This window comes from Telopea speciosissima, chromosome 10 (genome assembly GCF_018873765.1).
Source record: "Telopea speciosissima isolate NSW1024214 ecotype Mountain lineage chromosome 10, Tspe_v1, whole genome shotgun sequence".
NCBI classification, from domain to species: Eukaryota; Viridiplantae; Streptophyta; class Magnoliopsida; order Proteales; family Proteaceae; genus Telopea; species Telopea speciosissima.
The window spans coordinates 7905460-8162022 of record NC_057925.1 but is presented as its reverse complement, the minus strand read 5'-3'; the positions used below and the strand labels follow the sequence as shown (position 1 = coordinate 8162022).

General features: G+C 38.5%; 7 protein-coding genes and 2 long non-coding RNA genes across 12 annotated transcripts; 6 read left to right on the top strand and 3 right to left on the bottom strand.

Moving 5' to 3' along the window:
* Positions 1-2052: 2052 nt before the first annotated feature.
* On the bottom strand, positions 2053-3056 carry LOC122643165 (LOB domain-containing protein 1-like). Its single transcript, XM_043836816.1, has 2 exons — positions 2778-3056; positions 2053-2458 (listed from the first exon to the last, which is right to left on the bottom strand). Exons 1-2 carry the CDS (start codon positions 3054-3056, stop codon positions 2087-2089), a joined length of 651 nt encoding a protein of 216 aa, XP_043692751.1. The 3' UTR covers positions 2053-2086.
* Positions 3057-18488: 15432 nt separating this feature from the next.
* Positions 18489-18713, top strand: LOC122642769. Its single transcript, XR_006330099.1, has 2 exons — positions 18489-18529; positions 18584-18713. It is a non-coding gene; the product is annotated as an uncharacterized LOC122642769 (long non-coding RNA).
* Positions 18714-19147: 434 nt separating this feature from the next.
* On the bottom strand, positions 19148-22190 carry LOC122642768 (leucine-rich repeat receptor-like tyrosine-protein kinase PXC3). The gene is made up of 2 exons (XM_043836347.1): positions 19823-22190; positions 19148-19648 (listed from the first exon to the last, which is right to left on the bottom strand). The coding sequence occupies exons 1-2, from the start codon at positions 22161-22163 to the stop codon at positions 19323-19325; spliced, it is 2667 nt and encodes an 888-aa protein (XP_043692282.1). The 5' UTR covers positions 22164-22190; the 3' UTR covers positions 19148-19322.
* A 23323-nt stretch (positions 22191-45513) lies between these two features.
* Positions 45514-67938, top strand: LOC122643164. The gene is made up of 13 exons (XM_043836815.1): positions 45514-45690; positions 46639-46725; positions 50501-50554; positions 51063-51209; positions 52950-53206; positions 58671-58893; positions 59845-59931; positions 62081-62311; positions 62475-62630; positions 63719-63772; positions 64279-64425; positions 66160-66411; positions 67876-67938. The coding sequence occupies exons 1-13, from the start codon at positions 45514-45516 to the stop codon at positions 67936-67938; spliced, it is 1935 nt and encodes a 644-aa protein (XP_043692750.1).
* A 3190-nt stretch (positions 67939-71128) lies between these two features.
* LOC122641347 lies at positions 71129-73569 on the top strand. Its single transcript, XM_043834557.1, has 3 exons — positions 71129-71301; positions 72276-72773; positions 72955-73569. The coding sequence occupies exons 1-3, from the start codon at positions 71217-71219 to the stop codon at positions 73476-73478; spliced, it is 1107 nt and encodes a 368-aa protein (XP_043690492.1). The 5' UTR covers positions 71129-71216; the 3' UTR covers positions 73479-73569.
* A 6153-nt stretch (positions 73570-79722) lies between these two features.
* Positions 79723-85069, top strand: LOC122642790 (cycloartenol-C-24-methyltransferase-like). Of its 2 annotated transcripts, XM_043836384.1 has the most exons (14): positions 79723-79870; positions 80376-80442; positions 81334-81407; positions 81513-81597; positions 81711-81766; positions 82463-82517; positions 82712-82759; positions 83141-83224; positions 83377-83493; positions 83583-83666; positions 83764-83889; positions 84062-84159; positions 84863-84981; positions 85012-85069. In XM_043836384.1, exons 1-13 carry the CDS (start codon positions 79752-79754, stop codon positions 84951-84953), a joined length of 1104 nt encoding a protein of 367 aa, XP_043692319.1. In that variant the 5' UTR covers positions 79723-79751; the 3' UTR covers positions 84954-84981; positions 85012-85069. The 2 variants fall into 2 exon arrangements, with proteins under 2 accessions (XP_043692319.1, XP_043692318.1); XM_043836383.1 differs by having other exon boundaries at positions 84863-85069.
* Positions 85070-87772: 2703 nt separating this feature from the next.
* On the top strand, positions 87773-98695 carry LOC122642791 (cycloartenol-C-24-methyltransferase-like). 3 transcript variants are annotated; one of them, XM_043836385.1, is made up of 13 exons: positions 87773-87988; positions 89091-89160; positions 92096-92169; positions 92328-92412; positions 92930-92985; positions 96697-96751; positions 96940-97011; positions 97354-97437; positions 97550-97666; positions 97752-97835; positions 97932-98057; positions 98226-98323; positions 98543-98695. In XM_043836385.1, exons 1-13 carry the CDS (start codon positions 87906-87908, stop codon positions 98631-98633), a joined length of 1095 nt encoding a protein of 364 aa, XP_043692320.1. In that variant the 5' UTR covers positions 87773-87905; the 3' UTR covers positions 98634-98695. The 3 variants fall into 3 exon arrangements, with proteins under 3 accessions (XP_043692320.1, XP_043692322.1, XP_043692321.1); XM_043836386.1 differs by having other exon boundaries at positions 87774-87988; positions 96940-96987; XM_043836387.1 differs by lacking the exon at positions 96940-97011.
* Positions 98696-105736: 7041 nt separating this feature from the next.
* Positions 105737-228808, top strand: LOC122642097 (insulin-degrading enzyme-like 1, peroxisomal). Its single transcript, XM_043835513.1, has 27 exons — positions 105737-105917; positions 106073-106148; positions 108169-108236; positions 127135-127226; positions 139737-139810; positions 139907-139950; positions 141458-141509; positions 142303-142425; positions 142517-142629; positions 143597-143759; positions 146363-146455; positions 147236-147321; positions 152999-153085; positions 160087-160190; positions 171695-171797; positions 172012-172107; positions 172241-172430; positions 175398-175459; positions 191236-191340; positions 192348-192549; positions 192639-192847; positions 194289-194413; positions 194499-194550; positions 194637-194723; positions 200688-200810; positions 200963-201249; positions 228776-228808. Exons 1-26 carry the CDS (start codon positions 105795-105797, stop codon positions 201212-201214), a joined length of 2904 nt encoding a protein of 967 aa, XP_043691448.1. The 5' UTR covers positions 105737-105794; the 3' UTR covers positions 201215-201249; positions 228776-228808.
* LOC122642098 lies at positions 156398-163123 on the bottom strand. The gene is made up of 3 exons (XR_006330012.1): positions 163113-163123; positions 160403-160405; positions 156398-156472 (listed from the first exon to the last, which is right to left on the bottom strand). It is a non-coding gene; the product is annotated as an uncharacterized LOC122642098 (long non-coding RNA).
* Positions 228809-256563: the final 27755 nt, after the last annotated feature.

Sequence of the window (256563 nt, the reverse complement as noted above, 5' to 3'; positions counted from 1 at the left end):
TTATGGGAGAGTGAAGATTGAAGTAGAAATTTGGCTACGGCTATAGTTGTCAATAAACCAGCAGACTTAGCACATGGACAAATCCAAAAATCTTGGTGAACCATGTAGGTCAAAAGAATTTTCGTGATGGCCTCTGCAACTACTTTCTTTTAAAAAATAACATGTTTTACTTTTCTTTCACATAATTATGTATTTCAAGTTAACTTTGCATGTTGGTATAAGACATCTAGTAGAAAGATCAGTTCGACCGAATGAAGTGGGGTGTTAATACCTTCTCATACTCGTAACTTGACCACTTATTCAAATCTCTAAAAAGACTATATATGGAATTAGGTAATCTTTTCCACTCACTCTGGATGGGGCTATCACCATTGGGTCTTAGGCGTGAATCTTAGGAGACGTCTTCTTTTATTTTAATATGTGACATGATCATAAACCCCTATTTTAATAATGAATCCCAACAATAAACCAAACCCCTGTCACCAAGAGACCGTGGATCGAACGGTTCTTGCTCGCAAGGCAGATCGTGCCCACACCACCACATCTGATGTCCAATGTGGACACGCCGTTTTAGTTCACGGCCTATCACCTTGCCCTCACTTTCTTCTTATTGTCCTCTAATAAAATCACCACCCCCACGCCAAACAAAGAAAGGGGAAAAAGACAAAAAAAAAATATTCCAAAGAAAAATATATGTTTAGACACAGTGCAAGTCCAAAAAATATAGACAATAATGAGATTGAAATTCCAACTGAGCTTATCATGTTGCCAAATGTATTGAATTGGGAAACCTTAGAGCGTCATTACCTAGTGATGGTCCCGCTTATGCAGTGTCCTAAGAGAAGTGAATTTAGAGATGGTCCTAATTATCGATATTTTTTTGGTAGAGGTTTTGAGCATCTTATGCAGGGTCCTAAGAGGTGTGAGTTTGGAGATGGTTCTAAGCTTTGACATGTTTTTTTTTTTTACAAAGAGGGGTTGAGAAACTTTGATTCAGTAAAAAAAAGCTACCACACACCTCAATGTGTCTCAAATCATACATGTTGAAAGTTGCCATGGTTCTGGCATTTTGAGAAACTTATACTTAAGATTAAGGAGACAGTTATCTACAGATGGGGAAGAATACTGTTATGTGCGGTTCGAATTCTTGTACCCGTTTCGAAGATTGACCTGCTCCGATACACATATATATATATATATATATATATATTTTTTTTTTGTGGTGACCCCAATGAGATTTTTTTTTAGGTCTGTGATGGTAGCAGAGGGCTTGGGTCGATAGGATCGACCTGTTTGGAGGAGCATTTATATGTTTTTGTGTCTTGTTGTGTAAGCAAGTGAAACAATTGAGATTTGAGGTTTTTTGTGTTAAGATTTCTGGGTGAGAGTTCTTGCTCGTTTTGGTGCTCTTGAGAGAACTACACTATAATCTTCTTCCATTACATAGTAAATCATCTTCAACTTCGCCCATGGATGTAGCACATCAAATTGATGTGTGAACCACATTAAATCTTTGTCTCATCTTTGCTCTGTTTTGTTATTATTCATGTTCTTTTTGTGTGTTTGTTTTAACAGATACGCACACACAACAGTTCATATATAGAGGCAGAGAAAGGAGAGAGAGAGAGAGAGAGAGAGAGATAGAGACCACTGGCCTATCCTACCCTTTAGCTCAAAGAACCTTTTCCCTTAAAATTATTTCCTATTGAAACCCCTCCCACTCCCCCAACCCCCTTGAGGAGAAAAAAAAAATGAGAACCATACTTAGGTGAGGATTTATCTGCCATTTAGAGTAACTCAGAGATTGGTCTATTCATCCAACAGTTTAGAGCATGCTTAATTGGCTAGTTTTGTGAAAGAGACATCCCATGTAGCTTCGGATTAATTGATGATAAAATCCATTATTTTCATCATTGGGTTGGGGTAGGTGTTTTGGAAATCATTCTATAAAACCAAACACTTCCAATGAATTGTTCTCATACATGAAAAATCAGAATCAATTTAAATTTGTAGTTACTTTTGCTTTTCTCAAAGATCATATAAGCCCTTAATCTTAAGAGTAACTAGTTTCTAAATCCCTCAAGAATTAATTATTGGTATTGGAAGGAAAGAATGAATTGTTACATGAGAAGCAATCATAAATCTGGAAGTTTGGTGTACCCAACATGAAGTCATCATCCAGTAAGGGTTGTTGCAGCAAAGTGGGTTGTTGTTGAGCTTCAGCTTCCTTCTCCTTACATATCAATGAGTTATAATCACATGAGAAGCTCTCTTGTTGATATGGTACTGTGTTAAGAACTTGGGCTTGTGCAGTGGCCAATTGCATCTGAAGTTGTCTCACAAGCTTCTGCAATCTGCAAACTTCTCCTGCACATCCATGCACTGGATCTTTAATCCTCGCCACCGCCTCATAGACCAAGCTATCCACCGCATCAGCTTTTTGGCTCTCTGGTAATTCCTGCATTAACCACACAAAGATTAGAAATCACAATGGAGAATAGGGTTACAACCGCTCGTCCTCACACTTCTCTCAGATTGCATTATAGAGAAAGAATCTCGTGGTCAAGTGCCTAGCGCACTTGGTATCTAGTGGTGCGTAAAGGCCCATTGCTATCAGGAGGTCTTGAGTTCAAGTCTCCTGGTTCACATCCTACATCCCCTCCTACCTATCAATAAAAAAAAAATAAAAAACCTCACTACAAATATATAGTGAAACCCTATACACCATATTTAGGTAAGCGACAAAATACAAGACATCAAACCCTAACAAGTAGTACCTGCAAGAATTTGACGACGTTGCTGGCTCCAAATACTCTATGAACAGCCAAGAACTTGAGGGGTTGGTTTGGGGGAAAGTATGGTGCAAGGACACATCTTGGGACGCATCGTCGACGGAGGATCTTACAAGCGCCGCAAGGTCTGATGACATGAGGAGGAGGAAGTTCAGATTGATCATGATGAGGAGGAGGAGGAGGAAAACCAGAAGATGATTGAGGAGAAGACCTAGTAGCAGAGCAATCACTGGAAACAAAAAATGGAGGAGATGCTGAAGTCATAGCAGTGACCAGGGGTTCGTTTGAAGGTATATCTTAGAAGAAAGAGTGTGGTGGGCTATGGAGTATGGCCTATTTATGGAGCTCAAGAAGATTGGATCAAGAGAAGAAAGAAAATGGATTAAGATTGTTATGGACGGAGGGGTTGAATAGTCAACTTAAGTTTGAAACTGACAGATATATCACACCAAAGCAAAACTTGTCTCTTACAATTCAAAGTTTGATAATTCCCATGTTAAGGATTAAGACCCTGACCAGACTTAGGTTACAGCGTTTTCAAGTTCCTGCATTGTCTTTTTTCTATTTGAGGTTGTGTGGGAAAGGTTCTTGCATGTAATTATTGTTTTATGGTGGATTTAAATTCTCTCCAATTCCCTGCTCTTCAATTCCCCAATGGTATAGTGCGGCGCAGTTCAGGGTGAATAGCTCAACACCTGGTAGACGTAACATTCAACAGTGCCGAGTTTGAGAAGAAAAAAAAAAAAAAAAATGATGCGATAGCAATAAAATCAAAATTCAAATTAACTAGATGAGCCGACCACTATTCTTCTTTATATTATCCTTTCTGGTATTTTTATTAAAAGTAAAATGGAAATGGAAATTTTTGTAATCATTGTAATAATAATAATAATTTATGGCTTTTAATTTTGATTGTTCAAATTTTGCTTTATTTTGCAGTCAAATTCTTTGGATTAAAAAAAAATAAAAATATGTTGAAAAATATAATTACTAAATATGAAAATAATTTTAATTATAAATAAATATTGCATTAAAAATTACAATACCAAAGGTGGGAAAAAATTAAGTAAGTTATACTATCATGATTACAAAAGTTTCATTTTTCTTGGGCTAAAGAATTTCATTTCCATTCCTGCAACAAACTGAAGGTATTAAGAACTATCGATGATTCCACAAAAAAACATGTGATTTCCACTTGGAAAGATGCATCATTTTGTATTTTATATTCATCTTCATTTGATGCCATCTTGATAAGTTTACTAAAACTTAGAATTAGAGTTTGAACAACTTTCCTTGTGCGTTTTGAACTAAAATTTTGTCATTGCGATGTATCTGAGTCCTCTATCACATAGACAAACCCATGTACTGTCAAATGGCAAAATGGTAAATGTTATACTTTCGCAAAGCATGTTGTATATGTATAAAATGACTCATAGCTGCCAAATGTGTGCATGTGCACGTGCAAATGACTCATCCCACCCCTTCTCCAAACTTGAAACATGATAAACATTTGAGAGAGAGAGAGAGACTCAAATCAATGCCCCTTCCAATCTTCTTTTGACATCCTACTTGGAGACAAGGCTAGCAGCCACTTTTGATTGGGCTAGTCATAAAAAATCAAACTCTATGAGCCCTGTAGTTGAAAAGTTAAACTGCCACATAAGGCAAGAGAGAGAGAGAGAGAGAGAGAGAGAGAGAGAGAGAGAGAGAGAGATTTTGGAGGTCTCAAATCAATGGAAACAGATTCTCTACGGCGGTAAATGCACGCCTCAATCAATGGAAACAGATTCTCTATGGTGGTATAAATGCAGGTCTCACCTGGTTTGCGCCACTATGGCCAATCAGGTAGCTGGGCCGTAGAAGATCTGGATCCCAAATCAATGCTTATATATATAGAGAGACTCAAATCAATGCCCCTACCAATCTTCTTTGGATATCCTACTTGGAGTCAAGGCTAGCAGCCATTTTTGATTGGGCTAGTCATCCAAAATCAAACTCATGTACCCTGTAATTGGAAAGTTTCACTACCACATGGGGCAAGATTTTCAATTAAGTTGCAAGAGCATGATTACAAAAGTTTTTTTTTTTTATTTTATTCTTATAAAACCATTTCAATCACATCCCTACATTCTACGAAAGAATTATCCCTAATATATGTTTTGACAAACAAGAAGATTCTTTTTGTATAGCGTTAGCTATCAATCTAGCGAGATATGCTTAGTTTAAAAACACTGTTTATTATTCAATTTTGAAGTAATATATTTTGTTTCTTTCCCATAAAAAAAAACTATCCTTGCATTCTTTGAAGGAATTGTAAGGAATCACCGGAGTTTCAACCAAGAAAAAAATCTCTAGCTCTTACATGATTTTTCACCTGAAAGGAAATGAAGCCTCAAGAAAACACATATATACATCATGAACTTATGGAATGTCTAATCAAGTTGATTCTTGCTGATGTGGTACACTTATGTTTACTGCCTTACACCACAGGAATTAGGCAGGCAAAAAGGTCAGGTTGGGCTAGGCTTTTTAAAACCCCAGCCCAATCCTAAGTCCCCTTAGTCGGGCCGAGCTAACCCTGATTGGCCCTGATCATGGAATGAAGGAAGGGAGAGATGCATGAACTGGACAAAGTTGGGGGCTGGGTCAGGGAGAAAATTATGAATTTTACATAAAATAACACTATAATAAAATATATTATCACTTATTATCTTCATATATGATATATTATATAACAAAATATATGTGACATTTGAAGTTTATAATATATACTATATCAATATATATTTTATAGTATAACTTAAAACAAGGTCGGGTCGGGTTCAGCTCGAGGCCTCAATCCTAGCCCGACTTGACCCTGACTCAGGGCCGAAATCTCAGCCCTGACCCAGTCCTCAGGGCTAGGTATCTCAGCCCAGAACCTGTTCGGACTCAGGGTGGGTTTGGGCCAACAGAGCCAAACCTGCACCCCTAACCGGAATGATTGAGAGAGAGAATTATGGTTTAGGGAAAAACTTTCCCACGACGGTGCAATTTCTCTCACATGGATCTTTTTCTTATTTGTCAATATATATATTGATCCCATGTGGATGAGTTCAGATTGTTTTTTTTTGGAATTAGGAGCTTTAATATATTTTTTTCTTTAAAGGGGGGGGGGGGGGACGAATAATTATCACCTCCAATTTGCGGGTACCTCCAATTCCTCCAATTCCTCTAATAGGGGGGAGTGGACCCCACCTAGGGCAGTGTTTTTGGACAGGGGTAGGGTGATCATTCCCGGCCCCATGTGAGGAACTGGAGGGATTGGAGGGGACAGCGATTCGAGGGGAACGGGAAGGGGGGAAGGTAACAACTAGGACACTCGAACTGGAGACCTCTTGGTGAGCATGGGCATGAAGCACACCACAGCTCACCAATTGTGCTAGGCAGTTATTGTTGAATTCAGATCTTTTGCACGTACATCACCTGATCGAACACTTCATATGTCAACACCTGTCCCTTTTGTTTCTATAAATAATTCCCTTCTTCACCTTTTAAATGACAGTGAACGTATATGCAGGGGCAGGGGATCTCAACTCTGTGGATGATACTTTTTATGTAAAGAGCCATTGGTATTGCATGCAGATTCCTCATTCACACTGGTAGTGTGGGCCAAAGCCAGCAATCATCAACCAGATCAAACTCACCACAATACAGCATACCACAGCACAGCACAGCAGTCTTCCATCAATGGAAATGATTTTTGGACTTTTATGGTTAAAAAAAAAATGAGCATGAGAACATGCATGGAGAATAATGTCAATGATAGTAACTATTATTGACCAGACGGCCGAGTATTCACTATTCAATAGTGGAAAAAAAAGCTATAAGGAATCTTTGAATTAAGAATTAAGGCAGGAGAAAAACATGATAACTTTAAAGACATAACCAGATTTATTCACATTCACATGGGTCTGTTTGTACATTTGATGGCATATCATGTCAACGTGCTTCAGGGTTTTATTTTTGGGTTCAAATTTGAAAGCTACATTATTGAAAGCGAGCTCACCTAGTGAGTTCCCATGAGACTCCTGCTGGGCTGGACTGGACTTTTGAAAGATTGTAATTAAGGACCATGAAATCCGTTTTTTTTTTTTTGTTTTTAGTAGGCTTTGTCTGGTTGTAAGGGAAAAGGATGTGAAATCAAATTAGTTCTAAAATGAAGAATTTTGTAATAATTACTAAAATTATGTGTTGGAAATTAGTCATCAAAACTATACATGATATGTACATGTAACAAGAGGGTGTAGATTACTTATCTGATTTGTAGACGAACCGCGGTTGAAGATGGTGAATACAAACACTTACATTGCATCCCAAACTTGTAAACATCTTGAAGACATTTAAAGAATTAGATAGGGGCTGAGTAATACCCCTAGTTAGTCTCCTTCAGACTGTAAATTAACGCCCCTTATGGTGCAATAGGGTTCTTGCAAATCAACCTCCAAGATAAACCAACAGTCCTTCCAATAGTTGTTGCACTCTCTTACTGAACCATGTAGGGATACGTTCAGGTTGTGCTTAATCAACCAAAGGAATGGAGTAGAAACATCTCCCAAAACAATGAAAACTAGAAGCAAAAACGAAAAAAGAATTTGAGAGAGAGAGAGAGAGTGAGAGAATGTAGAACACTTAGAATGATCTTAGTCCAGAAAGTGTTGGGATTCTTCAGCGGGTCGTTTCGCCTTCGAAACGCACAAAAATAGTCAAAAAGTGCATAATGTAGAGCTCGTCGAGATCTTCGATTTGATATGTATTTCGCCCTATGTTGTTTTAGGTCCTAACTAGACCAGGTGGGTCTCTAGAGGTAGTCTTGTACTTTCTGGTTTAGGGTTTTTCTATATATTGTAACTATCTCTTTGAGAGATGAGTTAGTGAGGGTTTGTATTTTTGCTTCACAGAAATGCTGGATTCATTCTATCGCTTGACCATGGATGTAGCCTTCCTTCTTGGGGGTGAGCCACGTAAATCTTGTCTTGTGTGTGTGTGATTTTTCTTTCCCTTAGCATTTCTTCTGCAAAATCGCCATTCTACTGCGTTGTTTTCCTAACATCCCCTTCAAGAGACACATGAAAATTGATCGATAACGGCACTCAAAGAGTGTTTGACGGGACACGAAGAGGCATCGTCGACACAAATGACAGGTCGATCGAAGCAGCACTGCCATGCTGACTTCTGATGGGACCAACACAAGTCGAACAGAACAAGGGAGAGCCGGATGGGGTTTGACCGCACACGAAGAGGCATCGTCAACACCAACGACAGGTCGGTTGGTACTGCACAGCCATGCCGACTTCTAATAGGACCAACACAAGTTGGACAGAACAAGGGAGTGCCAGATGTGGTCCTGATAGACCTTGAAACCAACAACATTCTGTCCGACGCACAACAAGAAAAATCTAATACTGGTAAAACTAGATTTGGCTTGATATCTGACATAATGTATGAAAGGGTCCTTGGCCAAGCATAGGATTTGAAAATCATTACAAAAAAGTACTAGAAGATGTTCTCTTGTTCTATAGAAATGTGTTCGCTCAAGAAAGGCTCCAAAAGACGATGATCGTAAATGAGAAGATTATTTACAGAGAAAAACGAATATGGATTCACATTTATATACATGAAAATTATATAGGAACAAGAATAATCTTTGATTCTCTTTTGAAAAAATGTAAATGGATTTCTTTGGAGTAATAAGACTATTCCAAGTACGATACTCGCGAGAAAGAATCGCAATATTAGTATATCTGACACATAATTTAAATGTGATAATTTGTCCTCTAAGAATCCGGTGGCGACCAAGAGAAAAGTCAGAACAAGATCTGGTTAGAGCAAAAAATAACTTCACACACCAAGGCCTCGCCCTGGCTAGGCTCGACTCGGCTATGTGCATACATGAAAACAAAACCCATACCCCCTAGACAAAAGAGAGAGTATTCTCTTCAAGGAACCTTACTCTTGCAATTCACATAAGCATATATTAACTTCACTCCAATCTTTTACCCCCCCCCCCAAAAAAAAAAAAAAAACCTTCTCTCTAGTCTCTTTCACTTTCAATGTGGGACTAAAATTCCCACTTACTAAAATTCTTTGCTGAAAGCAACTTCAAATGGGTCATGGTTCAAACCTTGTGGGATACACACAATCAGAAACATTTTTAAAGACAAGTCTCTCTCTCTCTCTCTCTCTCTCTCTCTCTCTCTCTAAAAGACAATGGAGAGAATGATTCTTCTTCTTGTCATTCTCATTGCCACATAACCCCGTGATAAACCAAAAAATATACGGGCCAGTCCCAAAAGGCCACGTGTCCTGACCTGAAGGAGAAGGTAGCTCAAGCCCGGCCACGACAGAACCAGTTCGGTAACCCAAGAGGAATAAGACCCAAGAGGTCATCCAAAGGCCAAGTCTACCATGCAGGCCGGCGACAAGGTCCAACCATGACGTCATCGGCAAGATCTACGTTATCCCATCACTAAAAGGTCACAACTGGATGTATACCAAAGGGAGGTCTATCCCAAAGAGGTATAAGTCAAACCAAACTCAATACGTGAAGAAGACGCTTAGGGAACCTCTTCCCTACTAGGATTCTACATCTCACAAGGAACTATTCCAAGTACAACTCTACTATGTGATAGACTCCATGGAGCATACTTATCACCAACTGGGACTCTCCACACTGTCATGCTCAACTATAAATACTCAGGTATTCTACCCCATTAACCATCTTGAATGTATACCAAAGGGAGGTCTATCCCAAAGAGGTATAAGTCTAACCAAACTCAATACGTGAAGAAGACGCTTAGGGAACCTCTTCCCTACTAGGACTCTACATCTCACGAGGAACTATTCCAAGTACAACTCTACTACGTGATAGACTCTTCCACGGAGCATACTTATCACCAACTGGGACTCTCCACACTGTCATACTCAACTATAAATACTCAGGTATTCTACCCCACTAACCATCTTGAATTCCAATAATTCATCTGTTGCTGAGAGAGATCTAACTTAGGCATCTGAGAGTGCTAGGCCGGAACCACACTGGTTCTCTCTTGTCCCTGACATCTTTTTTTAGGTTGCGGCACCCGAAGGACCTATCGGAGATTTCCTGACGCAACACCCCATAATTGTATGCGACTTAAAATCACATTGAAATCATGCTTATTAGGGATGTCAATCAAAAGATATTCCTCGGCTAACAAATAAATATGAGAAGAGGTTGGGATCCTACCTAGAATGGAATGTTTTTGAAAATATTAAATTATTAATGAAATATTTACCAAAACATACACTATTAATAATTGTAACAAATACCTACCAAAGTAGCAGTTTTTATTAATTAGTCCCTCTACTTTCTAGTATCACATAATAAACTATAAGGCCTATAATTAATTACTGTTAGACCTCAGTCTCTTGAAATTACTTGTCTAGAGATTCTGTAATTATGATTTGACCTAGGGCTGCAACAGGGTCGGGTTGGGCTGGGCTTTATAGAACCCTAGCCCAACCCTAAGTCCCCTTAGTTGGGCCCAGGCCCGACCCGACCCGACCCTGACTCAGGGCCAAAAAAATCCAACCCTGACCCGCCCCGGCCCGACCCTGATTGGCCTTGATCATGGGGAGGGGGAAAGAAATGCATGGGCTGTAATGGACTGGGAAGGACATTATTAATTTTACATAAAATAACAATATAATAAATTATATTATAATACTTATTGTCTTCATATATAATATATTATATAAAAAAATGTGGGTGAAATTTAAAGTTTATAATGTATAAATTATATCAATATATATTTTATAGTATAACTTAAATCAGGGTCGGGCCGGGCCGGGTCAAGCTTAGCTCGAGGCCTCAACCCTAACCCAACCCGACCCTAACTCAGGGCCAGAAATTTCCAGCCCTGACCCGCCCTCAGGGCCAAATATCTCAGCCCAAACCCTGTTCGAGCTCAGGGAGGGCCAGGGCGGGTTCGGGCCGACAGGGCCAAACTTGCACCCCTAATTTGACCTATAAAACATTTCAAAAAATGTTTCATAAATTAAATATTAATTTTAAAATACTTTACAAAAATTACAAAAATGCCACAAAATCTGGATTTATGTCCAATCAAGTAAAAATATTCCCCCACCTATGATGACCTATCTAGGGGTACAAGTTTAGCCTTGTCGGTCCAAACCCACCCTGGGCCCCAACAAGATCTGGACTGAGATACTTGGCCCTGAGGGCGGCTCAGGGCTGTAAATTTTTGGCCCTAACTCAGGGTCCAGTCGGCCCAGGGTTGAGGCTTCGGGCTCAGCCCAGCCTGGCCCAGCCCTACCCTATTTTAAGTTATACTATAAACTATACATTGATATACTATATACATTATAAACTTTAATTGTCACACATATTTTTATTATATATGAAGATAATAAGTGATAATATATTTTATTATAGTGTTATTTTATGTAAATTTGATAATTTTGCTCCCCAATCCAGCCTAATTCAGTCCAATCCATGCATCTTTCTCTTCCCTCACTCCATGATCAGGGCTAATCAAGGTCAGCCTAGCCAAACCCTGAGGGTGGGTCAGGGTTGGATTTTCTAGCCCCTAAGTTAGGGTCGGGTCCGACCCAGACCCAGTGAAGGGGACTCAAGGTTGGGCTGGAGTTTTAAAAAGCCCAACCTAACCCGATCGACCCTATTGCAGCCCTAGTAATTATCTTTTTCAATTTTGGTATCATACTGTTTCTATACAAAATACACTAATTATAATTAATATATCAGTCATTTATATTTGATTGAGCTCTCTTTTGGGGCATTTGGAAGAGTAGGGATCGAGAGCAGAAACAAAAGGATCTTTAACAGATAATTATTTTTGTAATTTATTTATGGGGGAAAGTTCTCTGTCCGGGAGTGTTGCCTATGCCAACACTCCCATGAGTCTATCTCTCTCCTCCCCATATGAAAAGATACCTCTGTCCCCTTATTTTGAGGAGGAGAGAGATAGACACATGGGAGTGCTGGTATAGGCCACACTCCCGAACAGAGAACTACTTCCCTTTATTTATTTATTTGGGATGCTTAGTAGATAAATTTATTGGTGTGTGGCAAACATTTACTAAACTAAATTAGGTATAACCAAGAAATTCTGGAATTTTAGAAACAGTGCAAATGTCAAGACAACAGTCTTCTTGGCATTCAATTTGCAAAGATTTGCTTTCCTAAATGTTTAGTATTGGAATTTTAAAAGTTTTAACTAATTGATGGTTCAAAATATTAGTTTTATGGTGGTGTATTTTTTTAGAGGATGTCCAACCCATTTCTCTGATAGTTTTGTAGACAATTATCTCTCTCTCTCTCTCATAGTTTGGTCCCAAGACTCATGACCTCTTAATTATGAGGCGTTAGTCCTCACCAACCGAGTTATCCCCTTGGGTTAGCCTCTATGTTCTCTTCGGTTTCTCTATTCATTGTTTTATTATGTCCGATTGGTCACAACTCTAAAGTGTCCTGACGTAGTTCAATAAATGACTGCAACGACTATTGGAAGGGTCTGCGGGGCTATTTTATCTTTGAGACTAATTCGCAAGAACCTGATTTGCACCATAAGAAGCATTTACAGTATTGAAGAGAGTGATTGGTGACACGACTCAACCCAACCATTTAATTTTCAGGATTCGTGATGTGTGTATGGTGTTCATCATTGATGTGATTGACTAGGTTTGCCTACAATACTGATAATTTCATTCCCTTATTTATATTCTGGAATATTTCCAACATATAGTAATTGAGGGACTCTAGTAGTTGAATCCAATAAGTTAAACCTCAAATTTTCAGAGGACAAGAGAACTTTTGCATGCAATTAAGGTTATGGGCTTATTATTGCCTTCATTATCAAATCTGCCAAGTTCATAATAGATTGAGAGGTTTGGTTGGATCATGGGTTGTCATTGTTGGCAACTTGTGTGGCAGTGTTTGATGGCATTCTGGAAGTATTTGGGTGATGCACAGGTATTGTGGCAGCTCTAGCAATGACAGACAGGTCCTTTTCAGTACGAACAAGGCTTGGCAATGTTATAGATGTTTTTGGGCTCATATGGCATGTATCGGCAGCATCACAATGTATTATGTGCTTACACTAGGTTTGGTATATGGAAGAAGTAGCAGGTGAAGGGTTTGTACATTAAAAGTAGCAACTTCATAGGTTCACGCAATGGCAGCATATTCGAAATGAATTTCAGAAGGCTTAATGACAGGACTTGGCGAAGTAATCTTCAAAAGAAATGTAGTTTGTTGAGCCATGGTTCCAACGCAACTGATTTTGCGTCTTTCTGATCTCAGAAGGAGAAGTTATGATGATTACCATGTGACTATGCAGAAACGAAGCAAATTGGGAGAGGGTGGAAGAGTTAAAGGTAGCTATTGGAAGTTTTTCCTGCAAATAAATGTGTAATCCAGTAGCTCACACTATTCTGAACATTATCTATTTCTGCGAAAATCTCGAAATTCGATATAAAACCTCACAAAACGTGATAAATTCCATTTTGTGCACTCTGGTAGGCCAGGAGGATCCAACTAAAGTGTTTCTGTCATATAGTATCAACATATGAATGGCCCACATTAAAAGATTCCATTTGAACGGATTTTATGAATGCACTAAGGTTAGAACGGTGTAGATACTATCGCAAGTGTTTCTATTAGTGCAGTACAACAAGCCTTGGAACGCCGTAGAGCACTGTATGATCCGGCTATACAATATGTCACACCTACAATATTTTGTCTTCAAGATTCTATTTGTTCGCCATCTATGAGCCATCATATAAGGAGTCTGATCTTACGGCTGATAGTAAAGAGGACCATTGAGTCAATTGTAGTCCTGGATCCTATGATACTTAGACATAACGTAAGCCATCAGAAGATTCCCATCTAAGCGTTTGTATGTACCCTGCATTTTACTGTCGCGATCTTGAAGATCCGATGGCTCGTATTGAACACACATTTGAATATGTATATCGGATGGCCCAGTGTAGACACCACATTTTGACACTTTGGAAGTGTGCCTTGGCAATGATGGTCAAGGATGTAACTCGTGTGGTGAGTGAAGGGCAAGAATTACCAAATTACCCCTACCCCACTTTTTGTAACCAAACTGTCCCAAATAGAGCCTAAACCCCTCACATAGCCATATTTAACCATTTTAAGTTTCACCCAAACCCAACACCTGTTATGAAAATAACCATTTTGCCCTTGGCACGGTTCTCGGTATCTGGACCACCCGATTTAGTCCAAAATACTTTGGATGACCTCATTTGGTCATATTAAGCTTTCACGTAAAGTTTCGGCCAAATCAAGTAACTTTTGTGAAAATGACCTTTTCACCCCTGGTATGGTTCTTGGTACCTGAGCCATCCGATGTGATCTGAAACCATTTGGATAACTTTATTTGATTATATTGTGCTTACACGTAAAATTTCATGTAATTCTGGTATCATTTGGACCTTGACTGGTGTGAAACACCATTTATGTGCTTTCCTCGATATTTGTGCCACTTTTAGACAAAATCCGGCCATATCTACCACACGGATGGAAAGTACGAGTTGAGACCTTCGTGGCGATATGTGGTGCGTTGAAATCAGCCATTCGATTTTAAAGATATTAGCATTTGAACGTGGACCTTTAAAATGGAATCTTTAAAAGGTTTATATAAAAAATAAATTTAAAAAAAGTAGGGCAAACTGAGTTGACGCGAATTGGGTCAACCCAGTCTGACCCGGTCCAATTGGACTGTCGGCAGGGGACAAACCCCCACCATTTAGGCTGAGCCACAAAAGGCCCATCCCCCATGCCCACATGCATGTGTGTCAGCCAAGTCAAGGAGGGCTGCATCGCACACGCAAGCCCCAGCTGCCCACCCACCTTATCCCCAGCCATTAAGGCCCAAGGGTCTTTGAGACCTTTCCTCGAACAGTTTTTCTCCTATAAATAGGAGGCCATTTGGAGGATTTGGAGACAGAGAAAAATCATAAGAAAATTACCTTCGTGAAGCCTGTTCTTTCCTCTTTCAATCCATGCTGAATATATTCCAAGATCATGCTCCTGTAGATACATAAAATTCCATAAATACCCCTTGCTCACCACTCTTGCCATTCGGAGCAACCACATTTGGAACGACTTTCAGAGGTTTCCGCCGACTATTTATGGTCAAACAAGATTACCCAAGCTGAGCCCAGGCCCTTCCACGCTTAAAGGGTATTTTTACATATTTTCATATATTTCAATATATTTTCTTTGATTTTCTTTACATAAAGAGGTTGTTTTTTCAGTTACAAAAATATTAAAAATAATACAAGGTTGATAAAATCTTGGAATTTTTAGGGGATATGTTTCCCACTGTTTTTTATGTCCACTAATTTTCCTAAGCTCCAAATCATGTTTTTTGGGACATTTTTGCCCTTGTGAATATTTTGGGATTTTGCAAGAGTGGGGCCCACAAAGTTGGATTCGGGTTTATCCACTGACATGGGGGTGAAGAGGATGTTTGACTTAGTGTATCAGTCCTCTGGTTTTGTCTGATTTGGGTTTTTAATATTTATTTTGTATTTTCTTTGTTCTAATCCTTGTTTTTACCTTCCAAAAATACAAAAAAACTGTTTTTATGATTTTCTTTACCAAGCAAGGACATGGAGTGTCTTCTATAATGCCTCATATCACAGAGAACAATCCCCATCCGTGTGTGAGTTTGATATGTATGTCATCCATGCCATTTCTCACCATAAGGGCATAATGGTGATTTTGTAGGTGGAAAACCCAAAAAAATGAAAAATACCAAGAAGTCAGAAAAAATATGCTTTTATGCATGACATGCTGTTTTAGAATGTTTTAGGATGTTTTCATATGCATACATGCATATCATGTGTCATAACCATGCATAAAGCTCATTCTTGCCCTTAAAGGCATTTTGGTAATTTTACCAAATATGGACCCAATGTACCATCCAGTAGCCTTATTTGTCATTTTAGTAATTTTAGGATGTTTAATGACATATCAAATGCCTGAAATTACTTGAAAGTGCATGTTCTTGCATTTTTACCATTTTGCCCCTTCGGGGCATTTTGGTCATTTTATGACCGAATCATGTTTAGGGCCCTGGAAAGGTTTATGTCACTTTATTTGCATGTTTTAACCTTCATAAGCATGTTTTAAGTATAAGCTTGCATTTTCATGAATATTTATATTTTTGCCCTCACAGGGGCATTTTGGTAATTTTCACCACCTTGCATCTCCATAGCATTTTATGTGTTTCTGTTGATTCATATGCATGTTGTTAATAATTTTTAGTCATGTTTTAATCTTTTTCAGCATTTAAGTACAATATCATGCCTTTGTACATATTTTGGCCCTCTAGGGGCATTTTCATAATTTTTGCCATTTCGGCTCTTAAGTAAGTTTGTATTCTAGGTAATTGTCCTTCTTCATGATATAGTCATAGGATTAGGGTCCTAATTACTTTTATACAGTTAATCTTATTTTTACCATAGGGTTAGGTTTTCTAACTTGAATAAAAACACAAAAAAAAAAATAGTTTAATTAGGTGCATAATATGTATAACACGACAGTACACAACAAAATTTGGTCTAGGAATACCGGCCGTCGATCGGGCGGTTGCTGGGTGCCTAACACCTTCCCAGCCCGTAACTTGACACTTACCCAGAGATCTAGGGCAGACCATCCATTGAGTCATTGGAGTTAATTTAGCACATCTTCCCCTGAGGAGGGGCCCCATTCATGGGTCCTAACCCTAAATGTAGGTGGCGACTCCCATTTTTCCATTCTCTTTCTTTCCCCCCCGGGTGCACGCCAGCGATCCTCCGTCCGTTGCACCTACACCCAAAAAGCATCCGACTTTCCTATGACGCGTGGTAATGCACGCTGTCATGAAATCATTAGAAAATTTATAGAAATACCCCCTAGATCGCAAGGTTTCACTAAAACTAGGATGTCTCACTTGTTTTAACTCATTTGTGAGTCGCAAAGTGTTGTACACTCACAGAAAGGAGTAGAACGTCTCTGTGAAGAGAAAAACAAAGAAAAATATAAAGTGCATGGATTTCACAGAGAATGCTTCAACGGTGATTGTCTCGATCTACATGCATATAGAAGAGCGTGCAAAGTACTGATTTTCCTCCAGAGACGCTGCTGAGTGTGGGAATACCTAGGGATAGGTGTTTCAGATTTGAGAAATCCTGATTCAAGGTTTTGAAGGGTTTTGTTGTTTGAGATGACTGTTTTGATGATCATGGTGCATACAGTTTGATGCATATGCATTAGGGGAGACAGTTGTCTGCGGGATTACTTGATTAAAGTAATCCGCATTCGCAAGTCCTTATTTTATTGTTCTAGTGTTTGATTAATGTTGATAAACCTAGACCATGATTGTAATTGGAGGAATTTGATTATTTTGATTTTTCATTGTAAACCTAGCATGTCGGGGCTTGTCAAGGGTTTGGGATTATAATCTTTGCCTTTGTTGTGTCAAGGGTTGAGGCATGACTGTGTTCCGGAGTAGTTGTTGCGGCTGAAATACACCAAACGGGATTGTTGTCTTTGCACTTATGTAGGCAAGTGTTGAAGCAGGATAGGGCATTCCTGAGTTATAACTTGTAGTTAAAAACCACCAGTGTGAGTAAACGCTGAGATCGATTGGACCATTACTCCGTGGATATAAGTACATCGCCGAACCACGTTATATCTTGTGTTCTTGTGGTTTGCATTATTATTGTTTGGATATTGTAGTGCAATGGTGATGACAGGATGTGTATGCACTATCTGGTAGAACTGACCACTTTGTGGTGACGAGGTGGAAGTGCATACGACAGTGTGTTGGAAATCTTTTTGGAAAGAATTTTGAGACCCTGATTCACCCCCCTCGATCTCAGTGTCAACCTGGGAATATCAGGTTCTATTGCCAAGTGATGTGTCTTTAAAGGTCTGCAGTTGGTTAAAGTTGTGATATTTATTCTTTCAAAGACAGCAAGAGAGATCAAGATCCATAAGCAAATACTTATTTTAAAAAAAATTCCATAAGCAAACTGGAACATAATGCAGGAAAAAACAAGTCAGAGATTCTTGACAAGTTCATCAGTGTAAAAAAAAGTTTTTGAGATGCTTCAGTCTTTCTTTTGTTCATGAAAGACGATATCATTCACAGAATACAGCTTGCCATGCACAATCTTTTCAAGAAACAGTCTAAGAGAGTAACTTAGTTGAAATACAGCAAAGACAGTAAGTGCCTTCTCTGGTGGTAAGAGAATTAGCACAACAACCGCAGCAGAATTCTCCATCAACCGATGGAAAGCATTGGTTCTCAAATCCAAACTGTGAAATGTTTTATGCAACTCTTGCTTATCAAAATCAAGTTGCGGTCTGACAGGAGGTGGAGTTCAACAGACAGTTGTGACTATATGCTTGCATTTTTTTTTTTTTTTCTCAGCAGAAGTATGTTCTATTCTTCATGAAACTAAATAGTTTAAGGAAATTAGGTATTGAGAATGCGGACCTAGAGAGTGAGATTGGTCCTATGGTTAATATGCTTGATGAAATTATTGATTGATTATATTTTGATGGAAGAAAATACTACCCAGGTTTGACATCCCCAAAATCAAACAAGTCATTAAGTTCAATGGCTAAATTTCATTGCAATAGTTTGATCAAATAAGTCTATTATCATAGAGATTAATTGGTTTTGTTTCTTGGTAAGAAAGGTTAGCAGATTACCATCATTTAAGAAGCTGCATCTAAGTTTTTCTGAGCAAAAGCCTTTTACATTCCCCTATTTAGATTGTAATCCTTTTAGTTCTATTAACTAAATATTAGAGGTACCCTACCCCCAAGAAAACAAAGACAAGCACATAATACTGCAATTCATACTTCAAACACCTAGGAAATTGGGTAGTTAAATAGCTTGATGTTTTGAAAAACAAATAGTAATTATGGAAACAAAGCTCAACCAGAACTTACAAGATATATTGAAGAGTTCCTCTGCTTGGTTCAGTTGAAGTCTCGATAAGCCATGACAAAATCACCAAAGAGAGAACAACTGATTGCTGAAACCACAACTTGTACTGATAAAATTATAGTCCTAATAATACTCAACAGAAAAACTAAGGGCAATCCTTTCTCATTTGAGGACTCCCAGACATGAGCAGACCACCAAATTCGGTTTCCAAATTGATAAGATTACAAGTGGCATCTCACGAGGACCCCTTTGATTTAGTACAAGTAGGTGGATTATCTGAAAGACTAACCAAATTCAGTAAACATATTCTCTGAATATCTTCATGAAAAACGCCTCCCCTCTATCTATCGATCTTCTTCTTCTTATGGATAATGATATCTAACCTTGTGAATTGATTGACATAAATGAAGCGCCATCTCCAAACATCACAATTATGAGTCTTGATACAATGGAGTCAGAAAGATGGAAAGCTTTAAGAAAAACATAAATGCCATCAGCTTTGCTTTATTTCTTCAAGCATCTCCACCACCTTCTTCATTTTGGGCCGTTTAGCCGGTGTGCTGTCAGTGCAGAGCAAGGCAACCTTCAGAACTGCAAGCATCTCTCTCCTCCATGCAAAGGAAACTGTGCTCAGCCTTGCATCAAGTATCTGTTCTGGGGTCTCTCCTCTTGCAGGAGCTCCATGAACCCATTTCACCAGATCGATCCCTTCACCAAATGCCTCATCAACTGGTAATCGGGTTGTAAGGATTTCAAGTAGCACAACCCCATAGCTATAGACATTTCCTGGTGCTGTAACTTGCATTGTATATGCATATTCTGATTAAGATTAAAAAAAAAGTACAGAAGGTAGAGAAGTGAGTTAAACATATGCAGGAAGTATACAACTCTAGTCCAGAATGATAAATCAGAAATGGTGGGAATTGTCCAAGAGTTGCATAAAATTTAAAAAAAAAATGATGGAATTGTGAAAGTATTGCATTATTTGGGTACCTGGAGGAATGTAACCAAATGAACCGGCCACTGCGCTGATACTTGCAGTGCCCCTTGATGGATCCAGGAGTTTTGATATCTCAATCTCCCCAACCAAAGGCTTTGAATTGGCATCTAAAAGTATGTTACCTGAAGAGATATCAAGATGGATAATGGCTACATGATGAAGGAAATCCAACCCTTCTGCTACTCCAATGGCAATGGAGAGCCTTGTAGGCCAATCAGGTACATATTCAGTCTTCTTGGTTGAGTCATGAAGAAGCTGAGCCAATGTTCCATTGGGCAAATAATCATGCAGCAAGAGAACAAGATCTTCATAGATTATAAATCCAAGGGGCCTCATCAAATTATCATGGTAGAGTTTCCCCAGCCTTTCGAGTTCTCTAATCATCTTGCTCTGGTGTTGAATTACTGTTCTATCCATGGATTTCAGTCTCTTAACTGATAGAATCATACCAGAAGGCATAACTGCCTTGTAAACCGTGCTGAACGTCCCAGTGCTGAGCTTATTGGACTCCTTTAATGTTGCTTTCACAGCAGCATCAAAATCTATTGCTTGCCTAAGATTCTCAACAAAGATATTTCCTGCTATTATAACTGGTGGATTAGCAGCTCCATCTTCTACAATGTCTGCATCCATGGATGCTTTTTCTTGCTTCTCCCTCATCATAAACAGAAGAACAACGACTGTTACCGATATGAAAACTGCCAAACCAGAACCAATAACAGCCAATAAGATCCTATATGAAACCTTGTGATGGTAACCCCCATGGTCGGAACCAAAAGAATTTCCACAGGAAGAGCTCAGTGGCTCTCCACAGAGTCCTTTATTACCAGCAAAGCTTGATTTGGTGCTCTTCTGGAATGGCCCAAAGATGGGTACTGGACCACTGAACATATTATTGGAGAAATTTACCTCTATCAAGCTCATCATGCCTCTGAATGCATATGGAATGCTCCCCGAAAGTTGATTGTTAGAGACATCTAATGAAACCAGCTTGTCTAGTTTCCCGAGCTCAGAAGGTAGTGGTCCATGAAGATGATTGAAGCTCAGATTGAGCGCTATCTGCAAATTCTTGATCCGCCCGATCTCAGGAGGGATAGTGCCAGTCAGATAGTTACTGCCCATTTCCAACTCAAGCAGTTTTGCACAATTGCCAATCTCATGTGGTATCTCACCTCTAAATGAATTCTGACTCAAGAGCAAGAATTGCAATCTAGGTGCATTGCAGAGGTCTTCTGGTATGGTGCCATTGAATCTGTTGTTACTTAGATCGAGCTTGTTAAGGTTCCTGCACCAAATAATAGACTTTGGGATTTCTCCAGAGAGACCATTACCAGAAACAATTAATTCCTGCAAGTTAATAAGCTTTCCAAGCTCTTGAGGCATTGTTCCTGTAAACCCATTAGATGCTAAATTCAGCAGGGTGAGGTTAGAACATTGGGACAACTCTACCACAATCTCTCCAGAGAGATTATTGTTATCTGCTTCAAAGTATGCAAGACTACTGAGATTGCCAATTGATTTAGGAATGCTTCCTATAAGCATGTTGTTTCCAATCCGGATACTCGAAAGGCCTTTGCAAATTCCGACGGATTCAGGTAGACTCCCAGTCAACTTGTTCATAGTAAGGACCAAAACCTGCAACTTCCCTGCAGCGAAAATGCTCTTTGGTATATGTCCTTCAAGCTGGTTGGAGTGAAGGTTCAACAGCTGAAGGTCAGAAGCAGAGCCTAAATTTTCAGGAATTTTGCCACTTAAGTCATTCTCATAGGCAGTGAACACTCTCAGATTGGATAAATTGCCCATCCAATTTGGAATAGATCCATTCAATCTATTCCCAGAAATTTGAAGATTCTGTATACTTTCTAGACCCTGAAGTTCATCAGGAATTCTTCCAGTAAGCTCATTATAAGAGAGGTTTAATGATCTAAGGTTTCTAATACTACCCAACTCTGGTGGAATGGAGCTCTCAAACTTATTCCAAGATATATCAAGAAACCAGAGCTCTGATAGATTCCCAAAAGCTGGAGGGATAGGCCCACGAAAGTTATTGAAAGAAAGGTCAAGCCATTTTAAGGCTTTGAGCTCAGAAGCTAAAGTTACATTACCTTGAAGCTCATTGTGAGAAAGGTCAAGCTTTTCTACCATAGACAGGTTGGAGCTGCACTTTACGCCCGTCCAAGAGCAGTAATCAGAATCATTGGCACCCCATCCAGGCACTTCAAGCTCCTTCTTAAGAGCCAACATTGTCGATCGATCATCGTGTTGAGCAATAACCATGTGAGTTCTGTACAAAAAGCCGATCAGAGAAAGAGAAAACCAGCAGAGGAAAGCCATTTGAAGGGTTCTCTCCTTTCACAAGGACAGTTCTTTTCTTTCTTTTTTTTTTTTTTTTCCTCTGCAAGTGTTTGAAGAAAGTCCAGAACAATCAAATAAAACAGAGCTTCTTCCCCTCCAAAATTCCTCCTTTTTCGCTTTTTCAATCAAAGAACCAGAGATTTTGATAAGAACCCATGTATATGAACTTTCCGGAAGAACCAGAAATTGTAACAAAAACTATAAAGAATGCTGGACTCATTCTTCAACCTAAACGAATAGTATTAACTAAAGCACCCAAATGACAAGACAGCATCAAATGTGAAATGTCGTTCTCTCCTTGGTTCAAGCTCAAGAAGCTTAAAGCATAAAACAAACAGAAAGTTAACAAGAGAACCCCACTAGGAAAAACATGGGTATTCATGAAAGCTCCCTGCTTCACGGAACATCCATGATTACATAACCAAACCTTTATGGAGAGGAAAGAAAAGAGCAGAGAAAGAGGAAAGAACAGTACAGTTTCTGGTACCGAATTCACGGACCAGATGTCTTTTTCTATCAAAAATCTCTTTAACTGCGTTGTAAACGAGAGAGATGGCAGATTCTGAAAAACATAAAAACAAAAAAAGAGGAATTGGTGAAATTGAATTTAAAATCCGCTCACGAGAAAGGAACAGTCATGATTCAATGAAGCTGAAGCTGAATCTGAAACCGCAGCAGCAGAGGTCAGTCTGTCGGTCAAAAGGATCAAAAACATGTAAAATGATTTACAATCCCACATTGGCTCAGTCTCCATGGATTCTGACTCGAAATTGGAAGTTTAATTTTGTTCATAAATACATTTGAAAATATAATTATATGCAATTAGAAAAAAGAAGTAAAGATTTTACATCTAAATTTATGGAGAAAAGTTACCTGGGATGCAGGGCCATGTTTAGAGTCTAGACACATTGGGGGAGGGGGGGGGGCGGAAATGACCCGCCTGCCCCATGAATGGCGGAATTTTTGCCCCCAATGTGTTAGTCCACGCATGTGGCCCCTGTGCTCCCATGCAGAGAGCGATTCCCCTAAATTTACTTAGGCAAAGAGAATACCATCTGATTGCCCAGCACACAATGCTCTACTATACCCCAATCGAGGGTGTGTGAAATGACTACTCTCCCATGGAACCCCAGAAATGACCAGGGGCGTAGTGATCATTTTGTGCACCCCTGTGTGTGTCAGGGCATAGGGGTGACGTGTCTGACGCAATCAGGTGGCATTTTCTCTCCCATTTATTTATTTTTTCAAATATAAAATTGTAAAATATAAAGATACAAAATATGTATAGGATCGAGTACGTTTTCCTTAAATCCACTTACGATAAGGTTTCAAATGGACGCAGATGGTATCAGAAGGGTATTTTGAAGAAAATGCTAAAACTCTGTAAAGGTTTGTGAACCCTATGGTGATAGTTGGATCTTCACTGCAAGGTGAAGAAAAAACTTCCACCTTATATTTATGACTGACTTGCAATAATGGTTAAGGAATCAGGCATATCCGGAGTTGGCTTACCTTGATTTGATCCGATCCATGCCTTGTAGAGCAGTTTCTTCTCTAAACACTAATATTTCTTAAGGTTTTAATCATTTCATCTTAATATCAGAAAATCTAAAATAAGAACCGTTGGATTTATGATGCTTATTTTATCAAACTACATAAAGACAAATGTTGTCATCAAAGTGACGGGAATATGGCATTACCATGGATCCTGAAGTATCCCACAAACAAAACCTTGTCTTATAAGAACTAGGAAAACCTAGGATTCTTTTTTGGATATTATTCTTTGGCCAAAGATTTCATGTTGCAGTAATGGCCCCTATCACATGGAGTCGGAAAAGACAATAAACTCCCTCCACCAACTTCAAGCCTTCGAAACTCTTGCCTTTTCACATTCACAACTTTCACAACCGTGCATGAAAACTGGCTCTTTATTCTTTTTTTTCTGTTGAAAAAAAATTTCGTTGCAATCTAACGTTATCATTATTCTCTTCCAATATACCAGAGGTCTGAAATGCGTTTTATGCAACACTTATTCAAATCATGGTATTTAATATCGGTCTCGTATCAATGTTTAGCGATATGAATTGAGGTGTCGATACCTTTTGAGAGTAAAGTTATTCATAAATCAATTTTTTATTCAAATTAGAAAATAAAATGATCCGATCCAACTTGATGCAATTGATCTATATCAGTATCAGTATCGATCGAGACCAATATTATTATTGATACCATGATTTAAATCCCCAATCCAACTACAAAGAAACATTTGTTTTCTGGCAGACCTGCCTTTTCATTTTTAGTTCTCCTTGAAAACACACACACTTGGTCCTTGTGACTTTACCCTCCTTTTACTTTTAAGAATATGACTTGTTACTTCTTGGTTAACATTCTCAGCATTGGGAGGACATCACTAAATATGTCATTCAAGTGCCTTGGCCCATCTCAACTGAAGCAAGTGAAGGTATCTATTCAAGGTTTACTTTTTATAGGGTTTGTGGGTATTACTAATGAATGCCACCCTGCCCACCAACCCAAACTTTTGATACTAATTTTCAATTCAAGACAAATTCAATGAACCAGACCAATCGAACCAAGATTAATTATAGTATTGGAAACCATTAAGATCATGGTTTTAGGTATCGGGAACGAAGGTTATTTCGACCAATCTATATCGATATCGGATATGGCCGATAGGATATGTGACTGAACCCGTATTAGTGGGTATTGGAAAAAGGGAGGGTAAAATGGTCCAAAAAAAACCCTATATCGGTATCTTGAGGGGTAAACTGTATGATCCAACTTGATACAACCTATCAGTATCAGTATTGGAGGTGACCGAGACCAGCGCCGATGCCATGCAATACTAAAACCCTTATTAAGACATTAATTTGCTTGGTTAATTCAGCGGTCTGGTTTGGAAATCAACCGGTAAATGAGTCCGATTTTAAGATCAGTAGGGGAATTCGGCACAATATAGTCTTGACTCGGGTCTGATTGAAATGTAGGTATTGGTACCTTGGTCCAATTCGTCTGTTTGTTCAATTGTTTGGCCGGTTTATTGAGAAGAATTATTCTTGTTCAATCATTAGACCGGTTTATTAGAAGATACATTCTGGTTCAATCATTCGGCCGGTTTATTAGTATATCATTTCATTAAAATTACCTTTTGTATTAAGTTTTAAAATATTAAAAGGTGGCACCAGGCCTCCACCCAACAGAAAGGGCTGGTTAATCATATGAATGGTTCATGGACATGGGTTAGTGGTCTACATCCATTACATGCTTTTGTGATTCATTGATGATGGACCTCAAGTCTCCCCACCTCCCATCCTCAAAATTAAAAATCAAATGAGTTCACAATGCCCAACAGTAGCATCTTGAAACTGTAAAATCAATCTCACTGTTTACAGTAGGTATATGGATTAAAATCCACTACAATTCCTTCATCTTGCGGTGCCTTGCAGTTCAGGCCTGAGAGTTCGATACATGGAAGATGCTTCATCCAACTATGTGAGTACGATTGATCCATTTTCTTTTCATTTCGAGCTTGGCATCGTTGGACGTCACATCTTCCACGTGTTGAGTTCTCAGGCCCGAACTGCAAGGCACCGCAATATAGGTTCTAGGACAAAGTTTTCCTTCACCGTGCAATGAAGGTTCAGCCACTATCTAGGGTTCACAAAACCTCTATAGTGTTTTAGTATATGTTTTTAAAATACCCCTTGATACCCTCTCACGCCCAAAGAGAAGCCCCCTGTGAATGGATTCCCATTCACCGTGGTTGATGGAAAAATCGGTTCGTTGTTCTAGCTTGTATCTTTTGAAAATCATGAAAGAAACTCATTTTAGTCTACTTTTCTTGGTATTTTAATGCCTTTGTCTTGTTGTACAATTTTATTTTTACAGGTTTGGATTAAAAACATGGAGTTGGGATCTGGGTAGGATCAGAATCGGCCTAAATTGGCCTCAGAATCAGCATATTCCAAACATCTAGGGTTTCAACGTATAAGATTGACCCGATAGAAAGATCTGATTCTTAAAACCCTAAGCAAACATAAGGGTGTAGATTAATCCCGAATCGAGCATTTGGTTCATTTACCATACTTGGTTCATTTACAGAAGCTATCTACCTACTGAGGAGGCTCATGGAAAGATGTAAATCGAGCAAGAAAGATCTCCATATGGTCTTTATTGATCTGGATAAAGCCTATGCCACAGTCCCTAGATATTTAATCCGGCATGTTCTTGCGAAGAGAGGGTGTCAAGTAAATATATATAGCAGTAATTAAAGATATGTATGAGGGTGTGGTGACTAGTGTGAGATCTGTGGGAGGTCAGGGCAAGGATTCCCTATACAATTGGGTCACATCAAGGATCAGACTTGAGCCCTTATTTGTTTGCGTTTATCATTGATGAATTAACCAAGAACATCCAAGACGAGGTACCGTAGTGTATGCTCTTCGCCAATGACTTTGTTTTGATGGATGAGACAACAACAGAGATTAACGTTAAGTTATAAATGTGGAGATCGATTTTGAAACAAAAGGTTTTAAGGTTAGTAGATCAAAGACGGAGTATATGGTGTGTAACTTTAGTCACACTATGATGGATGATGACATTGTGAATATTGAGGAGAGAGAGATACCACCAAGTGACTATTTCGGATATCTGGGATCTATCATACACAAAGAAGGTGACATAACTGGTGATGTTTTGTAAAGAAGTAAATTAGCATGGATGAAATGGAGAGGTGCGACCAGAGCACCATATGACCAACACATTCTTTTAAAGCTTGAAGAAAAGTTCTACAGGACTGTAGTACGACCTGCTTTGATGTATGGGACAGAATGTTTGGCAGTTAAAAAGTGTCATATAGCGAAGCTATGTATTGCAGAGATGATGATGTTAAGACGAATGTGCAGCAAAACTAGAAAGGATAAAGTGAGGAATGAACTGATAAGGCATAAATCACCCCACCAATCAAAAGCTGACACATGGTCCAGCCGAGGACAATCTAGGAACCGAATTGAGCCGTGCGGAGCTGGGCCGACCCGATCACCACCAGGTTTGATACTCCGCCCCTCAGGGGTCGAGCACCCAGCCGAGCACGCACCTCGCCGAGAACTCAACCGAGCATTGAGTGCACGGCACGATGATAGATCAATGCTGACCCAAAGATCTCCCCATCACGGCCGAGCTGCACTCCCACAGACCCCATGGTCCGAGCCTACGCAAGTCGGCCGCGATTGGAGCACCATAGTGCGGCCGAGCCCGCGACACATCACCTAAGTTAACCATGGACTCCAGGCTGAGCTCATGCTAGTCTGCCGAGGCCGCGCTCTGAGGCCGATCACTGTGGCCGAGCTCTGAGGCCGACCACTGAGCCGAGCCCTCCACAAAAGCCCTTGTAACGGCCCGCGCGGAGATCGCGGAGCCACGTCAGCGCATCCCAGAATCACGGGATAAGGATCGAGCCACGATACGGAATCGTGCCAAGTATGAACTCTTACCTTAATTAGAGTCCGACTCCAAAAATAACTCTCCACACTGCTCTAAGCGATAGAGCCTTCCAAAAGAAGGACTCATATCATACTAGGACTCTCCCAACCGTCTCTCCTCATCCTCACTCTATAAATACCCAGGTATGGAGCATCATTCCTCATCTCACTTTTACTAGCTGTTACGCTCTCGCATTGGAGACCTGACTTGAGCGTCGAAGATTCCTAGGCCGGAGCCACACTGGCTCTCTTGCCCTCACTCGATTTTTGCAGGCTCATCCGTGGGCGAACCGGGCACCGGAGGTTTCCACACACAACACAAACGTATTAAAGCTGATGTGGGAGTTGCCCCGATCAGCAACAAGCTCCGAGAATGTCATCTGAGGTGGTTTGGCCATGTGCAACGGAGGCTTGGGGACACCCTAGTAAGGAGGAGTGATGTGATTCCAATTGAAGGAGCTAAAAGAAGTAGATGCAAGCCTAAAATGACCATAGGTGAGGTTGTGAAGAACGACATGCATAGTCTAGGTCTTGTGCCAATTATGACCTCAGATAGAGTCTATTGGAGGGCAAAGACCACGTTGTCAACACCATATAGTTGGGATTTTCTTGATTTCCTGGCTATCTTCTTTCCTCTTACTTTCAATTTTCATTTTCCATTTTTTTTTATCTCAGTTCTTTATTTTTATTCTTCATTTCTCTTACTTTCCTTTCCTTTTGTGTGGATCTTATGTTTTTCTTACTTTGGTTTGAAAGGATCCATGTAGCTGACCCCATGTAGTTGGGATAAGGTTGAGTTGTTGTTATAGTAGTATTATAAAATTTTAAAATATTAATATACTAATATATGTACTTAAATTCCTTCGGTTTAAATTTGAACCAACGATTTTTATGCTGGATCCGAAATCGAATCAAATCGAATTCAAATTCCTACATTTCATTATCTGAATTGTAACCAAATTTTATTTGATTCGACTTATTCGATTCAGTTTTGCTTTGTGTTTTCGGTTTCGATTCCAATTTGACACCCTTATTCAAACCAACAAATATTTTTAGATAGAAAAAAACCAACAAAATTTGTATATGTCTTTTTTATACCATATGAATTATGTAAAAGGAACATTTACCCACAGAAATGGTAAGGGTTGTAGTATTTGCTAGACATGTGGGGACACACATGTCAGAAGGCAGAAGACTGACTTCCACACAATGTGACAGAAAGCAAACATAGGGTGGGGAGATGACAATATTCACATCGCCCTTTTGAAAAACCTCTCTCTTTCCCTTAACTCCTTTTGGTGTAATGGTGTAAATTATATAGGAAAGTAGTATATGGAATGAGATAAAAAAACCCTAGATTAAAATTTTAAGTTTTACTATTAGACCACATCATAACAAGTTTCTCTCTACTACTCAGAACCTTAATCAAAAGAATTCATGCAATCATTAGTTGTAATTAACTGCATTAAACCGGCGTGATTTGCGTTGTAATCGATGCTTTTCGCTTAACTTTTGGATTACAACCACAACACTTCATCATGATTGAGGGGTTGAGTTAGGGACTTAGGGGTGTCAAATTTCAGCCCTAAATCGCATTTGAGTCCTCCATAACGCGATAGGGAGTGTAGTGCATCATCCGATGGCCCACAGTGTTTGGGCATGTAGCCCAAGCACTATAGGCGGTTGGATGTGCATTACATTTCCTGGCTGGCACTACAAAGGGGACAGATCTGATCAACTACCCACATGGGGACAGGTGGGGACAGATCTGAACGCCTACAGAGGAGCCCAACGCCCCAGAACCAATTGTGTGAAAAAGAAACCTATAATACCCAACCAACCGGTTTAATCAGGTTCAATTGGGCCTTTGGTTTCAATCGGGTCATTCAATTGGTCTGATTTTACCATTAAAAAACAAACTAATCAATCCCTTGATTGATCAGTTTGGGCAAATATCGATGCGAGATAGTGAGTCCAAAACATGATCCAATAAGAATGCATCGGTTTCGGTTTACCGTGTAAAAGATATTCAGAAGTATAGGGAAAAAAATTTCTAATGATTTTTGAGTTGATATCGGATTCTTATTACATTATATTGGTTTCCGTCTAATTTTTTTTAGTTTAGTTCGATGCCTTATCGATTTTGGTGTCACAAAACCCCATCTCGAAACATGATCCAATAAACATGTCGGTTTCATCAGTTTGGGCTAGGTTTTGACACACCTAGAAATCAGTATTGAACTGATAAGAACCTATTAAAGAAGATCCATAAAAAATGGAACTAAACTTGATCGAAATGAAACTTTACCTTACCAGTTCGGTTCAGCATGGACCAGTCTGGAACAAAATTTGATTCAGTCTGATCAAAACTAAATCGAATCAATCAAATGACACCCCTAAGTTGGATGTTTCTTAGTCATCATCACATTGCAGGGACAACATGATTTGAGGAATAGTAGGGATGTCAATTGGTCGAGCCTAATCGGTGTTGATCGGTCTAATCAGTCCCCACCAATTTAAGACCATTCACTGTTTCTGCCCATTTAGGCAATCCGATCATGTAGGTTAGGGCATTGATACATAACTGTTCGATCAATTACCAGTGCATAATCCAACTATAATCGAGCTTTAAATGGGTTAATTGACAAATCAAATTATAAACAGTCCTTAAATGGGCAATAATTAAGGCAAATTGGCCTACTGATCAACTTTTGATACTCCTAATTAGTAGTATGCCTAAGTTGGACTTCTTTTTTATTTTTTTTATGGGAAAAAGAACTCTATCTAGGAGTGGAATTTAGCTCACCTCTGGGGAGCTTGGCACACCCAGAGTGTTGCCAGCCATTGGACTGTGTCGCACACATCCCTAGGCTTGTGTCAAGATGTGTGCAGCTTAGCTCAATCGATGGATTCCTCCTGGGCACTTGGCTCCCTAGAGACGATCCCAATCCCTAGGAGTGTGGCCTATGCCAACACTCCCATGAGTCTCTCTCTCTCTCCCTTCATCATATGAAAAAATACCTCTCTCCACTTGTTTTGAGGAGGAGAGATAGAAACATGGGAGTGCTAGCGTAAAAAAACTACTTCCCATCAAAAAAAAAATTTGTTGAACCTACTAAACCCTATTATTTGATCAAGTTTTTTCTAAAGTTTCTAGCTGGGACAAAAAAAAATACTAGGGAGCAATAGCTAGTAACCCTAATACCAAATGCTTCCAATTGTCGCATTGAAAGTTGACAAGAGTTATGATTATGTGAACTACTGGAAATCTAGTTGATACCCATAAAAGAGTTGATGAAGAGTAACAACATCAATGGTCGGGTACTAGTAGCATCACCATTGAATGTGGAAAAATATACATAAAAGGGTATTCCATTCCAAACCCTAACACTCATGTGAGAATTGAATTTGGCCTACGCTTTTAACTCTCTTCATGCATGCTTGGTTTCAATTTTAATCCTTAGGATAAGGCTGGCATGTCGGTGTTCTGTCTAATCTGAATCTATCTCTCTCCCACCTCCTATGAAAATGACTCCCTTGTCCTCTTATTCCCATCCTCTCCATTGAGTACTAGGGCTATCTTCAGGAAAGCGAGTGGCATGTCCAACCCTATACTTAATTCTTATTTTGGTTGAGAATTAAATTTGAGGGAAGCAGTTTTCTATACGGAAGTGTGGCCTACACTAGCACTCCCATGTGTCTATCTCTCTCCTCCTTAAAACAAGGGGGCAGAGGTGTCTTTTCACATGGGAAGGAAAGAGATAGACTCATGGGACTACTGGCGTAGGCCACACTCCCGAACAGAGAACTTTTTCCTTAAATTTGATACCAAGATATGTGAAAAGGCTCTATGAGCTGCTAGGGGAGGATACGCTAGCACACTTACCCTATATATTTTTCAAGAGATAATTGATAGCTAGGCTGTTTGGCCGCCCCTATATCAACATGGAGGCCAATGGGATCGCACACATGAGAATCAAAGGGGAGGGGGTGGGTGGTCATTTCATTGCCCCATGTCAGAGGATGCCAGAATGCTACTAGCTAGGCAACATTCTTTTTCCCATTTTTCTCCTTCCCATATGAAATGACCTCGTTGCCTTTTTTATATACCTTCTCATAGGGGGTGCAAGTTTAGCCCTGTCGGCCTGAACCCACCCTGGCCCGCCTTGAGCCCGAATGGCCTGGGATGAGAAACTTGGCCCTGAGGGCGGGTCAGGGCTAGATATTTATGACCCTCAATCAGGGTCGAGTCGGGCCAGGGTTGAGGCCTCGGCTGAGCCTGGCCTACCCCAGCCCAGCCTGATCCTGTTTTAAGTTATACTAGAAAATATATATTGATATACTATATATATTATAAACTTTAAATGTCACACATATTTTATTGTATAATATATTATATATGAAGATAATAAGTGATAATATATTTTGTTATAGTGTTATTTTATGTTATATTGATAATTTTCTCCCCGATCCAACCCAAGTCAGTCCAGTCCATGCATCTCTCCCTTCCTCTACTCCATCATCAAGGCCCATCAGGGTCAGTCTAGCCCGACCCTGAGGGCGAGTCAGGGTTGGATTTTCAGGCCCAGAGTCAGGATCGAGCCAGGCCAGAGCCTAGCTAAAGGGACTCAGGGTTCGACTGGGGTTTTGAAAAGCCTGACCCTGTTGCTGCCCTACCTTCTCATATGCTACATGCGCTTTTGACTCCAATTCTCAAAGCCAATTCTAAGAAGAAAAAAAAAATGTCTGGAATTGAGAATTGGCCTCCAAACTTATTAATTCTAGCAACTCTGTGCTAAAGTCTATAAAAACGATGTGTATTATACATGCTTAAAGTGGACATAGCAATTCTAAGAATGAGCTATGGGAAAATGTTTTGTGAGCCATCAGGGCAGGGTACGGTCGGAATGCTAGCACCTTTGTATCTATCTCTATCTACGCATAAAATGATCTCATTGCCCTCCTTTATACAGTGCCATTTTGTCATACTTAATTGGTGCACCACCCTTTGTTGCTTGCTCAAAGGACAGTTGTTAAAAATTAAAATGGATAAATGTGATTTTGTATTTCATAAAAAAAAATATAAGGAGAATGTTTTCTGCGTCGGCCGTAGGGGCCATGCCCATGTACAACAAGGGCATGATTGACCGCCATACCCCCCCCATGTATGCCGGAAATTCCGCCCCCTTTTGTGCCACCACGTGCGCTCTCATTGGTTGCGCACGGCATTACCCCAACATCCCACCCAAAAAACAGCACCCCAAAAATATAATAGTATTCTCTCTCTCTCTCTCTCTCTCTCTCTCTCTCTCTCTCTCTCCTCTTCACATAAAATTACTTTTTATCCCTTATGTCGAAAGTAATTTGTCGCCCTTTGTCACCCTTCATTTGTGTGTTCCTTTATATCACTTACTCAGAGAACCTTTCCCTTTTTTTGAAAGAGCTAGGCCCCCTCTATGTTATAATGCATGCTCTTAGTGCTAAGAGTACTTCTGTGCCTACTACTATGTAGGGTCATAAAATTTTAAATCCCTGTAAAGGAATCATTTCTAGCTAAATTAGGCCATGAGCTAATGAAGAAATTTGTCGATCTTCTTTTTTTTTCCACATTCTTTGTGTGGACATTAGTACACCTCCACCTCAGGCCAATAGAATATGTGCTTGGTTGATGGTGATGGAAGCCACTTTAAGTGAATCTCATCCAAGCAAAGTCATGGCACCCTAGGAAAAGAAAAGATAGTAAGATAAGGCAAAATGGGTTTTCCTTTTTCGAATAATCTAGCTGAGATTGATTGGGATAGGGGTTCTACCTTTGATAGACATGAATGATGGGCCTTGCATCATGCCTTGTCCCACCAATTTTAGGCATCAAGGGTCTCCCTTCCTGATTCCTTTTTGCAAGAAAGTTCTCTCTGGTGGTGTGTACCGTTCACATCAGACACAGAGGGGATGAAATGATCACCCCGTTCTATAAAAAGCAAAAAGCTTCCCTCATGGTGCCAACACATGTGTTCTTATTGGCAGCTATACACACGTAGGAACCACGATCCCCGACAAATAACACCGGCTTTTCTTTTCTTTTTTTTCTATGGTAAATATGGTAAATAATTTTAGCCTTTTAGGTTGGTGAGGAATGGATCATGTTCAACTTGCCAAAAACTACCCAATCTGAACCCAGATTTAAAATCCGGTTGGATTTAGGTTTGGGGTTGGGGTTGGCCTCAACATCATCTGCGGGTTAACTCAACTCAATTTAGCCTTATCCCAACTATACGGGGGTGACTACATGTATGTTTTTTTCTCCAATCAATTCTATTCAAAGTCATAGTTCTTACTAATCCCAAGCTATGCATGTCTTTCCTCACCACTTCTCCTAGAGTGATTTTAGGCTTACATGGGCTCTTTTAACTACTTCGATCTCAATCGTATCCCCCTCTGTATTGGCACACTCAAAGGTCTTTATTGTACGTGTTTTTTTTGTTTTTGGTAAGATTCATTGTGCGTGTTCATGCTACTTCAAATGATTTTCTCACAACTTATCATATATTAGAGACAGTTCTAGATTAGCTCTAATTTGTCCATTCTTTATTTTATATTTTCAAGTTTTACCACTTATTTATCTCAACATCCCCATTTCAGCTACATTAAATTTGTGTATATGTTGTTTCTTCTCTTCTTCTTTTTTTCGGTATATGTTGTTCTTCATTGCCCAACATTCAAATTTATACATCATTACTTGCTATATAACTGTCCTATAAAATTTTCCTCTGAGATTTAAAGGAATACATTGATAATATATCTTTGAGTAAATTACATGTCACCCCTTGGCTTTCAAACGAAACTCAAATCACCTCTTGGTTTTTGAAAATACTCAAATCACCCCCTATATTAGACCCCAATATGACAATTTAGTGCCTACCGTTAGTTTTGTGCTATTAAGTGATGATGTCAGCCAGTTAAATAAATTTAAATTCCTAAACTACCCTTGACATCCAAACATAGATTTTGAAGGGTAGTATTGTAAATTTAATTCTAATGTTTTGGTACAAGGGTAAAATAGTCCTTTCACACCAACAACTAACAGCAGACTCACACCATTACTGTAGAGGGGGACAGATGAGTATTTTCAAAAACCAGGAGGTGATTTGAGTTTCGTTTGAAAACCAGGGGGAGACATGTAATTTACCCTTTATCTTCACTTACATATATTTTTCAAATTTCTCATGTTAATTTTGTACAAGGGTAAAACTTCTTCGAACTGTTGCCATGATAAGCCTATTAAGGTTGTTCAAGTTCTACCATGTGGGAGATCAAATGGGGCCTAAATCTAATGGACATGTAGACTCCAAGGTTCTCGGTTTATGTATAAATTTTTAACCTAAATAAAGTTTGTCAAGTGGTAAAATAGAAGTTCGAAAATTCAAGACTATGAGACAATGTACACTAGTGATCAAAGTACCATAGGTGAGCAAGGAGATAGATGAGGGTGTACGCCAATAAGCGAGAGGGTATTTGATTGAATTCAACTGTGATATTTGGAGTGGCTAATTCACGGCATTTAAAATCTATGAATGGTCAAAATTACCAAATCATCATTCCAGGTGGCACAATGAGATGGGTCACCTTGATAAGTTTATGAAGGGCAGACCAATCAAATGAGTTTTTCTCTATAAATATATAACATAAAAGTGTAGTTGTTATATTAGAATTGGAGCAGATATACATATATCAATTTCCATATTTGATTATCCAAATAAAAATTCAAATAAATGGATACAAATCCAGATTCAACTTTAGATTTACAATCCTCGCTAGTGAGCATGATGATACATATTGAATATCTTAGGCATACAACCATTGGTATAGTGGTAAAGTCTCCAACTACTAATATTGTTGGGTTTTTTATGTCTTGTATTTTGTAGTGGTCCACATAATTATTATTAAATTTTTGAATATTTGGATTGGGTTTTGGGTCCATTACATGTATAGGGTTAAAATTGTAATTGTGTAGGATTAGTGTTTCCTATACATTGTATTTGCGAGAAAGCTCTAGATATAAGCAAGGAGATTAAATTGTGAGGTGGAAAGAGGTGTAGAGAGTTTTTTTGGTTTAATGAAAAATCTCTAGTTCTCTCAGGTAGATGTAAGCATTCAGGCTGAACCACATTAAATTCTTCATGTTGTATGTGATTGTTTGCTTAGTTTCCTCCTTTCGGTTGCGCATTCGTCCTGAACAAATAGAATCAAAGCGAGCTTCAACAGATCGTCATAGGTGGTGCATGGAGATGAGAAACAGACTATGCGCAAGGAGAGCGGAAGAAGGTATAGATCATATTTTTTTCATTGTCGAGCGTGGATTTGATTTTTCACTCTACATCCAATGAGTTGCTGAAGTGAGGCATGTGTCTGATTTAAAGAGAAACCTGATTTCATTGGGGACACTAGATTCAAAAGATTTGAAATGCACATCTGAAGGTGGAGTTCTTAAGGTTTCAAGAGGGATCATGGTTGTAATGGATGGACAAATGATTGGAAATCTACACAGACTTGCAGGGAGTGTTGAAACAAGTGGAACTGCCATTGGAACTCAAGCAAGAGGTACAAATGAATGATGAAGGCTGCAGACTGTTCAGGTTTTGCACTCATGCGAGGTTGGAAACAAGCGGATCTCTTTCGTTTCGAATTTTGTGAGTGCCATTAATCTCTCTGATCGGGTTGTAAAGGTATGAAAGTGGAGCCTAGTGGTGAGTTGTGCAGGATACCCAAGGCGGGTGTAAGGATGTCAATCGGTACAGTATTGGGAATTTAGTACGGTTTCAGTTTGGTACAGAAAACAAATGTAAATACCAAAACCACATTGCACCGATTACAAACTTCATTTTTAATAGCAATACCATTTTGACTTGGTACGGTTTTTATTCGCTATAAAAAAATGGTTTCTTATTCAATATGAAATACGATTTCTTATTCAAACTATCATCAATTATGTGTAGTCTTGATAGTCTTGTGTGAAATACGGTTTCAACACATATCGTCAATTTCTTATTCAGTATAAAATAAGTTAAGGACAAAGTTTTCCTCCATAGGACAATTCACCCACCATCCTATGGTTCACAAACCCGTCCTAGGGTTTTAATATGTTCCAAAATACCCTTCGAATACTCATTTTCTCGCACCTTAGTGAATGGGATCTCCTTCACCCCACCACCGTTGGTGGAGGGAAACTCGGTCCATAATTTAACTTTACTTTGTCCTTACACTTTATTCGGTAAGTTGTCTTTACTCTTTGCTGCTTAACAATATAGTATTATATAGGTCTATTATATATATGTAAACACAATAAGTCAATAACACATATAACCTCGGTTCGGTAAATAAGTAGATACTTCGGTATGGTACAGTTCGGTACATATCAAACATTTTGGCTTAGAAATCGACGCCATAACAAACCGAGAAAGATTCCATTTTTTCATACTAAATCTTCTTCGGTACAGTTCGAGATGATTTTATACGGTCAATTTTGGTTCCAAATTGAAACCCTTAGGCGGGGGTGTGGGTCATGCCAATTTGGGTATGATAGACATACAAAAACAATAGCAGAGTTTGCAGAATCGTCATCAACATCGATTTTCTTCATGGTGGCTTGCAAAATCCAAGCCAATGTGAAAATTGTTGGGTTCTTATATCTTGTATTTCCTAATGATTCACATAATTATTATTGGATTTGTATATATTTGGATGGTGTTTCGGATACATTAAATGTAAAAGGGTAAAATTCTATTTGTGTGGGGATTAGAGTTTCCTATATATTGTCTTTGTGAGAAAACCCTATATATATGAGAGAGAACATTGTGAGATAGAGTTTTCCTAGCTTAGTGAAAAATCTTTGTCCTCTCGAGTATATGTAGGCATTCATTCCTAACCACTTTAAATTTGCTTGGTTTCTTCCTCGTGGTTGTGCATTCATTTCTAATGGATATTTGAAAGTGAACATCTAGTAGGGTTGCAACTTGGCTACGATGGGCTTAAACCTAACTCAAGATACCTTAGCCTTGACTCGGGCCCAGCAAGGATTGATGTAGGGTTGGGATGGACTCAACCCAATCCCAATCCATTGAGCTTTAAGCTGGACCTAGGCCAGGCTTGGTTTTGAGTAAATTTAGAACTTGTATATAATTTGGGGGAGATCTCAGTGCAGGAGTGCGGTCTATACCAGTACTCCCATGAGTCTATCTTCTTGCTTCCCATATGAAGAGATAGTTCTGCCAGAAACAAACACATGGGATTATGGCTACCGACATAAAACTACTTCCCAAACGTTTGTGATAAAAAAATAATCAATGTTTTTTATTGCCTAAAAAAATCTATTACATATATTCTCCCAGTCTAGGATTCAAAGTCTCTAACTCTTCAATTTTCTTTATCAAAAAAAAAAAAAAAAAAAAACTTCAATTTTCAAATAAAAAACAATAATAATAAATAAATAAATAGAACCTACACCCAACTTACCCTACACTCCTAGACCCTTGTGTAATGACTTCCCTATCTTCCTTTAACTATACTAAGGGGTTGTGACTTGATTAAAGACTTTTATTTTTTTTATAAGAAAGAGATTTATTGAGAAAAAGGACGAGAACTTCTATAACTAATCAAGTTTTTATAGCACAAAAGATCTTCTGGTAAAGAGGAATCTTACATTTTAACATGTATTCTTTGAGCTTCTTACCATAGTCAAGTTTGTGCTTATAAATGATACCATACCACCATTATCGTGTGATTTTTTGTATTAAAATCGTAAAAAATATATATATTTTTTTAAATTAAAAAAAAAAAAAAAAAAAAAAAACAAATCAAATGATCTGAGACTGATACTCTCTTTCCTCCCCAATCATCTAAATAAAGATGGATAAATCGATAAAATTTTACAAACTAATGGTTAACATCATCAAACTAATGACAACACCCATCACCACTTTCTCTCTTTTCTCTTTTTTTTTTTTTTTTATATTTTGTACAGAGAGGGGGATCAAACCGAGGAGGGGATAAGGTACCAGCCAGGAGACTCGAACTCGAGACCTCTTAGTAAGCATGGGTATGAAACGCACCACGGCTCACCAACTGAGCTAGGCAGTTGTTGGTGATTTCCACTCCTCTTTCTCCCTCTCCTTTTTGTTAAGCGATTATGACTTCCACTTGGTATTCGACGTTAATCAAGCTTTTTGCTTAACATAAAATTGCTTTCATTGGATCTTTGGCTCTCTTAAGGATAGAGACGAGAAGGATTCTCTTTGAAAGCTGACATAGGCATCACATTCTATTCATTAATGTAAGAAGTGATACTGATGCCCTAATCAAGGAAGAGAAACAACTGAAACACAAACATGATCATGATTTGTTCAGATTGGCACAGCATCTCAAAACACAGAATCGGTCCTGTCAATTACGATAAGGAATGGATCAAAATCAGCCGGAATTGGTTCCAAATATCTTAGAATCAGCCCTCGCATAAAAAACTCACTCATTTTAAGGTTTTTTAAACCCATGGATAGACGTGCAGTCAACTAAAATAGAATAACCAAAGAAGAAAAGCAGAAATACTATGATATGAAATCGATCAAGTTTAGAATCAAGTTTCTTGCATCATTTTGATCACCGGGAACCTAAACTCAGGTGCGCTTGGCTTTTGCAAAGCACTTGTAAGGTCAATCCATTAGCCATACCTCGCTACATCCCTTCTCAACAAACCCCCAGTCCCCCACCCCAACCTCCAAAAACAAAAAAAAAAATCATATTAAATATTTCAATGGAAATCGGATCAATCCAATTGGGAGAGGTTGATCTTGATTATCGACATCATAGAGTAGTCGATTCTATGGTTTATGGGACCAGATCGTTAGGTTTTTCAGATCTGAAAGGGGAATCGATACTAGGGTTTTGAGGATTTTTGAGACAGAATCGATGAGTTTTAAGATCCGAGAAGGGTCAATTCTAGGGTTTTTGAGAGTGTATTGTTGGGTTTTCAGATGTGAGGGGAGTCGATTCTAGGGTTTTTGGGACTAGATCATATTAGGTTGAATCGAATCGCTGAGTTTTCAGATCCCAGAGGAGTCAATTCTATGGTTTTTCGAACCAGATTGTTGGGTTTTCAGATCTGAGGAGAGCCCATTCTACGGTTTTTGGGAACGGATCATTAGGTTTGTCGGATCTGAGGGAGTCGATAATAGGCTTTCGAGGATTTTTTAGACTGAATAGCTGAGTTTTCAGATCTGATAGGAGACGATTCTAGGGTTTCAGATCTAAGGGAAGCCAATCTAGAGTTTATTGGGATCGATTCGATCACGATTCCGAGTATAAAATCCTTAACCACAACGGGCCAATTCTTGGTCATCTAGAATATGTGTGAAGACATTAGAGATGGTGTTTTATGAAAAAGTTCTGATCAGATGCTCTATATGTGAATCTGTAGACCATGATTACAGAACTTTGTTCTGCTCTTTTGGGTTCTTACTTCTCTCAAATAACCCTGAAATAAAATACACCACTCATCCTCATCATAAACAACTATAGATAACAAAAACAAAATAACAGGACAGATTGAGAAGCCAAAGAAAAGAAGTACAGTAATCAAACCCTAGCAGAGATAGAAAGCTTTTACTCATTAACCCGTTAGCTCCAGCACAAAACTACACATAAACATGAGCTCTCTACTTCAAGACGGTGCCTTGACGAGCTGGTCATAACAGAAATCGTTGATTCCTTTATTGCCTTCAAGAGCTCTTTATAGATCCTCTGTAGATCAGATTCACCTTCAACACAAGGAGCAATCGAGGAAACAGAGAGGGGAGGAAAACTTGTCCTAACTTGTCCACGAAAAGACTTATGACGCCTTTTTGAGTTTTAGATAAATCCCACGAATTGAATTCATGGCTAAAACTCAAGAAGACATCATAAATCCATCGAAGAGATGTTTATACAGTTGCAAAAAGAATTCACAAATCTAGACCCAGTAGAGGGTTCTAAGAAATCTGCATTACAGATAAAAGACTATAAAGAGAGCTGCAAGGGTTTTTTTTGCCTTATATTTTATTTTGGAAAAAAGAATTCAATCCCATGAGTCTATCTCTCTTCTCCCAATATGAAAAGATAGCTCTATCGTCTTATTTTAAGTAATAGAAAGATAGATACATGGGAGTGTCGACGTAGGCTACACTCTCGGAAAAAAAAAAACTGCTTCCTTATTATTTTATGTTTTCTAGAGTTTTCAATTAAACCAAGTGGAAAGGGGTTGATCTATCACTTTGTTTTGGTTTGGTTTGATTTGATTTCAAACGAATTGAATTGATTTCAGTCTAATATTGAGCCAATGCTAAAATGAAGTTCAATTTTAATCTGATTCGACCTGATTTTTTATTGATGTTTTTTTCTTCTTGAATACGGTTTCTGTGTTATATGCAAGTATTTGAAAAATAATAATAATAAAACTTTATATTTTTTCATTTTTTAGGTATGTTATCAGTTTTCTATCATTTTTTTCAATCAGTTTGGTTTGGTTCTCGATTTCAATTAGGTCATTGGATCGATTTAGGTTTTTTAATGGCCTCCAAAAAACTAATACGATCCAGGCTTGTAAGGTTGGCAAAATATTGTCAAGACTCAAGAACCGCACAAAAATGATGCCCCCACCCCTCTAAAACGAAAAGACAAAGCACTATGCGGAATGATGTCCCTACAAACACTTTCATTGGTCAACTTGTGTAGGGGTCACAGTGCCACATCTTCTACCATATGCTTATATGGTCTTAAATTTTGTTGTTATGTTGGACCAGCATTAACCAGCAATTGGCTGGGCTTGGGTTTTAAGAAGTCCGGTCCAACCCGACCATGTGGCAGCCGTAGGCCACACAGCTTGGCATCAATCTTCTGCTCTGGTCTTAAATTTTGTTATTCTGCTGGACCAGCATCAACCACCAATGGACTAGGACGAAGCTTGTTCAGCTTGACTTGTTTGAACTCAGATTGATCTACAATCGGCAAAGAATAGATCAAACACAATTAGTATCATCCAAGAATTGATCAAGCTCAATTAGAAACAGTCCCGGTTTAACTCGAGGAACTCAATGAGGAAAATAAAAAGAGAACTTTGATCGAAATTAGGGTGAATCAATTTTTTTTTTTCTTGACATCCAAACATAGCCTCAAGGACTCATTCATGTTGCTAACATCCCATCTTGTCATAGAGAAAACTGTTACTATCATTATAAATTTAGAATAGGGAAAAAGAACATTACCTGGTCTCATGGCTCGTGCACCTAGACATGGGGGCATCAAATGATTGTTGCACCCTCTTGGAAAAGCAAAAAATCGGCCTAGACACAGGGGGCATGAATCATTCTTTTTTTTTTTTCTTTGACATCCAAACATAGCCGCAAGGACCCATTAATGGTGCTAACATCCTACCTTGTCCTAAAGAAAACTATTACAATCATTATAAATTTAGAATAGGAAAAAAGAATGTTACTTGGTGGCTCTTGCGCCTAGAACCAGGGACGTGAAATGACTGCTGCACCCCATGAAAAAGCAAAAATTCTACCCTTATTGGTTTCTCTTTTATATGGCTGGCCATTATAACCCCTCAAACACATCCAATTCCATTAACACATGTAGTCTAATCCTTCAGTTATCGTCAAATATTCAAATCTTGATCTTTTATTGCACCTAACAGTAAATGCCACAAAACCCTAGCTAATCAACTCATTTTGAACCTCCAAAACCTTGTTTTTCTACATAAAATCCACCACTGCCTCCTAGCTGCATAAACAAACATGAGTTGTTTATCAAACAGGACCAAACATGACTTGTCTCATACTAATAACCTACAAAGTCTAATATTCAAAAATTGTCCAATTGCAATGAAGAAAATATACGGAGGAGAACTAAAACTATACAACACCATGATATACTCAAACCTTGTTATTGAAAACTTGACAGAGTTCAGATGGATTAAGATGGTTAACAACTTCAACCCGATTAAGATCCATTTAGTAATTGGCCATACATGTAAACCCAAAATTGACCCAACTTCAACCCGATTAAGATCCATTTAGTAATTGTACAAATAAGGAACATCTCTAGAACCTATGATCTAACAACCAGAGAAACCAGAAAGAAATACTACCAACAGAAGAATAGAAGAAACGTAAAGAAGGTTAAGAAGAGAAGAAGAACCAAAGCCCACAAATAAAATTACAACAGAATTCCAGAAAAAAAATAATTTACATGTTTGTATTCAAATTCTTACCCTCAGGCCATTTCGGAAGCGGTGCCAGCAGAGAGAAAGGCTCCGGTTTAGGTGACGACAAAGCAGAGATTCTGCTCCAAAAGAAACATCTCGGAACTCACAGAAAAAAACAGAAGGATGTTCCAAGATTTCTTATCCTGGGTCTCCGAAATATTTGTTTCCCAATTCAGATCCTAAATATATTCATTCAATTCCATGAGAATGTACGGTGGTCGTTGCAGCATTGAAAGAGAAAAGAGGAAAGTGAAGGGTTCTCTCGCCCTCCCTCCCTCCCTCCCTCCCTCCCCAAAACAACTGTTACACTCCGAGAGAGGACGACTCATGACTCATGAGAGAGAGAGAGAGAGAGAGAATCGTAGAGAATGCATTTGGACAGAGACGACCGAGAGAGCGAGAGAGACAGAGACAGAAACAGAGAGAGAGAGAGAGAGAGAGTTGCAGAACATCGGTTGGAACTCACCTCTGTAGATGCCTTTGAGCACAAAAACCCTTCTCCTCTTCGTCGATGTGAAGCCCCTTTTCCTCTCCAAAAGTTGCAGATGCATTTCTATCCGGTTTTCTTCGTTTTACGCTTTCGCTAGTTGTTCTTGTTCTTTGTAGATCGTCTCTTCTGTAAAAAAACGTTCTTTTGGTGATAATAACCTCTGGTTCATTTTAAAGGAACGAAAAAAACGAATCAGACAACCAAACACGTTTTCATGTTTTTTTGTTCTTTTAAAACAAATGAACTATTTTAAATGATATTCTGAATGTTACCACGCTATATAATCGCGTGGGTCCTATGCTTAGACATAGAGGATGGGAAATGACTATTGTACCTCCATGAAAATGCGAAAATTCCACCCCTACGAGGTTTTTCCATGTAAAACCATTGGTCGGTGCACCTGTGCAAGCTCTATATTAGACATGTTGTAGATATAGGTTGGTGGTTTAATTGATCTGGAAGATGGGAAAACGGACCGCATAGATGGTAGGTCCCACTACCCATTCTTACAATGAAACCATGTGTAAAACATATTGCGATGGACCACGATTACATGGATTGGGCTTCTCTCCTTGGAGGGCCTAGCCCAATGAGGTATCTAACGGCTGGCTGTGCTGCACACATTCTAACACATAACCAGTCAACAATCAGGATGTGTGCCGCACAACCCCCCCCCTCTTAGCCTCATTGAGTGATCAAGCAATTGAGCGATGCTCTACAGGGAAAGTAGACGAATCCCAATTAGTCCAGCCGACCCAGATGCAGTCAACAGATATCGGTTTAAGTGGATTTCATTTATTTGCCGAATCCTAATTGGTCTGTCTTTTCTTTTCTTTTTTTTTTGTGGTAGACAGCAGAGGCTGCAGAGCTAGGCTCGTCCAAGCGTCCAAAGCAATTAATAGAGAAATCAAAGCATTCACTCCTACGGCAACTGGAGTGTTGACGGTTCCTACACTCATACTAATGGTTCAAGGAAACCGATACCAATTCCGGACTGATATGATACCAAATTTTTCATGAAATTTAGGGGTAAAACCATTTGATCCGGACCGATACAGATCAATCCAAATTGATATCGTATCGATATCGACCGAGACCGAAAATTATCCCAATACCAATTACTAAAATCCTGCTCCTACTTAAGGGTGTCAATTGGTTTGTTACAAAATATAAAAAGCAAAACCAAATCAAACCGATAATAGAAAAACATCTTCAAAACTAGAACCAAATCATCTCGGTTTAGTTCAGTTTCAGTTTTATTCGGTTTCTTAGTGGGTTTTAATTTTGTTTCATATTCACATTTGAGCCAACTTTCTAAATCTTTGCCAATACAAAACCCTTATTTGTTATTATCATGCTCCACCAATTTTATTTCAAACATTCAAAAGGAATAGAATTTATCATCTACATTTGATTGAAAATTTTTAAAATAATATAATTTTATTTGGTTCCTTATTCAATTTGAAAATAAGTGATTCGGTTCATTTAATGATTTTAGACATGAAACCAAGACTTAATCGAACAGAGAAAAGATTCTAACTTTTGAAATCAAAATTGAACCGATTTACTTCGGTTTGATTCATTTCGTTTTCGGTTTCGAATCTAAATTGACACATTTTTTCTTATTTCATTAAAATTTTGCCTTTCCTTCATTAACTAGCCTCACAGTTTTAGTTCACAGTATTAGGATCGGTATTTGATCACCATCAATAACGATTCGTATCGTATTGATATCGGATGAATTAAAAAATCACTTTTCTTATAAAGGTGTTAAATTGGAACCAGAAGGAAAAAATCAAAATCAGTCTCTATTATTTAAAAAAACAATTAATAAATTAAAGGAAAAAATAAGTAATGAGCATACATTAAATGTTCTTAATTTCATCGTCCACACCTTTCTCCCCCTCTGGTTGGTGTTACACAATAATGAATTTATGATAATCTATTTTAAGTAAAGAGCATTTATTTCTGTGTTATTATAAATCAATACTGATATCCTATAGGTATTGTATAGTTTCAAATACAGACTACAGAGAGCACTTCGTGACTATGGCATCATATCAAGGGCTTTTGTGTCTCTGTATTTCATTTGCTTTTGTAGCATTTGCTCAACTTTTGGGTTGTAATGGAGCAGTGGAAGGACGAAAGGGCTTCTCCAACAAAGAGGATTCTGAGTTGGAGATGATGTTAAAGATTATAAATAAGCCTGCGAAAAGGATTATTAAGGTATCATGAAAACTTATTCAAAATCCATGTCTTTAACTTCTGTGTTTTTGTTTTTTTAGCTGTTAAGAAATAAGGGAAAGGGAACGGTAATGTTCGACGCAGCGTGTACCTGTGCCTAGACACAGCCCAGCATGAAAAGACCGGTGTACCTCCTTGGAAAGGCGGAAAGGATCAGGGATGCACCGGTCTTTTCGCGTTGGGCTGTGTCTAAGCGCAAGTACACGCTGAGGCACAACACTGGTTAGCATTCTTTCTCCTAATGAAAAATGACTAGCTAGAACATAGTCAAAGGTGCTAATCAAGAGGGGAAAGATCAGTCCAAACTAAATCAGATGGCAGGGGGTTTGGCAATATTAGCTCTTAGATCTACTAAATTAGGGAGGTGGGGGGCGTACCCAGTGCACGAGACTCTCGTCACTGCAGGGTCCGGGTAGGGTCATTATGTATGCAATCTTACCCCAGATTTTCACAAAGAGGCTGTTTCCAGACTCGAACCCGTGATCACTTGATCACAATGGAGCAACCTTACTAAATTAAATAAAATTCAAATTGGCAGAGATCAGGCTGGGCTAAGTTTGAACCTGATAATCCCTATTTTTGTCATTCAGGACTAGACAAGGCCAAGATAGTCGTATTTTTAAACTGCATGTGTGCTATTATTTTATATAATATACATTTGATCAAAATTTTCTCTGTGCAGCAACGCAGGCTGCACCCAGACACATGAGGGTGGGCAAAATGACCACCCTGCCCCCTAAATGGGCAGCCCATGTGTCTAGGTGTAGCCTGCACTGCTGCACAGAGACCGTCCACCCTATACATTTATATATACAAGATCGGGCCTGGTCGAGCTTACCCCAAGATTGCCATTTGTTATCAATCCATTTTCTAAATTTGCTTCAATTCAATAGTAAAAATTAAAGAAGTTTGTTGTTCTTGTTATGACAGACTGAAGAAGGTGATGTTTATGGGTGTGTTGATATCAACAAACAACCTGCTTTTGATCATCCTTTGCTTAAAAATCATACCATCCAGGTTTGCTTTCTCATCCATTTCCATTATAGTGATACTATTTAATATATCAACTAATGTGAAAAAGGTATACAAGATTTATTAGAATTTTCTTAAGAATTGTCTAAAAAAACAATAGGAAACACACCACCTAAATTGACTCCACTAATGTATTATTACATTTACTTTTTAACAACGGTTAATTTATACTCCTAAATCGAAGGGGTTGACAAAAATAATATTAATCTATGGTCTTTCAGGACTTACCTTCTACATTGAAGAACTGATATCATTGTTTCAACATTGTTTCACTCCTTTGGAAATTTTTATTCAATTGCATCATTCCATATTAAAACTCTTAGAAAAATGACATTCGATGATCACCCCTACAACAAAAACAGCAACTTAGGCTTATCCCAACTAAATGGAATATTGGCTACATGGGTCAATGCCCTCCAAACAGCTCTATTCAAGGTCATATATGATACAAGGCCTACACTATGCATGCATTTCTTCACCACTTCTTTTAGGATCTTTTTAATTAGGTATGCCTCTGGATCTTTTAGTTTCTTCAATCTGAACCAAATCACTATTCTGTATTGGAGCAGCCAAAGACCCTTGTTGAACATGGTCATGCCATTACAAACAACTTTCTCATAATTTATCATGTATTGGAACTACTCCAGAATCAGCTTTTATCTAATCATTCCTTGTTTTATCTTTCCTATTTTTGCCGCTCATCCATGTCAACATTCGCATCTCTGTTATACTGAGTTTATCTATATGATGCTTCTTATCTCTTTAATATTTCATATCATATATCATAGCCAATTATATGACCTATAAAATTTTCCTTTAAGTTTTAGAGGAATGCATCGATCACACTCCATCCATCATATTTCAACTTTTTGTCAAACATCATCCTGTATATCACCTTCTTTATTTATGATGGAACACGAATACCTTAAACAATCATTTTGCGGAATCTTCCTCTCATCAATTTTTACCACCTCATATCCATCGTAGTATAATTAAAGTGACACACCATATACTCTGTCATCATTCTACTTATCTTAAAAAGTTTTGATTCAAATGTTGATCTCCATAACTCCAACTTGGCATTAATCTTTTCTTTTGTCCATCAAAACAATATCATTAGCAAAAAGCATACACCAAGGAACCTCATCTTGAATGTCTCTTGTTAAATCATCCATGATAAGCGCAAACCAATAAGAGCTTAAAGCTGATCCTTGATACAACCCGATTGTAATTTAGAAATCACTACCTTGATCCTCACAGTTCTTACACAAATCACCAAACCATCATACATATCATTAAGGGAAGGGGTTTGCTATAAGGCTGCGTGGCCCCAACAAAAACGTGTGGCCAATGGGAGTGCGCACATAGACATCCAAGAGAAAGGATGGTGTGATCATTTCACTATCCCTATGAGAGGGTGCAAGTGGATGATGCCAGGCAACGTTCTTTTTTCCTTTCTTTAATTATGTCCACATATTTACTCAAAATACTTCTAGTCTCTAGTACTTGCCAAATTAACTCTCTAGAGATTATGTTATTAGTTTCTTCTAGGTCAATACAGACCATATGGAGATCTTTTTGCAATCTCTAAATCTTTCCGTAAGTCACCTAAGTAAGTAAATAGTTTTTGCCATGGATCTTCATGGGATAAAACCAAATTCGTTCTCCGTAAAAATAGTGACATGCCTCAGGTGGGTTTCAATAAATAGTACTCTGCTCTGCTCTTACCTAAACTTTGTGATGATCTTGATCTATTGTTCCCTTTGTGTTGAAACAGCTTAGATGGAAAACTGTGCTTAGTGACACCTGTCGAAAAAAGAAATTTTCATTTAGATTAAACTTGGTTTAATTATCACATGTCAAATGGCTCTCCCAAATATATACAACAAAAATAGTTCTCACTTTAGTGCATACTTCCCTTTAATTATATGGTTTCTTAAGTGCTTTTTCTTGGATTTTCTATGGAATAACTATAGCAATTATTTTTAACTTTTATTGAAAAACATGTTGTAGTTTCAAGTTTTAAATCTTTCTTATTTAATTTTTGAAGTAGTTGTATTATCTATTCACTCTTTGAAAATTTTGTAATCATTTCAACTTTTTTTGTTTTGTTTATGTTTTTGTTACTTAACAGATGAAACCTAGTTCCTTCCCTAAAGGGGCTACTTCTTTTCAAAAAACAATGCTAGATAATGGTTCATCACTTATCAGACCTATAAGAGATAGTCGCACAAATGAAGCATGTCCAGCAGGAACAGTTCCCATAAGAAGAATAAAAAGGGAAGATCTCATAAGAGCGAAGTTACTTTCAGAAAGACGTAGTAGAAACGTCAGTCCACTTTCATTTGAACCGATTGAATATCATGTACGTTGACTCTATTTCCTTACATTCATTTAGTTATCTTATAGATTTTATTTTTTTTTAATCTTTCCCCCTTCATTTGAATTGATACTAAATGCATTCTTCTTTTTTGTTTTTTTTTTTTTTCTTCTTTTCAATGACTAACTAACATAATATTCACTCAGAGTGCTCTGATTCAAACGGAAGGAAAATTTCATGGAGGCGAAACTACAATGAGAATCAATCAACCAAAGGTTTTAGGGGATCAATATAGTGCAGCTCTAATGGCCTTGGAAAGTGGTTCTACGGAGCAAACCAATACCATACAAGCTGGATGGATGGTAGGACAGTGGTTCCCAATAACTACAGTTCATTAATAATAACACTATTTAAATAAATCTTTTCAATATTTTATTCGACTAATTTCTATATTTTCATTGTTAACCCCAAAAAAAAATCTAAATTTTCATCCCCAATCTAATGGTTAATTATTAGTGTTTCTTTTATAATTTCATTACTATAAAATTTAAAATCTTCATAGTTGTATTTATCCTCCATGAGAAATCTAATAATTAACGTGAAGTTTTTTGTTGTTAAGCAACATTGTTTAACGAATTAACCCCATAAGACAAACAAATATTGATCTTTGTAGATATAAAGCCAAGATTTCTTTCATATTATTTTCTTTTTGTTTGTTCTCTTCTCTCTAGCCGATAATTAGTATTATATTTTGATATTATAATTTGCCAAATGCAATTACATTTCCTTTATTTGATTTAGAATCTTTATTTCAATTAACATAGATAGAGCAAGCACTGAACTTATACTGCTAAAATGCTATAACTTTAAGAGATATCACTTTGCAGTACCAATTTAAAAGATACAATCATATTACAGTTATTCAAATATTTGAGAATTTGATTTTATGCTCTTATTAATACACTGTAAAAGTGGCAATACAAAGGTGAGAGGAATATCAATCTCATCTCCAAACAAGTATCTGGCTTCGCAACCCCCCCCCCCCCCCCTCCACCAAAAAAAATAATAAAAATGATAAACCGAATAGAGCCAACAAGACCAAGGCCTACTTACGGTGATTGATGATAGAAAGTGATTTTGTAATCTTGACTTCACCTTTGTGGAACGGGAGTGGCCCCAGTGGGAAGAGATGGACGAGTTCTCACTCCAACAGTGCAAGAGTGGGTAACTTTTTGTACTATATTTAGATCTTCCTTCTGACTAATAAATGTTAATATCACAAAGTTGCTAATTTCTAAGTACTTATTTCATTGTGATTCAATCAACCATTGTGAAACTTTATCCTTTTTACCTTGAAATTATTTAAACTTTTGAATTATCATTGTATACAGTAATTCTTTTTGTACTCTTGAATTTTCTAATCTTCATGTTGTTTATCAGGTAAATCCAATGTTATACAAGGATAATTTGCCACGGACAACTGCATTTTGGAGAGTAAGTTTCCAAAACCTCTAATTTCTTTCTTTCTTTTTTTTTGTTTTTTCGTTTTGTTTTTAAGGGTAAAGGTTTGCTACCAGCCTTCATGGCCCCTTCACCAACATAGAAGTCAATGAGGGGTCACGCAAATGCATCCAACAAGAGGGGTAGGGTAGTCATTTTACCCCCTCTAGTGTGTGGGCGCAGTGGATTAATGCTGCCAGGCAGCATTCTTTTCCCCTTTGTTTTATAAGGAGAAATGTTCTTTGCGTGGGACGCAAAGGCCATGTCCAGACCCATGGGGGTGGAAATGACTGACACGCCCCCATGAATGGTGAAAATTTCGTCCCCCCAAAGTACCGACGAGGCTGTCATTGGCTATCGAGCGCAGCGTGGCCCTTGCATCCCACACAGAGAACATTCCCCCATTAATTACTCAAATTTCCTACTTCTTTGTTATAGAAATTAATTATTCAACTACTATATAATTTGTTACCTATTCTTTTGGGTTCTAAATTGTTAACAGGTGGAAGGATCCCCTAGAACTGGGTGCTACAATATTTTGTGTCCAGGCTTTGTACAAGTTAATACAAAATATTCCTTAGGGATTCCATTTCAGCATGTCTCAGTGTATGGTGGTCAACAATATGTATCTCAATTTCGCCTTACTCAGGTAAATAATTTATTTCCATTAGGATGTTTTGGAAGAGTCATTTTAATTCTGATTGTGATCCAACTTTTATTCTCTACCTATTTTGTTTTAAAGGTTTTTTTTATTTTTTTATTTAGTATCTCTTGATAACTTTTTAATAAAATACTCTTGAAAGAATGAAAAACATAGTACTATAATTGCAGAGTTTGCTTTTATTTTAAGGTAAGCGAACGCTAACAAGCCATGTAGCTCCTACACCACTATGGGAGGGAATGAGAATGGACACACAAGCATTGGTTTGAATGGGGGTTTCAATGTTACTAGGGGCTTTTCACGTGCTCCTATTTCTGGGCACAGGAACCATGTGACCGATTAACGTTCTTTTTCCCTTATTTTTATAGAACTTTCTACCCCTTGAACTCCTGGAATCAATAAAAGAATAGAAAACTTTTGCGTAACTCCTAAAACTTGAAAATAGACAACTAATCTCACACACAAAAGGGTGTGAAGTTAAGATAGAGGGAAGAGCATGGTTAAGAGAAACGATTAATATATGAAGGGATTTAATGGAGTTGAGAGAGAAGTTAATTTCCTAAATAATATGAGTGGAGAAAGAGAGATGTGGGGTAGTTTCCTAATAACAGTTCTCAATTTGCTTTAAAAAAATAAGAGTTTTTATTTATTTAAATAAAATGCAATAATAGACCAACGATGTTTCTTATCCATACATTTTTATTTAAGATACCCCCAAAGAACAGAATGTGGTGCAGTGCAGCCAACATATTGGTTCTTATGATTTAAAATTTAATGATCTAAAAATAATTAACAAAGCAAACAATAAAAATTCATGAATTAAAATGCATAAAAGTCTTGAGAGCTGTGAATAAATAGCCCATTAACCTCTTTTTTTTTTTTTGGTTAAATACACGTACCCCCTAAAATGCACTCAATATTTCTGATGCCCCCCTAAGGTTTTGACAATTCCGCACGCACCTCCTGCAAAATTTAACACACCCCTACTTTTCAACCTAAAGCCATTTAAGTCCATGCCGTTAATTTCAGGCATTATCCTGAAATTGGGTCAGTTACATGGTTCCTTACCCTCTAATCAATTCTGTTAAGAGGTCATACTTGATGACCAAAGCTATGCATGTCTATCCTCACCATTTTTCCTAAAATCATTTTAGGTATGCCCCTTCCTTTTTTAGCTCCTTTAATTTAAATTAAATCACTCTTCTGTACTGGAGCATCTAAAGGCCTGCTTTGAGTATGGCCATGCCACCTCAAATGATTTTCTTGTAGCTTATGTAGTACTGGAGCTACCACCAAATAAGCTCTAATATGATCATTCTCAATTTTATCCTTCTTAGTTTTGCCGCATATTCATCTTACTTAAACTAATTAAGTTTATCTATATGATCTTTCTTAATTGCCCAACATTCTACATCACACACCATAGTTGGTCGTACAACTGTCCTATAAACGCACTTCTCCACCTCATCTATCTTATTTTAATTCTCTGTGAAACATCATCTTCTATATCACATTCTTTAATTATGTCCACATAATTACTTAAAACACTTCTATTCTCTATTATTTGTCAAATTCACTCTCTTTGTCATAAGTTTTTTTCTAAATCAATAACGACCATATGGAGATCCATTTTACAATTTCTAAATCTTTCTGTGAGCCTCCTTACGTAAATCGCTTAGAAATAATATTTCATTCCTTCTAACACTTCTATTCTTTTGTTAATGACAGGATGTTATAACTGGGGCTTGGTGGTTGAGTTTAATGTTGGATCCTATAGGATATTGGCCAAAATCTATATTCACTAGCTTAGCTGACAGTGCTTCTAAAGTAATATGGGGAGGAGAAGTCTACAGCCCATTGAAAAGGGCATTGCCTCAAATGGGAAGTGGTCATTTCAACCCTAAGGAGGAGCATGAAACAGCTTTCATGAATGCTATCAAGGTTGTCAACAAAGAGTACAAACTTGTACCTCCTAAAGATGTAAGGCCAGGCAGAATAGATGATCCCAATTGTTACAAATTAGAATATTATGAATTCATATCCAAACTCTTTCAAAAGACACTAATGTATGGGGGCCCCATATGTTATCATTGACATGTAATCCTTAATGTTCCATTAGCAAATAAATTAACAAGTAAATAAAATCCTCATTTAGTCATATTCTCTGAGTGAGTGAGTGAGAGTGAGAGAGTGAGAGAGAGAGAGAGAGATTGGTTTAATGGTTCAAGTCCGGAGGAAGAGGGAGAGGGATATTCCCTTTCTGATTCCTTATTTGATCTTGGTATGTTTTATTATGTTGGGCCTTGTTAATTATATAATGGGGTTTGGGGTCTTTTATTGAGTTATGAGCCACAAGAAATTTTGAGCCCAACTATATTTTTGGGCCCTCAAAGTTTTGGGTTTGGGATGCTTTATTATGTTAGGGCTTATTGGTGAAGAAGATACATTACACTAATGAAAAAGGGAGAAAGAACACTACCTGAGTGCGTGCAGTGCACTACCTTGTGCCCAGACACAGGGGCAGGGGGAAATGACTGATGTACCCCATGAAAAGGTGGAATTTTCTGAGGGTGTGAAGGTCATTTCACCCACCCTTATGTTTGGATGCAAGGACAGTGTACCACACACGCTCAATTAGCGTTCTCTTTCCTAATGAAAAAATACTATTGAAAAAAATTAGTTGAAGAGACTCCATATAATCCTAGAGAACCACCAAATGCAATAATGAATATTTGTTGGGGACGAATGTGTAACCATGAGAAAAAAATCAAACAAATAATCACACATAATATGAAAAATTTAACGTGATTCACGCACATATTTCTGCGAGAACCACAAATTTTTTTACTAAGCCTGAAAAACTTTTTACATCACTCTTCACTACACAGTGAGGTTCTGAACATGTAATGGACCCAAACCTAACCTAATTATAAATACAACCCATTCCAATTAGATTCATTTTTTGGTTGATTCCGATAGGTCCAATTGGTTCGGGCTGCTTTTTGACACCCTTACCCTCTTGTATGACCATGAGTTCCTATGATATCCCAATGATTATAGTATAGGTTCCTATGGTTCTAAATTTTTCACTGCTATATTTTGCTCTTTCGGAAACTCCATTTTGGTTAAAATTAGTCAGTAAGCCCAGGACCTTGGGCTCTACTGGCCATAAAATATCGCCCTATCTAATTTACCATTTGGTGGATATTTGAGATATTTTGAGGGGCTCTCAAAATGGGCCATTTTTCAGAGAAATTTTCCACCAATGCAGTACGGATCACCCACTTATCTAGGGTCTTTATTATTCTGCCTTCTATGGCAGAGTAAAAAATGTCCTCCCCATTGTTTCCGACATCTATCCCAAGATACCCAAACCTATAGGCAAGGGATTCTCCATTTACCATGAGTGAAGGGAAATGCATTCTATTTATAGGTTTTAGTGCCCTTTGATCCCAATCCAAATACTCTATTTGAATGGAACAATGAACTGGCCTAATTATTTTTAGGAAAAAAGAATGCTACCCGGTCGTGTGGCCCTCCTATGCCTAAACACATGTGGGCATAAAATGAACGCCCACACCCATGGAAAGGCGCAAGAGCCACACGACCAATTAGTGTTCTCTTACCCATATTTTTAATGTTAGGTTAACAAAACCCAATTTAAGAAGAGAATTATGGGTTTCTCCATTAATTTGAAGGGAAATACATGGAAAGGAAGTTGAATCAAATGAATACTAGAAGTGGAAAATTTTGTTAGATTACCTTACATCATTGTTTAACTTTCTCTAAAATATATAAAATTTAGTTTTTAAATTTCAATTGGGTAAATTACACATCACCCCCTAGTTTTCAAACGAAACTCAAATCATCTCCTAGTTTTTGAAAAAACTCAAATCACCCCTCTATAGTAACGGTGTTAGTTTGCTGTTAGTTATTAGTATGAAATGACTATTTTACCTTTTTACTAAAACATTAGAATTAAATTTACAATACTACCCTTCCTTCATCTTCAACATTGGTCAAGAGTAGTTTAGGGATTTAAATTTATTTAACTGACTGACATCATCACTTAACAACATAAAACTAATGGTACAGACTAATTTGTCATATTGGGGTCTAAATCAGAGGATGATTTGAATTTTTTCAAAAATCAGGGAGTGACGTGTAATTTACCCATTTCAATTTATTTTACATACTTCCTTTGATTAAAATGAAATTTGGGATCAAGATCACAAAAAAAATTCTTTTCCTTAAAACTAGGGCTGTAAATGAATAGCCGAAATCCGTTTTCGTATCCATGTCCATATCCGTTTAGCCCTATTTGAATACGTCCGAAAGCTAAACGGATGAGAATACGGATAGGCTATAACTATCCGAAAAGCTATATTTACATGTAAACGGATAAAATATCCGATTTGTATCCGTTTAACACTATCCAAATCCGTCCAAAAGCTAATCGGATGCGGATATCGCACTATCCGAACTGAATCCGATCCGTTTACATCCCTACTTAAAACGGTCTTTTCACTTTCTTCACTTTCTTCACTTTCTTCACTTTCTTCCTCGTTTGAAAGTTGAAACCAAGATGTTTTATGAAAAGGTTGGCGGTGAAACGAACTGAAAGGTCTACAGCTATAGCAAAGGACCATGATGAAAACCTAGTATTCAAAATTCCTTTTAATTTCCATGGCAATTTGTGGAAACGAGAAGGGCCTTTGGATCGCAAATGGTATGAAAAGCTATATAAAGTGAAAAGAAATCTTATCCAATTTTGAGAATTTAAAAATAAAGTTACTCTTGACCAATGTTGAAGATGATTTGGTACGGTTCGGTACATATCAAACATTTTGGCTTAGAAATCGACACCATAACAAATCGAGAAAGATTCCATTTTTCCATACTAAATCCGTACCAAATCTTCTTTGGTACGGTTCGGGATGATTTTATACAGTCGATTTTGGTTCCAAATTGAAACCCTTAGGCGGGGGTGTGGGTCATGCCAATTTGGGTATGATAGACATACAAAAACAATAGCAGAGTTTGCAGCATCGTCATCAACATCGATTTTCTTCATGGTGGCTTGCGAAATCCAAGCCAATATGAAAATTGTTGGGTTCTTATATCTTGTATTTCCTAATGATTCACATAATTATTATTGGATTTGTATATATTTGGATCGTGTTTCGGATACATTAAATGTAGAAGGGTAAAATTCTATTTGTGTGGGGATTAGAGTTTCCTATATATTGTCTTTGTGAGAAAACCCTATATATATGAGAGAGAACATTGTGAGATAGAGTTTTCCTAACTTAGTGAAAAATCTTTGTCCTCTCGAATGTATGTAGGTATTCATTCCGAACCACTTTAAATTTGCTTGGTTTCTTCCTCTTGGTTGTGCATTCATTTCTAATGGATATTTGAAAGTGAACATCTAATAGGGTTGCAACTTGGCTAGGATGGGCTTAAACCTAACTCAAGATAATGTAGGGTTGGGATGGACTCAACCCAATCCCAATCCATTGAGCTTTAAGCTGGACCTAGGCCAGGCTTGGTTTTGAGTAAATTTAGAATTTGTACATAATTTGGGGGAGAAAGTTCTCTGTGCATGAATGCAGTCTATACCAGTACTCCCATGAGTCTATCCCCTTGTTTCCCATATGAAAAGATAGTTCTGCCTCCTTATTTTAAGGAGAGACAAACACATGGGATTACGGCTCCCGCCATGAAACTACTTTCCAAAAGTTTGTGATAAAAAAATAATCAATGTTTTTTATTGCCTAAAAAAATCTGTTACATATATTCCCCCAATCTAGGATTCAAAATCTCTAACTCTTCAATTTTCTCTATGAAAAAAAAAAAAAAAAAAACTTCAATTTTCAAAAAAAGAAACAATACTAATAAATAAATAAATATAACCTACACCCAACATACCCTACGCTCCTAGACCCCTGTGTAATGACCTCCCTATCTTCCTTTAACTATACTAAGGGGTTGTGACATGATTAAAGACTTTTATTTTTTTTATAAGATAGAGATTTATTGAGAAAAAGAACGAGAACTTCTATAACTAATCAAGTTTTTATAGCACAAAAGATCTTCTGGTAAAGAGGAATCTTACATTTTAACATGTATTCTTTGTGCTTCTTACCATAGTCAAGTTTGTACTTATAAATGATACCGTACCACCATTATCGTGTGATTTTTTGCATTAAAATCGTGAAAAATATATTTTTTTTTAAATTAAAAAAAAAAAAACAGATTAAATGATCTTAGACTGATACTCTCTTTCCTCCCCAATCATCTAAATTGGGGGCTAGGCTCTTCCAAGCGTCCAAAGCAATTAATAGAGAAATCAAAGCATCCACTCCTACGGCAACTGGAGTGTTGACGGTTCCTACACTCATACTAATGGTTCTAGGAAACCGATACCAATTCCTGACTGATATGATACCAATTTTTTCATGAAATTTAGGGGTAAAACCATTTGATCCGGAATGATACAGATCAATCCAAATTGATATCGTATTGATATCGACCGAGACCGAAAATTATCCCAATACCAATTACTAAAATCCTGCTCCTACTTAAGGGTGTCAATTGGTTTGTTACAAAATATAAAAAGCAAAACCAAATCAAACCGATAATAGGAAAACATCTTCAAAACTAGAACCGAATCATCTCGGTTTAGTTCAGTTTCAGTTTTATTCGGTTTCTTAGTGGGTTTTAATTTTGTTTCATATTTACATTTGAGCCAACTTTCTAAATCTTTGCCAATACAAAACCCTTATTTTTTAGTATCATGCTCCACCAATTTTATTTCAAACATTCAAAAGGAATAGAATTCATCATCTACATTTGATTGAAAATTTTTAAAATAATATAATTTTATTTGGTTCCTTATTCAATTTGAAAATAGGTGATTCGGTTCGTTTAACGATTTTAGACATGAAGCCAAGACTTAATCGAACCGACAAAATATTCTAACTTTTGAAATCAAAATTGAACCGATTTACTTCAGTTTGATTCATTTCGTTTTCAATTTCGATTCTAAATTGACACTTTTACTCTTACTTCATTAAAATTTTGCCTTTCCTTCATTAACTAGCCTCACAGTTTTAGTTCACGGTATTAGGATCGGTATTTAATCACCATCAATAACGATTCGTATCGTATTGATATCGGATGAATTAAAAAATCACTTTCTTATAAAGGTGTTAAATTGGAACCAGAAGGAAAAAACCAAAATCAGTCTCTATTATTTAAAAAAAAAAATTTAATAAATTAAAGGAAAAAATAAGTAATGAGCATACATTAAATGTTCTTAATTTCATCGTCCACCTTTTTCTCCCCCTCTGGTTGGTGTTACACAATAATGAATTTATGATAATCTATTTTAAGTAAAGAGCATTTATTTCTGTGTTATTATAAATCAATACTGATATCCTACAGGTATTGTATAGTTTCAAATACAGACTACAGAGAGCACTTTGTGACTATGGCATCATATCAAGGGCTTTTGTCTCTCTGTATTTCATTTGCTTTTGTAGCATTTGCTCAACTTTTGGGTTGTAATGGAGCAGTGGAAGGACGAAAGGGCTTCTCCAACAAAGAGGATTCTGAGTTGGAGATGATGTTAAAGATTATAAATAAGCCTGCGAAAAGGATTATTAAGGTATCATGAAAACTTATTCAAAATCCATGTCTTTAACTTCTTCTCTTTTTTTTTTTTTTAGCTGTTAAGAAATAAGGGAAAGGGAACGGTAATGTTCGACGCAGCGTGTACCTGTGCCTAGACACAGCCCAGCATGAAAAGACCGGCGTACCTCCTTGGAAAGGCGGAAAGGATCAGGGATGCACCGGTCTTTTCGCGTTGGACTGTGTCTAAGCGCAAGTACACGCTGAGGCACAACACTGGTTAGCATTCTTTCTCCTAATGAAAAATGACTAGCTAGAACATAGTCAAAGGTGCTAATCAAGAGGGGAAAGATCAGTCCAAGCTAAATCAGATGGCAGGGGGTTTGGCAATATTAGCTCCTAGATCTACTAAATTAGGGGGGGTGGGGGGCGTACCCAGTGCACGAGACTCTCGTCACTGCAGGGTCTGGGTAGGGTCATTATGTACGCAATATTACCCCTGCTTTTCACAAAGAGGCTGTTTCCAGACTCGAACCCGTGATCACTTGATCACAATGGAGCAACCTTACTAAATTAAATAAAATTCAAATTGGCAGAGATCAGGCTGGGCTAAGTTTGAACCTGATAATCCCTATTTTTGTCATTCAGGACTAGACAAGGCCAAGATAGTCGTATTTTTAAACTGCATGTGTGCTATTATTATATATAATATACATTTGACCAAAATGTTCTCTGTGCAGCAACGCAGGCTGCACCCAGACACATGAGGGTGGGCGAAATGAACACCCTGCCCCCTGAATGGGCAGCCCATGTGTCTAGGTGTAGCCTGCACTGCTGCACAGAGACCGTCCACCCTATACATTTATATATACAAGATCGGGCCGGATCGAGCTTACCCCAAGATTGGCATTTGTTATCAATCCATTTTCTAAATTTGCTTCAATTCAATAGTAAAAATTAAAGAAGTTTGTTGTTCTTGTTATGACAGACTGAAGAAGGTGATGTTTATGGATGTGTTGATATCAACAAACAACCTGCTTTTGATCATCCTTTGCTTAAAAATCATACCATCCAGGTTTGCTTTCTCATCTATTTCCATTATAGTGATACTATTTAATATATCAACTAATGTGAAAAAGGTATACAAGATTTATTAGAATTTTCTTAAGAATTGTCTAAAAAAACAATAGGAAACACACCACCTAAATTGACTCCACTAATGTATTATTACATTTACTTTTTAACAACAGTTAATTTATACTCCTAAATCGAAGGGGTTGACAAAAATAATATTAATCTATGGTCTTTCAAGACTTACCTTCTACATTGAAGAACTGATATCATTGTTTCAACATTGTTTCACTCCTTTGGAAATTTTTATTCAATTGCATCATTCCATATTAAAACTCTTAGAAAAATGACATTCGATGATCACCCGTACAACAAAAACAGCAACTTAGGCTTATCCCAACTAAATGGGATATTGGCTATATGGGTCAATGCCCTCCAAACAGCTCTATTCAAGGTCATATATGATACAAGGCCTACACTATGCATGCATTTCTTCACCATTTCTTTCAGGATCTTTTTAATTAGGTATGCCTCTGGATCTTTTAGTTTCTTCAATCTGAACCAAATCACTACTCTGTACTGGAGCAGCCAAAGACCCTTGTTGAACATGGTCATGCCATCACAAACAACGTTCTCATAATTTATCATGTATTGGAACTACTCCAGAATCAGCTTTTATCTAATCATTCCTTGTTTTATCTTTCCTATTTTTGCCGCTCATCCATGTCAACATTCGCATCTCTGTTATACTAAGTTTATCTATATGATGCTTCTTATCTCTTTAATATTTCATATCATACATCATAGCCAGTTGTCTGACCTATAAAATTTTCCTTTAAGTTTTAGAGGAATGCATCGATCACACTCCATCCATCTTATTTCAACTCTTTGTCAAACATCATCCTGTATATCACCTTCTCTATTTATGATGGAACACGAATACCTTAAACAATCATTTTGTGGAATCTTCCTCTCATCAATTTTTACCACCTCATATCCATCGTAGTATAATTAAAGTGACACACCATATACTCTGTCATCATTCTACTTATCTTAAAAAGTTTTGATTCAAATGTTGATCTCCATAACTCCAACTTGGCATTAATCTCTTCTTTTGTCCATCAAAACAATATCATTAGCAAAAAGCATACACCAAGGAACCTCATCTTGAATGTCTCTTGTTAAATCATCCATGATAAGCGCAAACCAATAAGAGCTTAAAGCTGATCCTTGATACAACCCGATTGTAATTTAGAAATCACTACCTTGATCCTCACAGTTCTTACACAAATCACCAAACCATCATACATATCATTAAGGGAAGGGGTTTGCTATAAGGCTGCGTGGCCCCAACAAAAACGTGTGGCCAATGGGAGTGCGCACATAGACATCCAAGAGAAAGGATGGTGTGGTCATTTCACTATCCCTATGAGAGGGTGCAAGTGGATGATGCCAGGCAACGTTCTTTTTTCCTTTCTTTAATTATGTCCACATGTTTACTCAAAATACTTCTAGTCTCTAGTACTTGCCAAATTAACTCTCTAGAGATTATGTTATTAGTTTCTTCTAGGTCAATACAGATCATATGGAGATCTTTTTGCAATCTTTAAATCTTTCCGTAAGTCTCCTAAGTAAGTAAATAGTTTTTGCCATGGATCTTCATGGGATAAAACCAAATTCGTTCTCCGTAAAAATAGTGACATGCCTCAGGTGGGTTTCAATAAATAGTACTCTGCTCTGCTCTTACCTAAACTTTGTGATGATCTTGATCTCTTGTTCCCTTTGTGTTGAAACAGCTTAGATGGAAAACTGTGCTTAGTGACACCTGTTGAAAAAAGAAATTTTCATTTAGATTAAACTTGGTTTAATTATCACATGTCAAATGGCTCTCCCAAATATATACAACAAAAATAGTTCTCACTTTAGTGCATACTTCCCTTTAATTATCTGGTTTCTTAAGTGCTTTTTCTTGGATTTTCTATGGAATAACTATAGCAATTATTTTTAACTTTTATTGAAAAACATGTTGTAGTTTCAAGTTCTAAATCTTTCTTATTTAATTTTTGAAGTAGTTGTATTATCTATTCACTCTTTGAAAATTTTGTAATCATTTCAACTTTTTTTGTTTTGTTTTTGTTTTTGTTACTTAACAGATGAAACCTAGTTCCTTCCCTAAAGGGGCTACTTCTTTTCAGAAAACAATGCTAGATAATGGTTCATCACTTATCAGACCTATAAGAGATAGTCGCACAAATGAAGCATGTTCAGCAGGAACAGTTCCCATAAGAAGAATAAAAAGGGAAGATCTCATAAGAGCGAAGTTACTTTCAGAAAGACGTAGTAGAAACGTCAGTCCACTTTCATTTGAACCGCTTGAATATCATGTACGTTGACTCTATTTCGTTACATTCATTTAGTTTTGTTATAGATTTTTTTTTTTTTTAATCTTTCCCCCTTCATTTGAATTGATACTAAATGCATTCTTCTTTTTTGTTTTTTTTTTTTTTTTCTTCTTTTCAATGACTAACTAACATAATATTCACTCAGAGTGCTCTGATTCAAACGGAAGGAAAATTTCATGGAGGCGAAGCTACAATGAGCATCAATCAACCAAAGGTTTTAGGGGATCAATATAGTGCAGCTCTAATGGCCCTGGAAAGTGGTTCTACGGAGCAAACCAATACCATACAAGCTGGATGGATGGTAGGACAGTGGTTCCCAATAACTATAGTTCATTAGTAATAACACTATTTAAATAAATCTTTTCAATATTTTATTCGACTAATTTCTATATTTTCATTGTTAACCCAAAAAAAAATCTAAATTTTCATCCCCAATCTAATGGTTAATTATTAGTGTTTCTTTTATAATTTCATTACTATAAAATTTAAAATCTTCATAGTTGTATTTATCCCCCATGAGAAATCGAATAATTAACGTGAAGTTTTTTGTTGTTAAGCAACATTGTTTAACGAATTAACCCCATAAGACAAACAAATATTGATCTTTGTAGATATAAAGCCAAGATTTCTTTTATATTATTTTCTTTTTATTTGTTCTCTTCTCTCTAGCCGATAATTTGTATTATATTTTGATATTATAATTTGCCAAATGCAATTACATTTCCTTTATTTGATTTAGAATCTTTATTTCAATTAACATAGATAGAGCAAGCATTGAACTTATACTGCTAAAATGCTATAACTTTAAGAGATATCACTTTGCAGTACCAATTTAAAAGATACAGTCATATTACAGTTATTCAAATATTTGAGATTCATAGTTGAGAATTTGATTTTATGCTCTTATTAATACACTGTAAAAGTGGCAATACAAGGGTGAGAGGAGTATCAATCTCATCTCCAAACAAGTATCTGGCTTCGCAACCCCCCCTCCCCCCTCCACCAAAAAATAAAATAAAAATGATAAACCGAATAGAGCCAACAAGACCAAGGCCTACTCATGGTGATTGATGATAGAAAGTGATTTTGTAATCTTGACTTCACCTTCGTGGAACTGGAGTGGCCCCAGTGGGAAGGGATGGACGAGTTCTCACTCCAACAGTGCAAGAGTGGATAACTTTTTGTACTATATTTAGATCTTCCTTCTGACTAATAAATGTTAATATCACAAAGTTGCTAATTTCTAAGAACTTATTTCATTGTGATTCAATCAACCATTGTGAAACTTTATCCTTTTTACCTTGAAATTATTTAAACTTTTGAATTATCATTGTATACAGTAATTCTTTTTGTACTCTTGAATTTCCTAATCTTCATGTTGTTTATCAGGTAAATCCAATGTTATACAAGGATAATTTGCCACGGACAACTGCATTTTGGAGAGTAAGTTTCCAAAACCTCTAGTTTCTTTCTTTCTTTTGTTTTGTTTTTTCATTTTGTTTTTAAGGGTAAAGGTTTGCTACCAACCTTCATGGCCCCTTCACCAACATAGAAGTCAATGAGGGGTCACGCAAATGCATCCAACAAGAGGGGTAGGGTAGTCATTTTACCCCCTCTAGTGTGTGGGCGCAGCGGATTAATGCTGCCAGGCAGCATTCTTTTCCCCTTTGTTTTAAGGAGAAATGTTCTTTGCGTGGGACGCAAAGGCCATGTCCAGACCTATGGGGGTGGAAATGACTGACACGCCCCCATGAATGGTGAAAATTTCGTCCCCCCAAAGTACCGACGAGGCTGTCATTGGCTACCGAGCACAGCGTTGCCCCTGCATCCCACACAGAGAACATTCCCCCATTAATTACTCAAATTTCCTACTTCTTTGTTATAGAAATTAATTATTCAACTACTATATAATTTGTTACCTATTCTTTTGGGTTCTAAATTGTTAACAGGTGGAAGGATCCCCTGGAACTGGGTGCTACAATATTTTGTGTCCAGGCTTTGTACAAGTTAATACAAAATATTCCTTAGGGATTCCATTTCAGCATGTCTCAGTGTATGGTGGTCAACAATATGTATCTCAATTTCGCCTTACTCAGGTAAATAATTTATTTCCGTTAGGATGTTTTGGAAGAGTCATTTTAATTCTGATTGTGATCCAACTTTTATGCTCTACCCATTTTGTTTTAAAGGTTTTTTTTATTTATTTATTTAGTATCTCTTGATAACTTTTTAATAAAATACTCTTGAAAGAATGAAAAACATAGTACTATAATTGCAGAGTTTGCTTTTATTTTAGGGTAAGCGAACGCTAACAGGCCATGTTGCTCCTACACCACTATGGGAGGGAACGAGAATGGACACAGAAGCATTGGTTTGAATGGGGGTTTCAATGTTACTGGGGGCTTTTCACGTGCTCCTATTTTTGGGCACAGGAATCATGTGACCGATTAACGTTCTTTTTCCCTTATTTTTATAGAACTTTCTACCCCTTGAACTCTTGAAATCAATAAAGGAATAGAAAGCTTTTGAGTAACTCCTAAAACTTGAAAATAGACAACTAATCTCACACACAAAAGGGTGTGAAGTTAAGATAGAGGGAAGAGCATGGTAAAGAGAAACGATTAATATATAAAGGGATTTAATGGAGTTGAGAGAGAAGTTAATTTCCTAAATAATATAAGAGGAGAAAGAGAGATGTGGGGTAGTTTCCTAATAACAGTTCTCAATTTGCTTTAAAAAAATAAGAGTTTTTATTTATTTAAATAAAATGCAATAATAGACCAACGATGTTTCTTATCCATACATTTTTATTTAAGATACCCTCAAAGAACAGAAGGTGGTGCAGTGCAGCCAACATATTGGTTCTTATGATTTAAAATTTAATGATCCAAAAATAATTAACAAAGCAAACGATAAAAATTCATGAATTAAAATGCATAAAAGTCTTGAGAGCTGTGAATAAATAGCCCATTAACCTCATTTTTTTTTTGGGCTAAATACACGTACCCCTTAAAATGCACTCAATATTCCTCATGCCCCCCTAAGGTTCTGATAATTTCGCACGCACCTCCTGCAAAATTTAACACACCCCTACTTTTCAACCTAAAGCCATTTAAGTCCATGCCGTTAATTTCAGGCGTTATCCTGAAATTGGGTCAATTACATGGTTCCTTGCCCTCTAATCAATTCTGTTAAGAGGTCATACTTGATATGACCAAAGCTATGCATGTCTATCCTCACCATTTTTCCTAAATTCATTTTAGGTATGCCCCTTCCTCTTTTAGCTCCTTTAATTTAAATTAAATCACTCTTCGGAGCATCTAAAGGCCTCCTTTGAGTATGGCCATGCCACCTCAAATGATTTTCTTGTAGCTTATCTAGTATTGGAGCTACCACCAAATAAGCTCTAATATGATCATACTCAATTTTATCCTTCTTAGTTTTGCCGCATATTCATCTTATCTAAACTAATTAAGTTTATCTATATGATCTTTCTTAATTGCCCAACATTCTACATCACACACCATAGTTGGTCGTACAACTGTCCTATAAACGCACTTCTCCACCTCATCTATCTTATTTTAATTCTCTGTGAAACAGCATCTTCTATATCACCTTCTTTAATTATGTCCACATAATTACTTAAAACACTTCTATTCTCTATTACTTGCCAAATTCACTCTCTCTGTCATAAGCTTTTTCTAAATCAATAAAGACCATATGGAGATCCATTTTACAACTTCTAAATCTTTCTGTTAGCCTCCTTACGTAAATAGCTTAAAAATAATATTTCATTCCTTCTAACACTTCTATTCTTTTGTTAATGACAGGATGTTATAACTGGGGCTTGGTGGTTGAGTTTAATGTTGGATCCTATAGGATATTGGCCAAAATCTATATTCACTAGCTTAGCTGACAGTGCTTCTAAAGTAATATGGGGAGGAGAAGTCTACAGCCCATTGAAAAGGGCATTGCCTCAAATGGGAAGTGGTCATTTCAACCCTAAGGAGGAGCATGAAACAGCTTTCATGAATGCTATCAAGGTTGTCAACAAAGAGTACAAACTTGTACCTCCTAAAGATGTAAGGCCAGGCAGAATAGATGATCCCAATTGTTACAAATTAGAATATTATGAATTCATATCCAAACTCTTTCAAAAGACACTAATGTATGGGGGCCCCATATGTTATCATTGACATGTAATCCTTAATGTTCCATTAGCAAATAAATTAACAAGTAAATAAAATCCTTATTTAGTCATATTCTCTGAGTGAGTGAGTGAGAGTGAGAGAGAGAGAGAGATTGGTATAATGGTTCAAGTCCGGAGGAAGAGGGAGAGGGATATTCCCTTTCTGATTCCTTATTTGATCTTGGTATGTTTTACTATGTTGGGCCTTGTTAATTATATAATGGGGTTTGGGGTCTTTTATTGAGTTATGAGCAACGAGTAATTTTGAGCCCAACTAAATTTTTGGGCCCTCAAAGTTTTGGGTTTCGGATGCTTTATTATGTTGGGGCTTTGTGGTGAAGAAGATACATTACACTAATGAAAAAGGGAGAAAGAACACTACCTGAATACGTGCAGTACACTACCTTGTGCCCAGACACAGGGGCAGGGGGAAATGACTGATGTACCCCATGAAAATGTGGAATTTTCTGAGGGTGTGAAGGTCATTTCACCCACCCTTTTGTTTGGATGCAAGGGCAGCATACCACACACGCCCAATTAGCATTCTCTTTCCTAATGAAAAAATACTATTGAAAAAAATTAGTTGAAGAGACTCCATTATTCCTAGAGAACCACCTAATGCAATAATGAATATTTGTTGGGGACGAATGTGTAACCATGAGAAAAAAATCAAACAAATAATCACACATAATATGAAAAATTTAACGTGATTCACGTACATATTTCTGCGAGACCACAAATTTTTTTACTAAGCCTGAAAAACTTTTTACATCACTCTTCACTACACAGTGAGGTTCTGAACATGTAATGGACCCACATAATTGCAATTTTACTTTGAACATGTAATGGACCCAAACCTAACCTAATTATAAATACAACTCAGTCCAATTAGATTCATTTTTTGGTTGATTTCAATAGGTCCAATTGGTTCGGGCTGCTTTTTGACACCCTTACCCTCTTGTATGACCATGAGTTCCTATGATATCCCAATGATTATAGTATAGGTTCCTATGATTCTAAATTTTTCAAAGCTATATTTTGCTCTTTGGGAAACTCCATTTTGGTTAAAATTAGTTGACCTTGGGCTCTACTGGCCATAAAATATCGCCCTATCTAATGTACCATTTGGTGGATATTTGAGATATTTTGAGGGGCTCTCAAAATGGGCCATTTTTCAGATAAATTTTCCACCAATGCAGTATGGATCACCCACTTATCTAGGGTCTTTATTATTCTGCCTTATCCCCATTGTTTCCGACATCTATCCCAAGATACCCAAACCTATAGGCAAGGGATTCTCCATTTACCATGAGTGAAGGGAAATGCATTCTATTTTTTCATTCTCATTACTTTATAGGTTTTAGTGCCCTTTGATCCCAATCCAAATACTCTATTTGAATGGGACAATGAGCTGGCCTAATTATTTTTAGATAAAAAGAATGCTACCCGGTCGTGTGGCCCTCCTATGCCTAAACACATGTGGGCATAAAATGAATGCCCACACCCATGGAAAGGTGCAAGAGCCACACGACCAATTAGTGTTCTCTTACCCATATTTTTAATGTTAGGTTAACACAACCCAATTTAAGAAGAGAATTATGGGTTTCTCCATTAATTTGAAGGGAAATACATGGAAAGGAAGTTGAATCCAATGAATACTAGAAGCGGAAAATTTTGTTATATTACCTTACATCATTGTTTAACTTTCTCTAAAATATATAAAATTTAGTTTTTAAATTTCAATTGGGTAAATTACACATCACCCCCTAGTTTTCAAACGAAACTCAAATCATCTCCAAGTTTTTGAAAAAATTCAAATCACCCCTCTATAGTAACGGTGTTAGTTTGCTGTTAGTTATTAGTGTGAAATGACTATTTTACCTTTGTACTAAAACATTAGAATTAAATTTACAATACTACCCTTCCTTCATCTTCAACATTGGTCAAGAGTAGTTTAGGGATTTAAATTTATTTAACTAACTGACATCATCACTTAACAACATAAAACTAACGGTAGGGACTAATTTGTCATATTGGGGTCTAAACCAGAGGATGATTTGATTTTTTTCAAAAACCAGGAGGTGACGTTTAATTTACCCATTTCAATTTATTTTACGTACTTCCTTTGATTAAAATAAAATTTGGGATCAAGATCACAAAAAAAATTATTTTCCTTAAAACTAGGGTTGTAAATGAATAGTCGAAATCCGTTTCCGTATCCGTGTCCATATCCGTTTAGCACTATTCGAATCCATATGAAAGCTAAACGGATGCGGATACGGATAAGCTATAACTATCCGAAACACTATGTTTACATGTAAACAGATAAAATATCCGATTTGTATCCATTTAACACTATCCGAATCCATCCAAAAGCTAATCGGATGCTGATATCGCACTATCCGAACTGAATCCGATCCGTTTACATCCCTACTTAAAACGGTCTTTTCACTTCTTCACTTTCTTCACTTACCCTCGTCTGAAAGTTGAAACCAAGATGTTTTATGAAAAGGTTGGCGGTGAAACGGACTGAAAGGTCTACAGCTAAAGCAAAGGACCATGATGAAAACCTAGTATTCAAAATTCCCTTTAATTTCCATGGCAATTTGTAGAAACGAGAAGGGCCTTTGGATCGCAAATGGTATGTAAAGCTATATAAAGTGAAAAGAAATCTTATCCAATTTCGAGAATTTAAAAAATAAAGTTACTCATTGGAAGGTATAAAGTAAGAGATGTTCTATCCTTTGCGGACATGGAGCTTTTTTTATCCCACCATTGACTCATAAAAATGATTATCTAGCAATGGATATTGACCAGCCTTTGTTGTGAAATGTGATTTGTGAAAAAATTTTGCTTTGGGTTTCTTTTATGGGTGGGGTGGAAAGAATGCTACTAGGTCGCATGGCGCCTGTGTTCTATTGCAGTTTTTATGTAGGTGAAATGCCCCAGTTAAGTTGTCGATAAGTTTTTTCCTATCGCGTTGTTAAAACAAGCTCCAAATGTTGTTTCAATTTCACAAAGACTTTATTTGATCCAAATTTATGGCGGTCTACGATCAACAACAAGCAAGAAGGTAGGGGTCCAATGTGTTTCGAAACCATCCTCCCTAATCTACGATCATCCTGCTCTTGCATTGGAAGTCAGGAGTCTCAGTCTGTCCCTATATTACTTGAAAGGAACTCATATTGGATCCCTTCGAGAATTCATTCTTCTTGTTGGCTACCCATAGTCGTTTGGGATCAAAGATTCTATTGAAGAAAATGAAAAAATAGCACAAGAGCACATGAAATTACCACCTCAACCACTATAAATTTAAAAAAAATATATATATATCCATGTTGATTCACATACGCACAATCTCATTGGACCCCGTAATGGTGCAAGCTACTTGACCAAACAATGATCTCTCATCCCTTGTTTTTTCATGAAAGATTTGTGAGTCTGATATTGATTAGAGCAAGGTAAATCATAATCAAAATCAGCTCAACTTGATCCGAATCTCATTTCCAAGTTTTGCAAATCCTGCTTGATATAGCCAAATTTTTTTTTTTTTTCATATTTAGTTATATTTTGATCATGGTTTCAAATATCGATATATGATGGATCCATATTAATCCTATAGTGTTAATATGGTTCTTAATAAAGTAATTTTTTGCAAAAGAAAAAAGGCTGGCATGCGGTCAAGTGCTTATCAAGGTGTCCAACATGTGTCATTCACTCTCTTCCCCCTTTTGAGAAAAGGCTCTCTTGCCCTCTTACGTCTAATTATTTGATTATGGCATATTGCTAGCTTAAAGAAAATAGGTGGCAGACCCAATCCTTATACTTTCAACAAAACAAAAGATAAGCGCAAAATCTGACATGATACAAAATGCAACCAATAATATCGATATTGATATTGATATTGACATTGATTAGTTAGGTTTTGTGGTATGCATTCTAGGTTGATTTCGCATTTTTAAATAATAAAAAAAATCAACCTAGAATGTATTCTAAAAATGCATACCAAACACATCCTAAAACCCATAAGAATACACCGACATTTAAAACCATGGGTCACACGACACACTTATCCTTGGGACAGAATTAAAGATCCTTAAATCAGCACATGTGGTGGGACCCTGCACGTCCGTACACAGACAATGTAAGGAGATTTAACTTCAGGTGGAGCCCACCCATTGAACGGGCCAGATCATATACATGTGGTGCATCGACCATGAGTTTGCCTGCAATTAAAGCTCATTTAGTTGGATCACATTAACGATCTGCACTAGAGTAGTAAAGAGCAAATCACGGCAACCAATAAGGTCGTTCAACTTCAAAGTTAAGGGGAGTGAAGTGGGACCCACCTTGGAAACATAATTTTCCTTAATTGTATACGGAGGACTACGGTGCTCTGCTCTACCTTGAATCATGGAGAGTTAAAAAGGTTATGTTTGGAAATTGGGAAAACTGAGACTATCGGACAGAACTCTCTGGACATTGGACACAATTACACAACCTTAATGGCTCTTCAACGGTTCAATCTGCGTGATCTCAGCTCTACTTTCTTCCCTTCTTTCCTCCTTAACCCCTTTCCCATTATCTTTCCCAATATAAATGTGAGCTCAGGAGCTCTACTGTCTCTCACCCCAGACTCAGAATCCACCTCAAACCCTTTTCCTTTCTGGGTTTGCTCTCTTCATCTCTGTAAGGAAAATGTTGGTGTTAGTCTCTGTGTTGCTTGTATGCTCTTCAGCCTTCATAAGTCCTGCTCTTGCAGCAAAAGTTTCATATTTTGATGGTAATGTCTCCTCAACCCCTGTTACTGTCTTTTTGAAAGATTTTGGGCATTTCATGGCTGTAATGTGTTAATCTGTTATTTTGTTTAGATTTTTGTATGCTGGTGTTACAATGTGGTTTCTGTGTTCTCTTCTTTTGCTTGGTTGGGCTTCTGGTGTGTTTTACTACTCTGCATAGTCTATACTGGTATTGTTTTGGTGTTCTAAATTGTTTCCTTCAGTTGTTTTTCCTCTGGGTTCTCTGCATTTTGAGCTCATATTGATCTTTTAAGCCTCTGATTGAGCTTCCCCCACCCCCCCCCCCCTTCTCTTCTTTTACTGTGTTTGTCTGTTTAGGTACTGTGATTCACAGATATCTCCTCATTTTTCTTTTCACATGTGACATTCTGGAACATTGTTGAGTTGTGTGTCTTTTGTTCCTCTGCTCTGATTTACTAAGCTGCTCATTCAGTATGGTTTCTTCATTTTCTTTACCTCTTATACTTTGTTTCTCTGTTCATTGTTGTCAGTTTACAAACTTTTCTCATTTTTCTTTGTCAAATCTGATGTTCTAGATCATTTGTTCAGTTTTATTTCTTTGGTTCTCCTGGGTGTTTTTCCTGTTCTTGATTTACTGTGCTGCTCAATAAGGTTGGTTTCTTCATTTTTCTTTCTTCTTTTACTCTGTTTTCCTGTTTGAGTATTGTCTTTTACAGGGACCTATTGTCATTTTTGTTGTCAAACGATAGATCATTTCTTCAGTTTTGCTTCTTTGGTTCCTATGCATTTGAGCTATCCCTTAATGTACTATGTTGCTCATTGAGTTCCGTTTACATTTTTGCTCTGTTTTTTCTGTTTGGGTAAATTTCATTTGCACAAATTTCTTCTGGATTTCGGTTGTTATGGATCTTTTCTTTGAAGTAAATTAAAATCCTTAATTTTTATTTTTATTTTTCTTGCTTCTCAATGCTGAATCCTCTTGATTCTTCTTTCTCAGGATTTCTCCAAAATGGCAACTTTGAAGAAGGGCCCAAGCCAACGAACCTGAACAAAACAGTCATCAAGGGGAAACACTCACTACCCAAATGGGAAATCAGTGGCCTTGTTGAGTACATCTCTAGTGGTCCACAACCTGGTGGCATGTTTTTTGCTGTTGCTCATGGTGTTCATGCAGTAAGGCTTGGCAATGAAGCTTCAATCTCCCAAAGCATACCAGTTAAACCAGGCTCCCTTTACTCCCTCACCTTCGGTGCTTCAAGGACTTGTGCACAAGATGAGGTGTTAAGGGTCTCAGTGCCTCCTCTATCTGGGGATCTCCCACTTCAAACTTTGTACAGTAGCAATGGAGGTGACACTTATGCTTGGGGATTCAAAGCCACCTCTAAGGTTGCTAAGGTGATATTCCACAACCCCGGCATTCAAGAAGATCCTACTTGTGGACCTCTATTGGATGTTGTAGCCATTAAAGAGCTTTACCTTCCCATGCCCACAAAATGTATGTGAAATCATCTCTTTATGTTTGCTGGTTTTCTGTTCTTTTGCAAATTTCTGATCTGGATCCTCTGTTAGGAGAGTCTATACTTCCAAACTCTGTTTCTTTATTCTTCTCTGATCTGGTTTTGTTTGTTCATCTCAAATTTGATAATTTTACTGAATAATTTCACAATGTCTTGCAGTTAACATGGTTAAGAACGGCGATTTTGAAGAGGGTCCTCATCTTTTCCATAACTCCACCAATGGTGTTCTCCTTCCCCCCAAGCAGCGAGACCTCACGTCCCCACTCCCAGGGTGGATCATTGAATCTACGAAAGCTGTGAAATACGTAGATGCAAAGCATTTCAATGTTTACTCAGGACAAGCAGCAGTTGAGCTAGTTGCAGGCAGGGAAAGCGCCATTGCCCAAGTCCTGAGAACAGTTCCAGGCAAAATCTACAATGTCACTTTCACAGTTGGAGATGCAAAGAATGGCTGCCATGGATCGATGATGGTTGAAGCTTTTGCAGGTAAAGAGACCCTGAAAGTCCCCTATAAATCCCATGGAAAAGGTGGGTTCAAGACTGCTAGTTTCAAATTCACAGCAGATACACCAAAGACAAGACTTACATTCTACAGTTCCTTCTACCACACAAGGATTGATGACTTTGGAACTCTCTGTGGCCCTGTTTTGGATCAAGTTATGGTTTTATCTGTTAAGCATTAGTTGTTAGCCAGTACAATCAAAGTGTCATTTAAATCATATATGTTAGGTTCTGTTTCTGTATACTTGAAAACTTGGCTGTGGTAGGACTTCATTCCTGGGTGTGTATCAAATTAGCAATCCCTTTGGTGTGCCAAAAACCAGTTAAGGTTAGAGCTACTATTTATAAACTGCAGTGAGAAAGCTACAATGTTTATTATTTTCTAAATACATGAAATTTCATATTTTGCACCTCTAGATCTTTTTCTTGCTAAATATCTAGTCCAAATTAACCAGTAACAGGCCATACTACATGAAAAGTCGAATTGGCCGAATCAGGCTGATCCAGATCGGATTGATCCTGTAGGAAAACTAGGGCTTAGGGGGGTTTTGTGCCTATTCCGGATCAGGACTCCTGGTTTCTAAACCTTGTTCCAATTGAATTAACAAAAACAGGAGAAAGAACGTTATTTGGTTGCATGCGGTGTGTGGCCTTTGCACCTACAAGGCTGATCGAAATGACTGTCGCACCCCCATGGAAAGGCAAAAATCCCTAAAGGCGCAGCGATCATTTTGCATTGGGCACAGGGACCGAGTGCCGCATGCAACCAGGTAGCAATTTCTCTCCCAACAAAAATTTACCAAACAAACCATACAAGGTGTATGTACATCCTGCAAAGAGGAATGATACACACCAATTGTAGGATGTATCCTTAAAAGTGTTTCTCAATTAAGTTCTATGAAAAGCCTAGTTCTTCCACCAATCAAGAAAAATTTTTCTTTGGAAGAACTAGGATTCCATCTGTGTGCCTTAGGGCGTACGGGAATGGTTCTGGTACGAGAACCTAATCTATCCTCTAGATAACAACTCAACCTGCTTACAAAAACTATTGCCAATTCTTGTAATAGATATTAGATGGACATAAAAGAGAATCGCACTGACCCTTTTTTTTTCACAATTGCACTAACCCAATCCCGTCAATGCCAAGATAATTTATAAAGAGAGTTTTCCTTCACCACGTAGTGAACGTTCAACAAATCACTAAAGAGTTTTAATATGTTCTTCGAAATACCCTTCCAATACCCTCCCATGCGCATCCGAAGCCCCACGGTGGATTCTCATTCACTGTGGCTTAAGGACAACTTGGTCCAGCTTATAATGCTTTTCTTTATAAACTTCACCAAGTAGTGCAACTTTTTCTACAATAACCAAAATAAAATCAAGATTCACCCTACTAGAACAAAGGTTTTGAGAAACTTAAAGCTAAAGGCAGAGAAATCTTGAAGTTATATTTGCCTCATTAATAGACATGCTAAATGTAGGTTTGAGCATAAATAAAAACTAACAAAGATTTTGAGAAACTAAAGGAAGATGCCGAGCACAAATCCAATGGCTAGAGAGTGATCAACTTAAAAATCCAAGAATCCTCCATTGATTTACCGCAAACATTGGATAAGCCTTCAACTCAAGCAAGCATAGAGTATCCCCTAGGAATTCTTCATAAAACATTATCTATCAAAACTTCTCCATCTTTTTATAACTTTTCTTTTGGAAAAAGAAAAAAAGGACTATTGATGTACATTGGATATCTTTTTGTACATCATATATGCATAAATGTACAAATATCAATAGATGAACAGCTTAACTAGTCTAGTTTCCATGCCACAAAACCTCTTTGGATGTGAGGAAATGCACATTTAATTGTGCTCCATAATGGACTGTCCCATGATCTTATTCTCCCTTATATTGAGTTCTTACTTGATTATTGGGGGAGGGTTTCCTGCAAGAACAAAATACGAAGGAATCTGCATGTTGCACCAATGAGGGGTTAGGAAATGGTCACCCATGTGGGGTCTATATGGGCTCACATGGTCAAAATAGGAGAGACAGAGTTCATGAGTGGCATAATTTTTTTCCATGTGGAAGCTCAATATATAGGGGCCAAAGTCCGTTGATATGTAGATCCCAAAGTTCTATGCTCACATATAAAATTTGGGCCCAAAAGAAGTTTGTCAAGTGACCAAACAAAGTTTTGAAAAATCAGGGTTATGGGAGAACACACGATAGTGGTCGTATAGACAGACATGGGGATGCATGTGAATACATGGGAGTATTTCATTGAATTATGGTCAAAATTTTGACATGTAGTTAATCCAAATCTGTCTCACTATCCAAAGGTCAGAATGGCCACATCACTTGCCCATGTGTGTGATACAATTAAGGTGAGCCACATAGGAAGGCTATCCTAGGTGGCCTGCTCAATGGTCATTTTCCCTTTCATGAAATGTGTCTCTAGTCTGTTTCTTTACAGGTTCCTTTTGTTTCAATGTAAAATGGTCAAAACTAAAAAAATGAAATGTATAATATCTAGGGTATAAAGTTCTCTGCACTGGGGAGGCAGGGAGCACCTAGACATGTGGGGTGGGCGAAATGACCGGCCCACCCATGTCCCGCCCCATATGTCCGGGCACACCCTACGCCTAGATGCACTCTGAACGTGTGCCCAATATCTACTTATAGAATTTATTCTAAAATAAGAAGAAGAAACACAATTTTATAGGGGAGCCGACCATTTTCTGTCCAAAACCTGTCTCCTACTTTATTTTACTCTTGAAATTTTATATTGGAACACAGTACCTTTATGATCTTGATGGCCCAAATCTAAATTTCTCATGTTGAAATATAAAAGCTTTGAGTCATTGAAAATTCAACTTTGATAACTTTAGTTTGCTAATTAATAATGCAAGGTCCTAACATAGTGGGAATACGATTGAGAATACTCCCATATTATAAGTAGCTAATCCAACGCGTTTGCTTCCTGTCCAACAAATAATTTACCTAAAGAAGCTCTTCATGTGGGGAAAAACAAAAAAAAAAAAACCAACGACAAGCCAATCTAGATGGACCATGGAGTAAAACATTAAAATTTTGAATCTAAAAACCCAGTTTTCTCCAATTTTAAAGGGAAAGTTAAATATTTCCCTTGAAAATCTACAATAATTCTAGCTACCCACCTCACAAAAAGAATTTGACATGAACTACTTGTCAGCCAAATTTACTTTGGAATCTTAAACTTGTATTATTTGATTGTTGATGCATTATGCTAATGGTATCTACGTTTAACATTTGGTTGATTGTAGACAAGCTTTTCTAAATAACCTTAGGAAGAATGTTCTCTCGTGCCCGCACATGGGCAGCCTGTGCGAGAGCGGGTGGTCATTGCATCCACCCCTCATGTTCTGGCGCAGCTGCTGGCAAAAAAAGTCCCATAACCTTAATACATATCAGTCAAAACAAATGCATGGTCAAATATGATGATAGTATTCTTATCAAAACTTCCATCACACATGACTATAGGATGATTTGATTGAGCCAATTCCAATTAGTCATCATGAGATAAACAATGATTAATACAATTGTTTAAAGGAGGAGGATCTATAGGATGGCAAAACCAATATAACAAGTTTAGATCGTTAATCCAACAATTAAAATTACTAAAAATGAATTATGGTTTAATGTTATGACATTTAAAAATGAGTTGATTGCGAGCTAACCATATACAATATACAATAATCAAGAAAACATAAAGGGAAGGCTTGGTGAAAGAAACTACCAAATCAAGAAGGATGAGGCTTGAAGCTACTCAATACGAAGTCCCAACATACTTACCACTTAGATTCTCTTAACAAAGGGACAACAAATAAAAGCATGTCAATTAGACTCCTTAGATTCTTACGAAAAAAACATCACAAAGGGCACTTAAAGGCATGAACTGCAAAAGATGGTCACGAATTGGTATGCTCCTAAAAAGGGACAAACTCTTCTCATGGAAATGTTGTTATAATGGCTTACAATCGAATAATATTGCTAGAATTATTAATACTGATCGATCCTATCTTTTTCGTCATTCTGGAAATGAATCGCTTTGGCATTTATTTTTAAGATATTCTTTTTCTAAAAAAAATTGGTTTGCTAGTCCACTCAGATTCAAAACTAAATTTTCTTGTGCCTTTTTCTTCTTGGATTTAAACATGAGTTCCTTTTGAATTGTGAGATCTCAAAATCAGACGCTCGTTTTTTTTTTTTTTTTTTTTTTTTTTTTTTTTTTTTTTTTTTTTTTTTTTTTTTTTTTTTTTTTTTTTTTTTTTTTTTTTTTTTTTTTTTTTTTTTTTTTTTTTTTTTTTTTTTTTTTTTTTTTTTTTTTTTTTTTTTTTTTTTTTTTTTTTTTTTTTTTTTTTTTTTTTTTTTTTTTTTTTTTTTTTTTTTTTTTTTTTTTTTTTTTATTTGTGGTTTTTTTTTTTTTTTTTTTTTTTAAGATTGAAACAAAAAGAATCTGGTTGGGCATCAATTTTATTCCAAAAGAATAAGGATTACATATTTTGTATTTGACCATTGCCCTATAGAATCTACTAATGAAGCTGAAGGAAAAACTATTGCACAAACTATTGCACAAGGCTTACAAGAAGCAACAAGGCAAGACATCAAGCATTGAGAAGTTTGGATCGATTCAGTAGTTTTGGCTCTTATAACTCCAAAAACAAAATTTTCACACTTGGCCATAGAAACTTTTCTCTATATTGTTCAATATTAGCTCATCCTTTGAACATTTTTATCGTATGTGTATTTATTAGGTACCCTAATAGATAGTTCAGGCCGCTCATATATTAGCCAATAGATCTAGAGCTAGCAAAATATTTTTTTGTTAGAGAGAAAATTATGCAATAGAAATATAGTGAAAAACATGTTCAAGTACATGCATCCCAAAGAAAGGGGACATACCCACCCATTTACAAAGCGATGAATCGTAAGGAGATGATCCAAATGTAGAAGAGTTTGCAGATCTCTAAACATGCATATAACAATATCATAATGAAAGGTAGAAAGTAAGCTCCAAATGTCATGCATGAGAAGTAATATTTCCTATGGGGGATTAGAGAGATGCCTAGTGTATTGAATTAATTCATCATAATCAGATTCCACCACACAGTCATGAATCTCCAACTCCAAAATATGCAACAGACCTAGCCTCATAGCTTCACATTCAGAGAAAAAGATAGATATTGGAAGATCTTCGAAAGCAAAACCTCCCAAGAAAAGCAAATTGGTTGGTGTTATGTCTTGCTCTAGCTCTGATTTTGCATATTTTTTAGGGAGAAAAAATGCTAACCGGTGCTATGTTTGGGTGTACACCTATACCCATACACAATCCAACGCGAAAGCCCAGCACTACCCCTGGTTCTTTCTACCTTTCTAGGGGCAAAATCGATCTTTTCATGCTGGACTGTGTTTGGGCACAGGTACACACCCAGGCAACACCATTTAGTTTCCATTTCTCATTTTTTAACACTTAATAGTTATTTTTACAATAAATAAATAAACTTTGCACATGGCATGGTCCATGGGTACCCAGTGCCCTAAAAATAAAGGGGTAGGATAGCGGGCAAGTGGGCCACATACCGTGCTGGTCCGCCCCACGTAAAATCATAATCATATTCATAGGGACCAGATGGTTCAGAGTTTATTAGTCAGTTTAAGGTAAAGATTGAATGATGAAGCCCGGACCGGACCCGACCCGCACCACATTCATTCCTTCCCATCTGTCAAATCATTAATAGAATAAGATTCCAATTCAATGGTTATAACTGCACCACTCATAGATAGAACAACACGTTACGAGTTCAGATTTAATATTCACATGAGAACGGATGGGGACAGATCTGATTTCTCTATGGGGTGTGGGACCCACGCCCCATGGAGGGGTAACTGATCCGGATTCCACATTTACACCCATTTTGAAACATTTCCGGTCGTGTTGTGCACGTGACTTGATGACGTGGCAGACACTAACGTGCCACTGACTATATTCCTCCACCCAGGACCAGAGTGTTCTGTTTCAATGGTTACGGTTACCTTAGCAAGGGAAAATACACTCTGTTCTGCTCTATCTCTGCCGAGACTTTCTCTCTCTTTCTCTCACCCTCGTCTCTCTCTCTAAATTCCCTTCATCTCCGCTACGAAGGAACTCATTCTTGTACTTTCAGGTACTTTTTAGTTCATCCTCTTCATGTAAGCTCTCCTGATCTCATCTGTTTCATTAATGGCGTCGTTTCTTCAAAACGCAAACTCTTTTTTTCTCTCGCTCGTTCTGTCTCTGTCCTAGAGAAGAAGCAGTGTTTCTCTACACTCTACAGTGTATTTCGATCTTTTTAATTATTATTTTTTTAATTTTTGGCTTCATTTTTGGGAGTTTTGGATCAAAATGAGAAAAAGGTTTGACTTGTTTATTCACATTTGAAATGTTTTCAGATCTTCTGGTGTTCGAGATTCGCAAGATGTCAAAATCAGGCGCATTGGATCTGGCATCTGGTGTGGGCGGAAAGATTGAGAAGAAAGAAGTTATTTCTGCTGTTGATCAGTATATTCTCTTTTCCTTTTCTGTTTTTTTTTTTTAATTGTGGGATTCACAATGCATGTTCGCTTTTTCTTCTCGTTTCTTTTTGAGCAAATGAATCAGTTCAAGCCCGGCATTTGAAGTATGTCAAAGCTTATGAAAATTTTACTTTTTCTTCGAATCGGAAATCTTGGAAGATCTGATCTTGAAATCCCTTACAATATTCTATGATCTTTAAGTCTGAAGAATCTGGAAATGTCTCTCTGTGAGACCCTGCCTTGTGTGCTGCAATATGAATATATGATTGCATTCTTGTATTCTTCCTTTATCAGATCAGACTTTGATTTTTTTATTAAAGAGAGATCTTCTTTTATGCTATTGCCATCTTAAATGAAAAAAAAAATCCTTCGAAAGATTCTATGTGATGAAACTCCACTGGAGTTACTTCTTTTTACGTTAATGTGATTTCTTCATGTTTTTGTTGCGGGTTGTGTTTTCTCATTTGACATAATTTTGGTGTATAATATAGGTATGAGAAGTATCATGCCTCTTTCGGAGGGGACGAGGAACAGAGAAAAGCTAACTACACTGATATGGTGTGAGATTTTTTTTCCTATTTATTTCTTATTCATTTTGATTATAAATATTTTATTACAAATTTTTAGTGTCCTACTTTTAGCTTTCAGATTTGAATTTGTTTTAAGTGTGTTTCTGAAACAGCTTCATGCACAATATATTGCAGAGCATTTCTTCTCCCCCCCCCCCCCACGCCCCTTCAGTAATAGCAAGTCTTGTGAATTTGAAAAGTCTTTTTTGTGATCTTAGAACAAAATTATCGGTTGTTCACATGGAATGGACAAAGAGCGTTCCATCGAAATAATATTCTTTGAGCATTTTAGTTTCTTAATAATCTTCGTGGGATTGAGAATGTTAGACTTGGGTCTAGGCCTGAATTTCACCATTCTTAGTATCATCTGATAAGTATAGTAATGGACTGTTTTTCTGATGAACAATGCATAATGGTTACAATCAATCTCTCTCTCTCTCTCTCTTGAACATTGTGGTAACAATAAAATGGTAAATTTTCTGATGAACACTGCACAGACTTAGTGTTAGAATTTGAATTAGATTATGATTAACTGTTGAATAAATCCCTGCACCAAAGAGCTAAAGGTAATCTGCTATTGTCTTTTACTTGATAAACTACTATTGTCCTTAGCTTTGTTTTAACACTTAGGTTTCTTTGGTTGTTTCTATTTGTCTTATTCATGCACATAGAGGAACAGATAGATTCCATTAGACTGTTCATACACAATGAAATTGTATGCACGATTCCCCAGGTTCTATTAGACCATAAAATTTACTGTAGCTGTTAATTGGTGGCCTGTGCAGTATTATATGCTTTTGCTAGGAATTTGCTAACATCCTGTTTAGATAACTTCTTGTTGAAAATTTCAAGAGCATTTTTGTGTCCTTTTTGGTTTCAGGTTAACAAATACTATGATCTCTCTACTAGTTTCTATGAATTTGGCTGGGGAGAATCCTTCCATTTTGCACACAGGTTGGTTCCCTCCCTTTTTTTTTTATTAGATTAAAAAGTCCCAGTTTTTTCTTCTATAAGGGAAATTAGCGCAAGTTGGATTTACATTAAAACCACATTTTGTAGATGGAATGGGGAGTCACTTAGAGAGAGCATCAAGCGACACGAACACTTTCTTGCTTTACAGCTAGGTTTGAAACCTGGACAAAAGGTTTGCTTTTACTCAGCTATTCTTTCAGTGTAAATGTGAAAAGAAAATCTCACAATCATTAGACTTTTTATGATTTGGCGCAAACAAAGTTATAATTTGGCTTGTGACTGTAGGTTTTGGACGTTGGTTGTGGAATTGGAGGGCCATTAAGAGAAATTTCTCGATTTAGGTAACTTGTATTATGAATCATATGTTGAAGATCTGTCCGTCCTTGACAAGAAATTGAGAACTCTCATTTGAAAAGATGCTTATCATTCTAATGTTAGTTAAGGGCTAGTGAGAATTTTGCTTTTAACTTATTTACATGTTTGTCTGTGAAAAATATCTTGGGTATGGAACCATGGGTCTGTGCATTACAATTTTGTTGTTGTAACCCTAACTATTAGTCTGTGCAAAGACTAGCTTGCAGAGATCTGAAACCATAGCCCTTGTTAGGTATTAGGGCAGAACTTGTCTGGTGCATTATAAGAATTAAATCTTGGACATAACATTACTGAAACTGTCCTAACTTGGCTTAACTGTAAAATGATCATTGGTCAATGTGTAGGTTGACTGTTTTTTCCACACTAACAACTGATATTAAATAGCTTTTCTTACAAAAGTAAGTTGAAAGAAAAAGAAGCATTTGTTTTTATGTCATTCAATTAGCCGCTACGTACTTCGAGCTTGTGTCTCCTTCGTTTTCATCTCCTCTGTGTCATTCTTTGTTTTTATATAGATGTTGAGAGGGTGTTGGTGCCTGGCCACTATTATTTTAAGAGTTCCAAATAATTGTGTCTTTATAGAAGGTTTGAGAAGTTCAGATGTTTATGGAACTTGATGTTACCAAGAGAAAGCTCTTAGAATTCTGACTTGTATGTTGCAGCTCAACAGCCGTCACTGGGTTGAACAATAATGAATTTCAAATATCAAGAGGACAAGTAAGTATTTTATCGTGTTGATTTGGAATCAGACCCTCCTGTAACAGCATTCACCATAGATTGTTTTTATATTCTGAATCTGTTGTGGGCCCTTATATATATATAATCAATCTATGGTCCATTTTGATAGCAACTTTTATGAGTTTGGCCCATCTTTGTAGCAGTTACACTTACAAGTCTTGATTGCTTCACAGGAACTGAATCGCATAACAGGAGTGGACAAGACCTGTGAGTTTGTTAAGGTTGGTATTCCTTTATTTATATGTGTGTTCATGTTCTTGCAATGAAGGTCATTTGTGAATAAATGCTTCTTCCTGGGTTGTGCTTTTACTAGCTAGTTGTTTTAAAGGAATGCGAGCGTTTATGGCTAAATGTTTACCTTCTAATTTACCTGATAAATAGTGGTTAAACAGTTCCATCAAAGTTCCTTTCTGAAGGTGACTGCTTTTGAGTTGGCAAAGACTATTGGGTTTCATAGCATTACCTGATTCAAAACCCATCTCCACCTATTAACAAGTAATATTAGTTAAAAAATTATAGTTTACTTACCTAACAAAAATAGTATTGGTAAAAAATTCCGGAGTCCTCGACCCGTTTAATGGTATTGTTTTATGGCAATGCAGGCTGACTTCATGAAAATGCCATTTTCTGACAATACTTATGATGCTGTGTATGCTATAGAAGCTACTTGCCATGCACCAGATGCGGTATGTCCTTTGAAATATTCATTCTGATTAATAATTTTCTATAGTTATGCCTTGGGTCAGGTGGCACATCACATCTAGTTCCTCTTTTTGAATCCATCTTGTGGCTCAGATTTGTTTGACGTCTCTCTGTGTCTTTCTCATTGGTGAAATAGCTGGGATGCTACAAGGAGATCCACAGAGTGTTAAAGTCTGGCCAATATTTTGCTGCATATGAGTGGTGTATGACTGATTCTTTCGATCCTAAAAACCAAGAACACCAGAAAATCAAGGTGATACGGTGCTATAAATATATTAAACTGCTTATGTTTCTTTTCAACTTCCAGTGCATGCTTACGAAAACTTAGCTTTATGGATACAGGCAGAAATTGAGCTTGGTGATGGCCTTCCAGATATCAGGTCAACAAGGCAATGCCTTGAAGCTTTAAAACTTGCAGGATTTGAGGTGAGTAAACTGGAGGTTTCACTTTCTGCTGAGTTTTATTTCTGTAGTTCAAAGTAGTAAAGTTGATCTGAGTGATAATTGGTCTTTGGTGCATAAGGTTATATGGGAGAAGGATCTTGCTGTGGGCGCACCTGTCCCTTGGTATGCACCTCTGGATCCACGTCATTTCTCACTAAGTAATTTCCGTCTAACACCTCTGGGTCGTTTCTGCACAAGAAATTTGGTAAGATCTCGGTGGTCTATAGTTTGTTTATGATAACATTTGAAGGTTTTGAGAATTTCTTCTTTGTTGGGTTTTGTTAGAGAGAAATTGCTATTTTTTGCTATATAGTTGTCTTGTTTCCATACTGAGATCTTGTTAGCAGTTTACAAGTGTGAATTCTTTCCTCTTGCAGGTCAAAGTCCTAGAATATGTGGGCCTTGCTCCAGAAGGAAGTCTAAGAGTTCAAGCTTTTCTCGAGAAAGCCGCGGAAGGATTGGTTGCAGGTGGAAGGTGAGAGTTCTGTCATTCACAATTGCCCATCTCTTACTAGATCTTCTTGTCTTAGCTAAGAAAAATATACTAGACTTTTCTTTCTGGTTTTTTCTTCAGGGTAAAATTTTCCAGAATGGGTTGTTCTGATATTCCCAAGTATCAAAATGGCCCAAATATCTGCCACATGGCAAGATCAGATGGAACCCAAATTTTGTGGATGGGTGTAAACCCAAGATCCTCTGCATCATATCAAACAGATTTTGCCTGAGTGGGCAAAATAAATTTTGTGGATGTGCATGGAGAAGGATAAATGGATATACATGGGAGGGTATTTGATTGAATTTGAATCTAAAATTTGGCACATAGGCCAATCCATTCGATGTGCAGCTAATCTAATAGTCAGTGTTGGCCAAAAGAAATTCCATGGCTCAAAGTGGTGGACCTATCTGCTGCCCTAAATGAAATTTCCCAAAGATGAAAGGGAATACAGATATTCATGAGTGACAAAGTTAGAGACAGTGAGTGACCAATAGCTAGTGAGATAGTTACATGAACCTATCAAAAAAAGAAAAAGGGATAGTTAACATGATCTATAAGTAGAAAGTGTAGTCAGTCTTTCTCTCCTTTGGTATATTGTATCATAATTTTTTCTAACAATAGAATATTGTCACACCACAAATTTAGGTGTTAGATACTGATATACTGTAATTGACTTGTATAGGAAAGAGATCTTCACCCCAATGTACTTCTTTCTGGTTCGTAAACCTCATTCAGGCAGTCATGAATCCAGCAACTCAGCAGAAGCTTCTTAAGGTTTGGGACATCGATATGCCTACATTTGCCTTCCCTTCTCACCAGGAGCCAGGAGTCGATCTCAGCAAACCAGATAGCCAATTTAGGCTAGTTTTGTTCTTTAATTTTCTTATAAGAATTGACAACCAAGCTGTGCAGCCACAGATTCCTGAGCTTTAAGCATGCCTTCTGGTTTTCACTATTGGTTAATGAGTAATAGGTCCTGTCTATTTCTCTTTTATCATAGTGCTGTATGAAAATATCATAAAATTTTCCTTCTCCTTTTACCAGTGAATTTTTGCGATGAATTCATCAGATGCATTTTCTTCTTAAGATTTGATTAGGACTGCTTGGATTTTTATTTTTTTTTCAAATAATTTTAATACTGCAGTAACCATATGTGGAAAAATCAGATTGTTCAGAAATTTTATATGTGACTAATTAGTTAAACCTTTATTTCGGCATTTCCAAAGGAAATTTTTAAATTTTGGATGGAGCTTAAGTTTCCAAATAAAATTCCATGGAAAAGAAGAGAAAATGTGAGGGTGAGAATCTTGATGATGGATGAGAAAGTTTGCAGGAGTTTTAGTGTTTAACCTTCCCGTTTTACTTTGGGGAGGACAGAAGATATGGTCGTAGAAAGAAACCCGAGGAATTCGAATTTGTTCTATGTGGTATACAACATAAGATGGAAAAAGGAAATGCAAGAGTGATGAGTTACAATGGTTGAATGGGTTGATAAGCTCGGATACAAATGAAAAGGAGGGATGGGGTTGGGATCGATCAAGGAGATGAAAACCTGGTAGGATAGGGATCCATGGATCATCCCGAATTCGGTTATTAGATCCAGTGCCTACCCACCACCAAAACATTTTACTAAAATCAGGTAAGATATTGAAAATGCCTCTCCAAAAAATAGAGCACTGTTTTTTCTTTGGGGGCAGAAAAAGAAGAATTTCTAAAATATTTAGAGTTTTAGACTGCAAAAGCCTAACCCTGATAGGAGAAAAATTAGTTAAAATCCTCCAGCATAATTTGAGGAGTAAGGCTTTATTACACTGTTTGTGTTGCTAGTTTCTTTTAGTAGACATGGTTTTAAAAATGGGATAGAATCAAGTCACAGAATTTATCTTTTCAAATTAGAATTGACCAACATCAATTCTAATTAACCCCAACTCTAAGCAAGGGTATTTGGGATCTATCATGAATGCGCACAAATTCCTCTTTTTGACCATTTTCTGATTTTCTCCTTTTAGTCACTAAAACAGCAAAAGATCAATGAAACCTACATTTTGTAACTATATTTACAAGACTTTTCGATTACAAGCTCTAAAAAAATAAAGTTATGTGAAAATCTATCGCTTTTCTTTCGGATTTCATTTCCTAGTATTTTGATTGATTCCATCATGATCTGAGGAACAAGTTTAGGACTGAAGTAAACCAATGATTTATAATAATTAATTTGTGATCTCGAGAGGACACAAAATTTAGTGACAATAGAACGATAGTTTCTCAAAGTAGCCTTAAAAAAATATACACTATTATCAGTAAAGAAAATGCATGATACTAGTGGTCCAGGTCATGCATCTTAATGGATACAAGACGATGTGATAATACTGTTATATTTATCATATCAGTAAGGACCTAGAGCGACATAATGAATAAGGATTAAGATTAGACGAAATTTTACTGCTACCCTCTAGGCAGCCAAGGAAATGGGATCTTAAAGGATATTTTTAAAAGGGATGTTATTTTCTGGGTGGGACACAGGGGTCACGCCGCATGCGCCAACCAATGAGAGTACACGTTGTGGCACAAAAGAGGATGGAATTTTCATCATACATGGGGAGCATGGTGGTCATTCTGCCCCTGTTGTGATAGCAGAGGAAGTGAATTATTCCATTTTTTTGTTTACCAAAAAAAAAAATAAAAGAATTATTTCATTTATTAAAGGGAGAATGTTCTCTATGCGGGGGGCGCAGGCTACGTCCAGACACATGGGGTGGGTGCAATGACCCCACACGTTATGGCACAAAAGAGGATGGAATTTCCATCATACATGGGGAGCATGGTGGTCATTCCGACCTTGTTGTAACAGCAGAGGAAGTGAATTATACCATTCTTTTGTTTACCAAAAAAATAAAAATAATAGAATTATTTCATTTATTAAAGGGAGAATGTTCTCTATGTTGGGGGTGCAAGCTACGTCCAGACACATGGGGGTGGGTGCAATGACCACCTTGCCCTGAAGTGGCAGGCCCATGTGTCTGAGCATAGCCTATGCTGCGGCACAAAGAAAATGAACCCCTTTTTTAAAATACTAAAATTTAGGAAGATATTTATGAACAAGAGAAAATGAATTATTTCATTTCCTTGACTGCCAGCAGGGGTAGCAGGAGCATTCCTGCTACTCAGGTAACAGCAAATTTTTTTTAAAGTTTGGTCCCATTACCACCACAACGGCTGCCTCTTTCCTTCTCGTCATGGTTATCTTTCCTGCCTCTTTCAGACTTCAGAGTTCAGACCGAATTTGAAACAAAATCAATATATTCAATTCTGTTTGATTTTGTTGGGTTACAGTGGATAACACTTAAGAAAGTGATGACCAGGTCAGCAATAGAACACAAACGAATACTTATTAGTTCAAACTCTGTCAATGTGGTGGTTAGGTGTTTAGTAGCTACATACGTGTGTGCGACGTGACAAAGCACAACGAAGAATGGGAATTCTGGAAATCTCAAAGAGTCAAAGACCCCATCTTGTTGTCCCATGGTCCTTGCCAGGTGGACTTGTGTGGCCTTTTGACTTGGATCTTTGAAAGAGATCTCTCCTCACATTCACTGCGTCTTCTCCTCCGGAAGTGTCCAGAGTCAATACCTCCTCGCAAAATATTTCCTCTAGGTTTTCGAAGCTCCTTTTCTTGATTGAATCCTTCACTGTTTTCGTTTCTTTTTGCGTTTGAGGACTTCGAGATGTCTGAAGGTGCAATGTTGGATCCATCATCTGGTCTTAGCGTGAAAAATGGGAGAAATGAAGTTCTTTCACTTCTTGAACAGTATATGCATATTCTCTCTGCTTTTGCCTTTTCTATTCTTGGTTTTGGTCGTATGTGTACTATGTGGGTCTCTGATTCTATGAAATGCTGACCTTTATTCTTTAAAGAATAGGGAAATTGGCGTTGGAAGAGCTTTGAGACAGTAGAGTTGCTTTTATTCAATACGCACGGAACAATTGGCAATTTGATACATTTTAGACAGAAACCTTGCTTTTGTGCCATATGCATGGAAAAATTGCCAATTCGGTACTTTTAGACTGAAACCTTTCACTGGCCATCCTAGGTTGGGTCCTATAGGCTGTGAGGAGTAGTAGCCTGTTGGTATCCAAAGAGCTTCAAGAACAATAGCAAAGCAGATCATAATGTGTAAAACTCGTGGTTTAAAAAACTGGGAATTGGAATCGGTCATGACTGATCCCGATTCGTGCTGATTTGACGCGGCCGGCCGATTCATGCCAAGAAACTCCTAGAATCGCCGAATTTTCAGATCTGAGGGTTGATTCTAGGGTTCTTGGCACCGATCGGTAGGGATTGATTCAATCCCCGATTCTGTGTTTTGAGACGATGTTATAACTATGAGAGAACTTATGGTGGCTCATTCATTCTCCATCACTACGTGAAGAACACAATGTTGGTGTTATCTTCATCCTTACTATTAGTTGATAAAAAATAAAAACTTTGTTGTTCATTTGAAACAAAATAATAATAATAATAATACTGATAGATCGAAATGAAATACTGCTTTGTTTCTCCTATAAGATATATATTTAAAAATCTGACCAGAAATGTTTAAATCAGTGAAAACCTAACTAATGATTAAGTTGAAACCTTAGAATTTTTGTTTTTCTGCAATTGTTTATTGGCAAAGATTCCTATTTGGCACACTTACTTCTGTCATGTGAGAGGATGATCTGGTAATTTCAACCATTGGATGTTTGGGGAATGTTCTGGATTGGCCACGTGTCAAATTTCAGACCCAAATTCAACCATTTACAATGGCATTCTGGATTGTAGTTTTGACTGAGGTTGCCTACGTAGTAATATAGCATTTTTGAGGTTGTATTTGAGTTCTTTGTGATTTAGTTTTGGTGTCATCATCTAGGTATGAAAAGTATCTTCGCTGCTATATTGAAGGGAGTATGGAAGAGAGAAAAGCTAATTACATTGATATGGTAAGAGAATTTCTTCTTCTGACTGTTACATAGTCTTGACCTGCATACATATATAATTTTAAACTTTTGCCGTGGAGCATGGAGGAGAGATGCAGTCAGTATGATATTAATTATTTCATTTTCTACCCTATACACATCCATTTAACACTATCCTGAAAATTTGTTGTTTCAACCTTTTGGATGGAGCTGGCTTAGTTGATTCTAATTGATCTACAACTTTTGGCATCACTGGAGTACACTCTACTGATCTCAACGTGAAATTGTCAGGAAGAAAGAAAAAAACTTCATCATTAATGGAATAACAAAAAAAGATGAGGTGGTCTGTGTCTTTTTAGTTTCTTTATAAGCATGTTTAGTGTAGAATTTCTGGGAAGGTTAACTTTGATGGTGTATGATAGATCACAACCATAATCCATGTGTCATGATTTTGGAGTTAATAGGTTTAAGTTTGTGGAGTTGAGCTGAGTATTCGACAAGCTAGTTTGTGGGATATGTGACTCAGTAGAATGTCTTTCTGACTTTTTTTTTAACTTTTGTTTTTCTATTACTTTTGTCATTGTTCTGTCTCCAAGATTTTAGAGTCTCAAGCATGGCTATCAGGAAGTGCTAGGTTTTTTGGGCTCAATGTTTATGTTCCAGTTCTTAAAGAGTAAGTACTTTGTATAGAGAAACAAATCTTCATCTGAAATACTTGTCATTCTTTCTCGATTATGATTCTTCCACTTTATTAGATTAGTGAGTGTCAAAGAAATTGCCTTGAGGCTTAATGTTAGAGTCTCATAACTCAAAACATGAGGTAAACATGCATAGGTCAGTGTTCTAAAAGGCATAAAGGGCTTATGCCTTGAGGTAAGAAAGCACCTCAAAGCTTAGTCTCGGGGTTTCATGCCTCAAAAATTGGGAGCATTTCAAATTGATGTTTTCATCACAACATTAAGCTTGCTATATTATTGTCTTAAATAAATTATTTTGGTAGATTAAAAATTTTAAAAACTGCAACTCTTTTATTGGGAAAAAAATACACATAATGGGTGGGAGGAGGGAGAGAGAGAGCTTCGGCATATTGATGGATGTGAAGGTAAGAATGGGGTCAATTTACTTGAGTCACCCTTATTTTGGCTGTAAAATTTACCATCATGCTCCTAAACGTCTAAAATGGATGGGAATCCCCCTAATTTTTAAAAATTCACCCATTTTGTGAAACTGCCTCATTGCATTGAACAGGGTAGAAAAACTGGTAAGCACGGTATTACCATGTAATATCACCAACCTGGGTGACCCTTTGTTTAGCCTGAAAGAAATGTTTATACTTCAGGAAAATTTCCTTTACACAGCCCCATTTTGGTGGTCCACCACTGTGTGCCATGCAGAAAAATGATGTGGCAGTTTTGACTGTTGGATAGAGAGGAAATAGGTTGTAATAGCTGGGTGTCAAATTTCAGAACCTAATTCAATCAATTACCCTCCCTTTTATGTCTATGCATCCTTGTATTTTTCAGCTGCTGTCCTTGTATGTCTGTGCATCCTTGTATTTTTCAGCTGCTGTCTAGTCCCTAGATTTTTTAAAGCTTATTTGCCATTTGGCAACTCTGCTTGGGCAGAAACTTGAAATGTAGGCAGGGAACTTGGGGTATTGATGCAGGACATTTGGGGGCTGTTTGATGAGGGCATTTTCTCAACACAATCTGGTCAACGCCTCAAGGTATACCAAAGAAGGAGAAGACCACACCAGCAAGAATGACATATCAGCACTGCCACATCAGCACCTTGCCACATCAGCATCTTATGCCACATCAGCATCTTGACATGTCAGCATTTTGCCACATCAGTTCCTCCATGTCAGCACTTTATGTCACATCGGCATCATCAGCAGAATAACCTTTAATTCTATTTTATTTTTATTTAGACATGTGTTAAGTTTATTTTAAATTTTAATTTAAACTAGGTAATTTTTTCCTGTTGTTGGAAGTTACAAACCAGGTCAGTTGTAACTTCCCCCCCTTCCCCTCCACAAATTTGGGACTGCTGTCCAAATTTGACAGCAGCCTTGATTCCCTCCCCTACACATATAACCACCTCTTTCTTTTTGTTTAAATATGTAGACTGCCTGAATTGGGTAGAGGATGGAATAGTGAAAGAATTAATTGAAGCAAGTTTGCTGTGAGTGTGTACTCTCCTTCCCCCCCTGCAATCTTCTTCTTCTTCTTCTACTGCTTCTTCTCACGGTTTCTTCTCTTTTCCCCCTGCAACTCTGATTTTCTTCCTAGCTTCTCTTTCTCCTTTCCCCTCCCCCATTAGGTATTCCTGTCCATGAGGTTTGGCTCCATTTGATTCGGCCACATGGCCGATTTTTGGGGTTGATTTGGAAAGTTTCCAAAATGGACTTTTTAGGAAACTGTGCTCTTAAATTTTTTGCATGTATAGACATTTAAATCAAGCTGAGTTCTTTCTGACATCGTCTTTTTCATAGTGAAGAAAATTACACTATTTGACAGTTCTATGCATGAATTTGCAAACGCAATAATGAGTAAGGCTGCACCGAGACATCAGCTGGTGAAAACTGTTACTTTTTGTCCTTTGCTTTATAGTTATGATGTGTTGTATGATGCTATATCCTCGATCACATAATACATAAAACACTTGAGAATGGAATCATGGATATACCAATATTCTCCAAGCAGGGTCAAATCATTGGTATACTTCCTGGATTCCATTAGACTTGCAAAATTGTATGGAAGCCTCTATAAATCTATGAGAGTGCTTGTTTTAGATTTCTGCATTTCTAAATTTGTGTAGTAAACATTATGCACATTTTGGCGAGATCGATTGGTCTTCCATGATAATTTTTGTTGACTCATCAAGAGCTGTAGGGCCTGTTGCACAGGACCAATTTAATAATTATTTGAGCTATAGTATTCTCTTTAATGGACTTCAGGTCGACACATATTATAATCTTGTGAGCAGCTTCTATGAGTATGGCTGGGGAGAGTCTTTCCATTTTGCATCCAGGTTAGTATTAACTTTAATACATTCAATATAATTCTTTATTCTTATACACTTATGCAGAAGCAAATTAGTATGAATTGGATTTGCATTTTAGGTGCATTTCCTTTCATTTGTGAATATGTACATATCAAGGGCATAATATGTATACCAATTACCTGTAGATGGAAAGCCGAGTCACTTCAAGAAAGCAAAAAGCGGCATGAGCACTTTATAGCTTTACAATTAGGTCTGAAACATGGACAGAAGGTTTGTCTCAGTTTGTTATTCTTGAATCATTACATGAAAGATTTGATGATCATAAGCATTGTGCTGCTCATGGATGGGTTGAATTCAAGTATTAGAAATAATTGAAATCCGATGATTCAGTTCCCTCTGTTTGGGTACCAAATATTCAGAGCAGAAATGGAATTTCTCATTTCTGTTGTGGAAATTCTAGGTAGGGTACAAGCTCAGATGTAAATTCCTTTTTCCCCTCTTTTACTATTATCATTTTTTTTTTATCCTCTTAAAACATATATATTAGGAAATGGTTCAATTCCATCTTCATAGCAATTCAAACAGTGGAAGTGGAACTATGTGAATACAATGCCAGGGATTTCAAAGTTGCATCTAGAGAACATAAGTCTAACTTCACAGAACTTGGTCTTGCTCAATTTCGCAGGATCAAAGTTTGCCAAGTTCACTGCAATTTCAGCCATCCTAATGCTTCTCTTTTTGTTATCTGATACAAACAGTGACTCTGGGATTTGTGTTGTCATTGCAGGTTTTGGATGTGGGCTGTGGTATTGGTGGCCCACTAAGAGAAATTGCTAGATTCAGGTAACTTATACTATATTCATGAACTAAACATTCTACTTGTATAGAAGCATTCTTTGCTCTTGTCTTTATTTTGTTTTCTGGGATAAAGCAAGGAAAATTATTACTCCCAATCAAAGGGATGCAGAGATCCTTCCTATGCTTTACAAGGCCTCCAACCAAAAAAAAGTTGCAGTTGTTATCTGTTATGAAAGTGACTTGGCAGAAGAAAGGAAGGAGAAACAGAGAAGGGAGAGTAGGAGGATGTACTCTCCCTCACCTCTTTATCTTATTAGTTATAAAAGTAGAAGTACATAAGTCTGGGTTCGAAAACCCTGGCTTGGATCATTGATGCAGGAGAATCTTGGATTGGGCCGACCCAACTGGTACACTACCTTGGACCGACCCAAATCTAGTTGCGTATCCAGATGGAGATGAACCAGATTCAAATATGGTTTTATTCGGGTAGATATTTAGGATTTTATTGGGATAGTTGTTTCCATTTTTTTAAAAGTCTTTTATTTTTCCTATTTATATGGTTGTAATCAACGTATTTGACAGATTATGGAAGAATGAATTGAAAAGTGAGTTTGTGCGTATGCACCCCCCCTCTTCTTCTTCTTCTACGGTTTCGTCTCTTCCACCCTGCAATTCTAAAATCTATCTAGCTTTTATCTTCTCCTTCCCAGTCCCCTGTTATCTGGTATCAGAGCCCAAACCTGGGTGAAATCTCTCCCTCTATCTCTCGGATTCTTTACCCTCTCAGTCTCTCTTTTCCCCATTCTGTTCTTCTTCCTCCTTTTTCTTTCCTAATTTCTTTTCTCTGCAGTTGTGACCGAACAACACAAGCAGCAACCCCCACATTTCCTTTGATTCCCGGAAAACCCCTCCCCTGTGATTCCCACAAAAAATAAATAATAAAATCCTAAATATCTATCTGAATAAAACCATATTTGGATCTGATTCATCTCCATCTGGATATACAACTGGATTTGGGTTGGTCCAAGGTAGTGTACCAGTTGGGTCGGCCTAGTCCAAGATTCTCCTGCATCAATCGTTTATGGACCATCCCAATCAACAACATTCCAAGCTTTGAAGGGGAATGGCAGATTTGTAAATAAACGTAATATTATAGGGTTTCTTAGGTGGATAAAGAGGGAAGGGATCGAATAGGAATTACATATTAAAGGCTGGGGGTAGACTAAGCATTAATCTAAATTAAAAACGGGGACAGAATTTAAGATGAGAGGAAGGGGTATTCTCATAAAGGAACATAAATTTGGCCTTAAGAAGAATAGATCTTCTTTAACCTTACAACAGAGCAACAGAACCAATGGTAACATGTTGGGTTTCGATCATCAAATCTCATCCAATATCAATCCAAACAACACAAAATTTTAGGCCGAGATTATTAGCTCCTAGATATGCATCAGTACACCCCATGTGACCACAATACATGAAATTCCCTTCATACCCTTACAACAAGTAATCTAACACTCCCCCTCAAATGGGGGAGTAGATATCATACTTGCCCAGCCTGCTCAAGAGGGTGTTAAACATTGGGGAATTGATTCCTTAGGTTAATACATCAGCCAACTGATCCCCTGTCCTCACAAAGGTTGTACAGGTACATCCAAAGACATTTTCTCCTTTAAGAAATGACTATCAACCTCAATGTGTTTTGTATGATCATGTTGTACTAGATTGTGAGCTATGCTGAAGCTGCCTTGTTATCACGATATAGTTTCATTGAATTATCACTTTGCAAGCCCTATTCTGGAACTACTGTCTTTAAGTATAGAAGTTCACAGGCTCTATGTGCCATAGCTCTAAACTCTTCCTCTGCACTTAATCTAGCAACAACAAATTGTTTCTTGCTTCTCTAAGTAGCCAAAATTCCACCTACGAAGTTGCAATACATGTTGACCTCTATCAGTTACAGATCCAAAGCAATTAGCATCAGTGTAGACCTCAATTCTCAAATGGAGCTTCAAGCCATGTTATAACTTCAAATTTTCAACGAATTTTCTTACAATTTCAACAAGAAGAGAGAAAAAACCCCCAGATTTTGTATTTTTTGTCAAATCACTTACATCTCTTAGTGGAACTATAACACCCCAAGAAAACAACATAGTACCGGCCCGCCTAGGAGATCGGTGAGGTGTCCCCATCAAGAAATGGCTCAGTACCGGGGGTTTTGGGAGATCGGTGTGGGGGTGCAAACTTAATCCCACATCGGCTAGGGAGGGAGATCCTGAGCTATTGATAAAGAGTAGCCACCTTCTACTTGGTACAACGCGTTTTAAAGTCTTGAGGCCCATTGGGCCAAAACGGACAATATCATGCCAAGAGAGGGGTTGGGTCGTTGCAGTGGTATCAGAGCAAACTCCCGACTCTGGTGGTGAGGCCTGTAATGATCCAACCCCTCTCTTGGCATGAAATTGTCCCAACAATCTGCTAGTAGTCTTGATGCTCCATGAAACTCTATGTGGTACTAGGATGGGCAAAGAGGTCCAATATGGAATATTTAGTCATGTACCTTGTAACTTATACTTAAGTTTATGTATATTTTACATGTACCATGCCAATATTTAACATGTACCACAGTTGTCAAGGCGTAGCCTAGGTGTCCAGGCGCCTTGGTCAACTTGTTGGTGTCACCTTGCGTCTGGTCCCCTCCAATGCCTTGGGTCTTCTAGAGGCCGTGACAACTGACAACTAACAACTATGACATGTAGCTTGTAATGTTATTGATAATTGTTAAGTTTAAGGGTATTTTTGTCTTTCTAGTTTTTTCAGCTTTAATTCTCAACTTTACTGTAGAGTCGTGGGGGTTTAGGGGTATACTTAGTCTTTTGCATTATTTTATTTTGTGGTTCATTGTTATAAATATAAGGGAGCAGTCCTGCGGCTGGGTATTCTGTCCAAGCCGGCTGTTCTCTTCTCTTGGATAGTTTGCTTCTTCTCTTCTTCTCCTCTTTCTCTCTCTCTAATCTGATTGCAAGGTCTTGATATTGTAACAATAATTATGAAATGATTTCCAATATTATGTTTCTCCATTCCTAATGCATATTTTAGTTGTTGTGATTGAATTTCATGTATTCTAGTATTAAATTATGTGCAGAATAGGCTATATTAGGGAAAGTATACAACAGGGTACGGCATACTCTAGCAACCTGGGGTCCGAAGCCAAACTATGTGTTGTAAAAATTATGGTTTGCTATCTTCTTAATTAGTTATATACATCTTGCTGATTGCACATGATTTTCTATGGTTTTATGGTATTGTTATTATAGACTACTTCAAACTATCTTTTCGACTACTATGTATTTTAGTTTTTTAATATTTGTGGAAATTATTCTTTTAATTTAGACAACCTAATTCTGTGGAAAGTATCTGTTGTTTGAAGTCTCGTCAAAGCTATTGATTCCTCCCTCATAGAGATTCATTTGACAATTGCTGAAATAGCTATTCTTTCTTTCTTTAATCTCCCTATCCTTTACAAAGATTCTTTCTTCTGGCCCGAAAATCTGCTCCTTTTCTTGCCTTCCTCTATTCCCCTAACACCCTCTTTTTTCCCCTCTTTACCTCTATGCTTTTGATTATGTCAACTCAAAAACACATACTACAGTCATATTTTTTTACGGGATTCTGATGTGCAACTGGTCATGTAACTTCAGTGTTTAACGGAGAAAGGTCTGAGAATTATGACTTAGTGTGGTAATCTTGATGCAGCTTAACATCCATTACAGGGTTGAACATCAATGAGTTCCAGATTTCAAGAGGAACAGTATATCCTTACCTCTTTGCTGTGTAATATGAAGTCTTTTGTAACAGCTCTCACATACATGGTTTTTATATTTTGATCATATTGTGGGATTCTTATAGTTTGGTGCCATACAGTTATCTACATTTTCTTAATCATTGAAATGACTTGATCATCTTTCGTGCATCTATACTTGTGTTGGTGCTCCACAGGAGCTTAATCGCATTGCAGGCGTGGACAATACTTGCAACTTTGTTAAGGTCATATCTGTTCTTTTGTTTTATGCAACTCATTGCTGCAAAATCCACCGCTCTAGTTATTACATTTGCATATTTTTTGTGAATTATTTGCTTATGTACTTTTTTTTTCCAAATGTGTACAATGGAAACAGAAAAATCCACATTTTTTATTTGCTGTTGCCCTTTTTTGTGAAAGACCTTACTGCATCATCCATATTTTTCTGTATTTCTTCATTTTAATGTATGTATATTTTAAAATTATTAGTACTTTTTATATGTGCAAAGTCGTTATACTTGAATGTATCTGCTTCTTTTAATTATATCAACAACTAAACAACTGCATCCATTCTGATTTCTGGACCAATGATGGTCATTGTTTATATTCAGGCTGACTTCATGAAAATGCCATTTCCTGACAATACTTATGATGCAATATATGCAATCGAAGCTACTTGTCATGCACCAGATATGGTAAAGTCCTCCTGAAATAATCATTCTATTTGAAAGTAAACATCTTGGTTCAGTGGTATGCTTTTCCATCATTTGATTCGAACTTTGTTGTTTGATGTTCCTGGTGGATTAGCTTGGATGTTTCAAAGAGATTTACAGAGTGTTAAAGCCAGGTCAGTGTTTTGCTGCTTATGAGTTGTGCTTGACTGATTCTTTTGATCCCAACAACCAAGAACACCAGAGAATCAAGGTAATATACTGAAAGAAACATAGTTACGTGCATCTGTTGCCCATCCATTTTGCATTTTTGCACTAACATATTTTCATTGATGCAGGAAGGAATTGCAGTTGGTAATGGCCTTGCAGACATGTGGTCAACAAGACAATGCCTTGAAGCACTCAGACTTGCAGGATTTCAGGTGAGTACCATGGTTGATGTGCTTTCAGTCAGTGTTTCCATCTGAAGTTAAAGAGGGTAGTTGATCTGAGTGAGGTATGGCTTTTTGGCACTAAAGATTTTGTGGGAGAAAGATCTTGCTCTGGATTCACCTCTTCCTTGGTATTTGCCTTTGGATACGAGCCACCTTTCACTGAGTAGCGTCCGTTTAACAGCTCCGGCACGTTTCATTACAAATGTCATGGTAAGATTCTTTCTCCTCCTTGTGATGCAACAATCTTTGTAAAAGCTTCAACAAATGTGCTTGTGAATGGAGGATGTGTAAAGATGCAGATGTTCTCTACATATTCTTCCTTCACCATTGGATATGTGTGAGTTTTTTTTTTTTTTTTTAATACCCTCCCTTTTGCAGGTCAAGGCCTTAGAATTTGTGGGCCTTGCTCCTAAAGGAAGCCAACAAATTCAATTCCTATTGCAGAAAACTGGAGAATGGGTCCTTCAAGGTGGCAGGTGAGAGTTTTACCACACATAAATGTATGGCATTTCCGAGGCCCACATATTCAGATTTCTTCACTAAGAGTATGAAAAACAAAACAAGAAATGAATGTAAGTTGAAGAAACAGAAAAAGAGTGGCTTCTGATGAATTTAACTCAGTTTTCTTTTATTTTCTTTCTAATTAAGATGGCTAGCTTATGTTAGACATTCACATATGGAACTGGATCATATAGGAAAGAGATCTGCACACCTCTGTACTTCTTCTTGGCACAGAAACCTCATTCAGGCAGTCCAGAATCTCGCAGTGCAGCAGGAGCTATGTAAGTTGTGTACCATTCTTGTCCCTGTATCTGCATTGCTTCAAGTCCCGATAACCAGGAAAGCAATATCCCCAGACCCTGCTAAATGCGGGAGCCTTGTGCACTGGGTACAACCTTTTTGCTCTTTAATTTTTCTGTAATTCAGCAAACAACCATGAGATCTAGGTCAACAGGAGTGAAGAACTAGTAAACCTTTGGGTTTGAGGTGTAAGCTTACTATTGTATCAAGTAATATTTCTGTAGCATTATAGCTGTCTTCATAGTTTCAAATTGTGCTTCCCAAATGTTTTCATTATCAGCCCATCACTAATGAGGTACATCCAACTATCCAAGATACTAATTTAAAGACAGTAATTTTTATTTTATTTTTTTCCAATTACTTTGCGACTGAAGGGTTTTGTTTTGGGGGTTTAAGATGATTGAGAGTTCCTTAAGTAGGTGATGCCTCAGTGTGTAGGGAAGGGAGGATTTGCATGGACGCTGAAAATGGTAATCGGGGGGTAATGGCGTTATTGCATCATATGAATGACCAAGAGGTAGAAGGGCACGATGATCTTCATGGAAGAGCTCTGTATTCATTTTAGGTACTGTTAACCCCAGTGGTAAGGACCTTGGATTGTTTTCGGTAACTCTTGAGATTGAAACCCTAATTTCACCACGGTTCAAGGTATTGGTATTGGATCGGTCGTATCAGTCGATATATATCAATATTGCCGGTACTCAATACTGATACCAAAATGAGTTTATCAGTATAGGGAAGGTAAAACTGTCCAAAAAAATTATAGTATCGGTATTTTGAGGGGCAAAGCAGTTGGAACCAATATGACCGATCCATATCGAATATCAATATCGGTGTATTGATACCGATACCTAGGACCTTGTCTTTCACCCCTTTTTTAATCCTCTAACTCTAACAATACACCTTTCAAAAAGAAGGCTGCTTGGTTGTGCCTTCTATGCCCAGACACATGGGTAGCGAAATGACTACCCCACTCCTCATATTGGATGTTTGGGTGCGTGCTCCCATTGATTCTCATGCTGGCACAAGGGCTACATGACCAAGTAGTACTTTCTCTCTAGAAAAAATTTAAAAACAAATTAACTAATTATGATTTTAACACTTAAAATTAAATTAATAAATATCAGGGAAAAGAATACTTCTTGGTCATGCAGCTCCTGCTTCCAAATGCAGAAACGAGCGAAATTAGTGTCTAGTCTCTTTTAAAATAAAAAATTTCATCTATATTGATGTCCCGATGTGCTCTCTCATTGGCCCTGCAGCATCAAACAGTGATCTTTTCTTTTGCACCTAAACAATGATCCAAAGTAATGTAATGGCACAGTGGCGTTGACTTGGAAAGTTAAGCTAAATGATGTATCTCCTTACTTTTGATTTTTTATTATAGACTTTATTCCAAGTTCTAAGAAACATGATCATTGCATTCTATGGTGGGTCACTTGACATCCTAATAGATATTGGTAAATTTGGGACCACCTAGTTAAAGAGTGGTATATTGAGATAGAGTTTGTTTTTTGCAGTGATTGATACTGGTCTCTTAATTATGACCCAGTTTCTCTTCACCCACAGTGAAGAGAGCAGCCCACGGGTTTTGGTGATTGGATGGGGTTCTGGGAATAGTGGAAGGGTATTTGGGATTTCATACATAGAGATACAATAAAGGGCAAAAGAAATAATGATAGTACGCAAGCATTTGATTCGTAATCCTGTCTCTCCATTCGATTGAATTAGTACGCAAGCATTTGATTCGTAATCCTGTCTCTCTCTCTCTCTCTCTCTCTCTCTTCAAAGTCCCCCTATTTTACGATTCGTAATCCTGTCTCTCCATTCGATTGAATTAGTACGCAAGCATTTGAGGGAACCCTCTTCCATCGCTTTATATCTACTGGTTATTTTTTAAGTTTCCAAATATGATGAGGATTCTTATTTATTGGTTCTTACGAAATGTATACAAGAATCGCAAGACTTAATTTTTATGCATGGCCTTGTATGTACATGTTCGTGTCTTTCAACCATTGGATAGGGATGGAGGTAGAAGTGTAAAAACACATCCCTCTTTTTTTCTCATCCAACGATTGGACACACGATCGCGTATGTACATGGTCGTGCATAAACCTTTTTGCCATAATCAAATATGTCATTACAATTTCTTTGGTTCATTATGAATGGAGCAGAACTCAAAATTGCCCTCTTTAAATTCCAAGATGTCAGGTTCATTCCATTTACTCATATTACCATTGTTGATACTGATGCTTTTTGTGTTCTCCAATCAATAAAACAACACAGACAATGAATGTATTCATGAATTTCTTCAAATCATTAAGCAAAATGATTTAGTTGTTTTTACATCGAAAATAAAACTATTTCAAAAAAAAAAAAAATACGATTGTTAAGTTTTAATTTTTATCAAAGAACAATGGGCCAAGTTTTCCTCTACCGATCCCATTCACCGAGGGGCGAGAGAGGGCGGGAATGGGTATCAAGAGGGTATTTTGGAACATACCAAAACCCAAGGAGGGATTTGTGAGCCTTAGGATGGTGGGTGAACCGTCCTCTATGGGTAGAGGAAAACTTTATCCAAGAAGAATTATATGCATAGATAGATCAATAAATTTTGCTTACAAATTTTCAAAGGAAATCAAAAACAAAAATCAATTGCAACACTTCTTAGGAAGTGTTTAAACTATGTTGCTAATCTCTACATCTCAAATATAATGGAATTGTCATTTCTCGGTTCTCATGTAATGTAAAAATAATCTTGATGATGACAACTCCTCTGTAGCACTCTTGAATGTTGTCTTCAATGTCAAGTTATAATCATTTTGACGAGGTTAATAAGTAATAACAATCCACAATATCCAGTTTGCTACATATTTACAAAGAGAATTAAAGAATTGGCCCAAATTTTAGATCCAACCTTAGATGAGAGAGAGAGAGAGAGAGACCAAGCTGAATTCAGATTGTCTTAGTCATGAGAGAAGGCAATAGGCATTGTGAATGTTTACTAAAAAGAAGGGGAAAAGAAAAAGAAAACTAGACACCTAAGTTAAATTTCAAGTTTGGATGGTGAATTCTAAATTTCTAACACACTAAGCTTACTAATTATATGGTGTTAAATATTTTTCGTGTGAAAATTGCCATCCATATTGAGTATTGTCATGATTGGTACAACCCACCATGTTGGTATATGAAGTCATCTAAAGTCCCAGAGTTAACCAATGTGAAATTATTCCCAACAAATAAATATGGTGAAAATTAAAGTCAGTGGTGAAAAGTTTCTCATCTATCTATTGTCTTTTTCAATTTGGTACTTAGAAATTTTCAACCTTGGTCGTGAGAGAGAGAGAGAGAGATTATCTTATTAAAAAAAAGGTTTTCTTCCCCATCACTATGTCTGGTGAAGTATAATGTTTCACTATTTACCACATGAGAGTACATGAGTTAGTCCATATGATAGAGGACTAGGCAAGCATCTAATTGGTACAATTTTCAGTTTAAAACGAGTAGAGGAAGTAGCTAAAATTACAACGAAAGAATCCATTTGTATTTTATATCCATCTCCACTTAATGTATTTTGGTAATTTTAATAAAACTTTGAATCAAAGTTTGAACAACTTTCCTTGCTTACTTTGAACTAAAATTTTGCCATTGAAATATATGTGGGGTCATCTATCAACATACATGGCTTAACCTATCTATTACCAACTGACAAATAGTTAAGTGTTATACTTTACTAGGCATAGTGACACTGCCATTGAAATATATGTGGGGTCATCTATCAACATACATGGCTTAACCTATCTATTACCAACTGACAAATAGTTAAGTGTTATACTTCACTAGGCATAGTGACACCTAGAAGGACCCCAAAAAAATTGAGAAAGTTACGTCGAAACTGAAGTCAAGTTAGCAATTACTTTTTTGACCGAACAAGTCAACAATGAAAGTTCCTCGTTTATCCATTGTCTTTTCTAGTTTGGTAATTTGAAATTTCCTTTCTCTACCTCTTGTGCAGGGCTTACGCATTTATACTACAAAAAAAATTTGTCATCCCTACATGAATGGTACAACTCATCATATTGATATATGAAGGCCTCTAAACTTGTAGAGTTAGCCGATGTGGGATTATTCCAAAGAAATATTAGTTTATATCTTTCTCATGTGGGCATTTTGAAATTTTCAATCATGGATGAGACTTGAGAGGGATCTTTATCATCTCAGCTTTCCTGTTTGGTACAGTTCGTCCGATTCCTCTCATAGTGGGCGAAAATGACGACCTTACCTCTGTCTGAACACACTGCCCGGGTGGGATCCCCCCCTTATTAGAAGCACTAGGAAACTGTACCGGACAGAGAACTTGAGGAGATAATTTTTCGACTTGAGAGAGACCCAACACACATATCCCTCCCCTCCCCCCCAAACAAAAAAAAAAAAAGAAGAGAAAATTAAGTGGAAACTGAAGTCAAGTGAGTGATGAAAGTTCCTCATATCTCCATTGTCTATTCCAGTGGTGCAGCCCCCACCACGTGCGCTGGACTTTTCCTCTTCTTTAAAATCCTAAATCCCACATCAAGGCAATATGTGGTAACGGTGAGTTTGTGTCCTACTTAATAAAAGACCAACTGGTCTACTATAGGGAAGATTGTCTGCCTTCCTTGACCCTCTCTAGATACGGAAAATTATCGCCCCCAGCACTAGGGCGGTCAAGTGCGCCTCATGTGGCTGGGGCACCGCCCATGTGTGCACAGTGGTCCCCACCTTGCACACATGGGTGGTGGCCAGCCGCACGATGACACTTGACCGCCCCCAGTACTGGGGGTGATAAAGATCCCTCTAGATACGAGGTCAATCCCCAGAGCAGACTTAAGATTCGTCCCTTTCATTCATTTCAAGTGTAAATTGTCTCCCATCTCTCAATACTTCAATTTTATCCAAAATAAATAAATAATACAAATTTTTCTCATTAAATTTTTAGCCAATGATTCAGCTATCATCTTATCTCGTGATTATTATTTTGGAAAAAGTTTTTCTCAGCCATCAGGGTAGAATACGCTAACACCTTTATGTCTTTATCTCTTTTTCTCATATAAAATGATGTTGTTACCCTCCTATTTACGATACTATTTTATTGGTGCATTCTCCTCTGCCACTTGCTCAAAAAACCATCTCTTATTTCATAGATATTATTTTTTTTGAGAAGGTGAACATGGCTTGGCCGAATAGTTTCCTAGTTTTTAGTATGGGACACTCTTCTTCTCATATGTTAATTTTTGGGCGAAAGATCTCTGTGCAGCATCGTAGGCTGCACCCAGACACATGGGCTGCCCATTCAGGGGATAGGGTGGTCATTTCGCCCACCCTCATGTGTCTGGGTGTAGCCTGCGCTGCTGCACAAAAAACATTTAGCCATTTATTTATGAACCTTACATTATGTGAAATTTAAGTGGATAAATGTATTTAAAAATCATTTATGATTAGTTGATTTAATTTGAAAAAAAATTGAAAAAAAAATGGATTGTAGTTTTAAAAATATGATAACAATGTGTACAAAAGTGATATTGTTTCTCGGGAGAAATGTTTTTCTAAGCAAAACGGTATCATGGTTTTGAAAAATGACATTGGTTCGATAGCGATACAGACCGGTATCAGATTGAACTGAATAGTTTTGCCTTTAAATTTAACTAAAAAATTATTTTTTGACAAATTTACCCCTAATGAGAGCTGTTCTTGAAAGGTCATTTCATGCTAGTATACCCTCGGCCAACTTTTCCCTTGTTTCATAATAAACATTTGTTATTAATACAGTGGTGACAAGACTAGGATTTTCATTCTCTCAAGTGCAATGCAACGTTCGATGCACTTTAAAGGTGCATTGAGTGGTGCATCACACTTGAGAGGATAAAAATTCGACAAGACTAAGGAAAGACCAGATGTTTTACTTAAATGCTCACAACAACACTCAATAGACAGATGGTGGAATGGAGTTATACAGAATTTCCAGTGTGTTTTATTAATTTTATACAACTTTTTATTACTCTTTGTAATGAGGACTTGATTATGTTATTGTTAATTAGGCTCTTAAACTAAGGAACCTAAGAGGAGAAGGTGGAATTTTATAAAAACTCTAGATGTAGAACAATTTGTATTATCATTATTAGTTTAAGGGGAGTATTTTTATGCACCATCGCTTACGGCAAGAGCTGGATACGATGTATCAAATAGAAGATAGAGGGTTATCGTCATTTTGATCCCTATTGTGAGGGGGACAAGATCATACATGATGCACGCTTATGCATACAACCTTTTGTCTTAATTTAATGTTAATTTTCTTTCTTTCTTTAAAAAAAAATGATACCATCCATGCCATGCATTGAATATTTTTTTTTGGTAATACCATGCAATTAATATTGATGCTAAATAAGGTGTTTCTTTAAAAAAAAAAAATTAGGTGCCTTTGATGTGACAGCCCTTACGTGACAATTCCGGACAAGACTAGTGATTAAAACCCCATAGCTATACCACTGTGAATCAAGAAACATGCATGATATAGTGGCAAAATTAAAAATTTAAAAGGATATGAAACGCCACCCAATCGCCTTAGACACATCGCCCTTGTGTATTGACAAAGAGGCACATGAAATGACCGCCGCACCCTCGATTATTTCCAAAGTTCAAGTCTTCAAGAGGATGTGGCAGTCATTTCATGCGTCCTTGTGTCAGCAAGTAGAAAATTATAAACTATTAAAAGGTTTTCTTTTTGATAGAAGCTTTTTAGTATATATGATTTGGTAAATAATCTTTTATCAAAAAACGAAATAAAAAGAAATAAAAAAGCTTTTTAGTATATATGATTTAGTAAATAATCTTTTATGAAAAAACGAAATAAAAAAAATAAAAATAAATAATCAATCTATACCAATCTCCAAATATATAATAAATAAATAGAATTGCCACGTTGCCATCCACATGGCACAACCAAGTGGGTCACCGATTGTCGATTGATACTCATGAAAAAAAAAACAAAAAACCTTTGAAGACTGGGAAACTTGTATAAATGCTGCTTTCTTCATGTGAATCGGCACATAAATTTATAAGAACGGAAAACAGAACTAGCTGAGGAGGAGACGGTGACTCTGAAGGTGAAAAATGGCCGTGGGCAAAGAAGAAGTGGAGATACTGAAACCCCGTACGGACAAGAGGGGCTATAGGAGAATCGTCCTCCCTAATCGTCTCGAAGTTCTCCTCATCAGTGATCCCGAAGCCGATAAGGTATATTTATTATTTTGTAGGTTTTCTTCTTTGTTTTGCGCAATTCGATTGGGTTTTTTTGTTAGTTCAGTTTCTTCTAGTTTATGAATTAAAATCATTTCTGGGTTTTGGAGTTTATGGATTCATAAGCCTTCATTTTGGTCTTGCTATTTTAGGCTGCTGCTTCCATGAATGTCAGTGTTGGCTCATTTAGCGATCCGGAGGGTCTTGAAGGTCTTGCTCATTTTCTTGGTAAGTTGTGGTAACTGTTTAGACACAGTCACCTCGTGTAAAGCTGTTAAAAATTTGATTTTGCAATATCGTGTTCGCTTAATTTTAGAAATTTTGATTATGATGGCTATACAAATTTGGGCTATTGTTTGGACATAAAATATGTTATGGTAATTGAAAATTGTCTGAAAGTGTTGCTGGTGTTTCTCTGATTATATTCAGAATTGTAGAAGTTGGTGTTTTCTTGTATATTCCAGTATTAGCATTGAGAAAATTGGAAAATACTCCTCTCGTGGTAGAGCGCAGATCCCCACCTATTGATATGATCGCCTCAAATTTACCTTATCATGAGAGAGGTGAACATGAGAAAGAATATCGTAAATCCAGCATGCAATGAATTCCACCTGAATTTGAAAGGAAATATGTGTTTAACCATGAGTGATGATATAATTCCACTAGTTCAACTGGGTGACAGGAAGGACAATCCCTATATATATAGTTTTGTTGGTGATCATATTTATAGAGAGCGGAGGGTGCTGAGGATCTTCCGTATGACGAAGCAAATCAGAGGTTGATCTAGAGGCGGTGTTTGGCCAAGGAGGCTGCTTCAATAGCCGTTGGCTCGTTCATAAATTGTTTATTGAGCGTAGTTATTTATGCTTGGAAGGGATGACTAAGCATATTTTCCCCATAAAAGAATCAAGAGTTATCGGCATGGTTCAAAGTCTCGGTTTCGGACCTGGTTTCGACCAGGCAGAAAACCGAGTTGGGCCTAGATTTTCGGTGAGTTGGTGCATTTTTTTTGAATTCAAAGCCTGGTTTCGGTGGATTTTTGACCTAGTTAGGTCATGAAACTTGATATACAGCCTATTTTGGGCCATTTAAACACAATTACATTATCAGATTTTGAAATATTAAATGTCCAAATAGGAGTTTGACTTCGGACCCTAGGTTGGTAGGAAACGACGTATGAAAATATCCTATCCTACACATAATTTAGTAATTGAAAGCAATCAAAGCATTTAATTAATGTAAAACAACTTAAATAAGCATTAGAAATGTAAAGTAGGGTATTTTACGTCAATCTTAACATATATGATATACCTCTATCCTTCCAAGCCATGTTTCTGAAGCTAGTAAGGCTCAAACTGTGCTACATAGGATTCCCATGTCAAAGTGTTGCTGACTTTTGTGTGATTAGCGTATTCCTTAAAATTTGAAGAAAAATTTTATAAGACAGTCATACAAACTGCAATGATGTATGGTAAGGAATGTTGGGCAGTTAAGAAGCATCATATAGATAAACTCAGTGTGGAGGAAATGAGGATGTTGAGATGGATGAGAGGCAAAAGTAGGAAGGGTAAGGTAAGGAATGATCATATTATAGCTGATTTAGGAGTAGCTCCGATACATGATCAGCTACAAGAAAGTTGTTTGAGGTGGCATGGCTGTGTTCAACGGAGGCCTTTGAATGGTCTAGTATGGAGGAGTGATTTGATTCAGATTGTAGGAACTAAAAGAGCCAGGGGCAGACCTTAAATGATTTTAGGAGAAGTAGTGAGGAAAGTCATGCATAGCTTAGGCCTTGTATCACGTATGACCTCAAATAGATCTGATTGGAGGGCAAGGATCCATGTAGCTGACCCCATTTAGTTGGGACAAGGCTGAGTTGTTGTTGTATTCTCTAGATCCTGGTCTAATTGTCTAAATCAGTAGCTATAAAATTTCTAAATTTCCCAATTAGACCTGAGACTTGGTACTGGAAGCTCTTTCTATTTATTCATTACCATAGAGATTGATCACGTGCCTAGTTTATTGTCCAAACCTTTGCTGATGCATTGTCATCCTAATAGATGAAATCACATAAACCACTTACTCAGTGAGATGATATATTTTTGTATGACTTCCTATTCTTCTTTCTTTCATAGTGCCTTCAAAACCCTTTTATCTGACCTTAGAGGTCAATTTGGAAAGAAATCTTCATAATGACTTTCCTTCCCACATTTATTTTCTAAATATATCTTTGATTTCTGTTTGGCAGAGCATATGCTGTTTTACGCAAGTGAGAAATATCCTTTGGAGGACAGTTATTCAAAGTACATAACAGAGGTATCTTGCTGTTCATACTTAGTATAGATACTATCAAGAATATTCTGTGATTGGTCTTTGTGCTCCTAGGACCTCACTTCATGTTTTGTACATTTTCAGTGATGCATGATTTGGTTATGAGTTTGAAATTTGAATATGTATCTTTTCAGTGTGTTTTTTTGCTTCTTTTTTGTTTTAGAGTATGGTGATTTATTTCTTGTTGATTAATAGATGCCGCTAATTTTTATTATTGCATATCCATGGAAATTTTGGTCGGTGCATAATACAGACCCAGGTTGGAATAACTCTTATTGGGTTGCTTAAGGGTCCACCCAAGAAAAAAAGCACTCGAATCCAAAGTTGAATGGCAAACTAGAAGATAAATCAAGATTTATAAAGAGCAATGGCAAATTGTAAATAATGGAAATCAATTTAACAAAGAAAATAAACCACGAAGTGGGAGTGGGATAACACGTTTGATGGGTAAAAGGTATACTTGGAACAAAATGAAAAATAATAGATGGTGGGAATAAAAGTAAAGAAAAGGGTAAAATTGGAAAGTAGGGTAAATAAAATGAAAAAAAAAAAAAAAGAATCGTGGAAGAGGGACTTTGTCTTCAACCTTGGAAAAGAGTTGCAGACGGTGGAACCAGCAGAACTTCGAAGGAGAGATCTCCTTCGATACTTCTCTGTTTGGCTTCAGATTTTCATGGTAGGTAGTCGATGGACAGCCTTCTTGAATGCAACTAGGGATCAACCCAATCAGCAAGTGAAGAGAGGACTTTCACCCCTTGAAATCAGGTCTGGCAGTGGTTTTGGAACAACCTTGTTTGCAGGTTTTGATTCATACAGATAATAGAATATTTCGTTAACAAAGATCAACTGCAGAATCACTCCAGGGATAAAAGGTCAGGGAATCAAAGTTCAGGTGGGAGAAGACAACACACGAAGGGGTTCAACCCAACAATATGGGTCTGATTCTACCGCCAGAAACAGAGTAACTGTATAGGTATGGTATTTAAAGAACAAAATAAAAGAAGAGTAGAGAATGATTGCTGGGAGGTGAAGAGGAGAGAAGAATAATAATGAAGATGGAGAATTAAGTAGATAGATAGATAGATAGCACATGCTCAGAAAAACAATTAAAGACTCTCTAAAACTGAAATTAACTTTTACTCTAACGGACTCAACTTAAAAAATCCTAGATAGACTCTACCACTAAATAACCTATCAAAACTAAGACAGAAAATTACATGATAGACTCACTAATAGTAACCCTATTAAAAAATAAATTAAATACCCTGCTGAACCCAAAGAGCCAGTTGGACCCAGTTCAACTTCACATGGATACCCCTCGGTCCAAGGCAGTGCACCTGCATCAATGGGTGTGATCGTGCCTTTGTGATATTGATTAAATGTTTGAACTGTAGCAACTTTTGTTGGCCGCGTCCCAAGGAGATTTCATTTGGGTGTTAAAATATATTTGATATATGGTCTCTGTTTGTGTGTTCAACTGATTTTACATCCACCCCTTTTATGTTGAGGTTGTACCCTAACTTTTTCTTTCTCAACGTTAAGCGTCTAATCATTTTTATGTTTTTGATGTAATTGTTCCTTTAATAAAAATAGGGCGTACCCAGTGCATAAGGCTCCTGCCACTGCAGGGTCTGGGGAGGGTCATAATGTACGCAGCCTTACCCCTGCTTTCGCAGAGAGGCTGTTTCCAAACTCAAACCCGTGACCACTTGGTCACAATGAAGAAACCTTTACCGTGGCACGGCGAATTGTTCCTTTGATGGGAATTATTAATTAGTTGCACGGCGAATGGTGCATAGAGAACTCCATTGGTTCTCAAAGTTTTACAAAAGCATAGGTTTTTTTTTTTGGGTGAATAAATAATTCATCACCAAAACCCTGAAACGGGAAGGGAAAAAGAGGGGGGTATACATAACCCCTAACCCTAGGAAGAAGGGCCAGGAGGCTGAAAAAGAGAAACAGGTAAACCTCAGGAGACAACAATACACCTGTTCCTTGGGGAATCTACAAGAGGACCGTGAGCCGTGAGGCAACATGTGAAGTTTGGAACTAACATCGAAGAAGATGGTTTTCCAAATCATATCGAAAGGACGAGAGTTTGAGGTCCATCTTCGAAGATTCTGCTCCATCCATATGTGAGAAATAACAACACCAAACTCAAGCTTACATGCAGTATCACAAATAGAGCTGCTAGAGAAGGTCATATCCATCCAAAGCTACTCCCTAGAGAAGGGAAGGGTCTTCTACTACAGGGCCACCAGGTTTCCAATGCTTTTTTCCAAACAGAGGAGTCAAAAGGGTGAGAGAAGAAAAGGTGGTCAATGTCCTCAAGGCCATTCCAAGGATACAGGAGGGTGAAACAGGTAGCTGGCGGTGAAGGAGAAAGGATTGGGTGGGGAGGCAAAGGTTGAGGGCTCTCTAGACAGTGAAATTATGACGGTGAATATGACCTTTAAACCAAACAAGGTTATGCCAAGGGACTCGGAGGGGGGGGGCATGTAGTCTAACAAAGTCCCAAGCTAAGTGGGAACTAAGAAGGCGATTTGGGGAGGGGAGCCAGGAGACCCTGTCAGATAATGAGGGATTGGGGGTTGGGAGGGGGTAGGAGGGAAGCCCAAACCTGGGAGAGGCTAGGGGGTGGGAAGGGGGGGGGGAGAAGGGGGGGGGACCAGGAACTATGGGAGAGGATGGTGGAGATGGGAAAATTTAGGGATACCAGAAGAGCACCATTCGGGTACCAATCGTAGAAAAGAGGACTCCTAAGGGGTTCCAATGGCCAAGCTAGAGGGAGGTGGATGCCTCATCAGTGATCTTAGAGATGGTAGTAGAAGAATTATACAGAGAAAAGAGAGATTGAGAGAATAATTCTGGCTCATTTTAGGGACAGTGGCCAAGCCTTTATTTATAATGATTTTGGAGAGAACAAGTGTGGCATGCTAGCTAAGGCTGACTCAGCCTATTCTAGCATGTGGTACAATGTATCTGGATATCAGTTGGTCTAATTCTTCAACACTCCTCCTCAAGTTGGTGTATATATGTCACACATGCCCAACTTGGAGATTATAGGATGAAAACACTTTACAGACAACCCCTTGGTGAAAACATTTGCCAACTGATTCTCTGTAGTAACAAATGGAGTGCATGTTAGACCATTCTCAATCTTTTCCTTGATGAAGTGCCGGTCAATTTCAACATGCTTGGTGATCATGTTGGACTGGGTTATGAGCTAATACTGATTGCAGTTTTATTGTCACAGTAAAGCTTCATAGGTCCTTCTAGAGTCATTTCAGATCGCTGAGAAGACTTTTTAACCACATGAGTTTGCACACTCCTTGAGCCATTGCCCTATATTCGGCCTCAGCATTGGATCGGGAAACAACCGGTTGTTTTTTTCTTTGCCAAGCAACAATTTTCCTCCAAAAAATGTACAGTACCCAGAGGTGGATCGGCGGTCATCGATGGAACCAGCCAGTCAGCATTAGTAAAGGATTTTGATTTTAAGCTCCCATTGTTTGAAGACAAGATACCTTTCCTTGGTGCCGATTTTAAATACCCGAGGATTCTATAGACAACCTCAAGATGAGCAGTCTTTGAATCATGCAAAAACGGCTGACAACAACCACAACATAGGCTATATCAGACCTGGTGTGAAAGAGATATATAAGCCTTCCAACAAGGTGCTGGTATCGTTCCTTGTCAACAGAGTCACCACCTGTGTTGCGGAGTTGGTGGTTAACTTCTATGGGAAAATCAATAGGTTTTCAACCAAGCATCCTTGTTTCTTCGAGGAGATCTAGGACATACTTCCTTTGGGAGATGAAGATTCCTTTGGAAGATCGGGCCTTCGAGCCACTTCAATTCCCAAGAAATATTTGAGATGTCCTAGATCTTTAGGCTTAAACTTAGCTGACAGTCGAGTCTTTAAGAGAGATTTCTGCCTCATCATCACCAATGATTACAATATCATCCACATAAATGATAAGTTTAGTAATCTTGCCTACTCTGTGCTTGACAAACAAGGTATGATCTGGGTTACTTTACTTAAAACCAAACTTCTCCATAGCCTTTTGAAATCTGCCGAACCAGTTATGAGGCGATTGTTTCAAGCCATAGAGAGATTTTCGAAGTCTACACACTTTGCCAACTGTGGACTGTGGTGGATGAGTCAAAACCAGGAGGGATATCCATGTAGACCACTTCTTTGAGATCTCCATTCAGGAAAGGGTTCTTTACATCCAACTGTTGAAGGCTCCATCCAAAGTTCGCAGCACATGATAGCAATGCTCAAACAAAATTCATTTTAGTAACTGAGGCAAAAGTTTCTTGGTAATCAATACCATAGGTCTGAGTATACCCTTTGGCAACTAGTCTGACCCTGTACCAAGCAATAGTCCCATCAACATTCTGTTTTACTCTGAACACCCATTTGCACCCAACTGGTTTCTTCCCTTTGGGACAAGGTACAAGCTCCCATGTAACATTTTTCTTCAAGGAGTAGAGACCAGGGCCGATTGAACCGGAGCAACAACATGCATCATAACGGAACGAGGTCGCTCTTCATGCTGAACAAGATTATATGCCTTAAGTAATGTGGGAAACTTGTCATGGTTGAGGACCTGAAGGCGGGTCTGATCAAACTCCGGATTCTGTCCAGTAAGGAAGCCATATACACGTTTCATCTTGCGCTCAGTCTGGAAGGTCTTAGCATTAGTAGGATCCACCATGGACACAGGATGGTAAAATTTCAATCGCTGCCATAGGCGGGAAGAGATAACTCCTTCTGAGTGGTTTCCCGAACTTGTCTCCACAATTCATAAATTTGAGCATAATTGTTGGAATGTCCATAAGTGTGTTTCACAGCTTCCCGCAAGTCTTTAGCCAAGTTTAAGAGCACAAAGCTTGGGCTGATCAATGGTTCCATAGAATTCAGCAAAAAAGTCATTACAAGGGCGTCATTCGCTAACCAAGTATTAGCAGCCTTGGTTTCAGAAGGCTTGGGAGAAGCACTAGTTACATATCCCGATAAATTATTGCTATGTATTGTAAGCATACAAGCCTTAGACCAAGTCAAATAGTTAGCAACATTTAATTTAATTGGCCCAATAGGAAGAGCATGGTTATGGCCATGGGTTCCTAGACGACCCACCACACTATCAACATCTCCCCTAGTAACAACGGAAGAACTGTCTCCCATTTAATCAACAAGAGGCCAAACAAATGCTCACAGAAGAGAGTATATTGGTACTTAAAATAGCAGGCAGTAGCATGTAGAACCAAAAAAAGGTTATGAAAAAGGAACCTGGCACCAGCGATGTAGAAGACCAAACATTGAAATATGAGGGGGACAAAGGCCCTGGTGTGGTCGATTAGCCAAGAAAGGAGGGCTTGGAGCCTTGGCGCAAGGTGTAGAAGTCCACAAAGGGGGCAAGAGCCTGTGAAGACAAACCAGAAGGCCTGGGGGCCTATCGGAGGTAAAACAGGCGGCCTGGGGTGCTTGTCGTAGGAGAAATAGGGTCCTGAAAGCCCGTCGTAGGCAGTAGAAGGGTCCTGGGGCCCTTCGAGTGGTAGCAGAGAGCTTGAGGCCCTGTTGCAAGTCGCGGAGAGGTCTGGGAGACCTGGCAGAAGCAGAAGATGGTCTTGGGAGCCTTGTGAGAGGGTCGGATACCCTAGCGAGAGGGGCGAGATCCCTAGAGATCAGAGGTGTGATGCTCAAGTGGTGGTCAGAGGGTAAGTAGAGGCGGCATTGTTATACCCAATGGATCACTGAGAGGGGGGTGAATCAGTGATGTCTAAAAACGTTCCCTCACATGCCACTCTCGTCAACAAATACTTGAAAGCACAAACACAATCCACAAGGCACACAGAGAATTACGTGGTTCACCCGAAGGCTACGTCCACGGTGCAATGACCACTCGAGCACCGACTCGAAAAGTGGCCTATATGTATAAGCACGATACGGAATAATTCCACTAGCACCCACCAGTGAGGAGCACCCACCCCTTACAAAAATTCAACACAGCACCCACTATGTTTGGAGCTACAACCCCAAAGACACTAGTTACGCACCCACGTAATAGTGTTTACAACCAATCACCAATAAATAAAGGTTTACAATGAAAACCCCTAATACATGATGTCTACCCAAGGCCCAAAGTAAACATACATGTAGAAAGATAAAAATCAGAATTACAATAATATGGCACCCTCTCTGATTTTTATGTCTTCAGCCAACCACCACTTTCACAGACAAGGTGTGACAATAACCGGAGCAATATGGCAGCAGTAGAGTAATCACAACTTCAATAGATAGCAGCATATAACAAGATTATAACCATCATGATCATAACTTCAGATATGGGCAGCACCAACATCAACAAATAAAGAGCACTTAAACTTGAACGAGGCAGCTCCAATAGCTCATAACAGAAGCAACAAAATCATGCCCGTGATTAACACTATATAACCAGCAGTGTCTTTCAGAATAGCAGCATGATCATATTAATAACACATTGTATAATATGAATATCAATCCACAGTTTCAGATCATGTGCACAACACCATCATATATAGTAGCAGTTATAGGAAACTCAGACAAGTGATGCAGAGACAGAAATGATCAGCCAATACCTTTGTATGACTCCAACATTAATAGTTATGGCACATGCTCGAGTAGCAGTATTAGATCAACACCATTGCAGCAGTATTTGATTTTTATAAGCAAATCATGATAGCAGTAACACTACTTGAAGCTTAGATCAGCAACAAATGGATGTGACAAGCAAGCATTTGAATCCGGGTAACTTTAAATCATAAGAGTGCTTTCATAACCACAGCAGCACCATAAGAGCATATCAGAAATTCAACATACCTGTGTTTCCAAACTCATTCTCTCTTACTTTTCAGATACTCAAATAAAGAGCCTTTCAACTCATAAATCTGCTGCAATTAAGAGAGCTCATATTCTGTCTGCATGTTGCCTTCATATTCCACCAATCAAATCAACAAGCAACTGGGAAACATCCTTCTTCTTCAATACACCATATCAGAATGATATTTTCTTACCTCTCTCTCTTCTCTGTTTCTCTTCTTTTCTCCGCACGGTTCTACAGTCAAAACACCAAGCACCACAGATTCTCTCACCTTTTTCTCTTGATTCTTAATTCTACAACTGTAGAGAGTTCCACGCTATTTCAATAGAGAGGTCCCCTTTTTTTTTTTTTTTATCAAGGAAGGTCGGCAGCAAGCAATCCATATTCAAGGGAGAGAATTCCTAAAAGGAATTTCTTATAACTTAAGCTTTCCTTATTTCAATCGAATGTGGCTGACTGAAATTCACTTTCTAAAAACACACCAACCCATCATTCACATATAGAAGCTTCATATTGGGCCTTTTCGAATCTGATTTGGATTCCTATTAAGGCAGTGATCACATGTAGCAAAGATCTTCTACTCGGCTGCCTTCTAAAATAGAATCTCAGATTTTGAATGCACACAAATAAAGCCATATCACGAATATTCAAGGAGTTGCTGTCCAAAACTTATTTTACCTTGCATAGACATCCAAGTGGCAGCAGCCACTATATTTATAAACCTGCCACCTTTGCAAATTAAGTAAAACTTCCTTGAACCTATTTGAAGACTCCATTACCTTGCTGATGTCATGATCCCATGCTGTCCACCATGTGTCAAGAGGCCTTATTAAACTTAACTCCTCTACTTGACCGAGACCAAAGGAGATATGGGCTGCCTATCATCAATCCACTAAGTTTCTGAAATTATGTTTCATAAGAGAACATGGTAGTGGGTTGACATCATAAATCCACTCAAGCATATAAAATGTCCTTGAACCAAAAACAGTACTGGTTTGGTTTGAACTGAGCCACTTAGAAATTGAACCAAATTGATCCAATACACTTGGTCCTCAATTTAATGTATCAGTTTAATGCAGACATTTTGGCAATGTAATGTTGACACCAATTACAATACATTTGTTGCAAATATGTTGCTCAACACATAGATAACAGGCATGACTTATGCGCCCATGCTCAGCCTTGGGAGGCTAAAGCCTCTAGTAGGGAAGGGCTAACCCTATAAAAAAAAGGGTGTACCAAGCGCACAAGGCATGGTGTAGGGTCTGGGAAGGGCTGACCCTCAAAACAAATCCAAAAAAAGGGAAAAATGGCTCTCATACCAAGAAAAATTAGAGAGAAAATGGAGAGATTGGGAGAATAATTCTGGCTTGTCTTAGGGACAATGGCCAAGCCTTTATTTATAATGATTTAGGAGAGAACAAATCACTTGGAGTCTGGATTTTTTTTTCTGTTATTATTTTTTTATTATATTTTCTGCAAAAAAAAATGCTTTTTTTGAAAAAAGAAATTGAAAAAAAATAGGATGAATAGTGATTGTTTGGAAGTGATTTTCATGTATGTTGGATAACTTTGGATGCTCTACAGCCTCATGGAGTCATTGTGGTTTTTCACCCATTAAAAAAATTATTTTATTTTTCAAAATTAATTAATATGTTATTAAAATTTAAAAAAAATATATAATATTAAGAAAAAAGACCTGCTTTTTGTTGGAAAATTATGTACAACATATGTATATAATGTCCAACATCAAATGGTGTCAAATACACCATTACATTATAATATTTTATACTTTAAGGTATAAATATTTTTAATTAAGAAATAAATACTAGGATTAGGGGATAAATAAGAGAGCTATTTGATTGTTCTAGTAACTTGACATTATGTTTAATAGTTACAAATACAATACTTTGAGTCTTTAATACATTACTTTAAGTCTGTAATAGTTACCAATACATGCTTTTTTATGTAATAGTGTAAAAAGTAAGACATTTGGTACACAATGGGAGACCGTGTTGATATTGCATGGCAACATGGAGTCTCGATGTCTGAGGATAAAAAGAAGTCTAAGTGTAACTATTATGGAAAGTTGTTATTTGGAGGAGCCACTAGGTTAAAGCAACATTTGGCTGGTACAAGTAAGGACGTTACTACATGCACAAATGTTCCTTACCTAGTGCAGCAGGCCATGGCACAACACTTGAGAGGAAGACGAGCAAAGAAAGCTGAGAGGGAAAGCCAACAAAGAGAATTTGATGAGGCAGTACTAGGGAGGCCTGGTGTAGAGATACGTGGAGATGATACTGAATATAGGCCTTTACGTGGTAAGTTCGAATCAGAGGCTGAGTGGAGAATGTACCAGCAGACTTTGGCAGAGAGTAGACAAAGTTTTCATTTTGAGAATATGAGAGCCTATGAGCAAGCAATAAGAGCTGGTGGATCTGGCTTAGTTGCACCAGTGTTACAAGATGAGAGGAGAAGCACTGGCACAAGACAGAATCCCTATATCCCACCGCCCCCAATCATAGTTGTCAAGGCGGGAAGGCGACCATGGCGTTTTAGAGGGTCAAAATTCAAGGCGACAACGCTATGGTAGCAAGACGCCCGCCATGGCGCCCAAGGCGTCCATGGCGACGCCTTGATAACTATGCTAGCAACCCGACCACGAGTACATTCCCCAAATCCCATTTTTGAGCAGGATCCAACTATTTTTAGGCAACAAGATGCTTACTAGCCAACCATCCCGCAAGTGTTTGGTGGTAAACAAGAGGAAGCATGGAATGCCTTTAGCAAGTTCGTGTTCTACAATGGCATTCCAGCTAATGTAGCACAGGGAACATACTATCATGTATTCTTTGACGCTACAAGGAGGGCTGACCCAGGATGGAAGGGGCCCACACTACACAAATTATATAATATATATTTGCCTAAGGAGGTAGATTAGCTGAAAGCGTACATTGAGGGTCTGAAGCCAAGGTGGGAGATGTACGGGGTTACCATTATGGCTGATAGTTGGACTGGACCTACTAGACAGTTCATTATCAATTTCATGGTCAGTTGCAATGGGAAGACAATATTCTTGAAGTCTGTCGATGCATCGAAGCATATAAAGGATGCATCATACTTGTATAAGGAACTAAAGCAAGTGGTGGATGATATAGAACCAAAAAACGTTATCCAAATTGTGACGGATAACGGTTCTAACTTTAAAAAGGCTGGAGAGAAGTTGATGAACAAGAAGAGTAAGAGGACCCTCTTCTTTTAAACTCCATGTGCAGTACATTCCATTGATCTAATGCTCAAGGACATGGGGAAGAAAACTTTGGTGGCAAATGTGGTCAAGAGGGCAAGACAAGTGACCACATTTGTATATAACCATGGTTATGCTTTAGCTATGTTGAGGGAAAAATGCAATGGCGATTTAGTGAGGCCTGGTGTCACTCGATTTGCCACCAATTACATTGCATTGAAGAGCTTTTAGACGAAGGTGGTAGGTCTGAGGTCTATGTTTGCAAGTGAACAATGGTTTGGTTGGTAGGGGTTTAATTCAGAAGAAGGGAGGGCAGCACAAAAGACCATTGCAAGTGACCAATTCTTGAAGGACTTGCATAAAGTTGTTGCTAGTTTAGAGCCAGTGGTGGCAGTACTAAGGATGGTTGATACAGAGAAGAAGCTTACCTTGCCCCACATTTATGCTGCCTTTCAGAAAATAAAGGAAATGGACAGAGCTGCGATACCCCAGAGTGCAAGGTCATACGCTAACATCATTGATGAGCGGTGGGAGAAGCACTTGAGTCATCCATTGCATAAAGCTGGTGAGTTCAACACTTCAACATACTATACACTTTACATGAGTATTTATATTTACATATTCAAAACTCAAAAGCATTAAGTCACACGTTATATTTGTGGTTTCCACTTTACCAGCATACTATCTGAATCCAAAGTATCAGTACTCGCATGATTTTGGGCTAAACACAAATTTGTTAGTGGCAGTTCAAAATGTTATTGAGAAGTTGGAGCCCAATGCATCGACACAGGCTGAGTGCAATGATGAGGTGAGAGTGTGGGACTTGGTATTTTGGTAGTAAGTAAAGGAATGTAATTACTAAATAGTAAATACTAACGCCTCTAACAATATTTAAAATTTAAAATGAAAACAGATCAAATTCTTCAGAGAGGCTAGCGCAAGTTTTAGTCGAATAGCTGCAATGGAGGGTAGACAAAAGTCAGACCCTGGTAGGTGGTATGACATTACATTTATGAAATTTTATCCCTTTAGAATGTACGTATTCCTAATATTCTATATTTGTAATGTAGCCGATTGATGGGTGCTTTATGGTACAAGTTCGCCCAACCTGAGGAAGATAGCAATGAGAGTGCTCTCACAGACTTGTTCATCCTCCGGATACGAGCGCAATTGGACTACATTCGCATTGATCCACTCGAAGAGGCGGAACAGATTGGGTCATCAATGACTGGAGCATCTGGTGTATGTGCATTACAATATGAGACTAAGGATGAGGCACATACGTGAAGGAATGAACACCAATGATAAAAAACCCATCGAGCTAGCAAACATCTTCCGTGAGGACTCTGATGATGATGAGGATCTCTTATTCCAGTGGGTGAGGGATCGTAGTGCACCAGATTTGGATCAGCCTGGGGGTAGGCCCGACCCCACCATTGCTTCCGTAACTGGTACAGATGTTGAGGACTATATGTCACAAGAGGGGTGTGCGCACTCAGAGTCACCGAGACCTTTTGAGGCTGCAACAGAAAGTGCTGCTGATGATAATGGTGGTGATGGTGGTGGTGGTTATTTTGATGATCGTCATAAGGGGATGCATGAGCAATACTAGTATGAGGTGGGAACGCAGGTGGATCCTGTGCGCTACACAGGTGAGTCTCAGTTTACGCATGCCGCACAGGATCAAGACCATGGTGCCCCCGCTATATACAAGAGAAAGAAGGGTCGCAATTAGTTAAAGGCTCAGGATGATGACATGAGTATGCAGACCATGCTTGCAAGTTTCAGAAGCATGAGTATAGATACTACTAGTGAGCGTCAGTCGTGGCATTCATCTCAGCCTCATCATGATTCATGACTATGATTATGGCCAGCAGAGCACTGGTTCCGAATATAGTGGCTATGGTCAATTTGGGCAGCCAACACTTTTCGACAATCAAAGCACTGGGTCAGGTTGTAGGCCCATATTCCCAGTCCCAAACCAGCCACACTCATACATGCCTCAATAGGATAGTAGCAGTGGATCTCACGCCTCATGGCAACCGCTATACCCTAGGATAGGGGACTTGGCATATGTTGATGACAACTCTTATATGATTGCTGTGGAAAATTATGTGCAAAAGTACAGTAACACTATGTCATGGGAAGACTATGTGGCACTAGTGGGGAGTTGGGGACTGATGGCCTGATTCAAGGGAATTTTATGTGATGATAGTTGTAACATTGTTAAACAGTTTGATGTATCACTTTAACATTTCTAATGCTTATTAAGTTGTTTTACTATTAATTGAATGTTTTGCTAGCTTTCTATTACTAAATTATATCATTTATGTGTAGAGTAGGGTATTTTAGTACGTCGTCGCCTACCAACTTAGGGTCCGATATAAAAATCCTATTTAGACTTTGTTTTTGCAAAATCTGATAACGCCATTGTGTTTAAATGGCCTAAAATAGGCTGAATACCAAGTTTCACACCCAAACTAGGTCTAAAATCCACCGAGTTAAGGTTTTGAGTTGAAAAAAAAAAATGCACCAACTCGACCGAGATCTCGGTTTTTCCCAGGGTCGAGTTCCGAGGTTTAGTACCTTGGTCAGCAATATGCTCAATGGACCACACCCATGTGGAGATATGAAAATGTTGGGTGTACTTGGGTATTTTGAGTAATTCTAGAGTTGCGTTTTATTTAATTTTGTGTTGCTTATTATGTGTAGCAAGAGGATTTTTAACTTTACTGTTTATTGGTTTAGGTTTAATGGTAGGTTTGTGTTAAAGTGTCTAGGTACAAGGTATGTGTTAAAGTTTCCAGACATAATGTATGTGATAAAGTGTCTAGATACATTGTGCACATGTTACACATGTTAGGATAAGGATTGTGACCAAGGTACTAAAACTCGGGTCTCGGTACCAACTCGGCTCTTGGAAAAACCGAGACGAGTCGAGATCTCGCTGAGTTGGTGCATTTTTTTTTTCCAACTCGAAGCCTCAACTTTGGGTCAACCCGAGACCTGGAACCGAGATCCGAGATCTCGCCGAGATATGTCGAGTTCTGTCGAGTTAGGTGAGGTATTTAAGTGGTAGGTGGGTTAAAAAAATGGGTCGAAACTGAGATCCGAACCGAGATCCGAGATCTCGCCGAGATATTGCACTTTTGAGACTCGCAGGCAGTATCGTCTCGGCTTTTCCAAAAACCGAGAAACTCGGCGACATCTCGCGAGTTCTCGAACTATGATTGTGACTCATCCTTACCTAACATTCCATAATTGTAATCCGTCTGCCATCTATAAATAAAGGTGGTCTCCTATCATTCTAGACAAGCCAATCATTCTCTAAATCTTCTATTCTCAACTTGGTATCAGAGCCCAAAAACTTAAAAAAGTTTTTTGTTTTTCTTCCGCTGCCAGTAGGGTCAATAACTAGCTCTCGAGGCTCCGGCCTCCCCGGTCAAGTATGGTTAACTGAACATATGCCCGCGCATGTTGCACCACGTGTGACCCACTAACATCCCTGCTGACCACCGCATGCCGCACCACCACCGTCACCTCCACCTGCACTTCCTGCACTAGCCCCTAGGCTTCTCCCGCCTGATCTTCCCGGGCCTTGCCGGCTACTCATCTTGCCTCCTAGGCCCTGCCATGTGCTGTAAGGATACCGCTTGCCTTTACATGGTCATCCCCCACATCATGCCTTCTTCTATGATATGGTAGCCACCACACTGATGTTTTTTACTTTCTTACGTATACTTTCAGCACCCTATTATTTTGCTTGAGATTCTGACTCTATGACGGAGAGTGGTAATACTAGCATCTCCTTGGGAGGTCTTGGGGGTAGTGAGGTGAGTCGTGTTGGGACTCATGGCCATAACCATCCCTTTAGCCGGGACTTACAAAATTGAATGGGTTTAATTACCTTGCCTGGTCAAGGGCATGTCTGCTGACCATTCGTGGGAATCATTTCTCAGGGTAACTGATGGGTGACACCCTTATGCCAACTAAGGGCACTGCAAAGAATACATGGTTAGCCAATGATGCATTGGTTATGTCGTTTCTCCTCAATTCCATGGAACCTGCTATCAATGCTAGTTTTGTTCTTATAAAAAGGGCGTACCAAGTGCATGAGGCTCCTGCCACTGCAGGGTCGGAGGAGGGTCATAATGTACACAACCTTACTCCTGCTTTTGCAAAGAGGCTGTTTCCAGACTCGAACCCGTGACCACTTGGTCACAATGGAGAAACCTTACCGTTGCACTAAGGCCCGCCCTCGTTAGTTTTGTTCTTATGAATACTACAAGGAATTTATGAGGTGCAGTACAATAGACTAGTAATTACGCCCAAATTTATGATCTCCGCCACTAGGTTCGTGAGACAACCCAAAAGGAATTGTCCCTTACAGTCTATTATGCTTCCTTAAATGCTCTCTGGCAACAACTGGATTTCTATCATCCGATCCCCATGGCTTGCACCACTGATGCCACTAATTAGCATGAGTGTGAAATGGAACGTGCCTATGACTTTCTTACAAGCCTGCATCCAGAATATGATCAGATTCGTATTCAGATTCTCAATAGAGATAAGTTTCTTACACTCCTTTAAGCATACAATTTACCTCAACATGAAGATCGTCGCCGTTCTGTAATGATGCCATCTACTGTTCTTGCTCACTCGGTTCAGATTTGTATTCAGATTCTCAATAGAGATAAGTTTCTTGCACTCCTTTAAGCATACAATTTACTTCAACATGAAGATCGTTGCCGTTCTGTCATGGTCCCATCTACTGTTCTGACTCGCTCGGTTCTTGTTTCTACATCTGCAAACACGGACTCCTCTGGTACTATGTCTGCACTTGTTACACGAGAGCTTATCAAATGTGACTATTATGATAAACACCGCCACACCAGTGAGACATGCTGGAAACTTCATGGTCGTCCTAAGGGGCGTCGTGGTGAGAAACATGGAACTACTCGCCACCAGGCCCATCTCTGAGAAGCTTTCCACTTGGGCCTGCTCCACCTGCCTCTACATCTACTACGCCTTTCTCCTCAGATCTTACTAGCTCTTCAGCGCATGATGTCTCAGATTGGGACTACTTCTGTGCCCAGCTCTGCCCCTGCTTCTCATTTTGCCCAGTAAGGTATTTTTCATGTCTCTTCAGGTTCTAGTTCTTCCTGGCTCATTGACTCAGGAGCTTAAGATCATATGACTAGTTCCTCGAAGCAGACTCTGCCGAACTGGGCCCTCTATCGTGCAATCAAGCGATCGGGGCTCCCTCTCTATTTTCGGCCTCCTCTTTGCCTTCCTCTGGGAACGGGTCTGATTCCTATTGGCCAACCGTGGCGTCCTCCTCTTCTCTCTCTTCTCTGGTGGTACGGTGACTTCTAGTGCTCGACCAACCTGTTTTGTTCATACCTCCCTTGTTCTGGTAAGGACAAAGTTTGAGTAGTTAATGGCTCCTTACCATCAGGTTTTGGTAAAGGTTCCATGAAATGTTTTTCTACTATATCTTTCTCGTCCGTCCTCCACGTTCCTAATCTTTGTGCTAACTTGCTTTGTATTTATCGTCTCACAGTGGAATTAAATTGTTGTATCTCATTTTATTCTACTCAGTCTTTTTCAAGATCAGGTGACGGGAGCAACGATTGGATATGGTAGGGTTTAGGATGGGCTGTATATCTGGATCCAGGTCTGACTACTATGCCTCCCCGACTTTCTGCTCACACTCTTCAAGCCAACAGTATTCTCTAGCAAGTGCACCGGTGGCATCAGTGTCTTGGTCATTCTTCCTTTCATATCTTGGGTTTGATGTTTCCTTCTTTAATAAAGGACTGTTGTTTGGACAAATTTCATTGATATACTTTTGTGAGTTGGCTAAACATATCGTGTTTCTTATCCCCAAGTTTTAATAAAAGTGATGTTCCTTTTTCTATTATTCACTCTGATGTGTGAGGACCTTCTCCCATTGTAACTAGAGATGGTTTCAAATGGTTTGTTTCATTTATTGATAATTGCACTCACCTCACCTGGGTTTATCTTCTTCGGCATAAATCTAAGGCCTTTACCTGTTTCTGTTCCTTTCTCACCATGATCCGGATCCAGTTTGATCATTGATGCCAAAGTTTGGATCCTTCGCAGTGATAATGGTACAGAATATATTTGTTGAAAATTAGGGGTAGTTTGGTCATTGTTTATTTGGGTTTTGGGGGTTCTATGTTCTTTTCCTTTCTTTAAGTCCTTATTTGTTAAGCTGTAATAGGTGAGGGCTTAGGGGTAATTTCTTATAAACCCCTAACCAACTTACCTAATATTATGTGTCTTTCTATTAATAGAATCTAGAACCTGCGATAGAACATAATCTCTATCGCAGGCTGCTGTTTCTTCCTCTCGGCCGTGTGCTTCCCTTCTTCTTCCTCTCTTCTTCGTCTTTTCTCTTCTGCTAGTTAGTCAGTTCTGACTTCTAACAATATTGATACTCCCTTTCGTCAGTATATTGATGAGAATGGTATTCCTTACCAAACTTCTTGTGTGCGCACTCTGGAGCAAAATGGCATTCCTGAATGGAAGAATTGTCATTTTCTTGACGTTATCCGTTCCCTTCTTTTTACCATGAATGTTTCGAAATTTTATTGCGGGATGTTGTCCTCAGTGTAGTGTATTTTATAAACAGGGTCCTTTCCAACGTTTTGGACTTTAAAACCCCTGTTAGCTGCCTTATGGATCCTTCCCTAGCCTCCTGCCTCCCTCCTCGGGTATTTGGGTATGTTTGTTATGCTCACAACTCCACACCATCCTGATCCAAACTTGACCCCATGGCTTTCTGTTGTATATTCCTTGGCTATTCTGCCTTCCAGAAGGGCTACAAGTGCTATTATCCTCCCTCCCATCAACTCTTTGTTACCAACTTACCATGGATGTTTCGTTCCATGAATTTGAACCTTACTATCAATCATCTCTTGAGGGGAAGAGTATATCGCCAGAGAATCCTTCAAACCCTTTTGTTATTGACATTGTTCATATCGAGGGGGGAGAAACCTCAAGCAAAAGGGGAGAATGTTCCAATTCCAAAATTACCCAAACCAGACTTGCTTACATACTCAAGAAGGAAATATCAAACTAAGCAGCTTGCTACTGACCTACCATGTCCATCAGTACTCCTCAATCCACCTCCTTCATCTCAATCAGGTTATATGGATCCTGCCATTGATATCCCTATTGCTATTAGGAAAGGAGTTATAAGTTGTACTAAATATGCCATTTCTAAATTTGTTTCCTGTGAATCTGTGTCTCCGTCCTATTGGGCCTTTGTTTCCTCCAGGTCCTCTGTTTGTATTCCGCAAGGCTTGAAAGATGCTATGTTTGATCTTAAGTGGAAGGATGCTATGTTGGAGGAAATGCAGGCTTCGAGGAAGAATGGCACTTGGGAGCTTGTTCCCCGTCTAAATGGGAAGATGCTAGTAGTCTGCAAATGGGTATACACCGTGAAGCATATAACAGATCGAACCATCGAGAGGTACAAAGCAAGGTTGGTTGCCGAGGGCTTTACACAAACCTATGACATTCACTATCAATATACTTTCGCTCTTGTTGCTAAAATGAACTCAGTTCGTGTCCTAATTTCATGTGCTGCCATGGAACCTCGAGCATTTAGATGTTAGAATGCTTTCTTGAATGGCGACTTGGAAGAGGAAGTATACATGGACATTTCCCCAGGTTTTGAAGCATCATTCACAGCCGGGAAGGTGTGCCGGTTGTTAGAGTTCATGTAATAAGGGTACTTTAGGTACATGGGTGTTATGTTGTAATATTGCTATAATGTGTTTTTCCTTTTTTACCGTTTACCAACCTTGGCTACCTTATATTAGCTTGGGGGGGTAAGGATGTAATTTTCCCTCGTAAGGGGAGAGAAGTGTATTCTCTCCCACAACTTTCTACCGCCATATGCTCTTCTTCGCTCCATCATCTCCTTCCTTCTTTTTTGCTAACTTGCTACCTTTGATATACAACTTGGTATCAGAGCCCATGGTGTTGGTTTGAGAGTTGTGTTACAAGTTTTCTGCTTCCATTCTCTCTCTTTGGAATCCTAGGTTACAAAGGGGCTCCAAGGAAGAGACTACTATGTGAAAAGTTTATAAAGAAATCCTGAGATGAACTTTGATGAAGATCATAGATGCACCAAGAGAAGGTCCTATGTGAAGTAGGCATTGGGAGCTCAAATTAACAAGAACCAGCCCCATCAAAGTTACCGCCACTCTATTGCTTGGTTTTCTCTCTCTCTCTCTCTCTCTCATCCGGATGTCTTTGGAGCTGAGGTTGGTCCCATTTGGATCGCCTGGGGTTACTCACAACCCCTCTATGGTCTCGGTTTGTGGAAGGTGGAGTTGTTTTCCTTGCATTGTTTGGGAATAAGGTGTGTAAAAGGGTTCAGTTTTTGGATGTTTGTTATGAATCAACATGTACTTCTGTTTGTTACTTCAGTTGATACTTATACCTTGGGAGTCTGACAACAACTTCGTTTACTCTTTGTTCATGGAATGCTTGCTCACTGTAGCTTATTTTAAACCGACAATAACAAATGCAAATTTTTCTTTGATAAGGCATTTGATGTGTGTATTATCAGAACACAGTCTTTTTGTGGTATGTTTTTACTAATATATTGCAATAATACATCTTTTTCTTGGATATTTTGGTTATCCATGAGATTATTCTTGTAATATTCCTAAATTAAATGGTGCAAATCTTCCTTGTTCATGTGGTCTCTCTGGTTGATGTGCAGCATGGAGGTAGCACTAATGCTTTTACATCTTCTGAGCACACAAACTACTATTTTGATGTCAACAATGACAGTTTTGAAGAAGCTTTGGATAGGTTAGATCTTTTTTCTCTTTCCTATAAGTGGCTAATTTTTTTTGATAGCTTGTTGTGACCTGAAAAACGTACTTACTTCGATAATAAGCTATATATGTATATGAAATAAGATGTCACTTCTAAGACAAAGCTTGTATGGAAACAGTGTAGATCTAAAATGGTTTTCAATTGGTTCCAGAGGATGAAACTCTAATCTTTCTATGGCTGTGTCTATCAATCAAGGTTCGAAAACTCGGGTCTCGGTGCCAACTCGGACCCTTGAAAAACCGAGTCGAGTCGAGATCTCGCCGAGTTGGTGCACTTATATATTTTTTTCCGACTCGAAGCCTCATCTCGATGGGTTTTAGATCTAGTTTGGGTCTGAAACTTGGTATTCAGTCTATTTTAGGCCATTTAAACACAATGACACTACCATATTTTGCAAAAACAAAGTCTAAATAGGAGTTTCACTTAGTGGTAAAGCAGAACAGACACTTATGCTAGAAACTAGGACAGACACAAGACAAACACATTTATTTATGCCTAATATCATTTACTTAAAATATTATTCATAAATAAGCAAATACCCCCCTATTTGAATCCAATAAAAATAGTTAAAAAATCAAATTCCAAAAGGAAAAAAAGTCAACCCCCCAGTTCAAGAACAAAAATTGGATTTTCGGCGGTAGGTGCAATTTCCAACTTTCTAATGCTAGGGTTTTTCTCAAATCTAAAAATTCCATAAATCTTAATATGGTAGAACATTGCTAAAAACCAAAAGTGCGGTAAAATATTCATTTGTTTTGATGTCCAAAAAAATATTTTCATTCAGAGCGATTTTGACAGCATTCGCGCACACCGAATTAAGTTTGACCGGTACATAACTCCTTCAGTATAAATCAGATTTTAGCAATTCTGGACTTGTTGGAAAGCTTTGTTTTGACAAAAAATGAGATGTACAATTGGTACAAGAGGAATGTTGAAAGATGTGCCTATTCCTTTCCTTCCAAGTGCTCCAGCAATGGGTGAGAGCATCTTCCACTACTAAGATTTAAAGGGCCTAGTTTTTTTGTTATGATGTGTTTGACATAGAGAAATAACTGAAGATAGAAGCTCATATAATCCTATTTCTGAGTTGATTAAATGGTTCCAGTTGCCTCCTCTTTTTGGCACAAGGCACAGTATTGGCTGTAAATTCACCTAGAGGGGGGGGGGAGAATGGGTGTAGGTTCGAAAATTAAAAACTATGCAGAAATATAACACAAGAATGTAAATAGAGAAGAGTGAAGACAAGCAATAAACAATAAGAAGAGAGGCACAAGGATTTTATAGTGGTTTGGTCAATTTGTGCCTACGTCCACTCCTCTCACCTTAGAGAGAATTTCACTATATAGAATCTTGAGTGAGCAAGAGGACTCGTACAACTACTCTTGAGAAACGAGCAAGATGACTCAAAAGCTACTCTTGAGTTAATGAGCAAGAGGACTCAACAACAACTTTAAACAAAGTGAAATGAACTACTAAGTAGTTTAGGATTACCTTAAATTTTAGTAGAATAGGTGCTACCTTTCAATCTATGCAGCTTGAATGCAAATGTGTATGAAGGGAGCAAGAGTGGGATTGAACTTCTTTGATCCGCTTTGATCTTGAGTGTATAATCTCACTAGGGAGTAATTGATCTTTTAGAGCTCTTGATTATTGGTAATTATGGTGTTTAGAACACTAATCAAGAGGGTATTTATAGGCAAGGAGTCTAGAATCAATTAGGAATCCAATTAAGGATCAGATTCAACAGTCCATAGATAATCCGGTATGCTGGATGGAAATCCGGTATGCCGGATTACCTAACTTCTTCTAAAAAATAAGGAATAACGGTTATATTTCAACAGTCAGGAGTGATCCGGTATGCTGGATGGGGATCCGGTATGCCGGATCAGGGCACTCAGCAGTACTCTGGAATCCGGTATGCTGGATCCTCATCCAGCATGCTTAACATAGCTGCTGTTTCCCATTTTCTGAGATTCACCACTGATCCGGTATGCCGGATTGGGCAAAAATAGTATAGTTCCAGTCCAATTTCGTTAGGGATTGTTTTGGGTATTTCAAAACCATTTAGTCACATGGTTAGGGGGTCAAATAGCCTCCTAAGGTCATTCTAGATTGATGCATGCGAGTGTGTGTGCATTACATCGAATGTGACTCAAGGAAACCAAAATTACATATTTTGTAAATTTACAAAGTCTTCAATCTTCAGTTCTTCAAGACTTTAAACTTCCAAATGTTTGACTTTGACTTCCAAGCTTCAATCTTCTTAGAGTATGATCTTAGTACACTTGTACATGCTCCCCCTCACTTGGTGCTATGTTTTGACTCTAAAACACTTTAGAATATAAGCATTAGTCCAAGTCTTATTTGTTATCATCAAAACATCATCATAGGGATGACTCGGAGGGTATAGGGTGTAGGGCCAATTTCGTTAACAATCTCCCCTTTTTTGATGATGACAAATAATCCATAAAAGATAAACAATGGAGAGCAATAATGTATGCAAGGAATAAAAGACATGAATATTACCAATTCATTAATCCAAGCAAGTTTATTTCAATAAAACATAAACATAAACACATAACTTAGAATACTACCAATTCATCACTTCTCCCTCTTTGACATTATCAAAAAGAGGGGCATCAAAACTTAAGAGGTAGGATCAAAAGGAGGAAGGGGTGGAATAGAACTTGTTGCACCGGGGAAAGGTGGACGAACTCCTTGAGGAGTGGCACCCGGTGTGTCAAGAGATAGGTGACCAAGATTTAAAGCAAGAGTTTGAACAGCATTAAGGATTTTATCTTGGCGCACATTGAGTGAGTCAAATCCGGTCCACACATAATTTCGGAGAGAAGCGACCTCATCTTGAATTCGTTGTTGGCCAAATTCAAGTTCCATTATGCGCGTATTTGCTTCGTCCATGTAGTCATCGATGCTTGACACCCATTCTTGCAAGGAAGCTGGAATTCCTTCTTGAGCTTGACGAGGAGGAGGTGCATCCTCATCCAAATCTTCTTCTTCTTCAACAAACACCTCAGAAGGAGGGGGAATAACAATTGTATGAAAACTGTTACGGGTAATGGGTTGAAGAGTTACGGACGAATCTTCTTCTCGAGAGAGATCAATATCAAAAGCCTTAAAGAGATGAGTGAGAAGTCTCCCATAGGGTAGATTTGTGTGCTTTTGGGGGTGAGCACAAGATTCCATATACCTCATGATAAAATAAGGAAGACAAAGAGGTGTAGAGGTGTAGACACAGTATGTGAGATAAGCTTGAGGAGTGAGACATTTGTTTCGATCGCCTCCCCGAGGAATAAAATTATGCTGAATAATGTATGAAATAACATGGGGAATGAGGCGAAGCTTCCAGTTACCACTATTGCTGCCTGTGGATCATAAACCTTCAAGATGGAAGAATATACTTCTTCATGGTCAATGATGTCCCTGAAGATGGTGCTTTTAGGAGTCCAAAAAATGCAGGGGCCATTGCAAGAAAGTCCAAGATAACTAGCAAAAGTGGCAATGGAGAGCTCTATGTGAGTACTTTTCACATAAGAGTGAAGCTTCAAGGTTTCATCTGCTCCGCTGAAATACAGATTTGTGTTGAAATACTTGACCAGTTGAGGATAGCAGCGGTCATCCATGTTGAGAAGAGGGTCCCAACCGATATCCTTGAACATGCTCTCTAGCCGAATGCTATTGAAAGAGAAAATGTCGACTTCACGGCCTTCTTCGATTTTTCGAGCAAGATAAAGAGGCCAATTTGCATGGCATTCGGAAGAGCGAAAGAGACGATCTTCTCCAGGAGCATAAGGTTGTCTTGAGGAACTGCCGGTTCTACTCCTTTTGGATGGTTGTTGCCTTTCTGGCATAACATCCTTTCCTCTTCTACTCATTGTAGTAAGAGAGAGTGGAGGAGAGAGAAAGAGAATTTTAGAGGTTTTAGATGAAATGAGATAGGGGAGAGATGAGGTGAACTGTGAATCAGAAAAAGACAAGAAAGAGGGCTTTCTATAGGCTCTTTATGTACTGTAACAGCTATAAAACTGATGCAGAATGATCACCAAATAGGGCTTATTTCTTTAGAAATAGGCCTAGGGTTGGGTTATATACATGTTGGGCCTTTGTTCCCAAGGGTTTTTTATGTATTAGGCCACTTTAATGAGCCTAAACTAGGGGCATATAGGTTGCATACGGGATTAGCCCAATACTTAGTTTATTTTCCTATTTTTAGATTGAACCGGTTTAGAATTGGTTGCATCCAATTGGTTCAATTGGTCTAATTTAAGTGAAGTGATCCTATTGGCTAAGAGGTTCTTATATCCTATTGGCTAGTAGGGAATCTTCTTTATTTTAAGTAGTTTAAGTTGTTTTTAAGTCATTAGGACTCTATTTTGAGTCTATTTTAGTTTCCTAATCAGTTTAAGTTATCTAATAGATTAGGGATTGGATTAGGCCTTTCCTTTTTAGAGTAGAAGTCTATTTTTGAGTCTTTTATATAAGGTTGTAAGGGGGCAAAGCCTTGAACACGAATTTGATTAATGAAAAGCTTTTTGTTTGCTGCCATAGTTGCTGCCCTGCTCTGTTGAGTGTTGCTCTGTTGAGTGTGCATCCTTGTGGTTCTATCAAGGTGGAAAGGGACTGGTGGAATCCGGTTGACTCCTTACGCCGTGATGGCTGGGAGGATCTTCTTTCTTCGAAGGTGGCTTCATCCTTCAACCATTCAAATGTTGTTAGAGGATTCAGAGTGAGTTTGAATTTATTATTTTCTGTTTATCCTTTCTTCCCTTCCCCAATCAATTCCTTTTCTCTTCTCGTCTATTTTCATAAACCCTAGAAGACTCTAAACTCGATTCAGATCTGCTCCTCCATTGGAATCTGATCAGATTTGGACCATAACTTCCCCTCATCACCATCTCCACTCGACCCTAGCTGCTGCCCATTCTGTCCATCCAAACCCTAAGATCCCTCTTCTCCATTGAACCCTAAAAACCCTAATTTTCTCTTTGGGACACATTCAGCCATCGAAACCTCCCATATTGCAACCGAATCTTCCCCCTAGCCCCTCTAACATCGACCTTAACCCTCCCCTGAATCCTCATCGTAAACCCTAGTTTTGGCTATTTTCTTAATTTAAAAAACCCTAAATCTGCAGAATTTTGAAACCTAACCAAATCCAGATATTTTTATATCATAATGACCCTCTAAACCTGCAGATTAAAACCCTATAAATCCCATTCCCAAATTCCCATCCTAAACCCTAATTTTGCCCTAAAATAGCCCCTAATCAGCCCTAAACAGCAGGCTTACCCTAAGCTTGGTTCTACTTGGTTCCTAGTGGGATTAATTCCTATTCTAGGACTACATTAAAAACGGGCAAAAATTTGAACATCCGGTATACCGTTTTGGGAAACGGTATACCGTTTCAAGCAGTAACGGCTAGAAACTGCCAGAAACAGCTTATCCGGTATACCGTTTCAAGCAAAAACAGTGAAAAAAAACAACAATTTCAAATCAAAGTAAGTTTTGAAAAACATTTTTAGCTTATGCAAAGGGGTCACACAACCCAAGGTCTCTTCTAAGAGAGCAGAATCGTTCTTCACTCAAGGGTTTTGTGAAGATGTCCGCAAGTTGCTTCTCGGTCTCAATGTAGTCGAGTCGGATTTCACCTCTTTGAGCTGTATCACGTAGGAAGTGATGACAAACATCTATATGCTTAGCTCGAGAGTGTAAAATCGGATTCTTACTAAGATTAATGGCACTTGTATTATCACATTGGATTGAGGAGGTGTCAAACTTTACCCCATAGTCCTGGAGGGTTTGCCTCATCCAAAGTACTTGTGCATAACACCGTCCAGTTGCAATGTATTCAGCCTCAGTGGTAGAAAGAGCAACTGAATTTTGCTTCTTACTAAACCACGACACTAAACACGATCCCAAGAAGTGACAAGTTTCACTTGTACTCTTACGATCAACATGACACCCGGCAAAATCGGCGTCGGAGAAGCTAACAAGGTCAAAGTCATTGTCAATAGGGTACCATAGTCCAATGCTTGGGGTTTCCTTTAAATACTTAAAGATTCTCTTTACAGTACTCAAATGGGATTGCATAGGTTGGGCTTGGAACCTAGCACAAGCATAGACACTAAACATAATGTCCGGTCTACTAGCCGTTAGGTAGAGTAAGCTACCTATCATGCCTCTATACTTAGTTGGGTCAACAGGGATTCTATTTTCATCTTTGCACAAAGTTACAGATGTGCTCATTGGAGTACTTGATGACTTTTGTGCATTGATGTCAAACTTTTTCAATAATTCTTTAAGGTACTTTGTTTGACTTATGAAGATCCCATTAGGGGTTTGTTTAATTTGAAGTCCTAAAAAGAAATTCAGTTCACCCATAAGACTAATCTCAAATTCATTACTCATGCATTTGCTCAAGTCATGACAGAAAGATTCATTTGTAGATCCAAAGATAATGTCATCTACATAAATTTGAATTATTATCACATCATTCTTATCATGCTTAACAAATAAAGTAGTATCTATTTTTCCTATTGAAAAACCAGTATCAACTAGAAACTTACTCAATTTGTCGTACCATGCTCTTGGAGCCTGTTTTAAGCCATATAGGGCCTTTTTCAGCTTGTATACATGGTCAGGGAACTTTGAGTATTTAAAACCAGGCGGTTGAGAGACAGAGACTTCTTCATTGATGTAACCATTCAAGAATGCGCTTTTGACGTCCATTTGGTGCAACCTGAAATTCTTATGACAGGCAAAAGCAAGCAACATTCTAATTGACTCAAGTCTAGCTACAGGTGCATATGATTCATCAAAATCAATACCTTCCTGTTGGTTATATCCTTGAGCAACTAGCCTAGCTTTGTTTCTAGTGATATTACCATCTTCATCAAGTTTATTTCTGAAAACCCATCTAGTCCCAATAATCTTGGAGTTATGGGGTTTTGGCACTAAGTCCCAAACTTGATTCCTTTCAAATTGGTTAAGTTCTTCTTGCATAGCGATTATCCAATCATTATCCAAAAGGGCTTCTTTAATGTTCTTGGGTTCGATGGTAGATATAAAGGCAACATTGGAACAAACATCTTGGATTTTACTCCTAGTTTGTATACCTTTATTTAGGTCTCCAATGACAAGGTCAAGGGGATGGTTTTTAACAGTTCTAACTTCTTTAGGAAGTTGATGTACTTGATCATTAGATTTTTCTAAAGTAACTTCTTCAACTCTCTTCCTAATCTCAAGTACTTCATCTTCATCATCATCTTCTAGGTCTTTATATCTTTCTTTGGCTATAGATTCATCAAATCTAACATTCATAGACTTTTCCACAAGTAGTGTTATTTTATTAAACACTCTATATGCTCTACTATTTGTGGAGTAGCCTAGGAATATACCATCATCAGCCTTTTCTTCAAACTTTCCTAAGTTGTCCTTAGTGTTAAGAATCAAAACAAGCACAACCAAAAACTTTGAAATAATCCACTTTAGGCAATTTGTTATGAAACAATTCATAGGGAGTCTTTAACAGGATAGGTCTTATCAAAACCCGGTTTAACACATAGCAAGCCATGTGAACAGCTTCAGCCAAAAAATACTTAGGCAAGGAGTACCTATTGAGCATTGTCCTAGCCGTTTCTTGGATTGTTCTATTCTTTCTTTCAACCACACCATTTGATTGTGGTGTTCTAGGAGCTGAGAAATTATGTGTTATACCTTGTTTTCGACAAAACTCACCAAATTCTTCTATATTATCAAATTCACCACCATGGTCACTTTTTATGGAAGTGATCATGTAACCCTTTTGATTTTGTATTGTCTTGCAAAGAGCTACAAACTCCTCGTATGCATCATTCTTATGCTTGAGGAAAAGGGTCTAAGTGAAACGGGAGTAGTCATCTACAATAACGAAAGTATATTTTTTTCCTCCCTAGCTAGTGGTTTGTATAGGTCCAAATAAGTCTAAGTGAAGTAACTGTAGAGGTCTAGTAGTGGCAACAGAATTAATGGCCTTATGAGAAGCTTTGGTAAGTTTACTTCTTTGACAAGCTCCACAAGTGTGATGCTTATCAAAATTCAACTTAGTTAAGTTTCTCGCTAGGTTCTTAGAAGATAGGGATTTAATAATCTTAGGATTAATATGTCCCAATTTTCTATGCCACAAGGTTGCATCATCAAACTTAGATATGAGACAAGCATCATGAGAGTTCACATTGAATATACAAATATAAACATTATTCTTCCTAGAACCCTCAAGAATCATGTTATCATGAGAATCTTTAATCTCACATTTGGAGGCATTAAAAGTAACAGAATAGCCATTATTACAAAGTTGACTTACACTAAGCAAGTTATACTTCAAGTTCTTAACTAGGCTAACGTTAGAGATTACTGTACCTCCAAACTTTATTGATCCATTTCTAATGATTCTTCCTTTGCTGTTGTCTCCAAAAGACACCCATCCACCTTTTTGTCTTTTGAGTTCCGAAAATAATTTTGGGTTGGATGTCATATGCTTCGAGCAACCGCTATCAATATACCATTCCTTGTTGCTTAAGTGCACCTACAAAACAAGAATGCTTAATAAAATTTTGGTCCATCATTGTTAGTATTATACATTCCTCTTGGTCTCCACACCATTTGGTGACCATTTGTCTTTTGGTTCCCATACCAACTTGTGTATGGTTGAGGATTCCAAGGTTTTTGGTTTTGAGACATTCTATATGAACCTTGGTTGTTGGGTGGTTTTTGCACCTTGGTTGGAGTTCTCCTTGGTTTTGACACCTTTGGATGACTCTTCCTATTTTGACCATTGTAGGGTCTTTTAGGATGGTGAAAGGATTGATTCATATGATGACAATCCCAAATAGTGTGTCCCTTTTTGTTGCAATTGTTGCACACAACAATTTGAGGGTAGTATGGAGTCTTCCCTTTGGGATTTGGTTTATTAAATTGAGAAGTTTTCTTTCTAGCATAACATTCCTCGATTGAGTGTCCTTTCTTTTTACAATAGTTGCAGAACTTCTTCACTTTCTTACTTGTTACTTTACTTGAACTTACCTCTTTGTTTATATCATAACCTACTCCTTCCTTGTTAAAGGATGTTTTGGAGGCATTTCCAAGTAAAATATCAAGGGTCTTTTTGCCATTTGTGAAGGATTCTAAGGCTTGACACAGTTTCTCTTTTTCTTCTTCCAAGATATGTACTTGAGAAGTTAGAGATGTGTTTTGGTCTTTGAGGTTGTTTATCTCCTTTAGGAGATTTTTCTTAGTAGTAGCTAATTCTATGCTACTTTGATATAAATCTTCAAAAGTTTCTTCTAATTCTAAATAGTCTTTATCTTTAGAAGGGGAAGTAGGAGTTACCTCGTTTTGAGTTTCTTCTTCTTCGGTAGCCATTAAAGTAAGATTCGTTTGTTCCTCTTCTTCTTGTGATTCTTCATCATCTTCGTCTTCATCACTTGAGTCGAAGGTGTGTTCAGCTTTGTAGGCCTTCTTATACTTCTTCATTTTAGGACAATCTCCTCTAAAATGTCCAGGTTTCCTACACTCATAGTACACAATTTCTTTTGAAGAAGAATCAGAATTATCTTTAGAAATACTCTTACCTTTTTGGTCTTTGGAAAATCTTCTTCTGTTGAATGAAGTTTTGCCGTTGTTCTTCAAAAATCTTGAGAATTTCTTTGACAGATAGGCAATTTCATCATCCGAAAGTTCTTCATCATCGTCGCTGATATCATAGGTTTTGAATGCGACAACCTTCTTCTTAGGTTCCTTAGGCTCATCCTCCTTGGTGTCTTGCTTTAGCTCCATCTCATGTGTTTGGAGTGATCCCAACAGCTCATCTAGGCTTAGCTTGTCAATGTCTTTTGATTCTCTTATGGCTGTAGTCTTGGGTCTCCATTCCTTTGAGAGGGATCTTAAGATCTTTCGAACGTTCTCATCATTGGAGTAAACCTTACCTAATCCTTTCAACTTGTTCACAATGTTAGTAAATCGAGTAAACATGGCATATATATCTTCATCATTTTTCATTTTGAATAATTCATACTCGTTTACCAACATGTCAATCTTAGATTGCTTAACTTCAGAAGTACCTTCATAAGTCACTACTAGCTTATCAAACATCTCCTTAGCGGAGTCACACGTGCATGTTCGGATATACTCTTTTTCTCCTAAGTCCTAATGCACATTGGAGATAGCTTATAGCTACATAGTTAAGTTGCATTTTAGTTTTTTCAGCTGGGGTCCATTCTTCTTTGGGCTTGTCTATGGTATTAGGTCCATTCTCTATAACTTCCCATGCGTCAATGTTATTGGCACACACAAAGTTCTTGAAGCGATTCTTCCAATAGGAGAATCCTTTACCTTCAAAGAAGGGAGGTCGGGTAATGTTGTAACCTTCGAACTTACGGTTAGCAGAGGTTCCCATGATCTTTAACTCTTAGTAGGATTAAAGAAAATCACGGTCTTGAGCTCCCGCTCTGATACCAAATGTAAATTCACCTAGAGGGGGGGGGTGAATAGGTGTAGGTTCAAAAATTAAAAACTATGCGGAAATATAACACAAGAATGTAAATAGAGAAGAGTAAAGACAAGCAATAAACAATAAGAAGAGAGACACAAGGATTTTATAGTGGTTCGGCCAATATGTGCCTACGTCCACTCCTCTCACCATAGAGAGAATTTCACTATATAGAATCTTGAGTGAGCAAGAGGACTCGTACAACTACTTTTGAGAAACGAGCAAGAGGACTCAAAAGCTACTCTTGAGTTAATGAGCAAGAGGACTCCTTCTCTTGATTTTGAGCAAGAGGACTCAACAACTACTTTAAACAAAGTGAAATGAATTACTAAGTAGTTTAGGATTACCTTAAACTTTAGTAGAATAGGTGCTACCTTTCAATCTATGCAGCTTGAATGCAAATGTGTATGAAGGGAGCAAGAATGAGATTGAACTTCTTTGATCCGTTTTGATCTTGAGTGTATAATCTCACTAGGGAGTAATTGATCTTTTAGAGCTCTTGATTATTGGTAATTGTGGTGTTTAGAACACTAATCAAGAGGGTATTTATAGGCAAGGAGCCTAGAATCAATTAGGAATCCAATTAAGGATCAGATTCAACAGTCCATAAATAATCCGGTATGCTGGATGGAAATCCGGTATGCCGGATTACCTAACTTTTTCTAAAAAATAAGGAATAACGATTATATTTCAACAGTCAGGAGTGATCCGGTAGCCTCACAGTCATCCAACATGCTTAACATAGCTGCTGTTTCCCATTTCCTAAGATTCACCACTGATCCGGTATGTCGGATTGGGAACCGGTATGCCGGATTGGGCAAAAACAGTATAGTTCCAGTCCAATTTCGTTAGGGATTGTTTTGGGTATTTCAAAACCATTTGGTCACATGGTTAGGGGGTCAAATAGCCTCCTAAGGTCATTCTAGATTGATGCATGCGAGTGTGTGTGCATTACATCGAATGTGACTCAAGGAAACCAAAAATTACATATTTTGTAAATTTACAAAGTCTTCAATCTTCAATTAGTTCTTCAAGACTTTAAACTTCCAAATGTTTGACTTTGACTTCCAAGCTTCAATCTTCTTAGAGTATGATCTTAGTACACTTGTACATGCTCCCCCTCACTTGGTGCTATGTTTTGATTCTAAAACACTTTAGAACATAAGCATTAGTCCAAGTCTTATTTGTTATCATCAAAACATCATCATAGGGATGACTCGGAGGGTATAGGGTGTATGGCCAATTTCCCTAACATTGGCAAGGTGAAAACCTCATCTCTAAATTGTCTGTGGCAAAAGACTTGTCCAGTACTTCCCACCAAATAATTGCTTTTACACATGATGGGAGTTGGGACTCTACTTTCCCAAATCTCATGCTACATGATTGTTCTGTTTTTTCTGTTGGAAAATTTGGCTGAAAACATTTCTGTGGGGTTTCTTTCCAAATGCCTCTGCCCCTTTCTGAAAGGGCTGTTTTGTGATCATGAGAGCATTTAAGTGGACCCAACATTCATCTGTTTCTTAGTCAAGAAAGTTTCTTCTAAAGGTTGAGCTTCAAACCACTTCATTTGGATATGAAAACAAGAGTCTATAGTGCATTATTTGGACACCGCAAGTCCATATGGTCTTGAAATGCTCATATTTCAATGTGATCATGCTAATTAATCTCCCAAAATTCTGAAAGCACACTGATCGCGGGACCAATTTTAAAGCTTGTTTGTGTTAAGAAGTGCTTGAAACAATGGTCATATACAGCAGACACCTTTTCTGAATCCCACCCTTGATCACTAGTCCATACTTTTCTCCTTGTCAAATATCCCAGATCATTTACCAAAAAATGCCTTTTTCATTCAGCAAGCTATTCCTTTGGCTAGCACATCTCTCTTCCTTTTTCCTTAGAATTGTGAACTCTGATTGTTATTTATGATTTCTTTCATTCAGATTTGCACAGTTCTTTATTAAACCATTGATGTCACCTGATGCTACTATGAGGGAAATAAAAGCTGTTGATTCTGGTAAGTTGGCGCTCTGTTGGTGTTAGTTGGTTTTCCAGTATTTTCTAAGTAGTTGTTGAGAAATTACTGAAGTGTTTTCTTTTTCCCTTTATACAGAGAATCAGAAAAATCTATTATCTGATGCTTGGAGAATGGCTCAGGTATTTTTTATTCAGGATTCATTAACTGTGCAACCTTGCTTAAGAATACTGCAACACATTCTGTTTGTTGATATACGTTGTTGCTGCCCTTATTTAACAGCTCGAGCTTTTGGGATAAGTGATTGTAACATGATATCAAAATAGGGAGGTCGAGAGTTTGATCCCTGGGAAGTGCAACGGGATTCCCGACACATTATCCACTTGGTGCCACGTGCAGGGTCGTGTGTGTACAGGCTTGCATGTGTGGGGGGTGTTGATATCATAGTTGTCAAGGTGTCTCCTTCAAGCCTTGATTTTCATATTCGGGCATTGCTGCAAGCCTGCAAGTGCCAAAACACTGCATCATTGAGCTTCCTAATGTCCACAGTATGGATGAGTCCAATATTAATATATTATCTTGTTGATAGGAAAATCGTGTGGGAGTGGGTTCACAAAATAAGTGAGTTCACAATGCCCCTATTTAACACGTCTATGGGGGATATGGTTGCAGTGGGATCAGTTTGCCTTCATATGCAAATGAGTGCTTTTTTGCTCTGTCAAGCACGCTCGACTTTGAAGATTCCAAAACGAGTTGCCCCTCTGAGACTCGGTCAATCAACTTCTCCTTAGAGAGTTGTCTGGAAGGCCAAGGGACACAAGCATGGTGAAGTTTAGACCTGAGAGAATGAAAATAAGTACATTAAGGTGATTAAGTCCCTTATCTAAGGGCACTTACTGATGTGTGGTTTGGAGATACTAGATTAGTCACTGGGTGAGAAAATGATTCAATCAAACTAATCTCTAGGAGGTGCAAACAGTTGATAACATGGGGAATATCCTATCTGGTTAGGTTTGTTACCCTGAATATCAAAGTCTGGGCTCTGGTGTGAGCCCTAGACCTGGTAGACTAGCACATGCCCTTTACTTCCAACTTGAACCTTACCAAGTTGCCTGCCTGTAGCCACCTGATTTTCTGTCGATCCATTTTCTATTAGAATAAAGTTGTTTTTATATGAAAATTAAGCTATTTGTTTTGTCCCACTGATGTTTCTATATCATCCATAATGCATTTTTGCATTGAAAATGCATGAATTTGGCTGAAATTTGCTAAAGCTCGACCAAAGTTTTGTGCTTTATGTTAGTCAGGTAAGTATCTTGTCAGTTCCAGTAGAAGTGGATGTAAGTTAGCCGGCTTAAGTTTGTTTCAAAGAGACTTCTGAAACAATGGTCACCTATACCCCTATTAATTTCTCAAACATGATTCACTGTCCTGCTCTAACCCATCTCTCTTGAGTCTTGATAGAGCTGTGTCAGAATCTTAACAACTACGGAAATAGATTTCGTATCCCCTCAATTATATCTATTTTATTTAGTCCCCTTCCCCTGCCCCCCCCCCTCCAAAAAAAAAAAAAAAAAACATGTTTTACTTTGACATATTTTACCAGATATTTGTTATTTTAAACTATTGTTTACTGATATATATACCATTCTAACTATTTTTCTACTCAAAACTGGTTTTCCTTTACAGCTTCACAAACATTTGTCTGCAGATAGTCACCCATATCATAAATTTAGTACAGGTGAGTGCAAAATGCTTTTCAATGTGATGGATCTTCTCTACCATAGCTGACACTATTGTACTTGTATGCTATTATTATTTCAATCATTATATTGCTCCCTCCTTACTGGAAAGACGATCTTTCTTCCTGTTTTGGCTATAATAGAAGGTCAATTTTGGAAAATGGGGGTCGTTTAATGCTTTAACAACCTTTCTTTTAACTTTGGGGTTTTTTTCAAAGCGGCCAGTCTTTGCAGGACAGGGGAGTATCTTCTGTCCTTTTTCTATTTCTCAGATTGATTGTCAGTGACAGTGCAAGTTATGGCATTCTCATTTTTGTGCCTGCAAATGTTTTTAAGGTACCTTATTCTTCTTTTGCTGGGCACCTAGAATCTGGTCCCATTGATTAGATGTCCTTATGTGTTAATTTTCCACAATAGGATATAGCAAATTATTACTTTGGTGCTGTAGTTGATTGTTGTCTGTTTTATTGTAACTTGATTTTGTACCTTATTCCTATCTTCCTGTTAAAGATCATCTCAAGGTTGAAACGATTTGATGTAACAGAATTGTATAAAATCGAGAACTGTCACAATCCCTTTATCTAAGGCTAAAATCAAAGAAAGCCTATGGAGCTTCTTGCTCTCGTGAGATGTTAAACCTTCTTGTGCATGTTTTTTTTTTCTTAATACCTATCCTTTGTGGTTTTTGTTTGATGTTTCTCTTGGGATATATTCTGGAAAATATTCATGGCTATAATTTTGAGTGTACATCATTCCCTTTCATCATGTATTGAAGATGTGTGACAATTTTAGGAAACTGGGATACATTGGAGGTCCGTCCAAAAGCAAAAGGGCTGGATACACGACATGAGCTTCTTAAATTCTACGAGGAAAACTACTCAGCAAACCTTATGCATCTGGTTGTATATTGGAAAGGTAGGTGGTTACTTTTGACATGTCTGTTAGGGCTTAATGATGCTTTGAAGCCATGGAATTCTTAAGACTTTCTCATTATTGGAAATTCCAGAAAGCCTTGATAAAATTCAAAGTCTGGTGGAAAACAAATTCCAGGATATTCGGAATACTGATCGAGGCTGCTTCAATTGTCCTGGTCACCCATGCACATCGGAACATCTTCAGGTACTTGTAGGCAATGGCTAATCTCAAGGTTTGAGATTTTGACAAGATAGGTCCTTTCAGTCTCCAGTCGAAATCAAAATATTTTGTCAAAATAGGTGAAATATGTTGAAGTGGTCGAAATTTGGTAAAATTTTTAGGAAATAAGGGAAATAAGGGAAATTTAAATTTTAAGATTTTTTAAATCAAACTTTAGGGTGATGTTAATTTGAACATAAATACAACCAAGGTGGTAGTCTTTTTCACTCCCTCATCACCTCTTTATCTGTGCTTGGTAATGGCTGGGAATTTAGTAAAGTGGCTGTTATTGTGTCTGACGTGCTGCTTAACCATCAGCGTCATCGCCTCTATGGCAACCTCTTAGTTTCACACCTTATTTTGTAAGTGTAAGCTTTCAAACACTTCTCAAATCTAACACCTCCCCCTTCCCCCCCAACCCCCCGCCCCAAAAAAAAAAGAAAGAAAGAGAGAAAATGAAAACAGGATGACAAATTTAGAGACTTAACTCTCTCTTGAAATTTCAACCCAATTTCTCTTGGAATCTTTTTGTGGGAGCGTAAATGATTTTGGGTGAAGTTTGAATCTCCAAAGATTTGTCAGTTTTTGAACAAATTTGAAGTGTTCTAGCAATTTCAGCTCATTTCACCAATGTTGACTCGAAATTTGGTATAATATACGAAGGAAGGGACATTTCTATTGTTTCAATCAAAATTTTGACATTTCAATATTTTCATTTCGCTTATTTTGACTAAATATTGAATTCTTTGCATCACACATATGACTTCGTCTTGAGGTCCATTGAAACTGAAATAACTGTCTGATTGCAGCTGAACTTAGATATTGCTCAACTGCTGTGCCTCATGGAACTTTTTTAGATCTGAAGAAATCATTAATGTTATATAGCACATGAAATACAAGAGTACTAACAAGATTATTTTCTTCCGGCCTTCCATATTTTTTTTTCCTTCAGATTCTTGTCAAAACTGTCCCCATAAAGCAAGGTCACAAGTTGAGAATTATATGGCCCATCACTCCAGGAATTCGTCATTACAAGGAAGGGCACTGTAGGTATGTTGGCCACCTTATTGGCCATGAAGGAGAGGGATCAGTGTTTTACATCTTGAAGACCTTGGGTAAGTTGCACAACCAAATTGCTGTGTCATCCTATGTTTTAAATGATATCTCATACTAATAGATCCATAACTCCAGGCATTCGTATTGCTAATACATCTATTGCGTATAATCACCCGAACACTTGGTGACCTTATTGACATCTTTTTGTCACATTTGTATCTCTTGTTGACTCTTCACACGTGAAAAGAATTTTTGAGCTGGAAATATTATTTTTATATTATTAGTCTTATGAGATTCCATGGGTTATGTAATGTGCTGATTTCTGCTCTTGATTGTTCTTATTTGGATTGGGATTGAAGATGATGATGCATTTGGATTTGTTTAATTCAGAAACCTGTCTTGATTTGGATACTGTTAGAGTACATGTCTCAGTTTGAGGTCCATGGACCTCTGTACCATGGGATCATGTCTTGTCTAAGTAGTTTAGTTTAGTTTCTTATTGTTTTATCTTTCCTATTGTAATTAGACTTTAGGTTTAGTAGACTTCTTATCTGATTATTTAATCTATCCAGACTTAATATAAAAGAACATTGGCTGGTGCGATAGAGATTATTCACTTCTATCGCACAGCCTTCCTCCATCTCTTGGTCTTCCATCTTCTTTCTCTCATCTCTATTTCTCTGGTTCTGATCTCGGGTGTTTTTAGTTCTGATCTAGTTACATGGTATCAGAGCGCTCTCAATAATTATTCTCTACACTTGATTCTGGTTTTGAGAGTTTCAAGAGTTCTTTGTTCGAGGGTTAAAGCAACCTTTGCTGCGTACTATCTATCTTAGGCCCTAGTTAATGATGATGATGATGATGATAAACTAGGGTCTCTACTTCTTAATCAGTACCTTCCATGGAGTGAAAGATCGATTGTAGTCAATGTGGCTGCAGATTGAATCTTGCGGCTAGAATTCTTGAATTTTTTCCCTATCAAGATCTTAAATTAATTTTTATCCAGCCAGTGGATTCTTCTCAAGTTTTGAGGGGAGATTGACCCTTCTTGGAGGCCAAATCGATCAGGGTTTGAAGCTGATCAGACTTACTGATCCTATTTAATTGAAGTTCTCTTCCACTCCATGAGATACCCTGTTTTGGGGTTATTTTTCGGAAATATCCCTTCTGAAATTGCTTTTTATCTATCCGGCAAATCCTCTTGATATTTTTTTTTCATTGTTGCCCTTGTACATCAGTGCCTTCGATCTGGTTTTGTAGGCTTTCTGTGCTGCTGGTGATTGGTAATCTGAGTTCTCAATCTCAGTCTGCGATACCCTGTTTTAAGGACACTTTTTATTAACTCGATTTCTGCAGTTCTTATAATCTGTCCACAGTTTAAATCTGGGATTTTAAGGTTTTATTCCCTAGTTGTTATGGGTCATTTGATCCTCATTTTGGTGGGTATCTGACTCCACCAATTGCTGCTATTATTTTTCACCCAAAATCTGGGTTGTTTCAAGAGTTTCTTGATATTTGGTACTGCTGTTTGGTGAAGATTTTCTCAGTTCAGGTACTGCCTTGAGGAGTCTGTTTCCTCCCATTATATTAATTCATATCAGGTGCTGCTATTTACTTCATTTCAATTTGTGCATGATTGGTGATCCCAAATCTACTACAGACCATGTTATTGTTCAAATCACTTCCATTAAACTCAATGATGTCACCAATTATCTGCTGTGGGCTCAGGCCGTAAAAGTTTATATTAATGCCAAAGGGAAGTTGCAGTATCTCCAGTTTGATCCTCCCTTTGCTGATTCCAAAGACCTTGCTGCTATTAAAGCCCTACGAGGAATGGATGCGTGAGAATGATACTCTATTTGTATGGTTGTAGAACAGCATGGATCTTGCTATTATCACTAATGTCATGTTTCACACCACTGCAAAAGGAGTTTGGAATGATCTGAAGCAAACCTTCTCTTAAGAGAAGAATATTTCTTGAATTTATGACTTATATGCTAAAAATTTCAATTTCAAGCAGGGGGACAAGTCTCTCAATGAATATAAAATAACACTGGCTGGTGCGATAGAGATTATTCCCTTCTATCACACAACCTCCTCCATCTCTCGGTCATCTGCGGATGAGTGATCCGCCTTTGAATCATTGGCTAAATCCACCGGATACGGAAGGAACTCTGGTAAATCAAGAATAGTTATAACAATCACTCTTGTGTGATCACGTGATGAGAAAGAGAGATCAATAGTGAAGTTTATCGCACGTTAGAGTCGTTTTTCATGGCACGATACAGGGCCCAGATTGTCCGAGTCTGCTTCGCACATTTAGTAAGCCATGTTGTCCAGCGAAGCCTAGAAGAGGGTGACTTGTACAGACAGCTGACTCCTTTTCAATAGAAAGGAATAGCCAAACCAACCCAGCTGGCTGGTCAATCTCAGAAATCTTATCGGCCTCTTCCATTTTCTTTCTCTGGTTCTGATCTCTGATGTGTTTAACTCTGATTTAATTACAGATAGAATACAACTAAGCCTTTATTCCAATGAAATGGTGTCTGCTACACGGATCCTGTTTTGCTTTTCAACTCTATTGAAGCCATACTTGTTGTTGACCCTAATCCATGCATGTTTTTTCTCACCAAAATTTGTCGGGTACTTAAAAAAATTGCAGGATGGGCTACCGGTTTATCTGCAGGTGAAGGGGATTGGACTTATGAGTTTTCTTTCTTCACAGTAATTATAGATCTTACTGATGCTGGTCATGGTTAGTTCCTCTTCCGATGCTTTGCAATTGCTTCATTTATCTTATGTATCTCTCTTCTTATTGTTCTGAACAAAACTGTTCTAATCATAGCTGTCTAGCCCTTGCTTACTTCCCAAGGACGTTTAGAATGGGCAAGGCCTTTGCTTGCTAGTTTTTTACTAACCTGGCCTTTGCCGTGGTCGTCTTGGCCAGTCTTTGACCATCTTGGGTTATTTTCTCCCCCCCTCTCCACAGCACATGTATGTGTGTATGTTTTCCGGTGTACCTAATTGCAGCTTGCATATCTTTAAGGATGGTATAGTGGCAAAAATGAATATAACTAAGTCCTGAAATCATGATAGTTATGGTTTCAAGGACCAGAATTGGGTTGGGTTTATCAGCCGGATTGGATCTGGATGGGCAGCCACTGATCCGGTCAATACCAGTTGATACCAGCCAAAACTTGTGTAATTGGTCAGAGATAGAGCTAAGTCGCCAGAACAGACACCCTGAACCAGTATCCAATACCAGTTTTAAAATCCTTGTGGTTTTTAGAAAAATGAATACTTTCTTGATCATCCATTGCATGTTTTGATGAGTGTTGAGTGATCTTGTTTGATTCGTGAATGTTTCATGTTTCCTCTTTAGTTGACCATGAAGTAGACTAAATATTAACATAACTTTGTTAGGATGTCAGCAAACAATATACTATCATAACCTGAAAGGTCCTAAGAGATTGTAGGGTTACTGTTTGACATTCTGGTGCTATTATGGCATTGATTTCTTGAACTTTTCTTACAGAGCACATGGAAGAGATTGTAGGGTTACTGTTCAAATACATCTTCCTCTTACAAAAATCTGGTGTCAGCAAACGGATATTTGACGAGGTATACCAAATTTGAATTTCTAGATATGCATATTTATTTGGCGTCCTGAAATTATAATATACTTTTATATGCCAATGGGGTTCTGTATAACTTAGTTGCTTAGATCTTTGAAACTCTTTTTCTTGATTTGAAGCCTCAATGTTAGGTATGCGTTAATTTAGGTGAGTTCCATCAGGTCGTATAGTTTGATGTGCTATATGTACAATCCTTTTTTTGGGTAAGCCGAAAATAATTTATCAATATTCATTGATAAAAAAGGCCAAATTCTGTGAAGCACATTGGCAATTTCTTTGAGGAGACTCACAATTTGATCAAATAATTCTGCTTTAATACTAGAAATGGTAGAAATTAGTATATTAACTCCTGATGTCTCAAATAGAAGCATTGGCCTTGCTATGCTTTTCTCAAGAGTTAAGTTCTCATTATTTTTAATATGTACAACTTCAATTTATGATAAGATTAATATGTCCTGTTTCTGCACATTTTTGGACAGAAAACTACATTTTACTTATAAGTAATAATCTAATAGGTCTATAGCCTTTAAATTTTAACATGGAAGTGATTAAAATTCTTCTTCCCTTACATAAGCCCAAAAGTGGTCCCCAGGAAGCATCACTGAAGGTGTTTTCCCTTTTTCCCAAGGATTCCCCTAATAAACTGTACAGTTGTCACTAGGAAGTATTATTGAAGGTGTTTCCATTTCCCCGAAAAGGCAAGATGCATCACTGCAAAAACCATGTTGTGTCAGTTGGCTATACCAAATCGGACTACGTTGATGAACTCAAATTGTTCTGGTACAACTGATGAATAGGTGGTTTACCATTGTCACACAAGTATGAAATAGGTGGTTATCATTGCCATTTCTGCACGCAAAGTTAGTATTTGAGATAATAGAACAGTAGAGTTAGTATTCGAGATACTTTCTGTAATGAAGTCAGCCCAACATAAAGAACTACAGAAGGAGATATAGGAGGAAGAAGATGGAAGACTGAGTGAGGGAAGAGACCTGGGCGATGGAATCAAAAAAATCTGTTGCACCAGCCCTTGGTTGTTTATATATTAAGCAATTCAGAGTTACAATAGGAAAGAAGAATTACAATAGAAAAGAACTTCTTACCTAAACCCACGCTAACACAACTACTTAACCAGTAAATAATAACCTACTGTATAGATGTCTATGGACACCCATAGACCTCCAACCGATATACATATACACTCCCCCTCAAATGCTATCCTTGCCTTCTCCTTTTCATCCTTTCTCCTTTGCCCTCCCCTCATGCTTTCAGCTATGGCCCTAGCAAGGTTTAAAATCTCGTTTCGTTTCGGTGTTTCGGTTTGACCGAAATTTCATCGAAATATGGTATTTTTCTATGAGTTTTGCTTGGCCATTTGTGGGTGTAAAATGCCAAAATGACCGAAATTTCCGTCTGAAAATTTTGAAATATTGCATTTTTTTTCAATTCGATGTTGCATTTCGTTTCAACTTGACCGAAATACTCGAAATATTCAAAATTTCGACTGAAATGAAACGAGATTTTGAACTATGGGCCCTAGCAATCTCCAAAGGTACCATGATGCATGTCATCACATCTGTGGCATTCCCAGCCAAATGTTGTTTTAGTCTTGTGGCCCACTGTTTGAGTTAAAATAATACCGCAAGCGTACAGGTCAATCGTAGCTACGGGTCGAACACGAGGAGATATACGCCACTATTTAATTAACTTAAAAGTAATGCAAAGTGGACCAAATTAAAGTGTTAAATTAAACTAATGAAAATTAATGCATCCTAACTCATAAGCATCTAACAAAATTAAGGGATTAAATTGGCGTCCTAACACATGAGCATCTAACCTATCAAACTAAAGCGAATTGAAAGGAATAACAAAAAACGTAGCCACACTTCATAATCACATAAAAAGAAATAAGGGAATAAAAGTGCATCCACATACCACAACCATATAAAAAAAATAAAAGAAATAGAGGGAGAAGAAGAAGAAGATAGAGAGAGATAGAGGAAAGGGAGAATGAGATTAAGGGTTTAGAGAATGAGATACCTTGATGTGCTTGAATACTTGAATAAACTCACCATGGCTTCCTCTTCTAAATCTCCATGTCTTGTCATCAACATAGGAACTTAGACTAGGAAGCTTTAAACTAAAACTATTACAACCATTAAACTAGACTTATGAAATCAAAACTAAGAACTTGAAATCAAAACTAAGAACTTAAGCCAAAAATAGGAAAAGAAGAGAAAATTTCACTAAGTGAATGAAATAAAAATTACACTAAAAAACTGAATTAAAATTGAACTAGAAACTAACTAAAAACTGAACTAAAAAACTACTTCTTACAACCCAAAGGGCAAGGGGTATTTATAGGGGGAAGAGAAGAGAAGAGAGAAGAGGGAAGTGTAGGAGAAATATTCCCTAAGAAAAGAGAATATTCTCTTCTCCTTCCTCTTTTACAATGCCTTGAATCCTAAGAAAAAAGAAAAAAATAGAAAGAAGAAGAAGAGAAAATTGTTTACATAGACCTTCTATTTCTAGAAAAGTAAACTTCCAATTCTAACAAGTGCTTCCTTTTCTTTGTAGATATCTTCTCCAAGCAATAAAATCAAAGCATCTTTGATTTTTCAACCTTCCATAGATGAGAAAATATCTTTCAAAATAAATCTATCCCAAGTAGAATTTCAGAAATGCCCTTGAGAAGTTGGAGGAGAGAGAGAGTAAGGGTGATGACTAGGATTCCTTCAAGAATAAATAAAATACCCATTCTATCCTTCAGAAAACGTGGAGCATGGGGTGCTTATATAGGCCTCACCATTGTGTTCCTTGCGAAAAATCACCCAAAATAGACCCAAATTTCGTCCAATTTGGAGTTTGGGAGCCCAAGATATCTCAAGTTGAAGTTGGACTGTCCAGAGCCCTCCAAATGGAATCTTTCGGGTTTAGGAAATATAACTTCTAATAATTGCATTAAAACCCCTAGAATTGAACTTTCGCTTCACTTTCTCCCCGGCCGAGTGTCAATAATTGCAAATAAACCCCTACGGACCATTTTCACGCTCGTTACGGAAACGGCCGTAACTTCTTCGTTCAACTCGGAATCAAGTGCCGTTTGAACCGTTACGAAGTGACTCGATGGGCTACACATCCAAGCCATTAACACCTTTAAACAAAAAAAACATTTCTTTAGCATCATCTCTTCCATTTTCTCAAGAATTCACCTAAAACCTGAAAAGCACAAGAAAACATCGAGTAACTCTGTCCAATGTGGTAAAATGTATGATTTATGCACTAAGATTTCACACATAAATGTGCTCATCACCCACCTGACATCATTGTCTTTTGACAGTTGTTACATCGTGTTTTTCGTTTGTCACCATCAATGGGAGTACCATGCAGTCATGATATATCTGTCCTATCACATCCCTTTCCGCCTCCCCCTGTCGCCTTCCCTGTTAGCCATTTTCTCACCTCCTTACTGTTGCATAAGAAAACAAAGAAAGCATTATTAACTGACAAACATCAAACAAAGACCACTAAAACAACTATGTAGGCACTAGTTTTTTTTTTTTTTTAACCCGAATATTCTCTGGGACCCCGGGCAGCCCCTAGAATTTTATTAAGTTCCAAAAAGAAAAAATGAATACAAGGGGGGGGACATGCCGCCTTACCCCTAACCCGGAGGACACAAATAATAAAGAATCAAAATGCACTACTGCCTGAGCACAGGCAAACCAGCTCTATCCTCCCTTAGAATACGTAGCAAACCTTATATTTTTTCATAATTAAAAATAATTTTTAGAATTTTTTAATTAAAATATTGGCCTAATACAAGAAAACCAAATATGGTACTGCGTTTGAAGCCTCATATGCGCTTCAATTGCTGTACCATAAATTTCCATTATTTTTCTAAACAAAACAGAATTTTTCTTTATTTTTCCTTATTTTTTTGGAACTTTTAAATGTTTTTCATTAAAAATAATTATTTATCTGCTGAAAATAATTTTTGACACCGTGAAGCTGTAGATCGACCAACGGTGATTAACATCTATATAATTGAGCCCTATGTAGGTTATATTAATCCTAATTTTTTTCACATTTTTGTTGTACGAAAATCAATTTTTTTGACCAGAACTAAAAAATAAATATATAAACAAAAAAAAAAATTTCAACACCGTGAGGTCATAGATTGGCCTCCGGTGTCAGACATTTAAAAAATCTACCCCCATACAACAAGTATTTGTCATTTTTTTTCTTTCAAAAAGTAGTTTTTGGGAATAGTAACTTTACCTGAAATAGTTGAATGTAGCCAAATCTTCCACAGTAAGCAGCAATTGATCTCTTTGTAGTGATGTGGCAATCCCTAGTAGTGTATCCCAGTAGTATTGAATGATGATGTAGCAAAAAATCAAGATCCAAGCTTTTCCCCTCTTCTCTAGGTCCAAACCCATGAAACTGTTGAGATATGTTCGAAATTTCGAACTAAGGGTCGAGCACTGCCTATTTATAAAGGGTAAAGTAGCATTTCTGCGAGACGGTATAAAGAGTACCAAAATCTTGCCGAAATTTCTGTAAACTGGACTGAAACTATGTAGAACTGAGAATTTGTATGAGATCTCATCTCGACCAGGTTGAGATCTCTGAGATTTCTGAGATCTCGACGAGTTTTAGGACAATGGTTTTGAGCATGTTTTTAGTTTTCCCATCTTCCTTTGCAACCTCTATATAAAAAAATGAGAATGGAAGACTTAATTACTTACATCAACAAAATGTGCATTGAAATAGAGAGAGACCTTTATTGCCATTTTATACAGCCTATGCTGTTGTCCTCTTAAGGAGGTGCGCATATCCTCTACTAGAGGATGAATAGTTCCCATTCGATTAGATTAATCTTTCTCATCTTATGTGATTTGAGTCAAGACTCTTCATTTCTGTCGCTATGATTGTAGAATTCGGCATATCATTATTTACCTGTCACATACACCTATTCTGCCAAAAGATGAGGTGATAATAACTTGATACATTGTGAGATATCAACAATACCATGGAGTTTCTATTTTCAGCCTTTTAGGATGTCCTGGTTTTAACCTAAAATTCTATGTGATATCCATATATGTTCATACATTGGCCACCCACCCTGTTTAGGTAAAACATTACAAGCTTTAAAAATGCTTCCTGTTAGCTCTTGGAAGGAGAACAGATGAATTTGGGAATCCTCTTGTCTCATGCAATGGTGTATGCAGATATTGGAGTTTAACTTTGGATACATACACATCTTTAGGAGGAATTTTCAGAGGTTGATAGGCCAGATTTGCAGAAGGATTTCAAGATGCTTGCATTGGGAAGTTCAAACATAATTTGAATCAAGAACAATTGCTAACATATCATTAATATTTTATAAGCTAATGAAAGTTATATTTCTGTTACTTGTCATGATGGTTGCATGTTTTACCATAATCAATGACTAAACACATGCTTAGGTTTCGGCGGATGTTTCCCGTAATTTGATCAGGAAGCTTATCCTGATTTATATTTCTCTCTTATTGGTGCCTTTTTTTGGGTGAGGGGTACAATTGGTGGGTTTGATCCATATCCTGCATGAAATTTGCTTGTTCTGATTATTTGGTATTCATTATTCCGAGTTTCTAAGACAGCTTATTTTGTTCACAAAGCTCTCAGCAATTTGTGAGACCGTCTTCCATTATCAGGACAAGATTCCTCCTATTGATTATGTGGTTAATGTTGCATCGAACATGCAGGTAAGTCAGCAATAGCATTCAATTATAATATCCATAGGAATTTTTGTCTGTATTACTTTCCAAGTTTTGATTGAACAAAATTTGCATTTCTATCCCACTGGTTAGTTCAGTTTTTCTGTCTTTTTAATTGCTTTGGAGTTAATGAGGACCCCAGAAGAAAAAGAAACAGATGAAATGAAGAAAGCAGAACTCATTGAGTTGAAATTCTAAAAGCCCCAGGGTAGTTGGAGCGTCATGGGCAATGATTTCCCATGCGGTTAAGGTCCTAGATATTTAACAATCATCTGATATGATTTCTTTTGACCTAAAGAAGGATTCATTCTTTGCTTTGCACCACTGATTTTTTTACAGCTCTAATCAGTTCCCTTTGACCTCCATCGACACCTTTATCAATAAAACTTTTAGGAGATCTGCAACAGATCAGTGATACTGCTCCATCAAGCAGTTCTTTTTGCAGGCTCAAAGATTTTGTCTTCACATCCCTCACAATAGTTTCAAATACTTATCCACAACAGATATGGTGGGGAACCCTGAAAATGTTGATCGTCCATCTTCCTGGTGTTGGATATGTATGTCCATCAAGCCCGGTTCGTTCCAGTTCAACCCGGTTTACTTTGTATTGAACCTTTTATTCATCTTGGTTTAATATTATCACATGTGATATCGTTTTTTAATACTAGTAATAAAAATTCGCAGATTTCTTGTGATCAATCTTCCTTGCCACAGACATGTTTTTTACAAATTATCGCAAACTCAAGTTATTAATAAGTATCGCTTGAGATCTGTATTTCAATACCACGGAACATCTCTTTTTCTTAAGGATATAATAAAGAATTTTTTTGGAACACAAGAAATACTTCATTCTGAATCAAGGCATAAGAAATTTCGGAATTCTAGAATGAATGAATGGAAAAACTGGTTAAAGGGTCATTATCAATATGATGCATCTCAGACTAGATGGGCTAGATTAGTACCACAAAAATGGCGAATTAGAGTCAATCAACGCCGTAGGGCTCAAAATAAAGATTCAAAAAAATTGGGTTCATATGAAAAAGACCAATTCATTCATTCCGAAAAAGAAAACGATTCTACGATGGAGTCATTACCGAATCAAAAAGAAAAATTTTAAAAACACTACAGATATGATCGTTTATCACATAAATATATTAATTATAATTATGAAAGTAGGAAGGACTTATATATTTATGGATCACCCTTACAAGTAAACGAGAGTCGAAAGATTCCCTATAAATTACAACACACATAAACTTGAATCGTTTTATAAACTTTTTGAGCAATGTATGTCTGTAAGTTTACACTTAAAATGGTAGTCATGACTAGGGTTTGGGCTGGACACCCTTATCATATGGTTGTCGCATTGGGTTTGCCTAGACATGATAATGTCAGGGTACGAATGTGAGTACACATATAAGTGTATATTGGCAAAGAATCTAATTGTGTCAATTCCCTCATGTATCACTGCTGGATGTAAGTATGGGATAGACGTGTGTCTCTGAGACCCAGTACCTGAGAGGGCCTTGTCACTGCAAAATGTGAACACATTCTTTGGTTCATCAATGACTAAAGTTCAAGAGAACCGAAGCCGATGTTCTGGGAATGCGGGAACATTTTGTGAGTGAAAGAGTTACTCAACATGGTCTCCACTGCTCGATTGGGGAACATCAAGGATAGTTTGGCTGTGGATGGTCGGATGAGAATCAGGATCCTATACCGTTTTAGAAATGGTTGGCAAAACTTATTTTCACATAAAATGTTAAAATATTTTTATGTATTTGATTAAAGAATTTAATCGTGTTGTGCGGACTCCGATCACGTACACAGACATACTAATATGGACGTGTACTATGGAATGGGGTTTGACAGTATTGAGATACATGCCCTAGATTCCATAACGATGATGTTGTTTAGTGGAGGGTTGGAGCGTAATAAATTGTTATTTTTTTTTGGTAAATGAATATATTACCGAAACCCAAATGGGGGCAGGGAAAGAGAACCAATATACAAGAAAGAAAAGGAAGAATGGAGGAGAAAGGAAGGGAGGAGAAGGGGAGAGAGGGGGGGCAAGCGGGCGGCAACCAGCCTACGCAGAGGAGGAAGGCCGCAAAAGGGCAATGTCAAGGCCCCAAAAATTTACAATATTTTTGTTCTTCCGGTTGTCTGTGGAGTGCCTCTGCCGGATGTGTCTGAGCTTGGAAGAGACATCGGAAGAGATGGCTTTCCAAATCACGTCGAAAGATCTAGAGTTGGAAGTCCATCTCAATATGTAATAAATTGTTATTATGTGGGGTATTTTTGGGATTTGCTAACTAATGATTAATCTATTTAATAAATGGGCTTGATGAATTTAATTAAAAACCCATTAAAAATTAAATCTTTTAATTATTTTATTTCCCTTTTAAATTATGCTTCTTCACCAATTAGAAGCCCATCAAGAAAGCCCATTAGTTTCAAGTCAAATTTGGTGGAGAGAGAGAGTGTCAGAAACACAGGAAGGTGGGGGACGGCTGCCCTATGCTTGGCCGAAATTTCCTGCTCCCCCCTCCTTACAAATTCTCTCTTGTGCTCTTGTCCTTTTTGAGTGGAGAGCCAATTAGGGTTTTGGAAAACCCTAGAGTGGAAGATTGGATCTTTCTGTTCTTTGGAGAAGCTGGTTATTTTAACTTGGGAATCTTTGACTGCATCAAGAAGGTTTAAGAAAGGGTTTCTTGAAGTGCTCGTTGGGAGAAGAACCATTATTTGGAGGAGGAGCAACACTTGAGGTTCTCTAGGTTAGTGAATCTTGATGTTTTTATTTATACATTAAGTTTCTTTTATTTGATATTCATGGGATGCGAAAGAACACCCGAATTGATCTCTTTTTGTTGCACATTCGGGTATGGGATAGTTTTCTCTTTCCATGGGATGGAAAAAAGATGATCTTTTCTTTTCTTGTGAAACCCTACTTTTTATGGGACAAGAAAAGAGATGAGCTTAAGAAATTTTTATACTAAACCCCATGATGCTTCTTATTGGTTTTCCATGGTTAACCATGAAGATGATCCCATGATTACCTTACACCTGGATGATGTCATTATAATGGATTCAATGGTCCAATCTTGACTCATCATGTTATGCATTTATTACTTCTCTTCCTAGGAAAACCTGAGAATTATATTGATCTTCTCCCTTCGTATCGAATCTGATAGCGAGTGGGGCCAACAATACCAAGGCTTTCTACTTGCGGTTATTGATGATAGAAAGTGACTTTGTAACCTTGACTTCATATTCATGGAATGTGCTATTTGCCTCTTCACTCTTTCCTTAACTATCAGACTCTACTTGCTTGCAGCCCTTCAGTGACACAACCCCCAACTACTGACCTGACAACTGGCTTACAGAACTCAAAATTTCTTGCGCAGGCTGGAGCAACGGAGGCATCCGCCCCAAAGAAATTACCCACCTCGTAGTGCCCCACGCCCCCTTCACCACCAAATGATCTGTGCGGTTGGATTTTGCATCGAAAGAGGGTTCTCTAATTTAATTGAGAAGGCGACTTATGTTCAGAAATAGCACGGGCTGACTATATAGAGTATGTGCCATGGAGGCTTACACACATCAGACGCATCAAGCATTTGGTAGCTTAGGTCATTCTATTGTTCCAATGGTTCCGTTTGTTTCGACGTAAAATAGTCACAAAAACAAACTTTACTGTGAAATTAAAATTTCCACCGTTTGTCTTGTAAATTGGAAAATTTTCATTGGGTAAAATTTGCAAGGGACCACATTTTTCCAGAAAAGATCTTGACAAATTTTACTGCCGATATGGCCGTAAAATATTCCCAGCAAATGTCTCGCGTGATTGCTCGACATTTTGCTCAATCTTTGGATAAAGCTTGCGTTCATTTTCTTATCCACTCCAATCTTCCTTGCACTGAAGGTAAGGAGAAAAGACCTAGTCTTTAGCCCTCGAAACCTGTGTTTCTGTTCTCTCTCTCTCTCTCTCTCTCTCTCTCTCTCTCTATCTATCTATCTATCTATATATATATATATATATATATATATATATATATATATATAACCTTTCTGTTTCAGAGGTACCATCTCAAATTTCTTTTGTTCCAACTGGTTTAGTCTCCGCAGTGACAGATATGGCTCTTGTTTCGGAGAATACACCATCTTAAAGTATCTGATTCATCTTGTTCAGCCTTGGCAAACCAGGCTTGTCATTCCCCAAGCCTGATTCCTTCAATCCAAAATGCAATGACCTGTCACTACAAAACCATAGTTCGAGAACTCGCGAGATCTTGCCGAGTTTCTCGGTTTTCCAAAATCCCGAGACGAGATAGAGGTCGAGAGAAAAAAATACAATATCTCGTCGAGATATCAGCGAGATATCGGATCTCGGATACAGTTTCGGTTTCGACCCATGTTTTTAACCCACCTACCTCTATTTTATCCACCTAACTCGACAGAACTCGCATATCTCGGCGAGTTCTGTACAGAAACCTCAAAATACCTCTCTTCTAGTCTTCTTCTCCCAAAACCTCTCTTTCACTTGATTTTTTTGATGGATTGCAAGCTTTCAAGGGTGATTCAGCTGCCAAACTGAAGATTCAACTCCACTTTTGCAAGATTCATCAAGTATTTGAAGGATTTTTGAAAGGTAAGCTATTTTTCCCCAAATCTATTTTTTTCAAAAAAAATTGTTGAATCCTTGATAGATTCATGTAATTTTAAGTTATGTTACACAACTTTGGCCGATCTATCACTTGATGGAGTCCGAATTTTTTTTCTGTTATTAATTTTTTATTATATTTTTTGCAAAAAAAAAAAATGAATTTTTTGAAAAAAGAAATTGAAAAAAATCGAATGAATACTTATTGTTTGGATGTGATTTTCATATATGTTGGACAACTTTCTAGCTTTCTATTTCTAAATTATGTCATTAATGTGTAGAGTAGGGTATTTTAGTACATTGTCGCCTACCAACTTAGGGTCCGATGTAAAAGTCCTATTTGGACTTTGTTTTTGCAAAATCTGATAATGCCATTATGTTTAAATGGTCTAAAATAGGTTGAATACCAACTTTCAGACCCAAAATAGGTCTAAAACCCATCGAGATGGGGTTTCGAGTCGAAATAAAAAAAATGCATCAACTCGCCGAGATCTCGACTCGTCTTGGTTTTTGGAGGGGCCGAGATGCCTCCGAGACCCGAGTTTTCGAACCTTGTACAAAACCAAGCTCTCCACTCGAAGGCAGCTGCTGATCACAATCACCTGGTGCAAGAACTTCATGGGCCAAGGCCTCAGCATTAACGTTTGCGATGACCCATCATCATCTGTTCTCCATGTTAACAAGAATCCTCGGTTTTTCAGGAAAAAGGAGAGCAGTCATACGTTTGAAGCCTGCAATTCTAAGATTGAAGCCTTTTGGGATCTCTCTACTGCCAAATAGGTGTCAGGGCCTGAAGATGGGTCTTCGACTCTTCGTCCAGACCACTTTATGCTCCCTTCTATCCTTAAAGCATGTACTGGAATTGGAGATTTTCATTTGCGAAAGAATCTTCATACGTGAGTAATTAAACTTGTATAGGTATGAGAATTGCGGTAAACTAGTTGATGCCCGTCATTGTTTGTCAAAATGCTGCATAAGGGATGACGTTGTTTGGAATTCAATGATTTTAGGGTTCGGAAGGGCTGGATTTCTGGCAGTAAGTGTTCGGCTGTTTTAGGGAGATGTAGCATGAAGGAGTGGAAGTATGGGATTGAGAACGATCGCAAGCAATCTATATGCGTGTGGCAGGGCCGGGCATATAGATTGCTTGTTATCCCAAACAAATGGTAAATAAGCATTAGAAAATATTACAATGATATTTTACATAATATTTTTTTTTTCGCTTGTAAAAGCTTCTAAATTTTTTATGTAAAATTTTACACTGAAACAATCGGAGCCGATGGAACGAACCAGGTCAGAGAATGAAACCAATTTGATGGCTAGCATAGTTGTCAAGGCGTCGTCTAAGCATCCATACGCCCTTTGCTGGAAGGGCACCTTGGTTGCCTTGGTGTCGCCTAGGCATCCAGGCGCCTTTCTCTCGCCTTGGTTTTTTACCCCCTCGATTGCCTTGGTTCACTCAGGCACCTTGACAACTATGGTGTCGCCTAGGTGCCTTGTTGGTTTCCCCTTTTTTTTTTCCCTCCTCCAACACCTAGGGTCGCCTAGACGCCGTGGCAATATGATGGCTAGAGTGGTCAGGAGGTAGAAGACCAAGATTCATATCAAGGCCTTCTTTTCCTTTGTGACTGGAGTTTAGGTGTTATTTTATTTGTTTTCCTGCTGGGAGGTCATGGTCCTTGGCCCTCAGGGCCTTGTACCACTGTGTACTAATGATTTTCTCCATTTATAATGAAATCGTTATTCATTAAAAAAAATATTCATACATTTTCATATTTAGACGGGCCGAATCTTCATTGCAGTTTCAGCCCAATTACCTAAATGCCGGAATTTATAAACTGGGTGTGAACCAAAATGTTCACTGAAATGACATTTCCAATTCCGGATTCATCTCAGAGATTAGTTGAGTTAAAATTTGGTTAACTGGTCAGGAGGGAAAAGAAAATACCCATAACTACCAAAGCAATAGTTTCTAGACAATTCAAGAATGTAAGTTATGTTGTTATGCTCTGGGGGTATGTAACAAATACAAAACGGGTATTGAATTCTATACTTCTTCATGGGCATTGTCTGAACACCGTGCACTACTTTTTTTTTCTCTTTGTTGGGGAGTTGAAATTTGTGAATCTGCTTGTGCACATTTGTTGTTTGTCGTCTCAAAGTACATTAGTGTTGGGATAGTTTAATTTTTTCAGCTTGAATCTAGTGTCAGAGAAGTTAAGAACTGTCATTTCTTTAATATTACTTTTTTTTTAGTGGCATATTTTTTTTACCCTCCAGTATCGATTAGCTGCTTTCAGTTTAATGGCTAAAAACATCTTTTCAGCTATATCCCCCAAAAGATTGGCTAGTGGCATCATCATTGCCGTCTAACTTCAGTCCAGGAACCATTCAGATGGTATTAGATGAGCTTACTCCAAACAATATCAGGTAAAATTTTGACATTTTATTTTTCGCATTTTATTTGAACCTATTTTTTTCTGGCAATTTTCTACATGTCAGGGACTTTTTGTGTTTGCATTAGGGAAAAGAATTGCCACGACGCCAGTGTGCTGATCCCTGCACACGCCCTCTCACATCCCTCCCATGGACCTCCCAGTCTCTCTCATTAAAACATCCTACTGGATTATTTGATTTCCCACCCCCTCATTGGTGGAAAACTGAGTGTGGGCCTCGGCGCAATGGTAAGGTTGCTCCATTGCGACCTAGTGGTCACAGGTTCGAGTCTAGAAACAGCCTCTCTGCGAAGCGGGGGGTAAGACTGCATACATTTTGACCCTCTCCAGACCTTGCAATGGCGGGAGCCTCGTGCACTGGGTTCGCTCTCATTGGTGGGAAACTGCACTCTGGCGTTCTAGCGCTTGCTCTCGCTTTGCATTAGTGTGGTTTCCCCCCATCTTTTACATGGTTCCCTCCATTTAAAAGACCACAGATGCAGGCAGATGCATATCCAGATTGTTATCTAGAAGCCCAGATTGATCGCCTGGCCATTCTAGGGCAACTGTGTGGCCACTGGCCAGATCTGGACTTCTATTTTAGTTTGGGGCTCCTTAGGGTGCCTTGTTTACTTTGTTTTGTTATTTTTTTAAGTAATAGGAGATGAAGTTGTTCTTTGATTTTGAGTGATATTAGGAGATAGTTCTACATCTGGTAGGAGTAGAAGGTAGAAGTGTTAAGTTAATTCCTGTTTCCCTTTAAGTTTCAGTATTTCAAGTTGCAATAGGAATAGGACTTAATCCTATTCAATGCTGGAGTTCAATTTTAGAGTTCTATAAATAAAGGTGTCACCAGACCTTTCAGAGCCATTGAAATTTAGTTGTGCATAGTTGAAAATGATTCTGTTTGGCAGGGTTAATTTGTTGTGGTTGGATGGATTTCCAATGAAACCAAGGTGGATTATACTTGGTAGGTTGGCTGGATTCCTAGCCTGTTTTCTCTCTCCCTTCTCATCTAGTTAATTCATCCTTCAAGCTTCAAGCCTCAAGCCTTTTGTTTTCAGCTCTGCAAGAGCAGATTCCAAAAGTTCTCTGCATTGGATGAGTGGCTGGATCTAGGTTTCCAATTAAGTTCTTGCGGATGCGAATGGGTGACCCAGTCCATGTTTGGGTTGGTCTGGGCCTAGGAATAGGCTAGCCCAGCCCAAGTCTGGAGTCCCTAAGAAGTTAAGTTTATCCTAAAAGCATATCACACAAGAAACCTTAACTTGCCTGAAGTCTGGTCTGTCCTGCACTCTTGGTGGGCTTGAGCCCAAGGTTAATTATTGGTATCAGAAGGGCGATTTTAAGAGATGTATCGTTTCATATCGGAGAGATGCAAGATACATTAAAGATACACATGGAAATGGTAAGGATACATGCAGGATACAGTTTTGAAGCATCAAGCACTATAAATAAGCACATGTAAAATATACTACAACAACTAAGCCTTATCCCAACTAAATTGGGTCATCTACATGGATCATTACCCTCCAATCAGCTTTATTTGAGGTTATACTTGATACGAGGCTTAAGTTATGAATGTCTTTCCTCACCACTTCTCCTAGAGTCATTTTAGGTCTGCCTCTGGCTCTTTTGGCTCCTTCAATCTGAATCAAATCACTCCTCCGTACTGGAGCATCTAAAAGCCTCCGTTGAACATGGTCATGCCATCTCAAATGACTTTCCCATAGCTTGGCATGTATTGGAGCTACTCCCAAATCAGATTTAATTTGATCATTCCTTACTTTATCCTTTCTAGTTTTGCCACACATCCATCTCAACATCCTCATCTCAGCTTCACAGATCTAATTTGATGCTTCTTAACTGCTCAGCATTCCACATCATACATCATAGCCGGCCGTATGTGATGCAGAGCATTTACAGGTTCAAGCCCAGCCCAGGTTCAAGTCCAGCCCAGTTCTGTCCAGCCTGGACTGACCTAACTCTTGCCCTTGCAGCAATTTCGTGGACCCTTGGGACTGCCAAGTTCTGGCCCACAAGTCAACAAAAGAGTCTTGTGACTTCTCAGCTCCCTAGAAGAATTTATTATTTTTTGTAATAGTTTCTTGTTTGTTGTTCCTAGGTATTGAAGTAAGTTTCTGAGTTTATTGGGGATAGTTTCCATGTATGGGGAAATGTTTTCTAGGTGTAGGAACTCTACTAAGATTGGGAAGACCAACAATCCATTTTTGTGATGCATGTAACCAAGAGACTTTGTGTGCTCTTCCTCCCCTATAAATACCAAATCATGGAGGCTGTTTTTGCAGCCATATTTGAAAAAAAAAAAAAAAAAAAAACTCTTCTCTTGAAGGACCATATCCTGTGGACTTAGGTGGGCTGTGGATCTCAGCAAATACATCCAAAAGTGGATCTCTTTTAGTGGACCTAGGTGGACTCTAGTGGATCTTTAGCAGCCAAAATTATCTTTTATTTTCTGTTTATCTTCTTTTCCTTAATTTCAACTTCAACCATCACCCTTATCATATCCACCACCCATCAGATCTTCCATCACCATCGTCAATCAACTATACAACCGAAATCATTAAGTAAGTTAGCCTCCTACGTCACAATCGTTCCTTTCATTCCCCCTTCATTTGCAGCCTTTTCTCTACATAAAACCATCCAACTGTGGCCCCTTTCTTTACTTGACATTAAACCAGAATCGATCTTGGCAGCAGCCATTCTTGACTGCACCAGTACGACTGTCCTATAAAAATTTCCTTTAAGTTTTAAAGGAATACATTGTTCACACAACGAACGCACCTCTCCCATCCATCTTATTTTACTTCTCTGTGAAACATCATCCTCTATATCGCCTTCTTTATTTATGATTGAGCCCAGATACCTAAACATTATCATGAATAAAAAGGAGAACAAGTGTAAGTGTGTAATAAGTCCTACCATTTGACTGTTGACTGATTTATTGCTGTATTTGGACTTTTTAGTCTTTCACTGTAACACCCTTCTATTATAAATATAAGGGAGGTGTTGGACTCCAATCAACACTCTCCATTCTCTCCTCATTGTAATATAATGGCTTGTGACATTATGTCTTCAGCCCACTTTATTTATAATAGACTAGAGAATGTTCTAGTTTAGGAACAAGTACAAAAATACCTCTAAGGGGTAAAACAAGACAAAAATACCCTTGTACCCTAAATTACAACTCGCTCCTTCAAGTTGGTGCATAGATGTCAATTATTTCCAACTTTGAAATAATTGGATGAAAAACTTTATTAGATGAACCATTAGTGAACACGTTTGCCAGTTCATCTGCAGAAGTGATAAAAGGGAACGCAAATGATGCCTTGTTCTCACTTCTACTTGATGAAGTGACGATCAATCTCAATATGCTTCGTCCAAACATGCTGAATTGGGTTGTGTGCAATACCTATGCCTGATTTGCTGTCACAAAAGGGTTGTATGGGAAGCTGAACGGGGACACATAAATCCCGGGGAAGACCCTAAAGCCAAAGAAGTTCACAAATACCATGGGCCATAGCACTAAATTCAGCCTCTGCTCTAGAATGAATAACCATTGCCTGCTTTTTACTGCACCAAGTAACATAGTTGTCACGGCGTCACGGCGATCCAAGTCGGTGGAGGGGTGTCACATCTATATATTGACATGTCGCCCGCCATGGCGAGCATGTCGACCATGTTTTATTTTTTATTTTCTCTATTTTTAATGTCATTTAGTATGCTATAGTATATATCCTATAACATCAAAAATCAGCATGAAAGTGTACTACTAATATACTATGGTTTAATTCATGACAGTGTAATATCCATTAGTGTACATGAAAGTATGAAAACATAGATTAGCCTATCAAATAATCGCGTATGTGCTGTGTCTCATGTGCAAGGTAAGAAGAAGAAAAATATAAAAAAACACCATCTCTGATCTGCAAAGCCTCGCAATCGCAAGGCAAGAAGAAGGGGAAAAAAAAAGCTGAGAGAACTACGTGTAATAAATCCCTCCACCCTCCCCATTCGTCTCTCGACTCTCTCCCGTCTCTGTGTGTGTAATTGTGTATGTGTGGCTGTGTGCGGGCAAGAAGAAGATAAAAACACCTTCTCTTTCTATGTGCAAGCCTGCAACTGCAAGGCAAGAAGAAGAAACAAAAACCGAGAGGTCTATGATTGTGCTGCAAGCACAATCGCAAGGCAAGAGGAAGAAAAAGGAAAAAAACAAAAAAAACGAGAGGTCTCATCATGTGTGCAAACTCGCAATCGTAAGGCAAGAAGAAGAATAAGAAGAAGAAGTTAAGAAGAAGAAGAAGAATAAGAAAGAAGTAAGAAGACGAAGAAGTGAGAAGAAGAAAGAAGAAGAAGAAGAAGAAGAATCAAGAAAAAGGATCGAGTCGCACTAGCCGAGGAGGCGGGAGGAGATTGGAGAAGAAGAAGAAGAACCAAATAAATAAAAAATAAAAATTACTTACCTGGAGGTTGCGGAGGGGTTCGAACTTGCCGAGAGTTGCGGACTTGCAGCCTTCAGCTTCTTCTTCTTCTTCTTCTTCTTCTCTCACTTCTTCGTCTTCTTGACTCCTTCACTCTCGGACTTCTCACGAAGTCTCTCTTCTGTCTCGACAAACTTTGCGATTTCTAAAATCCCCAAGTTTCAATTCCAATTAGGGATTTAGGGAATACTACTAAAGTGTATGTTTTAATCTTTAAGGGTTTTAATTTTTAATGTTAATGTGACCAATACAAATGAAGGAAAAAGCATTTAAGCTTTTAAATGGTTTAAAAATAAATAAATTAAAACCTAAGTTTTTTAAACTAATATCGACCGATATGCCCATATATCGGGCGATATTTATACATTAGCCATGTCGAAGGTCGATATGCCAGTTTCTCCAGCGCCAGGACGCCATGGCGGCACCATGGCGACGCCATGACAACTGTGCCAAGTAATGAAGTTTCCACAAACTAGAGTACAATATCTGTAGGTGGAATATCTATCGTCAGGAGAACCAGCCCAGTCAGCCTCACTGTAAGCTTCAATGCACAAATGGACAGTATCCGGAGGTGGAATGTCTATAGTCAAGAGAACCAGCCCAATCAGCCTCACTGTAAGCTTCAATGAGTAGATGGTTATGGGAAGAAAAAGAACCCCTCGACCTGGAACAGACTTCAGGTACTGCAAGATCCTATAAACAACTCCCAAATGACCAAAGTAGGGATCCTGCATGTATAGGCTGACCATATTAACATCAAATGCAATATTCGGCCTGGTGTAGGAGAGACAAATTAATCTCTCAGCCAATGTCCGATATCTCCCTTTATCCACAGGTTCACTGTCCTTTTGCTTGAGATGAAAATTTTCCTCTAGGGGGATATTTGCTGGTTTGCACCCTAACATCCTAGTGTCAGTCAAAAGATCGAGTGTATACTTCCGTTGAGAAAGGAAGATACCTTGATCTGATCTTGCAGTATCGTAGCTTTCCCAGATCTTTAATCTCAAATTCGGTATCCAGAGATGTCTTCGACCGGGCTATCACTACTGTCACTTCCTATAACCACGATGTCATCGACATACACAATAAGAACATTAATCAGCTCACCATTCTTCTTGATGAATAGAGTATGATCAACATTACTCTGTTTGTAACTTGTAAACATTATAACTTTATGAAAGCTCTCAAACCACGCTCTAGGTGACTGTTTCTACCCATACAATTCTCGCTTTAACTTGCAGACCTTGCCATGGATTTTTGGACTAGAAAATCTAGGAGGGACATTCATGTATACTTCCCCTTCAAGTTACCTATGAAGGAATGCCTTTTGTACATCTAGTTGTTGCAGCTCCCGTCCCAAGTTAACCGCACATGAGAGAATTACCGAACAATTTTAACTTGGCTACGGAGCAAAGGTCTCCTAGTAGTCTCGCCAAATGTCTTGGTGAAGCCCTTGAAACCAATCGAGCCTTGTATCTATCAACAATACCATCCATCTTCTTTCACAGTGAACACCCATTTGCATCCCATAGGTTTCTTCCCGGAAGAAGAGTGACTAAGTCCCACGCAAGTAAATAGAAAAATATGCGAGGTGAAATTTCGTGAATCTCGACACGACCAGAATAGCGAAATACTCAGTTCGGTCTATCGTCTGAGATCTTTTCGAGATCTCACATATATCGGGGGAGATATGTAAAGTGACAAATAGTTCATCAAAGGCCTTATAATTCCATATTTCAGCTCTGGTCGATATTTCTGAGAGCTTAAAATCAAATTTTCTCTCTTCTTCCTCGATTTTGCTTTTTCCTCCCTTCCATCCTCGGAGGTGGAATGTCTATAGTCAAGAGAACCAGCCCAATCAGCCTCACCGTAAGCTTGATGAGTAGATGGTTATGGGAAGAAAAAGAACCCCTCGACCTGGAACAGACTTCTGGTACCGCAAGATCCTATAAACAACTCCCAAATGACCAAAGTAGGGATCCCATGTATAGGCTGACCATATTAACATCAAATGCAATATTCGGCCTGGTGTGGGAGAGACAAATTAATCTCTCGGCCAATGTCCGATATCTCCCTTTATCCACGAGTTCACTTTGTCCTTTTCGCTTGAGATGAAAATTTTCCTCTGGGGGATATTTGTTGGTTTGCACCCTAACATCCTAGTGTCGATCAAAAGATCGAGTGTATACTTCCGTTGAGAAAGGAAGATACCTTGATCTGATCTTGCAGTATCGTAGCTTTCCCAGATCTTTAATCTCAAATTCGGTATCCGAGAGATGTCTTCGACCGGCTATCACTCATGCACTTCCTATAACCACGATGTCATCGACATACACAATATGAACATTAATCAGCTCACCATTCTTCTTGATGAATAGAGTATGATCAACATTACTCTGTTTGTAACTTGTAAACATTATAACTTTATGAAAGCTCTCAAACCACGCTCTAGGTATTTTTCTACCCATACAATTCTCGCTTTAACTTGCGAGACCTTGCCATGGATTTTTGGACTAGAAAATCTAGGAGGGACATTCATGTATACTTCCCCTTCAAGTTCCCCAGGAAGGAATGCATTTTTAACATCTAGTTGTTGCAGCTCCCGTCCCAAGTTAACCGCACATGAGAGAATTACCCGAACAATTTTAACTTGGCTACAGGAGCAAAGGTCTCCTAGTAGTCTACGCCAAATGTCTTGGTGAAGCCCTTGGAAACCAATCAAGCCTTGTATCTATCAACAATACCATCCATCTTCTTTCACAGTGAACACCCATTTGCATCCCATAGGTTTCTTCCCCGGAAGAAGAGTGACTAAGTCCCACGTCTCAGTTTTTCCAAGTTCTCTCATCTCTTCTACCATAGCAGACTTCCAATTTGAGTCTGCCAATGCTTCCTGCTAATGCTTAGGAATAGAAATGGATGATAAAGAGGAAACAAAAGCAGGAAAAGAGGGAGAAAGAGATTCATAGGAGACTACATTGGAAATTGGGTGTAGAGGGCTAGTTCTAAGTTCTAACAGGTTTACAGATGTCAATAGGTAGATCAAGTGTAGGATCAGAAATAGAAGATTTACTAGGTGGAGACTGTGTGGGAAAATTTGGATTAGGAGGTGATGCTTGAAGTGGCACATGGTAGTGGTGGTGGCTTCATCTTGCTGGCTTTTAGACTTGGTACGAATAAAAACCTCAAAGGAACCGTGGGCTTATCTTGGATAGATAGACTTGGTACGAACAAAAACCTCAAAGGAACTGTGGGCTTATCTTGGGTAGGAGCCGTGGGCTCCCCCAGAACCCAAATCTCTTTTTGCTCCCTCTGAATCGGAATAGTGTCTTCTTCTTCCATATCTGAAATTGGAGCAATCAGAAGCACATCTTCCCGTGAAGAAGACTCCCCCTAAAGAGGTGTGGCAATGGGAAAAAATGCTTTATTCTCATGGAACACCACGTCCATAGAGACAAACACGCGGTGAGAGGGTGTATGATAGCATTTATACCCTTTTTGAGTCGCCGAGTAACCAAGGAAAATGCAGCGGATGCCACGAGGATCAAACTTACCATGTTGGTGATGATTACGAGCAAAGCACACACAACTAAATACCTTTGGAGGCACAATAAAATTAAGGAACCCATAAGCAGCTCCAAGCGGCAGCGGGAGTTCAGAACTCGAGAAGGCATCCGATTAATGAGGTATGCAGCCGTCAGGACAGCCTTGCTCCAATAAAGGTCAGGGACGTTCATTTGAAACATCAATGAATGCACAACCTCCTAATAAATGTTGATTCTTGCGTTCGCACACACCATTTTGGGCAGGGGTGTCCACACAGTTTGTTTGAGGAATGATGCCATTGTCACTCAAATAATTTGGAAAAGACCAATCAACATATTCACGCCCCTTTGCCTCCTCCATCTGGTCCCGTGTCCTGCGCCATTGTTGGCCTGGTCGGCACACTCCTCTTCCCCTCAGCCGGGAATGGATTTGGATTGACATGACTTTCGGAGGGAAATTGATTTGTGACTCGGTTGGCAAGATTGCCTTTTGTGCCACCATCTCCCACATTTGGATGGAACGTAACCTTAGAAGATGGACATCCAACTCCCGCTCTTTCGACACGATTTGGAAGGCCATCTTTTTTGATGTTTCATCTAAAGTTAGTTCCCTCCCCCTTTGTGATGTGAAGGATTCCCCAAGGAACAGGCTCATTGTTGTCTCCTGGGGCCTCCCTACATCTATTTTGCGCCCTAACTAGTCCCTAGTTAGGCTTTGTTGCCCTTGGGCTTGTATATTCCCTCTTTTTTCTTCGTATTTAAATTTTTATTCATCCAAAAAAAAAAAGCATATTCACGCCCATTATCTGTCCGAAAAATTTTAATCTTGGTATCAAACTGGGTCTTAACCATTTGGTGAAAGAGTTGAAAGTAACGGAAGACTTTACTTCTTTGGCGCAACAGGTAGATCCAAGTAACTCGCGTGTGGCAATCAATAAACGTAACAAACCATCGGTATCCAATAACAGAAACACACTAGGCAGGCCCCTATACATCAGAATGAATTAAATGAAAAGTTTCCAAACTAATATTATCAGGAGAATAGACGGAACGGGTTTGCTTTGCTAAAATGCAAGCATCACAAAAAGTGGTTCGGGTTACATTTACCACATAAATCAGGAAAAATCTTGGCCAAAATCCCAAGAGGGGGATAACCCAAATGATGATGCCATTTATATAAATCGGCCAGGGCAACTTCAGAAGAACCAGGAGGAGCTTGTGTTGTCAATGCTGAGGAAGAGGAGTCTGTAGAATCCAGCAATATAAACCCTTGACCACTTTACCACTGCCAATCGTTTTCTCTGACACCAAGTCTTGTAAAACACAATGGGACAGGAAAAATGTTACTTTGCAATTCAAATCCCTAGTAAAACTACTAATAGAAAGGAGATTAGTAGCAAAATTGAGCACATGTAAAACAGAAGATAAAAAGAGTAAAGGTGCGCATTTGACAGAACCCTTCTTAGAAAAGGAGGAGAGGAAACCATCAACAACCCTAACTTTACACTTACCTGATCTAGGGAAATAGTCAAAAAAGGAATGAGATGAACCAATCATATGGTCGGTGGCCCCGGAGTCAATAATCTAAGGATTGGACGCAGAGTAGGCACAGTGACCACGAGCAAGCAAAATGGGAATCAAAGAGGTTGGCATTGCAGTGGCAACATATGCTGATGGAGAAGAGCTGGGCAATGCAAGAAGATGACGGAGCTGAGTCATCAAATCCTTTGGAGAGAGAGGTGCTCCAATGGGTGCAACTTCAGTGGATTCGGTTTGGTGTGCTTGAAACGAACTGGTCCCGCGACCACGACCTTTGCCATTTGTAGGTCTACTATGGAGCTTCCAGCAAAAGCCTTTTGTGTGTCGTTCCTTTGCGCATGACTCACATTTAATAGGGCCCTTCTCTGAATTAATGCGATCACTGGGACGTTGAGTCTCTCCATGGGAAGAGGCTCCAGACCCTGAAAAAAGTGCAGATCGGCCTGGGGCAGCAGGTTGTAACATCGCTGTCTTTTGATTGAACCATAGCATACGCCTGCTCCATAGTGGGAAAAGGATCACGACTCGGGACATGTGCCTGAATCTGATCAAACTCAATATTAAGACCTACCAAGAACACATACACACGAAACTTGACTTTCCTTTTGATGAACTTCAAGGCATCAATAGTGCAAGAAGCAGAGAAATCCTCATAAATTACCAGATAGTTGTCCAAATTCCATTTGTTCTGAGTTGGACCAGCTTCTTCAGGCTTCGTAGTATCCCCAGCATGAGAGCCAGAAAATCCACGGGACGCTGTAGAAAGGAAGAAGGAGCGAGACCACATCAAATCCAATTTAATGGAACAAATAGGGAACGTAGGAAAGCCGTGATCTCTAGAAGCTGGCAGAGAAAGGGAGAGAGACCGAGAGGGGAAAGAGAAAGGCGGAACCGAGAGAGGACGGCGGCATTGGAAAGGGAAGGTGGCGGTGGCGGCGCTAAGAGATAGAGAGGACTACGGTTTTTTACATTAGGGTTCGGATCCCCATGATGATCTTAGCTCTAATACCGTGAAGAATTAGAGAATAATGGCTTGTGACATTATGTCCACAACCTACTTTATTTATAATAGACTAGAGAATGTTCTAGAATAGGCACAAGTACAAGAATACTCCTAAGGGATAAAATAAGACAAAAATACCCTTTTACCCCAAATTACAACAATATCATATGCTTTGTTTATTATGATTAACATAATTATATCATATTGCATTGATATGGATTCTCTGTTATATATAAGCATAATTATATCAAATTATCCTATGCTTTTTCATTTATTATGATTAACATAATTATATCATATTGCATTGATATGGATTCTCTGTTATATATAAGCATAATTATATCAAATTATCCTATGCTTTTTCATTTATTATTATTAACATAATTATATCATATTGCATTGATATGGATTCTCTGTTGCATATAAGCATAATTATATTAAATTATCATTGCTATATTTACATATTCATATATGCCTAGGGCGTCTAGCCAATGCTTAGGCACCCAACCAATGCCTTGGGTAGCCTAGTCACTGTGACAACTATGACCCAGATTGGATCATTGGACATGGAAATTTGTCCTTGCTTGAAATCCAGGCCAATACCTAGGGCGTCTACACAGTGCTAAGGCACCCCTCCAATGCCTTGGGTAGCCTAGTCACCGTGACAACTATGACCGAGATTGGATCATTGGACATGGAAATTTGTCCTTGTTTGAAATCCAGGCTTGGACTGCATCTAGCTTGAAAAACTATGCTATGTTAAACATGCCACTGACATATGGCATATTGTCCAAAATTTTTCCATCTATGTTTAAAGCTTAATGCAAACTGTGTGTGTGAGAAACTTCATGGTTCTGAATACTTCTTGACTTAATTTTTTAGTGCTAAATACAAGCCCTTTTTTTAACAGAATATTTTGGGAATCAAAGAAGTTTGAAGGACATACTGACTTGGTTGAGCCATGGTATGGAACTGCATATTCTGTTGAGAAAATTACAGATTCCATGTTACAGGTGCGTCGCTGGATGTTAAATGCTTATGATTCTACTTTAGTTAGGGTTCAATTAAGCATTGTTCCAGCATGTTAGATGTTTACTGCTAGTTACCCAATAAAACGAAAATATGTACACAACTTTGTTGTACAGCCGTAATATGAATCCTCAGGTTTCTACCTAGAGTCTTAAATTTGAATTCTGGTTTGATCTTGTCTGATGATGATCTTTTCAGAAATGGATAGAGACAGCTCCTAATGAAAATCTACATCTACCAGTACCAAACATTTTTATTCCCACTGACTTGTCAATTAAAGAAATGCAAGAGAAGGTATTATTAAAATGACCACGTACATTCTGTTTATAGATTCTTATCTTTTTCCAAAAAACCTGTGTCTAAATTCATCTGATTTCGTTGGATTTCAGTCAGGGTAACTATCTTTTTTTTTTTTTGGTGAAATCAGGGTAACTATCCACTTCTGTTAAGGAAGTCATCATTTTCAAGGTTATGGTATAAGCCTGATAAATTGTTCTTCACCCCCAAGGCATATGTTAAGATAGATTTTAACTGTCCTTATGCAAGCCACTCACCAGAAGCAGGAGTTCTTACTGATATTTTCACGCGGTTGTTAATGGATTACTTGAATGAATATGGTAAGCTGTTTGGAGCAAAATTGGATCTTGGTCTATTTGAGATTGTTCCTTTTAATCATAATCAACGATGTTTTCTCATCTCTTGTTTCTTTTCATTGAAGAACTTAATGGATCAAAATCATCCTTGGCTGCTACGAAACATATCGGCCTTGGGTTGCAGAAGGAACGTTCTGTTCTGAGAGGCCCGAGTTGGACATCCAATTGTTTAAATTTGAATTATTCTCCTTATGAATAATTTTAACTAAGTTGGAAATTCTTGGGAAATGATAAAATAAGCTTCAATAAACTTGCAGGGACTGATTATTTGACAACCCCCATTTTGGATAATGAATGTGAGAATGCTAAGGAACTTGAAAAGTAAAACTTGTACATAAATCATGGCTGGCTGCGGTAGTCATAAATATATATATGAAAGCATGTTCTAGGACATATATATATATATATACACACATTAAATTTTTTCCATTAAGAAAAATTAAAAAATAATATTGTAACAGAATGCACTTCTAGAAACCAGAACTGAGAAAGGAAGAGAAGTGGAAGAAGAGAGGAGCGCTGTCAAGACTGATCGAACCTGACCGTCTCCCTCACCCAGCCTTTATTTATATAAAAAGATTACAGCCAAAGGGGGATTCCTAATCATATTAGGAATCCTAGTTACAATAGGAAAATAGAAACTAGTCCTATTAGCAATCCTAGTTACAATAGGAAAATAGAAACTAAACAGAAATTAGAAACTACAAGAAGGTAATCCTAATTATAACACACAAATAAAAATGACACATAGGAGGGAATCTCGATCAGAATAATGGAATATTCTAATCGAGATTGCCCTTCTTGCTGTGTGTTCGATATACTTCAACAGTCCCCCTCAAGCTGAAGCGTTCAAATCACCTAGACCCAGCTTGGAACAACTCCGACGAAAGGCAGGTCCAAACAGCAGTTTAGTAAACATATCATCAAGTTGATTGGTAGTGGAAACAAACGGAATAGAAATCAACTTCTTCATTACAGCATCCCGAACAAAGTGACAATCAACCTCAATGTGCCTAGTCCTCTCATGAAACACTAGATTGCTTGCAAAATAAACAACGGCTTGATTATCACAAAACATCTTCATAGGTTGAGTGATAGGAAATCTCAACTCCTGGAGCAATGACTTTACCCACATCAACTCAACAGTAGTATGTACCATTGTCCGATATTCAGCCTCAGCGCTTGATCGAGCAATAGTAGTTTTTTTATTTTTTTTTATGAATGAAAATTTAAATTACAAAGAAAAAAGAGAGAAATATATAAGCCCAAGGGCAAAAAGAACAAAAGCAAAAAAGCCTAGTGCGGGTTAGGCTGCAAAAGGGAAATAGGCAAACCCCAAGATACAACAATAAGCCTGTTCCTTGGGGAATCCTTAACAGGAGCTAGGGGAGGGAATCAAGTTTGGTGGAAACTTCGAAAAAGATGGCATTCCAAATCTTATCCAAGGAGCGAGAGTTAAAGTCCATCTTCTAAGATTGCGTACCATTCAAATGTGAGAGATAGAAGCACAAAAAGCGAGCTTGCCGACAGACTAGTCTTCCTTCCAAACGTCATGTCGATCCAAATCCGTTCGCGATGAAAGAGGAGGGGACTTCTTCTAATTGGCCAGCAGGTACTTAGGGCTCTTTTCAGATGGATGAGGCAAAGGGACAAGAGAAGAATAGGTGGTCTGTGTCTTTAAGGCCATTCCAGTAAAGGGAGCAAAGGGGAGAGACCTGGATGTGGCAGCGGGTAAGGAATTCCCGAGTCGGAAGGCAGTTGGAGAGAGCTCGCGAAGAGGTGAAGCTGTGATGGGGAATGTGACCTTTAAACCAGACAATTTTGGACCAAGGGGTGAGGGCCCCTCAGTCTAACCATATCCCAAGCTGAATGAGAGCTGAAAATGCCTAAAGAGGAAGGGGGCCAAAGGATCGAGTCTCCTAAGCCATAGTGTCCTGGGGGGATGGGGGGAAGGGAGTTCCAGAGGACCTCTAAAGGGGGAGAGGATTTGGGGGGGGTGGGGGAACTAGGCACCTCTGGAAATGATGGATGCAACCATGGACATTCTATCTTTTCCAGAGGAATAGATCTCTCGAGAGCTCACAACCAAGGAGAGGACGCCTGAGGGATGCCATTTGTCGAGCCAAAGGGAGGTGGTACGGCCGTCGTCGATTTTGCAAGAGATGGCTTCCATGGCTATGTGCTTGATTTGCAAAATCCTGTGCCACACCTAAGAAGCATCGGAAGAGAGGCTGACCAACCAAATGGAGCCTCTGCGAAGAGGACCAGCATAAACCCAAGATGTCCAAATGCTCTCTTTTTTGGTGAGGATCTTCCAAATAAGCTTTGAAGAGCTAGCAAGGTTGACATCTTTAATTCTTCTAAGACCAAGACCTCCTCCTGATTTTGGGAGACATAAGGAAGACCAGCTCTTGGGGTGGAGCAATCTGCCCGATTCCACCCCTTTCCAAAGAGAAGTACACATAATAGATTCTGCTGTCTTGATGATTGCCTTAGGGAGACCAAAAACTCCACACCAATAAATGTAGCATGATTGTAGCACTGATCTGATGAGCTCCAACCGACCTGCATAGGAGAGGAGTCTGGCTTTCTAAAGCTGCTGTCTTTTACAAAGGAGATAAAAGGATGGGGGAGCAGTGGGGGGCCTCGTAACATTTGTATTTTATTTTCAGTTTGTGTCAGAACCTATTGAAACAAAGACATTTTATTTAGTTCAGATGAAATGTTTTGGAACTTAAAAAACCAAAAATTCGAACCAGGTTATCTGGAAAAGAGTGTAATATCTTGTCTGTCACATAATTAATGTTTACTTGTACTTTTCATTAGATTTTTTTCATGTGGTTATTCTCTGTGAGCATGTTGTTCCACTTTTCATTATCTTTTCATTACAGTTCTTGAACTGAAGAACTTCATTTATTTGATATCTTTCAGCTTATGATGCTCAAGTTGCCAGTCTTTATTATGGTATAACCCACACAGATACCGGGTTTCAGGTTATTCATTATTCCTCTTTATGTTGACTTTCACGTTCATGTGAATATTTTCTGTTTTTTAGAGGTAAAAGGTTAATTCATTCTGGCTAACCCTTTCTTTTTCTAGATCTCTTCGGATGAGATTTGAGGCATCATGTGAATTAAAATTCTGAGGGAGTGATTATTTTCTTGATGATCTCTTTGATGTTTTTGCTTCTAGGAGACTTCTGATAAGATGGATCCTACTTCTGTTGATTATATAATGCTAATGTCTATCTGTACAAGGCAAATGTTTGTGTCATAGAAAGAGATGTTGCTTTTGTTTCTGTTACTAAGTCAGAAAAAAATAAAATTTAAGAGTAAACAGTGAACAGATCCAAGATCAGGGGATCCGCAAGGGAGGCGGAGAGAGAAAAAAGAGGGAAAGAGAAGAAACTAGTTGATAGGGTGAAAGGAATACTCTACTCGACCTCTCAGCCATGTAGTTATAAGATAATGAAAATATTATAAGTACAAGTAAACCCCTGGTTAATTACACGAAAGCCCTTGACTATAACTCTAGTTACAAGTATGTTCCTGCGAAACAGCGGAAGTACATTGTACTGTATTTCTTAACACTCTCCCTCAAGTTGGACGTTGATATCACCCATGCCCAGCTTAGAACAATTTTAGAGAAAAAAAATCTTAAACACAAAATATGTCACCAAATTGATTCACAGAGCTGATAAAGAGTCGATATAACGTTTTGCATCACAGCATCTCTCACAAAGTGAGAGTCAACCTCTGTGTGTTTTGTCCTCTGAAAAACTGGATTACAATAAATTGCCACCTGATTGTCACAAAACATCTCCATAGGCCTATTAATACGAAATCCTTGTTCTTAATTGTATGAATATCAAGTATCATTGCTGCTGGAAAAAAGCCTTGGCCTCTCTTTGGCACCGTAGTAGGAGACCCCTCCCATTCGCGAAGGAGTGGCTTTGGTTGAGTAGGGTGTTTTTGGGTAGTACAATCTGTGATACCACTGGCAAGCTTGTGTTTGGGGCTGCTATTTCTCACATTTGGATGGAGCGGAAACTCCGAAGATGGAACCCCAATTCTCGCTCTATTGACATGATTTGGAAAGCCATCTACTTTGATGTTAGCTCTAAACTCCATATGCTCCCCTTAAACCACTTGTTGATACCTCAAGGAACAGGCATATTGTTGTATCTTGGGGTTTTGATGTTTCTCTTCTTCGCTCTGATGGCCCAGCTTCTTAGGGCTTGTCTTTTTGTATAGCTTCCGCCGCTCCTTTCCTTGTGTATTCTCCCTCCCTCTCTCTTCTCCCCTTTTGGGATTTTGGTAATGAATTTCTATTCACAAAAAAAAAAAAAAAAACCACTAAGTTTTATACAAGAAACTTCAGCGGAGAAATTGATCCAGAATACTTCTTTGATTTTGAGTTCTGAATAAGAAAAAGAAGAAAGGAGGAGGATTGCTGATCAATATTGATCTAAATACCATGTTATTAAATCGGAGACAATATTTAAATTTTAACAGTAACAGTGAACAGATACGAGGAAAGGGGATCTGCAGGAGAGGAGAAGAAAGAAGAAAGAAGAAAGAAAGAAAGGGGGAAAAAAAGAAGGAAAAAGAAGAAACAGATCGATAGGGTGAAAGGAATACTCTCCTCGACCTCTAAGCCATGTATTTATAAGATACGGAAAATACTATAATTACAAGCAAAACCTGGCTAATTACACATAAGCCCCTGGCTACAACTCTAATTACAGGCATGCCCCTGTGACAGTACATTGTACTGTATTTCTTAATAGTATCTTTGGCCCCTGCCCATGTACTCGAACAAATCAATAATAAGATCCTGATACACCAATATCAATGTGCGGCTACAGTGTAATGGTCCCAAAACACGATCTAGATCTAACCAGTCCTTGTTTTAATAAATCATTAGCCAAAATTGAAGGTCCAAGGGACCACTGAAAAGAAATAAGCAATGAAGCTTAAATAGATTTGATCCTTCTAATAATGTGAGAACATCATTTGGGCCCTTTGAACAGTGCTCATAAAGCCAGCAACTTAAGCTGAATTACCCTTCAGGATGCTCCTCTTTTTCCTCTTGAACCTGAGAAGCAAGCTCAAACATCATATAATGACCTTATGGGGTTAAACTCACTAAAGTAGTTACACCCCACCCACAAGCCGAATCGTAGGGTAAGATTCCAGCAAAAAAAGGGTATGATGGCTATAGACTCAAGGCTTGGATATGGCCCAAATTCTGGCCAGGTGTAGGTCAATGGCAGAAAAACAATACCTCCAAATAAGGTGGAGATCCAATGTTGGAATCAGTAGTTACAATAGAAGGAATAAAAATAGGAACTGTAGAATTCCGTGAATACTGGCTTGAGTCAGAGTGACTACAGCCATCTTTATTTATAATAAAGAGAAGAACATTCTGGAATGAGTACAAGGACAGAAATACCCTTATGACTATTCTACCCCTGAACCCATATTACAACACTCCCCCTCAAGTTGGTGCATACATATCAAACATGCCCAACTTGCTAACAATAGGAAAAAATAACTTATTGCTGATTCCTTTGGTAAGGATATCAGCCAGCTGTTCACTAGACTGGATAAACGGAATACAAACTGTTCCCTGTTCCATTTTCTCTTTGATGAAGTGCCGGTCAATCTCAACATGTTTGGTACGATCATGTTGGACTGGGTTGTGAGCAATGCTGATTGCTGACTTGCTGTCACAACAGAGCCGCATTGGAAGATCAGCATTCATCCCCAAGTCTTGAAGAAGCCCCTTGGGCCAGAGAAGTTCACAAATGCCCTGTGCCATAGCTCGAAATTCAGCTTCAACACTAGATCAAGCTACAACAGCTTGTTTTTTGCTTCTCCAAGTAGTTAGGTTCCCTCCAACAAATGTGCAATATCCGGATGTGGACTTCCTATCACCAGGACTAAGTGTGTCAAAACAAACCCGAAACCGTTTACCGAAACCGAACCGAACCGTTTAAACTGGAACCGGTAGACCGTTTAACTGGTTATGGTTTCAGAAATGCCACCGTTTAATCCAATTATAACCGTTTAAATCAAACATCAAAAGATTCAAAACCTAGCAATAGCAACTACTAACTAACCACTAAATCACTAACTCACTAAGTCACGTTTCTTTAATAAATGATTTCCTTTTTTCAAAAAAAAAAACTAATAACTTCATAATTAATAACTAATTACTAATAACTATTTAGTATTATTAAATAAAAGGTAAACCATTTTCTACCCAAAAAGAAAAAAGAAAAAAGAAAAAATGGGTAAACAGTGATTGAAGGTACAACATTTTCATGGGATCCATCGTCCATTGAAGGTATTTACTAATTAAAAGAGATGCACTATAGGCTACAACCCATTTTCTATTAAAAAATGCAGGAGGTTTGGTTTGAAAACTATTAAACTATTTAGTAAATCAGGGATGTTATTCATAATCGGCTAACCCAAACCGTGTAGAACCATTTAACCGAAAATCGTGTAAAACCCTGTATAACCATTTAACCGAAACCGTTTACTAAATGGTTACTGTTTTGGATATGCAACCGTTTAGTTAAACGGTCTGGTTACGGTTTCTACCCACAAGCAGTCAAAACCAAACTGAACCGAACCATTTAACCGAAATTGGACCGTTTAACACCCTTAACCAGGATTGCCAGTCCAATCTGCATTAGTGTATGCTTCTATCCGGAGATGGTTATGTGAAGAATACAAGACTCCCTTTCCAGGAGAGGACTTGAGGTAACGGAGTATTCTGTATGCTGCTTTCAAATGAGAAGAGTGAGGATCATGCATGTATTGACTAACAACACTCACAGCAAATGTGATGTCTGGTCGAGTATGTGAGAGGTATATCAATCGGCCAACTAATCTCTGCTAGCTACTCCTGTCCACTGGGTCACCATCCTTGCTCTTCAAATGTGTGTTGGGCTCAAGAGGGGTGTCTGCTGGTTTACACCCAAGCATCCCTGTTTCACTCAATAGATCCAGGGTATATTTTCTTTGGGAAAGAGATATGCCCTTAGCTAAATAGGCAACCTCAATCCCTAGAAAATATCTTAATCTTCTCAAATCTTTGACTTCAAATTCAGTGCCCAAATATGGCTTCAGCTTCTGGATTCATTTGCATCACTACCCGTGATCACTATGTCATCAACATAGACAATCAAAATGATCACTTGCTGTCCCATCCTTTTAACAAACAATTGCATTGTTCTGCTTATACCCATAAGCAACCATAGCCTTATGGAATCGGCCAAACCAAGCCCTTGGTGACTGCTTTAGACCGTAAAGAGCCTTCTTTAACTTACACACCTTTCCCTGAGTCTCTGAAGAGGTAAAGCCAGAAGGTATCTCCATGTAAACATCTTCTTCCAAATTTCCATGTAGGAATGCATTCTTCACATCAAGTTGTTGGAGTTCCCATCCTCGATTCACAACAGAAGAGATGATAACCCGCACAATATTCATCTTTGCTACAGGAGCAAAGGTCTCTTGATAGTCAATTTCTTAGGTTTGGGTAAACCCTCTTTGGCTACGAGTCTTGCTTTGTATCTTTCCACTGAGCCATCAGCCTTGTGCTTCACAACAAAGACCCATTTACAACCAATCGGTTTCTTTCCTAGTGGAGGACTTGCCAAATCTCAAGTCTGATTCTTCTCAAAGGCAAGCATTTCTTCATTCATCACATCCTTCCATTTCTGTTTGGCTATTGCTTCCTGCCAATTGTTAGGGATGGAAACAGAGGATAAAGAAGATACGAAATCATAAAAATCAGGAGTTAGAGAATTGTATGACACAAAGTTGGAAATATGATGTTGTGTACAACTCATTTTTGGTTTCCGAATAGCAATAGGTAAATCAAGACTGGGATCAAGAGGTGGCTTACCAGAAACAAGACTAGGAGCAAGACTTGGAGCAGGAACAGATGCCGATTGTGTAGGGTTGGTGGTGGTGGTCTCTTTGTACCGAGGGCCATCCAAAGGGAAATCAGTTCCCCGAGTGTAAGTCTACACATTAGTCTTCACATTATTTTCCCCTTGCACCTGTTGCTGTTGCTCAATCTGTCCTACTTCTTGTTCCTGACTTGTAACTCTCATCTTCTAGTTCAACAGAGACATCCTCTATAGTAGGTATCTCAATGTCCAGAGGAGCAATCAGCGGGACCTCTTCACCACTTTGAATCTCCCCCTACAGAGGTACCGACTGTTTAAAGTAAGCCTCAGACTCCCGGAAGACGACATCCATAGTGACAAACACCTTTCGCGTAGGAGGATGATAGCATTTATACTATTTCTGGGTAGTTGAGTAACCCAGAAAAACACACCGCAGTCCTTTGGGATCAAACTTGCTGTGTACATGGTGATTCCTGGCAAACACGACACAACCAAAGACCTTTGGAGGCACAACAAAAGTGGATTTTTCAACCAATATGTCTAAGGGACAGCGGCCACCTAAGATTCGAGAGGGAAGCCGATTGATAAGATAGATGGCTGTAAGGACCACATCACCCCAAAAGCATGGAGGAACAACCATAGTAAACATAAGAGTAACCTTCAAGAGATGTCTGTTCTTGCGTTCAACCACTCCATTCCGAGCAGGAGTGTCAACACAAGAAGTCTGGTGTATGATTCCATGGCTGTCCAAATAGGAGCGAAAAGTACCATTATACTCTTTTCCATTATTTGAGCGGAGAATCTTCACCTTGGCATCGAACTGGGTCTGGTCCATTTTATGGAATAGAGTGGAACAAGTGAAGACGTCACTTTTACTATGCATCAAATACACCCAAGTTGTTCGACTAAAACAGTCAATGAAAGTGACAAACCATCTAAATCCAGAAGTAGAAACGCATCGGGCAGGGTCCCACACATCAGAATGTATCAAACCAAAAGGCACATTGCTTCTATTATCAGAAATAGGAAAAATACTTCTAGTTTGCTTGGCCAAAGTGCAATCATCACAAGAAAAAATTATGTTTATTACACTGTTTCAATAGATTAGGAAATAAAGCAGATAAAACTCTTATAGGAGGATGGCCCAAACGACAATGCCAATTATTCAACTCAAATAGTGCATAATCAAAATCAAAAGATGCCGGCTGAGATGTCATAGCTGCCCGGGAACTGTCAAGCATGTACAGACCACCAACCACTTTACCACATGCAATCGTACTATCTGTTGCCAAGTCCTGAAACAAACATTAGGTTGGAAAAAAGGTTACTTTGCAGTTTAAATCCTTAGTTAGGCTACTAATGGAAAGCAAATTAGTAGTAAACTTTGGAACATGTAAGACAGAGGAAAGGCTAAGAGAGGAAATGCACTGGACCATAGTTGTCATGGCGTCGCCATGGCACCGCCATGGCGTCTGGCGCCGGAGAAGGTTGCATGGCGACCTACGCTAAGGCATCCCTCTTTGATTTCTTCTTCCTATCTCTCTTTCCCTCTTCGATATCTTCTTCCTGTCTTCGATTTCTTCTTCCCTCTTCGATTTCTTCTTTCCCTCTTCGATTTCTTTCGATTTCTTCTTTCCCTCTTCGATTTCTTCTTCTATTTCTTCTTCCCCTCTTCGATTTCTTCTTTCCCTCTTCGATTTCTGATTTTTTTTCTTAAAACGTGAGAAACAATAGAGAAAAAATAAAACATGGCTTGAGTATACATCTATTAAAATATTAAAAATAGAGAAAATAAAAATAAAACATGGTCGACATGCTGCAGCACGCCATGGCGGCGACATGTCGATATATCGACGTGACACCCCTCCACGACTTGGATCGCTGAGCCGGACAACTATGCGGGACAAATCCCTTCCCGAGATAGGAGAAAGAGACCTATCAGCAACACGAACCTTGTTATGACCAGAAAGAGGAAAATATTTAGAAAAATAGATGAAGAACCTGTCATATGGTCGGGTGGCCCCGAGTCTATTACCCAAGAATCGGGCATGACCGAGGTGCAGTTCCCACCAAATGAAATACCTGTGGAAGAAGATGAACTTTGATTGGTAGGCCAAGGCAGCCATGGAAGGAGATACTGATGCCGAAGATGTGTCCAATTGATTCACCATATCCCGAAGATTTTGCAATTCAACCACAACTTGGGAAAGAGATTGATCAGGCTGTTCGTCAGAAGTTGCCTGATGAGCACGGGTGTTACTAGGCCGGTTGGAACCACCCTTCCCACGCCCACGAGTCATTGCAGGGTGACCAAGAAGCTTCCAACAGTGGTCTTTGGTATGCCACTCCTTCCCACAGTGATCACATTTAATGGCAGGGCGATCACCAGATGTCCGATCAGTACTAGCAGACCGGGTAGAATTTCCTCAGGAAGCCTGTGAACCAGAGATAAGAGCCGATCGTTCCTAAGTAACAGGATGAACCATGGTTGTTTGCTTATTGTCCTCAGTTGAGAGAATCGCATAGGCCTGCTCCAAAGATGAAAGTGGGTCGCGATTTAAAATATTGGCACGGATCTGATCAAACTCAATATTGAGGCCAGCCAAAAAATCAAACACACGTAAGTCATCCTCCCACTTACGGAAGGTCGTGGCATCAACATCGCAGGTGGTGGTGAATGTGCCCAGAAAGTCCAACTGCTGTCATATAGTACACATGGTATTGTAATACTGAGACAAAGACAACTCCAACTTGGTAGAGTGAATTTTCTGACGAAACTCATAACATTGGGCAGCATTCCCAACCTAAGAATAGGTCTCCTTGGCTATTTTCCAAATCTTCGCAGCCGAATCAAGGAGATAGCACCCGACAATATCTTGGTCCATGGAATTAACCAGATATGACAGAACCAAGAAATTGAAGTTCATCCATCGATCCTATGCACAACCAGTCTCTTCAGGGCAGACCTGAGTGCCCGTGATGTAGCTAGAGAGACCACGGGAACCAATCGCAAATAAGCAAGAGCGAGACCATAACAAATAATTACTGTCATTCAACTTGATGGGATTCATCGGAAACGGAATGAAGTCACGTTGCGACGAACCATCAGAACCAAATGAGGCAGAAGTGATCTCAGAGTTGTCAGGCATGATGATTGATGAAAAAACAGAAATAAATCCCCCAAAAAATTTAGAATATAAGGAGGGAAGGTGAAAAACCCTCGGTGGGAGTCAACTCACCACCAAGGGTGGGTAATAAATCTCGGCAAGGAGGGAAAAAAGCCTCTTACGAGAGGAAAAAGAGAGTGCGGGAGGCCTGCGGGCTTGTGGGGTTAGCGGAAGGTGTTGGAGAGGCTGGCGGTGGTGGTGGAGGGGCTGTTGAGGCCTGGCGGAGGGTGGTGGAGGATGGTGGAGGGGCTGGCGGAGGTGGCGGTAGGTGGTGGAGGGCCTGGTGGAAGGTGGAAGAGGGCTTGCTGCTTGCGGTGGTGGCTGGCCTTTGGGCAGAATCACGATGGAAAAGAGAGAGAGAGAGAGAGAGAAATGAAAAAAAGGAAAAAAACTCAATTCCCATATCCCCGGAATATTTTTGGCTCTGATGCCATGTAGAATTCCGTGAATACTGGCTTGAGTCAGAGTAACTACAACCATCTTTATTTATAATAAAGAGAAGAACATTCTGGAATGAGTACAAGGACAGACATACCCGTATGACTTTCTACTCCTGAACCCATATTACAACAGGAACATAGGGAAATAAGAGTTAGTAACTAACAGGTTCTCACAAACTACAGGGCAGATCACCTTAAAAGTTGGATCAGTTGTAGGGACTAGGCAATGGAGCCAACTCTCCAAGTATCATGGTCAATTGATGGCTGGATTGAGAGATGAGTAAAATTTGAAATCAGAAAGTAGAGCCTGAAATTAGAAACTCACAGAGATACAATGATCTGACCAGTGGATGAAAGTCAATTTCTGGTTGATCAAAGCACTCCAATGGTTGAAGAAGTCTCCCAAATAACTTAGTAATCTACTGGACAGATTGGGAGTTACAAGGAGTAATAGTTGAACCAGGAAAACTTCAGAATATAGTAATTCCAGGTCTTGTACTGGTAAGGGCAAGTTGGGTTACAAATTCAGTCAAACTTCTTGTGTATACCAGCAATGAGGTGTCTCAGTAGGGCATCAACAGCAGAAGCAATCACTCGAACAAGGTGGGGTATAGTTGCAGAAAATCAAAGAGCAAAATAGAAAGTGTCTAACACATGTAGTAGGGATGCCTTGTACAATAAGGAAATTAGAAAATAGTAACTAATAGATTGTACCACATATATGGTGAGATAGGTTTTCTATTTACAGCAGCAACCTTAGAAATAGAAAGTTACTAATCTAAAGATACTAAAAATAAAATTAGAAACAATATCCCCACGCAAGGACTAGATATCTTGTAATAATGAGCCCCAAACCCTGGCCCACAAAACCCAGTAACAGAGGCTGGCTCGATATGGCTAGGCTGGCTGGCCTGCTGGCCATCTTCTCTTCCTCCTCTTTCGATCTACATCACCTTCCCTTGGACCAGAATATAATCCTGTGACCAGCTGTCCTGAGAGATTCTCTCACCACTGAGGGCCCATTGCTGAGACAGGAACCATCAAAATTGAGTGTTTTAATATCCAGACAAGTACAGGGAGAAACATGAACAACTGTGGCCTTGTCAGATAAGAATCAGCAGTCATATGCCATTCCCTATTGATAACATCAGCACGGATCCTTCTGAAGAGATCAGAATTGGATGTCCACTAGATTTCTTTGATACTCTTCTATGTTTATCTAACTTTTTTTTTGGGTGAATAAAAAATTTCATTACTAAAGGAGGAAAGAATTACAGAGAGCCCCAAAGGGGAAAAGAAGGAGAGAAAATAAAAAACAGCCAGCCAAAGCAAAGGCTAAGGGGCTGAAGCAACAAAGGAGAAATTAGAGAGACCCCGGGAATCAACAATGAGCCTGTTCCTTGGGGAGTCGGAACAAAAGGAGGGGGGAGCAAGCGATAACTTTGCTTTAATTTCAAAAGAAATAAAATCCCAAATCATCCGGTAAGATTGAGAATTGGAGGTCCATATCCTGATATTGCACTCCATCCAAATAGTATTAAGGGCTGCACAAAAAGCCATCTTCCCAACTGAGTCACAAATAGAGGAACCAGCATATGTCATATCAATCTAGATCTACTCTCTAGAGAAAGGCAAAATTCTTCTTTGGGCAGGCCAGCATTTGTTCAGAATGCCCTTCCAAATGGCAGCTGACGTAGGGCAATCAAAGAATAGGTGATTCAGATCTTCAACATTATTCCAACAGAGGCAGCAAGCAGTAGGGACAGAGATCTGACGGCTGCGAAAGAAAGCCTGAGTTGGGAGGCAATTGGTGAAGACTCTCCAAGCTGTGAAGCAGTGTCGAGGAATGTGATGCTTGAACCAAAGAAGCTTCCGCCAAGGAACCATAGAGCCATTTGATCAAATGAGATTCCAAGCTGCTTTGGAGGAGAAGGAACTACAGTTGAAAGACGACCAAGCAACATAATCACCTCTAGACACAAGCCTTCTAGGAATGGAGGGGAGATCATTCCAAAGAAGGTTCAAAGATGAGGAGGAAGAGTGAGGAGGGGCCCAACCAGTGTGATCCATGATATCAGCAACCAAGGAGAGCCTATGGAGGCCAGAAACATAAATGGGTGACCAAGTGAAGCAAAATCCCCTTTGGATGCCAGTGGTCCAACCAAAGGTAGGAGGAGAGGCCATCACCAATCTGAGTACCAATAGCCTGAAGAACTAGGTGATGGCTAGCAAGAATTTTGCGCCAAACCCAAGAGGCGTCAGATAAGACTTGAGGCAATCCAAATAGAGTCATGCCGGTGAAGACCTGAATATATCCAATCAACCCAGGATGCTTTTCTTCTTAGAGGCATCTTACATCTTCCGATAGCATTTATGGTTTGCCTAATCAACTCTTTGATTCCCTTGAATCCCTTTTAGCCTCTTTCCTTCTTGGAAGGGCAATGGATCCTCTAGAATTCCTCCATCCCCCTTAGTTGGGCTTCAAGGTCTCCTAAGATTAGGAAGGTGGTTTGGGCATCGAGATAAGATCCTCTAGATGTGAACTCACCTGCCTACATAGGAGAGAAGCTTGCCTTTCCACAGTTGAAGTCTTTTCCGAATGAGGTCCAACATTAGGGTGCAATGGTGAGCAGAGAGCCTTGCAGGAATCAAAGGGAGACCCAAATACTTGACAGGCAGCTGCCCCTCAAGAAAACCAGACTTGTCAAGGAAGCCAATTTTGTCCAACTCTGAAATCCCAGCAAAGAAAAGCAAAGACTTAGAGGGATTGATGCGGAGGCCTGAAAGCTCATGGAAGTGCTGGAGACAGGACATAATAGCTTCAAGCGAGGCAATCGAAGCCTTTGAGAAGGTCATCAAGTCATCAGCAAAAGCCAAGTGAGTAAGCTTGATAACTTTACACTTGGGTAGAGGAGAGATGTGCAGCTGATCAGTACTAATTTGGATTTTTCTAGAGAGGACTTCCATTGCCAAAGTGAACAAATAAGGGGAAATAGCCTTAAGTTTTTTCTCTTCCCTTGTGAACCATAAGATAACAAACAATGTCATCAGCCATAGTTCAAGTTTCAGTTTCAACCACGGTTGAAACCAAAATATTTCATGTTTTGGTCAAATTTTGGATGAACTTTGTACCATTTTGGCTGAACAATTCTTTTGACCATTTCAGTAGTCAAGTGGCCATATTTTGGCCCAAAAGTTTAGGAAACCTTAATTAACTGTCTCTACACATATTGGAACTTTTAGATTGTAAAAGAAAACACTCAAAATGGTAGTTTTGTTTCAGACCCTAGGTTGGTATGTCTACACCGTAAACTGTTGTATACTTTCTCTAATATAACCTATTGCACACATAATTTAGTACTAGAACATATAAAATTCAATTAAAACAACTAAAATATGCATTAGGAATGAAGAAAAACCATTTAATAGTATACTTACAAGTCAAAGGACAACCACTAAATATTTAACCTATTTTTTGCCAAAATTAATTCGGGGAGAAAAGGGTATATCTCCAATTTGTAATCTTGTTCAAATCCGACAAATCGTTGATGTAGATGCATTGTGGTAGTCCCCAACATCTTGTTCCACCATGAAATGTAGGTAATTTGGCAATAAATTCTAAATCTTGGGTGTTTTTTTTCCCGAATTTTTTCCCTCGTACTATCGAAACCTCTCGAAACGTATGAAATGGGTCAAAATTTTACAAGCATTGTTTTGATCAAAATGACGGAATTTCAATTGAAACTGTGCATACCTATTGAGTCAACCTACTGCCTACATTTGATTTCGTCTCATGTCGAAACCGAAACAAGTCAAGAGATTTTGGCCATTTTGATCGAAATCATGAACCATGATCGAAGCCCAGGAAGGCCGGAAACATCCTCTAGATTTATCCAATGCAAATGAAATGACACAACTTAATGACTTGTTATGAGCACTAAGCAAGTGCCTTGACTTATAGGGAATTTTGAGTCATCAAAAGAAGCTTATAAAGGCAAGGAAGCCTCAAAAGTATATTCATTTCTAATGGGATCCTAGGTTCAGCAACAAATAACCACAGAAACTACCCACAAAATAGAACCGCAGTGTGTATGGGATAAGACCAGAATAGAGAACAATCCCTCAAAATATGGCAGTAATTCAATGGATAGATTAGGAAATATGAGCGAAGGACTGATATTAGTGAGTAATTTCCGAAACTGATTAGTTACTAATATTCAACAAACTAACCAGTAGATGGAATCCAACTCTTGGTCGATGCTGGGGTACTAACAGTGGAAGAGCACTTCAAAATCCCTAGGAGAACTGATGGCTATATGGGGAGATAATAACACTAATCTTATATTAGAAACTAAAGGACCGATTTAGAAGCTTATTGACTTGTAGCAGATCCATCCAGCCATTAGATGAGGTGAGGCTGAGGTTAAGGTCAATGGAAGGCCTCCAATGGAGAATAAGACCTTCAAAACACCACTTGATTCTGATGGGCATAATAGTAGTTATATGGGGGATGAAAACTGCTGCAATGGAACATCAACAGAGGCTGCCGCAGGATGTGGAAGATGTAGCAGGGTCTTCACTTGGTATTTTTTTTTTTTTTGGCGAATAAATAATTCATTACCAAAAGCCCCAAAGCGGGAGAGGTGGGGAGAGAGAGAGAATATACAAGGGGGAGAGAAGAGAAGGAGCCAACACAAAGCCTACTCAAGGAGAGCCTGAATCAAGGACTCAGGTAAACCCCAGGAGAAAAGCGGGGGAGGGGGGGGGGGAGCGAGAGAATATACAAAGGGTAGAGAAGAGGAGGAGCCAAGACAAAACCTACTCAAGGAGAGGCTGAATCAAGGACTCAGGTAAACCCCAGACGACAACAATGAGCCTATTCCTTGGGGTATCTAGAACATTACAATGAGGTAAAACTGAAAGCTTGGAGCTAACGTCAAAAGAGATGGCTTTCGTCAAAGGAACGAGGGTTGGAGGTCCATCTGCGAAGATTGCGCTCCATCTAGATGTGAGAAATAGCAGCACCGAAAGGGAGCTTCCTCACAATGTCACAAATCAAGGTCCCTGAGAAGGTCATATCAACCCAAAGCCATTCCCTAGAGAAGGGGAGGATTCTTCTATGGCGGGGCCAGCAACTGCCTAAAACCCTTTGCCAAATAGAGGCCGAGAAGGGGCAGGAGAAAAATAGATGGTCAATATCTTCTAGGCCATTCCAGCAAAGGATACAAGAGGGGGGCTACGGGGATGTGTCTATGAATGAGGAAGGTTTGGGTTGGGAGGCAAAGGGAGAGGGTTCTCCAAACTCTAAAACTATGGCGGGGAATGTGGCCTTTAAACCAAACTATCTTGCACCACAGGATGGCAGGGGCTTTGGGTCTCAAGAAGTTCCAAGCGGAGGAGGCATTGAAGAGGCCATTGGGAGAAGGAAGCCAGGAAACCGAGTTCGAAGGAGAGGGAGACCCGACTGAGAGAGTGGGAAGAGCAGACCAGATAGGGGAAAGGGCTGGGGGGATGGAGAGGGGGGGGGGACCAGGCTCCTTGGGAAATGATGGAGGACACGGGAGCATTTAGGGATGCTGGAGGAGTAGATGGTCCTGGCACCCACAACAGATAGGAGAACACCCATCGGGTGCCAGTTGTCAAGCCAAAGAGAAGTGGAAGCCCCGTTGGAGATTGTCCTTAAGGCAATGGTTCTGAGGGAGAGGATTTTATGCCACACTCAATACACATTAGAGCCTAAGGAGATGGACAAAAGGGAGTCATGCTTTAGGGGACCCGAGTAGATCTACTTGACCCAGATGCTCTCTTGCTTAGACACAATTTTTCAGATGAGCTTGAGAATGCCCAAGAAGTTGGAATCTTTAATTCTTCTCAATCCAAGGCCTCCTTCATTATTTGGTAGGCAAATAGAAGCCCATCTGAGGGGATGGAGGAATCTGGAGGAGTCAGCCCTTTCCAGAGGAAATCACATAAGAGATTTTAATGCCTTGATGCTAGATTTGGGAAGACCAAAGACACCGCACTAGTAAATATAGGAGGATTGGAGGACTGATCTGATCAGTTCAAGACGGCCAGCATAGGATAGGAGTTTTCCCTTCCAGAGTTGGAGTATTTTATGAATAGAGTCGAGCATAGGGGTACAATGATGGCTCGACAATCTGGTGGGAATCAAGGGAAGCCCCAAATATTTGACAGGGAGCTCGCCGAGGGAGAAGCCAATTAACTCAAGGAGGGAAGCTTTGATGGAGTCATAGACTCCTACGAGGAAGAGATGGGATTTGAGGAGGTTGATGTAGAGGTCCGAGAGACTCTCGAAGAGGTCTCGGACAGTACTTCAACTTGGTATTAGCTCATTGTCATATGATCAAGGCCTCTCACATGAGTCACATCAATGTCATATCACCACTCAACTCTCTCACATTAACTAAGGCACAAAAGCCAAGCATTCTTCATTGATAAAACCATGGGGTGAGCTCTAAGCATGGTTCTAAATCTCGATTTCAGTGTGACTTTAAAAAATCCCTTAACTCGACAAGTTTCGACCGAGATGATGGTAATTTTGCAAGTTTCGACACTTATGCCCATTGAAACTTGAGGAAACATGGCTCGAAACCAGGACAGACACTTATTATGCCAAAAACCAGGCCAGATATTATTCATAAATAAGAAAATGCCCCCACCATTTGAATCCAATAAAAATAGTTAAAAAAATCAAATTCCAAAAGGATAAAAAGTCAACCCCCCAGTTCAAGAACAAAAACTAGATTTTCGGCAGTAGGTGCAGTTTTTAATTTTTAAATGTTGGGCGTTTTCTTAAATCTATAAATTCCATAAATCCTCATATGGTAAAACATTACTAAAAACCACAAGTGCGGTAAAATATTCATTTGCAAAGTCTAAACATATTTTCATTCAGAGCGATTTAACAGCTTTCCAACAAATCCAAGATTGCTTAAATCTGATTTATAATGAGGGAGTTATGTTTCGGTCAAGATTGCTTAAATCATATTCCCTATATGTTTCGCGCACACCAAATTTCACAATGAGTCCAAAATTCTCATCTTAATCTCTATCTTGTACATCAAAAAGTGATTTGGTTGAAGATGATATATGGAAAATTGGTCAGTTTGCTCATGATCTAAATCTAATGCCTGCATTGTGAATTAATTTAATTATTTTTGGTTGGTAAGAAGCATCAATACTTTATATAGACTAACATTTCTTTTCCTTTCCAGTTGATTGTGGTTGGTTATAATCACAAAATGAGGATCTTATTGGAAACAATTGTTGGAAAAATTGCTCAGTTTAAAGTAAAAGAAGACAGGTTTGCCGTGATTAAGGTAATTAATTGGTTTCTCATGCTATTTGAAATGTCAACTTTATCCAATTTTTTCCCCCTTTTTTTCTTTTCTCAATCTTCTTTATCCATTAAGGTTCCAATTTCTTCTGGACAGTGGGTTTTTTTTCTTCTCCCTATTGTTCCTTTTAATAATTTTTTTTTTCCTTAAAAAGATCACTTTTACAAAATAGAAATAATGGAGAATTGATATAAAGTTTTGAAATAATTTTGTGTGTTTTGTTTTTCTGCTGGTTTTATTGTGTTGAAATCATAGTTGTCACAGTGTCTAGGCAACCCAAGGTGTTGGAGGGGGCCTGGATGCAAGGCGACCAAAGCGCCTGGACACCTAGGCGACGCCTTGACAAGTATGGTTGAACTTAAATGATAAACCCACAAATAAATTAAAATGCAGCACATTAGTGCACAAAATAATGGGAATTCTAGACATCCTGCAGCATCTGCATCAAACTCCACCCTTACCATAACATAGTTGTCCAGGCGTCTAGGCGCCTTGTGCAACTTGGTCGCCTGGTTGGTGTCGCCTTGAATTTGGACCCTCTCCAACGCCTTGGGTCGCCTAGACACCGTGAGTCTGTGACAACTATCACCCATAGACACAATTTCTCTCAATGCAACTATGGCAACCCCATTGAGAACAAGTTTTGTCCTTGAGGCGTATCCCCTCCCCCTAGACCCCTTAAAATGCATACTGTAGTCATGAATGTATTGAGTAGAAGCATATGTTGAACCTTCCAGTTTTGAGCCCATAGGCCATAAATATGCTATGCTAAAGTATTTAAGTGCTTAAACAGAATATTTATCAGTTTGTTTCTTCGAGAAGTTTTCAAGGAACTGTGGTGTATTTCTATCATATCCAAATATATTTTATGGTTGTATCATGGATGGATTTCTTTGTCTGCTCTATTGATGAACAGTAGGATTCAGAGGACTCTAGTCTGGAAGTCAGGTATCTAACATCCTACATTTGTTCTTTTAACTTTTAAGCAGGAAACTGTGATGAAGGAATATCAAAATTTTAAGTTCCAACAACCATATCAGCAGGCTATGTACTACTGCTCCTTAATATTGGAGGATCACTCATGGCCTTGGATTGAAGGACTTGAAGTTCTTCCTCATCTTGAAGCCGGTGATCTTGCAAAATTTTCACCTGTGATGCTTTCAAAGGCCTTCTTAGAATGTTATGTTGCAGGTTCAGAAAATTTACTAACTACTATTTTTTTTTTCAATATTTATTACTTTTATGCTTAATTTTAATTACTCCACTATTACTTTTTTCAGGGAATATTGATTCAAATGAAGCAGAATCTCTGGTCCAGCATATTGAAGATGTTCTCTACAAGGGTCCCATGCCCATATGCAAACCATTATTCCCATCTGAGCATTTAACAAATAGAATTATTAAGCTTGAAACAGGCATAAGTCACTTCTACCCTATTGAAGGCCTAAACCCAAGTGATGAGAACTCTGCCCTGGTTCAATACACTCAGGTAATTTATATAATATATATTTTAAATATCAGGTGGGTGGAGTGGATGTTCAGTGGTTCTGTTGGTAGGGGTCTTTTATCAAATTACAATGGAACATTTCCGTTCAAGAATAGAAACCCATGGCATTCGTTTCAGACATGAATGATGGTGACTAAATCATTAGTTCATTACTCAAAGAACATTGATTCAAATGAAGCACAATCAGTGCCCAACATATTGAATCTGTTCTGTGCAAGGTCCCAGACCATTTGCAAACTTTTGTACCCATCTGAACATTTAATAAATGGAAGTTTTAAGCTTGAGAGGGGCATAACTGCACGTCACTTCTAGCCTGTTGAAGGCCTAAATCCAAGTGATTAGAATTCTTCCGTCGGTAAGTATATTTATCGAAAGGAAAATTGTGGAAATTTCAAGTGGTTTGGAGTGGATGATTGGCAGTTCTGTTTTGGTACGATTCTTTTGTGAATGTTCCTGGTGAAATTTCATATAGTTCTTTAAGGAAATGATTTTTGTTGCATTTATTTATGTTTTGTTGACTGGGGTGGTCGCTTCTGCTTCTATTCTTCTCTGTCGTCTTTCCTTTCCCCCCTTTGGAGCCTTTGGCTCCTTGAATATGTGTATGTGGGGGTGGGTGGCTCTCTCTGTTTAAAGTCTTAATAGATTTTCTCACCAAATTTTTTTTTAAAGTGGGGCATTCTTGTCTCATTTAGGGATCGAGAACCTCATGGTATCAATTTCATATTTGAATGATGGTGACTAGGTCAGTGCTCAAAGACTTTTTCTACTGTATAAAGAATACAATAGATAAAGCCTTTTTTTAGTGGGTTATATGATGGTATTATTTTTTTATAGGATTGTATACTGGCATTCCAATGGTAGCCTAGCTGCAAAGTTTCAACCAATGATTGATTTATGAAAATTTTAATTTCAATCTACATGCAAATGCACAAGCATTATGGAGCATTAGTACATTACTGGATGTACCTATCCTTGTGAGATTTTTTATGAAACCCCATAGATGCCAAGAAATTTTGAACTTTTCTTGCACTTCCATCTAAATGTGCATAATATATGTTCAAGCAATAAAAATGGGTTTTTCAACTGTGAATTTTTGGTCCTCCATATTCCTATTATCATGGAATTTCAAATATGTTGTGGTGCTTACTGATGGAATATTTCGCTTTCAGTGGTAACCGGAATTGAAAGCGAAATATTCCATCAGTAATTTTCAAAATTTATTGAGAAATGAGATTGAAGCAATTATGGTTGAAATCACTGAGATCATAATCAAAATCATTAAAATATTTGGTTTCAAGAAGCCAAAATGAAGATGAAAGGTTTTCTTCCATTTTTATACATTCATTTTTCTTTAAGATTATGTTCATCCAATGGGAAGAAGTCGCATGCTGATCCTGGTTGTCTTTCTTCTTGTAATATTTAGGTTCATCAAGATGATTTGTTGTTGAATGTCAAACTTCAGCTTTTTGCACTTGTTGCAAAGCAACCAGCTTTCCACCAGCTTAGATCAGTTGAGCAACTTGGGTACATAACTGTGCTTATGCAGAGGTAAGTACATGTTTAATACCCAATCTTCATTCCACAGAATGCCTTTGTTATTCATGCTTAACTTGGTAGGATGCTTGAAGTACAGGAATGATTCTGGCGTCCGAGGTGTGCAATTTATAGTCCAATCCACAGCAAAGGTATCTGAATGCCTCTGTTATTTTTTCTGCTCCTCAACAGTCTATCTTAAAGTTGTCTGATGCACTTCATGTATTGAGATTTGCAGGATCCAGGACAAATAGATTTGAGAGTCGAGGCATTTCTTAAGTTGTTTGAGAGCAAACTTAACGAAATGACCAATGATGAGTTCAGGGTGAGACTATTATTCCTAGACTTTTCATTCCAATTTTCTCCTCCTCAGCTTTTGTCTTATTGCATTTTGTGTGGCATCCGTTTTGTTGATCAATACAACAATGTCAGTTAGGTTTTCTGCTTACCATAAAGTTTCATAAATACACTACAGAAGACCATCCTGATGTTTTCATGCAATATTCTGTTGTTTCGATAACATTAGGCTGAATCTGCATTTGTCTGTATTTATCCCTTCCTTTAATGTCATTATTTTTGAACAATAAGCAGATGCTAATTTTTCTGTCTTGAACCCAAATATCGTTTTTTTTTTAACCATATAAATATTGGGTGTTACTGGAAACAGCCTCTCTGCGGAGGCAGGGGTAAGGCTGCGTACATTATGACCCTCCCCAGACCCCGCAGTGGCGGGAGCCTTGTGCATTGGGTATGCCCTTTTATAAATATTGGGTGATACTATTAATGGAATTTCCTGTTGTAAATCTGCTTTTCTTCAGGCTTTCTATGGTGTTAGGGAACTATCACAGAAATCAGAGTTGTGCTATACTCTGTTCATCTTTTCTACAACTTTTCTGATGAAGCTACCGTGAATGACTGATGATTGCGCACTAAGAACATAGTTGTCAAGGCATCGCAATGCCTTGGCCTTTATTTATGCCACATCATTTAAGTAAATGAAATACAAATATTTTTATAGCAAATGTCCCCTATTTGAATCCAATAAAAGTAGTAAAAAAATAAAATTCCAGAAGGATAAAAAGTCATACCCCCCCGCACGTTCGTGAACAAAAACTGGATTTCGGCGGTAGGAGAAAGTTTCAACTTTCTAATGCTGGGGTTTTTCTCAAATCTTAATATGATAAGATATTGCTAAACCCAAAAGTGCGGTAAAATATTCATTTGTTTTGATAACTAAAAAAATTATTTTCATGCTGAGCAATTTTTATAGCATTCACACACACCAAATATGGTTTGTCCGGGACATAACTCCTTTAATATGAATTAGATTTAGGCAATCTTAGATTTGTTGGAAAGCTGGTTTGTGCTCTACCTAATACAAAAAGTCTCATGTAGAAATAAAATCATTTGACCAGTCAAACTTCTTAGAGAACATGAACATTTCTCTAAATCAAGAGCAATTTGATTACTTATAAATAAGATCATATTTTCTAAAAACATTATGAACCAAATGTGAGACTAGGTATGCCATGACAATGACCAATTCCAAGAACAGTATAAACCAACTGTATGTTTTGATTGTTTCAGACTTCCAATAGCTTCCTCCTTCAGTTCTGCTGTCTTCTAGTTCTATGTTGATTTTGATGATTTGATGTGGCTTAATATTGATTTTTTATGACTTGATCATGTTGATTTTTTGATGACTCGATGTGGCTTAATGTTGATTTTTTATGATATAAGATCTATATTGTAACATACTAGATAATGTTAGAAAAGAGGGGAAATAGAAAATAACACTTGGGTGCCTTGGTTACTTAAGCGCTTAGGCACCCCTCAGCCGCCTTGACAACTATGCCAGAGAATATAAATGTAATGCAAAAGTCGACCTCGAGCTAGAGAAACTTGCGGGAGATCCTTAGTTTGGAATCCTAGATCAACCGGTGATTATATGGGTGAGTTCCTCTCACCCTTTCTGTCGGTTGGTTGTATCGTGAGGTAGGACTGAAGGAGACATAAAGTCTTCCTATTTACAACTAACCAATGTAATGAAGTTACATAAAAGCCCTTATTCTTTGAGTTTTATTTCTGCTTTATCCCATGACTACCATCGATTTCCTAATTGCCTCTTTGTTTACAATTAATCCATGAATTGCCCTATTTTTTATCTTACTTTTGAGGGCTTGACCTGTCTCAAAATTTACAGAATTGCCACTATTTTCTAATTGTTGAGTTGTTTAGCACTTGGGCGGGCTCATAGCGATGTGTAATAGGGTTTTGGAACCCATGGTCGCATAACTGTATTTAACTATAGCCTAAGTACATCAATGTGTTTCTTGACCATTTCCATATGGATCTTTAGCATATATTGTCTCTCCCCAATGCTGTACGATAGTACGATACATCTCTTAAAATCACCTTTCCAATACGATACCCGATACTTAAAACCTTGCCTCATATTTGATTATTATGATTTGAGTACCTCACGTTTCATAAATATTATGTTTGGTTTTTTTCTTCTCCAGCCGATGTGCGGCAACCCCACCCGTGGTGAGGAACATATCGGTACTGTAGCATCAGACGATGATATTACTGATGAACCCCAAAACCCTGCGCTTGGCGGCTCTGTATGTATTGGGCATAGATTGGATAGAAATTATGCAAAACCCCCAGCACTCTGGATACTGTTTTGTATTAAGGAGAAAATTGTTGCCTTCCATACACACTGTAGTAGTTCCGCACATCCATGCACCAATTTCTATTCAGCAGCATTGCAGTTGCATTGAAATCACTAATCAAAGTCCCTGCAGATTTATTTATGAATTAGCTTCATGGATTTTCATGCAAGGGGAGATGAAGATGAGTGACCATGAGATACATAGTTTGCTGTGAATATCCAGAATACCTGAATGATGAAGAAGGAAAGGATGATGAAACCTAGAAATCAATTTCCCTAAATATGTTGAAAAAAAGAAAGATATACAGCTTGTAGATGGATCATACTTCACCTGTATGATTGAAGTTATGTCCTTGTTACCTACCCATAAGCAGAATAAGGATATGTGTATTGAGCGATGGGTTGATGGATATATGTGGGAAAGAAAGAAAGATAGCATGGTGGAAGAGAGGGAAACCGAGTGAGGGTAGGAGGATTGGGGGAATGAACATAGGGCGGAGGGGGTTGCAGGAGGGAGCAGTGGGAGGGGTTGTGAGTAGTAGGGGCAGGGAGGGGGGTTGGTGTGTGTGTGTGTGTGTGTGTGAGTGAGAGAGAGAAAGAGAGAGAGCTTTGGTCCTTGGATGTGGCGGTAGCAGCAATTGTATCGGACTCTCTCTAGCCGAAGGACCACATCCATTTTGTAAGAGGTGGTGTTGGTGGGAGGAGTTTTGGAGCATGGTTCGAGAACTCGGTTTCGGACCTGGTTTCGCTCAGGCAAAAAACCAAGTTGGGCCAAGAACTCGGTTTCGGACCTGGTTTCGCTCTGGCAAAAAACCAAGTTGGGCCGGCGAGTTGGCACTTTTTTTTTTTTAAACTCCTTGGTATACAGTCTTCTTTAGGCCATTTAGACACAATGACACTATCAAATTTTTCAAATCAAAGTCCAAATATGAGTTTGACTTCGTACCCTAGGTTGGTAGGCTACGACGTACTAATAGGCCCGATTCTACACATAAGTTAGTAGTAGAAAGCAATCAAAGCATACAATTAATGTAAAACAACTTAAATAAGCATTAGAAATGTAAAAGTGTAAAATACATCAATCTTAACATATACCTTTATCATTCCAAGCCATAGTTTTGAAGCAAGTTAGCCTCTGTATGTGACACATAGGCTTCCCATGTCATAGTGTTGCTGAAGCATTGCACGTACTCTTCCATATAATACATAAAAGTGTTGTCATCAACTATCTGAAGGTACACTATCTTAGGGTATGGAAGGTACCCTTCTTTCACCTTCCACCAGGGCTGCCTGCCTGGGGGGCCCTTTTTAGGTATCATTAGGGAAGACAAGGCAGGTATGCCGGTCTTCAGGTTCTAGCATACGGGCTTGCTTGTATGGGGAGCTTTTACTAAGAGAGACTTTGAGCGATCATGTGATCTGGTTTGGGGTAAGGTGGAATGTCCCCCCTTTGTATTCTTTGATTCTTTTTGGAAATAAATAAAATACTAGGGGCTGACCCGGGTCCCAGGTAATATTCGGGGTAAAAAAAAAAAAAAAAACAGCCACCAGGCTATTGAACTACCATCGGCATGTATGGCTGGGTTGGGACTATGAATATGTCGTCCACAAAACCTGACCTAGGGCTCTGATTACCTCCACAGTCGAACTTCTGTGCAGAATGTACTAACTGCGGCTGCCCAAACCATGGTTTGAGGTATCGGATCGGATCGGATCGGTATTGGCCGAGACCGATCTTGACTCCGATCCAGTTGTACGGACAGGGGTAAAAATGTTAAAAAAAAAATTAGTGTTTTTTTACAAGTAAACAGGGACAAAAGTGTCATATTTGCCCGAGTTTGAGTGATCCCGATCCGATCCGATCCAGCCGATACCGAGATCACGAACTATGGCCCAAACTGACCATAGCCACCATATTCGGAACCGGTGCTTTCCTAGCCATAATCATAGTCATACTAAGGCTAAGATGCATGCCACGACTGACGCTCACTAGTAGTATCTATACTCATGCTTCAAAACCATAGAATAGGTGTTTTCTAGAGCTGCTCTGCTGAAACCAAGCGAGACTAACAAGACCAGTCGAGTTTAAGTCCTATTTATTCCTGGGTTTGGTACAGTCTCGGTTGAACCGAGATCTCACCCGAAACAATGTAACTTTCCTATTTCACCTTTTATCTCGTCTCGGTTTTTGAAAAACTGAGATATTACCAAGATCTCGGTGAGTTCTTGTTTGTTTTAGAGGTGGTGGTATGGGCAAAGTTAGAAATATGGGAAAAAGGTATCCCAAATATAATACATCAAATGTAAGGTAACACATGCGTAGCTTCTCCAAACTTTAGGTACCCCATGTGTAATTTATCCTCTGTTTTGATTTTATGCTTTTGCATATACATATATTGAGTTACATGGTCGTCTATGGTTCAATAGAAGGTTTCATTTCTCCAATTTTTTTTCCCTTTGTTGGTAAAGTAGCAGGGGTGCAACATGAAAATGCTAAGATTTGGATGCATTTCGTCTATTCTATGTGTTTTTCTATTGGGTGCACTTGTTGTAGTAGCGTGAGGTTTCTGATCTAACAATTATGGATCATTAGAAGCCTTAGAATTCCTTTATTGAATAGTTGTGAAAGTGTCACCAATTCACTGCATGGTTAATCCTAAAAACACGTTAAAAAGTTGGCTAAGCAGAAAAGCTCATACTCACCAATTGAATTTACACCAAATAACTCAATAATTTGATCTAAACTGGGCATCCATGATTTTTATGTCTTAGAAGTTAGCTTCATCGTGGTTCCATACCTTTTTCCTATCTGTCACTGTTCAGGAGGCAAACTTGTTGCTCCAAGTGGAATTTTGTGGTTGTACTTAACTATATGTACAATGTAACTGCAACTGGATTGAACTCTTTAATATTTCTGCCTAAAAGATTGTGTGTGTGCTAGGACAAACTGATTATTTTGAGCTATGAACATCTGAGTTGTAGCTCAGCTATTCCAGAGTTTTTCAGGAAACCCCAATGGAAGCTTTTCAGTGTCAATTTGTACGAGAAAGCTCTAAATTTTTTTTTTTTTTGCGTACCTTCAGTTTATTTCTTGTTTCAGCTGGATTTACATACTAATTTATCATGAAAGTTTCCTGCCACATACAAATCCGGAAGGCTTTCCGGCATGTACATCCATAGCTGTCACATAAAGTGATTATTTGGCATTCTGGAGTGTTGGATGGATGGGAATAATCACATGGATGGCCATGAATCAAATTTAGTGGTCCATTTCCACTGTGTTTCCCATAAAACTTTTCCTATTTTTCTCAATGGTTCCTGTTCTTCTAATAGTCCTAAACGGATTTTAATATTTCAATAAATTTCCTCAGCATTACATTGACATGTTGAGTGGTCAAATTGGACTGCAAAATGAGTCTTGACGTTGACACGTCCACTAACCAACCTGCTATGTGGCAGTTGTGCTGAATTGGCTTCCAATCTTGTGTGCCCGAAATTTGCACCCATCTGTAATAATTGCATCTTACATGTGCTAGTCATATCTTGTTTAATACATTATCAAGAGCCATCTCGGAATTTAAAGTGATTTTAGATACTGAAACTGGTTTTTGACAGGACAATGTAAATGCGCTGATAGATATGAAGCTTGAGAAGCATAAAAATTTGCGGGAGGAATCTGCATATTACTGGCGAGAAATTGTTCATGGCACCCTCAAGTTTGATCGTAGGGAATCTGAGGTTTGAACTCATCACCATAGATGCCACTTAATGCTTTCTATCTACATTTCAGGAATTATCTCCATGTTTTGGGCATTTTTATTTCCTGCTGCAAGCAGGGAGCCTCAGACAAAATCAGATGGTATTTACTATTTACTTGTTCCAATAAACAGATTGCAGCATTAAAGCAGCTGAGCAAGCAGGAATTGGTAGACTTCTTCAATGAATACATAAAAGTCGGAGCACCTCAGAGAAAGGTGCTTAGTGTACAAGTTTATGGAGCCTTACATTCTGCTGAATGCAAAGAAGCCAAAGGGGAACAAAGTCAGTTGCCATCTGTTAGAATTGATGATATTTTCAGCTTTAGAAGATCACGACCTCTGTATGGTTCTTTCAAAGGAGGCCTTGGTCACATGAAACTGTAAATGTTTCACCCAAGCTGTTGGCACAGAATGGACAAGTCATTGAGTGCTCATCAAGGGTGGAAATTTTCCATGCTGGTGTTAGTATCATATGATCACATTTTACATTTTCTCACCTATATTATGTTGTATCATTAGTCTAAAGGTGTAAAAATATCCAATTCTTGCTATCTAGTATTTTTTTTTAAATGGAATTTTAGTTGTCATAATTGCTTTCATATCAAGTCTAATAGGAACAGTTTTCTGTCCAGGAGAGGCCTATGCCAGCACTCCCATGAGTCTCTCCCTCTCCTTCTCAAAATAAGGGGGTAGAGGTGTCTTTTCATATGGGGAGGAAAGATAGACTGATGGGAATGCTGGCGTAGGCCATAGTCCCCCTACGCCAGCATTCTCGGACACACTTTTTTTTTCCATGTCTAATTGTCTGAGATAATCTTAAGCCTGTACCACCCTGATACACCCTGTTGAAATTTGGCATGCGAGCAGGTGGGTCTCCTCGTTTAAAAAAAATTCCAATCGTATTCAATGTGGCATAACTTGGGGTGTAGAGATACACTCTACACCCGCTTCTGTAGAAAAGGCTGAGTAAAAGCTCTAAATGTTTTTTTTATTTTTTATTTTTATAATTTGGAACATTGTGATGGATCTTATAAATGTTTAGTATAGAGCTTGTTTTATGCTGAGGTGTGCCATAGGCAGCATACCATGCATCATCACCGAATTTAGCTCATCTCCAGGTAGTCCAGCACGCTCAGGGTGCTGTCAGTCATTGGAGTGTGCTTGGGGTGTGCTGCACACATTCATAGGCATGCACCGATATGCGTGCAGCACAGCTCAACAGCTGGATGCCTGCTGGCAGCATCCTGGGCTCTGGGCTTCCTGGAGACGATCTTGATCATCACCTCCTCTTTATCAATTATCATATGGATTCACCCAGGCACTTAACTTTATCAAGACATAAAGACGTGTAATGCCCACTAGATTAGATCTACTCTATGATTGACCACCCATAATCTTGAGGGATCCCTTTTGGTCATTTATTTATTTTTATTTTTTTTTGGTAAGGACATGCATTAAATTTTAAGGATTACGGAGAGTGTTAAGAAAAAAAAGGAGTTTGACAAATATAAGGATGCATCGACATACATGGGGTTTATTTTTACGGGTGTCAAACGGGATGGTTTTGGGTAATTTAGACAGTTTTTTACCGGTTCTAGTCTCAACGGGATCAATCCCAGAAGTGTGGTGTTTACTAAACAGCCCTAAAATTAGGATCCAATCCCGTTTAATAATGGAATGATCTGGTATTAAACGGCCCTAAAACTAGGATCCAATCCCGTTTAATTATGGAATGATCCGGTTCCTTAAAAGGTTTTAAGCACTCATGTCTCAAATAGGCAAATATGGGCAAAATTCTTAAATATACAAATAAGATTTTCAAGTATATAAATAATTAATATATTCCTACACATGAAATAATCAAACATCCATTTTTAGGAGTACAAATACTCAACTAAGAAATTAGAGTATATGGCAACCACCTTTGACAGGCTTTATAAAACTAAATTGCGATGAATCTCTCCCATTTGATAGCTCTAATGGTGGTCTTGGCTTCATCTTTCGTGATAACAGTAGGAATCCTTTATATGCTAAACCGTCTCAATTTTCCTCCATTATTGTTGATGAAGCCATGACTATTCGTTCTAGCATCCCACAGGTTATTGAGGAGAGTTGGGATCATGTTGTGATTGAATCGGATAATAAGATTCTAATTATCATCATCAATGGCTCGCACCCCCAACGTCAATGGCTCCTATTGTCCAAGATATTATTCACATTACATCTTATTTAGGATCATGCTCTGTTGCTTTTGTTCTAAGGGAGGGAAATAATTTGGCTAACTCCCTTGTCAGGAGGGCCCGGTCCGTAACGTGTAAGACTATTTGGCCCCTTTTTGCTCCATGGTTTCTTAAAGCTTGTAACTCAAATTCCATGTGTAGTAGTAAAATTATGTTTACCAAAAAAAACAATGTGATAATGAGTGAGAGAGAGAGCGCCATGGAGTTTGTTAGGAAAACATCTTTCATTTCTTTAAAATAAAAAACAGAGAGGGTTGGGTAAGCCGCAAGCTCCAGGTAAGCTAGCATCTGTGCCCAATAGGGAGGGTGGGATGGAGAGGACACAGGGTTGTTTCCAGAAGGGGTGTGGGAGGGAGATAGACACAATAAGTTGGGTAAGCCTCCTACTTACCCATCCTTTTCCCGATTGAAAAATATCAATTCAAGCGGAATTTTTTTTTTTTTTTTTTTTTTGGTAAAAAGAGTTTGATTATGAAAACGTGGAAGCTCAAGGCTCAGGATTACATAGATCAACAAGTCATGGATCAAAAATGGACCACACCATCGTACACGTTACCAATATCACCCTCCTTGCCAGGGACTTGGAAAGACAGAAATATAGATAGCAGACGAAAACCGTGAAAAGGACATGAGTGGTAGCTACAACTGCCTCTTCCCATTTTCATCGTGTGAAATGAAAAATGAAAGGGGAGAATGAGAAGACGGACCAAGTAAAACCCAATCACCCTCATTCAAATCCTCAAATTCTATGATAATAAACTACTTCAAGAGATGTGGTGTGAACGGAGGAAAACTTGAAGAGAAAAAAGAATAATTTATTTATCCCACGTGTTTAATTAAAGAGAAAAGAGATTATTACAATCCATTGGTGATTTGAGAGAAAATTTTGTTGAATTGAAGACCTATGACCCCAAAAAGTCAAACAATATGATTGACCTTGACAATAATACGGAAATTTTTAAGGACAATTTGGTTGTCTTAACTCTTAAATAAGAGATTAGCAAAGTTTTCTTCATATTGAAAAAATGACTTGTTTTTTATAGTGTTTTCTTGATGAGGAAGGGGTGGTGTAAGGAAAGCCTATTACTAGTCAATTGTTAGAGATGGAAGGTCTTTAGCATGGTTTTGAAAAATGGTATTGGGATCTATATTGGTGTCGGTTGATATAGCTATCAATACGAATCGACCGTTTCGATGGAATCGGATGATTTTACCCTCAATTTTAATTATAAATTTATTTTTTGGACAAATTTATCTTCGCTTAGAACCGTTTCACTGATACAAAATTGAATCAGTGATTAGCGGAAAAGGAAAAGAAGAAATAGATGTACATCTCTACGTTTAGCTACTCATCCACATACTTGTTCATCCCTCATCAATCTTAATTTCCTCTCTTTCCTTCCTTTAAAAAAACACGAAGAAGAAGAGACAGAAAAGAATATAGAGATACAAATCAATAATAGGTCATATAGAAGACATCCCAAATGTTAAAGCTCAAAGAAATAGTTCCATAAGCTTAATTGAGAGATTCATTTGCTTTGGGGGGCATTAAACAATAGAGAAATAAATTTGGGTTGAGTCGATTTATCGATTCGGGTTATATCGTACAACGGGATGAATTCAAATTGTCATAAAAAATGTGGGGGCACCGTAAACTTCAAAACGAGTACAAGAATTCAAGACACACAACAATTGAAAAAGGGAAGAAGAAGATCGATGAGTTCACTGACCCACTAGAGAAGGGGAAGATCGGGAGGGAGTAGAACGGTAGGTAGAACTTGTCAAGGATAAATGAAGGTGGGTTTTAAAATGTGTTGGGGAGAAAAGGCCTTTGATGTGAGCGGGTGGTGGTGGGGCTTGGTCCGTGTAGGCAGCCGAGGTGTGAAGACCAAATGATCTTTTTTCTGGTTGTTCCCAAACTTAGCCCTCAATAATGGTGGGTGGAGGGGGAGGGGCGGGAGGGGGGGGGGGAACCTTTGGAGACCTAGAAAAGACTTTAGAAGAAGACTTATCAAAGACGCAAGGAAAGTAATGTGAATATGAGAATAGGGATCCAACACTAGGAGTTGAGCGGAAACAGATGAAAGTAAAGTAATTGGGAATGAGATACGAGAAAAAACCGTCTATTAGGTATTTGATCGATATGTCAAAAGCTTTAAAATTGATATTAATGCAAGCCTTTTAACCTATCTCATATTAGACTAGTCCAATCTAACACGCAAACACTAGATCGAGCCCCATTGGACTCATAACACCGTGAAGTGAGCTAGGTAGAGTGCACGGACCGGCATCTTCTTTTCTTTATTCATTTGGAATTGAAATTTACCAATGGGATAAGTGTGAGATCCTTTGTACCGTAATTTATCAAGACATGTAATGTCAACTAGATTAGACCTATTCTATGATTGACCATCCACAACCTTGATGGAACCTTCCCCAAACTCAATTATGCTACAATTAAGCTCTTATTTAATTATCCTCATTAATTGTAATTTTAAGTAGGCCGTTCTAGAGAGGGTTCTTCAAGTGGACTTTGGTTCTATCACATGGTAGATGGGATGGTGTTGTAATGTGACAAGTGGGTCTTTAAGTCATTTATTTATTTGTCAAGTTTCATTACAATCAAAGTTGGTCAAGTAACAAAATTAAGTATTAAATTTTAAGGATTATAGAGAGCATGTACACAAAAAAAATATAAGGATGCATCGGCGTACATGTGGTAATTTCGGTTACATGGGAATTACCTTTTTGAAGCAAAAGAACATGTGTCCAACATCGAGCGTACATGCACGGAAGTCGTGTTACGAATGATAAGAAGGTTGATAGAAGATCATCTTTCTAGTCTTTAAAAACTAGAAACTAAAAAATATATGGGAGAATGTTCTCTATGCCGTAGTGTAGCCTGCGTCCAGACACATGGGCAGCCTATGTAGGGGGCAGGGTGGTCATTGTACCCACCCCCATGTGCCTAGGCGCAGGCTGTGCTACGACACAGAGAACAACGCCCCAATCAATCTATATCATATCATACTATATTATAAATGTAGAAACTCAAAAGTCATGGTAAATCTTTTCATACCAAAAATACCCTTCAACAATATCAATAAACCCAAAAAAATACCCTTCATTAATTATTAATTATTAATTGTTATAATTTTCAGCTAAATTAAATTCTTTCTCCATTAATAAACCCCCACTCAATGTTACATGAATTATTCTTTTATAAAATTAAGGGACCTATTGTTTCCCTACTCAGTTTTCTCACATTTTTTCAGATAAATTCAATAAGAGATAATTATTATTAATTATTAATTAGAAATTAGAAAGAGACAGTAAAATAATCCCATTTTTCGTTGAACAATCTATAAAACCCCACTTTTCAATGTATAAAATATTCCCATCTTATCTTACCAAAAAAAAAATTTACAATATTATCCATTACTCCTTGAACAATCGATAACCCCCCCCCCCCAAATTAATTGTTATAATTTTCAGTTAAATTCAATTCTTCTTCCATTAATAACATCTTATCTTTTAAAAAAAATATTACAATATTATCCATGATAAATCCCCCCTCCATGATAAAACAAACGAGCAAACACGTGTTCATTTGGGTTACAAAGAAAAAATGGATTACTGTAATGGTTGTTTATATAAATAATTTTATTATTTAAATAAAACATCTAAAATATTGGGTGTTCATTTCGGTGATTCATACATGAAAAAAAACAAACACGTGCATTTTAATAAACCCCCCTCAATGTTACATGAATTATTCTCTTATAAAATTAAGGGACCAATTGTTTCCCTACTCAGTTTTCTCACGTTTTTTCAGATAAATTCAATAAGAGATAATTATTATTAATTATCAATTTGAAATTAAAAATTAAAACGAGAGAGTAAAATAATCCCATTTTTCGTTGAACAATCTATAAAACCCCACTTTTCAATGTATAAAATAATCCCATCTTATCTTACCACAAAAAAAATTTACAATATCATCCATTTCTCCTTGAACAATCAATAAACCATCCCCCCCCCCCCCCTCAATTAATTGTTATAATTTTCAACTAAATTCAATTCTTCCTCCATTAATAACATCTTATCTTTAAAAAAAATTATTGCAATATTATCCATGATAAATCTCCCCTCCATGATAAAATAAACGAGTAAACACGTGTTCATTTGGGTTACAAAGAAAAAATGGATTACTGTAATGTTTGTTTATATAAATAATTTTATTATTTAAATAAAACATCTAAAATATTGGGTGTTCATTTCGGTGATTCATACATGAAAAAAAGTAAATTTACTAGTATATACATATATATAAAGGTGCACGTGCAAATGCACGTGTGACCATACGTGGATTCTAAGTAGATATATTAGTGAGTCTAACTTACTGAACCATGATATGCTTTTCTTTATACTACCGTTGATTTTTAAATGAAAATATAGTTGTGTTGTTGATGTAGTGGTTGTTTTATTCTGTTTTATTTTGTAGTAATTTGTATAATTCCACGTTTTATTATAGTTTAGTTAATTAAGACCCATATTTAAATTCTAGATGTTGTTTTCAAAGAAAGATGCTTAAAACGAAATAGAAAAATAATAAAACTCTTGATCTTTTGTTATTATAATTCTATTGTTAGCTTTATTTTGAAGTTAAAATCATTCCCTAAAAAAAGAAATTGAAGTTAAATTTAAGATTAATACATTTAAAACGCTACTATCGTTAATATTTACATTGTTCATTATCATCAATCCTTAAATAATTTTTACATACGCTCTTTGTAGGTATGGCTTTTAGCTTTCCAAATCTATTCTTTCACAGTTTTTATCTTCTTTTTTTTATCTTCATTTCTTAATTCAATGACTTTTTTTTTTCTACATTTCTTTTCTTGAGTGTATCTGCAACGATTCTTTTGGATGTTTTATTTGAATTGTTCATGTCATCAATTTTGAAATAGAAATAGTATAATTGGGATACGCAAGACTTTAAAGACTCTTTGTGCTGCAAAATAAAAAATAAACATTAAATATATATTTAAGTATAGTAATTTATTTATTTACTTTAGTAAATTTATTTTAAAAAATTAATATAATTTGTTTACCTTTTCTGTTGATTTTGCATATTTAACTGCTGATAATCCGATTATTGTTTCAATATCATTAAATATTGTCACAATTATTGTTTCTGTGTCATCTGAGACCTTGAATTTTGTCAAGTTCCTGTGAATGTGAAATAATTGTTGATGTAAAATACTATTAAAATAAATATTTGTTGCATTGATTTATTGGTAAAATAGAATTGTACTTTTGTGTATACTCTGTATCATCATTTGTGCATTTTTCGCATGTTGTTTTTGCTTCTTTGAGGTGTACGTTTTTGCTACATTTGTACACGCATTGTACCATGGTTCTTCAGTTTCAACTTTTGAGATTATTCCTCTAATATAATAAAATTTATTCTGCAAATTAGTATATGTTAGAATCCTTAAAGCAAAATTGAAAACAGTTGTTATATTTTATATTTTACTAACTTAAGTTACAATATATTAATTTATCGAAACAAATCGTTCCGGACCGGTATCGGTGAGATAGAGATCGGTATCGATTCCTGGTCGATCCTGTATTGGTGGATCGGTATAGACAAGGATAAAAATGTAATTTAAAAAAAAAAGAAAACAGTGGTAAACCTAACCGATCCCGATCTACACGGATCAATATCTACTGGGACCGATACCGATTCCTGACCGATCCCATATCGATGGATTAGTACGGACAAGGGTAAAAATATTTTAAAAATAATAAATTTTTTGGAAGAAAATAGGGTAATCTAACCGATGCAGACCGATCCGTGTTGGTCGGGATCAGTTAGGCTTACCCTGTTTTCTTTTTTTTTAAAATAGCTTTTTTTTTTACATTTTTTTCATTGTCCATATCGATCCATCGATATGGGATCGGCCAGGAATCGGTATCGATCTCCATCTCCTTCGATACCGATCAGGAATCCTGTTTATCGAACTGCATCGGTTAGGTTACCTATTTTTTTCCAAAAAATTAGTTTTTTTTAATATAATATTTTACCTTTGTCTATACTGACCCACCGATACAAGATCAACCAGGAATCGGTATTGGTCTCAGCTGATACCGATCTAAATCGATCTATTAAAAATGTACAAAAAAAATCTAATTTTTGAACAAAAAAGTGTAAACCTAACTGACAGATCGATTTGGATTGGTATCGACTGAGACCAATACCAATTCCTGACCAATCCCGTATTGGTGGGTTAGTACAAACATGGGTACAAATTTATCTAAAAAAAATTTTTTTTTTTGAAGAAAATAGGGTAACCTAACCGATGCAATCCGATATATATCGTTCCGGATCGGTATCGGTGGAGATGGAGATCGGTATCGATTCCTGGCCGATCCTGTATCGGTGGATCGGTACGAACAAGGGTAAAAATATAATTTTTTATAAAAAGAAAACCGGGGTAAACTTAATCGATCCTGACCGGCATGGATCGGTTTCTACTGAGACCGATACCGATTCCTAACCAATCCCATATCGATGGATTAGTACGGACAAGGGTAAAAATATTTAAAAAATAATAATTTTTTGGGAAGAAAATAGGGTAATCTAACTGATGCAGACCGATCCGTGTTGGTCGGGATCGGTTAGGTTTACCCTTGTTTTCTTAAAAAAAAAATTAGAATTTTTTTTTTATTTTTTACATTTTTTTCATTGTCCGTATCGATCCACCGATACGGGATCAGCCAGGAATCGATATCGATCTCCATCTCCACTGATACCGATCGGGGATCGTATTTATCAGACTGCATCGGATTGGTTACCCTATTTTCTTCTAAAAAATTAGTTTTTATTTTTTAAATATATTTTTACCTTTGTCTATACTGACCCACCGATAAAAGATTGACCAAGAATCGGTATTGGTCTCTGTCGATACCGATCTAAATCGATCTATCGGTTAGGTTTACCTTTTTTTTTATTCAAAAATTTGTTTTTTTTTACATTTTCACCTTGTCAGTACCAACCCACTGATACGTGATCGGCTAGGAATCGCTATCGATATTTGCTAAGGAATTGGAGAGAGAGAGAGAGAGAGAGAGATCATTGAAAATAAAAAAAAGATATTTTAAAAAAAACACAGAAAGAAACGTTTTGAGATTTTATGGATTCAAATAGAGAGAGAGAGGGGAGATATCGTTGAGAATAAAGAAGTATTTTTTGAAAAAAAAATTTAAAAAATCAGCAAGCAAAAGAGATAGAGAGAGAATGAATATCTATCTTATTTAATTAAGGGTTTTTTTTATTGCCTTAATTTTATGAGAGAGGATTGGAGAGATTTTCTCTCCATAATTGTTAACCGATTTACTTTTGGTAAATTTAATTTTGTGGAGAGAATTGGAGAGATTTGCTTTAAATAATCATAAATATTATTAATTAATTTTTAATTACAAACAGTAATTAATATTAAGGGTACCTAAGATTAAGAATTTATAAGAAAGAATGACATAAAGATTAAGATTTGAAGAATGGAAATTTAGATAAGACTGAAGGGTACAATAGGTAAATGAAAGATTTGCCACTATTAATATTAAAAACAATAATAATTAATACTAAGGGTACCTAAGATTATGAAATTATAAGAAAGAATTACATAAAGATTAAGAATTGAATAATGGAATTTTAGATAAGAATGAAGGGTAGAATAGGTAATTAAAAGATTTGCCACAATGTGCTTTTATATAATAGTATGCTAGTATGATATGATATATATATTCTGTCAAAAATAATTCAAACCACATAAAAAAAAATATGAGAAGGATTTGGGAGAACATAAGCATGGATAGCACTGGATCCATGAGAGAGACAGAGCTATGGAGGTCGTTAGGGAAACATTATTCATTTCTATAAAATAGAAAAAGGGAAAATTGACTTTGTCCGAGAGCATGGCTCGTGCACTTAGACACAAAATAGGACAAAATGATCGCCCCATTCTCATGAAAGACAAAAATTCCACCTCTATTATTGTTTGCCCGCACACTTTCATGGGTCCCGTGCTGATGCAGGGACCAAAAATATAGTTATTAGAAGGAACAGAGAAAGAGACACGAGTCGTTGCTGAAAATATAGATATTAGAAGGAACAGAGAAAGAGACACGAGTGGTTGCTACAACTGCTTCTTCCCATTTCCATCGTGTGAAATGAAAGGTGAGTAAGAGAAGGCAGACCTAGCTCCTGTGCATCCGGGCAGCCGGGCTGCATGTGCAGCGCCAAACTCAAGGCGGCACGCTTTGACTGCCTTACCCCTGCCCAAGCGCCTTGCCCGAGTAAGGGTAAGGCAGTCAAGGCGGTAAGCCCGGATACACAGGATCTTTTTGGAGAGAAGGCAGACCAGGTAAAACCCAGTACCCTCTTTATTCAAATCCTCAAATCCTACTATAATAAACGACGCACGTTTAGACCTTTTACCCAAAAGGTCAAACAATATGATTGACCTTAACATTGATATGAGAATTTATAAGAAAAAATTGGTTGTTTTAAATTAGAGATTAGCAAATTTTTCTTCATATTGAAAAATGACTTTTAAATTGTTTTCTTGATGAGAAAGGGGGAGGTGTAAGGAAAGCTCATTAGAAGTCAACTGTTAGAGATCGAAGTTCCCTAGCATGGTTTTGAAAAATGGTATCGGGATCTATATCGGTATCGGATGATATAGATATCATCACGGATCAATTGTATCAGGTCAAAATAGACAACTTTAATTATTAATTTATTTTTTTGAACAGATTTACCTTCAGAACCGTTACAAGAATACAAAATCAATCAGGTGGTATTAATATCGAGCACAGTCAATACCGATATGAATAGACAGAAGAGAGTGAGTAGGATATGTGTCAGCCGATAAACATACGTGCAACGGGATAGACAGTTGGGTTGGGTTGAGCCTGGTAGAGTTGGATCTGAGTTGAGGTTTTTATGCCCTGTGTCCGAGCCAGGGTGAACCTAGGGTTTTAAAAAATCCAACTAACCCAACCCTGTTGTAGCCTTAGATCAACTCAACAATCATCCAGTAAGGGTTTTAGTTCACAATATCGGTCACCACTGATACCTATATTGATCTGCATTGTCTGTATCGCACCGATGTTGTATCAAGAAGTCTTCTTTTACAAAAAATCTAGGGTCCAAGTCAAATCACCGATACAATATCGGCATCAACCAGGACCAATACCAATTAGGATTGGCTGATACGATCTGATACCAATTTTTTAAAACCCTGCATCCAATAAACTCCAATTTTAACAACAAATTAATAAAGTGTGATATCTTAGATAAGGGAGTCAATGGGTTCGGTTTTGATTTTTGGTTTGATTTTGGTTCAATTCATGTAAATATGTTTGAGAGAGAATGTGAGTGAAGTTCCAAGGCCAAGACTCAAGAGTGAGTACCGGGCTCCACATACCCTTTAATCTAGTAAATGTGATCCAGCTTTTACTCGTTAGGAATCAACTAAAACACAAATTATGAAGAGTAAACAACAATAATCAACAAAGCAAAACTATAGTTCAAAAAAAAAAAAAAAAAAACCACTTTTTTTTCGGTGTTTCTTGTAGGATCCATGTAGCCGATCCCATTAAATTGGGAGAATGGATCATCTGCACGTACCAATAGGTGAACGTACATCTCAGAGCCAATTACATTTTAATTTTGTTCCCATCCTCCCCTTGTAAATGGCAAAAATAGGACAGGTGGTTGGCTCTCACATTTACGTTCACCTGTTGATACGTGCAGAGGAACCAAACTCGTAAGTTGGGGTGTTGTTGTTGTTGTTGTTGCCGTTGTTGTTTTGCAACAATATATATGAAGATACTTCATCAGCTAACAAAAAAGAGATTTGAATTAGCCTAAATCTAAGAGTTTCAAGAGAGACTAAGAAGAGAGATGAGATGCAAAACACTTATTTCGTAAAACCTCAATTGCGAGCTGAGAAAAGATCTGAACCAATTTTTTTTTAATTCGATTTTAACAATTACATAAATCAATGGTTCAGACCGTACTCAAAGATAGGGCATTTCCCAGTCATACGGTATTGATTTTCGGTTTCAATTCTAAATTGACACCCTTATTCTTAGGTGGACCAAATACACCTTTCCAAGTTATTAACAAAACTATATATACCATATACACTAATAATGTGGGAGGAGCAACTCAGGAATCATATAATATACTCATTTTATTGTTAACAAAAAAATATATATATACTCATTTTATTTAGAATAAAATCATATAATATAAATTCCAATCTTAAATCCTAGTTTTGAATTTTGATTTCTTGTTAACTGTCGGCTACGAAACGTATAAACTAAGCGAATACATTTAAGGCATTAAAAATCTTCCCCCCGGAAACCCAACAACAACCCTTTAATTATTTTTCAGGAACCGTTCAGCCTACCACCAACAATGCTCATAAAGAAGAACATCTATTTCTTTTTTTATTAAGAATTGATTCCCCAACAACTGTTGCTTTCTTCGTCTCTTTTACTCCGAATTCCGAAAGCAGAGTTCCAGAAGTAAAACCCATTTTCAGAAATAAATGGATTATCATCTGTATCAATATTACCACCCACTCATAACCCCGAAACCCAGTAACCCAGAAAAGAATATTTGCAGAAGAACTGGAAATTACTTAAAAAGGGTCGATTCTAAAAATCCAATTTTTGATGAATTGCAGATAGTAAAATCTAATAAGAAGAGCAGAGAAGAGAAGGGTTAAAAAAACTGCAATAAACCCCTCTCAAACATTTTGTTTTACTTTCGATGGTATTGTCTTATACAAACAACTGAGCTACCCATAACCTAGAAATCCAGAAACGAATTAAATTCAATCAATGTTTGCCCACAAGATTTGAACAAGAAAAACTGGAAATCACACTCAATGGCTCAACATATGACCCAAAAATCAGATTTTTATTGAACAATAAATAGTGTAAGATTTGATATGGAAGAAGAAGAGGGGGTAAAAATCAGTTTGATTAAACCCCTCTCAAACAATGATTTCTTTCTTTCTCTGGTTGTTTCTATGCTATTGGGTCATACAATGGAGTAAAGAATCAAATCCGTATTGTTGACACCCACAGTCTTGGCACCGCAACTACTCAACCGAGCAGAGACGTTGGAGGCCGCATCACTGCCGGTGGCGCCACCGCTCTGAGGGAGGAGGTTGTGGTTGTCGTTAGGGTTGGAAGGAGGGTGGTAGTACATCCTTGCCGTCTGAGGACAGTGAGAATGGAAACGAGCAACGATCCTCACCCCTGCATCCAATATCTCTACATACTTCCCCATCTCTACTCTCCCTTTTCTCTGTGTCTCTGATGCTTTAATTTCTCCTCCTCTCTTCTGAAAAATCAAAAATCTGTTGAGAGGATTGAAGAAGGGAAGAGAAGGAAAAAGGAACAAAAATCAAAGAAAGATGTTAAAACTTAAAGCAGATCCCATATATCAGAGTCCATGAGAGTTCAGGTGGAGAAAGTAAAACTCTTTAGGACTTTATTTATAGGCTGCCTTGGAGCGTTTTTTCTCTTCTTCTCCACGAAGCTCTCACGGTCTCACCACCGACCGGGCAGGCTCAACCTACTTTCCTTTCTCTTTCTTTATTCCAATATTGGTTTTTTTATCGAGAAACCATACTAAGCGTCGACAGTACACGAAAGACGATGTTCCTTATAAAAATCGTTTTCAGATTCCGGCTTTTAAATTTTGGATCCTAGAATATGCTCATCCAGAATAAGAGAATATTGGAAACAGAATTTATCGGTGACCCCATGGAATAGGTTATCAAATATTCAAATTTTCATCTTCTATATTTATAGTCTCGCAATACCGCGTCAAGTTGGGAATTGGAAAGGGGTCGTGTGTTCGCCGCGTGCTTTGGATGCTGGGACTGGAAAAGGGTCTTCGTTTTGTATGAAACCACAAAATTACCACTATACGGTCTTTGGACAGCGCTTAAAGCGCTTTAGGAATCGATATCGGATCCTCTGTCGAAGATCCTCTCCAATTCCTTGATCACCGAGTGCTGTGCAGTTCGGGGATGAGAGGTTGATACCTGGCATGTGCAACATCCAACGGTCTTAAGTTGAATGAGTCAATTTTTTTTTCCCTTCTTGAGCTTGGCACTATTGAATGTCGTGCATGTCAAATGTTAAGCTCTCAGCCCCGAATTGCATCGCATTGCACTTTTATGGAATTGGAGAGGATTTTTTTCTATATTACCTAACAGCAACAACGATATTTGGCCAATACTGTATTGGTGGTATAATATGGGCAAAAGTAAAATTGTCAAAATAATGTTGGTATCATATCTTTGAGGGCAAAACATCTGATTACATATTGGTATATATTTTGGAACTGATCAATATCCAGTTTGATACCTGAATTAAATCCTTAGTCTTCGAGGTTCCAGCAGCAATTTCTTTCTCTATCATGGTTTGAGGTATTGATATCAGATCACCTGATACGACCGATACTGCACGATTTGAAGGTGATCAATACAGATACCTGGTTGATACTGTATTAGTGAAACAATACGAACAAGGGGAAAATAGCCAAATAAAATCATTTCTTGGGAAAAAACCAGGGGCAAACTTAACTAATACAATTGATTCGTGCCAATACCGTATTGCTATCGTATCATATCTGAAGGTGACCGATGCCCAATCCCATACCATGCACTAAAACCATGTTGTCTATCCCTTTTTGGAAAGACCCCCACACAAGCGACGTAGGGATGTCTCTTTCTCTCTTGTCTCTCTCTCTCTCTCTCTCTCTCCCTCCTTCCTTCCTTCCTTCCTTCCTTCGATTATGTGGGTTTTCTATTGACGAAAATATTTCTTATGGGAAAAAGAAGACTATTAGGCGATGTAACACTTGTGGCCAGACATAGGAAAGATGAAATGACCGCCTCCCAATTGATGACCAGATGTATGGCTCAATTTGTTGAATATTATGAAAATCTTTTTAAATCCGAAGGAGCTGAGGAAGAAGCCATATAAGAAGTACTCAGAGCCATATTGCCGGATATTAACGATGAAGACAATGCCATGCTTTGTAGCTCCCCATCTTTTGAAGAAATCAAGCAAGCTCTTTTTTCCATGGGACCTTAATCTCCAGGTTTTAATGGCTACCCTCCTATTTTCTTTCAACATTTTTGGGATCTAACTCATGAAGATCTCTTTGCTTTCATTGGTGATGTTTTTTCTACAGGCTTGCTTCTTTAAAATTGTAATGAAACTATTGTTTGTCTTATCCCCAAAGTTGGGAACCCTGGAAGAAATTGAGCACTTTAGACTGATTAACCTTTGCAGTGTGGCGGTCAAGATAATCACAAAGATTTTGGTGTCTCATTTGAAGTTGGTTCTTCGCCCATATTATCTCCTCTTCAAGGTAAGCTTTTATCCCAGGGAAGACAGATCTGTTAATATGAGAATTCTGGAATGGATCTTGACTTTCCATTGATTGAAAATGAATGTGTGTAGGTGTAAATATACAAATTGAATTTCCTAATCTATTGTCCTACATATGGTATGTACATCAATGTGATAACTAGATACTAAAAATACAGAAGAAGATAAGGTTGGTGAGATCGGATGAGTTGGGCATCCTAAGACTCCCCCTCAAGTTGGAGCGTGAAGATTGCGAGCACCCAACTTGGAAATAAGATAGCGAAACCGGTCACTTCCCAATGGTTTCGTGAACAGGTCCGCAACCTGTGAGGCTGTGGGAATCTTGGCCGGTCTGATGAGTTCTTGGTGCAACTACTCACGAACTAAATGACAGTCAATTTCTATATGTTTGGTTCGTTCGTGAAACACTGGGTTTGCCGCAATGTGAAGTGCTGCCTGGTTGTCGCAAAAAAGTGGTATGGGTTGAGAGCACTGAAGACCAACATCCCTAAAGAGAGAAGCTAGCCACGTGATTTCACACGTGGTGATAGCCATAGCGTGATATTCAGCTTCGGCGCAGGAGCGAGACACGGTGTGTTGCTTTTTGTTTTCCATGAGATCGGACAATCACCAAGGAAGATACAGTAACCAACAGTCAACCGGCAAGTCATGGGGCAACTAGCCCAATCTGAGTCATAGTATGCGCGCAATTCCAGGGTGGAATTGACAGGAAAGTAAAGGCCTTGACCAACCGTGGCTTTTAAGTAGCGTAGGAGCCGGTGTGCTGCATCAAGATGGGGTTGGCGAGGCTGGTGCATGAACTGGCTCAAGATATTGACCGTATATGAAATATCGGGTCTGGTGACCGTTAAATAAATTAGTCGCCCAACTAAGTGCCTGTAATAGGACTGATCTGGTAACAAAGTGTCATCTGAATCACTGAGTTTCAAATTTTGCTCCATGAGTGTGTCAAAAGGCAGGGCCCCACTCAAACCAGTGTCGTCCAAAATGTCCAGAACATATTTCCGTTGACAAAGAGAGAGGCCATTCTGAGATCTAGCTACCTCGATTCCAAGAAAATACTTCAATGGGTCGAGGTCCTTGATGTGAAAGTCTCTGTAAAGCATAGCCTTAACGGTGTTAATCCAAGTATCATCGGAACCAGTAATGACTATGTCATCCACATACAAAATGATGAAAATACTATGCTCCCCACGATGCATAAAAAATAATGAATGATCTGCCTCAGAGTGCTGAAAGCCATAACGACACAATGATGTGGAAAATTTAGAGTACTATTGGCGAGATGCCTGCTTCAGACCATAGAGAGACTTATTGAGACGACAAACAAAAGTCTCCCCCTTATGGCGGTAACCAGGTAGAGGGGTCATGTACACCTCCTCGTCGAGATCTCCGTGGAGGAAAGCATTATGCACATCCATCTGATGGAGGGGCCATCCACGAACAGTGACTATGGCAAAAAGCAACCGAACGGTTACCAACTTGGCAACAGGTGCAAAAGTATCATGATAATCTATGCCTTCCACCTGAGTGTATCCCTTAGCGACCAAACGGGCTTTGTAGCTTTCAATGGAACCATTAGAAGCACGTTTGAGTCTGTAAACCCATTTGGAGCCAATAGGCTTCTTGCCAGGTGGTAGAGGAACAATAGTCCAAGTATTATTATGAGTCAATGCCTGAATTTCAGCTTGTATAGCATCTCTCCATTCTTTGTGTTTCACTGCTTTGGTAAAGTTAGCAGGTTCTGACTTCTGACACACTAGATAAAGAAGTAAGAAAAGCCAAATGTGCAAGACAAAAATGAGAATATGATAAAAAATTTGCCATAGGATGGGCGGTACCTGACCCAACAGTCGTTGACGAAATTTTAGACGAGGGAAGTGGGAATGGTAATCATTGAGGCGACGTGGTGGAACACGGGTGTGTTGAGAATGCCTTAAAGAAGTGGTGTCGGGTGGTGGGGGCGGGTTGGAAGGTGGAGGGCGTGGTGGTGGCAGGTTGGATGGTGGGGGGGGGGGGGGGATGGTGGTGCAACAAGTGGATTGGAAGGTACAATGGGATCGGTGGGTTCATGGATGGACAATGGAAGAACAGGAGACCCTAAAAGGGTAGGGTCAGAATGAAAAGAAAATGGGAATATTGTTTCATGAAATACCACATCACGGGTTACAAAAAATTTTTTCAAGGTGAGATCAAAAATCCTGTACCCCTTTTGGCCTTGAGGGTAACCCACAAAAACTCCTAGGGAAGCCCTTATATCAAATTTATGGGTGATATGAGTGTGACGAGCGAATGCCAAACATCCAAAAACCCGTAAATGAAATAGGTTGGGGGGGGCGGGCATGAAGAATTTCAAATGGCGTCTTGCCTTGAAGGATTTTGGTGGGTAAACGATTTATTAAATATGCAGCAGTCGAAAGGCATTCGCCCCAAAATTCAAGTGGCAAGTGTGCTTGAAAGCTCAGGGCACGAGCAACATTTAATAGGTGCATGTGTTTGCGTTCGACCACCCCATTTTGTTGAGGGGTGTCAACGCAGCTGGACTGGTGGAGTATGCCCAATGAGTTCAAATAAGCAGAAATTTGGGTGTTGAAAAATTCTATGCCATTATTGGATCGAAAGCATCGAATGGTGGCTTGAAATTGTGTATGAACCATATTGAAAAAATGAATTATGAGGGACTGCACTTCAGATTTGGATTGAAATAAGTATACCCATGTGCATCTCAAAAAATCATCAACTATTGTGAGGAAAAACCGAGCACCCGATAAAGATTTAATGCGAAATGGACCCCACACATCAACATGTAACAGTTCAAAGCAAGCAGCAATTTTTATTGTACTAGAAGTAAAAGATAAACGAGTTTGTTTAGCAAGAGGGTATATAGTGCAAGTGCAATTGTCCGAAAAAGAAATACTAGAATCAATACTGCAAATACTAGAATGAGAAGTGGACCCAGGGTGACCCAACCGTCAATGCCAGAGGTCGAAATGAGCACCCGGAGAGGCAACCGAGACAAAGGTGGAAGGGGGGACCGCATCCAAAAATATGGTCAAGAAGAAGATAGAGTTGCCGGAGCAGCGGCTGCTGCCGCCGTGGGTGAACCAGTCATGAAGGCAAAGAGAAAAAAGAGGGACCATTCCTTAAGCTGATACCATGTTAATATGAGAATTCTGGAATGGATCTTGACTTTCCATTGATTGAAAATGAATGTGTGTAGGTGTAAATACACAAATTGAATTTCCTAATCTATTGTCCTACGTATGGTATGTACATCAATGTGATAACTATATACTAAAAATACAGAAGAAGATAAGGTTGGTGAGATCGGATGAGCTGGGCATCCTAAGAAGATCTCAGACTATGTCTTTATAGTCCATGACGTATTTCACTATGTGAAAACAAAAAAGAAGAGGAAGAAAAAGTTTGTGAGCCTCAAACTTGACATGAAAAGAGCATACGACAGAATGAAATGGCATTTCCTTCAAAGGGTCTTAAATTAGTTCGGTTTCCACTCTAAATTTGTTCTGTTAATCATGGTCTATGTGACTTCAGTGCATTACTCACTTTTGATTAATGGGCTGATGAGACCCTTAAAGGGTATTACAAAGGGGGATCCCCTGCCACTGGTTCTTTTTGTGATATGCACTTGAGCCTTAAGTGGTTTATTAGTTCAAGCCGAAGTGGAGGGTCAAATTCATGGAATTCGAGTAAGAAATAGAGGACAGCCCATCGCCCATTGTTTGTTTGTGGATGATTGCCTTTTATTTGCCGAGGTGAGATTGCAAGAACTCTATAACTTGAAGGATGTGATGAATATGTATTGTAGAGCCAATGGACAAGCTATCAAGCTTATGTTTTAGTCCCAATATACTTTCTCGTTTGAAACGATGAATTTTAAGGATCTTTAAATTCACGTATGGCGATGCACCATCAAAGTACCTTGGACTTCCATCAGTTCTTGGGGTTTCTAAAACAGAGTTATTTCAAGACATAAATGATCATACTTCAAGGAGGCTAAGTGGCTAGTTTAAGCGCTTCTTATCACATGCAGGGAGGGAGATCTTGCTTAAGGCTTCGGCTATTATGCCTATCAACGTCGTGTACATCAAAATGGTCAATTGCAATCAATAGATTCCCTTTTACCAAAATAAAATTCACTTCCCATTCATAGGAAATCCAACACCTATTATTCAGGAACGGAGGTGTCAATCGATCGAGCCTAATCGGTTCCCCCCATACTATAGGATCCCGCACCGTGACCAACCCATTTAAGTAATTGGCCCTAATAGGCTAGGCATGGTCCCATTTATAAACAGTTGGATGAGTACCGGTCTATAATCAGGTTACATTACACGGTCTATAAATAGGCTCACACTAAATTGGCTATAATCGGGCTATGTAAGTTTGGTCCATATAGCAGCTAATGAGATTCAATTATTTGAGATGAAACAAGAACTTACTTAAGAGATTGTTCCTCACGAGGCTAATGGACGTCCATAAGTAACTCTCAAATTTATTTGGAGTTTTATGACCCTCAATCTTAATGGACATACATATGATAGCATTTTGAACAATATAAATGACCTTGATTATGTGTTCCATTTATTTTAGGCCCATCAACTTCGTAGTACAATTCTCAATTCTTATGTTTTTACTCGGACCATAGTCCTTTATTTATAACTTTCGTAATGCAAGATGATAAATTAATCAAGGTGATTAAGAAATGATAGTATTGAAAAAATAAGGAAAATATGGGGTAATTGGGATAAAACAAATGAGCTTAAATGTGTTGAGCTCAGACGGCCACCCATCGGTCCATCCCCTTGCACCATGACCGATATGTTTAACTAACATGTCCAGCCATAGCTCAACACATTAGCTAGTTACCCAAACCTCCCCCAACTCCATGTAACGTTTCATTTGTGGGGACTTGAACTTGAGTCCCCGTGACTGAGCACATCATCCAAAACCAACGAAGTAAACCCACACGAGGTTACATTATATTTAAAAAATGGTAAAATTATCACATTACTATGGACTTGGGAAAGAGGCAGTAACGCAGTCATTCCCCACCTTATTGTGTCTCAGCAGTACCCTCCTGCCGGGCAGGTCGACAGTAGAGGATCTGAATCCGGAAAGAGGCCATTTCCATGATTCTTGATTCAGTCTGTCTGAAGAATTCTGGCAGAATCCAAGATTATTCGTACCAAAATTAAATTAATTCTGAGTTGTTAATCTGGAATCAAATTATATTTTAAGCTTAAGAGGCCTATGCACCCAAACTCATGACACATTACAATTTTTTGGGAGGAGTATGTAAGGATGTTTAAGAGAGCGGAATTTTGTTGAAGCCCCAACATGTATTTTTCAAAACCCTAGCCCAACTATCCAGACAAAACTCTTAACTAAAAAACACTATGAATACTTCAAACCGTATCCGAATTTTTAAACAGAATCCGAACTACTGGTACGAATTTTTCAGAACTACATCCGAATTTTTAAACAGAAACCGAACTATTTGCACGAACTTTGCAGATTCTGACCGAATGGTGCACGAATTTTTTAAATAATAGTCGACCTATTCAGGCGAACTTTTGAACCCTTCGGAGAATTAATACGCCGAACTTTTCAACCACCACCGGAACTGTCGCCGACCTTTTTAAACACTATCGGAACTCCCAACCAAACGCTACCCAGGAGAAGTTTTGAAACCCTAACCTTGTTGCTCAAAGCCTCCCCTCCTCTGCAACAAAACTTGCCTGGAATTCACAGACATCGCAGCAGAGCCATCAAATGGGCCCTCCAAACCTATTATTCCAGCAGCTCTTAACCCCATTCCCATTTCTTATTTTGATTCAATCTACTGAGATGCTCAGTATTGTGCTTCCCATAACCCAGAAATCCAGTAACGAAATTAAATTCATTTGAACAACCAAAAATCAGATTATTAATGAACAATAAACAGTGGAACATTTGATATGGAAGAAGATGGGGATAAGAATCAGTTTTGATAAAATCCCCCATAGTCCAAAAAAAAAAAAAAAAAAAATCCTTTACTTATACATTGAATAAAGAATCAAGTCCTAAGTGTTGACGCCCACAGCCTTTGCACTGCAACTACCCAACCGAGCAGAGACGTTAGAGGCCGCATCGCTGCAGGTGGCGCCACCAGGGAGGAGATTGTGGTGGTTGTCGTCAACGTTGGAGGGAGGGTGGTAGTACATCCTTGCCGTCTGAGGGCAGTGAGAGTGGAAACGAGCAACGATCCTCACCCCTGCATCCAATATCTCTACATACTTCCCCATCTCTACTCTCCCTTTTCTCTGAGTCTCTCTCTGATGCTTTAATTTCTTTCCTCTCCTCTCCTCTGAAAAATTAAAAATCTGTGAAGGAAATTGAAAATTAGAAGAGAAACAAATCAAAGAATGATGTTAAAATTTAGAGAATCCATGAGAGCTCAGGAGAGAGATTGAGAAACTGAACCTCTTAAAGGGTACCTTCGGAGACTTCTTCTCTTCTTCTCCACTCAGTCCTCCACCCTCTTGAGACTCTCACTGTCTCACCACTGATACCGGCACAACCTACTTTCCTTTCTCTTTCTTTATTGCAATTTCATTTTATCAGGGAACGATACTATGCATCGACAATACAGTAAATACGATGTTCCTTATAAAAAATTGTTTTCAGATTACATTTTTTCGTTTTTGGATCCTAAAATATGCTCATCCAGAATAGGAGAGTATTGGAAACAGAATTTATCGGTGTACCCATGGAATAGGTTATCAAATATTCAAATGTTCACCTTCTTTATTTATAGTTTAGACTTTCCAGGTTCGAACAGTTTTCAAAAGTGCAAATTGAAAATTGCAATACCGCGTCAAGCTAGAAAATGGACAGGGGTCGTCTTCTGTTCGCCGCGTGTTTGTGAGTTTTTAATAAACAATACCAAGTCCTATTACCAAGTCCTACTACCAAGTCTACTGTGGAATAATGCTGTACAGCACCGTGCAGTTACAGCATTAGATAAATTTTTTCGAAACTCCTTCTCAGAAAGTAGAGTTTACAAGACCACAAGGTGGACGCAACAACCAAACCGGAAAAACCTAAAATAGCACCTTTCACTAGAAAATGAGCCTCCCTATTAGAGTCTCTAGGAATATGATTAAAAGTAACAACTGAAAATTCAGAACAAAGAGGTATAAGTATCCTCAACGATACAATCAACAGCCCACCCATCCTCTGTAAGACTGTAAATTCACTTCCACCCTTGCAACCCAGCCGTATCCCAATCCCTATTTTTTGGAAATATATCCTCTCAAGTGCGGTATATTGCATCACATTTGAGAATCCAATAGTCCATCCAACACTTGAAAGGATAAAAAGATGCCATTGCCCATATTTTTACAATTGGATTTTAAGTGTGGTATATTGGATAGTGCATCGCAGTGTCCTGCACTTAAGAGGATAAAAATTCAGAACTTACTTGAGAGAATGTTCCTCACTAGACTAATGGACATCTACAAGTAAATCTCAAATTTATTTGAAACTCTATGATCCTCAATCTCAATGGACATATATATATGATGATATTTGAAACAATATAAATGATCTTGATTATGTATTCTGTTTATAACCCATTAACTTCATAATACTCAATTCTATGTTTTTACTCGGCCCCATAATACTTTATTTTTATTTTTTTGGTAGATAGTCCTTTATTTATCGCTTACATAAAGCAATATGATACCAAGGTAATTAAGAAATGATATATTTTTGATAAAATAAAGATTATATGGGGTAATTGGGGCAAAACAAATGGTCTATAATCTGGTTTAAACATGTCAGGCTTGGTCAGGCACTCATCGGTCCATCCCCTTACACCGTGACAGACATGTTTAACTAACGTGTTGGGCCGGTTTCGGATTTTTTTTATTTATGGAACGTCTCTTTTACTCAGAAAGCAGTTCAAGAAGTAAAACCCATTTTCAGAGATAAATGGATTATCATCTCTATCAATCCATACTTTGATTTAATATACTGGGATGTTCATTATGGCCACCCATAACCCAGAAACCCAGTAACGAATTTAAAAAAAATTCAATCAAAGTTTACCCAAAAGACTTGTAAAAGAACTAGAAATTACTCAAAAGACTCGATCTAAAAGTCTAATTTTTACTTTGATTCAACACAGAAATCCAGTAAGGAATTAAACTCAATAAGATTTGGACAAGAAGAACCGGAACATATGATCCAAAAATCAGATTATTATTGAAAAATAAAAACTGTAAGATCTGTATGGAAAAAAAGGGGGTAAAAATCAGTTTTGTCTAAAACCCCTTTCACTCAAACAATGATTTCTTTCTCTTTCTGTTTGTTTCTCTATGCAATTGGGTCATACAATGAATAAAGAATAAAATCCGTAGTAGTGTTGACACCCACAGCCTTCGCACCGCAACTACCCAACCGAGCAGAGAGGTTGGAGGCCGCATCGCTGCCGCCGGTGGCTCCACCGCTCTGAAGGAGGAGGTTGTGGTTGTTGTCGTTAGGGTTGGAAGGAGGGTGGTAGTACATCCTTGCCGTTTGAGGGCAGTGAGAGTGGAAGCGAGCAACGATCCTCACCCCTGCATCCAATATCTCTACATACTTCCCCATTTCTGTGTCTCTGAAAAGTTAAAAATCTGTTGAAGAGATTGAAGAAGGGAAGAGAAGATAAAAAGAAAGAAATCAAGAAAAGATGTTAAAACTTAGAGCAGATCCCATATATCAGAGTCCATGAAAGATCAGGTCGGATGGAGAAATTGATCTGCCCAAGGACTCTATTTATAGGCTGCCTTGGAGGTTTGGAGCCTTTCTTTCCATCTTCTCCACTCACTCAGTCCACGGCACAACTTACTTTCCTTTCTCTTTCTTTATTCCATTTTTTTTTCTTCTTGTCGAGAAACGATAGCATGCGAAAACAACACATTAAAGACGATGTTCCTTATAAAAGTTGTTTTCAGATTCCGTCTTTTACATTTTGGATCCTAAAATATGCTCATCCAGAATAGGAGAATAATAGAAATAGAATTAATTGGTGTCCCCATGGAATAGGTTATCAAAGAAGTCAAAGATTCAAATATTCACCTTTTTTATTTTAGTTTCGAAGGTTGGAATCGTTAAATGCGTGCAAGTTGAAAAGTGCAATACCGCGTGAAGCTGGGAAATGGTAAGGGGTTGGTTGTGTGTTCGCCGCGTGATTTTGAGTTTTTAATAAACGACACCGAATCCTACCAACCGTGGCTGTTTGGGTGCCGGGACTGAAAAAGGGCCTTCGCTTTGAATGAAACCACAAAAGTACCATTTTTCGGTCTTGGTCAGGGTTTAGGAATTCGTATTGTTGCGGTCGAAACTCTTCTGATGACGTGTACGATCTGCAAGAGGAGAAAAGACAAAGTAAAGACTCGAAGCGGATTTCAAGGGGGGACTACCTGATGCCAAAGTCAGTTCGATGCACAGATGATTTGTCAGAAAAAGGATATAAAGAGAGCAGTAAGTCAGTAAAAAATGAGCGTGTCATACCTGGGTCCCCTCCTCTTTTTATACCTGATATGGTTATCGAGGCGGTTGGTGGCCTCCCTGCCTCCCACCTTCTGACATGTGCCGTAGTGGGGTTGGTTACTTGCCTCCATGAGAGGGACGTCTCCTAGTGGGAAACGAGATTCATTCCCAAGTGTTGTTAGAGGGAACAATTCTTGGGTTCATGTTCTATGCGGTTGCTTGCCCCCCAAGCCAAGTTTGGTTACACGTGTCATGCAATCTGTCTTGTCGATTATCAGTTAAGATCTTGCCACATGTCGATGGTTGAGTGGTCGAATGTTTTTGGGTGTATCAGGTATCATATCCCCGTATCAGCTAATCCATTTAGATTGGCCGACATTAACAACAATATTTGGTCAATACTGGATTGGTGTTATAGTAAGGAATATAGATTAGAGAAAAATTGTCAAAATAATATTGGTATTAATATGTTGGTTTTTTTCCAACACCTATACACGATGGCATAACGGACATGGTGGAGGTAGCGTCGGTGTGTTAGAGTCTTTGAGACAGGCTTAAACGAGGTTGGAAATGGCTTGCCTTAATTTTCAATCAAGACGAAACGACTTATTCTTACTTTCAATCTGGACAAAACGACTTGTTCTAACTTCCAATTAGGACGAATGTGAGATCTTTCTAATGTCTGAGTTAGCTCTAAGGTCTTTTGAGTAAAGCAAAATCGCAATGGAAGAAACAAAGGAAGAAGATTGAAAATCAAATCGATTACTTAACAATAACATAGCCATTGAAGAAGCTTACACCTGGCCGTCCACGGACTGTTGAACATGTACAACTTGGTGATGAACTGCACTAAACTACATTAACCACACTAAATCCCTTGTTGCCAATAGTGCATCCGTTGAAGTGCCCACATCTTGCTTAGCGATGATCTGTCAAGGCTTGCAACTTGATTCTGATGATTGTCTTCTAAAACATGAACCAAAAAACAATACTTTGGATAGGACACATCTTCTGAAACACAGGCCAAAAGACGTATTGCTAGAGTTATTCTCCAAACAAGAACTAAAAGATAAAACATCTAAACTTGAAAAGATAAGATGATGAAAGATAAAAGATAAATTATAAAGAATGTTTGAATTGGTTTGGGGGGCCTGTTCTTCTTTGCGTTCTCTCCTTCTATAATTGCCCCTTTGGCGGTTCAGGCGGTTTCTGTAGTTACCAGGTAATTTCACAACTATCCACTTCTTTGGTAATTAGTTATAATCACCCTACTGACCATTTTCAGTCACTAACCATTTTCGGTCTGACTGTTCCTTACCATTTTCTATCTGATTATTCCTAACCGTTTCCAGTCACTGACCATTTTCGGGTCACTTACTAACAGGTCAGTCTTGATAGAAATAGATTTCGGTCTATTTATCTATTGACCGAAATAGACCGAAAATAGGGTGTGAACACATTATCTTTAAGGACAAAAGCGACTGATATGGACTGATATGTAATGGTATCGATTTTGGAACTGGCAGATACCCGATCTAATACCATGAATTGAACTAAATCCTTGATCTTGGAGGTTCTACCAGTAATTTCTTTGTCCAACGCTATCGGGAAATATCCCCACGAAGGCCATGTAGGGATTTTTTTATTCTATGTCCTTTTCACATTTTTGACCATGTGGGCCTTGTATTTTCACACTTACTCTTCTTTGATTATGTGAATCTCCTCTTGATGAAATTATTTTTATAGGACAAAAGAAGGTTGCTAGACTGCATGACGCCTGCATTTAGACACAAGAAGGGTAAAATGACTGACTCGCCCTTTGTGAAATGAAAAATTCCATCACTATTGGATGCCCCTGTATGCACTCACTATTGGCTCCTGCACTAGAACAGGTTCGTGCAGTGTGGCAACGATCTTCTTCCCATTTCTTATATAGTGATTGGTGTGGTGTGAGATTTTCTCTCTTATCCGAGCAACGTTGAAAACCCTTGTCCGTCTTTATTATTCCTAATTGTTTAATTTAAAAAAAAAAAAAGTTCTCTGTGGGGAGTATATCACCCAAACACGGAGGTGCAAAATGACCGTCCCAGCCCCCACGATGCCAATGCGGGTGCTTTAATTTGCTCCTATGTGGGCATAGGGGCCACCCTCCCCTACAAAGAATGCCAACCCATTAAAAAAAAAGGGGGTGAGGGTTCCCCATGACGCTAGTGTATGTGGAATTTCTCATGCCACACCAACTATAGTGCGTAGAAGTGTATATCATCCACATGCAACTAGGGGTGTAACTTTAGCCCTGACAGCCCGAGCCTGCTTTGGCCCACCCTGAGCCCGAACATGGCCTAGGTTGAGATACCTTGCCCCTGAGGGTGCGCCAGGATTGGGAATTTCCGACACTGAGTTAGGGTTGGACCCTGTCTTCTTCTTCATGTTCTTTCTTGTTATTCTTCTTCTTTTTTTTTTTTTTTATTCTTTCTTCTTTCTTTCTTCTTCCTTCTCATTCTTTCTTTCTTTATTCTTCTTCTTCTTCCCTGTCTGGCCAGCCCATGGATCTCCCTTCCCCCCACGGTTAGGGCCAATTAGGGTCAGCCCAACCCGACCTTGAGGGAGGGTCAAGGTTGAATTTTTCTGACCCAGAGTCAGGGTCGGACCAGGTCTGGGCTCAGCTAAGTGGACTCATGGTTGGGCTAAGGTTTTTAAAGGCTCAACCCAACCCGACCTTGTTTCAACCCTATGTGCAACCCAAATGATCAATATCGGGAAAAAAACAACTAGAAATTTAGAGGAAATTACTCGAACCTTGTTGCAGTCAACACCCACTCCTGTTTTTCTAAAAATTATACTACTACCCGTACTTTCCGAACTTTGTTACAATCAACCCCTCCAGTTAGTGATTTGCGGTTAGTTGATAATGTCTCATGGAAATTAATTTTTAAAAAACAATTGTACCCATGAGAGGGATCAAGTTACCGATTTGCCCTTATGTTTACCCTTAACCTCCTCCTCCTTTTCAGAACACCATCTCCCACCCATCCTCTGCAAGACTATAAACTCACCTCCACCCTTGCAACCTAGCCACCTCAGCCCATGTTTTTCACCCTAAGCCACCACCCCACCTCTAACCCTTATTCAAGGTTCTTCGTTGGAAGAGCCTTGGATTTTGATACGAACACGTATCAGTCTGCTATGGAAATGGCTGTAATGGAAGGGATAAATGCCACTTCGAGGGGGCAGCCTCCTAGAATGGGGGATTGAAGAAGAAGAATAAGAACAGAGAAAGGATTTGATATATTTCTTAATGCTCCTTACAACGACCCCTTTACTATATAAAACCCTATCTAATGAAATTACCCATATACTCTTATTTATTAATTACCCATCTAGTCTTAACAACTAATAGAATACCCTAAAGCCTATGATCGTATCATTGCCAACCCCTTTAGAGAACCTTGTCCTCAAGGTTCAGTTGCATACAACGCCGCAAGTATAGCTTCCCACGATCAAACACTAAACGTACTCTGACCGGTGGTTGAGTGATAGCACCTGCACGGAAGAGATGATTGCCAATGAATTTGAGAACATGGTGTTTCCCAAGGGTAGAACCATGACTCCTATACTTGACATGGATTTGGACTTCCATCTTCTCAAGGAAATACACATCAGGTCCTTTTTTTTATTCCATCTCAAGAGAATTAAGATAAAGATTCATCTCTTCCTTACCCTCCAATACCTTCACTACTCGTCTCATAGTGGGCCGGGCTTGTGAATCAGGGTAAGCACAAAGCAAGCCCAAATGAAGCACTTGCTCTACCCAATCAGCATCAAGCCCACCCTTAGCCCTTAACTGCTCATCCACTGCACACAAAAGCTCTCCACGCTCGAGCAACTCCCGGTTGTCTACCAAAACTGGCTTAAACGTACAATATCGGACACATGGCAAGACAAACCCACAAGACCAGCTGAGTGGTGGTGGTGGTTCCGGTGGGAGCCAAGGGTTCCAACCACCTTCTTCTGGGCCTAGATCAAACAGTCTTTCTGCCGCCTTCTCTCCCAACTCAACATTTTTGTGAATCCTGCAAGCACCCAACATGGCCCCTAACAAGCTAATTCCTGGTTCAATAGGCATCTTTTGGATGAAGTCCCAAACTTCATCAAGGTTACCAGCACGTCCAAGAAAGTCCACCATGGCTCCGTTGTGATCCATCGTAGGCTCTATGCAATAATCACTCTTCATACTGGTGAAGTATCGGCACCCATCTTCCACCAAGCCAGCATGGCTGCAATCTGAAAGCACACATAGAAAGTTTACATCTTTGGGCTTGTTAACCCCCCTAAACACCACCTGGAACAGCTCAGCAGCAGCTTTCCCAAGTCCATGTAGTCCATATCCATTCATCAAGGCATTCCAAGTTGTCACATGCTGCTCATGGATCGTGTCAAAGAATTTGCATGAAGTGGGAATACCACCACATTTACTCTCCCTTGCTTGTCTCTCTTACATTTCTCTCTTTTACTTTTCTCTCACTTACTTTCCTCTCTCTTACTTTTCTCTCCCTTTCGTTTCTCTTCTCTACTTTCCTCTCTCTCTCCGTACAGCTATGCTGAATGACGGAATTCTCGGAATTGAATCTTATCCAGCCGTGGCGGGAGCTGCACCTATGCAGCACCGCTAAATAATGACAAAAAAATAGGGGTAAGGTAGTCATTTCATAGGTGGGTCCCACCTAGACCCCACATGTGAAATGACCACCCTCCCCCTATATTTAGGGTGGTTTTTGGTGCTGCACAGATCCAAGTCCTCACCCTTGCTTGCTGTGCTTCTTCGCCTGTGCCGAATCAAGTCCAAAAACTACTTTAAATCTTCTTCTTCCGTTTTTCGAAGATGCAGTCCATGGCACCAACAAGGCAAGCCATTGTAAAATCTGAAAGATCAATGACGCTGAAATGAAAAACAGGCAAGCATTGTCGATACGTTTTTCTAGTCACCAAAAATCGGAGATCTGAACCGCCTCGTGCCCTCTCTGTTTCCAAACCTCATCTTATGTTCCCGGATGCTGGTCGGTTTTACAAAATTGCTTATGACACTGAAGAATGGAGAAAGGACAAATGGAGATGGAGAAATGGAGATATTGGAACGCGTTATTGGTGGGATTTGAGATGGTGTTAAGATCGATGGGTGGAAAATGAAGAAGAATAAAAATGGGAAATGAAGAAAAAAAAATGGAAGCAATGGATTTGGTTGAGAAAAATGGAGAAAACGGGTTAGAGATGTAAAACTAAGAGGGTCGGTGATCTGATGTAGGAAGAAGATAGAGTGAAAGTGGGTTTCGGTTCTGTAAGGTGGGTTTATGGAGAATAGAAATTGAGAAAGAAGAAATGAGAAGAAACAGAAAATGGAATCTATGGCGTCTATATAGTCCGGACCTTCGCTGGTCCAACATCAGAGACGCCGGCAGCTGGATACGCGCAGAGGTGGTGGTGGCTCCACTGGGCCCGTTGAACTTCGTCAAGAACATCGATCGCAAAAGAGAAAAAAGGGCAATTGATCGGAGAAATCAAATGACGCAATTGGTTCACACGGTCAGTAGAAAAATAGAATGGAAGAACAGAGGAGGCACCAAGGTTCGATCCGAACTCCATTTGAGCAAAACACTAGAATCGATGGCGATGGTAACGATGTCGAAGGGAACAGTCACGATGGTGGTTACGGATATGGAATCGGTGGTTGCTGGAGCTTCAAATGACGTTGGAGAGTCAAGGGCAGAGGACATCTGAACCTGGTCGGCAACAGTGCTTCTGAGATTGTCAGATTTTTTGAACGAAGAACCTTCTCCGGCAAAGGACGTTTGATCTTGTTTTGCAACTGTAGTCTCGTCTCCGGCAAGGAAGGTCTAAACCAGATCTGAAACTGGAGGATTTGTTGCATCGATCTCTGTTTCCACGACCTCCGGCTGAACAAGTTCAGCAACTGAAGGTTCTTCTCCGGCGAGAGATGTTTGAACCAAGTCTGTTCCATCGTCTTCTCTGATGCGGGAATCTGGCTGCAGATTTGAGATGTTGTCGTTGTTGGTGGTAGAACGTGGGTCTGATGGGGAAGATTGGGAGTGAAGACTAAGATATTGATCTAGTCAACTCTCTATCGAATCAAGTAGCTGAAACAGCTCAGACATGGTGGATTGAAGGGAGTTCAGGGGTTGGTTGCGTAGTGCTTTTTTCGGTGGTGGAGGAATGGGATCAAAGCTGCGGAGGAGGTTGGAGATTGCCTCCTGCACGATGGATTGAGGTGGTGAGGCAGAGATGGGGGATGGGGTGAGGTGGAGTCCGTCGGCCATGGGGGTTGCCGAGTCTCTCAATGAAAGCACCATTGATACGGATACGAACACGTATTGGTCTGCTATGGAAATGGCTGTAATGGAAGGGATAAATGCCACTTCGAGGGGGCAACCTCCTAGAATGGGGGATTGAAGAAGAAGAATAAGAACAAAGAAAGGATTTGATATATTTCTTAATGCTCGTTACAACGATCCTCTTACTATATAAAGCCCTATCTAATGAAATTACCTATCAACCCTTATCTATTAATTATCCATCTAACCTTAACAACTAATAGAATACCCTAAAGCCAATGATCGTATCAAATTTCAACAGAACAAAAATGTTTCTGAAAAAAGAACATTGGTCTCTCCAAAGTCTCCAACGATTCGGATCTAAAGATGCTCCTCTTACAAACTATGAGCAGATCAATCATCATGATTGAGGATCTCGATCGATTCCTCGATGAGAAGTCGACGATTGTTAGCTTCCCTCTATGTAATTTCTCTACTTTCAAAACTCTGGCCACAGTTACTTGAGGCTCAAGGATCACAAGCTCTTCCCTCAAGTGTAACAGAGGAAGGGCAAAATCTATATGTTCCTTGTCTATATGCGGGTTTTCTGACATCAGTCGTTGGCTGGTAATGGGAGAAGACTCATGTTCTTTGTGCTGGTTTTGCTAATCATCTTTGTTTTATAGATGTGGGCATATTTTGGTTGCATGGTCCTTACATTCGAGTATCTCGTTCCACAAACCATCGAATTACAAAATCGTTTGTCTTGCCCCTTTAAATGTTTGTCCTTTAAATGGAATGGCAAACAAACCATCAATAAAACCAATTAGTATGAATAAAATCCGAGTCTAGTAATTTTGAATATTAAACTTGTGAAGTAGTAGTGCCTCGCTCTAAACCAAATGTTATGTATTTGATCAATACGTCAAAAGCTCCAAAACTAATGGAGTACATTAAATTAAATCATTTTTTTTTTTTGTTAAGAAAATTAAGTCATTTAACCTGTCACATACTTGATAGCACGTGTTCATATACTAAATTGAATTCCATTAAACACATAACAAAATCCCACACGTGCATCTAAATAGTTGTTGAATTGGTGTACCCAGAAACCCAATAATGAATTCAAAACAAATTCAATCAAAGTTCTCTCGGAAGATTTACAAAAAAAAAAAAAAAATCTTCCTCTCAAACAATGATTTGTTTTTCATCTTTCATTTGTTTCTATGCTATTGGGTCATACAATGAATAAAGAATCGTGTTGACATCCACAGCCTTCGCACCCCAACTACCCGACCGAGGAGAGACGTTGGATGCCGCATCACTGCCGGTGGCGGCACCGCCGTGAGGGAGGAGGTTGTGGTGGTTGTCGTTAATGTTGGAAGGAGGGTGATAGTACATCCTCGCCGTCTGAGGACAGTGAGAGTGGAAGCGAGCAACGATCCTCACCCCAGCATCCAATATCTCCACATACTTCCCCATCTCTACTCTCCCTTCTCTCTGTGTGCGTCTCTGATGCTTTAATTCCTCTTCCTCTCTTCTGAAGAATTAAAAATCTGTGAAGGAAATTGAAGAAAGGAAGAGAAGGAAACAGGAACAAATCAAAGAATGGTGTTAATTCTTGGAGCACTTCCCATATATATAGGCTGCTTTGGAGACTAATTCTCTTCTTTCTCCACTCAGTCCACCCTCTTGAGTCTTTCGTTCCTCTTTCTTCTTTATCAAGCAACGATATCATGCGTCGCCAATACATGAAAGACGATGTTCCCTCTATAAAATCTGTTTCTAGATTACTTCTTTTTCATCTTGGTTCTTGGAATATGCTCATCTGAAAGAGGAGAAATTGGAGACAGGATTTATCTGTATCTCATGGAATAGGTTATCAAACTTTTTAGAATATTGAATGCGTTTTGGACATTTTCCAGGTCCAACCGTTCAAGCGTGCAAGTTGAAAAGGGTCGTGTCCGCGTGCTTGTGAGTTTTGACTAAAAGTTACGGGGATTGAGTAATGGTGTTGTTTGGTTGCCAAGATTGGAAAAGAACTTTTGTTTTGTAAAATTATCAATTTACGGTCTCTAAGGGTCTAAGCAGTTTTTGTGGGAAAGATACCGATATTTGGCAGATCCTGTGTCGGTAGATTTGGACAAGATAAAAATGTTTAAAAATAAGGGTAAACTTGTCCGATCTAGGATCGATCTAGATTAATATCAACCGAGATCGAGACTGATACTGATTACTAAAACACTAACCCACATTGGGCAAAGTTTAAATGTAAATTGTGTAATTCACAGAGACTTGGTATAGTTTTTACAAGGGCCGTATGCAAAATTACTAGAATGTACAAAATCAGAAGGTGGAAGGCAATGTTTTTAAGGCTCATTAAGCCCAGTTGATCAAACAAACTAGAGTTTTATCAAATATGCCATATCAGACCATTGGTCTGGTTGGACCGTTCGGACTACTTTGAGGATTTCATTCTACGTAGGGATGTAAACGGATCGGGTTCGGCTCGAATAGTACTATATCCACATTCGCATCCGATTAGCTTTCGGATGGATTCAGATAGTACTAAATGGATACAGACACGGATACGAAATAGATATTTTATCTATTTACATGTAAATATAGTTTTTCGAATAGTAATAGCCTATCCGTATCCTCATCCATTTAGCTTTCGGATGGATTCGAATAGTGCTAAACGAATATAGCCACAGATACGAAAACGGATTTCAACTATTCATTTACACCCCTAATTCCATGATAACCAGCTTCCTTTGGATGTCATAAATGTAAATCAGGACCAAAATAAAAATTCTTTCTTTAATTACGATAAATATCTATTCTCTAGAAGGAAGGAAATATTCGGTCTTGTAAAGTATCTCATTGGGTATGGTATGAATTATTCTTTTTCTTATTAGAGCGTAGCTTTTGAGGTTTCGGTCATTAGTTGATTAGATCCATTCGTTTATTTCTCTTCTAGTAGCTCAGAGTTTGCGTTAACCGTAAGTCCTCCAAAAAAGTAGAGAAAATCGACCACGGCCACCCTTTATTGATTCGTCTATGGCAATTTGGTTATCCAATATGTTAAAAAAAGGGAAAAAGAAATGCTAACCGGTCATGCAGCGTGGCATGTATCTGTGTCTAGAGAAAATTGCGCTTTAAATGATCAATGAACCCTGGTTCTTTTTGCCCTTTCTAGGGGGTGCGCTGATCATTTCGTGCACGCCTATGACAAGAAGATTGATATTTCTAGATAAGGTTGTGTTCACATGACCGCAGTAAAATTGTTGATGAGTAAAATATGAAAGTATAAGCTTTGTTCTGGACTTATTGGGCTTCTACACTTAGGTCCACATAGGTTCAGAAATCACAAAACTGGCACTTTTGTTTTAATTTTACCACTCTGCATTTAGTGGGAAAATTATCCTCTCAGGTTCTCTGTCCGGTACAGTTTCCTAGTGCCTCTAATAAGAGGGGGGTGGATCCCATCGGGCAATATGTTCGAGCAGTAGGTAAGGTGGTCATTTCCACAACCCTTATGAGAGGAACTGGACGAACTGTACCGAACAGAAAACTTGAGAGGATAAAGATCCGCATGTACTGTGGCTCCATCAGTTACAAGTACAAAGATGGAAAGGTAGTGAAAACAGTTTCAAAAAGGGAAAAAAAAAAAACATTTTCGTATATAAAATTTGGTAACCAACTTAAACTCTTACAAATATGGTAATTAAACTTTTTGTGCACTATGTCAGGATGTAGGGGCTACACGATTGGTTACTATTCTTTTTCCCTGAATTTTTAAATGGAATCTTTATTTTCTTGCTTAAATCCAATGAATTGATCACAAAAGGTAAAAATTTAATGGGAGAGGGCTCTCTGCCGGCCAACGTGACCCTTGCACCAACAAGGGGCCAATAACAACGTAAATGGGAGAATAAAAAGGACCGGGATTTTTCGCATTGATGGGAAAGAGGGTGGTCACTTTTGCCTCTCTTTGTGTCAGGGTACAGGTGCCACACTGTCGGACAAGGTTCTTTTTTCCCAAATTTGAAATGTGTTGGAATTAGATATACAATCAACGTGATAGTTGCATATTTCTAACAACCCAACAATGCTTATACAGTCACAAACAAGCCTATTCTTCTCTATGTGTGATATAAAACCTATTCCTACATCGGTAATGTAGGATTCAGCCACCATCCTAGGGTACTAAAATAGCCCCCTATTGGACGAAGTCGATAATGCATGCCCTCCCCCTGGTGCGCTATACCCTCTCCCGTGCATCCAAAAGTTGTGGCCAAAGGATCCCCTTTTGAAAACATCCCACTATTTCAGGGGTTTTCCGTAATTACAACCCTCCAACACCTGGAACTTCTCACAAGCGTTTGTAGAAACCCTCTCCCTATATAATTGTTAGCTTACATGAGTCATTAAAGTCCAAGTTCTTATATTATTAAAAGAAATGTTTTAATCTTCTATTTAGGAATCTAATTTTAGTCAAAACAGTTTTATATGTGATTGAATTGGGCTTGGAAAATAATGTGTCCACTCTTTTTTAATTCAATAGATGCAATGAATATTTCATCATGAAAAAAAAACAATAGATGCAATGAATATGGTATGGTTTTTCTATCACGCTACCAAATCACTTTTAATTCAAGGTTTTTGATAGGCTTTCCAAGAAAGTCATGCTTATGCAAATATTGCATCTACAAGAATACTTACTTTGTCCTAAAAAAAAAATGACTAACTGACTAAGTTTCCCTCCACATTTACAGGGAAAAGATCCGTGCCAGGCTACATGTAGCCTATGCCCAGACACAGAACTGTACGAAATGATTTCCCCGAAACCTAAAATGAAAAAAATCTCACCTCCATTGAAGGCATTGATGCCCCTATACTCTCATCAGTCCCCACTCTTGTGTAGGGGCCATGCAACCTGGCAGTGATTTCTACTTGCAACTTTATTATTGTTTTATCATCATTTAACTGTGTGGCCTCTGCACCAGTGCAGGGGCGAAGGAATACACATGCAGGAGCATCAAATGGTGGTGGGATTTTTCATTCCACATGGGCGGAGTGGTCATTTCGTCCATCCTATGTCTAGGCAGAGGCCACACAACTTGACAGACTTGTTTTTCTGTTTTTTTTCTTCCTTAAATCTGTCTGTGAACATCTTTTTAAGTTTAGAACACACAAGCACCACGTGCACACATACTAAGACTTCTCTCTCTCTCTCTCTCTCTCTCTCACACACACACACACGCACGCACGCATGCACGCACGCACGCACGCACGCACGCACACACTCACTAACAGGCAATGAGCTATTTTTCTTCAGTAAGCCGAAGGCGAATTCCAATCTGTTGGAGATCAGTCAAGGTGGTCCACAGGGAATTTTCTTCAGCTTTGTTCATGGTGATTCATGGAGGCTTCTCCACCGAGCTCTAAGAGGTAGAGATTGCTAGCCTTCTTGAAAAGCCCGACATACCTCTTTCAGAATGTTACTTGACGGGCTGCTTTCATTGCACTGTCAATTAACATTCACATAGTGGTAAGCGGGACTCTTGAACTCACACTCAAACCTGCTCTGATGCTATGTCAAAAAAAAAGGGCGTACCAAGGACATGTAGCTTATGTCAGGAGAGGATCTTAATAGCTCGTCCAGAGAGAAAGGAACGCTAGAATTGGCCCCCAAAAAAATTGCACTATTTGTGATATTCTCTTCTTCTAAATCATACAATAAAATTACTCTATAGTTGAAAAGGAATTTTAGATATTTTTATTGTGAAAGAATTATTGGCATATTACTTGATTCTTCTGTCATCATCAATGCTCTAAAAGAAGGGCGTACCCAATGTACGAGGCTCCCAACACTGCGAGGTCTGAAGAGGGGTACAATGTACGCAACCTTACATATGTAATGTATTTATGTTCATTACTTCTAATGGATCTGCTACGTAAATCGAGCTTCTCTATAGTTCTAGTAGACCACTTAATGCATGGCAAGTTACCGGACAAATTTCATTCGTGATTTCATCAAAGGATTTGTGAGCTTTTTGATATAAAACCTATCAAAGGGAAGAAAAATTAAATGCAAGCCAATAAGTAATGGATCTCCGTTCTACTCTCAAGTAACTAATGATCTAGGGTCAGGTTAATACACCAAAAGCCCAACAGCCTGCCTTTAGCACAAAAGATCTTCTGCACATTGAAATTGGAGAAGCCGCAAACCTGTTAAAAAACTGCACATTTGTGAAGGAGGATACTTGACTGAATGTCTTCCTTCTAATTCAGGACCTGCACATCTCAGAAAATAATTACAAAGTGCTTAGGAATAACCTTTTGGAACCATCTGTAAAATAGTAGATGAATGAAGAATCCTACTTACATAATTCTCACACATTGTAGCAAAGGTGTGATCCAGGCTTCCTACAATATTTTGCCAGTGGATGCTTGATGCTGCCTGTTTTGCAGCTATATTTGATTGATTAAGTAATTTTGGAGGATCCTCTTATTGATCTGACTCTTTCTGATCTTGGTGCCTACAGTTGCGATTGCAGTTGAGAATTTATTGGTAGGGAGGTTCAATCTATTTTCCATTTATAGATTCATTCTTATACAAATGCTTACTTGTATGCACAAGTTCAAGAATGGACTGATCTCTTTCTTCAAATGTCACAAACATCACCTATATTTTCTCAACACATGTAGTTAAAAGGTTGTTTAAACAGGAGGGCAGGGTATTGAGCTTCAACTATTGATTGGAAATATGGTTCGCCTACCTTTCCATTAGGCCTGAGGGGGGATGAATGAAGGCCCTGAGATAAAAAGTTTAGACCATGTTAATTTCGCTATCCATTATTTTCTGGTCTGAAGATGAATTTGAAAAGATAGTAGTATAGTACTAGAGAGCTTTTACTTTGCCATTCCACCAAACGGGGTGGTGGGTAAGGTCCAAGCACACTCTGAAGCTTTTTTTTTTGGGTGTGCTGTTTGCGTTGAGCTTATTTCATGCAAGAAACAATAAGTTTCAATTTTGTAAGGTATCTTCTATTTGATCAATTAATGTTGATACCTTATTCGATGGAATAACAGGGAAAAGTATTGCCTCAATAGTCCGATCAAATATGTTTGTCTTGTCTGCTTCAAATGATCTCCGCTGTAGAAGTGCTTTATAGACAATACATGCAGCAGCAGGTCTGTTGTTGTCAAACTGTTCATCTTCGATAAGGTACTTTATTAGTGGGTCATGGTTTTCAAGGTTACAAGAGGAAACAAAAGCATCCAATACATGAGATGAACTGTTTTATGTGTTATAATTCATGTAAAGATTCCTTGTATTTGAGTATGAATGCATACTTCTTGTTTGCCTATTAGGGGATTTTTATTTACTTAGGGCAGTTGGAGGCATTAGCTCCTGAAAACAAATTTATTCATTGTAAATAAATTGCAAGATGATTGAGCTTCTTCATCAGTAAGTATCCTTTTTACTATGGGTAAAATTCATCTGATAGTGACACATATACCTGTATCATCTTGTGCTTTTCCATTGTTTGATATCCATTTTTAAGAATCTGCGACAAGATAAAGTGAGCCATTAATATATATATCAAACATAGTAAGTCTTGTCCTAAGAGGTAGCTGAACCATAAATGCACCTTAGTACCTTCTCATCTATTCAGTAGAAACTATTAGAAAATATATTGCAATAGTGGTTCTCTCTTAACAATGAAATCCAAGTTAAAACTTTAGAACCTTATTGTAATCATTCAAATTTCAAGTTAGACAAGTTCAATTCTAATCTGAAGTAAGGCAAACATAAGAACAAGTTAAAAACCGTATATGGATCATACAAGATTCAATTTGACTAAAAATTTATGGATTCTAGTTAAATACTATTCAATAGTCTCTTGAAGCTGGGAGATTCTGGAATGTTATTTCTCTGCTTCATCAAGCCTTGCTTCAGTCTCCTTAACCTTGGCATACCTTTTTTTCAAATTCTTCTTCTTCAACTCAAATAATTTTTCCTGTATAGTTGGAATCCATATTTGGTTAGCATATGTGGATTGATTTCTATAGAATAGAAGCTGTAGTTGATGGAACTGTTACCTCTAGTTATTCAATGTGATTGTTAGGAATTTCTTTGATTTCTTGCACCTGGTCATTTACCAAATCAACTGAAGGAGACCAAACACCAAGGTGTCTTGTACTCAAACACCATCTTGGCCAGTGTAAAATACAAAGTTGGATAATACTCAACCAAGTCATTATGAATTAATAACCACTGGATTTAACACTCATATTTAGTAGAGCTGACAGACTCGGGGCAAACAAACTCTGATTATATTACTACTAAGCCATATAAGTGTCCCTAGGAAGACTAGAAGACTCATATCATATCATATCTGACTAGTCTCTGAAACATTAAGTTGGTTGAACAAAGTGAAAAAGATGGTACCCTCATATGCATTTCAAAATCTAGTCGCCATGTTAGCTCTTCAACCCATTTTTCCATCTTATCCTTGGCTTCGTTAAGTGCGCCTGTGTCTCTAGCAGCTTGCATTGTACTTGGCTAGACTTGGAGCAAATAGGGGTGTCAAAAAAGCTTGCTCGACCCAAACCGCCGGCTCGGACCCGACCCTGATTTTTCAGCCCGAAGGACGGGTTAGGGTTTAGAAATTGCTTGACCCGGCGGTCGGTCGGTCGGGATCGGGTTTAGGCCTCGGGTTGAACCCTGCCCGGCCGTCCGCCCGACCTGTATTGTTTATAAGCATATATATATATATATATATATATATATATATATATATATATATATATATATATATATATATATATATAAAATTTTTTTTATATATTACAATATATACTTATATAGATATTTATATTATAATTTTTCTTTACCTAACACTAAAAAAAAAAAAAAAAAAAAAAAAACTTAAAACCCAAAAAACGATTCACATTTCACTCACACCCATCTCTTTTCCTTCTCGCCGTTTCTGCAAATCTTCTCCAAATGAAACAGCCTAAATCCATTCTCTTTCCCTTCAGCCTTCCATCTTCCCATTGTGCGATTTCTGCAAATTATCCCCACATCGATAAATAATAGGGAAGAATCGTTGAACCTAAAGGAGTTTTGAAGTCTGAAGGAGTTGAACATCTGCAGCTTTGAAGGCGATTCTGGAAGGGAAGTTGTAACAGAACCCTCTACGATGTCTGGATATCTGGATTAGCCTCATCTATCGTTCTTGTTTGGACTTTGGAGGAGAAGGCTAACGAGGAGAACTGCAAGGCGAGTTTGGACCAATTAGGTATGTCCGATTGTTCTTCTTCTTCTGTATCTCTCTCTTGGTTTTGTCTCTCGCTCTCTTCTCTTTGCTCTTTCTCCTTTTTTTTTTTTTTCTTTTCACTGGGTTGAACCCTAGAAGGTGTTAATCGAAGTTTTAGAGGAAAAAACAAGGGGTGGTGGGCGTTTTTGCTGGGAACCGACAGTGGTTTTTTTTTTAAAAAGTCAAATAGGTGGGGTGATTTTCAGTGAAAATTGAAGAGGTTATCTGGTTTGGGGTCAAGTAATTGGATGGGAATGAGAGTCGAAGGGAGGAGTGTTTTTTGTGGAATTCCGGGTTTTTGTTTGCTTGTTTGTTTGTTCATGTTAAGTGTTTACAACAGGGGTAATAAAAGAAGAATAGGTTGTTCTTGTTGGAATCGGAAGGGGGTTGGGGAGATGGGGCTGTTGTAGATAATTTTTTTCAGCTCTTTGTGGCGGAGGGCAAAGGCATGGACGACAAAGCTGGTGTAGAATGTAAAACAGAGATCTCTTGAACTTTTGAATTAATGGATGGAAACAGATACATACCCAAATCCATGTCTTTTCTTAGATAATTTTTTTCTTAAATTTATTTTGGATTATTGAATTTTTTTTTGTGTGGCTTTTAGTAACCCGACCTTCGGTTAGTGTGATGCTTACACGTTATGAGATTGATGATGCTTCCCTTTTTTTGTCGACTTAATGTGACACTAAATAATGATATGATGTAGTATGAATCCTGCTTTCATAAGGTTTCAAGAGAGGTGGATTGGAGTGGGTCTTAACCTTGGGTACCTTCGGCATGAACTACTCGGACTCTATACTCGAATTTTTATATATGTATAAGATGTTATATTGGTTAAGGCTTTAATGATCTTAATTTGAGTATTGTGAGCTTATTGCCCTGTTTCTTTCTCTTGGCTTTTTGATCCGTCATGGTGTTTGAATGTAACATGATTGGTGCCTCATCGAGATTGACCATAGGACAATCTAACGAGATTCATCGAGTGCAATCGTTTATAAGCTGTTCATTTTTACTTCAAATTAAGTTAAAATATTTTACTTGCAATGCTTGACAAATCCTAGAAAATTACAATCTGATCAACTTTGACATAGTAAAAATACGGGCATAAGAAAAACCATTTCCAAAAATAAATAAAGTCAAGGTCGGGTCGTGGCAAGGTCAATCGGACAACCCGACCTACCCGACCCTATCAGGGTCAATCGGGCGGGTCGGGTTAGGAAAAACCCTGGCAGGGTCGGGTCAGGGTTGAGGGTTTCTAGGCCCTGCCAGGGTTGGGTTGGGTCAGGGTTTAGGTTAAGACCTCTACGGTTGGATTAGGGTTTAGGGCAGGCCTGGCCCAACTCGACCCATTGACACCCCTAATAGCAAACGGTTCTCCAGTAGTTCAGACTTGTGCAAGCTTCATTAACCTTTAGCAATCCATATCCCAAAACATTTTTCCAATACGATATATTTATGGATGCTCAGCACCTGTAAAAATATAAGATGAGTGCTAATCTCAGTGTATTTATGTTCATTACTTTCAATTGTATTGCTATGTAAATCGAGTTGCTCTATAGTTCTATTAGACCACTCAATGCATAGCAAGTTACAGGACATATTTCATTCGTGATCTCATCCAAGGATTTGTGTGGCTTTTTACGTGAAACCAGCCAAAGGGAAGAAAAAAAAAAAAAAAGAAAAAAAAAAAAGAAGGCAAGCAAGTAAATAAATAATCGTTACTTGCTAAATTAGTTAGTAACTATTGATCCAGGGCCAAATTAACATACAAGAAACCCAACAGCCTGCCTTATGTGTTGTAGTTCATCCTATGAGGATCTAACAAACTGCAACACATACAAGAAATTTAAGTCTTTTGTAACACACCAGCCCCTAATTTCGTCCTAGCATCCAATAGTTTTTTTCTGGCGGACTCGTACTTGACTGTTGTTTTGGAGCATCACTACTCCAATCTTGCAAGCCTGCTTTCATATATTCTCCGTTGTAAATGAATTACACTGTTGGAGAAGCAATAATTGAAGAAAGAAACCATAAATTTGTGTCTTTTAAATGAATTAAAAAAAAAAAAAGGTCACATGCTTGTGTTCTTTTTAATTGCTTTGAATGTCTAAATTACTTTAAAAAAGATATTTTGTACTTAAATTGAAGAAGCTACAAACCGGCCTGTTAAAAAGCTGCACATTTATGAAGGAGAACACCCAACTGCAAGTCTTCCTTATGGTTATGTCAGAGACCTACACATCTCAAAAATAATTACAAAGTGTTTAGAAAACCCCCTTTTGGAACCATTTGTAAAACAGTAGATGAATGAAGTGTCCTACTTACATAATTCTCACACATTGTGGCTAACGCGCAATCAAGGCTTCCGACTATTCTTTGCCAGTGTATGCTGGATGCTTGTTGTTTTGCAACTATATTTGATTGAGAATTTTTGGATGATCCTCTTATTGATCTGGCTCTTGCTGATCTTTGTGCCTGTAGTTGCAGTTGAGAATTTAGACTTATTGATCTAGCTCTTGCTGATCTTGGTGTCTGTAGTTGCAGTTGAGAATTTAGTCTTAGGTAGATTCAGTCCTATTCCATTTATTGATTCATGTTTATACAAATGCTTACCTAAATGCATAGGTTCAAGAATGGATAGATCTCAATTTTAAACTGTCACGGATCATCCCATATATTTTCTCAACACATGCAGTTAAATGTTGCTTAAACAGGAGAGCAGGGTATTTAGCTTCAACTCTTGGTTGAAAATCTGTTTTGCCTACCATTCTACTATACCCACTTGAAATCTCCATGCCTGAGGGGAATGAACAAAGGCCCTAAGATAAAAAAAAATTTAGTTGATATTCATTATTTTCTGGTACCGAAGAAATAAATTTGAAAAGATAGTACTAGAGAGCTCTTACTTGTGTCATTCTATAAAACAAGGTGATGGGTGAGGTCACAGCATGCACTGACGCTTTTCGTGGTGTGCTGCTTGGCTTGAGTTTTTTTTGTACAAGAAACAAAAGAGTCGATGTTGAGAGCCAATAGGCAAGATCCTTGATGTTTTCTTGATTCTGTAGGGAGTTATACAAGAAACCACTCTTACATGTCAAACTCAGTTCATCAGTCAAAACTATATACTTCTACTTGATCACTTAATGCAGAATATCAATAACATATTCGATATGCTCGTAACAGGGGAAAGTACTACCTTGATAGATGACTGGATTGCATGAATTATCTGATCAAATATGCTTGCCTTGTTTGCTTCAAATGATTTCCACTATAGAAGTGCTATAGACAATACATGCAGCAGTAGGTCTGTTCTTGTCAAACTATTTGTCTTCCAAGAGTCACTTTATTGGTGTGTCATGTTTTCGTGGTTACAAGAGAAACAAAAGCATTTAACACATGAGATTAACTGTTTGATGTGTTCTAATTCATGAAATGATTCCCTAGATGTGGGTCTGAATGCGTACTTGGTACCTGTCTGTTAGAGATTTTTGTTTAGAGTTCTTGTTGAAAATCAGAATCTCCTCTTTTGGAAATTTGAAATACTTGAAGCAAAGGCATTTGAAACAGTTCTTTTTGATACTTAAGTAAACTAATAGTTCAAGATCCTACTCATTCAGAATACAATAAATAAATAATAATGATAATTAAAATTTCAAGACACACAAAGACCATATAACAACCATTGAAAGCCAATCATGTGCAAAGCTTGTCCTTCTCCCGTATCCAAACTAGGAAGGTATTCAACCACACAAAACATTACAACCATTGAAAGCAAACTTCACCACCAAAGGACTCATTACACTCATACATGTTGAAACAGGAGTTGGTTTGAAACTTCAAGGCGCGTTACAGAGTCGCTTTCTTTAAGACAAAATTCGTCCCTACAATGTGATACAAATAGGTTGCAAACGAATTCTCTTAGGATACAGTGAAGCCTCAAACAAAGTCGATTATCTTGGCTGCGTATTGCACAAACGAAGCCAAAAACGATATCAGAAAGCCTTTTGAGAAACAGAAAAACCAGAAGCAGAGAAATCTGTTTCCTGTAGCAAAACAGATTCCCTGCAAGAACAACTTTGAGAATGAGGAGAAGAAGAGAACGTTTTGGGATATCTTAAAATTTGAAATATCTTTGGATATTAATAAGCCACTTGGCACCTATTCCCAACAGATGGATTCTTCCATCTTTGAATCTGGACCGTTAGATCGTAACTGTACCATCTAGACCATCCAAATACATAACAGTCATAAGTCCAAAAACATAACAGCCATAACTGTTGATCAATTTTGAATTTGGACCTTTAGATCTTACGATCTAAACCGTCCAAATTATCCAAATTCAAATCGGACCACTAGATCAAAAGGAACGGTCCACCTTGTTTATTAACTTAAACAATATATACAACTTTATTAAATATACCGAAGTATTCACTTTTACGTTTCCGATGTGGGACTATTCCCAACGTCATTATGTTGAAAACCTCCAACAATACATCTAGATGAAATGAATGCTAAAAAGCGAAGAATCTCATAAGAAGTCTGATCTAAAAAATCAAAGATGTAATATTCCAGTTGATATCATCACTATAAACATCAAAATGTCCTTCAGAAAAGCCTTTCACATACCCCCCCCCCCCAAAAAAGGAAAAAAAAAAGGAAAGAAAAGCTTCTCAGTACTGCCCATTTACTTCAGTTCTATGATGGAGATCACCTCAGTTGCTTTTGTCAATTCTGTCCCCTACCTGCCAAACACAACTATCTATTATTAGCATCGAAAATGACATACTCATAAGCCCCAACTGTTATGCACTCCTTTAATCCCGTTAAAACTTGTATCTGAGAACAAGTAAAATACTTTTGGTAAACAAAGAACAAGTAAAATACAATGATGCCATGAATTAAGAGTGCATGCTTCATTTCCTTGGAAGAGGGAAGAACACAAAGAAGAAAAGAAGAGGTGCTCCTCCATATGATGGATGGCACAAAGTAACTGGGGTACAAACCATTATTTTATGGTTCCCATCCATGTTTAGCCAGAAATTGTTTGCACTAGCATGTTTTTATCTAAAATGCATTAATTAAATAAATGTATGACATGCTTTCCATAGAATGGTTGTCATGAAGTAATCATACATATTTATTTTTAATTTAAAAAGTGTGTTTTTTTTTTTTTTTGTTTTAATTAAAATTTGGGTTGTTAATGCGCTTTATCGTCTAAACAAGGAAATACCTTATAAGAAAATGATTCCTTATGTGGAAGTTTAATTAACTCTGTGGATTGGAGTATTTAAAGCAGAGTCCCAAGACAACATGAAGATTCTCAAAAATATATCGGAGCTACAGAGAGTATTTTCTCAGGCCTTTTGACTATGTATTGACTACTAGTTGTGCTTTTTAATTACAATAAACTAGATTTCAATGAAAGTGCAGTGAAATTCAATAAATAATTGAGAGAGATACCAGAATCGACCCTTGCTTGGGCAAGAAAAACTACTGAAATCAACAAAAGTACTTTTGAAGAACGAAGCTTGTCTGTAGATCCACCAAGCATATCTTCGAACATGTCTTTATTTAATTACCTGCCTAAAGAGAAGAGTTAAAAATAAATAAATAAATAATAGAAAAAGACTATGAATTAGCGAATATTGCAAATGATATATGATGATGATTCAGATGAGATAAATATTAGAGACATAGAAGAAGAGTAGATGAGTAACCTGCTCTGAATTTTTTTATTTTGAAGAAAGAGTGATGATGATCAAGCACCATTAATTACACATATTGGTCATCGATTTTGATGTTTTGAATGTGTTTAATCTTATGCCACTCCTCGCCTCTTCCCTTGCTGCATCTTTCTTTGAGAAGTGGGCAATTTTTAATAATCAACCACTCTAGTGCGGTGAAGCATCGCAGTCCTTCCTCCTCCTCTTTTGGAAGATACATCAGATTATTGCAGTATTCAATGTACAACGTTCGAAGCGAAGAAGAAAGGTTCCCGAGCCACTCCGGCAGAGTTGCCAGACTATGAAACACACATATTCCCAACGTTTTTAATTGGGTGAGACTTTGAAGTTGCTCTGGAAGAGATGTAAGCTTAGACCAGCCAATAATGTATAATTGTCAAAGGGAGGGCAAGTGTTGGAGAGGCTCCGATAAGTCGGGAAAAGAATCCAGATCCGATGAAAACCCACCAAGACTCAACACTTGAAGGGTGCGGAAGAGGGTGTGTAGACCCTCTGGTAATCGAGTGATTTTTTTATTGCGATAAAAACAAAAATTTCGAAGAGAGTGCTGCAGATCTCGTAGATCTGGCAATGACGTCAGAGAAAGGCAATCACTTACCTGCAGTATTTCAAGAGACGATGGGAGCTGGACTACTTCTTGTACACCATCATCATCATCTGCTTCATCCTCATCCTCATTACTTGGGGGAGCAATAATTGCTTCAAGGTTGGGGCATTTCTCAATATGCAATACTTTGATATTGTTGTGCAGTAGTAATCCGTTGGGCAAAAACTTAAGCTCTGGCACTTCAACTATATCTAGTTCCCTAAGAGAGGGAACCTCCACCACTAACCTTAGCAAGATGCCATTACTTCTTATGATTTGGAGTAGTTCCAGAGAAGCAAACCGACTGGGCATGGTCACCAACTTGGGGCAATCTTCTACAAATATCCGCTTAAGGCGAGGGAAGGAATTAGGGCAATGTAATGATAATGAGCCTTGTTGTTGTGCTGCTGGTTCCCTCCATTCTTCTAAGTTGGGCAACTGTCCTAGGGAAAGCTCTTCCAATGAAGGGAATAATGCTGTAGTAGTAGTAGTAGTAGTAGTATGGGAATCCTCACCATGATACAACTCACTTCCAAGACTCTTCATCCTTTTCACTCCCTTTAGACGAAGAACCTTAAGAGATGGTAGCCATCCAAGTGGGGGGACACGCTCCAATCTCTCGCAGTTTTCTAGAAAGAGTCCCACCAAATTAGGGAGAAATGACTCACAACACCCAGTACTCATCATCCATCTAGGTAAATACCTCCAAAGTTTCTGATTGACAGTTCTTTTAGATTCGAATGAGGTCGAAGACCTTCTAGCACATGATCATCTTCTTCAACAACGGTTTTTTTATTATCATTTCCCATTAACACAGAAGAACTACTACTACTATCACCATCCCAATTAACACCACTTCCCCAATATAGATGCAACGCAACAAGCTTTTCTTTCCCCATTAAATTTGCATCCTCTGCTTCCCCTCTACTTCTCACTTTCTCAAGATTGTAGATATTTAAAATTCCTCCAAGGTCCAGGTGTTGCAACTCTTTGATACGCTGCCCCCTTTTGTGGCCCACAACAAATGTCAGTAAATTATTAAGGCAGATTAATCTTCCCATCTCAATTGGCATTTGACTAATCAAACATAATCCATCTTCTTGATAAACCATAAGTTGCCTCAAGTTTACCATTTTTCTCATATCTGGAGGAAGCTCTTTTACAGCACAATTTGTAAGTTCCAATGTCTGCAGATTGTAAAGGCGGGTGATAGATGCAGGTAATGCTTCAATTGGATTGCCCCAGAGGTTCAAGTACCTTAAGCATTTCAACTTCTTAATGGAGGATGGTAACTCTTTAATTCCACAATTATGTAAATGTAGAACATGTAAATGTTTGAATTTTTTAAACAGAATATCAAGGACATTGCTGCAAATGGAAGTTCTGGTTCCCTTGCATTCCAAATGCAACGATCGCAACTTTCTTGCCGTACATAAGCCTTCTTGAATCATTTTTATATCACCATCCATATACAATAATCTCAAATGAAGAACATCAGAGTTGTTTTTTAACTCTGCAAGCCCAACAGTCGCATTGTCAAACCTTGAAAGAGAATGTGCCAGATCAAAAACAAGATCATGCATCTTGAACTGAAATATCTCACCAATGTCATCTTTCTCAGTGTCTTGAAAGAATGAATTGCACAACAAATAGTTGATGTAATCTTTTCCAATATCTTCCATTGGCCTACCCCCTACGGATGGTGGGAGGAACCCTAATGCCATCCATTGTCCGATTAGTTCATCTTTTAAGATATAAGCACCCTTTGGAAAAATCGAACAATATAAGAAACATTGTTTCAAAGTTGATGGCAAGTGATCATAGCTCAATTTTAGTGCAGGACGGATTCCATCTTTATCCATAGGTTGTAAAGCCCAAATCTCACTATTCTTTATTGATAACCACTCTTGTTCATTTTTCTTGATATGCATCACGCCACCTAGTGTTTTTGCGGCTAATGGCACACCTCCACACTTTTTGGCAATTTCTTTCCCTATTGCCACCATATTTGGAGTCTCTTCAGCCCCTCCATTTCCAAAAGCTCTATTCTTGAGAATGGACCAACAGTTATCTTCTGATAAGTTTTTAAGGTGGTATGTAGCAAGTGTGCCTATCATTGATGCAACTTCAACAAATGCGAGTAGTAGCAATGATTTTGCTACCGCTCGCACCAATTTTTAATGAAGTCTTAAGCATATCCCATTGTTCACTGTCATCATTCCATATATCATCCAATACAAGTAAAAACCGCTTCTCACTCAACGCATCTCTAAGATTCCTCTGTATCACATCAATAGATGAAAACTGGCATGGTCCATTGGTAACAAATTCTAAGATGTTTGTCAATATTTTCTTGGAATCAAAATCTTTAGAGACATGGACCCAAATTCTTTTATCAAAATAGTTGACAATAAGACCATCATTGTAGATAAGTTTAGCAAGTGTAGTCTTTCCAAGCCCTCCCATTCCAACTATGGGAAGGACCGAAAGAATAATATCTTGATTGTCAGAGCTAGTTAACATGGTTATTATCTCTGACTTGTCAACATCCCTTCCTACAACCTCGGACTCATCTAGAAAAGAGAATGTCTCCATGGGCATAGTGGTCTTTCTATTTTGAAGAAGATTTGTGGGTATAGAAATAGAGCTCTTGCAAAATTGAATGAATCCATGTCTTTTTTAATTTCATCAAACTTCTTGTTAATATTCTGGATCTTGTGAGCCATCTTTAACTTAAAACCAACTGAAATTGAGCGCAAGAAGAAGTAGCTCACCTTGCTGTTTGTCACCTTCAGTCTTGTGGTTTGGTAACCGAATTCATCCAAAACGTCTTCAGCAGAATAAGCAACATCTCTAAGCCTTCTCAGGAATAGTCTCACAGTCTCCTTTTCTTCTTGTTGTTTTTCAGCATCCACTAGAAATGCTTGGATAGCAGTCACGGTGAGTATTAACTTTTCCAGCTCTTCCTTGACATTCCGCACAAGCCCAACCTCCTCGGTTGCCATGGAGATCAGCTTCTTAAGGATCTCACCCACACCACTGACAACTATTTTTGCTTCAGCCATCTCTCTCTCTCTCTCTCTCTCTCTCATTTGGTTGGAGAATAAGGAAGGATCGATGCTCAACTCTTGCAAGAGAATGAATGGGACTACTCTCAGAAGAAGAGATCAAAGAAAAGGATTTGGGAATTGGGACATAATTAATTCTCAACTTAATTAGTGAGGCAATATTGCTCTGCTCCCTGTGAATGCGTGTGGACGGACCTCACACGGATTTAAGAATCTTCTTTTAGAGTCATTAATTTGTCTTTCAATGGGGGCAGGTGTACGACAAAAGAAAGAAAAGGATATCGATCCCCTCCGAAAACAACCCTAACTTGTTTGAATTATTTGTATTTTTTCTGACAAAACACGAGGCCCCAGCAAGCCAGCAAGGTAGTATGGACACAGATTTGACAGTCTTCTCTATAAGAAGAGTAGCCAGCTATTCTTCATTCATGCGTGTGAACCCCCCACACGTATTGAGAAAAATCAAACTCTTTTGTCCAGATTTCATGGACAGTTCCTGAGTCTTATTTTTAAGTTTAATTTCTACAATATTTCTATGTCATCCATCGTAGTATTAATACTGAATTAAACAGAATTTGAACAGAATAAGTGAATTAAATCATATTATAACTAAAATGAAACCAGATTTGAGGTTGTGAGAATTATTCTATTTGGATTTGTATATGTTTAAAATCGAATCGAATCGAATCAAACTGGAAATGAAAAATCGAAACCAAACCGTTTGACACCTTTAATATTATTCAAGTCCTTATCGACTATGGACCGTCTAAGAGAGTTGCTTTTGGCTATTTTGAAGTTGTTCAAGCTGCCAAGGATGACCGTTGCTCCTCTATCTACCAAGAACTTTTCAAGTTGAGAACTGAAAATCCGAAACAACGATCAATATCTTGAAGGAAACATCATCAGATGATTTTCCAGGCTGATCTAGCCAATTAGAAGAGTGATATATATCTAGTTTCTAGAAAGGCCATGTTCAAAGGGACCTCCAGGCCCATAGTGAAATTGGGGACCTTTATCACTTATGATTACCTGTCCGGTACAGTTCCTACAATTCTCTAACAAGGGGGACGAAATGATCATTCCACCCCCTGACCGAACACTCTGCCCAGGGTGGGGTCCACCCCCTCTTGTTAGAGGACTGTAAGAATCGTACTGGGCAAGAAATCGTAGACGATGAAAATTCATGAAATTAGTTATGGGTAAAATATGAAAGTACAAGCTTTGTTCTCGACTTATTGGAGACTTCTACTGTTAGGCCCATAAAGCTCCTGAAGGCACAAAACTAGGAATTTTTATCGTATGCGGTTCCCTAGTGCCTCTCACAAGAGGAGGATGGACCCCACCCGAGCAGAGTGTTCAGTCAGGTGCCTCGTGTGGGTCTCACCTCCCTCTTGTGAGAGGCACTAGGGAACCGCACCGGTCAGGGAATCGTAGACGATAACGATTCCAAAACTAGCCCTTTTGTTTTAATTTTTCACAATATTTAACCAATTCACTGTGCATGTACAGGAAAGGAGGCGAAATCAGTTTCGAAAAGAAAATAAAAACTTGGGTAAAATGCACGTAGACCGAAAATGCACCCAATATTCTTCATGCCCCCCTAAGGTTCTGACAAGTCCACACACACCCCCTGAAAATTTCATGTACCACCCCTACTTTATCTTCCTAAAGCCAATTAAATCCACACCATTAACTGTAGGCGTTAAATGCTAACGGATCTGGCAAACTTTTACCAAGTTTTAAATTAAGGGAAAAAGATATGTTTCTTGGTGATGTTTCCTATGCCCTCTCATAGGGCACCGTGAGATGATGTCTCTGCCACCTGGGTAGATACCCAGACGTGCTCACCCATTGGCCCAGACGCTTGTCTAGAGACCATGCGATCAAGTAGAGATCTCTTGCCCATTAAATTAAATTACTAACTCATTGAGGACAGAAGATCAAACAATAGTTAGAACTATTAACTTGAATTGAATCACACCCTTCTGATAAATAAGAGATTTCATGTTAGAAGACTCAAGTAAGAAAGAAAACCTCATGTCAGAAGTCCAGTGAGCTCTGCAGCTTATTCGATCATCGGATTGCACTAAGCTACAGTTCCATCAACCATACCTACCATCTGGCAAATCATGCGGAGCCCAAATTTTAGGGAGTGAGGTCCCATACTCTCCTTATGAGCCACATATGGGCTCCATTGAGGTGTAAAAATGGTCTATTAATTTTATTTCACTTTCAACCAAACAAACCTTAAGTGATCCACTTACAAAAATTGGCTCTGTTTAGGTATTTGACAAGAAAATTGGAAATGAAAAGGAAAAGAGAGAGAGAGAAGAAAACATTCTCTCGATTCCAATTCGATCAGAGAATGTCTATAAGGCTTTTTTGGTATGGTTTCTATACGTATTCCAGGACTATTTATAAGAAATAATTTATGAAAACAAGTAATGGATCATAAATAATAATCATTTGATTATACATAATCTTTAGTGGTCCCGGTGTTCATGGTTGATGATTGAAACACGATGGAACGATCCACGTCTCCAACTAAGTTGATGGCCAAGACAAGTTTAGGAGTTGAAATATGGGTTGGGCCGGAGCTTTTAAAACCCCATCCCAACCCCGAGTCTCCTTAGCTGGGCCTCCGGCCTGGCCCGGCACTGACTTAGGGCAAGAAAAACCCAACCTCAATCTGTCCTATTGTTCAGAAGAAGAAGAAGAAAGAAGAAGAAGAAGAAGGCGATGAAAAAACAAAAAGAATAAGAAGAAAGAACATGAAGAAGAAGAAGACAGGTTTGAGTTGGGCCGGACCGGGGTCCACCCAAAGTCTCAACCCTAACCCAGCTTGGCCCTGACTCAGGGCAAGAAATTCCCAACCCTGACCCGCCCTTAGGGTCAGGGTATCTCAGACAAGGGCATATTCGGGCTTGAGGAGGGCTCGGCCATCAGGGCTAAACTTGCACCCCTAAATATGGACTCCCGTGCAATGACCGATTTTCTTGGTTAGGCTTTCCTTCATGTAGCTCATGAATTTCAAGTGCTGCAAATCGTCCAAGTCGAGGGTGTCCAAGGGGTCTTGCCACCATGAATCGCCATTGTTAGCATCTACCGCTGCTTGCAGTTCCTTACCCTTCTGTTCGGTACATAGGGGATGGGAGTTGGAATAATGTACTTTTCAAAAAAAAATTTGGAGAATTCTCTGTGTGGGGCGCAGGGGCCACGCCCAGATACATGGGTGGTTGAAATGACTGGTGCACCCCACATGAATGGCGGAAATTTCACCCCCCCCCCAATGTGCCTTGGGCTGTCATTGGCTGCTCCGCTGAGTGTGGCCCCTGCTTCCCAATCACAGAACACTCCCCCTATTTTTTTAGCTCTCTTTAACTTTTGGGATTCTTAAAGGGTATGATTTGATTCACTATTTCTAGATTTTTTTTCTTCTATTCTACGATTTCAAATTCTAATTTAGATGTAAAAACGTAAAAATCTTGATTTCCAGCCAAAAAATTAGGTGATGGTTTTTTACTGATGGGTCAGTTGAGACCTAAAATAATAATTCTGGTTACTATTAAACATAAAAAAATTATAGGGAAATGGTTCTCTAAACAACCTTTCACATTGATTATTTTAATCATTCTTACTATTTCGTTAAAACAAAAAATCCATGTGAGAAGGTCATTAAGCTCGGTGAGCCTTTTCCTTAAATTATAAAATGAGAAATATGTTTGGTATAGCTATTTGTAGGAAAAATTCAACTTTTGGTTACTTTGTATCTTTGCACAACTTCGTCAAAACGTGGGAAATGCATTTCCAAAAAGATAACTCGTAAAAAAATTTTTCAATATTGCATATGAAAAATTATAGGAAAACCCCGATTGATGATATAAGAAATAGGAGAAAAGTTCTCTGTGGGGGGGAGTACATCACCCACGCCTAGACACAGTGGGGCCGAAATAACCGCCCCATCCCCTGGGAAAGCTAGACATCCCGCTCCCCAAGATGCCTCTGCGCCGCCTCACATTGATTTCCACACGCGTAAAGGCCACGCTCCCCCACAGAGATCGGTCTCCCTAAGAAATAAACTCATTCGTTAGAAAGTTACTGGCAAATGGAAGTTTTTGGTGAAAACCCATGATTCTCGTTATAAAAGGTGAGTTGGCTGACCTTGAAGAATCCATTCGCCTCTTTGAGAATGTTACTTGCAGACACAATCATCAATTCATTGTCGATCCTCTTCACGCCCCTCTTACCTATTCTTGTTTTAATAGGTAAGGAATTGGGGTAGTGAGCTGGTTGACCTTCTTCAAGAGTCACTCGCCACTTTGAGAATGTTACTTACAGGCAGCATCAATTCATTGTCGATCTTCTTCATTTCCATCTTCTAGCGCCCCTGCTTGATTCATTCTTAGTCCCTTCAATCATGGTGGAAAAGAAGATCAAGCAAGAGACACCAGAAGATAGAAATGAAGAGGATCACAGGGAAGCTGCCCGTCAAGTAACATTCTCAAAGAGGCTAGTTGGGCTCTCTACGCCTTGGTGCTTTATACTTGTAAGCTCTCACCAATTTTTTTTTTGGATGAAATAATAATTCAATTACCAAAAGGGAAAGATAAAAGGGGGGGGGGGGGGAGACACAAGCCAAGGAATCCTAAGCCTTACCAAAAGGCAAGACAATACAAAGGCGAAAGCCCAACCAAAAGCGCACCAAAAAACAAGCTCCAGTCCAACCAAAACTGAAGAGCCAAACCCCGCTCAAAGAGGGCCAACTAACCCGGGTCAATAGGCTGACCACATAAATTGGAAATTCTTGAATCAGAAGTGAGGGATGAATCCATCACAGTGAGGACCACATCGATAGCACGGGGGACAACGTCTATAGGGAGGGGGACCACATCGGTAGGAGGAGAAATCGAGGAGAGAGAGGGCCTAGGGGATAAAAATCCCTTAGGCAACGATTTGAGGAAGGCAGAGATACCGAGAGGCGAAGGGGAAATCTGCAAGGGGGCGACAGACTCAATAGAGACAGAAGGGATGGCAGATTCAACAGGGGCTATATGACCCGCAGGCAGAGAGGAGGTCAGCGCCTCGGGGGAGGAGGCGACATCGTCGCAGAGAACCTGTTCCGTCTCTGTTGACCCTGCAGCTGCAGGGGGGCACTAGGGCAGAGAGAGAAGGCCGACGAGGAGAAGGAGAAGCAGGGAGACCTTTCCGACGAGGTCTACGACGGCTGCCTCTTCCCCGACCACGGTGGAGGGTGGGGAGAGCAGCAGCAAGCGGAGAAGAGGCTGGGACATCTACTTCGGTAGCAACAGGGAGAACTGGAGCCGCGATTATGGGGCATGCTACTCCGGTCACAGTAGGGACGGTTGTGGACTCGGTTCCTTCCCCATCCACGACGTTGTG

Coding starts and splice junctions, on each gene's coding strand:
- LOC122643165 (XM_043836816.1), bottom strand. CDS start 3,056: ATGACTTCAGCATCTCCTCCATTTTTTGTTTCCAGTGATTGCTCTGCT. Junction 2,459..2,777: donor ACGTCGTCAAATTCTTGCAG/GTACTACTTGTT, acceptor TGGTTAATGCAG/GAATTACCAGAGAGCCAAAA.
- LOC122642768 (XM_043836347.1), bottom strand. CDS start 22,163: ATGGCTTTCCTCTGCTGGTTTTCTCTTTCTCTGATCGGCTTTTTGTAC. Junction 19,649..19,822: donor ATTTGGTTACATTCCTCCAG/GTACCCAAATAA, acceptor AATCTTAATCAG/AATATGCATATACAATGCAA.
- LOC122643164 (XM_043836815.1), top strand. CDS start 45,514: ATGGCATCATATCAAGGGCTTTTGTGTCTCTGTATTTCATTTGCTTTT. Junction 45,691..46,638: donor CTGCGAAAAGGATTATTAAG/GTATCATGAAAA, acceptor TTGTTATGACAG/ACTGAAGAAGGTGATGTTTA. Junction 62,312..62,474: donor TTGAACCGCTTGAATATCAT/GTACGTTGACTC, acceptor ATATTCACTCAG/AGTGCTCTGATTCAAACGGA.
- LOC122641347 (XM_043834557.1), top strand. CDS start 71,217: ATGTTGGTGTTAGTCTCTGTGTTGCTTGTATGCTCTTCAGCCTTCATA. Junction 71,302..72,275: donor AAAAGTTTCATATTTTGATG/GTAATGTCTCCT, acceptor CTTCTTTCTCAG/GATTTCTCCAAAATGGCAAC. Junction 72,774..72,954: donor CCTTCCCATGCCCACAAAAT/GTATGTGAAATC, acceptor AATGTCTTGCAG/TTAACATGGTTAAGAACGGC.
- LOC122642790 (XM_043836384.1), top strand. CDS start 79,752: ATGTTTTCAGATCTTCTGGTGTTCGAGATTCGCAAGATGTCAAAATCA. Junction 81,598..81,710: donor GTTTGAAACCTGGACAAAAG/GTTTGCTTTTAC, acceptor TTGTGACTGTAG/GTTTTGGACGTTGGTTGTGG. Junction 82,760..83,140: donor AGACCTGTGAGTTTGTTAAG/GTTGGTATTCCT, acceptor ATGGCAATGCAG/GCTGACTTCATGAAAATGCC.
- LOC122642791 (XM_043836385.1), top strand. CDS start 87,906: ATGTCTGAAGGTGCAATGTTGGATCCATCATCTGGTCTTAGCGTGAAA. Junction 97,836..97,931: donor TCAGACTTGCAGGATTTCAG/GTGAGTACCATG, acceptor TTGGCACTAAAG/ATTTTGTGGGAGAAAGATCT. Junction 98,324..98,542: donor TGGGTCCTTCAAGGTGGCAG/GTGAGAGTTTTA, acceptor TGGATCATATAG/GAAAGAGATCTGCACACCTC.
- LOC122642097 (XM_043835513.1), top strand. CDS start 105,795: ATGGCCGTGGGCAAAGAAGAAGTGGAGATACTGAAACCCCGTACGGAC. Junction 105,918..106,072: donor GTGATCCCGAAGCCGATAAG/GTATATTTATTA, acceptor TTGCTATTTTAG/GCTGCTGCTTCCATGAATGT. Junction 172,431..175,397: donor GGATTACTTGAATGAATATG/GTAAGCTGTTTG, acceptor GATATCTTTCAG/CTTATGATGCTCAAGTTGCC.